Raw genomic sequence first — 282,366 nt, 5'->3', positions numbered from 1 at the left:
CCCTCCTTAAAGACGTCATCTTGATCTTAAATTTGATGGCCTGAGTGCCTGAGTATAAGAAGTTAAAAGCAAAGGTTGGTACATGACTTGATGATCTAAACTTGTTTGTAATACTGGATCTGCTAGAAAGTGAACTGTTTTCTCTAAGGCTTTGATATTCTTTTACAGATATTAAACTTTATTTCAAGCATTTTTCAAGAAACTTTGATGTTTCAACCTTCCAGACCTTGATGCGTATTGAATAGTTATCTCATTTGATATTGACGTTATAGGGAAGGTTTCTTCTGGATTTATAATGGCTAAATGTGTCAATTCCAATGATTTCATGGAGGTGCATGGTGGAAGTGAAGGCAAGCAGAGTGATTTCAAGGATTTCCAAGATGCTCAAGATATGGATGATGCCTCTGATGATGACAATCTGGATGGAATCCATGATGACGATTTTGAGCCAGAGGCTCTTCCTCCGGATGAAATTGACTGTGAATTTTACGACAAATATTTGGATACTGGTTTAAATGATGATGACGATGATAATGATGCAAGTGGTCAAAAGAACTCCATAGTTACAAGCCCAGAGCTTTTGTAGGTCCTCAACCTGGACCAATGAAACCCCTGGAGGCTGTAGCCAATGAGCTGGATTTCTTCTATTTGATGTTTCCTCCTTCATTGATTGAACTTCTTGCCCAGGAAACGAATCGGTTTGCTGAACAGAAGCGGGTTGACAACCCAAATGTTGCAAGATGGAAGCCAGTGTCAGTAGAGGAAATGAAGGTCTTTCTAGGAATACGGGTGTACATGAGCTTGATTGTCCTCCTTGAAGCACAACTGTACTGGTCAAAGAACAGAATCATGGGCACGTTTTATGTCACAAAAGTTATGAGAGTGAAGCGCTTCAGAGGAATCAGTGTGCATTTTAGTGCCAATGTCAAGATATACAAAATAGCCAGACACTCTCATAAATGAGTTCTACAGACTGTTTATTGACAACTACATCAACATCTAAATTCATAGAAATCTGCTGTTACGCAAATATTACATATACGTACGGTCATTTAATTACTCCAATACCCACGAGTGTAGTCCCGTACAAGTTAATTTCCCAATTCATATAAATCTGCTGTTACACAAATATTACAAATACGTACAGTCATTCAGGCGCGGATCCAGGATTTCTTAGGGGGGGGGGGGGCCCAAATTTGAAATTATGCGAGCCAAATATTGGTACGTAATGGTGACCAACAGTGACGTAATGCGGGGGGGGGGGTCGGTGCAGGGAGGGGCGATTTCCCCCTCCCTCCTCCGCGAAACGCGGAAGCTTTGACGTTTCATTAAATTAGAGAAAGAAGACGATTCGTTGTACCATTCTCGAAAATAATTATCGTCTGAAATTAATTTTTCCAATCCCGAAAATTTTTACGATTTATAAAACTATTAGAGAAACAAAACGATTCATTGTCGAGTTCTCGACTCTTAATCCTCGTCTGAATTTAGGTTCCCCCCCCCCCCTCCCGCGCGAAGCGCGGAAGCTTTTAAATTTCCTTAAATCATTAGAGAAAGAAGACGATTCGTTGTACCGTTTTCGAAAATAATCCTCGTCTGAATTTCGATTCTCCCCCCCCCCTCCTCCCGCGCGAAGCGCGGAAGCTTTTACGTTTCATTAAATCATTAGAGAAAGAAGATGATTCGTTGTACAGTTCTCGACTTTTAATCCTCGTCTGGATTCAGTTTTCCCCCTTCCGCTCGAAGCGTGGAAGTTTTTACGAATCATTAAATCATTAGAGAAAGAAGACGATTCGTTGTTCCGTTCTCGACTCTTAATCCTTGTCTAAATTCAGTCTCCCCTCCCTACCCCTCCTGCGCGAAGCGCGGAAGCTTTGACGTTTCATTAAACTATTAGAGAAAGAAGACGATTCGTTGTTCCGTTCTCGACTCTTAACCCTTGTCTAAATTTAGTCTTCCCCCTTCCCCTCCTGCGCGAAGCGCGGAAGCTTTGACGTTTCATTAAACTATTAAAGAAAGAAGACGATTCGTTGTACCGTTCTCGAAAATAATCCTCATCGGAATTTAGTTCCCCCTCCATCGATCCCGCGCGAAGCGCGGAACCTTTTACGTTTCATTAAGCCATTAAAGATTCGTATTACCGTTCTCGCCTCTGAATCCTCGTCTGAATTCAGGTTCCCCCCTCCCGCGCGAAGCGCGGAAGCTTTGGCGTTTCATAAGATTATGAGAGAAAGAAGACGATTCGTTGTACCGTTCTCGATTCTTAATCCTTGTCTGAATTCATTCCCCCCCCCCCTCCGCTCCTGCGCGACGCTTTGACGTTTCATTAAATTATTAGAGAAAGAAGCCGATGCGTTGTACCGTTCTCTATACTCTTAATCCTTGTCTGAATTTCAAAGATGTTCTCTTCCGATTTGGGGGGACCGCCCCCCCCCCCCCCCTGGCTACGCGCCTGCGGTCAGATAAACACATTTTGATACCTTGTCTAACCCCGCAAGCGCAGGGGTTTAAGGCAATAAATTACGGTCAGATAAGCATTCAGGGGCCCGTCTTAGGGCCCCTGGTGGGGTCGAGGCGGCGGAGCCGGCACCGGAAGTTCAGGGGTTTTAGGCGTTTAATTAAGGTCAGATGAGCATTTTTTTGTATACCTTATTATTTTGTGACACTGGCATGTCACTATTTGGCGTGGGGTCCAGGGAGCGAAGCCGCCAAAAATCAGGGGTTTGAGGCATTAAATTACCGTCAGATGAGCATCTAAGGGCCCGCCGTTGGCCCCTAGGTGGAATCCAGGGGGCAAAGCCCCCGGAAGCTTAGGGGTTTTAGGCATTAATCACGGTCAGATGAGCATATTTTGATGCTTCATTATTTTTTAACACTGGCAGTTAACTATTCTTTCTTTCTTGCTCTCATTCTATATTATTTCTCTTTAATATACTTTTTCAGAAAAGTGAGGGGGGAGGGGGAGCTCGGGGCTCCTGATCCCCGCCGTACCTCGGGCCCTGACATGTAGGAATCTCAAGAATCATATTTCTTGCATTACAAACACATACATAATTTACTAAAAAGTGAGGAAAAATCTCGGAAATTATGTCATTTCAGCATTATTTGTAATCCACCGTTGTGGAATTAGATATAAACCATGTTTGAATTTGATTTCCCCCAAGCCCCCCCCCCCCCCCATCAGTACGCCAGTATCTCTTCTTTTCCTTTTTTCTTTCCTTTTCCTTCCTTTTCTCTTATTTTTTTTTTTTTTTTTTTTTTTGGGGGGGGGGGGGGGTTGGGGTCAACAGCCTGGGAGGCAAGGCCTTTCGCCCCCCCCCCCGATCTCCTTCTTCCCCCTTTTCTTTTCTTCTTCTCCTCTTCTTTCTTTCCCTTTCTCTCCTCTTTCCCTTTCCCTTCTTTTCCTTTCTTTTTTTTTTTTTTTTTTTTTTTGCGGGGGGGGGGGGGCCAAGGCCCGCTCGGCCCCCCCCCCTGGATCCGCGCCAGCAGTCATTTAATTATTCCAATGGCCACGAGTGTAATTCGTACAAGTTAACTTCCCAGTTTTTAAAGTGTCCGAAATGAAGACAATTGTCCGAAATAAGGCGAAAGCCTTTTGCTTAGTATTTGCTATATCAGAAGATCAAATACCGACATAGTTCCTACGACGATTCGATGCTTGGAGACTTGTGAAGGTTGATGTCCCGTAATCGCTCGTTACGGCAATCGGTCACGTGCTTCAAGATCCCGGATATAATGTCTCGGCGATTCTTGGATGCTAATTCGACGATTCGATGCTTGGATGCTAATTCGACGACGCTCAGCGTGCTACACGTTAGTAGTGAAGAACGTTCTTGTCCGCTCTTACGGCTATAAATGAAATTATCAATATATCCTTCAAAATACATGATATTTAATTTCTACGGTTTCAACACTTATTTCTAATACTCATTTTCGAATAAAGCAAACGATGAAATAATAAAGGTTACTTCACCAGACTTTCTTTATCCGGTTATAACAAAACCAACATGGTTTCCTTCCACTACACTTTCTTTTCATTATTAACTAGGGTCACCATCTAACTGACCCGGGCAAACATTAAGATTTAATTGCTATATCAGAAGACCCAAAACCGACATGGTTTCTACGAGGAATAGATCCCTGGAGACTTGTGTCGATCGGAAGGATGATGACACACAAACTTAATCAATCATTATAAGAATTTCGTTATGTCAATAAGTCATTTCTAGCACGACAATTTCAATAATAACTTGTTTCTCATCTTTACTACTAGGTTGTACTGCGTTAATTCATCAACACAAAATAAAATGTTCTTTTACATATAATTTCAAAATGTATGCATGAAGCGTTAAAGCATTTATATCAATAAACGTATATAATTATCCCTATCGAACGACGCTCAGGAGAACGATAGTTCATGAACGGCTCTTTCGTCACGTGTTCGTGAATAATTTCTTTTGATACACATACAGCTAATTGATACAGCTAATATGCTCTAACGTGGTGCGCTTCTTGCACACTGTAAATATGTAAATTATCTGAATCCATTATCACACGTAGGTTATGTATAGAAAACTACTTACAGTTATGTTGACAAAGTTTTGCCAATGGCAGGAAAATCGAGGTTCTGGGCTACATGGAGGATACCTCTCGTACCGGTGTCGCCTGAGGAAAAGGACTGCTTGCGCCGAATACAAAATCAAGGCTCTGGTAGCAACTTCCACAACACACATAAGGGTACATGTTCAAGACCTCTCACACGTCCAGCTACAACCTGCGTCTTCTAGTCAACTGCACTGATTTAAGTCCACACGTACACACCTTTAAGCATTCTCGGCACCACACCCTAATTTGCATATATTCAGACAAGCGAAATATTTTCTATCACTAACGCCCTCTAATGTCTAGATGACCTTGAAAATAGGAAAACAAATAAAATAAGAACAACCCAGCTAACACATAACGTTATCATAACATTTTCAAAAGGTCTTGAGAATGTCTTAAAGAGAACATTTCTTTAAAATGTTATTATAACATTTAAAAAACATTATTGCTATTATGTTAAACATTTTAAAAACATTTTTTTAATGTACCAATTCCGATAATTTTCGAGACATGTTTTTAAAACATCTTTTGAACATTATTGTAGAACGTTTAAAAAAGATCTTACAAAGAGTCCACATGAAATGTTTTTATAATATCATAACAATGTTTTGAAGGAAGCAAAGAAACGTTTTCACAACATCTTTTAAATGTTATAAATATAATATAACAAAAACATTTTAAAAATGTTGTAAAAATATTGTAATCCTTACATTTAGACGTTGTACAAATGTCACAAAAAACATTTCAAAAATGTTTTTAACAAAACATTTAAAATAACATTTTTTGAATGTTTTTTTAAAATGTTTAAAAAACATCTTACAAACAGTCCACATAAAATGTTTTTATAATATCATAACAATGTTTTGAAGGAAGCGAAGAAACGTTTTCACAACATCTTTTAAATGTTATAGATATGATATAACAAAAACATTTTTAAAATGTTGTAAAAATATTGTAATCCTTACATTAAGACGTTGTACAAATGTCACAAAAAACATTTCAAAAATGTTTTTAACAAAACAATTAAAATAACATTTTTTGAATGTTTTTCAAAATGTTTAAAAAACATCTTACAAACAGTCCACATGTAATGTTTTCGTGATATCATAATAATGTTTTCAAAAAAGAAGAGAAACATTTTTACAACATCTTTTAAATGTTATAGATATGATATAACAAAACATTTAAAAAATGTTTTAAAAATATTCTAATCCTTACATTAAGACGTTGTACAAATGTCACAAAAAACATTTCAAAAATGTTTTTAACAACAAATTTAAAATAATATTTTTTGAATGTTTTTACAAAATGTTTAAAAAACATCTTACAAACAGTCCACATGTAATGTTTTCGTGATATCATAATAATGTTTTCAAAAAAGAAGAGAAACGTTTTCACAACATCTTTTAAATGTTATAAATATGATATAACAAAAACATTTTAAAAATGTTGTACAAATATTGTAATCATTACATGAAGACGTTGTAAAAATGTCACAAAAAACATTTCAAAAATGTTTTTAACAAAACAATTAAAATAACATTTTTTGAATGTTTTTCAAAATGTTTAAAAAACATCTTACAAACAGTCCACATGTAATATTTTCGTGATATCATAATAATGTTTTCAAAAAAGAAGAGAAACATTTTTACAACATCTTTTAAATGTTATAGATATGATATAACAAAAACATTTAAAAATGTTTTAAAAATATTGTAATCCTTACATTTAGACGTTGTACAAATGTCATAAAAAACATTTCAAAAATGTTTTTAACAAAACAATTAAAATAACATTTTCTAAATGTTTTTCAAAATGTTTAAAAAACATCTTACAAACAGTCCACATGTAATGTTTTCGTGATATCATAATAATGTTTTCCAAAAAGAAGAGAAACGTTTTTACAACATCTTTTAAATGTAATTGATATGATATAACAAAAACATTTTTAAAATGTTGTAAAGATATTGTAATCCTTACATTAAGACGTCTTACAAATGTCACAAAAAACATTTCAAAAATGTTTTTAACAAAACAATTAAAATAACATTTTTTGAATGTTTTGCAAAATGTTTAAAAAAAACATCTTACAAACAGTCCACATGTTATGTTTTCGTGATATCAAAATAATGTTTTCAAAAAAAAAGAGAAACGTTTCTACAACATCTTTTAAATGTTATTGATACGATATAACAAAAACATTTTTAAAATGTTGTAAAGATATTGTAATCCTTACATTAAGACGTCTTACAAATGTCACAAAAAACATTTTTTTTAAATGTTTTTAACAAAACAATTAAAATAACATTTTTTGAATGTTTTTCAAAATGTTTAAAAAACATCTTACAAACAGTCCACATGTAATGTTTTCGTGATATCATAAGAATGTTTTCAAAAAAGAAGAGAAACGTTTTTACAACATCTTTTAAATGTAATTGATATGATATAAAAAGAACATTTTAAGAATGTTGTTAAAATATTGTAATTCTTACATTTAGACGTCTTACAAATGTCACAAAAAACATTTCAAAAATGTTTTTTATAAAACAATTAAAATAACATTTTTTGGAATGTTTTTCAAATGTTTAAAAAACATCTTACATACAGTCCACATGTAATGTTTTCGTGATATCATAATAATGTTTTCAAAAAAGAAGAGAAACGTTTTTCTAACATCTTTAAAATGTCATTGATATGACATAAGCAGAACATTTTAAGAATGTTGTTAAAATATTGTAATCCTTACATTAAGACATTGTACAAATGTCACAAAAAACATTTCAAAAATGTTTTTAACAAAACTATTAAAATAACATTTTTTGAATGTTTTTCAAAATGTTTAAAAAACATCTTACAAACAGTCCACATGTAATGTTTTCCTGATATCATAAGAATGTTTTCAAAAAAGAAGAGAAACGTTTTTACAACATCTTTTAAATGTAATTGATATGATATAAAAAGAACATTTTAAGAATGTTGTTAAAATATTGTAATCCTTACATAAAGACGTCTTACAAATGTCACAAAAAACATTTCAAAAACGTTATAAACAAAACAATTAAAATAACATTTTTGAACGTTTTTCAAAATGTTTAAAAAAGATCTTACAAACGGTCCAAATGAAATGTTTTCTTTATATCATACAAATGTTTTCAAAGAAGAAAAGAAACGTTTTTCTAACATCATTAGAATGTCATTGATATGATATAAGCAGAACATTTTAAGAATGTTAAAATTTTGTAATCCTCACATTAAGACTTTGTACAAATGTCACAAAAAAACATTTCAAGAACGTTATAAACAAAACAATTCAAATAACATTTTTGAATGTTTTTCAAAATGTTTAAAAAACATCTTACAAACAGTCCAAATGTAATGTTTTCGTGATATCATACAAATGTTTTCAAAGAAGAAAAAAAACGTTTTTCTAACATCCTTAGAATGTCATTGATATGATATAAGCAGAACATTTTAAGAATGTTGTTAAAATTTTGTAATCCTCACATTAAGACGTTTTACAAATGTCACAAAAAACATTTAAAAAACGTTATAAACAAAACAATTAAAATAACATTTTTGAATGTTTTCAAAATGTTTAAAAAACATCTTACAAACGATCCACATGAAATGTTTTCTTTATATCATAGAAATGTTTTCAAAGAAGAAAAGAAACGTTTTTCTAACATCTTTAAAATGTCATTGATAAGATATAAGCAGAACATTTTAAGAATGTTGTTAAAATGTTGTTATCCTTAGATTAAGACGTTGTACAAATGTCACAAAAAACAATTCAAAAACGTTTTTAACAAAACAAGTAAAATAACATTTTTTGAATGTTTTTCAAAAGGTTTAAAAAATATCTTACAAACAGTCCACATGTAATGTTTTCGTGATATCATAATAATGTTTTCAAAAAAGAAAAGAAACGTTTTTACAACATCTTTTAAATGTTATAAATATGATATAACAAAAACATTTTAAAAATGTTGTAAAAATATTGTAATCCTTACATTTAGACGTTGTACAAATATTTAAAAAAAACATTTCAAAAACGTTATAAACAAAACAATTAAAATAAGATTTTTTAACGTTTTTCAAAATGTTTAAAAAAGATCTTACAAACGGTCCAAATGAAATGTTTTCTTTATATCATACAAATGTTTTCAAAGAAGAAAAGAAACGTTTTTCTAACATCCTTAGAATGTCATTGATATGATATAAAAAGAACATTTTAAGAATGTTGTTAACATTTTGTAATCCTCACATTAAGACGTTTTACAAATGTCACAAAAAACATTTAAAAAACGTTATAAACAAAACAATTAAAATAACATTTTTGAATGTTTTCAAAATGTTTAAAAAACATCTTACAAACAGTCCACATGTAATGTTTTCCTGATATCAAAAGAATGTTTTCAAAAAAGAAGAGAAACGTTTTTAGAACATCTTTTAAATGTAATTGATATGATATAAAAAGAACATTTTAAGAATGTTGTTAAAATATTGTAATCCTTACATTAAGACGTTGTACAAATGTCAAAAAAAAAACATTTCAAAAACGTTATAAACAAAACAATTAAAATAACATTTTTGAATGTTTTTCAAAATGTTTAAAAAACATCTTACAAACAGTCCACATGTAATGTTTTCGTGATATCATAATAATGTTTTCAAAGAAGAAAAGAAACGTTTTTCTATCATCATTAAAATGTCATTGATATGATATAAGCAGAACATTTTAAGAATGTTGTTAAAATATTGTAATCCTTACATTAAGACGTTGTACAAATGTCACAAAAAACATTTCAAAAATGTTTTTAACAAAACTATTAAAATAACATGTTTTGAATGTTTTTCAAAATGTTTAAAAAACATCTTACAAACAGTCCACATGTAATGTTTTTCTGATATCATAATAATGTTTTCAAAAAAGAAGAGAAACGTTTTTACAACATCTTTTAAATGTAATTGATATGATATAAAAAGAACATTTTAAGAATGTTGTTAAAATATTGTAATCCTTACATTAAGACGTTATACAAATGTCAAAAAAAAACATTTCAAAAACGTTATAAACAAAACAATTAAAATAACATTTTGTAACGTTTTTCAAAATGTTTAAAAAAGATCTTACAAACGGTCCAAATGAAATGTTTTCTTTATATCATACAAATGTTTTCAAAGAAGAAAAGAAGCGTTTTTCTAACATCCTTAGAATGTCATTGATATGATATAAGCAGAACATTTTAAGAATGTTGTTAAAATTTTGTAATCCTCACATTAAGACGTTTTACAAATGTCACAAAAAACATTTAAAAAACGTTATAAACAAAACAATTAAAATAACATTTTTGAATGTTTTCAAAATGTTTAAAAAACATCTTACAAACGGTCCACATGAAATGTTTTCTTTATATCATAGAAATGTTTTCAAAGAAGAAAAGAAACGTTTTTCTAACATCTTTAAAATGTCATTGATAAGATATAAGCAGAACATTTTAAGAATGTTGTTAAAATGTTGTTATCCTTAGATTAAGACGTTGTACAAATGTCACAAAAAACAATTCAAAAACGTTTTTAACAAAACAAGTAAAATAACATTTTTTGAATGTTTTTCAAAAGGTTTAAAAAATATCTTACAAACAGTCCACATGTAATGTTTTCGTGATATCATAATAATGTTTTCAAAAAAGAAGAGAAACGTTTTTACAACATCTTTTAAATGTTATAAATATGATATAACAAAAACATTTTAAAAATGTTGTAAAAATATTGTAATCCTTACATTTAGACGTTGTACAAATATATAAAAAAAACATTTCAAAAACGTTATAAACAAAACAATTAAAATAACATTTTTTGAATGTTTTTCAAAATGTTTAAAAAAGATCTTACAAACGGTCCAAATGAAATGTTTTCTTTATATCATACAAATGTTTTCAAAGAAGAAAAGAAACGTTTTTCTAACATCCTTAGAATGTCATTGATATGATATAAGCAGAACATTTTAAGAACGTTGTTAAAATTTCGTAATCCTCACATTAAGACGTTGTACAAATGTCACAAAAAACATTTTAAAAGTGTTATAAACAAAACAATTAAAATAACATTTTTTGAATGTTTTTCAAAATGTTTAAAAAACATCTTACAAACGGTCCACATGAAATGTTTTCTTTATATCATAGAAATGTTTTCAAAGAAGAAAAGAAACGTTTTTACAACATCTTTTAAATGTTATAAATATGATATAACAAAAACATTTTAAAAATGTTGTAAAAATATTGTAATCCTTACATTAAGACGTTGTACAAATATCACAAAAAACATTTAAAAAACGTTTTTATCAAAACAATTTAAAATCATTTTGTTAACGTTTTTCACAATGTTTAAAAAATATCTTACAAACAGTCCACATGTAATGTTTTCGTGATATCATAATAACGTTTTCAAAGAAGAAGAGAAACGTTTTTACAACATCTTTTAAATGCAATTAATATGATATAAGCAGAACATTTTAAGAATGTTGTTAAAATGTTGTTATCCTTAGATTAAGACGTTGTACAAATGTCACAAAAAACAATTCAAAAACGTTTTTAACAAAACAAATAAAATGACATTTTTTTAATGTTTTTATTTTTTTTTTTTAAATTCATACAGTCTACATGTAATGTTTTCGTGATATCACAAGAATGTTTCAAGGAAGAAAAGAAACATTTTCGCCACATCTTTTTAATGTTATATACATACAATATAATAAATAATACAATATTTTTAAAACATCGTAATACTTAAACTTAAACAATGTACAGAAGCTATGAAATTTAGTTTCAAAGTTGTTCTAAACATAGGCCTACTATTTTTGAACCAATGTAACAATGATAATTAAAGTAAAACAATCAATAATAAAAACATCATGGGCGTTCGAGAATCAAAACGTTCACACCAAACATAACGAAAGTGAAAACAAATAAACATTTTGTTTGTTGTTGACTGTTGACATAGTGTCCGTATTGACATTTTTCGTTCCCTAGCTCCCCCCCCCCCCCCGAATCCGCAGTATTTTTCCCAGCCGCCCCTCCCCCACCCCCAGCCTTGTTTTATTGACTTTTACGTGTAAATCAACTAAAACACACACATTTCTCAGTGAAATGAACAATTTTTCGTAACCTGGATATATAGCCTCCTACAGGGGCGGATACAGCCCTCATCCCCCCCCCCCGCCCTAAGCCAAAAAAAAAAAGTGCTCCCCCCCCCCCACCCCCCCCCCCCCCCCCCCCACCCCCACTTATTCGCTGGCTGGCTAATTCGCCGCTAAATATTTTCTCAAGATTTGCCCCACCCTTTTTCCGCCGGCTAGATCCGCCCCTAGTAGGAGGATATATATCCAGGTTTTTACGAAAAATTGTTTATTTCACTGTGAAATGTTGCGCGTTTTAATTGTTTCATGTGTTAAAGTAAATAAAGAATGTCAGAAGAATGCCTGGAGGGGACCCCATTTTCATTTTTTGTTTAAAACCATTTTTTTAAACCGGGCCTGTTAACCCCCCCCCCCCCCTCCCCCGTGGATCCGCGCCTGGTCTCCAATGCAACCTCTGTTCCGCAAAACAATTGTGGTTTTTGAGATATTCTTTTCATGGCTATATTTCTGGCATCTTTAATATTCCTATCTTTGTTCTTTCTTTAACCATTTTCATATTGTGTAATTTATTTCAGTTTCTTTAATACTTCTTCATAATATTGATGGGTTTTTGCGGGGGAGGGGATGGTCAGTCACTTACTGCATGTTTTTTTTTATATGAGAAGGCATAAATAGGCACGATATTAAAAAAACGATCGTGTGCATTGCCACGTCTTTGACTTCTTGACAACATTAAATAAAGGGCTGAGTTCTTGCATGGAGGGGTCAGAAAGTTTGCAAAATGTGACGATAAAGAAACGTAATAAGTTACACTCTTTTAGGGACCCCTTCAAAACAATTCGACCTTAAACTGTTCAAAACCCCATTTTTTAGCCAGGAAATAATGTTGGCGATGGTTGCTCAATCATCCGACGTAACATGTTGTTTGTTTTGGGAACATTGAGTATAGTAATTAAAAGAATTTCCAAAGATTAATATAGATTAATGTTTTTGTGTAAATACAAATAGGTTCAAAAATCGGATTCGGACAATTTACTGGCGCTCCAAACTCAACTTTCCCTATAAGTATACTTATGTTGTAGAATTAAGATGTTTATAAAATCTGTCTGTCTTAATTTGAATTATCAGAAGAATTAGCTAAATCCTCTATTGTTTTAATAACCTTGAACTGATCCAATAAGATGGAATTGTAACAATTTGTTTCTCTAATTCTCCAAGAGTTTTAAATCATAATTGAATGACATCTAATTAATCTAAAGAAACGAAGCTGTATACTGAAATACAAAAGTCTATACCACCCTTCAAGACCATGACAACAAAGCAATATACCAGGCAAGTTAGTATACTTTCTTACAAAACTGACAAATTCGATTACAAAATTTATAATTTTTAAAAGGATTTTGATCGTTTAGTAGTATTATATTGAATTTCCCACATTATTTTCAGTCATGATGTTGCAGTGTTTAAAAAAAAATCTATTTCTTGCATGAATATAAATTATACAGATTATTATCAATATGCTATGGTTTCAGTATTCGCTTTTTATGGTTGATATTAATTGTCTTTATGTTATTCTGAACTATTATATGTTATTCATTTGTGTATTCATGTATTCGAATATGTTACTCAGAGATTGATTTTCAATAAAATGGCCTGTCGGAGGGTCACAAACTGAAGAAAAGAAGACTAGAACTCAAGTTAGGTTTGCTGCCATCTGGTGGTGGTAGAGAACGAAATGTTTGATTTCAATTTCAAATATCCCTGCCATTGATGTCAACTGTCAACTCTGCCATTTCGCCAGATATCATATATCTTCCTTTAAAACCCACAGTATGGGGAAAGGTTAGATTAACACCAGGAAAGAAGAATTGTAAGGGTATTTGAGGGCAATAATTTAACAAAGCGAGAAAGGATCGATGCAGTATTTACCAACCAAGCATAGCTCAGACTAGTAGTACAAGTATGAGTACGAGTCCCACACATTAACTTATGTGTGGGAAAAATAGTCGGTCTGAAGACAATGCTGCACTGGATCTGGATCGCTAGCTGCATGCTGGAGGCTGCCGGCTGGAACTACTTTAAAGATCATCATTTTGTCAAGGAAGTGAGTAATAAATTTCTATACTAAATTTTTATAGATCTAGGGCCTAGTAAATCTTACAGATAAATGGGCGCTAGCGCGCTACTCTAGACTAGAGTTAGACCGAATTTTCCGTCTCTTTCGTTCGTTAGCCTCTTATTGGATAATTGGGGTAGGGTCGGCTCTAGACCGAATTTTCCGTCTCTTTCGTTCGTTAGCCTCTTATTGGGGTAGGGTCGGCCGGCTCTCTCTTTAGAGACGGAAACCGTCTATACACATTCCCTTGATAACGCCACGGCCATTTCAGGTCGTAGCGTTTTGCCCCCAAAATCCCCCAAAATGTCATTTTACCTCGTGCATATCCAAATTTAAATTAGGCCTAGGCTATAATACATCGGTTCCACTTACTAACTTGATTGAAATAATCCGTTTAATGGTCCCTTTTTAGGAATTTATGGGTCAAAATCAAAATCCGTTTTGAAAATCTTTTTCAACAAGGATTTTGATTTTGACCCATAAATTCCTAAAAAGGGACTATTAAACTGATTATTTCAATCAAGTTAGTAAGTGGAACCGATGTATTATAGCCTAGATCTAGGCCTAATTTAAATTTGGATATGCACGAGGTAAAATGACATTTTGGGGGATTTTGGGGGCAAAACGCTACGACCTGAAATGGCCGTGGCGTTATCAAGGGAATGTGTATAGACGGTTGCCGTCTCTAAAGAGAGAGCCGGCCGACCCTACCCCAATAAGAGGCTAACGAACGAAAGAGACGGAAAATTCGGTCTAGGTCGGCTCTCTCTTTAGAGACGGAAACCGTCTAGAGTAAAGTACCCGGTTTTCGGCCACTTAAGACAATATCCTATTTATTGGACTCTTTACTTCCTATTTATTAGGGTGTCTGATCGCGCACCCGATGTTGTGTGCTAAAATTCTTCCCATAGAGATTACACGCATCCCTATGCAGCCTACGTGCATTGCGCGACCATGCAAAAAAAGTCAATTTTTTTTTTCAAATCGAGATTCAAACCTTTATCAGTTGTGATCCTGAAGGTGATAATCAATGAATGAGGTGTCATATGAAAGAGCAGGTGAATTCCAATATTTCCAAAGGGGCGTAGCCCCCGAAATTCTAAAAATATCTTGGTCAAAACAGCAATTTAAACATTGTGTCCTGGCTAACTCTGAGGTTTGTCACTTTTGAGATATGACGCCCCGATCGATAAGTAGTCCCAGTCCTAAGGAACAATTCTATGTGATTATATTTTCGCTAGCCCCCAGGGATCACAACTGATAACAGTTTAAAAATACCCTTCTCGCTATTTGGTGGATCAGCTAATTAGGGGGCGTGCGCTCCGCTCAGTCCAAACCATGGTTACATCGCGTAACATCTCCGCGCACGAACGAAACCCCAAATTCAAGTGACTGAAATTATGGTTGGAAATTCCCTCGATAAACCCGGAAGTGAATACACGTTATAGTCAATGGCAATATCGCGGAGACAACGTGCGTTGTCTCCGCGATATTGCCATTGACTATAACGTGCATTCACTTCCGGGTTTATTGTGCGACGAACGCCAACCATACTAGTCAATCGCACATGTCGCGGAGACAGCGTAGCTCAAGCTGCAAGTCGCGGATTGGCTTAGCAGCATGCGTACGATATGCATACGCTTGCATATCGCGCGATACAGCTGTTTGGCTAAATTTAGCAAAACAACATCACTCTGCGTGGACGTCTTTTTCGACGATTTTGACCAAAATGATATGAATATACCAGCGTGTTGGAGGGGCTGTAACTTTTGATAGAAACATCGGTGAGACTTGAAATTTGAAATGTATTATTCTGATAACATTTTTTATTCAAATATCAAACAAAAATGGTGAAAAACGATCCCAAATTGAAAATTGAAAAATCGTTCAGACACCCTATATTTATTATCATTTCTTGTTCAAATCATGAAGCAAATATTATTATTATTTAAACAAAAAAAGAATCCCAAAAAAAAATCACGAATTGCCATGACAATATTCATTTCAATTTTCACTGTTTTGGAGCCGGTTATCGGCCGAGCGTTTCAGTTTACGGCCGCATGTACAAAGTCAATAGGAAGTGCTCGCGCGCGCCGTGCGTTTCTGCGCTGATGTATAGCACAAGCGGGCCGAGCAGGTATCCCACGCCGGAGCTCCCGGGTGCTCGCCTGGCCGAATACAGGCACAGCGGTGATCGGAAGTTGGAATCTGAATTAGACAGACATATCGTGTGTGCGTCGCGGTGTGCGGCTGCATTGATTTAATACATGTACATGCGATGAGATACTTTTGAGCTTGCGACCAGCACAAAATCGGGCTCTATATCTGAAAAATACTTGAAATAAAGCTCATTTTATGGTACCCATATTTCTTACATACACGCGTAAGAAACTCGATTTTTCAGATTTGGGTAGCGGGACCGCCGATTACATCGCTAAAATGTGATATTTTAGGATATATTTTTCATTGCAAATGTGGTTCTTCAGTGACACTGGCATGGTATGGTATGTGTGGGATATGTGTTATGCTATTATGCGATGTATTTTAAAGTGATTTTACCATGTATCCAACCAATTGGCCGAAAACCGGAGCTGACCGATTACCGGGTACTTTACTCTATACACATTCCCTTGATAACGCCACGGCCATTTCAGGTCGTAGCGTTTTGCCCCCAAAATCCCCCAAAATGTCATTTTACCTCGTGCATGTTATATTGTAAATTAGGCCTAGGGCCTAGGCTATAATAAATCAGTTCCACTTACCAACTTGACTGAAATAATCAGTTTAATAGTCCCTTTTAAGGAATTTATGGGTCAAAATCGAAATCCATGTTGAAAAAGATTTTCAAAATGGATTTCGATTTTGACCCATAAATTCCTAAAAAGGGACTATTAAACTGATTATTTCAGTCAAGTTGGTAAGTGGAACTGATTTATTATAGCCTAGACCCTAGGCCTAATTTACAATATAACATGCACGAGGTAAAATGACATTTTGGGGGATTTTGGGGGCAAAACGCTACGACCTGAAATGGCCGTGGCGTTATCAAGGGAATGTGTATAGACGGTTTCCGTCTCTATAGAGAGAGCCGGCCGACCCTACCCCAATAAGAGGCTAACGAACGAAAGAGACGGAAAATTTGGTCTACTCTAGAGTAGACCACACATTTCTACTTCTAGATTCTAGGTTAGGCCTAGGCCCTATAATACAGGCCTAGAGTCTAGAGTAAAGGAGCCCGTAATCGGCCAGCTCCAGTTTTCGGCCGATTGGTTGGATGCAAGGTAAAATCACTCTAAAATACATCGCATAATAGCATAACACATATCCCACACATACCATACCATGCCAGTGTCACTGAAGAACCACATTTGCAATGGAAAATATATCCTAAAATATCACATTTTAGCGATGTAATCGCCGGTCCCGCTACCCAAATCTGAAAAATCGAGTATCTTACGCGTGTCTGTAAGAAATATGGGTACTATAAAATGAGCTTTATTTCAAGTATTTTTCAGATTTAAAGCCCGATTTTGTGCTAGTCGCAAGCTCAAAAGTATGTCATCGCATGTATTAAATCAATGCAGCCGCACACCGCGACGCACACACGATATCTCAGTCTAATTCAGATTCCAACTTCCGATCACCGCTGTGCCTGTCTTCGGCCAGGCGAGCACCAGGGAGCTCCGGTGTGGGATACCTGCTCCGCCCGCTTGTGCTGTACATCAGCGCGGAAACGCACGGCGCGCGCGAGCGCTTCCTATTGACTTTGTACATGCGGCCGTAAACTGAAACGCTCGGCCGATAACGGGCTCCAAAACAGTGAAAATTGAAATGAATATTGTCATGGCAATTCGTGATTTTTTTCTGGGATTCTTTTTTTGTTTAAATAATAATAATATTTGCTTCATGATTTGAACAAGAAATGATAATAAATAGGAAGTAAAGAGTCCTAAAAATAGGATTTTGTCTTAAGTGGCCGAAAACGGGCTCCTTTACTCTACTTTAACTCCGGGAAGCTCCAACACCGGCGCCGCAGGCGTCGGAGCTTCGGTTGGTTTTGTTGGTTTCTCGTGTGGGCTAGTTAGTAAAACAGCCGATTGGGTGAAATTATCATTAAATCTGCAAAGGGAGTATGGTAGCGCGCCCAGTATTCGGTCTATTCCCAGTATTCGGTCAGACAGCCGTTTCAACAGCTGTAACAATTTAAAAAATAATTTATGAGCCACGAAACTTGCACAAATCAGGCAGTTAAACAACTTTTCTTAACTCTCAAAATTAAATCAGATTTAGGGCCTCGGAAAGATCTCCAACTTAGCTCGAAATTGGTCAGTGTCGCACAACTTTCCGCACTTTCACGTTCTCTTAGCACATGTGCGCTAACATGCATAGCCATATGTAGAAGTCTATTGCGAAACAACTACGTGTGCTGTCCAACCAAAAATTACTCTTGTTTTTACGAGGGCTCTTTTCAGATTTTCCCTTAAAAAAATAGCCCCCCTTAATTATTTTGCTGTGGCTATTTTGGAGCTCAGGGGGGCTTTTTTTTTTTAAAGGTATTTTTTTTAAACGCGGTTTTACCTAATTAAATTCCAAGCAAAGGCAAATATAGATACAATTGTAGCGTACATATGTCATGTAGAGTATTGCAGACATTCAGATACCCATGATTTATTCACTTTGTGTTAAACGTGTGGCTTTATGATTTACACATGTAACTAAAACTTGTCAAAAGGAGTGTTTTGTTTAACTGTTCGTTTTTCATATCCTAAGAAAATATTATCACTGACACGCGGGCTAGGAATTAATTTTTTATGGGGGCTACTTTTCCCCATTGCCTAAAAAAAAACCAAGGGGCTACTTCCTTAAAGGGATCCGGTAACTTTGTCTCAGATTCTGAAACAAAATTCTGGATTTAGCTCATGATGCAATGATATTTATAAACCTGTAGGTCAGTCAGGAACCCCATGACTTTTACCAGCCGATCGCCTGTCTAATTATCAAGATATTTATGATTGGAATTACAAATTTTGAAAACCGTTCGCCTGACGGTTTTCATAACACTACAGTCTATTGGGGAAAACGAGTATGGTAAAACCGGTCACTCAAGGATTTTTACTTTTTGGAGGCACTTCTTGATCATTTTGAAGCGCGATTTTTGTAGGGCTTCAATATTACACCATATCACAGACACTAATAACATGTAGGGCCGTGTATCTCAGATTTAACAATGTTAAACGATCCCTTTAAAGCCGTATTGTAAGCTGTAACAATAAGTTGTGTTTTTCCTTAGCCATCATACTACTAGCAACCAAATTGGTAGGTAATATGTTATTTAGTCTTTTTTTCTGTCCCAAATTTAATTGTTATCATGGACAATGCAATCCCATTAAAAAAAAATGTAGACCAACTCCCTTTAAAATTGTGTTATTTAGACCATTTATTCAGTCTACTTCTTCCCTAACTCCAGGGAGCACCAGAGCCTGCATCGGAAATTGATTCAAACAGTGGGGAGGGGCACATTTTTTTCGAAATGTAAAGAAGTAGTAATTACATTTTGACTTACAACGTTTTTCGACTCCTCTGGGCATCAGGACAACCACTTATACACTGTAATTATAATTTGAAGACGTCTTTGAAAGGAAAAAAGACGATTCCTCGTCCTTACCCAATTTATCCCACGTTGTGTATAGTTGATTAAAGGGATCGTTTAACAATGTTAAATCTGAGATGCATGGCCCTACGTGTTATCAGTGTCTGTGACATGGTGTTATATTCAGGGGCGTCTCTAGACCTTTTTCAGTGTCGGGGTGTAGAGGCCAACGATTACCGACAAAACTAGCTCCCAATTACCGACAAAATTAAATGTCCCAATATTTACAAATTTAAACCTATATACCCGGGGCCGAAGGCTAAATTGTATTTCCTAAGGACTATCTATAGTACTTGCGTACAGTATGCGCAAATGGTCATTTTCCTCTACGACATAAATATACAAATTATTTCGTCAACTTAGTCAGCATTATAGCTATATATTTTAATGCAGGCGCGTAGCTAGGATCTTATTTTAGGGAGGGGCGGTAGTGAGCAAGCGATTCACTCAAAGCGCGCTCATTAGAGGGTGTGGGTGATAGGCCTCCCGCGCGAAGGGCAGAAGCTTAGACGTTTCCTTAAATTATTAGGAAAAGGAGACGATTTATTGTACCGTTCTCGACTGTTAATCCTTGTCTGAATGAACTTCCCCCCTCTCGCGCGAAGCACGAAAGCTTTGGCGTTTCATTAAATTATTATAAAAAGAAGACGATTCGCTGTACTGTTCTCGACTGTTAATCCTTATCTGAATTCATTTTCTCCCCCTCCCGCGCAAAGCGCGGTAAAGCTTTAACATTTCATTAAATTATGAGAAAAAGCAGACGATTGGGTGTACTGTTCTCGACTCTTAATCCTTATCTGAATTCAGTTCCCCCCTCCCGCGAAGTTTTGGCATGTCATTAAATTATTAGAGAAAGTAGACGATTTGCTGTACCGTTCTCGACTGTTAATCCTTATCTGAATTCATTTTCTCCCCCTCCCGCGCAAAGCGAGGAAGCTTTGACGTTTCATTAAATTATGAGAAAAAGCAGACGATTGGGTAGTCTAGTTCTGGACCCTATATTGATTTTTGTTATTCGCTGACTATAAGCGTTAAGCCGAGTGATGCGATCCTTAGTGATCGCGAGTCCCCAACTAACTGCGCTAGACCAATTGCTTAATGTGACGTCAAGGGTCAAAAGTTCACAAACAAGTGATTCATAAATATTCATGAAGTTACTGTCAATCAAACTTCGCTCGCGATGTTTTACGTTTTACACGTGGGATTCTAGTCCAGAAAGGGTCAAAAGATCAAGCCTTATTACGTAATTTTGATAGCGCCCAATTATGCATAAACATACACGTACTGCTGTGTGCTACAGGTGTATGTGACATTTCGAACTCCCCTTGCCTCATGCACAGATGCCTAGCTAACTATACTTCGCTGCGCGAAACGCTTTCATTTAGCGTTCGGCAGGATTCAACGTTGTCTATTTGCAACTTGCAAGACCCTATTACAAAGCTATAAGGGTCATTTTTAAAGACGTGAACTGCATACTCGAGGTGAAGGGGAATTGGGAGAAAGAGGAAGAAAAGGGGAAGGAGACAAGAATAGAAGGGGGAAGACAGAGAGGCGGAACTGATAAGAAACACTATATACATGTAGGGAGAAGACAAGAAGAAGGGAAAAAAGGTAAATTAAAAAGGGAGAAGTGCTGATTAAAAGTCAAGGTATTAACCTTACATGAGTGTTGCACATCATTAACCTACATTTATGTTTCCCTTCATATAGTACTTATATAATACTGGTTTGTGCAACTTTATGATTTCCTTAAAAATAACTTGCAAAGCAAGTCATAATCATCCATTTTATGGCATTTTAATACTTGTCATCATAGGAAGCCATGCAGTGGCATGTTATTATTGTGTTTATTCCTCTATGAATTAATAACCCTAAAAGTCTTCCAGTTACGGTGGCAAGTATGTAATGTTCTTGTACAGAGGAGTACCCCCCTCCCCTCTGCATGAGCAATTTCATTGCAATTTGCATTGAACCAAACTTCTATTTTTGTTTAATACAGATTTTTTTGTTTCCCTTTTTTTTTAAATTCCATATTAAAACAAAAAAATCATGAAAGTTGCGTAGAAATGGCTTGCATTTCACACATCTGATAATGTGTTTGAATTCAACCTGAAATTGGCATTTTCCAATAAGAAAGTACATCTCCAAAGTACAAGTCTGAATAATACAATTATAAACTGAACTAGAATGTATGATGACATAAAATGTGTTACGAAGTCATCCATTACTGGTAAAATAAATCATCATTCACAATAGAGCAGTTAAATGATAATCTCAGATTAACAAAAAAGACAAATCCACGAGAGTATTGGAAATTTTGGAAAACCAAAAAAAGTAATAAGGCCTCACGAATGATTTTGTACATCTTTTGTAATTTGAATGTTGCTCAAGTTAAAACAGGTGCACTAAGTTCACCAACCCGAAATAGTGTAAACATTGGACATGAATTATGAATTTGCTGTTTGAAATATATGTACAATACAGTTGTCAATGCAATCGTAATCACCAAGCGAGATGCATGTAATTTTGAGACAACATGGCACTTTTTAAGGAATTATATACAATCATTGTATCACCAGATCATACCAGATTTCCCCATTACTACTTCAAAATGCTGTCAAGCAAAGACTAGTACTTTGGCTTGGAGGCACGGCCAATTTCATGGATCTCCCTGAAAAATCTCAGGGAAAGTCGTTAACTTGGAGGAATTGGACTGAACCCTATTCTAGCGCAGTTAGTGGGGGAATCGCGATCACTAAGGATCGTATCACTCGGCTTAACGCTTATAGTTGGCGAATAACAAAAATCAATATAGGGTCCAGAAATAGACTAACGATTGGGTGTACTGTTCTCGACTTTTAATCTTGATCTGAATTCAGTTTTAATTCTTGTCTGAACTCGGTTTACCCCTCCTGCAAGTTTTGAAGTTTCATTAAATTATTATAGAGAGAAGACGCTTCGTTGCACCGTTTGATCGACTCTTAATAAGCCCTATTTATATGAATTCAGTTTCCCCCTCTCGCGCGAAGCGTGGAAGTTTTGACGTTTCATTAAATTATTAGTGAAAGAAGACTATTTGTTCAACCGTGCTCGAATCTTAATCCTTGTCTGAATTCAGTTTCCCCCTTCCCGCGTGAAGCGCGAAAAAGCTTAGACGTTTCCTTAAATTATTAGAGAAAGCAGACGATTCGTTGTACCGTTTTTGACTCTTAATCCTTGTCTGAATTCAGTTCCCCCCTTCCCGCTTGAAGCGCAAAAAAGCTTAGACGTTTTCTTAAATCATTAGAGAAAGCAGACGATTCGTTATACTGTTTTCGACTCTTCTAAATGAAGTTTTCCCCTCCCGCGCAAAGCGCTTTTTTTTTTTGTGTTTCATCAAAATATAGAGAAAGGAAGACGATTCGAGAAAATACAAGTATTGTAGTTGTAGTTACTCTCGAAGCCATCACAGCTGATAAAAAGTCACAGTTCGTAGGTAAAAAAACTTTGGTCGATTGACAATATACATCTCACCGACTTCATACTTCTGCAAGAATACTGACACAGCTGACCCGACACAGCAATTTATTTACCTGTGTCTTTCTTGCTTCCTCGACGACGAGACGACTCCACCCAACAAGTTCCCTCTCTCACCTCTCTTTCATTCCCCGTTTATTTTGTTTCTCTTTTCTCTTTTTTCTTTCTTCTTTTCCTTTTCTTTCTTTCTTTCTTTTCCTTTTCTTTCTTTTCCTTTCTTTCCTCTCCCTCTTTTTCTTTTTTCTCTTTCTTTATTCTTTTTTCTTTCCTTTCTTTTTCTTTCTTTCTTTCTTTCCTTTCTTTTTCTTTCTTTCTTTTCTTTCCTTTTCTTTTTTTCTTTTCTTTATCTTTTCTTTTTTTCTTTATCTTTTCTTTTTTTCTTTTCTTTCCCTTTCCCTCTCTTTTTTCCCTCCGCCTTTTCTCTTTTTTTCCCCGACGGCAGCGCAACTTTACTGACAATATCCTGGAGATGCCCCTGGTTATATTGAAGCCCTAAAAAAATTGCGCTTCAAAATGATCAAGAAGTGCCTCAAAAAAGTTTTAAAAAAACTTTGAATGACCGGTTTGACCATACTCGTTTTCCTCAATAGACTGTAGTGTTAATAAAACCTTTTGACAAACGCAAAATTCGACTTCGATTTTCAATCATAAACATCTTGATAATCAGACAGGCGATCAGCTTTCAATTTCAACGGTCCTCTATAGCATGAATATTTATATTTGCTGCACCGCTACCGTGCATGAGAACTTTTTCTACGCCATGTTGAATCGACGATATACACTGTACATAATACATACATGTACGTGTTCATGTACATTTACAACATGGATGAATTGGTTTATGACAAGGAATCACCTATTTTTGCCTCTCATTTTTTCAATATTTAACTTTAGGAGGAAAATTATTCACAGTATCATGGTTTTGGTTTTTGTCATGCTACATGTACTGACCTGCTGAAAACAAGAAACTGTAACAAAACCCGTTTTAAAACTCGTTTTGGGGGGCTCACCATAACTGGATTAGGGCTTTAAGAATTCTAATACCATCAAGAAATGGGATCGAATATTTAAGATTATACAACACCTACATGGATCCTTGTCATTGGATTGGAGGATTGTTGGTCACATGATATTCAATAGATCTTCTATTGCACAGGCGTACATTTTTGGTTATATATGACTGCGTAGTGCGTACCTCTCTGCCGTGCGCGTATCCCTGCGTGTATCTGACGCGAAGGCAATCTGAATGTACATGTAATCTAGAAGACTTGAATCCAACTTTAAGTTATCTTTAATATAAGGAGTAAAGCATAATTTGTTGATTAAAGTATTAATTAGATCTTCTTCGATGTTGTATAAAACAAATAATGAATGTTTTTCATTCATTCAATAGTGCAAATATTTTCATTCCTTCAAAGATTAGCATTATTTCTTTTAACTCATGAAAATATTTGCACTATTGAACTCATAACCATTCATTATTTGTATATTACACACCAAGGGGTACAATCATCACAGCATCTATTGCATTGCTAATCAAATAGTGTGTAGTGAAGAATTCATGTGCATGTAGATGTACACTGTAGACTGTACAGGTACATATAATCATGAATAAGAAAAACAATTGAAGCTGGAATGGAAAATGAGCTCAGAACTTTACTTTAAGTATGGCTCTTTTTTTATAGACCTATCTAGAAGGCCAAGTGCACCATAACATCAACCCTAACATGATTTGAATAGATAGAGAAAAATCAAACAAGCATACAGTAACACTGAAAATTACATCAAAATAAGTTTTTAAATAAGAAAGTTACAGCATTTCTAAGGTTACATTTTGGTATGCAATTGAGGAGCCAATGATGTCACACACCCACTATTCCATATGTATTTTATTATATATGAAATTTCAAATATCTCAATTTTGTATAGATTTGATAATAAAGAAGTCAAATTCTGAATTGAATCACAATAAGTTACCACATGATTTGTTCCATGATACTATGATAGTTTTACATTTTTGGAGCAGAAAATTTGAAATGTTGTACAATAAAATACAATATTAGATAGTGGGTGTGTGACATCATAGGCTCACACATGACAAAATGTGTATACTGACCATGTTATGCATTAGTATTTTGTGAAACTACATGTTTTACATGTAAAACTTTAAAATGCCATAACTTTCTTATTTTACATCATATTTTGATGAAATTGTTAGTGTTGTGCTTGATTGATTTTTCTTATTCAAATCAACTTGATGTCTAGTTGGACTTCCTCAGATCATTCATGACAAACTCTCTTTCCCCTTCCATACATTAGTGGAGTTAGTTTAGGCTGCATTGTGTACTGTACATGTAGTGCAAGCATGTAGTATTTTCAGTGATACATGTACATGTAGGTCCATAAAGTGGCTGGGGAGTGGCCTTGTGGTATTTGGCCAGAGGCTTAACCTCATGACCCAATGTGCAAGCATGGACCTACTATGTCCAGTCCATGCTAAACTCTCTATCAAGTCCCTGCATGTACACTGTACAATGTACATGTACATACAATCAGGAAGAAGAACAAAAATTGAAGCTGGAATGGAAAATGAGCTCAGAACTTTACTTTAAGTATGGCTCTTTTTTATAGACCTATCTAGAAGGCCAAGTGCACCATAACATCAAGCTGATTTGAATAAGTAGAGAATAATTAAACAAGCATAACACTGAAAATGTCATCAAAATAAGATTTGAAGAAAGAAAGTTACAGCATTTTTAAGTTTTACATTTTTTTCATGAAACAGTGTTACAAATAACGTGGTTGGTATGCAAATGAGGGAGCCGATAATGTCACACTATCACTGTTCTTTATGTACATGTATTTTATTATATGAAATTTCAGGTATATCAATTTTTTCATCAATTTAATATTAGAGAAGTTCTCAATTGAATCACAGTATACAATAATGTTGATTTTTCATTACATGAGAAGAAAAACTACTGGTATGTTTTACATTATTGGAGCAAAAAGATGAAATACCGGTATTTTAAGTTTATAAAACAAATTTCATAAAAGATAGTGTGTGACATCATAGGCTTACTCATTTGCATACAGACCACGTTATGCATTTACTGGTAAATTATAATCACTGTTTTGTGAAACTACAGTATATACTACAGTACATACTACAGTACATACTACAGTACATATGTAAAACTTTAAAATGCCTCATAACTTTCTTATTTTACATCATACTTTGATGAAATTGTTAGTGTTGTGCTTGATTGATTTTTCTTATTCAAATCAACTTGATGTCTAGTTGGACTTCCTCAGATCATTCATGACAAACTCTCTTTCCCCTTCCATACATTAGTGGAGTTAGTTTAGGCTGCATTGTGTACTGTACATGTAGTGCAAGCATGTAGTATTTTCAGTGATACGTACACATATGGCTTTCATCGAAAGGGTGCGGTGCGGTGCGGCGCGGTGTGGTGTGCTCAACGCACCCATTCGATAAAAGAGGGGGGCCTTTTCTCGAAAGGGTGCGTTGAGAGCGGAGTTCCGTTTTAACACACCCTTTCGATGAAAGCGGGGGGGCTTTTCTCGAAAGGGTGCGTCGACTAGTCTTTCGCATCAGTCGTTTAAAATGAGGATCTCGGACAGAAGGTATAGTTGCCAATTGAAGTATATCGAAAATGTATTAAATAAAATGGAATGGTCTTGATTACAGAGTGGTCTCTTTCGTTATTACTATGTTGATGGGGGAGACAGAGAGAAGGAGGGAAAGGGAAGATAAAAAGAAAGAAAGAAGAATAAGAAGAGAAGAGGGAAACGGGGGGGGGGGGCGAAGGACTCTTGCCAAAAAATAAATCAGAGAGAGAGAGAAGGGAAAGGGAAAGGGAAAGAGAAGATAAAAGGAAAGAAAGAAGAGGAAGAAGAAGAAAAGAGGGAAACGTGGGCAAAGGGCTTTTGCCTCCTCCCCCCCCCCGCCAACAAATAAATAGGAGAGAGAGAGAAGGGAAAGGGAAAGGGAAAGAGAAGATAAAAGGAAAGAAAGAAGAAGAAGAAGGAAAGAGGGAAACGGGGGAAGGGCGAAAGGGAGAGAGAGAGAGAGAGAGAGAGAGAAGGGAAAGGGAAATGGAAAGAGAATATAAAAGGAAAGAAAGAAGAGGAAGAAGAATAAAAAGAAAAGAGGGAAACGGGGGGGGGGGGCGAAGGACTCTTGCCAAAAAATAAATCAGAGAGAGAGAGAAGGGAAAGGGAAAGGGAAAGAGAAGATAAAAGGAAAGAAAGAAGAGGAAGAAGAAGAAAAGAGGGAAACGTGGGCAAAGGGCTTTTGCCTCCCCCCCCCCCCCCCCCCCCGCCAACAAATAAATAGGAGAGAGAGAGAAGGGAAAGGGAAAGGGAAAGAGAAGATAAAAGGAAAGAAAGAAGAAGAAGAAGGAAAGAGGGAAACGGGGGAAGGGCGAAAGGGAGAGAGAGAGAGAGAGAGAGAGAGAAGGGAAAGGGAAATGGAAAGAGAATATAAAAGGAAAGAAAGAAGAGGAAGAAGAATAAAAAGAAAAGAGGGAAACGGGGGCGAAGGGCTCTTGCATCAGTCGTTTAAAATGAGGATCTCGGACAGAAGGTAATAGTTGCCAATTTAAGTATATCGAAAATGGATTAAATAAAATGGAATGGTCTTGATTACAGAGTGGTCTTTTTCGTTATTACTATGTTGATGGGGGAGACATGCAGAGAGAAGGAAAAAAGGGAAAGGGAAGATAAAAGGAAAGAAAGAAGAATAAGAAGAGAAGAGGGAAACGGGGGGGGGGGGAGGAAGGATTCTTGCCCCCCCCCCCCGCCAAAAAATAAATCAGAGAGAGAGAGAAGGGAAAGGGAAAGAGAAGATAAAAGGAAAGAAAGAAGAGGAAGAAGAAGAAAAGAGGGAAACGGGGGCAAAGGGCTTTTGCCTCCTCCCCCCCCCCCCCCGCCAACAAATAGTAGAGAGAGAGAGAGAGAGAGAGAAGGGAAAGGGAAAGGGAAAGAAAATATAAAAGGAAAGAAAGAAGAAGAAGAAGGAAAGAGGGAAACGGGGGAAGGGCGAAAGGGAGAGAGAGAGAGAGAGAGAGAAGGGAAAGGGAGATGGAAAGAGAATATAAAAGGAAAGAAAGAAGAGGAAGAAGAATAAAAAGAAAAGAGGGAAACGGGGGCGAAGGGCTCTTGCCTCCTCCCCCCCCCCCCGCCAACAAATAGGAGAGAGAGAGAGAGAGAGAGAGAGAAGGGAAAGGGAAAGAAAATATAAAAGGAAAGAAAGAAGAAGAAGAAGGAAAGATGGATACGGAGGAAGGGCGAAAGTTTCTTACCTCCCCCCACCCCCTCCCGCCAAAAAAATAAATAACAGAGAGAGAGAGAGAGAGAGAGAGAAGGGAGAGGGAAAGAAAATCTAAAAGGAAAGAAAGAAGAGGAAAAAGAATAAGAAAAGAGGGAAAGGGGGCTAAGGGCTCTTGCCTCCCCCTGCCAACAAATAAATAAGAGAGAGAGAGAGAGAGAGAGAAGGGAAAGAGAAAGAAAATATAAAAGGAAAGAAAGAAGAAGAAGAAGGAAAGATGGATAGGGGGAAGGGCGAAAGGTTCTTACCTCCCCACCCCCCCCCCCCCCTCCCGCCAAAAAAATAAATAAGAGAGAGAGAGAGAGAGAGAGAAGGGAGAGGGAAAGAAAATCTAAAAGGAAAGAAAGAAGAGGAAAAAGAATAAGAAAAGAGGGAAAGGGGGCGAAGGGCTCTTGCCAACAAAATAAATAAGAGAGAGAGAGAGAGAGAGAAGGGAAAGGGAAAGAGAAGATAAAAGGAAAGAAAGAAGAGGAAGAAGAAGAAGAAAAGAGGAAAACGGGGGCGAAGGGCTATTGCCTCCCCCCGCCAAAAGTAAATAAGAGAGAGGGAGAGAAGGGAAAGAGAAAGAAAATATAAAAGGAAAGAAAGAAGAGGAATAAGAAGGAAAGAGGGAAACGGGGGAAGGGCGAAGGGCTTTTGCCTCCTCCCTCCCAACCCCCGCCAAAAAATAAATAAGAGATAGAGAGAGAAGGGAAAGGGAAAGGGAAAGAGAAGATAAAAGGAAAGAAAGAAGAGGAAGAAGAAGAAGAAAAGAGGGAAACGGGGGCGAAGGGCTCTTGCCTCCCCCCCCCCCCCCCCCCCGCGCCAAAAAATAAATAAGAGAGAAAGAGAGAAGGGAAAGGGAAATGGAAAGAGAATAAAAAAGGAAAGGAAGAAGAATAAGAAGAAAAGAGGGGCTCTTGCCTCCTCCTCCCCCCCCCCCCCCCCCCGCCAAAAGATAAGTAAGAGAGAGAAGGGAAAGGGAAAGGGAAAGAGAAGAGAAGATAAAAGGAAAGAAAGAAGAGGAAGAAGAAGGAAACGGGGGCGAAGGGCTCTTGCCTCCTATAACCCTCCTTCCCCTCCCCCGCCAAAAAAAATAAATAAGAGAGAGAGAAAGAAGGGAAAGGGAAAGAGAAGATAAAAGAAAAGAAAGAAGAGGAAGGAGAATAAGAAGAAAAGAGGGTAACGGGGGCGAAGGGCTCTTGCCTCCTGTCTTTCCTATTCTCCCTCTTTTTCGTTTTTCTGTTTCTTTCTTTTCTTTCTTCTCTTTTCTTTCCTTTTTTTTCTTTTTTTTTTTTTTTCTTTTCTTTTTCTTTTGTTCTTTTCTTTCCCTTTTACTCTCTTTTTTCCCCTCCCCCTTCTCTTTTTTTCCGACGGCAGCGCAATTTTACCGACCATATCCTGACAGGTGGGGGGGGGGGGTGTCGCACCCCCACACCATCCTTTGGAGACGCCCCTGCCTACGCCACTGTTGGCGACCACAAGGCTATCAATACAAATTAAGACATATTAATGAAGATTCTTTTTTAATGTTGCAGAGAGATATGTATTTTCTCTATGAACTTGTTTAATAGACAATAAATAATATTAAAAACATGAATACTATATAATGATGAGAGAGATGATTTAAGTCATACTTTTTTCAATGTGATTGGAGTGGACTTGAGGGTGGGGGGGGGGGGTCCCCCTTCTGAGATCTCGGCCGTTTCACAGCCGATCGCCGCGAAAATGCATATTTATGGTAATTTATGCAAGCAAGGTCAGAGAATTCACATTTTTACCCATAAATCATATATAATTCATATTCGAGCGTTCTTTTTCACTTCATATATTCGTTAGAATAATGATACGACAACAAAGTTGGAAGAGCCAGTTTATCCCTATGTTATCTCTTGTTTTGATAATTTGTGTTTATGTATTATATTATTTTGTTATTTCATTTCATTTCTAACCACAATTCAACTATTTTTACCCAAAATCAAACACATTAACTTGAAACAAGACCAAATAACCAATGTTTTCTCTTTTTTTAAAAGAATAAATGGTATTTCCATATGTACATAAATCACACAAATGAGCCATTTTAGGGCTGACATGCAAAAACAAAAGGTCACGTGACTCCGCAATTATACGTCCGATTTTCAACAAAAAAATGTTTCAAAAGATGCGTAAGATTCGAAAGAAAAAAGTCATGAAAGAAAAACTTTATATCTGCCGCGGTTCCGGAGTAGTCGCGAAATTACTAGAGAGCACTAATCTTTTTTGGGGCTCTCAAAAATTTGAAAAATCGTACCCCCCCCCCCCCTTGAACGCCAGGGGGGGGGGTATCTCCCCAAAACGGTAAAAATTAACGTGTTTTTTTTTTACACGTTTTTTTCACAGGGCGGAGCCCTCAGAAGCTCAGGGATATTAATCATCAAAATTAACGTCGGATGAGCATAATTTTATACCTTATTTGTGACAGTGGCAGGACACAATTTGGTGTTGGGTCCAGGGGGCGGAGCCCCCAGAAGCTCAGGAGTTTTGTCCATTAAATTATTATTATTTTATACCTTATTTGTGACACAGGGGTTACGAATTGGCGTGGGGTCCAGGGGGTGGAGCACCCGGAAGCTCAGTGGTTTTGGGCAATAAATAACGGTCAGATCAGCATATTTTTATATCTATTTGTGACACTGGCAGGACACAAATTGGTGTTGGATCCAAGGGGCGGAGCCCCAAGAAGGTGAGAGGTTTTATACATCAAATTATCGTCAGATGAGCATATTTATATATCTATTTGTGACACTGGCAGAACACAAATTCTTCTTCCTCTTCCTCTTCTTTCTTTCCTTTTATCTTCTCTTTCCCTCTCCTTCTCCAACATAAGATGCAAGACGGATATATATCGACTCACCTTCTTTCCAAGAACCGTACGGGCCTGGAATTTACTTTCCCCCCCCCCCCCAGCATCTTTGCCTGCAACGCAGTCGAAACCTTCAAAGCCAGACTCTGGGAAGCCATCCAAGGGGGTAATAATCATAGTCCCTCCCCACAACTGCAATGTGATGGGACTTAATTCTAAAATGTTCTAGAAGCAACAAACACTCTCTCTCGAACGATAACGTTCTTATTGGTCTTCTTTATATCCCTCTTGAGGATCAGGACCAGGATCAGAACAGATTCTCTCTCTCTCTCTTATTTATTTTTTGGCGGGGGGGGGGGGGGGGAGGGAGGAGGCAAGAGCCCTTCGCCCCTGTTTCCCTCTTTTCTTATTCTTTTTCCTCTTCTTTCTTTTCTTTTATATTTTCTTTCCTTTTCCCTTCACTCTCTCTCTCTCTTATTTATTTTGTTGGCGGGGGGGGGGGGGGAAGGGGGGCAAGAGCCCTTCGCCCTTCCCCCGTTTCCCTCTTTCCTTCTTATTCCTCTTCTTTCTTTCCTTTTATATTTTTTTCCCTCTCCCTTCTCTCTCTCTTATTTACTTTTGGCGGGGGGAGGCAATAGCCCTTCGCCCCCGTTTTCCTCTTTTCTTCTTATTCTTCTTCCTCTTCTTTCTTTCCCTTCTCTCTCTCTCTCTCTCTCTTATTTACTTTTGGCGGGGAGGCAAGAGCCCTTCGCCCCCGTTTAACTCTTTTCTTCTTCTTCTTCCTCTTCTTTCTTTCCTTTTATCTTCTCTTTCCCTTTCCCTTCTCTCTCTCTCTTATTTATTTTGTTGGCAAGAGCCCTTCGCCCCCTTTCCCTCTTTTCTTATTCTTTTTCCTCTTCTTTCTTTCCTTTTAGATTTTCTTTCCCTCTCCCTTCTCTCTCTCTCTCTCTTATTAATTTTTTTGGCGGGAAGAGGGGGGGGGGAGGTAAGAACCTTTCGCCCTTCCCCCGTATCCATCTTTCCTTCTTCTTCTTCTTTCTTTCCTTTTATATTTTCTTTTCCTTTCCCTTCTCTCTCTCTCTCTCTCTCTCTCTCTCTCTCTCTCTCCTATTTATTTGTTGGCGGGGGGGGGGGGGAGGAGGCAAGAGCCCTTCGCCCCCGTTTCCCTCTTTTCTTCTTATTCTTCTTTCTTTCCTTTTATATTCTCTTTCCCTTTCCCTTTTCCTTTTCTCTCTCTCTCTCTCTCTCTCATTTATTTTTTTTTGGGGGGGGGGGGGGGGGGGAGGGCAAGAGCCCTTCGCCCCCGTGTCCCTCTTTTGTACTTTTCCTCTTCTTTCTTTCCTTTTATCTTCATTTTCCCTTTCCCTTCTCTCTCTCTCTCTTATTTATTTTTTTGGCGGGGGGGGGGGGAGGGAGGAGGCAAGAGCCTTTTGCCCTTCCCCCATTTCCCTCTTCCTTCTTCTTCTTCTTTCTTTCCTTTTATATTTTCTTTCCCTTTCCCTTTCCCTTCTCTCTATCTCTATCTCTCTCTCCTATTTATTTGTTGGCGGGGGGGGGGGGGGAGGAAAGCCCTTTGCCCACGTTTCCCTCTTTTCTTCTTCTTCCTCTTCTTTCTTTCCTTTTATCTTCTCTTTCCCTTTCCCTTTCCCTTCTCTCTCTCTCCTATTTATTTGTTGGCGGGGGGGGGGGAGGAGGCAAAAGCCCTTTGCCCACGTTTCCCTCTTTTCTTCTTCTTCCTCTTCTTTCTTTCCTTTTATCTTCTCTTTCCCTTTCCCTTTCCCTTCTCTCTCTCTCTGATTTATTTTTTGGCAAGAGTCCTTCGCCCCCCCCCCCGTTTCCCTCTTCTCTTCTTATTCTTCTTTCTTTCCTTTTATCTTCCCTTTCCCTCCTTCTCTCTGTCTCCCCCATCAACATAGTAATAACGAAAGAGACCACTCTGTATTCAAGACCATTCCATTTTATTTAATACATTTTCGATATACTTAAGTTGGCAACTATTACCTTCTGTCCGAGATCCTCATTTTAAACGACTGATGCGAAAGACTAGTCGACGCACCCTTTCGAGAAAAGCCCCCCCGCTTTCATCGAAAGGGTGTGTTAAAACGGAACTCCGCTCTCAACGCACCCTTTCGAGAAAAGGCCCCCCTCTTTTATCGAATGGGTGCGTTGAGCACACCACACCGCGCCGCGCCGCACCGCACCCTTTCGATGAAAGCCGACACATATAGGCCCATAAAGTGGCTGGGGAGTGGCCTTGTGGTATTTGGCCAGAGGCTTAACCTCATGACCCCATGTACAAGCATGGACCTACTATGTCCAGTCCATGCTAAACTCTCTATCAAGTCCCTGCATGTACACTGTACAATGTACATGTACATACCAAGAACAAAAATTGAAGCTGGAATGGAAAATGAGCTCAGAACTTTACTTTAAGTATGGCTCTTTTTTATAGACCTATCTAGAAGGCCAAGTGCACCATAACATCAAGCTGATTTGAATAAGTAGAGAATAATCAAACAAGCATAACACTGAAAATGTCATCAAAATAAGATTTGAAGAAAGAAAGTTACAGCATTTTTAAGTTTTACATTTTTTTCATAAAACAGTGTTACAAATAACGTGGTTGGTATGCAAATGAGGGAGCTGATAATGTCACACTATCACTGTTCTTTATGTACATGTATTTTATATATGAAATTTCAGGTATTTCAATTTTTTCATCAATTTAATAATAGAGAAGTTCTCAATTGAATCACAGTATACAATAATGTTGATTTTTCATTACATGAGAAGAAAAACTACTGGTATGTTTTACATTATTGGAGCAAAAAGATGAAATACCGGTATTTTAAGTTTATAAAACAAATTTCATAAAAGATAGTGTGTGACATCATAGGCTTACTCATTTGCATACAGACCACGTTATGCATTTACTGGTAAATTATAATCACTGTTTTGTGAAACTACAATACATATTTTAAAATTTTAAAATGCCTCATAACTTTCTTATTTTACATTATATTGTGATGAAATTGTTAGTGTTATGCTTGTTTGATTTTACTTCAAATCAACTTGATGTCACTTCAAATCAACTTATGTCCAGTTGGACTTGGTCTTTAAGCTCCTTACATACTGTATGTGTAGGTCATTTATATCATTTGTATGACAACCACTCTTTCCCCTTTCGTACATTAGTGTATAGTTACATTTAGTTACATGTAAGCCTGCACTGTATCTCTTTGGTAGTGCAAGCAATGATGTTCATCTAAACATTGGCTGGGGAGTGGCCTTGTGAAAGGCACTGGTATTTGGCCAGAGGCTTAACCTCATGACCCCATGTACAAGCTACTTGGTGCTCCATACTCCTTTCACATTTGTTTTGCTTAAAGGTAAAGACCAGTATTGGAAACGCCCCAATTTCAATAAATGAAATGGTAGCTCTTATTACCAATCATGTGAAAGAATATGTTTTGACTAATACATGTACATGATGATAAAATTTATGCCGGGAAACCGCTTATTAATTGATATATTTGGTAAATTAGTTTATCTATTGGGATGTGAGAGATAAACGCACATGTCCCGCATGTGTGCCTAGTCCCATATACATCTTTCTGTGTACAGTGCTTGTAACTTTACCAAAACTGGACCAAATATAAAAAAGTTATGAATTGTTGAAAGTTGTAATCACTATACGTATGGGAACTTCAAATTGGCTGAAGAGGTAATGTCAATGTGATGTAGTGCGGGACTAATTTCCCATCTGTTCCAACATATGAAATAAACTACATGTACAGGTCTACATGTATAATGAATGTTTAATGTTTAAAAGGTGTTCAATTGGACAAAAAAAAAATTGTGATTACTCTTTTTTTTTCCATCTTTTTTCCATCTTTGTTTTCATTTTTCAGAGACATGGGCAGAAGTCTACAAATAAGCACTTCCAGACTTGGACTTGGACTTGGAGTGAATCAGTACTTTGGATATATGCTACCTCTGTGTTTTTTTTTTATCCCACAGAAAGTTTGACATGGAATTGAGGGGGGGGGGGGGTGCAATATAGTTTTAATCCACACTTTTGTGAAAAATGAGTTACATCCATTTCCATCAGCTTTCTAGATTGTTCTTCATCTTCTGACAATTAAAAAAAAAGGAAATCAACTGATTAATAGGGAAATGAATAAATATTCTTCTCCTGAAAACAAGCAATTATCTGAACACAAAAAAAAAAGTAACTCCCCCTTAATCAAAATGGCGTAGCTTTTAAAGAAAAGGTTTTGAGCAAAATAAATTGGCAGGACTGTTCCTATATTTATTGACTAACTTTTCTCCCGAAATAAAATTGCTCCATTGAGTAATGCATGAGTGGACAAACAGGCAAAATTTTCACTTTTCAAAAGTCACAGTGGTTATGTTTTATGCTGTTTTGACAGTACATTTTAGCTTTTCTTACACTATTTTTAAAGTTTGCTCACCCAAGCATGACACGATTACAACCTCTTGAGTTCACACAACTTGTGATGAAACATTTTAGTTAAAAAAATTATTAATTTTGCTCACCCAACAATAATATTGAAAAAAGTGTTGGGATAGGTGTAAGGTGGTCAAGCAATGTATGATAAACAACAACAACACAAAAACATGCACCAGAAACTAAATTCGCTAAAATCTTGTTTCACAGAATCCCCTAAATGACCCTTACAAGTATGACTTTAGAAAAGTGAGAGTGACAATTTTCCCTTTAATGTTTGCTCACTCATGCATGACTTGGTAAATCAATCATATCTTCACAGAAAAGTTAGTCAATAAATATAGGAACACTCCTGCCAAGATTATTTTATTAAATACCTTGTCGTTAAAAAGTTACGCAATTTGGATTGAGGGGGAGTTACTTTTTGTGTTGTGTTCAGCATGAAAAATGTGCTAACCCATGCATTCCATTCTGGAGGCGCCCATGACAGATATTGTTTGGTAAAGAAAAGTGCATAATTTGTCAACAAAATGAATTTTATTCTGCAAAGAACACAAGGGATCTGACTTTCAAGATACATGTATGTAAATTTATTATTTTTGTCTAAAAGGGAGTAGATGCACAAATATGAATTTAAATTATAATTTTTGGTCATTGGAGGATAGCACTGTATTCATTTAAATTTTTTGGAGGTGTTTATTTTTTCAAATGATTTCCAGTTTAAATTAAACATAAAGGTATTTAGTGGTAGACAGAGATTAATCAGGTTTCCATGTATAATATGCTACATTTACCCTCCATAAGTCAGATCTGATTTCACCCAAGTTTTATTTATTATTACACTTATGGCAATGCAATGATTAAGTACCGGTACCAAAGTGAAGAGTAAACATCAGCCTTGGAGTTGGCACTAGTAGGCGCATTTATACTGTCAAATACCTCATTTTGAAAAGTCGCGATGTTTCGCGCACCCTTTTACACTTGTGCAGAAACATCACCTACTGAAAAGCTCAGTGATGTCTTGGCGTGTTTCAGTTGGTAATGCGCATGCGCAGCACTCCGATGCAAACACTTTCCTCTTTCTATCTTCCCTTGTTATTCTTTGTTTTTCCTTCTATCGCCTTCTCTTATGTTATTCTTTATCACTTCCTTCTATCACTTTCTCTTTCTGTGTTTCCTTATGTTATTCTTTATGTATTCCTTTTATTACCTTCTCTTATGTTATTCTTTGTTTTTTTGATCATTCTATCACTTTCTCTTTCTGTCTTTCCTTATGTTATTCTTTGTTTCTTCCTTCTATCACTTTCTCTTTCTGTCTTTCCTTATGTTATTCTTTGTTTCTTCATTTTTGTATCACCTTCTCTTATGTTATTCTTTGTTTCTTCCTTCTATCACCTTCTTTTATGTTATTCTTTGTTTTTTATCATTCTACCACTCCCTCTCTCTGTGTTTCCTTATGTTATTCTTAATTTATTCCTTTTATCACCTTCTCTCATGTTATTCTTTGTTTTTAATCATTCTATCACTTTCTCCTTCTGTCTTTCCTCATGTTATTCTTTGTTTCTTCCTTCTATCACTTTCTCTTTCTGTCTTTCCTTATGTTATTCTTTGTTTCTTCCTTTGGTATCACCTTGTCTTATGTTATTCTTTGTTTTTTATCATTCTGTCACTCCCTCTTTCTGTGTTTCCTTATGTTATTCTTTGTTTCTTCCTTCTATCACCTTCTCTTATGTTATTCTTTGTTTTTTATCATTCTATCACTCCCTCTTTCTGTGTTTCCTTATGTTATTCTTTGTTTCTTCCTTCTATCACCTTCTCTTATTTTATTTTTTGTTTTTTATCATTCTATCACTTCCTCTTTCTGTGTTTCCTTACGTTATTCTTTGTTTCTTCCTTCTATCGCCTTCTCTTATGTTATTCTTTGTTTTTTATCATTCTGTCACTCCCTCTTTCTGTGTTTCCTTATGTTATTCTTTGTTTTTATCATTCTATCACTTTCTCTTTCTGTCTTTTCTTATGTTATTCCTTATGTTATTATTTGTTTCTTCCTTCTATCACCTTCTCTTATGTTATTCTTTGTATATATCATTCTATCATTTTCTTTAAGGACGACATCTAGCTCCGCTCCTAAAGTTATGTCACCTAACATCGAGATGTTACAACTGCGAGCGTTTATACTTGCCAAACACGCCAAAACACGCCAAAAGATCACACTTCGATTTGGAATGTTTTGGAATTGGCATTTCTGCCGGTAATGCGTAGTTGCCCTTAGTAACATCACGGTCAGGCTCCGGTTTGGCATTTTTTGGCGTGTTTGGATGACAGTGTAAATGCCCCTAGTGTAACCATTATAAACTGTTTCAGGAAGCACTCGTGCATTAACAAAGGCAATCGCATATTTTTTATGGAGAGGGGGGGGGGGGGGGGGGGGGATTGACCACCCCCCCCCCCCCCCCCCCCCCCCCCCCCCACAGTAAGGATAGGGTTTAAGTTGGTCTTGCATGCAGCTTCCTGAAACGGTTACACTGGTGCTAACTTCAAGGCTGATGTTTACTCTTCACTTTGGTACTTAATTAGTGCAGTACCACAAGTGCGATGATAAATAAAATGTTGGTGAGTGTGAAAAACCAGTTCTTATTACTTTTAGAGGGCAGTGTATTTCACTCAGAGTAAATTTTAATTTTTAGTTACTACTTTACATTGCAGAACACTTTTTACACTGTTTCTTATTGGTTAGCACTATATTGCTCTGAAAAAAGCATTGATTTTTTGTTTTGTTTTGTTTTGTTTGGGGGGGGGGGGGGTTATTGTTTAAAACTTGATGTCATTTTCCAAAACTTCCAAAAAATATTATCAAAAGACACACTTGGGGGTTAACACTTTATTGCACCTACGCCCTTGGCTAGAATAGTATTTTTAATTAGCTCAACTTGAACCATTCTTAGTAAGATTAGAAATGTACTTATTAATTACTGTTTTGTAGTTATTAACCACTTGACTGCTACCCATATGTGTTCTCGCTCTTGTATGCCTGTGCTTACCACGTACATGTACGTGCTTAGGGCAGTGCACTTTCAAGACCATAGCACTGCATAATGCCAAGCCCTGCTGTGTAATTAACACTGCTATGATGTTATACAGGTCTTGAACAGTAGATGGCGCTCTTCCAAAAAAATATGGTTTTGATGTGTACAGTGTACAGTTTTTGTCAGGTTTTGTACAGTACAAAAATGCTGTAGCACAGGGGGTATGAACGCGTTTTAAGCCAATAGCAGTCAAGTGGATAAGCTGTGGAAAAAATAGACAAAACATTTGATACTTTCATAATTTGCAATATGTTCATTAAATGCAACATATTATTTTTATTATTATTGTTATTATTATTAGCCATCAAGTGTTATGATAATAATAATAATAACACATGTAATAGTAAAAATTATATTGCAGAATGCATTGTGATAATTTGTCATTTATTTTTAAAGTTATAATCCATTATATGCCATTGTAACATCTACTATTATCAAAGCCATAGTTACAAGAATTAGTTGTTGGTATTCAACTAACAACCCTAAAAAAGCTGAGTCTTACACTGTTGCTCATAACGGTGGAATATTTTTTTTTATCCCAATTTATGGAATTATTTTAAAAATAATTTAAAAATACTAGATCTAGATAATAGTATACAGTCTCAGATTTTATTGAATAATAATTTGCCAATATGTGTTTGCGTGACTGCTAAAGCATGTATATTATGCTACTATGTTTATTAACTAGGGGACCTATGCCCTTAAGTCATAAATGACAGTAATGAGAATTAATGCCTCACAAAAGGGCACTAATATAGCACATCGACACGGTGTTGATCCTGGGGCCTCACAGTTACGAGGCCATTGCTTTGTCACCGAACCATGACTGTACGCAGCGGGGGCTATGGTAGGGGGCAGTTTCCATAAATTTAAAAAAAAACAGAAAATGCAATAAATTTATTAATAATTTACTGCATTCTACCCCGGTCCCCAACATAAAAAAATCTTTTGTGTGCCCATGCCTTGAGCCATAATGCATGGCCGTCCAGAGGATTTTTTTATGTTGGGGACCGGGGTAGAATGCAATAAATTATTGAAAATTTATTGCATTTTCTGTTTTTTTTTAAATTTATGGGAACTGCCCCCTACCATAGCCCCCGCTGCGTACAGTCATGGTTCAGTGACAAAGCAATGGCCTCGTAACTGTGAGGCCCCAGGATCAACACTGTGTCGATGTGCTATATCAGAGCCCTTTTGTGAGGCATTAATCCTCATTACTGTCCTTTATGACTTAAGGGCATAGGTCCCCTAGTTGATAAACATAGTAGCATAATATACATGCTTTAGCAGTCACGCAAAACACATATTGGCAAATTATTATTCAATAAAATCTGAGACTGTATACTATTATCTAGATCTAGTATTTTTAAATTATTTTTAAAATAATTCCATAAATTGGGATAAAAAAAAATATTCCGCCATTATGAGCAACAGTGTATGAATCCATCTCACAGCTAAGGGGGGGGGGTGGATCTCCACCATAAGACCTCGATGGTTAACCACGCGTTCGCCACAAAAGTCTGCATGCACGTCACCCACAAATTAATGTTCAAAACTGTTTACCGGTGGTCAATTTCATTAATTCAATAATCAATTGATTATGCTGATTTATGCGAGTTCTGAACTTTGCTCTAATCAAACTAAGCTTCAAAACTGCCAATTTTGTGTATAGACACTCTCTGTAAGACTCTGATCAAATGCTCTTTAAAAATTTGGTATCAAAAGTTTTTCTTATGTGTTTTATTATTATTTTTTTTTATTTCTTACTATTTGCTTTGTTTTACAATTTTTTTTTAAAATTTTTTTTTAGATGGAATTTGTCGATGACACATTTACGATCATAAACAGCATGGAATCGATTGGTTTTAATCAGTAAAGGCAAGAATAATATACATTTATGAATTTTGGCTGAAAAAAATTTTGTATTGGAATTGTACATGAAGCCATGTTTTTGAGCAATGTTTGGTCTGAGGTGCGCAACTTCAAAACCACATGTGTGGACGTCGCGAATTTGGACAAAAAAATTGTGCAAGACTCAAAAGAAAAAGTCAATACACACTGTGTCTACTGCGTTGCAGGCATGTTGCGTGAAACGATGGGCCTTTTACTGTTAAGATGGTATGTACATGTAGATGAAAAATGTAATGCTGATGCTAGAGGTGCAGCTGTAGTACTTTGGCTCTTTATATGCAATCATTTTTGATATATTATCTTTGTAATCATATACATGTACATAAATTATGTATGCTTGTTATATATTTTATAGGGCCTACAGGGTAACCTTATTACAAGATCTTCACCTTGTTATCAGGCTTTCAGTGGTACCTCATTAAGAGCGGTTCCTCATGTTACCTTGCTGTAAATTGAAAACCCATGATAATAATAATATAACATGTGTAGGGGAGACTGGAAGTTCAGTGGGACACTCCATTATCTTAATAAATATGAAGACAATGTTAAATTCATTTACATCAGTCAAAAGGCTTCACTCAATGCCATTTAAAAATATGCCAAAAACCACTGTTAACTTTTTCACACAAGTACAGGATAAGCGCCTTATTTTCACTACTTTTATTACTGATTTTAAACATTTATTCAGATTTGTTTTTGCGGTTCTGAACAGGTGATCTGACATTTGCTCCTGCGACAATTGCTCGCCTTATTTTCTTCAAAGGTATAGGGTTATGGTTCTGGTTGTGATAGGTTTCTTGGTTCAGAATAATAGGAGGGTAAGGATTAAGGTCAGTGTTAGGTTTGGGTTTAGGGTCCATGATTGGCTTAATATGCAGACTTTCCATTGGAGCAAGTGTAGCCAGAACAAATGGCATGGAATCTCCCAACCAAGTGGATACCCCTTGTGATAGTGATTGTGATTATCCTCTGAGGTGATTAAATGATTTAATACAAGATTTTTTGATGGCCATCAATTTCAGTTGTTTTTAATATCTGGGGTAAACTGAGACATTAGTAATGCAATGAGCAATATCGGTATCCTTTTTTTGTGTCTGAGTGTACGCCTATATGGGTCTCCCAGTTTACCCCGAGGTGGCTCAATTAACCCCCAAACTAAGGGTTTGCAAAATTTATGATTACATGAAAAGTCAAGCTGTGAGAATTCAATCTATAATTGCCATATTTACCTATGTAACTATTATGCATCCTAGAAAAAAGGAAACCATATTTCAGGGCAGAAATTTTCTGTCATAATAATAATTCCATCGATGAGATATATATTTATGAAAAGCTCTACTTTTATTTGATTGCATAACATATTATTCATATTTCACGCACGATTGCATTAAACCAATAAAAAGTGGGGGTTCCAAAATTTAATTTGCACAAAGCAATTGCAACTTCGAGTTAGTAGGATAATAAATATAATTTTTTTTTTTTTAAAGAGACATTACATTGAAAAAAAATCATTATTTTCTCTCGTACATGACACCTTTTGCATTAAAAATCAATTAAGTACACTTGAGAAGAAGTAAAATGAAAATATGCTAGATTTCTTACAATTGGGTAAGAAGCCATTTTAGCTTTCTTGATTTAGCAGCTGACATTGGATCTACATGTAATGCTTAAGTGAATTCACACAAACCTTCTGTTCACATCCTTCCCAAGACAGCATTAAAAGAGCCCCTGAACATGGCTACTTAAACGCTGTATTGTGATGGGTAAATTCACTCAAGCATTTGGTTCATTGTCAGCTGCTAGATTAAGAAAGCTGAATGGCTTCTTAATCAAAATCTACTAATTTGGGAGAAATCAAGATCTTTTCATTTTATATGCATGAAGTGTCATATAAAAAAGAAAAATATTAATTTGTGTGTGATCTTTTTCTTTTTCCAAAATAAGTATCTTTACTACCCTATAAACTAACTCAAAATTGCAATTTGTTTGTGCAAATGAAATTTTAGTACCACTACTTTCAATTTGTTAAATTCAATCATGCATGAAATATGAATAATAGATTATGCATCAAATAAGAAACCGAGCTTTCCACACATGTACATCTCATTACAAAAATTATTATCATGACAAAAACAAAATTGCCATGAAATCCAGTTTTTTTCTTGGGATACACTGTATAGTCTTTTAATATACAAACATACATGTACTTGGTTTCGTCCAAATATTTGCTTAGTTACAGTTGGTAATATTTTTAAAGTGAAGAAAAATGTTCCATTTCTCCCCGGTTTTCCCTAATACATGGGACTATAAATGATTGGCATTACCTTGGTGCATGCTGAACACAAGTGCTTTCACTTTGATTTCATTACTTGTTCTGTGACAACAAATCAACCAACAATGTGGGATCTACATGTACTTATTTCTACTAATTACAGAGATAATTGTTAACGGTAAATCTTCCCTTGTATGTGTATCTTAGAATATAAGGTTACCTACTTCCGTCATTTAAGGGATTTCATTACGTTTGAATGATTCTTGTTCATTACTCAAATTGTTTTCAACATTTTGTCATGATTAAAATATTTTGATGATGTTATTTTAACTAAAGCATTTAAATACTCCTTTTTTCACTTTTGTTTTATGTAATATTAGAAACACAATTGTATGCATTTGGAAGATGTATGAATGCAGAAATGTTATAAAAATGTAATTGTTCAATGTCATTGCAACATTTGATGAACATTTCTAAAATAACATTTAAAGAACGTTACACAAAACAACATTGCAATGTTTCTATTAAATGTTTGAATTATATCAAAATATGGTCTTAAAAATAGATGGGTTACATTTTTATAACATTTCATTCAAACATCTGTAAGATATCATTACAACATCTTATCAACATTTCTAAGATAATATTTTAAGTCATTTGGGGATATCATCATTCAAATGTTTCTATTAAATGTTTAAATGATATCAAAATGTATGGTCTTAGAAATGATGGCTCACATTTTAAAAACATTTCCTCCAAACATTTATAAGATATCATTACAACATTTAATTAACATTTCTAAGTTAATATTTTAAAAACATTTTGGGATTTTATCATTCAAATGTTTCTATTAAATGTTTAAATGATATCAAAATGTATGGTCTTAAAAATAGATGGCTCACATTTTAAAAACATTTCCTCCAAACATTAATAAGATATCATTACAACATTTAATTAACATTTCTAAGTTAATATTTTTAAAACATTTTGGGATTTTATCATTCAAATGTTTCTATTAAATGTTTAAATGATATCAAAATGTATGGTCTTAGAAATAGATGGCTCACATTTTAAAAACATTTCCTTCAAACATTAATAAGATATCATTACAACATTTAATTAACATTTCTAAAATAACATATTAAAAACATTTAAGAATAACAATATTGTAATGTTTCTTTGAAATGTTATAATGATATCAAAATGTATGGTCTTAGAAAAAGATGGCTCACATTTTAAAAACATTTCCTTCAAACATTAATAAGATATCATTACAACATTTAATTAACATTTCTAAAATAACATATTAAAAACATTTAAGAATAACAATATTGTAATGTTTCTTTGAAATGTTATAATGATATCAAAATGTATGGTCTTAGAAATGATGGCTCACATTTTAAAAACATTTCCTTCAAACATTTATAAGATATCATTACAACATTTAATTAACATTTCTAAGTTAATATTTTAAAAACATTTTGAGATTTTATTATTCAAATGTTTCTATTAAATGTTTAAATGATATCAAAATGTATGGTCTTAAAAATAGATGGCTCACATTTTAAAAACATTTCCTCCAAACATTAATAAGATATCATTACAACATTTAATTAACATTTCTAAAATAACATATTAAAAACATTTAAGAATAACAATATTGTAATGTTTCTTTGAAATGTTATAATGATATCAAAATGTATGGTCTTAGAAATGATGGCTCACATTTTAAAAACATTTCCTTCAAACATTTATAAGATATCATTACAACATTTAATTAACATTTCTAAGTTAATATTTTAAAAACATTTTGAGATATCATCATTCAAATGTTTCTATTAAATATTTAAATGATATCAAAATGTATGGTCTTAGAAATAGATGGCTCACATTTTAAAAATATTTCCTTCAAACATTAATAAGATATCATTACAACATTTAATTAACATTTCTAAGTTAATATTTTAAAAACATTTTGGGATTTTATCATTCAAATGTTTCTATTAAATGTTTAAATGATATCAAAATGTATGGTCTTAGAAATAGATGGCTCACATTTTAAAAACATTTCCTTTAAACATTAATAAGATATCACTACAACATTTAATTAACATTTCTAAAATAACATATTTAAAACATTTAAGAATAACAATGTTGTAATGTTTCTATGAAATGTTAAAATGATATCAAAATGTATGGTCTTAGAAATAGATGGCTCACATTTTTATAACATTTTCTTCAAATGTTTGAAAAATATCATTAATATGTTATATCAACATTTTTGATAATATCAAATTGATATTGTTATAATGTTTAAGCTTAATGTTAAACAAACATTTTTAAAATGTTTTTTTGATGTTGGTGTTTAATGTTATCAATATGTTTTCTTGATAATCACAAGACCATACATTTTCATATGATTTTAACATTTGAACAAAACATTTCCCAAACGTTTAGCCAAACATTATCATGATGTTCTTATAATGTTTTTGTGTTAGCTGGGAAATTTCCCATTTTACTCTGACAGCCAACGATCGACCAGAAGAAGCAACATCCTGAAGGTGACCACAACTACGTCCTAAGTACGGTAGTGCGTAGTTTCTCTTCGCCGGTTGAATCGACGAAACAACATGGAAGAATTGTCGGGATAGCGCGAAGAATCACCCCCTTTTCCCATCGAAGACTTCTCCAAATTATAATTTCAAGTTGCCGGCTAGATCGATGCCCAGAGGAGTCGAGCAACCTAGTAAGTCAAAATTGTAATTACTCCCTTTGCATATTTTGAGATAATATCAGGCTAATAACCGCTGTCAGAATGTTTTTTGATGCACGAACCCGAAGCTCCGACGATTAGTGGGCCAGGGAGGAACCAAAGTGCGCCAAAACTAAATTTGGGTGATTTATTATTTTCAATTTTTTTTCTTGCCCAATTGAAAGGTAATACATAGAGGTATACCTCAGTGAAATATTTAATTCCGATATGCACAATAAGGGTATAAATTTACTACTTCAAACAGCAAAAAACCTACATATTCACAGTTTTAGTGCAAAAGTGACTAATTTCATAAATCTTTCAATTCAACATGAAGTTTTTAAGTTATTGATATGAAATTGCTCTCACATATTCCTGATAGTTCATTTCGTTGAATGAATGGGTTAAAAAAATAATAGAAACACAATCTTTATGATATATTATAGGGTAATTCACTGAAAAATGGACTAATTATCCATATTTTTTATAAATCCAGAAGAAATGTTTAGATTTCCGCGGTGTACCGCTTAAATTTTAATACCACAATTTTTTCTGATGTCTAAGCTTTAAGTTGATACCAAATTTGGCTGCCCAATCTGGCCCGCTGTTATGTTAGAGCCGATTTCCCTTGCCACATTGCCCCGAAAAATGTGGGTTTTTTTTGGTCCGCGGCTGAATCATGAAGGATTTGTGGTCATAAATCACGGCGCGAAGGGGCGCGTGACACTTGTTCTGACACCGCGGACCAAAATAAACACATTTTCGGGGCAATATGTTGCACGGAAAGCAGCTCTAACATAATAACGGGCAGAATCGGGCAGCCAAATCTGGTATCAACTTAAAGCTTAGACAGAGACAATTTTGGTAATAAAATTTAAGCGAAAATCCCAGGAAATCCGAACATTTCCTCTGGACTTATACAAAATAAATCCCCAAACATGAGTTTTGGCGCACCTTGGTTCCTCCCTGGCCCACTGTGCGACGCCTGCGGCGCCGGTGTTGGAGCTTCCCGGAGTTACAAAAAAGGTAGACCTACCCTTTTAGTTTTTTTCAATGTGCAATCAGTGCTTGAAAAACACCCCCCTTTTAAGAAAAAACGTAGACGCCGCCGGAGCTGTGAATCTGAAAAGGTAGGCCTACCCATTTATAGTTTTTAATTGTGCGATCAGTGCTTGAAAAAACCACCTCTTTTAAGGAAAACGTTGAAACCGCTGTAGAGTCTATAGCTGAAAAAGACACCCTTTCACCGCTTTTTCTGGACGCCGGTGCGTAGCCAGTCATGTTGGGGTTGACCCCTTTGGCAGTGAGGTACCGTACGCATTTTTGGATTATTATATAGCATTGGTTGATTTGTTGTTGTTCTTGGGTTTTAAGACTGACCAATCAAAAAAGATTATTTCTGCCTGGCTGAATGTACTGTCTTTTGAACTGTGCATCATTGGTGATTGGATGGCGCTGTTCTTTTCCTTTTCAGTGAATTGGTTCATTAAAAAATCAACATGACAAGCAGCTCGAGGTTTGCCGATACATCTTTTACAAAGCAATCAAATACTCACCATTTAAAAAAAAACTGTCAAAATACGAAAGTAATACAACAAAAAACAATGGCAACATCGCACAGTTCAGCAATATCATTATTGAGGATTTAATCCAGTGTATCGAAGGTCTATGTATAAGTATAGCTACTATCAGGCGCGTACGCAGGATTTTTTCAAGGGGGGGGGGGGTAAGAGGTCACTTTTTTTTTTTTTTTTTGGTCCCAAAAAAATCGCAACGACTCAGGCGACCGCTGAATGAGCGGGGGGGGGGGGGGGGGGTAAGGTCAGCTTTTTTAGGTCAACCATGGGAATTTTTTTTTTTTTTTTTTTTTTTTTAATTAAAGAGGTCACTTTTTTTTTTTTTTTTTTGGTCCCAAAAAATCGCAACGACTCAGGCGACCGCTGAATAAGCGGGGGGGGGGGGGGGGGGGGGGGGGGGGGGGGGTAAGGTCAGCTTTTTTAGGTCAACCATGGGAATTTTTTTTTTTTTTTTTTTTTTTAATTAAAGAGGTCACTTTTTTTTTTTTTTTTTGGTCCCAAAAAAATCGCAACGACTCAGGCGACCGCTGAATAAGCGGGGGGGGGGGGGGGGGGTAAGGTCAGCTTTTTTAGGTCAACCATGGGAATTTTTTTTTTTTTTTTTTTTTTAATTAAAGAGGTCACACTTTTTTTTTTTTTTTTTGGTCCCAAAAAATCGCAACGACTCAGGCGACCGCTGAATAAGCGGGGGGGGGGGGGGGGGGGGGGGGGGGTAAGGTCAGCTTTTTTAGGTCAACCATGGGAATTTTTTTTTTTTTTTTTTTTTTTAATTAAAGAGGTCACTTTTTTTTTTTTTTTTTTGGTCCCAAAAAAATCGCAACGACTCAGGCGACCGCTGAATAAGCGGGGGGGGGGGGGGGGGGGGGGGGGGTAAGGTCAGCTTTTTTAGGTCAACCATGGGAATTTTTTTTTTTTTTTTTTTTTTTAATTAAAAAAAAAACAAAAAACAAAACAATCAAAAAGGGGGGGGGGGGTTTTAGAGAAATTTAGGGGGGTTTACACACACAAAATTACCAAAGGGGGGGGGTTTAACCCCCCAAACACCCCCCCCTGTGTACGCGCCAGGCTACTATTATGTTTGAGTCCGAAATAATGCAAACTAAGACAGAAGTTTGAGTTTCAGTTGAATGTTTAATATGGCGGCTCCAATGTACAATCAGGGGATTACGCCCTCAGTCGGCATGAGATATATAGTTTGGATTGCATACACAACACATTTCCCCCTTTTAAGATAACTGGCTTATGACAGTTTCAATATAAACGTCCAGAAATATTTCCAATTTTAACTTGAGTTCACTCTCTTGATATAGACAAGATATCCAAAATATATATATTCAGTTAAAGTTTCATTTTCCTTTTTGTATTTAGTTTACTGCATGGTTTAAACAAAATCCTTCAGGTACCCAGGTTGTTGTCGCATTCTTTGCGAGCGACGAAGAAGTGACTGTGGCTGGTCATTTTCTTCCTGACGGTGGTCGATCTTGTGGTCGTCAAAGACGAACTGGTCATCGCTCTGACCACCTAAACTTCCAGGACGGCTTGCGATCAGTCGTCGTGCGTTCCACCGCGTTTTGTCGTGTAAGAGGAACGAGCTTGGGCCTAACCTACGGATGATCTGCTTTCCCAGAAGGAAAAACCAGTTGCAACTGGTCCAGTTAAACCAGTTAAAGCCAACTGGTAACCCTGGATATTGAAATGGGCCAGTTGATGAGTTGAACCAGACCAGTTGAAATCCAACTGGACCGGTTAGAATTCAACTGGTCAGATTCTAACTGGTCCAGTTGGAATTCAACTGGTCAGATTCTAACTGGTCCAGTTAGAATTCAACTGGCCCATTCAATTTCCAGGGTTACCAGTTGGATTTAACTGGTCTAACTAGACCATTCAGACCAGTTAGAATTCAACTGGCCCATTTCAATTTCCAGGGTTACCCAACTGGTAACCCTGGATTTAACTGGTCTAACTGGACCAATCAACTACCAATTGAAAACTTAATTAGTAATTAAAGGCATAAGTATAGAACTTGTACTACTTAATTTTGCCAATTGGCAACAACCCAGTATATCTAGATCGTCTGCAATTTCCAATGTAAGGGCATTGGTAATAGGTAAACTTGTTAACTAAATATTTTTAATATACTTGTATTTTATTGAATCTATTTTAGTTCATAGTTAGTGTTTTCCCTTATTCATGTTTAATTAAATGTTATTTACACGAAGTAATGAAATGTCCTAATAATTGGCAATTTGTATTTGTAGTATTTTCGAAATGAATTGCACATAACTAAATCAGCAGTAATTAAGGAATATGCTGTAAATTCAGATAAATTGTATTGAAACATAGATATGCACGCACCCCATATCCATTATGCAAATTAGCTGGTGTCAACTGGAAATATGCACACGGACCAGTTAGAATTTGACCAGTTGAATTCTAACTGGTCCAGTTGGAATTCAACTGGTCAAATTCTAACTGGTCCAGTTGGAATTCAACTGGTCAAATTCTAACTGGTCCAGTTGGAATTCAACTGGTCAAATTCTAAATGGTCCAGTTGGAATTCAACTGGTCAAATTCTAAATGGTCCAGTTGGAATTCAACTGGTCAAATTCTAACTGGTCCAGTTGGAATTAACAGACCAGTTATCGACTGGAAATGTGCCCACAGACCAGTTATCAACTGGTGCAACTGGAAATATGCCCACAGACCAGTTATCAACTGGTGCAACTGGAAGTATGCAAACAGGCCAGTTATCAACTGGTGTAACTGGTCATTATAAGGACTGGTTCCAGTTAAATGAAATGCAGTCGCACCAAATATCCTCTTGATGTGCATCATGGACCAGTTAGAATCAACTGGAACCAGATGAATCTAACTGGTTCCAGTTGAAGTTAACTGGAACCAGTTGGAAATTTCAACTGGTGGTAACTGGTTTTTCCTTCTGGGTTGGTGGTGAGAACGCAGAGGCTAGTTTGTGCGAGCGATTTGGGCGCTTGATTCGAACCCAGTCTCCGACCTTGAATGTTGCTGGTCTCGCGTTTCGACGTTTGTCAATGTACTCTTTCGATTCTGTTTCTCTGCGATTTCTTTCGCTTTCTCTTTGACCTCCGCAGATGGTGGAGTAGGTGGTTTGAGGATGTTGAGGGGCATTCGCAGATTCCTCCCAATCATGAGCTTTGCTGACGTTTCACCGGTCAACGAATGAGATGTGGATCGATATGTACACATGCATATCTGGATCGCTTGAGCAAAGCTTTTCCCTTCTGTCATGCTAGCTTTCACGCTTTATTTGATAACGCGATTGAATCGCTCAACGCCTCCGTTCGACTGTGGATTAAAGCGAGATGTGCGATGGTGGCATATGTTGTAGTGGGCCAAGAACTCTGTGAACTCTGCTGATACGAACTGAGCTAGGTCCGTTGTCTGTTGTCACATGTCGAGGCAGACCCCACTTTGTGAAAAGCATCTCGAGAATAGCTATGACCGATTTTGTAGTAACCGAACTTGTAGCAGCTATTTCTGGCCTTTTGCTATGTAGGTCGTGTATGACTAGAAGGAAACGCTGACTACTCAGTGCTGGGACAACTTCTCCGAAGATGTCTACTTGAATGGATTGCCATGGTTCTGTAGGCCATGGCGTTGGCTGTAACAGTGCTGGGCGAGGAATCGCTGACTTTTCGCTCAGTGCACCACTCACACAACTCTTCACCATTTCCTCAATTCGCATGTCGATACCAGGCCACCAGACTGTTTCGCGACACCGCTGCTTCGATCATCTTGACAATGCCTGGATGACCATCATGTGCGACCTGGATGACGCGATGTTGCAGAGATTCTGGAATGACCGCTCGAGTACCGCGTGCGATGCAAATGTCATCAAATACTGCGAGCTCATGTCTGACGGGTAGTACGGTTTCAGAATATCACCTATGTCTTTAGGTCATTGTGTCTGCATATATTGACAGACCAGTTTCAGCGTAACATCTGTAGCTGATTCTGTGATGAGTTCTTCTCGCGAGACCAAGTGTGCTATTGCGTGCGACATGACTGTGAGAATGTAATCTTCGGTGTCGTTCGTAGCGTCATTGGGGCGATCGCTAGTGGGCGTGATCCGACTTAACATGTCTGCGACTCTGTTGCGTTTACCCGAGATGTACTCCACATCAAAATTATACTGGTGTAGACGATCAGACCAGCGGTAGATGCGTAGTGGGCGATGTCCCGACCCGGTTGTGCTCAACAAGGTCGTCAGGGCCTGATGGTCCGTACGTAGAGTGAATCTGCGACCATACAAGTACATATGCCAGTGTTCACAGGCATACACACAAGCGAGAGCTTCCCGCTCCCATGTTGAGTACTTGCGTTCGGTGCTACTCAATGCGTGTGACGCAAACGCGACTGGACGCTCTTCATCAATCAATTGCCACAGCACAGCTCCCACCGCGATACCAGATGCATCTGTAGTGACGAATTAGGTCTCCACATTAGGATCAAAATGTGCTAGTACCGGTGGCGAAATTATCATTGAATTTGAGCGTGTCGAATACATGTTGCTGCCTGCCGGACCATTCCCATGGTGTGTCCTTACGCAACAATTTCTGCAAAGGTTCAGAGATGACTGCGTTGTCTCGCTTTGGCTCCACTCCAGCTGCTGCAACTTTGTTGCATAGGAAATCCACTGCAGATGCTGCGAATGTACACTTCTCCCTGTTGAGCGTCAGGTTGTGCTTCCCGAACCGAGCGAGAACGTCGTTCAAACGCTGATCATGCTCTTCCATGTCGCGACCATGGATGACGATGTCATCTAGGAGGTTGACAGTTCCCACACACTCTGCGAGAATCGAAGACACTATCTTCTGAAATGCGCTGGGCGCCGAACTAAGACCATATGGCATGCGCTTGTACTGAAACATGCCATCATGTGTGATAAATGCAGTAAGGTACCGGCTGCGTTCTGCGAGTGGAATCTGTAGGTAGCTACGACGCATGTCTAGCTTCTTGAAGACTGTCGAGCCATGAAATGACTCTGACAGCTCTTGGATGGTTGGTAGCGGATACTTATCCGGTATGATGCTTTATTGACCGCTTTGAGATCAATACAGAGGCGCAGTTCTCCATTCTTCCGGCGTGCTAGCACCAGATTAGAAACCCACTGTGAGGAGTCTATGCGTTCGATGATGTCATCCTTTTCCAGACGACGTAGTTCTGCCGACACTTCCTCACGAACTGCGAATGGTAGACGGCGTAAGCCCTGTGACACTGGACACACTGATTGGTCTACTTGTGGTGCATGGCAGTATCCTGTAACAACTCCGAAGTCTGTGAACAGGGATGGATACTGTGCCATATGAGAGTGGTTGATGATGTTGACTTGCTCACCTGAGGGGTCACAAACGCGAAAACCCAGCAGGTCAAATAGGTCAACCCTAGGAGGCTCTTACCCTTCGCGACGTAGATCTGACAACTGTCCACAGTCTTGTCCTTGAAGCGAATGGGCAACTTGATGCAACCTAGCACTGGAAATGATTATCGGGGTAAGAAGTCAAAGTGACAGGTGCTGGCGTTAGCGGAAATGTAGAGAAATATCGCTTGTAGATCAAATTGTTGATGATCGTGACACTTGACCCTACGTTGATCAAGAGATTGAGTGATACGCCATTCACTTCAAGTTCACAATATTTGAAGTCACCTCTACTCCCAACGCTGTATACGAAAGCTGAGTGTTCCTCCTCACAAGAACTAGTGTCCTCTTCAACATATTTAACGCTTTGACCCTTTGAGCGACACATCTTAGCGAAATGATTCATTCTCGAACATGCTCTGCACTTTTTGCCATTTGCAGGGCAAGCACTTCTCTCAAATGCGTGTGTCCCTCCGCAGTACGTTTCTGCATTCCGAGCGATGCTGCGTGGCTTGAGGCTTTGGACGGTAACCTCTCTTGGACACACCTTGTACTCGAGCTTCTGAGGAACTGGTTGTTGCAGTACATGTAGAACCACTATAACCAGGGAGGTAAGACTCCTTGCTATAACTCAGTGTTTTGGAATCGAGAAGAGCAGCTTCAACATTCTGTGCAACAGTTACTGCTTTCTCCAATGTCAAATCATCATTCTCCATCAACAATCGTTCTCTAATACGGGGTGTACTAGTTTTCTCGATGAGTTGGTCCCTAATAAGTTCATCTTTTAGGCCCCAAATTTACATGTAGATGCCAAATGCTGCAGTGCAGCCACATATTGTTTGACTGGCTCCAAATTACCTTGAGCTCATTTCCTGAAATTATACCGTTCGATCATAACACTTGTCTTGGGCCCAAAATACTTCTCAAGCACTTCGACAGCTTCACTGTATTTGCTTACCCAAGACGAAAATCCAATTGAAACCAATTGAACACCAATTGAAATTTCAATTGGTTTCAATTGGTTTCAATAGGTTCCAATTGGTCTCAATAGGTTTTAACAGGTTTCAATGGGACTTTAATAGGACTTCAGATGGTTTCAATTGGTCCAGATTGGCCCCATTGGCCTAGGCCCGATTAGACTTTAATGGGTCCCCAATTGGTCCAGATTGGCCCCATTGGACAAATTGGACCCATTGGCCCCATTGGCCTAGGCCCCATTAGACTTTAATGGGTCCCCAATTGGTTTCAATTGGACCAATTGGCCTTAATTTGGACTTCAATTGGCCCAATTGAAACCAATTGAAATTCCATTAAAGTCTAATAGGGCCAATTGAAATCAATAGAAACCAATAGGACCAATGCTACATAGAAACCAATTGGACCAATAGAAACCATTAGGACCAATAATACCAATAAAAAACAATAGGACCAATATGACCAATAGAAACCAACAGAAACAAATATAAACCAACAAATCTAGGCATCTCATGAATATTCATTATCACTTTACACGTGTCACAGAAAAATAAATTTATCATGATTTGTTAAGCAAATTATGACAATGCACATCAATTTTGTGATTTCTTTTTTCCTTCGGCAATTATTAACCAATAGATTATTTTGTCTGATCATGTTACAATTACATTCACGTTTTAGCAATAGATATATTGATTATATGATTACTAACCAAGAAACAATATACATATTTAGTATATATATGTGTACGAGCCAATGCTATTCTAAATGCACTTCAAATGATCTTTGTGATGAAGTTAAAGCAAATGAGATTGGAATATACCTAATTGGTGGACAGTTGCCAATATCGATTATGAAGTATCAGTAATTATCACTGGTTCTTCTAACTGGATCGATTTATACCAATTGAATCCCCATTGAATGCCCCCATTGAATCCCTATTCAATACCAATTGGCAATTTGGAGTATATGGAAAGTGAAACAATGGGTACCCATTGAAACCAATTGGCATTGTTTCACTTTCCATTTACTCCAAATTGCCAATTGGGATTCAATGGGGACATTCAATGGGGATTCAATTGGATTTTCGTCTTTATGGGTAGTGACTTAAATGTTACCGCTATCCTTTGCTAGCTGATCGAGAATCCTCTGACCCTCTACGCCCAAGCAGTGGGCTAGAATGGCTCGCTTACGCTCCGGTGTAGCAGAGTCCAAACCAGTCGCTAACAAATATGTATCAAACGTTGAAATCCATCTTTCCCCAAGGCATAATAGCTCCTGGGCTGGCCAAAAAAGGCGCCGGGGCCGGTAGATTCAAAGCTGTAGCCGTCCTCGTCGCCACGTATTATGTTTGAGTCCGAAATAATGCAAACTAGACAGAAGTTTGAGTTTCAGTTGTATGTTTAATATGGCAGCTCCAATCTACGGAGGACATACGTGCATGATCGAATCTCTTTGCTACAATCAGGGGACTACGCCCTCAGTCGGCATGAGATATATAGTTTGGATTGCATACACAACAGCCACCAAAACAATCGAGGCAATATGTATTCCAGGATGAATTCAATCGAGCATATTTTCAAGAATATTAGGCTTAATACATGAAAATATCACCTAAAAAAACGATTTTTGTTGAGAAAGAGGGGAATAATTACACAATATGTGTTGGTCTAAATGTGGAGAACCATCGACAATGGGTGATCAATCATCAATGGGTAATTTAACAGCCCTATACACTATATCCTGGCTGTGTAGTAAAAGCTGTGCTTTTGATTCTCAACATTTCAAACCCCACTGTACAAAACTCAACTGCATGATTTCACTCAAAATCGGTACTTTATTGACAATTGATGACACCTAAATAGCAGTAAAATACATTTTTTCGACTTACTGATGTTAAAAAGAATAATTTAAAAAAATCAAATTGTAAGTCTAGTGTCTAACTTTGCTTACAGCTGCATCGACATATGCGATATTGTGTGGTGTGTATATTTGTGTATAGACTTCTAGGTCCCTGCCTCACAGCATGCAGTGCTGAGGTCAATACGCATTAGCATTGACTCTCTATGCTTTGCTGGAGTGCTATATATAGAGGTTTATTTTAGAGAAGGAAATCATTCATAAGTAAGGATATTAAAGATGAAGTAGAGTTCTGGTCATGCGATTGCATTGTGAAAGAAACGGTGTGGAATCGACCAGAAAAGGTTGCATGATCATCTAGCATAAGAATTTGTGTGTATTGCAAGGTTCTGGAATCATCAAAATTATAAGAAATTTGGCCAAGTCTTGGTAAAGTTACAAACACTGTACACAGAAAGATATGGGACTACACGAACACGTATAGCGTAAAAATCCGGAGTTTTACGATGTTACATGACATATTTAGAATATGAAGGCATTTGAAGACTTTCCAGCTAGGGAACATAATGTTCTTCCACACTTGCATAATAAGAATGATAACGCTCACAAATTATTTTTCACCTCTTCCCAGAACTCAACCTTCTCTTAAGTGACATGTCTTGCACAAGATAAAAAACGGAAGGAACAATTTTAGCTCAACTAAAATTCTTTACTTGATTTTTAAACTTTCAAAGTTGTTTCTTTCAATAAACTGGTGACATTGCATTGAATAATGTACTTAGTTGTTAAAAAGCATGTTACAACTATGGCCATAAAAAATATATACATGTTTAGCGTCCCCGCCCGCTTCCTTTTTGGGGGGCCGCCTCCTATTTAATTTTTTAAATTTTTTTTTTGTTGAAGAAAAACAAACACGAAAAACTCTGCTAAAATGGATCTATGTCTGAATTATTTTTAAAAAATTTAAAAATAATGTCGGCGGCCATTAGAAAAAATAGCCTGACTGTCAGGGAAAATGTACCGAGCGGCCATTTCGAAGAAGAAAAAAAAGGGGGGGCTCCTCCTTCCTATTTTTCAAAAGAGCAGGACGCTACACATGTTTTTTTGTGTATTTGGCGGCCTTTTGGCCTATTCTTCCACATCGATTTACACGATTCCTCACTAAAGTGTATGAGATGAGAGTATGAAGCAAGATATTTTTTGCATAATCTACAGTTTCTCAACACAACATGGGCATTAACATTTTCTTGATAACGTGACGTACTATGCAAAGTTGTTTATCAAGTTAAAAAAAATATTCAAATTTATGGATGCTTCCTTTGCAGGTGTGTGATGTGATGAAGTATTTTATGGACTTACTATTATCCTTTGTACTGAAATTTTCAGAATTTCAAATGCATAAATAAGTTGGTGCTCTTCTGGGATGAACATTCACATAAATGAAAAAGATATTTTGTTCGACTGCTATATATCCACGTACATGTATATTATGTTAATTTTTTATATAAACAAGTTACAATTGTTCCCTGTTATATATTTTTCACCCAAAATTATTTGTACTTCTCAGCTACGATTTTCTCTCATCGAAAAGTAAAATTGTTGTTATTGGTTTAAAAAGTATTTCAAACTAAAACTTTGTGCATACTTGCCTGGTTCATATGATCGCATTCTCAAGAAAATGATTCGCCCACGTCATGCCAAGAATACCTTCATATATACCTTCATTTATATCTCTTATGAACTTTCCTAAGTAATATGTACATTGTAAGGCAGGAATACATCTCATCTTTCAGCATATACACCTACATTTATTCTTTAAGGTGAGTTTCGTTTAAAGGAATGATAAACAAATTCCTTCCTTGATATATGATGTAAACAAGAAGTACAAAATAAGATTTTACCCCCAAAATGATAGAAAGTGTTTGAAGTTCTTGACATCATTTAGTGGCAGATCCAAGTGGGGGGGGGGGGGGGGAGAAAAAGAAGAAAAAGAATTATACTTCCTCATTGTTTTACTTGTCAGGGGATTTTCAGATGTGAACCCCCCCACCCCCCCCCCCACCCCCCCCCCCCCCCCCCCCCCCCCCCCCCCCCCCCCACCAGAGAACCTTGGGTCCGCCACTTCACCACTGTCTTTTACCCGCAGACTAGATTTAGAGGCTGGAAGCCTCTGTATAATAATCAGAGTGGATAACATTTCTCCCCGTCATAGAAAGATGAACGATCCTGTGGATGACTCGGGACTCCTCTTCTGTGAAAGGCCACACGTGCCATTCCTAAGTCCTCCTGTTTCAGTAGCAAACGGTATCAATTAGATAGGGACTGTAGCTTTTATAATATTACTTATGAACAACATTATTTAGGCCAGCATTTATAGTTTAAACTTTTCAAGTTATTATAATAATATTAGACATAAAGTGAAAATCTAATATGTATCGAAATTTATGTCAACAATAATTGGATTTCTAAATTGCTATGGCAATCATGACATTTGTTGTTGTTAAACGGTTCATCTGATTTTGACTTTTACCAATCATCTCCATATCCGAAGCAATGCTAATGGACATTGACTCGATCATAGACACCTTTGACATGATGATACTAAACAGGTTCCTAAAACTTGAGCAATATCCTCTTTGAGATATAATCACAAGTGAATCTATTTTGTGCATGAATATGTACTCACATAATTTCAGTTAGGGTCAACTATCCACTGCGTCCCTTTTTAGCTCGAACGAGGACCAATTCCCCTGTTGTCGCTTTTCTCACAATGAAATTGCGATCTTCGTAATCGCTCACCTCCGCGTCGTAGGTGGTTTTCTCCGGCTTTCTCACTTTGATAGATATGGGTGCGTCATCTGACACCGTGAATTTCACAAACTCCCCTGCTTCTATTATCGATTGATTTTTACAGCTGGAGTTCTCAACAACAACAACAATGGGTTGAAGGGTGGAATTTGCCACAGAGATAAGATGCACCTTTGACTTTGAGTTTCGCATGAGTATTGCCGTTACAGCACTTCCAGCTCCAATCATAGCTACTCTTGCAGCCCAGATAAATGCCATTTGTAACAAGAAGAACCCTTGGAAAGTTGGAAGTGTTGACAAACACTCAGTGTGTCTGTTATCGATCAGAAGTTGATATGCTTCTTTGTTTTGGTGGCAATTCCCTGTAGCATTGCATGAACTAAAGCGAAGAGAAGTGCTCACTGGTTGTGCACTGTTTGCAGTCTACCCAATCTGTAAAGGATAGTGTGCTTTTTCTCTCCTTCAAATGACGACTTCCTTTAATGTCGAAGACTATTACTGCGCTTCCTATTTCGCAATTTCCATCACATTTATTTTCAGCCACACTGATATTGCGCAATGTAGTCGAACCTTTGGAAACTAATTAGTACAATTTTAAAAACAACTTTTTTGATTTAGACTTTGAATAAAAATTCTCTGTTTGTATTATGGGGACCCCATAAAATTACCAACATAATCCCTTTCCTGCTTTCGAATCTACTACAAATTATGTAGATTTATTGCTGAACAAACCCTCTTAAAGTGAGATGGTAGTCACTGCTCAGTTTCAAATGTGCAAAAGGCCATACATCGCTGACACCAGACTTGGTAAAAATACCATTAATGGGTGTACAAGTCTGCACACAGCAAACCGATAGGCCTATCAAGAAAAACCTCCTAGACTATATGGCCCGAATTCACAAAGGAGGTTTGTCGACAAACCTAGGTTTATGTGCGTCATATGACGCGTTTCGACGCGTTTTTACAAACCTTGGTCTGTAAAAATGCGTCATAATGACGCACATAAACCTAGGTTTGTCGACAAACCTCCTTTGTGAATTCAGGCCTCCGGAGTCTTTGCTGATGGAAAAGTGAGACAAAGAATTTACCATATGGCAAATCAGGGAATGCAAAGCATTACATTAACCATGTTAATCATAAAACTGAAGGCTTTTCCTGGTGATTGACAATACACCTGTTATTAGAGCCCTCTCCAATGCATATTTAATGTAGGATTTTTAGATCTAATGTATGCTTGAACAGTAATTTGGACCAATGACAGCAGATATTCTTAACAGCTAGTGCACTTTATATAGATTTTAACTGATAAACATTGTGCATGCATGTATTATTGGAGCAAATACCAGGAGAAGATATTGTTTGTACAGTATTACTATATTCTTCTCTTTTATATCTTTATTCTCAAACAGAACCAGATGCCATTCTGGACTTGATCTACAGTGTGGAGGGCTGATAGTTCAGTCTGTCTAGCTGGAGGTTGTGTGATCAGGGTTGAGGAAAGTCACCGACCAAAATTAACAAACATTGGGCTGTTCTACAGAAAGTAGGCCAGTAATTCATCTTGGACAGAGTCACCTTGATCTTAGATTTGATGGGCTGAGTGCCTGGGTATAAGAAGTTAAAAAGAAAGGGTGTATGACTTGATGATCTAAACTTGTTTGTAATACTGGATCTGCAAGAAAAACAGAACAGAAAAAACAGGAAAACAGAGCCATAATCTTTTACATTCTTTTACAAATACTCAACTGTATCTCAAGCATTTTTCAAGAAAATTTGATGTGTCAACCTTCCAGACCTTGCTACGTATTGGATAGGTTCCCATTTGATATTTACGTAATAGGGAAGGTTTCTTCCGGACAGTGGCGTACGCAGGATTTTTTCAAAAGCGGGGGGGGGGGGGGGGGGGGGGGGTTAACATTTTGAAATCGGGCCGAAAATTTCGCAACGACTCAGCCAGCCGCTGAATAAGCGGGGGGGGGGGGGGGGGGGGGGAGGGGGGGGGGGGGGGGTAAGAGGACACTTTTTTTTGTGTGTGTGTGTAGAAATTTGAAAATTTGACATTTTGCTCCGTAGGGGGGAGGGGTAAGGTAATTTTTGTTTAGGTCAGTCATCAGCATAATTTTTTTTTTTTTTTTTTAAATAAATAAATAAAAAAAAAAACGCAAAAGGGGTGGGGGGGGGCGGGGGTTTGCTCAAAAATACACACATAAAAAACTAAAGGGAGGGGGGGTTCCTGGTGTACGTCGGAGAGGTGAGCCATGAAGACGAGGAAAAGGAACCGGAAAAGAGGTTTCCATCACGTATGGTCTCTGAGCTGTGTCAGAGGCTCAGAGGACACTTTTTTTTTTTCTTGGTGTAGAAATTTGAAAATTTGACATTTTGCTCCGTAGGGGGAAGGGGTAAGGTAATTTTTGTTTAGGTCAGTCATCAGCATAATTTTTTTTTTTTTTTTTTAAATAAATAAAAAAAAAAAAAAAAAAAAACGCAAAAGGGGGGGGGGGGTGCTCAAAAATATACATAAAAAACTAAGGGGGGGGGGAGTTGACCCCCTTCCCCTCCCCGGAAAAGAGGTTTCCATCACGTATGGTCTTTCAGCTGTGTCAGAGGCTCAGAGGATTCAACCATGTGATCACCATGGATGGTTACTTCACCTCACCCTCGCTCATCAAGAACCTACACAGCCTGGACATCCTGGCCCGTGGTACAGTCTGCAGGGAGCTCCAGGGGTTTCCTCACACTCTCCTCTCTCAGACTCGTGTAACAAGGCAAGGGGCCGGACTGCGCTGTTGTGCAGCCTGAAGGCAGCATGTCCACCTATGCTTATGCATGGCAAAACCGTGATGTGGTTCGTCTTGTATCTACTGCTGATGATCCGACAGTCATATCAACACTTGAGTGGGAGCATCGTGGTAAGAAGGTGGAGGTTCTGCATGTATCCAGCTGCTGTCAAAGAGTACAACGAATGCATGGGTAGAATGGAAAGACTGGACCAATCAAGGACAGCGCATCCAACAGCGAGAGCGAGCACACGATGGTGGGTATACCTCTTCTGGTGTCTGTTCGATGTTGCAGTTTCGAACGCTTTCATTTTGATGAGAGACTCGAATTCCCAGGCCCATCAGAGGTTCACTCGCTCAGGAAAACCCAAGATGTTGAAAATAACGAAGTTTCATGAGAATCTCAGCAAGCAATTATTCATGGGTCATAGATGATGTGAGTAGAAGGGAAGCTTGATCATCAAACCTGAAGCCAAAATGCCAGGATTTTTAAACGAGATTCCTTTCAATCGGAATGGATGTCACCCTGTGTTTCTGAAGTTTTCTATTGTTTATGTGATAAGTTCATGTGTAAGAACTCGTGCCGTCTCTTCCATGTTTGCCTGGGGTGAAGAGGGCCCATTACCCTTTTCTTCTCCAAAGTTCCTCTGTGTGATCTGATGCTCACATGGCTTCCATTTCCAAAGTGTAGTCAGTCCTGCCCAGTGCTTTGATTACTGAAGATCCTTTTTGTCAGGGGTGTCGATTTGTATCCATGGTTGGGGGGGATGATAGGTGCCAAAATATTTTCGGCAATGGATCAAAGCAACCAAAGTGGTAGAAGCGTGTGGCAAGTTGCACCCCTCCCAAGCGCGTAGCCAGGATTTAATTTTAGGGGGGCGGTAGTGAGCACGCGAAGCGCGGTTTCTAGGGGGTTAGGTGCAGGGAGGGGGAATCCCCCCCCCCCGCACAAAGCGCGGAAGCTTTGACGTTTCACTAAATTATTAGAGAAAGAAGACGATTCGTTGGACCGTTCTTGACTCTTAATCCTTGTTTGAATCAAATTCCCCTTCCCCCGCGCGCAGCGCGGAAGCTCTTATGTTTCATTAGATTATTAAAGAAAGAAAACGATTCTATGTACCATTCTCGACTCTTAATCATTAATGTTTGAATCAAGTTCCCCTTCCCCCGCGCGTAGCGCGGAAGCTCTTACGTTTCATTAGAATATTAAAGAAAGAAAACGATTCTATGTACCATTCTCGACTCTTAATCCTTGTCTGAAATCATTTTTGCCCATTCCTGCGCGAAGCGCGGAAGCTTTCACATTTTATTACATTATTAGAGAAAGAAGACGATTCGTTGTACTGTTCTCTATATTAATCCTTGTCTGAATTCAGTTTCCCCACTGAAAATAAGTTGTGTCATAAATAAGTTGTGACATAATAATCTTTCTCCAAAAATGAAAAATGTTTTAGGAAATATCAGGAAATAAAATGAGTGAAAAAAATAAATATAAAGATACAATGACGTGAATTTTAAAAAGGGTGAACGGAAACAACATAACAACTAGTGAACTATTTTATAAGTCATACTAATGTCCGAAAATTTTTCTCCTTGTCTCCGATCTCATCACGAAATCGTCACAGAGTTAATTTATGTTTACACTGTCCAGGATTGTCTGATGTGCATTGCAGATTGCTACTTTTGTGCTTCGCGCTTAACATTTTAGCTCGTTGCTTTTGATGCTGCGTCTTTGCATTTGGCGCACTGCATTTCTATGATGCTGTTGATTGAACAAATTGAATAACTATCATCAATTCCTGATGAAGCCGTATGAGCGAGAATTCAATTTATTCTTGTCTCATATACGGTTGTCTTATTTACTTCGTATATATGTATGTACACTGTTGGTCATAATGGTGGAATATTTATTTTTACCCCAGTTTAGGGAAGGATTTACAAAAAATATTTATTTCTAATATATCTAGATAATGGCATACATTCTCAGATTTTATTGAATATTAATTTGCGAGTGTTTGTTTTGCGTGACTGCTTAATCATATGTGTGCTACTATGCTAATCAGCTAAGGGACCTACGTCCTTAAGTCATAATTGACAGTAATGAGGATTAATGCCTCACAAAAGGGCACTAATATATAGCTGATCGACACGATTTGTATCCTGGGGCCTCACAGTAACGAGGCCATTGCTTAGCCCCTGAATCATGATTGTACGCAGTGTTTGCTAGGGTACGCGGCCCCTTCCACAAATCCCTCAAAACGAAGAAAATGCAATAAATTGTCAAAAATTCATTGCATTTCCCCCGGCCCCCAACATGAAAAATTTTCTCTGTAGGGCCATGCATTATGGTTCAAGGCATGGCCACACAGAGGAATTTTTTTCTGTTGGGGGCCGGGGGAAAATGCAATAATTGTTTGACAATTTATTGCATTTTCTTCGTTTTGGGGGATTTGTGGAAGGGGCCGCGTACCCTAGCAAACACTGCGTACAGTCATGATTCAGGGGCTTAGCAATGGCCTCGTTACTGTGAGGCCCCAGGATAAAAATCGTGTCGATCAACTATATTAGTTCCCTTTTGTGAGGCATTAATCCTCATTACTGTCATGTTTTAAGGACGTAGGTTCCCTAGCTGATTAGCATAGTAGCACACATATGATTAAGCAGTCACGTAAAACAAACACTCGCAAATTAATATTCAATAAAATCTGAGAATGTATGCCATTATCTAGATTTATTAGAAATAAATAATTTTTTAAAATCCTTCCCTAAACTGGGGTAAAAATAATTATTCCACCATTATGACCAACAGTGTATTATGAAAATGAGATAGCAAAATGTGTATATTGATGGTCATCTTGCGAGTACTCTCATCGGACTCTCATTAATTTTTCTCTTCATTTTTTTATTTTTTGTTATGGTGAATTATTGGGGGGATGATTGTACAGGCCATCCCCCCCCACCTGAAATATTGGGGGGGGGGGATATATCCCCCCATCCCCCCCCCCCCCCGGGATCGACACCCATGCTTTTTGTATTTGGTGATATGCATATTCCATGTTTGATGATTGTGTCTTTATCGTGTTCCCTTAAATTCGCCAAATACATTTCAAGTTTGAATTTCTTGCCAGCATTTTTATCTAGAGAATTGTAGAGATATTGTTTCTTGTTGAAAGTTCAGTTATTTTTGTATTCAAAGTTTTAAAGTGTATGATAATGTTTGTATGTCATGATATACAAGTGCCTCACTGTGCAGCACATCGGTCTTAAGCAATTATCTTCAAAACTAAATTGATATAGAGGTGTTGAAACAAATAAAGTTGACTGAAATCAAATACGCTCTCAATTGTTTTTATTTTTGTAATCCGTTGAGAGTAGCGCGGGTTCGTTCACTTCAGTTCAAAGTTGGTGAAAGGGATTTAGAGGAAAAACGGGAGGAACAAGGAAGTGAAAAAGGAGGAGAGGGAGAAAGAGAGAGAGAAAAAAAAGAGGGAATAATGGAGGGAGAAAATGATCAATACACGTGGAGGGGGGGGGGCGTGAGAGAAAGAGAGAAGAGCAAAATAAAAAGAGGGAGTGAGATAGGAATAAAGGATCTACATGTAAACAGGGGTGGGTGTCTGGGTGGGAAAGAGCAAGAGGAGAAGCCCCGGCCGCCCCCCTCATTCGTCATCAAGCCACTAATGTACTCCCCCCCCCCCCCTTCGATCCTTACTGAGCGAAAAATCGGTCGGCGCGATTTTCAAATTTGCGGGGGCAAAAAAAAAAAGTTCTCTCACTATGTATTATTGGGTTGAAGTTTAGAAAGTAGTCTACAAACTGTTCTGAGTAGAAATGCCTTGCTTTTGGGATTAAAAATCTCACTTCTTTATCTATTTAATTAGTCTAGGAGAAAACCAATTATTTACCAATATCATTTTTTAATGCGTTTTCAATTAGTTTTCTTTTAAAACTATTAAGAGCACTAGTATTTAGTAAATTTCCAATCTATTTCTTTAATCACGCACACACCCCCACCCGGAATATAAGCCCCCGGTATACCAACTTTCTTTCTTATAGCATATACCATCGACTAGTGCCCAAGGATAGCTAATGGACGACCTAAAAAAAATGACCTTAACCCCCCCCCCCCCCCCCCCAACGAAACGGAATGTCGATCGATCAAATTTTCAAATTTTAGGACCCCCCCCCCCCCCCAAAAAAAAAAAATAAAAAATAAAAAAAATAAAATATATATATATATATATATATATATATATCCTCTTAGAATTATCTACCGATTTACATAACAATAACATTAAGAAAAGAATTATTAAGTTGCTTCTTTAAAAATGTTTATCTATCTTAATTTTTGTTTATCTTTGATAGATCGACTCTCTATTAATTATTAGGCTAAATAACGAAAATAACGTGTTGCTCATCCGGAAGTTTTCAACAATAGAGAAGGCATGCAGGGCATTATAATTTTTAATTAAAAAAAACAAACTATTTACTATTAATCAATTTCTTTCCAAGCCGATTGTCGTCAATTAAAATATATCTATTCACAAATATTGTGCTATTTGAGTTGAGTATATGATGCAAATACAAATTTATGACAAAAACAAGTTTTAGTATCATTTTTAGACGATGTTTTATACAAATGGTATATCACGTACTAACCCTTTCTTTTTTTCTTCTTTTTTTCTTTATCTTTTTTCTTTTCTTTTCTTTTCTTTTTTTTTTTTTGGGGGGGGGGGGGGGCTTTTTAGGACTTTGTGTGTTCCTTGTTTGGGCTTTTGGGGGCTTTTTCTTAATAGTTAATAGTGAAAAAAAGGAGGCAGCGGCCAAAAAGGATGCGCCGCGCGGGGACGAAAAACACGTTATTTTTATATGGGTCGCCTTGGAAATCTTTTACCCGTAGCTGTAATCTGCAACCTGTAAAGTTCGACTCATGTACATGTACATGCTGTTGATTTTTAATAAGTAAGGGATATTCGTCACAAATTATGCCCATTCCCCCGCCCCTCCCCGCCAACAAAAATAAATAAAATAAAAATAAAATAAATGGAGACTATCAGTGGTTTTATATTACACCGTGTAGAAAGTGTCTTGTTCAAAGCCTACGTTATGCAGTTTTATAACTGCCAATTTGAAAAATTCAAAAAATGGTTTATATTTTATGTAAATACTATATATCAAAATATAAATTAATCTTTAAATAACTTGTATAACTTTATTTATATATTTTTCTGGCATTTAAAAGGATTTTAAGATAGTTACTAATTATTTAGTAAATAAAAAGCGAACAAGAAATGAAATCACTATTGGCTTACAAGCCAACGACCGAGCCGAGCAGTGCAATGTGCAAAGGGCATCTTGGGTAAATAATCCCAATACCAAATTCGTGCAGAACAAGCTGAGCAAAATGGCGACGATTACCCTCAGGAAATGTGCCCTTACCGCCGCTCGCAGATGCTTATACAGTCAAAGTTCAAGAGCAATGGCAGCTGGAGGAGGTGATTTCTTGAATTTTACTATTAGCAGTGAAATGTGTACTTCTAGTCTTGTATTATATTGTAGTTTGTGAGGTTTGGAAACTGCCGGTACGGTGCACAGGCCCCATTGCTATTGCCATTGCATTGGCCAGTCAATTCAAAACTATTCTGAATTTCTGTTTTATCAGTGCATGAATGCAGTGTGTTACTGATTCCGTTCAGTGCAGTGCAGTGTCGCTGGCGACTTAACAGAATTTTTCCTTTAAACTTAAGTTTTACTGACTTTGTCAGAGTCGTGACTTGAGCGTGTGCTGGGTGCCTGTGATAGATCTAGGCACATTCATGGGGCACTAGAGGGCGCTTCGGTCGCGTACGAAAATCTGAATGGCCTTGCTGCGGTGGGTCGGCAATAATCAGCCCAAAACTTGGATATGGGAGGTTGGAAGGCCATATATCTTTTTTATAATGTTATCCGGTCTTACCCTTAACCATCCTAGACCTAGAGTAAAGGAGCCCGTAATCGGCCAGCTCCCGTTTTCGGCCGATTGGTTGGATACAAGGTAAAATCACTCTAAAATACATCGCATAATAGCATAACACATATCCCACACATACCATACCATGCCAGTGTCACTGAAGAACCACATTTGCAATGGAAAATATATCCTAAAATATCACATTTTAGCGATGTAATCGCCGGTCCCGCTACCCAAATCTGAAAAATCGAGTATCTTACGCGTGTCTGTAAGAAATATGGGTACCATAAAATGAGCTTTATTTCAAGTATTTTTCAGATTTAAAGCCCGATTTTGTGCTAGTCGCAAGCTCAAAAGTATGTCATCGCATGTATTAAATCAATGCAGCCGCACACCGCGACGCACACACGATATCTCTATCTAATTCAGATTCCAACTTCCGATCACCGCTGTGCCCGTCTTCGGCCAGGCGAGCACCAGGGAGCTCCGGCGTGGGATACCTGCTCCGCCCGCTTGTGCTGTACATCAGCGCGGAAACGCACGGCGCGCGCGAGCGCTTCCTATTGACTTTGTACATGCGGCCGTAAACTGAAACGCTCGGCCGATAACGGGCTCCAAAACAGTGAAAATTGAAATGGATATTGTCATGGCAATTCGTGATTTTTTTCTGGGATTCTTTTTTTGTGTAAATAATAATAATATTTGCTTCATGATTTGAACAAGAAATGATAATAAATAGGAAGTAAAGAGTCCTAAAAATAGGATTTTGTCTTAAGTGGCCGAAAACGGGCTACTTTACTCTATGTTTAATCTATGTAGGAATAACATGCGAGTATGATAAGAGAAACATCGGGACCATTACTGAAGTAACTTTTAAAATATTAGCCTAGAAATGACCACCAAACGGAAAAAAATTGACATTTTTTCCGGACAAATCTTCATAAAATCTGAGTTATAAACAATTCACATCTAGGTACACTAATACAAATACGATTTTCTGAAAATTCAGGTATGATTTTTTAAGTTTCTTTCAAGTATATTTCTGCGCATTGCAGCGCCAATATTCTTCACTGCTTCAAAATCACCCTTGATTTTTTTTTTTTGCAACGAATTTGATACGAGGTCCGCGAGTGTTCCCCGTTCCTTGCGTGTTGAAAGTTTGGTAATACATAGTTTGCATTGACTCGCGCACGAAAAAATGGTCAAAAACAAAATGTCAAATGAAGAAATAAACAAGCTTTTGTATAGTTATAAAAGTTCTACCGAGGTTTCTTTGTCGATTTAATTTATTATATAGTCTCAATTAGAATTCAGAATTATCTCACTGAAAAGTTAAGAAACCGACGATGTTCTCGATCATAGTTATTTTCATTTTGCCAGCAGCCGATCTAGCGTTGTTTGGGCAAAAGCTAGGCCGCTGCCTTCCCACCGCGAACCTTTCCGAGTCCCGCTAAAATGGCGCGCTGCGGAGCTCCGAAGCTGCGTTGGTATCGCTGCAAACTCTCAGCCGCCTAGCTCCCCACGACGGACCATTCGCGGTATGGTGAGAGTGTGTGTGTGAGGTATGATTTTGGATTCGAGAACGCACGTAACGCAACCGTGCGCGTCATTTAGAGCTGTCGAATGTGTACGACCAATTTTACATGTACGATTTTTAGTACAGATACTTGGTCAGTTTTCTTCTTATATCTTTGGTTTTACAACATTTAAAAATATAATTTCTTCAAATTTGCTCCTGACTCGGTTCAGACTAATTGTCTGATGTGTTTTCAAGTCAATTTCTTGAATATATTTTTTTGCATGAATTTGCCTACCTGTGAATAGTTCTGGGACCGTCCTAAGAACTGAAAATAGGGTGTCTGATCGCGCACCAGATGTTGTGTGCTAAAATACTTCCCATAGAGCTTGCACACATCCCTATGCAGTCTACGTGCATTGCGCGACCATGAAAATTGGTCAATGATTTTATGAAAAAAATTGAAATTCAAACCTTTGGGGCTTGTGATCCTGAAGGTGAAACTCAATAAATGAGGTGTCATATGAAAGAGCAGGTTTTTCTCCATATTCCCCAAAGGGGCGCACCCCCGAAATTCTAAAAATATCTTGGTCAAAACAGCGATTTAAATGTTGTTTGCATCCTAGCTCCAAAATTTGCCACTTTCCTGAGCTGTGCCCCCCGGGCTTATGTCCGGCTAGACGTAAGGAAAATATGTATGCACTTATTTTTTCGCTAGCCCCAAGAGATCACTCGCCCCAACAGTTTAAAAATACCCTTCCCACATTTTTGGAATCAGCTAATTAGGGAGGCGTGAGCTCCGCTCAGTCCAAACCATGGTTACATCGCGTAACATCTGCGCGAATAGTGAATGAAAGTATGGATAGCTGTTCGCGCCATAGAACCCGGAAGTGAATACACGTTATAGTCAATGGCAATATCGCGATTGACTACAACGTGTATTCACTTCCGGGTTCTATGGCGTGAACGTACTAGTCAATGGCACATATCGCGGAGACAACGTGGCTCAAGCTGCAAGTCTCGCACTGGCTTAGCAACATGCGTACGCTATGCATACGCTTGCATATCGCGCGATACAGCTGTTTGTCTGAATTTAGCAAAACAACAACACTCTGCGTGGACGTCTTTTTCGTCGATTTTGACCAAAATGATATGAATATAATAGCGTTTTGGAGGGGCTGTATCTTTTGATAGAAACATCGGTGAGACTTGAAATTTGAAATGTATTATTCTGATTACATTTTTTATTCAAATAACAAACAAAAATGGTGAAAAACGATCCCAAATTGAAAATTGAAAAATCGTTCAGACACCCTACTGAAAATGAAATGAGTGCGAGTGAGACCAATGGAGACATGACTTTAAATTTATCTGAAAAGTGATAAATGATATTGATAACGATGACTCAATGAGCATTGCCATTTGTTGTGCCTTGTGAATTGTATTAAAATTTTAAATAAAGTGTCTGAACGATTTTTTCTTTTTTTTTGGTTCGTTTTCACCATTATCAGTAGGTGCACTGGTCCGAGAATAAGAATCGTCGTAATCATGGTTATCAATATCCTTGTAGTTGTAAACACATACAAATCGCGTCCTAAAAAATAAGGATCCTCTGCGCTTTCGCGAACGATCTGTGCGAAAAACAGATTCTTGGTCGTGGTCAACTTGTGGTACTGTACCTTAGACCCCAAATTCTGTCTCCTTCATTCATTACCCTCTTATTTGGGTAGGGTCAGCTACTCTCTTCAGAGACAGAAGCTGACTATAGGCATAGGGTCTGCTGTGCTGGGCACAATCATGCCAGTAAAATTTGCACTAAAATTTCACTTTAGAAGATGCATATCGGATGCATTTATACTCGAGTATTAGGCTAGGCTAAATTACATCTGTTCCACTAATACCACCTCGACCGTATAATGCGTTTTAGCGTCTTTTTTCACAATTTTCTTGGTCAACATACAATTTCGTGTTGAAAATCTTGCAGCCGTATTCTAAATCTCACTGCTCACGAATGACGTCGAAAGATGGAGGATTTATATACAAGAAATGTAGACCTCTTACAAGAGTTCGCGTTGTTAGTTCTGCCTGTAATGCAAATAGATGAAGTTTACACAAAATTAAACCCTTTTTTTGCGTTGCCAATGTGATACTTAACAATATTGCAACTACCGGTAGTACATGTATTTTTTTAAAATTCAGCGAACTCTGTGTGCAACTGTGCATGTTCCTTTAGTATACTAATGTGGAAGAGTATTTTATATCAACAAAAGCATAAGTTGCTACTTATTCAGTAACTATGGCAGATAAACAGCTACTAATTCAAAAATGATATTCATGTTAATAGTTCTTCATTTTCCAATGCTTTTTTCTCTCTCTGTTACAGGTATCCCTGACAACTTTGAACATGCCACAGGTCTAGAAAAGAAAGAACTTGACAGGATAAAGGCAGGAGACTCGGTAAGTACTATTTTTGTTTGTTTAATGCTGTGATATCCTTAAATAGATCATTCTAAAATACCATGCCATTATGGTCACAGTGTCTTCATACTCACTTGGCCATTGATGAAGGACTGTGCATTTTTGCATGATTTAAAAGGCAGGTTGTGACTAAATCCCGTTGGAAAGGCCATCAAATTTGAATTGCAATGGTCAGTTTTCAGTCAAACTTTTAATTGTTAATTGTTAAATTGTTTAATTCTTGTCACAGTGGCTCTCTTTTCATTAATGGTACATTTACCTCATTTTTAATGTTTCTTGGACCAGCTGCGGTTCAGGTTTGAAGGTACAAGTGTTTGTATCTTGTCATCTGTCTCGCTGTCATTGACATTACATAGTACTTTCAGCCGTCTTATAGGCAGCTGAAGATATATTCTGGGCAAATTATCCCTTTATACACAAAATGATGAAATTTGATTTGTTTTGTTTGTTGTTGTTGATTAGGATCCGTTCCAGCTGAATGTGAGGAGAGTAGCTGCTGGCACAAAAACTAAACCAGTTGAAGTAACATCAGCGTTCCAGAAGAGAATAGTAGGCTGTATCTGTAAGTATTCGACACCAGCCTTTCTCGTAAAGAGAATGTTGAGTGCTGGGAAAGGTGAAAAATAATTTGTGAGCATTTTCATTCATTTTATGTTAGTGTGGAAGAGTATCATAGAAAACATACCCCTGAATAAGATGGCTCTTCCAATGTGCTCATATATTTGAATTATGACAAATGATAGCTAACAGTTGTGGACCATGCTTACATGCCACATGTTTGTGTAGTTCCGTGTAACATCGCATTTGACTTTTAGCAAGACTGGGCCAATTTGTATCACTTTGTTGATTCCAAAAGCTCACAGTATACACCAATATCTTTCTGGTACATGAGCAACCTTTTGTAATTGCTTCCACACAGTTTCTTTCACATTGCAAACTCAGGACCAGGGGGGTGTTTTACAAAGATCCTAAGTAGAACTTAACTCTAAGTTGGACTTAAAAATTATGGACAGCCATTGGAGTCTTAAAATGAAATATATTCAAAAGCAGAAATTCAAGTATTTTATACTTTTTATAAATTCCACATCCAGAACATGAAATCTCCTTGAGAATAGAAAATATGAATGATTTGAATAAACAATTAATGCCTTTCACAATAACTTTTACAAAATATTTTCAAAGATGCTAATGGCTTTCCATAGTTTTTAAATCCAACTTAGAGATAAGTTCAACTTAGGATCTTTGTGAAACACCCCCCAGAACTCAACATTATTTGAAAGATATGGTTTGTCCCATTTGCAGACCTAAAAACCTGAAGCTCCATGCAATCCAGTGGTATTTTTGAAGAGGTCTATTAGGAACCTCTCACCAAACGAGAACAAAAAAAACGGAAACAGGCTTTCAACAAATAATGTTGAATGCCAGATATTTATTTGTACGTAATTCAAAATAAATATCTGTTGATATTAGAATAGCTCCCTCTGCGGCAGTATGAAAACATTGCTAGAAGTTTCAGCATCTATGACTACAAAATTTCACACACAAAATTTGAAGGATATATTTTAAATACTTGCCCTAGAAACTTTTTAGTAGGGCTTACTAATTTATTCAATCATCAGAGACCTGTTTCATAAGACGTATGATCAATAACAAATGTTCAAATGTTATAACAATCAAATAAAAGGATTTTCAGTAGCTTATAACAGTTATTGTAACTTGTCATTGATTAAGTTGTATGAAACAGGACCCTAATAACTGCAATAATGTGGGTAAAGTGTAGGATCAAAGACTTGCCCACCTCCATCTGTATAGTGATATAGAGAATCAAATTGCATGCAAATGCTCCCAAACTAACACTGAATATTCATGACTACTAGATCAGATATGTGAAATATCTATAAGTGATATCTGGTTGACAGATTTGGTAGATAATGGGTACTAATAACTGAGAAATGAGGAAAGGAATACATGGAAACCAAGACGGTCATTGCGACCACAAATCGAGCACTACAGCCTGTTGTAACCCACGTGGTTTGCTTTTCAGTGAGTGTGATTTTCACATTATCTTTGTTAGTATGTGAACCAATGTGATAATTTCTAATTCATATCTCTCTCTCTCTCTCTCCACCTCTCATTTTCAATCTCTATCTCACACTTATTTCTATGTATGTCTCCCTCTTTTCCTCCCCCTCACACTTCTTTCTCTCCGACATGTCCTGTACTCCCCCCTCTCTCTCCCTCTCTCTTTCTTCCCCTCTCCCTTCTCCCTCTCTCCCTTCTCCCTCTCTCTTTCTTCCCCTCTTCCTTCTCCCTCTCTCTCTTTCTCTCTCCCTCCCTTTTTCTCTCTCCTCCCTCTTTCTCTCTCCCTTTCTCTTTCCTCCTCTCTTCTCCCCTCCAACCCTTTTCCCCTCCAACCCTTTTCCCTCCCTCCCTCCCTCTTTCTCTCTCCCTCCCTCCCTCTTTCTCCCTCCCTCTCCCTCCCTCTTTCTTTTTCCTCTCTTCTCCCTCTATTTTCCTTTCCCTCCTTCTCTCTCTATCTCTTCCCCTCTAACTCTTTTCCCTTTCCTCTCCCTCTCTCTCTCTCATTGTTTCTCATATAGGTGAAGAGGAGCAGACGCACATCAACTGGATGTGGCTGTACACTGGTGAACCTCAGAGGTGTGAGTGTGGACACTGGTTCAAGCTCCAAGAGGTGGAAGGTATAGCCGCTGCCGCCCACTAACCCATGAAACCAATGACAACAATAACGACAACAACAACCATCCAGTACCCCTCACCGTTCCTAAAACATCCTCATTGTCTTCAAAAATTGATGTATCTTCTGAAAACCAGATTACATGCATTATGATAATTGAGCATGTTTGATGTGAATTTTAACGGTTGCGGGTATGCGTGATTGTAATAATTATATATAGCAAACAAGATTTTATTGAGGAAGATAAAGAGTTTGTGGATGTTTGTGTTCCTTTTTGTGCGATTCTACAAATGAAGGCCTATTATAATTTATAGTGATTAAATTGCCGTTACCAAGTTAATGAACGATTTCCATTGTACCATATTCACACAGCAACGATGAAATAAGAAAAGAGAAAAACATAATTAATACAGTATGTATCATACGTTTTGTTGTTTAAAGTCTCGGTTGGTTGATGAATGAGATGAATAGTTTTAAAGGAGTTTATAGCAAAATATTTGTGCTATTATCTATTTTCCCACCAAAACCGATGAGTGACTTTTCAAATTGAGTTGTTGCATTTTAATCTACGTTTTGAAGAGTAATAATCAAATTATATTATTCAAATCCTATCTAGTTTGTTCATCAGCAATTTTACCCTGTTGTAAAATATTTCGGATCACTTTCTTTCTATGGGGAAAAAATTACAAAAATGCGGTAAAGTGATAATCTGCAAAGCATTTTGTCCTCAGGAGGAGTCGAAACAAAATTCAAGCAATGCAATCAAAAGTTAACCCTTGTCATTACTGTTGAAAGCAGTCCTATGTATTGTATATGCCCAGTGTCTTACCTCAGAAATGGTACAGATTAGATTTGTTTTGTTATTTTGTGAGAAAGTAATGGATTCTATGTGTGAATGGGAAGATGACTCTGAAAAGGGGGACTGCACATGTAGCAGACACTGGTTTGTTAAGCCTTGTAATATATGTGGTTTAATTAAACCTTGTTGAAACGATTAATATCTTGATTTGTCTAGTCTTTCAGAAGTGGTGCGTCTATGATTATGTTAGTTCATCATTTTAAAGGTACTATGTCCCATTTGCAGCCAACATCAAATTCTGTAGAACTTTGCAGGAATTATATATGTCCTATCTGTGAAATTTAAACATTGGCAGTGTCCCAGTATTCAAATTACGCAGGGAAACCTGTTTACTTTCTAGACTTCACTGTCAGACACTATTGAGTGACTGACTGACTTCATCTTTTCTTTGGTAATAACATACATAAGATACATGAGCATTTGTCGGCGCTAGTGTAGTTCCGTATCAATTTTTTTAGCAGTTTAATATCCATTCTTAGCAAATGAATTTTAGCCCAATTTTTGACTAATTTTAATCATAATCATATATTGCATTTTCCACCTTAATTTGGATCACATCCTTTGACTAATTTTAATCATAATCATATATTGCATTTTCCACCTTAATTTGGATCACATCCGACATCGGGAAACCTTCGTTTAGGGCTTCGATGTCGACGTCGTCGCTCAGTACCGTCTCTACGCTGCAGTCCTGCACCTCAAACTGAAGCTATCAGTACAAAATTATGCAGACTTCTCGTATGGTTTATGGTATCGCGCATACGAGAAGTCTGCATAATTTTAGACTGATAGCTTCAGTTTGAGGTGCAGGACTACAGCGTAGTCGTAGACAGTACTTAGCGAGGACGTTGACATCAAAGTCTTAAACGAAGGTTTCCTGATGTCGAATGTGATCCAAATTCAGGTGGAAAATGCAATTGCAAAAATTGGGCTAAAATTCCTTTGCTAAGAATGGATTTTTAAACTGCTAAAAAAATGGATACGGAACTACACTAGCGCCCATTTGTCTACATCAATAACTCACTACTTGGAATGGCCAAAATTAAGCTGATTGACTCTTTGTCCAGCACAAAACGTACGACAATGTTGAATGGGTCTGAAAATCAGACTATTTACTAAAAGGATTGCAATCCCTAAAGTCGATTTGACAACTTACGGTCCTTATTTTCTCACAAAAAGACATTTTCAAGCCCTTTCATTTTGAGGGAAGTTCTAAATAAGTATTATCATTAATTGTCATTGGAATGTAACCTTTTCATTTTGGGGGCCTGCAAATGGGACATAGTACCTTTAAGACAGAGATAGTTTGAGAAAGGGACAGGGGAGAGAAAGAAACTTAATAAATGATGACAAGGGAGGTCGTAAGCAAGAAAGGATAGAAAATAGAGAGCAGGGTGTGAGCAAGGAGTGTGAGCAAGGAGAGTGGGCAAAATAAGAAAATGAAACCGAGAGTTCGAGAGGTGAAAAACACATTCATACCATGAGAAGTGGTGATTACAGAAGAAAAGACAATTAAGAGGCATTAAATCGAAATGACAGATAAGATACTTCATAATCTTATTCAGGATAAATGCACAAAGAAAGAATGAAAGCATATCCAATTCTTTAGATGAAAGCATGCAAACAAGATTCAATCTAGTATCGCAAGATCATGAAGAGGTGTTGTTGAGTTGAGTGGTTTGGAGATGGTGCACACTGTGCGTGAATCAATCTAATAACCAGGGTAATAATATTTGTAAAGCGATTTGAGGCGGTATTTTGTATCAAATGCTATAGCTCCTCTATAAATCCATGTGTTGTAATAAGAGTTAGCTCAATAATTTTTGGGATGAAGTCATTGTAATTGTACTGAATAAACATGTACCTTAATCGTTTTATTGTTTTGCCACTTCACAACGTCATTCATTTTATGAGATGATATTACCTGGACTTTATATTTCTTTAATGAGAGCAAACATCAATGTTTCAGTACTTTATGTGGAGAAAGCAAACATAAGAAAACATGTCCCATTAAACACTATGTTACATATGAACAAAGTTTTTTGCTACATGGAAAACATGGTACATGTGTGCACAGTTGTGATAACAAATGTAACTCTCTAAATATCTGCAGTCACTAGGTTCAATAATTTGAGCAAATGTCTCTAGGAATTATTATATATTAAGCCATAAACATTTTTTTCTTGTATATGTAAGTAAATATCACTTGTGACCATTTCCATGTGAAAACATAACTGTCCATCATTACTCCATAGGTTCAAAGTATAAGCTTTCTCCTGCATGTTCAAATTCTCCAAAAGGGTTCTTATGACCTTCTGATTCTGGGTGGGTCATATTCTTCTCCATGCAACTCTTCTGAGGAAGTTGAATTGCAATCGGCTCGTGGAACACTTCTTTTCTGTTTGTCAAGGTTTCCTTGGGTCTGGGAAGGGGTGCTGGGGGCCTGGGCGTATGTCTACTGGTTTGATCTTTCAAGTAGCTCTGGGTGTTGTCGCAACTGACGCGCCGTTGTAGGACCAATGACCTGTTGCCATGCCAACTCCTCTGTCGATGAGGCATTGCGTCTGATGATCTGTGCTGCCTATGAAGTCTCGTAGGTTCCCGTGCACTCCTACTGCGACGATGAGTACCGGTTGTTGCCAATGATGTATGAAACTTCCTTGTCGCCTTTGGAGAGTCCTGAAGGTAACCAAGTGATGTCCTCTCAGCCACTGGATAGGACAGTCTGGAAGACTTCCCATTGCTGCATGTATCTTCCTGGTGGGCAACTGATGAAGCTGTGGTGGTACTGACAAAAGCCTTGGGTAAGACACTGGATGGAAGTCTCTGTGTAGTTGTACTGACTTTTAGTCCTGGGAACTCGATCAATGAAGAATCATGTGCATGAAAGTCATGTTCCTCGGGAGACTTCACCCGGTCTTCCGTACTTGAGCAATGTACTTGTAATGGATGCTTGTGAAGTGACCGTCCATCAGACTGGGTTTGTTCCATTCCAGAAACCTCCTTTCTTATACTGGGAATAGTGTCACACAGAGGGACTGAGTTGTGGAAAGAGCAGCACTGGCGGATGTGCTCCATAATGACCCCTCCTGCCAAGCTTGCGGATGCTTCAGTTCTCAAGGTTTGGTGATATCTCTCCAACTCTGTAGACTGCCCACAGTTCCCAAAATGACTATGAAGATTACACGATGACTGCAGCGCATCATGGCATGGACAACGGACAAGTTCTTGAGGAGGAGAGTGCACAATGACACTCCAGTGTCTCCCCCCAGTGCTGCTGATGGTGCTTTTACCATTACATAATTTACAGTCTGGTTCTGCTTGATTTCCTGATATTCTAGATAGTTCTGATTTTCCATACAGTTCTTGAGGATTGCTGTTACTAACCTGACCTAAATCAGTCTTGACTTGGTTGTCTTGACTGTCCAGCTTTATATCAAGAAGCATAACCGAGGTCGAGTCATCCATTTCTGACGATACAGAAGATCTTGACGGCGCTACTCCTTTGTGACTAACATTTTGATAACGAGCAGGCAAGGGAGGGTCACTGATGTTGAAATAGATCTGTTCTCTCCATCTGCATGCTCGCCTAGGAAAGACTACCCAGCCCAAAACGATCAATAAAGTCAAAGAAAGCACTGCAAGAAACACTATGATGCCCATCTTCAGGTCAAACTTGCTTGACATAACAGGAAGTGATTCAGGGACCATGGCGGATGTTTTCATTGTCCTTAAAATCTGGTACTGTCCATTAGTTTGAAGGTCAGGTACTACTGATGGAAGGTTTATTGTTGGAGGAGTAGATGGTGAGCAGGTAAAATTGTCTCTGGGAACATTTTGGATAAACTTGCCAGACAGACTATCTGGTTTGTTGCACTCTGCGTCAAGTAAACTTGATACTCTGTTGAGCTCTGCATAGCGGCCTTTCAGGAAGAGTTCATCTGGACTCAACATTATTCTTGATATTCTGCCAGAGTCCATCCAGACCTTAAGCCAGTAGATATGGCAATCACACAGTAGTGGGTTTCCTTCCAATCTGATATCTGTCACCGTACTGTCATTTAACATGTCCAGTTGTGACAAGGTTGTGAGAATGTTAGCTCGCAGATCAACAGCATGGTGATTTTGCAGAGGCTTGAAGACACTTGCTGGAACATCCTGGAGATGGTTATTACTGAAATCAAGAATGACAATGTTTGGACAGGAAACGAATATGTCTTCTGACAGATGTTCTACTTTGTTGTGAGAGATGTTGATGTATTGAAGAATTCCAAGACCGTTACACCAATCATTCTGCAGCGTGGTGATGTTATTCAAGGCCACTGTTAACTCTATCAACGCTGTCAGGTTGGTGAAGGCATTTCTTGGCAAAGTTGTAATGTCATTACTGTCCATCCTGATATGTTGCAAGCCAACAAGAGAAGCAAGTCCCAATGCTGGGACCTCTGAAAAGACATTTCCACTCAGAATCAATTCGTTCAAAACTTCCAGTCCCGCAAACGAGTCTGATGACAATGCTCTCAGAAGATTATAACCAAGATTCAACTTCCTTAACTGTTCCAAACCGAGGAAAGCACCACCTTCTAATACTTCTAGAAGATTGTTCTGCAAGTGCACTACTTGCAATTGTGGTAAGCAACCAAAGGCATGGCTGGGCAACAGTGTAATCAAATTACCATCAAGATGCAAGTACTGCAATCGGTCGAGACCAATGAAAGTTGCATTTCTAATACTCCTTAGTTTATTGTTGCTGAGGTAGAGGTATTGCAACTTTGACAGATTCTGCGCCCAGCCGTCATGTAAGGTGGTGATGTCGTTGACTGACAGATCGAGATAGCACAGCCTGGAGAGGTTTGCAAAGTCAGAGGTATGTATCGCAGTCAGGTTATTCTCTCGCAGCTCTGCGGCACTGGCATTTCCATGAGGATCTAGACCTTTGGGGAAGGTGGTTAGCTGCCGTCCAGAACAGACGGTACACTCCTGGTAGTTGTGGTAGAGGATGGGATTGAACGGACACTTCCTCCGTAACTCACATGGGTTGTCTTGGAGTGCTGGGAGAGCATTTGTACAAGTTGTTTGAAGTGGACTCAGGATCACAGAGACAACTGCAATCATCAAAATAGACTGCAGTTTTCTGGAAGACATGGTGGATGGTGGCAGCACTCCTGGGAGAATGGCTCTACGAATTGAAAAAGGACAAATAAACATAATCATGATGATTAGAGTTATCCAGCCATACAAAGTTCAGAACTTTCCCACTCTCTTACAATATGTAGGCTACCCTTTTTCAGAGACATCACTGACTTATGATATATATATATATATATATAAGGGTTTATCAATACAAGAAATTCAATAGAGGCATTTAAGACAGAATATTAGACTAAGCTGATTCTTTTATTTGTTAAAGTTTGCCATCAAGTTTTCATTACTTGGATAGTATTAACAAACATTAACCATTCCCAAAAAGGTATTTGATATAGCGCATTTTCATTACCCATACAGTTTCAAAGATCTTCAATAAATTCCAACGTACAAATACTCACTGTTGAACGCACATTTACATTTAATACAAAGCTGCCAGTTTAGAAGTTGAAGTTCCATTATGGCTAATTTCAAATGATATAATCAGTTGATTTTAACAACTAGATGATAACTCAAATGTTACCAAGGAGTAACTATGCTGAATGCAATGAAGCAAAAAAAGAAAGAAAGAGAGAATACACCAAAATATCACTCACCCGTTAGAATTGCAATCAACAGCTAAATAGGAAGGAAAAAAGGAACTTTAAACTGTAATAAAGTTGAAACGATCAAGCTTAGCATCACATATCTTCATCTAAAGATCAGAGCCTTCTAGTGTGATTATAAAGGATATGGATTAAGCCTTATATACTGATTAGCGGTAAAAAAAACCTCAAAGGTCATTGAGCATAGAACGTGGGAGTCGAAGAAACAAGGACCTTATCTCCTTAACAATAATACATCATAATAAAACAGTGCTTATAAAGCGCTTACCACTGAAGTCTCTAAGCGCTAAGAAAGTGAAACAGAAAGTCATGGATGAGTAAGGGAGAAAGATAAAACAAAATAGAGAGGGAGAGAGAGAGAGGTGAAAGTAATTTGAGGGAGGGGAGAATATATTCTAGACTAATAAAATAATAACATATTAGGATGTAGGCATGTGAGAATTTTGTAATTTTGATTAATGAAATAATAGAGAGGAGGCCAGTATGAGATTCGGAGAGTGGGGTAGAGAAAGAGAGATAACGAGAGAGGTAACGAGATAAAGAGAAAATGAGATGGATAGAAAGGGCGAGAGGGAAAAAAGATGTAAAGAGAGATTAGAGAGAGGGAGAGGGAGAGGGGGTCCGGGTGGGGTGAGAGAGAGGGGAGCGATGCGGAAAGAGAAGAAAGAGGGGCAGAGAGAAATCGAATGACATATAGGGAGAGGGGTGATGTAGCAGAGTATATCCATGCTCTGAAGAAGTAAAAGGGGGACAAGAGTTCATTGTTATATATCCCTGTCATGTTTATGTTATGGTTTTCCCCATCTAGTGTCTTTTGATGTGATTCACTCATGAAACTAACCACTATGAAGAATAAATTACTCTCCATTGAGTTTCAGTCCGTCATTGCCAATCATTTATCACTCATTCCCACGAAAGCTGAAGAGATATGCACTTTCTAACTCTTAGATCATTGGCAAGGTAACAAAATAACTTCCTTCTTTGCGTCAAACATTCAACAACAAACAAGAAAATTGCAACGGCACTAATTTGTGAAGGCATCACATAACTTGATCAGAGCTAAAGGGGGAAAAAAAAAAATTGGCATGAACGTCTTCCAACATTTAGGAATATACCCAGAGTCAATTCTCTCTCTCTTCTATAGAAAGTCAATTATGGAATAGAATACCAATTGATATCAACTTAAAAAGGTTCAGTAGAAGTTTCATAGGAATTCACTTAAATATCATTCATCATGTTGGTGACTAAATGGTATATAATATTACCCCTGGTTATACCATATAACCCTGTGTGTTTTGTTTATCAAAATTTAAAATCTACATGTATTTTGTAAATTTTGTGGAGGGTTAGGCTCAACTAGTACATTTACTGTTTTCTGGTCTCATTTACTAGCCTTTATCATGCGTTTTGATTCTGTAGCATGTCTTTACAATTTGATTTTAAGGACAGAAGGAAGAAGGAGAAGGAAGATAACAGGATAGAGAGAGAGAGAGAGAGAGAGAGAAGAAATATCACTATCCCTCCATCCGTCCCATACCAAAAAACAAAAGTGGAATAAAGGTGGGAGAGCAGGTGAAAGAAGACAAAGGAAAGAGAAAGAGAAAGAGGTTATAGAAATAAGGAGATGGAAAGAGAGAATGGGGAAAAAGAGAAAGAAAGAATGGGGAAAAGAGGGAGAGGGAGAGAGAGAGAGAAAGGGGGGGGGGAAGAGACAGGGAAAGAGAGAAAGAGAAGGAGATTGTGTGAATGAAGAGGAGAAGACAGCTGAATAATGAGGAATAAAGGAAAACTTAACAGGAGAAATATATCACTGGTCACTGCCATATATAAATAACAAGTTAAAATATATGCTTACAAAATCAATGCAATAAAGACATATTGGAACACTTGTTAACTGCTCTGTACACAAAGTAATATTTTATTCATTTTTGGAAAATGATCATTTCCATTTGTACATAAACAGGTGAAGAGTACTCCACTTTATACCTTAAGGTCAGTTACGACCTTCTTACAGGCATGATCTTCAGTATTATACACAGTACTTTCTTAAAAATCACAATATATATATATATTCACTATCAGGGGAGATAGCATTAGTTTCAAAACCTTACATCAATGTTGGGAGGAAATTAATATGCTCTATCCAAGAGGAAAAGGTTAAAAGAGGATTGATATCAAGTTAGAAAATAGTAGGGAAAGAATACGCATTTTTATACATTGTATACTTTTGGTGGATTTCTGGTACAAAAGCTTCTTTTTTTATTCAATATGACAAGTGTATGCAGTTTGTTACTATTCGCCTCCATCTTGCACAAGTCATGCTTTACCCTGTTTGCATGTTACATAGCTTTACTACATAACGGTTGATCTTCAGAGAGTGTCTTCATTTATTAGGCATCCAATTTTTGAATTTCCTAAGAATAAAAATCTAAAATCAACCAATTTGACACGTTCTCTTTAAATTTGTGTTAAACAGGAGTTAACCGTTTGGAAATACTTGAATAAATCACCTTCAAGTACCCAAATTAACCCATTTCCAACTGGAACCCTGTGTTAAGCCTATGTGAATTAGATAATTCAGTGGTCTACGGGGTAAGAATTCATTCAATGTACTGTGCTGTGATAGATGTCAAGTTATAGAGGTAAAATGCTTTTGTTGAATTTTCAAACATAATCAGATAAGGACAAAAGTAATATGAGTAGGCATTTAAGTTTCACACATGTATGTATCACAAAAATAACACATCTGCTAAAATATGTATCAAAACAAACCATGTAAAACTCAGCAATTCACCTTGTGCTCAATGAGAAAATAAATATTGCTGACAAAGTAAAAAGACCTTGTTTAAATAAACACTAAAGTAATGAGGATAATACAAAAAAAAAACATAACTACAGCCTCACATTGCACTATGGGTATATCTAAAGCTAGCCAAATAATGCTCAACTCAAAAACAAAAATTGTGCTTATTTTTATCCTGGGGGGCATTTCACAAAACTTGTCATCAGTGACAAATGACAGTCTTTGTTATCAGCTAGTGAAATCCTTGCTTCTGATTGGTTATCAGCAGATTTGTCACTGATTTTTGTCATTTGTCATTGAAAAAAGGCTTTGAGAAACGGGTCCCTGGTGTACAGTCGACAAAAAACCATGACAGTGTAATAGATAAATAAGTTTGAAATATATATATATTTATATATTTATATATCTTTTGATGAAAAAATGCATAATCATAATACTGTACATGAGGAAAATCTGAGTTTTCACGCAAAATAATCACATATACAGCTACATGTATTGCAGGCACCTTATGATAAGAAACAAAGGACAAAATGATTGTAATTGATTCATTGTGCAAAAGACCATTGAAATATCTTGACTGAAATCATGAATTAATTTAAATGATTGTCTTAAAACACGAACTATCGTGGAGCAGTCTAATGGGCCAAATGTCTACATGATTTAACTGTAATACCATCTATGTTACAGAGCAAGAAGGACATTAACTGTGTTATTGATCAAGAGTTAACAGCCTTCTGGCTTCAAAAAACATATTTTAATGTTTGCAAAATGCAGAATGCCCTGATTGAAGAAGGTCTGTTGACTTAGAACTAACACAGAGAGAAAAGGGTCATACTTTTCTGAACAGTGAAAGCAAATAGTACATTAGAATCAACCTTCGGACAAACAAATAGAAGATTCCAAAATCAATTCTTGATAATATTCTTATGAACATGAGCACAGTCCATAAACCTGTACTTGTGATGTCTCTGGGCATAGTCAGTTAGTCTGCAGGCGCAGACTCTAATTGGACACTTCAACACAATTTCATTAAGTCTTGAGCAGAGCCTAACTCTGTCAATCCCTGGCTTTGTCAATGGTACCAAGATAGTAGAGGGTCTATGAGCAAGCTACATGTCTATGGAGTGCAGTGTTCTGTGAAGTCTTCATAGTCTTGCAGCTCTGACACTGCATTAGGCCCTTTGAGTGACAAGGGTCTGTGGTCTGCAGACTAACCTCCAGGCATATACATGTACACGTTTGCAAACAATATGATATCTTTCCAAAAGATTTACTCCACAATCAATGTGAAATCTTTCAACGTGGACAACATCCTGTAGTCCCTTCAGGAAGGAAATTGGGCATTATGTAGGCACATGAAACGAGAAAAAGATAGATGCCGAGTAAATCTTTTAAAAGTACCGGTAGACAAAAAAAAGGGAAGTCGAGATACACAAGATCTTTGGAAAATGGTAGTGGTATCGAAAGAACCAATAGTACATGGTCATATCATGAGATGTTTCATTTTCGTGTGAAACGAATGGCTATTAAAGTTATATGATGAATCGGCCACACTGCACAGAATTATCAGATTAACCCTCTGCTTTAGGAACCTGGTTGTCTCTGTATTATGTCTATGGGAATTAGAGACCTTAGTAGTCTATTGGTTATTCATTAACCCATTCAGTACGTGTATTTTTTTCTTCAAATACACAAACAGGTATCACAATGACCTGTATGTCATATAAAATTACCTAACGTTGACATTGTATTAAAGCCCATCTGTACTAGTTTACAGGAGGAATTAGACCACCCTGAAAGGTCACTGACAGGTGGTTATCTCATCAAATCAGCTCTCACTTAACATAGGAAAAAGAGGATCTTGGGGGACCAATGGTCACCGATTAGGTATGGTTTACTACATGTATATAGAGGGCGCAAGTAGCTATAAGTAGTGCAGTGGGGCTTTAAAGAGAAAGTTTGATGATAACAGCAACAATTCAATTCCATGGTCTTTTGCACAAATTGATACGTTTTCATATTTTTGCAATTGATAATTCATGTAGTAGAGGCACGTTTATTGAATCTACAATTATTTACAATTCTGAAAACCAAAAAAAAAAAAGTACAATCAAGCAAATAGCAAATTTCTGCTGTCTGAACCAACACATACATTGCTTTTCTTGAACAACTAGGATGAAAAAGATACTATGAATTCTATTCAGCTATCTATAAAATAATGCCTTGAACCATTCAGAAACTGATTAAACATCATTTTCTTCTTGTAGTCATTTCATGTAATTTTAAGCAATTTCTTTTCAACTCATGAACCAATTCAAAACATAAAACATGTCTTTCCTTAGTCTGTAGCTATGCACAAGTGCTGTGCTATTCAAACAAAAGAAAACTTGTGCAGTCTATCTTTTCAATATGACAATTTTAATAAATATCATAAGTTAAATCTTTCTTTGATATTTTTTCAATGAATGGAAGAAAACGAGCAATGAAAATAAAAGACAAAAAGAATACATTTCGTTTGTTGCCTTTCATTTTAATGATTCTCGTAATGCTTTGTTTTGGCAGAAAATTTTCAAAAATTGATACATTTCATCTAAATCTACCAAGTACTGATGAATTCTTAGTTGATACTGGACTCGATGCTAAAAATGTATCTTATCATGATGGTAATGACGGCTAGATGTAGGACCAACGTTTATCTTATAAGTGTTATGGATACAATATCAGGTCAATCTCTAACAAGGAGTATATTAAAGAGGAATCTTCCCCACATCTTGAGCAGAAACTGGACAGGGTAAGTAAGGTTACTCCAATTTTGGAGTTAATAGAATTTTAGTCTTTTTTGTTCAATGTTCAAATTGTGCCTTCTAAGGAGAATATCTGAATATCAAGCAGATTAAACATCGCAAGTAATATCGCCTGTTGAGAGCCAGAAGGGCAATAAATCCTTTACTTGAACAGACTTAACGTCTTTCTAACTTTTAACAGACCATAAGTGGATAATAATTCTACTTTGTGCAGCAAAAGGAAATATTCTACAAAAGAATGCATTGTGCAGCATATCACCTGAGCATCATGGCCCTGTTTCATAAAACTTGATATCAATAACAAGTTACAAGCTACTGTTATAAGCTACTGAAATCATGGCACGTGATTGGCTGAGAGCAAATTTATCATGGAAATTTAGCACTTGTTATAGATAAAAAGTTTTATGAAACGGGCCCCAGAAGCTACAGTTATCATTTTAATTGGACTATAGGGGGCGGGTAAGGCTTAGGAAGATTCTAGAACTACGATCTGTGAGGTCTAAACTCACCATCAGTCGCTACACTCCTTAATAGGGACAACGAAAAGAATAAATAAATTAAGTTTCTCAAACGGTCATCTAGTAATCTGTTTACCCAACGAAGCCTCATTAGCATCAATGCTGTTCTCCCTGAGGGCTCTGCAATTATCAATAGCCTAGCAATCGCTAGGTACCTATTTACACCTGGGTAAATTCATGGTAGACAAAGAGTCAGCCTTTTTTTTATAAGAGCCGTAGATATGAATGAAAACTAAAGCAAGCCAACCATGTTATACCGCCATAAGGACATGATTGTCTGCAGGAACAAGTTGGAGAAGCAGTCAGTACACAGTCATGGAGCCTCCAATGTTCTCCTGCACCTCAATAGGAAATAAATACATGTACATCACGCTACATCGTTTGTCTTGATAAACACCCTTGTGGTGTATCATGAAAATAAATAAGTCTCAGTCAATGCTGAAGGATAGGACATCTGGGGGGCGTTTCACAAAAATTGTCATCAGTGACAAATAACAGTTTGTGTTATAAGCTACTGAAATCCTTGCTTCTGATTGGTCATCAACAGATCGGTGACTGATTTTTGTCATTTGTCATTTGTCATTGAAAGAAGGCTTTGTGAAACAGGTCCCAGTTCTTGATGGGTGATGAGCAATGGACACCGTCCCCTCGGTGCATCACAGAAATAAATAACAGTTCAATGCAATTGTTCTTGACTGGAGAAACTCTAATGATGCATCACAGGGGTTGGGATATCTATAGCAGGGTCGAACAGCGCCCTCTAGCTCAGCTCCTCCTGTTGCCTGGTCCCACCCATAAAGATATCCTGGGCCTGTAGCCGCGCTGTATCGACCGCATCCAGGAGGTTCTTGGCGTCCACCGCCAGCACGTGACCGGCCTGGATCATGCCTCGTTTGTAGTCCTGGTCTAGCGTGGTGGTGGCGTATTTCTGGGCTAGCTTCATGGCGTTGATGAGTTCACCCATGTCTGAGCTGAGGACCTTGTGGGCCATCTGGATTCCTCGGTGGGTTTCTCCTGGGAGATCACTGTACAGGGTGTCAACACTGCCCAGTAAGCTCTTCAACGCCAGGCCTATGTCCTGTTAATGGAAAACAGATGAAAAGTACATTCATTAACATTTGTAAAAAGACATCAACAATATCAAGTCCCACTGCACTACTTGTAGCTACTTGCTCCGTCTATATAGAAAACAATGCCTAAGCAATGCACGCTGGTCCCCCATGATCCTCTTTTTCTTATGTTAAATGAGAGCTGATTTGATGAGATAACCACCTGTCAGTGACCATGCAGGGAGGTCTAATCCCTCCCGGCCAAACTAGTACAGACGGGCTTTAATATACGGTATCATTTATAATAATAATAATAATAGTTCGTTCTTTTATAGCGCATTTCAGGACCCTATCTCTCCTTAGCATTCTGAAGCATAAGGGGTGTCACACTATATTAACATACATGATTGTAAAACATTAGGTACTCTAAGAGTATAAACATATATGTACATATGTACATTTATATAATGTTAGTAATGTGTTCAATGCCATATCTATAAAAACGGCTCCCTTTGGGGCACAAATTCCTTTAATAATCTGTCCTTAGACCGATACTCATACCCATTCGTAATCCAATCTAAACGCTGATGACTTCATTGTTCTCACTGACCGAGTTTCTCTGGCCAATACCCTTTCAAAGGGATACTGACCAAGACAACATAATCGGCTAAACTTGCTTACCCTGACTAGGTTGACGTACTGGTCAGACTTGACCGCATGTACGAGGTTGACCATCTCCATCACTGCCCTCACAACCTGCGTTGTATTCTCAAACACGTAGTCGTCTGTACGATCCATGTCTAACGTTGGAGCAATCTGAAACGAGAGCAAATAAGGAAAATAGATTTCATCATTCTGAAAAATATTTAAATACTCTATAATATTTTGAAAATTAAATTTTAAAGGTGTACAACAATTCATTTACAACCCAATATTCTTTTCAATCCACTCAGGGTCTCTACTATTTTCCTTTTCACTTTAAGAATGGACCGGGCATTTGCTTTTTTTTAAACCCATGGTTTAAAATTAGCACAAATTAAGCGTACCTTGCCTTGCGTGTGTTTAACATTGGACCTCTGACTGTGTCACGCTTATTTTAAGAATAAATTACAAACATTTTTACATACATGTACATTACAACATAAATTGCATGAGGATCTTTACAAGTATTCTATTCAATATAAAGTCAAGGGTTAAAAACAGACGAAAACAGAGCAAAGGGAACATAGCAGTTCATAAAAGTTAGTTTTATATGACGTTGGTGAGTAGATTGAATAATCATCATTATTATCGTCGTCGTTGTCGTCGTCATCATCATCATCATCATCATCATCATCACCACCATCACCATCACCACCACCACCACCACCTCCAGTCAAAACTCTTCTATTTTAGGAGTATTTAGGGGGAAATGAATCCAAGCTGATCCAAGAGTTGTTGCTAACCTGTTCACCAATTGGCTGTGGCTGTGGTTGTTGTGGTTGTTGTTGACTGGCCGTTGTCTCTTGTTCTGAAGGCTCCGCTGGAAGCTCTCTTCTAACCTCGTCAGTGGTCTGGTAGTATTGGTCGGCAGCGGAGGTCGTCAGCGTGGACGGAGCGCTGGAGGGTTTCTGGTCGAAGGCTTCGTACAGGGGCTGGCCTCCATATGGCTGTAAGAAAACCAACAACAAAACGAGGTTAGAGATCAACTCTTCAGTGTAAGAAGTATAGTTAAAGCATATCTGCACTAGTTTGGCCAGGAGGGATTAGACCTTCCTGCATGGTTACTGGCAGTTAGTTATCTCATCAAATCAGCTCTCAATGAACATAAGAAAAAGGGGATCATGGAGGAACAACCGGTACCACTTAGGCATTGTTGGCTGTATAGAGGCGCAAGTAGCTATAAGTAGTGCAGTGGGGCTTTAACAAGAACACTTTTTAGATATTTGATCTCTAAGGTGGAGGTACATTTAGATGTATGAAATATTGTAAAAGATGCAGGTGTTGAATTCAGGTTGAGAGCTTCATACAGTGCTGGCTCGCTTGTACGCCATGCAGCTAAGAGGAAAACATATATTTAGGAATCGTATCTCAGTATGATTACATCTATACTGAGCATCATGCCTATAATTTCACATCCTAATCTCTAATAAATTTGATTGGGACCTGCAATACATGTATTTATGCACTTTAATTTTGTTGAAGAAATAGGAACTCTTAATATTTACCTCTCTGTTGCCATTCTGTCCTTCTTGCACTAACATGCGTCCTCCGGCTCTACGGACATCAGGTCTCTATAAACATGAAGAATTAAAGTCTTTAATATCCATATCAGAGGAAAAGTATGATTTCGGGTTCACATGTTCATGTAATTTAATGCTTATACATGATGATTACTACAATGTATCAGAGTCATTTTATGCATCATTATACTCTTTAGAATTACAAGCACCACTACCAGAACCATTATTGTCATCATCATCATCATTTTCATCACCATCAACATCATCATCATCATCGTCATCACCACCACCACCATCATCATCATCATCATCACCACCAGCATCATCATCATCATCACCACCACCATCACCATCATCATCATCATCATCACCATCACCATCATCATCATCACCACCACCACCACCACCATCACCATCATCACCATCACCATCATCATCATCATCATCATCATCATCATCATCATCATCACCATCATCACAATAACCACCACCATCATTATCATAAATCATCATCATCATCATCACCACCACCACCACCACCATCATCACTACCACCACCACCATCATCATCAGTGGTATCTGAACTTACCAGTGTTTGTGCACTTGTTGCTAGCCACTCTGAGTCAGCCTCTGATTCCAATCTCTGTCTCCGGAGTGCATCCCCTATCCTCTCAAGCTCATTCTGTTTCTCGGCTTCCGTTCTCTCCTAACAGAAGAAAGAAAAAAATGTAAACATGACTAATTGATTCATGTTCAAGTAAATGTACCAATCAATGTATTTAACTTCATTTCTGATTAGTATTCTGTAGATGTGCACAAAGTTCTGAGTATCATTTCTTACCTTAGTCTGTAAGACAACACATGCCCAATTATCTAAAAATGTGAAATTTGTATGCTGTAAAGCCCCCTTTGGACTTGATGTGGTAACCTAAATTACACAAAAACTGTCATTGGACCTTTTTTTTTTGTTTTTACTGTTGTGTTGAATGACAAGAGACAATGTGTGAATATGAAGTTCACCTGAGAATGCTACATTGTACATGAATACATACTACACATCAAGTCAATTTTGTTATTGTTTCTACAGTTTCTAATTTTGAATACACGATTATTGTCAGATAAATAGATTTTGGCAGGGTACAGCGCTCCAGCAAATGTAAATACCTGCTGTTTTCTTCAACTTCTAGTATACAATATATATATTTTATTTTAAAAAAACAATAAAAAATAAAATAAAATAAGGAAGGGGGACCTCTTACATGACAATAACAACAGATCAATATTCTTCACGCAAAAAGATCACTAGGTTCATGCATGCAAATTTACAGTTGTAAATGTAAATACAATCACAATAGCTAAGGTACTAAACATGAAAAAGACACAATGCTGGAAACTTCAAATCAGACACAAAGCACTCTTCAACAAGACTTTGAAATCAATCGGTCATTAGTACAAGAGAGAGAGAGAGAGAGAGAGAGAGATGCAAAATAGGTAGAGTTGACAACTAAATTATTCATACCCTTGTATTTGATGTGTTTCTTTTAGGTAACTCAAGAATAAAAGGTGGACAGGTTGAATTAGGGCCTTTGTTGATACTTTTAGATATAAGCTTTGATATGCCAGATTATCAAGGAACATAAATAGAAGCAAATCAATTTGTTTGCTTACTTTAAATAATTACAAAACTAGGTAAGGGTATGAATAATTTAGTTGTTAACATGTAAGAGTAGGTAGTAACGTTTTATATCATCTTTTGGAATAGAGAAAATGGGAGTGTAAAACAATGCAGTTACTCACCATGCTATTACATGAGAATGCTATATCAGTGTGGAACATAATATGTAATGCTCTCTCTCTCTCATACTTTCCTACTGCTTACCGTACATGTATATATCCAAATTAAATGAAATACACCGTTACGGTAGTAACAAGCTCACTTCACATTGAAGGTAATAAAGGTGTGCTATGGTCCAAATGTAAGACATTCTGTCCTAAGAAAGTGACCTTCGATATGACGCGTAAGTAATGAGGTACAATTGTTGGACTCTTGTGTCTGCCACAGCATACTGAGAGAGATAGTTGTGACATTACACACTCAAGGTTCAACTCAAGGAGCGCTGAAAGAGTTCTCTTCCAATAGAGATTGTATATGTGGGGGTGGGAGGGGGGAGGGGCTATTTGAAGCTTCATGCATTGAACCTTGAGTACATATATGTAAGTGTGGATGTGTCACAACTATCTCTATATGTACGCTATGGTTTCTGCCCCTACACCTAAAACATACAGGTATGTACATGTAAATAAAGTTCAAGATTGAAGTGGATGTGAGACATGTACTGTGCAAATTCTCTTGACCCTTCTCCCTGAATGCCGAAGGGTGGGTTTAATAAATTTAACACTAATTGATGTTAACAACTGATATTGTCTTGTCACGATTTCTAATACTTACCTTCCCTCTTTTTTTCATGATTAATCTTGTAAAAAATATCTTCTGGGATATATTAAACCACCTTTCGCAAGTATATTTGAATTGGTCTTTAATGAAGACTGAGCTGTTTTGAATCAGTTGCATACTGCATGGATTAACATTTTTATCAATGATTTGATATGATACTGGTCATCTATCAGAAAATAAGGGTAAAATAAGGGTAAAATAAGGATAAAAGAAGTAAATGCACCACATTAACAAGAACAAACAATACTTTTCACACCATTAGTTAACAAGACAGAGTTAGAGAGAGAAAAAAGGGGCGCAGACAAGACTGATACACAGAAAGGGTTTACGGGAAGCGAGTGCTTATTATTTAAAAGTCAACAGGAATCAGATCATCCAGTAGTCACAGGGTTAAGATAAAGAAAAAGAAGAGAGAGAGAGAGAGAGAAGAATAAAATGAAAGAAGAACAAACAAACAAACAAACAAGAACATCAAGAACATCAAAACATGCAACAAGAAAGATAGACAATAAGAGAGAAAAAAGGAAAAAACAAACAAACACAAGCACATGTCGAGAGCAGATAGAGGGTAGATACAAAGATCTGTGATGTTCATGTTCAAGGAACATGACTGTATGCACTTAAGAATAACCCAGGAAAAATGTGTGTTTAGTGTTTCAAGAAATAGCATACTGATTTTCTTTGTTTTTCGTAAACGAACCGTATCTTATAAGGAGTTTTTTAAACAAGTGAAATGCCTTTGAGGCAATACTGTGTAAGGAATTATCAAATGTTATTACCGTTAACATTAATGTACATTGGCATCAATAAACTTTCTCAACTTCCTCATGTGAAAGTATAGAAGAATGGGGAAATACAGAACTTAAAAAAACAGAGCAAATTCTTCATTTGTTATGGAACTGGGTATGTTATTCCTACGTTCATCTTTCTCTAATGTCATTGTCTATTTTAGGCCTTTGCTAGCTTGCCTGGCATGCTAAATGACGAACAAGGGACAATTTTGTCGAACCTACAGGCCTTTATACATTTGAGCGATGCCTTGATTTTTAATCCTACATCTTTCAGTCCAGTAACCCTGTTCCTACATTGCTAGGCTACTGCCACTTCCCATTTTTTCTCTATAATTATACAGCAAAATATTGTATTTTACAAAGGTATTTATCCTCTACTTGGAACCATAAAGTTATTCTATTTTTTGTTGCTGTTAAAGCATACACGTTTTTCCCTTGTGGCTCAAAGCATAAGTATTAAAGTAGCCTAAAGTGGGTGGATCTCTTCTTTTTATTGCATCTCCTTTTTCAATGAATATTGAAAGGGGAAGGGGGAGGGGCAAAATCTACAAGAGCATGCAACTAGCAAATGGCATAAACATCTCCACGAAATCCACAAGCAAAAACGCAACAAACATCTAAAATATATTGTACCACTCTGAGGGAAACAAACTATTCTAAATATCAAGCTGGTCTACTCAAGCATATGCACAAAATGGGGATCTGCAAACAATTTTTGTAAAGAGCAGGATTCTCAATAACAAAGGGATATGATAATCAGACAAAAGATTATGAAATAACTATTACAATGAATCACTCAGGGCTTGAAACTGACAAAGGTATGGCTTTCCATAGCTCCACAAATCTCAACTCATGACCCGAAGTTTGAAATTTAAACACGGGCCCAATCCAGGGCACACAGACCCTAAAATTGCGATCTGGATCCATGTGAAAAAAGATTCATTTTGGAGCCCTGTAATAGTAGAATTAAGATTTTACATATAAGGGGAAGCCTATCCATTCAAGCCATGCCTGTGCTACAAACATATATAGAGGGAGACAGAGGGGTTTTGAAGCCAGAGCCATAGATTGGGAGAGTTTGGCAAACCTGTTTCGAGTTGGGCACAATATGGCATATACTGCTTTGCTGCGCAAGGATGCATGCCACGTTGTGACCCAGCGAAACTAACTTGGCCAAACTCTCTGTATCTATAGACGGCTCTGGTAGAAGCAAGCAGACTATAACTTTGCTACCAAGGCCAATGTTGCATGCAACATTTCCTTACCTCGCTGCTCATAGGCCTGAGAAGGTCTGGCATGACGTTGGAGGACAGTGGGGTGGGGCTGTAATAGGGCCCCTTGAGGGTATTGGTGTTGGGCGTGGTCGTGGAGGGGGGCACCTTGGCCTGGGTACTCTGGTAATGGTTGGAGGGGAGGTGTCGGTCCCCAAGGATGTTGCTAGGGGTGGCGTAGGTGGGGAACCCTGGTCTTGAGGGCTGTTTGTATTTATTTATTTATATTAATTTAGAATGTTATATTTGTTTATTTCAATGTTGTTTATTTAGAGGATAAAATTCACAATGGTGGTGGTGGTAAATGAAGTATTGTTGATTGCAGTTGTACCAGTAATTTTGAGAAGTAGTGCAGTAGTTATCAATTTAAAGTGTTATAGAATATGGGATTATGGGAATATTGATGGACCCCCATACGAGATGGAGAAAGAGAGGAAGGGAGTGGGGGTGGGGAGGAGGGAATTTAACAAGGAAGAAACAAGTACAATACAAACTTGGTTAATTACCACATAAATTAACAAGAATTAAACAAGCCCGTGTTGAATAAGCTTACATTGTATATCAACTTGTGTCAAAGTAAAACTCACAACCCATGAAATTGATAACTCATCATCCATGAAATTGATAAATCATTTGATTAAAGTTCATGTCCATGATCTGAAAGATATACATGTACGTACAGAACAAGAATATCTACAAGATAAAAGTAGACCAGAGGTTACAGGAAGAGCATCCTAGCTGGGTTCCACAAAGCTCTATGATAACACATTTTGCAACAAATTTTCATTTCCCAAACTATTTTTAATCTTCATGCTAAACTTGCATTTATAAATATTATAACTGACTTCATTGTAGTTAACTTGCAATTTTAGTGAAAACAGCAATTACTGAGAATTAAGTATCACACTCTTCAGATATCAAATATGTGTTATACGTAAACCATTCCAATAGCAAAATTAGGAAAACTTCAAACCATCTTCCTTAAAGTTCAGTTCATTCACAATCACATTTGCATAAGAGTTTAAATCAAAATGAAGAAAAACTGCAGAAAAGCCACCTCAACATAAACACACAGTAAATAAAATCCTGTTTATATAAAAAATAAATACTTTCCAGTTTTTATCAAATTAATATCAACAGGTTTTTGTGATCTTGAGATGGTGGTATAACCAGCCATTGTTTTAATAGCAATTAATATTCATGACTTAACACACACAGCATGATAGTTCTTCCTCAAGATACAAAGTTTCCTTAAAATTGCAAGTTATTTTCACCAAATGACATTCTTCAATAGTTTGATATTTTCCTTATTTTATCAGTTTAAAGATGGCTGCAACCTATCAGTTGTTGCTTAGCATTCATAATGAATGAAAATAAACATGACATGATGTTTCTTCCTAAAGATATGTGATATCACGTTTCCTTACTATCATACATCATTATTTTCACCAAAATACAATCTTTTACAATACTTTCAGGATCTTGTTAGTTTCAAGTTTTTTAATGTAGGTCATTGTTTATAGTTTAGGATGACCTAATGGACATACGCTGCATGATATTTCCTCCTAAAGATACGTGACATCAAGTTTCCTAAACCACAAAGGTGAGATCATACCTGATTAATCACGGTTATTCTTCAGGTTAAGGCTAATTGTACTGACTGATTCAACATATCACGTCTTCCACTGACCATTCATGACCGTTGTGTTTCACACGAGGGCGAAGTTTAATATTTCAGTTTAATTTGATGTGATTTCGAAGTGGACTTTTGGGGTTAAACAGAGCATTCTTCAATCTTCAGGTTAAGGCTTGTACTGATTAAACAAAGCACGTCTTTAACTGACCGTTCATGACCGTTCTGTTTCACACAAGGCCAGAGTGTATATTTCAGTTAAAATTGAAGAGATTTACAAGTTTAAATTGGGATTTAACAGAGCAATATCAGATTTATGCTCTAAAATCCAAATGCATCATCTCAACAATTAAGTCTATTGCCAAATAAAATAATCAAGTTGCAGTTTTAGAAGACATCATTCACGAATACCTACAGAGCCACTGACTGTATAATATTGTATAAAATATATGTCATGCCTTTCTTTCCCCCAATTTTTCTTATGCTTGAATTCCACTCTCTCTCTCTCTCTCTCCCTCTGTTTTTCTTTGCCTCTCTCTCTATATTTCTCTGTCTCTGTCTCATTCTCTCTCTCTTCACTTTATCTCTTCACATTTTTTTCTTCTATCCTCTAGTCTAGTCTATTCTCTCCTCCTTCCTATTGTTTCTCTTAACCCATTGAAAACTGGAACTGGATGACTGTCGTATTTATAACGCCTATGGTAATTAAAGAATTAAGTATTCAGTCGATTAACTTGTTTCCATTACCCCATTCACAAGTAACGGTATATATTCTTGATACTGAATCCAAAAAATAAAATAAAATAATTATCCTTCTTCAAATGAACAAAATAACTATTTTCATTAAAGTGTTTCTAAAGTTCTCCTACAACAATTTGCATATATTATATACAAAGAAATACCATCATCAGCTCAGAGCAAGAAGGGCATTATCTCTGTATTAATACATACACCTGTATGAGTTTATCCTCTTTTGGCTCTAAGCCTCCAGGAAATGTCAAAGACCACACAACAAGTCCAAATACCGCCATTACAAATCATATTTGTACTCTTGGCTTGGGTCAGGAATCATGGATTATTCCCTCCCCATTGATTAAGCCAGAAACAAAACAACAATTCAAATCAAACCACAGGAAATGCAGCTCGTAATTCCACAAATACGATGTTAATGACCTGAAAGACAACTGGTGTCTGGTAATCAGGTGACTACTCAACAGGGTTGGAAACAAACAACCCCAGTTTGTAATGGTTATGATTTAAAACAATTACCGTAAGGGCTACGTTTCTTGGAAAATGTTGGATTGCAATTTCCTGCTTCTGAAAGTCAATGAATCCACTTTAATTTTGACATTTCAAGCAATTTATATGTGTGATACCTCTCCATAATATCAATACAATGTTTTTTGTGCGTACATTTAGGGGGTGGGCATAACATACTGACTGTGCGTGAGCTACATCTATATTCATATACTGGTAGTCCAATATAGAAATATACTGAATATACATGTGCTACGATGTGACAGTGATATTTAATACTCAGGCAATCACAATCTGTATGTTCATTCAAAAAGGGACTTAAAACATTTCTTTTTGTAATTCTCTAAGTTTTTATTTTCATTTTTTGTAGGATTCTTCTTGTTGTAAGCACTTTGGGCTGTTCTGGAAAAAGCGTAGTACCGGTACCGGTATATAAATAATAATAATAATATTTCTCACCTTGGGTGGAGGTTCTTCGGGGAATCCCCAAGTGGATAGTATCCTTCTCTTCTCTTGCTTCAAGACCGCATCCTCTTGCTCTTTCTCCTCTTCTAAGATCTCACTGGAAAGATACAAACATACAAAAGTGTTAAATACAGTCAAACCTGCTTAAGTGACCACCTGTCTACAAAGACCACATTTTTAATTTCCCTTCAAAATGGTTTCTCGTTGAAACAGGTACTAAAGGAAATTGTCTACATAGACCACCAAGCTGTCAAAGCAGAAATTAGGGATCCATTATGGCAATAATAAAGAATATAGTCCCTTTTTGTAAACTTTTTGCACCAAACTGACCAAAGTTTTGAGGAAAAGAGAGGAATTTATACCGGTAATTGAATCATTCCTCCAAAATAGGAATGTTTGGCAGCTACATGTGTGTTGTGAAGTGTCAAAGCATAAATTTACAAACAGAACAAACCATCAGCTTCAGCTCCATACTTTAAAGGCAGTAACACTACATGGATGATGTTACACATGAAGAGTCAGACTGGATCCTCTTTAGGTTCACAGTAAAAAGAAACAAGAATTAATTAAAATTATACATTGAAGAAAAAAATCATGCCTCGAACTGTAAGGTAAGGAGATGGAATGTGACAATTTTCAGGGGTGATAGTGAGCACTAAAAAATAATTTTAAAAAAATGTTTTTTTTTTTTTTTTTTTTTTTTTTTGGGGGGGGGGGGGGGGGAATGGCATCTAACTACATTCCCCCCCCCCTTTTGAGTTAGAAAATTGGGAAATAAAAGGAGAAAATCAGGAAAATAGGCGTAAAATCAAAATTATTTTTTTATTTTTTTTTAATCAGGAAGAAAAAAAGAAAAAATCAGGGGAACAAAATTAAAAATCAGGAAATCAATTTCAATCAGGTAATTATCAGGCCTGAATTTTACCAAAGAACATACCAGCTATCACATAGGCAAGGCAAAGATTGCCATCTATACCATTCCTCAAAGGGCAAGAAACTATCATCATCATCCTCCGTCTGCATCGATATGCAGTCAGGTAACCACCTCATCTTGGCCGAGAGGAACTCCTGGGTCTTTGACGTCGCTCTCAGTCCCAAATCAGATAGGAGGCTACGATTGAACAGGGTCATATTAAACCTGGTCTAAGTATGGCACAGGGTCCTTGAATACAGTATGACAGAGTGTATCGAGGATGTGTCCGTCTTTCAAGAAAGTTCTAGGTGTCCAAGACAGTCAGGAGTCTGCGGTTGAACAGGGTCATAACCCAGTCTAAGTATGGCACAGGGTCCTTGAATACAGTACAGTACAACAAAGTGTATCAAGGATGAGTCCTTCTGTCAACAAAGTTCTAGGTGTCCAAAATAGTCAAGGAGGCGTCCTAAGGAATCCTATGTGTATTAAAACAGAGTTGTGGTCCCTCAAAAGTCAGTGCTGCTACCTCTTTGTCCAGTCAACTGAGGATGTCTCTTGAAATAACCACAGGTAGATCTCCAAAATGTTCTATTCCAACCAAGAAAATCAAGTGGACACCAAATGGACAAATCCCTATAAAAACAACTTCAACAGAAGCTTTGCATTTGTTTGATGAATTACAGCCACTTTGTCCAGTAATGTAAAGTTTCCCAGTATAAAAAAAATCTTTTCAAGCCAAGAAAATCGAGTGGACACCAAATGGACAAATTCAACAGAAGCTTGGCATTTGTTTGATTAAAAGCCACTTTGTCCAGAATTAAATATAAAGTTTCCAAGTACATGCACAGCTTCTTCTACTTCTACTTCTATGCTAGTACTCGTCGGAAGCATGTAAGAGCTCCTGAACATCACCTCCTCCCAATCAGAAATGGCCAGCTCATAAAAGAGCTCCAGCGTCCAGCCAAGAGCACTTCAGCAATGAGTTCACAGTAGTGTCGTCATGCCTTTAAATAACTTCTACTCAAAGTCTGGCACACGTGTAGAGCAAGTAGTTGTAGTTGCTATGGGCTCTGTCATCACCTCGTGACTGTGCTGAGACAAACAACAACCGTGGGAAGAAGGGAAAGTCTTTCCTCCCCAAGAAATGCCCACGTTCACTTGTAAGCAACAAAGAAATCTTCCACTTGACAGGAAAAAAACATCCCGCAGGCATTCAAATATCAAATTATGGAGTTCCAGGAAAAGTTGTCCACTGACATTTTCAATTCAAAATCAGGAAATTCCCTCCTGTTTCAACAAGGAATACAGGTATGAAAGTCTATGCCGGTGCAAAAGGATTATCCTCTCTTCCACAGACGAGAGTCAAATAGGAACTGACGGAGTAATCGATATCTCCAGGCATTTTATATCCTTCCCAAACCTTTCACGTTGCGAAGGAAATTGCGAGTGTCAGTCCCGTAATCAGGGGAGGAAGTGTTGCGTAAAGTTTCTGCGTAACAGACTAGTAGCAGCTAGGGGTAGGGCACAACACCATTGCAAGCGATTTGATGAATGAATAAATGAATGAATGAGTCAGATTAAGGGAAGACCTACTGTACATGGCCCATTGTATAGGGTGTCAAAAAAAAAATAAATATTAGTTTAGTGAGTGAATGCAATGCCTTGATAGGAATGACCAAATGTACAGAGTGTCAGTGTCTAAATGAAGGGAGTTCAGTGAATGGATGTAGAAATCTGAGGGGAAAGACCTGCATGGAGTGCATGGCCGGTGGTATAGGGTGCCTCAGTAAAAATGCAGAACCGAGAATGAATGAAATAGTTTGAAGGGAATGATTTATGATCAATAGTACAGTTCGATGAATGAATTAACTTTTCTTTTTCCTCTTATTCATTTTCTAAAACATGTTATTTAAAGAAAAAAAGACCTATGATAAATGGTTCAGGGTATTATCGATAAACAGCAGTCAAACTAAGTGCAAAATAATCACAATTCCTTGAAAGAATGTAGAGCTATGCAATTCTTAATGTATTTTTTTTTAATCTGCAATTATTCATCATCATTAAAACAGCTGTCGAACATATAATGTCTGTCTGATATAAAAGGAGCCATGTTTACAACAGCTGGCAAAGTACTGACTTAAGACGCCACGCGGTGAGATTCTGACCCCCAAAATAACATGTCACATTGTGAGCATGAATGTGACTAAAGACATCACATGAGTGAAATGATCCTGGAAGTGGATGGTCGAAAATAGAAATGGTCCATCTATCCTCAATACTGGTACACATGCTTTAAAAAAAAGGTTTCCCAAGAATATGGGCGGGGGTGGAAGTATGATAAATTAGTATTAACAAAGACCCCCTGCCTTAGAAATACATAAGATGCAGAGCTGCCAACCTTGAGCGACCAAAAAAAGGAATCATGATGGCAAAAAAAAAGGAATTTCGAGCCAAAAAAAGGAATTCATGAAAACGAAACTTACAACCACGCGCGACACACTTCCAATGCAGAAATGTTCATTCATCATGCTGTTTTTTTCATACAAGCAGGTAATTTTTTTGGTGGTTATTTTTGGTATTATCGGCATTTCATTTTTTTTTAGAATACTTTTCTCTTCAAGTATGTTTTAAAATTAGTTTTCTATTGAATTTGTGATCAAATCACCATTTGAGGGCAGTTGTTTGACGTGCGGTATGTAAAAAAAAAAAAAAAAAAAAATTATCAAAAAACATATTTTATGAGGAAAAAACGTAATACCGTAATTTGGAGGGAAAAAGGGAGTAATTCCGGCAAAAACGGAATGGTTGGCAGCTCTGAAGATGGTTATGTGAAATACATGGATGTAAATAAATACAAAAGAAAGATGAAATTGAAAAAACAAAAGTTCCTCTACAATATAAAAAAATATGATAAGTTAATAATTACAAGGCCTCCCTCCCTTAGAAATAGAAAAGATGGTTTACAGATAATAGGTAAAGGAAAGGCACAATAGAAAGGCATTGAACACAAGTGGAAAATGACATTTTTTACCAACAGAGATTTCCAGTAAATTTATCATATCTTTCTATCGACATTCTGTGCATGTAACTGTAAGTCAATTTCATGGAGCATTTGAACTTTGTGAAGAACCATTCGAAAGAAAAGAAAAGGTGAAGTGAAACTTATGTGACAATCGGAACAATTCATGTTCCAATTTCTAGACGCTTCCCTCATGCAAATGTGAACTTAAGATTTATCATGACCTGGTCCCCGTTTCACAAAACTTGTCATCAGTGACAAATGACAGTTAGCTACTAAAATCCTTGCTTCTGATTGGTTATCAGCAGATTTGTCACCGATTTTTGTCATTTGTCATTGAAAAAAAGGCTTTGTGAAACGGGCCCCTGAACATATCTTGATGGAGTTGTCTGTGCATCAATATGTGGAAACATGAGCATGCATTAATACCGAATTCCCTTTTTGTATCACACTTACCAAAAAAGCCATCTGAATAACATAATCAAAGGAACAAGTTGCAAAAGGAAAGAAAAATAAGCGATACATTGAGAAAAGGAAAATCTACAGTACAGTCAACAGCAGCAGATTAACATCAACATATAATATTCTTGATTATTTTGTATTAAAATCATGGCATGACAAACTTTCATCCTTCATTACAACATGCACATAATCAAAATATGATAAAGAGCAGCTGAAATGAATGAAATGTTTGCTTTTATGTCTTTACAACTGCATTACATTTTCATGAGACACTGTGTAGCTGTATACATTTACACATACATTGCCTTCAAGTAATGGCACAATGCAAATCCATGTATCCTTTACAATGTTCTTTTAGAGAATTTCCTAGTATACTTCCTAGAGAAAGATAGTATTTTGATAATTGTTTAACAGAGTGCAAACAAACAGAAGCACTGTTGAAAGAGTACTGTAAATTAATTCATTAAAAACTTGGCACATTGTTTTACTAGTTTTCCTATAGGATTCTGTATCTTAGGCACACTTGCCAAAATCTTATCCGAATTCATTAATGCCAACTCTGCACCAAATTACCAAAAACAATTTAAAAAACAAAGATTTCAGCTTAAGAACTAGGCAAGGAAATTTGATGTACTTTAGAAGGTCATTACGAGTATGAGAAAGAGAAACATCAAATCTAGTAAAACACTAACAAAGAAAATAAAGTCTAGGAGTATAAGAATAAGGAAGATAGAGAAAAAGAAACCAAAATCACGGGAGGAGTAATGGAAGGAACATACAAGGTATGTGCAAATTTCATATTTCTGATTCATTCAACAACAGAGGGAAGACCTCGTTTTGGTTCTAGCTGCTCTGATTTTTAGTCATGATCTAATAAAAAGTTTGTGCTCATCCAGGCTCATCAGTTCATAACATAGGCATTGAGGTGAAACGGAGGACAAGTAGGTGAGAGAACGGGCATTTTATACAAAATAGTACGACAGTCAGAGAGATGCCTGCAGCAAAGAGTAGGCGAAAGTCTCGCAGGTAAAACAACCTTTTTGATTGTGATACAATGAAATTCAATTTATACCCTCAAAGTGATTTATCATAATTGTTGCATACTTTCTGTTGAAAGCCAAAAGGGCAATAACCCATGGACTACTTCCTCTAAAAAAAGATGATATTGAGGGTTCAGTGACACAAAGACGTAACTCCACATTTTGCCAAAATGAGTATTTGATATCAAAATGTTCAGAAAAATGTTGGCTTTCGAGGAAACACAAAGACTTAACTCCACCCAACACCCCATTGAAGTCAATGGCTAGTGAAACATAGACTTAACTCCTAAAGACTCAAGTGCTCAGTGACACATAAACCACTTTTTCTCAAAATGGCCAAAATGGAGTTACGTCTTTATGTCACTGACCCCTCTATATATCCTGGTTACGCTCTTAGTAATTAACCACGAAATATAAAATCATATATGTACATCTGAAAAACTAATGATGACATTTATAACCCAATGTGCAGGTGAGATAATGATGATGAAAAATCCTATATTTAGCAAAGAATCCCATTCTCACATAAACATATATATCCTGGTTATGATTTCAGTAATTTCCAAAGAAATATGTAACCATATTTCTGAGTCAGACGTATGGTTATAATATCAGAAGTTCTGAGATATTAATCATATTGTTGCTATGATTTATGTTTTAATGATGAAATCTCCTGAAATACTCTAAAAGCAAAAACTCCCTTTCTCATAAAAACACATTATCCTAGTTATGTTTTCAGTAACACCAAAACGAAAACAAACATAACTATTTATTACAAAAGCACTCTTTTGAGAATATTTCCCTCAGTTATGCGAACTCATGAATTACATGTATGCATCATCAGCTCACGTGATATACCCTTTTATCCAAATCAAGGCCATTCAACATTAAATAACGAAATGGACACCTGCTCAACAAAGGACTGAACAAACATTCAAACTATCCTAAATGGCAAAGAATTGGTTGGTTTGGCAATGTCACTGAGGTATAATGTCTTTCTATTGATACATCTGTTGCAAATAGAACAGATTCTCTCCTTTCTTTGTATTATACAATTTTATTTCATGACAAACTATCTTCTCCATCAACAATATTTCTACACATCAGGGGAAAAAAAATTTGGTTCTACTTTTAAGCTTGCTTGCTTGCATGTAAATAACACTTTAATTTGTTTTGCATTGAACTCTATGCAAATATAAGGGGCTCTTATATGACTTTCGGGGGCTCTTTTGGGCATGTCGGGGGCTAATTCGCCCCGAGCCCCTGGGTATTTTTTTCACTGCTACACATACACATACCACCTCTTTTCACATCTTGGTCAACAGTGACCTACCACAAAATGAGTTCTGATCCCCTAATACCTTGTTTGCTGTATCAGGATTAAAAAGTTCTCTGAAACAGGCCGCCCTTTTTTCTCAATAAACCACAAAAACTCCACCCTCTTTAAGCCCAGAGAATAATGAATTTGACCTTCAGAGAAACTGGAGCAGAGAAGAGTTCATCTAAAAGTTACCTGGCTGTCTTCAGAGTGATTTGACATATGCTCCAGGACCCTGTTTCATGAAACTTGTTATCAATAACAACTGCCACAGATCTATGACATATCTTCTCACAGCCAATCAAATGCCAGGGTTTCAGTAGCTTTTAACAATTATCGTAACTTGTTGTTATGACATGTTTTATGAAACAGGGCCCTAAAGCATGCTCAAGGATTTGATCTGTCACAGGTAGGGTTGCAATTAGGTTTTAGGTTGGGTTTGGGGTTAGGCTTAGGTAAATAGTGTAGTTTTTAGTACAGGGTTGACGTTAGGAATGTATTAATTGCGCCCATGTCTGTTGTGCAATGACGCTCCTGGCGCTCCCACAATATTAACCTGGTATGAGTCGCTTGGCAAAATCTGTAGCGCTCTTGCATCTTGGGTAGCCATTTAACACCTGGGTGGAGAGTGGCAAATGTGGATCAATGTCTTGCCACAGGATGACAGTGCTGGGTTGGGAGTTGAACCCTCAATCCTTGGATGGAGTGTCAAGTGAATAATAATAATACTAATAGCCAAATAGTCCACTCCAAATTTTTATTAAACCGAAACAGAAATTCTTTTTGCCCAATTGATCGTGAGCCCGGCAGCCACTGAGCAGCGCCAGATAGACGTTGCTCTATCCCCTATTGAACCACTATACATGTACATGTACCACAATACTCCAACTAAAGTAATCTGAAACTGAAATTGCCAATGGAGCCAATGTCGCCAGGGCACGTGCCAAAGAATCGTCTTCAGTTAACAAGGTGGGAAGTATCACAAACACACAGGAGCCATGTATCAGTTCACAGGAACAGACATGTAGACCGCATTGAATCTATTCATTATCATGCACTATGTGATGAGTCACATACTGTTATCCCCTAAGTATGTGTTTGATTGATTACAGGTCTTGCCCTTATCCACTCTCCCTTCCCCTGACTGAATATAATGAGATAACACAAATGTATGGTTGTCTGGACAAACTCTTATCAATGAATAATGAGTCACACCAAGCTATCTTCTTGTTAATAATAATAATAATGATTGAAATAATAATAATAATAATAATAATAATAATAATGGTGGAGTCTTGTATAGCGCAGATGTATGGCACATTACCACTCCTGGCGCTCCATTATTATTACCCTGGCTTTAGCACGGCTGCCATTACAGCGCTCAAGCATTTCAAGGAATTTATTCCTGCCAGTTAATACCCATTTACCTCACCTGGGTGGAGTGTGGCAAATGTAGATTAATGTTTTGCCAAAGGACATGAGTGTTGTGACAGGAATTGGAACACCATACCTTAAGGTTCGCAGTACGGTGACTTATCCACTGAACCACAATACCACTGCAGTTGTACGAAGGCAGGTATTGCCTACGCCATTCTCCCCTTCCCTCTTCCTTTCCCTTCTCTCCCCCTTCCCCAACCACTGTCCCCTCTTCCTTCCATCCTAAATATCATGATGTATTGCAGCCGGTTATGGTTGTCTGTAACGCCGGATAATTCTTTGTATGAGATGAGTCACACCCTTCTCTCTCTCTCTCTGTGACTGTCTCTCTCTCTCTCTCTCTCTCTCTCTGTCTCTCTCTCTCTCTCTCTGTCTGTGTCTCTCTTTAACTCTCTCTGTCTCTCTCTCTCTCTCTGTCTTTCTCTCTGTCTCTCTCTCTCTCTCTGTCTCTCTCTGTCTCTGTCCCTCTCTGTCTCTCTCTCTCTCTCGCTCTTGTTCTCTGTTTGTTTCAAGGCCAGCATTGCCTCCCCTGACCGCCACTAACCAATCCGTCTGCTTGGAGCCAGAAGGGTATTGACTCACATTTTAACACAGAGTTAATGTCTATCTAGCGCTCTGAACAGAAGATCTCCTTCCCTTCACTCTCCCTGAATCACATGAGGAATATATGCAGATACTTCAGTGATAATTTCTTATTTTCTTACATTATTCAAATTCCTTTCTTTAACTACAGACCTAACCCTGTACCTAATTCCTTAATCCAGAACCTAACACCAAATTACAACCCTTACCCTAACCCTAAAATTTATCTTATGAAAATGAAGACTGAAGCAAATGTGTCCCGGACCCTGTTGCACAAAACTTACCATTGATGGTAACTTTGCCATCAATGGCAACTACCATGGTAACAGGGCTCGACAGCCAATTAAAATCAATGTTTCCATGGTAGTTACATCAAAGTTACCATCAATTGTAAGTTTTGTGCAACGGGGTCCTGAGCAGATATCTGTGACATTGAGGATACTTCCTATAATTGCACAACAAATTAAATCCCTCTGTGATTTCTCATTATCACATGTATATGCCTGTTGAATGCAAGTATTGCCCTCTTAATTCCCCTCCTGTTTCCCATTTCTGTCCCACATCCACACAAACACCCCACACACACACACTCACACAAACACAGACAAGCGCACAGCCACAAACACCTGTTGTTAGCCTGAACCAAACAAATGACCTTAGGAACGGCAAGGTGACAACACTCAATTAGTAGGGTTACGATTTCCGGAGTTCCGCTTCCCCCAACAGCTCGGGGAGATCCTACGTCAGACGCGTCACAAGAAACGGGAAAAACAATGAATATCCTTAATAAGGGTGGCAAGGCCCAGGCATTCCTTCTATGCTTTGCCTGCTGATTGCCGTCGCCCCTTTCAAAATGACGTCTGTGAGATAATTAACTTCTTACGTCATCAACAGCAACTGGCTACTATGATTAAACAAGGGAAACGCTCTCGGCGGTCTCGCCTGCATAACGCAATTCAATATGATAAACCAGAATGTCAATGTGGAAGGGACATAATTTCATTTCATTTGCATAAAGTACCATAAATAATCAATGGAGCAAAATCTCACAATTCTGTGTAGAAGTTTATTGTTCCAAATTTAGCTCTACCAGATAAGGCAAAATCAGTCAAGAAATGAGGGAAAAGAAGCAATTTTTGTTATTTTTGGAATAAATTTGCATAAATTACCATAATTAATTAATGGAGAACAATTTCAAAATTCTGTGTAGAAGTTTAGTGTACCAAAGTTAGCTCTACGATATAAAGCAAACCAAATCAAAATCGGTCGAGAAATGAAGGAGAAGAAGCCTTTTTTGTGATTTCGAATAAATTTGCATAAATTAGCATAGATAATGAATTTCACGATTCTGTGTAGAAATTTTAAATCCCCTCCTAGCCCTATCATATGAAACAATCAGAATCAAAATCGGTTGAAAAATAACGAAGAAGAAGCATTTTGAAAATCTTAATGTTGATGCCACAACAAAGTCTAAATTTGTTGACCTTAAATGGCCTTTGACCTTAACTTAGTGACCTGAAATTCTACTCACATGATTGGGGAGACTTGATAACCCTATAGTCCAAATTTCATTGACTAAGAACATATACTTTCAAAATTATATCAAAAATTCAAAAACTTAACCTTAGGTTAAGTTTTCGATGATGATGCTACAACATAGTCCAAGTCTGCTGACCTGAAATGACCTTTGACCTTGACTTTGTGATCTGAAATTCTACTCACATGATTGGGGATACTTGATTACCCTATAGTCAAAGTTTCATTGACTAAGAAATTATACTTTAAAAATTATACCAAAAATTCAAAAACTTAACCTTAGGTTAAGTTTTTGATGTTGACGCCGTCGCCGTCGCCGTCGCCGCCGCCGTCACCGGAAAAGCGGCGCCTATGTCTCGCTTTTTGCTACGCAGGCGAGACAAAAACTATCCACTCTCCTGTTACTGTGTATTGTTGATATGTTAACAACCCTTATGACTCATAAATGAATAGGTGTGTAAAATGCCAAATGATGCATACGTGGAATCCATTTGGTCTATATCTTACATAGCGAAGAGGGTGATATCATCAACCTGTATTCCATCAACAATGAAACTAAATTCATTAGCTCTTCTAATAGAAGGTACAAAAAAAAAAGCAAAAGGATTGCATGTAGTTGAAGAAACATGCAAGAAACAATGATAGCAAACAAACGAGAAAGATATCTGACATATATCATGAAGGCAATCAACCACACTAACGTCATTATCTCCAAAAATTTAAACCCGACGCTAGGCTTAAGATTTTTTTCAATTCGGAAAGGAAGTCTAAATTTTCTTTTGTTAAACCTGATTCTAGACCCCGGGTCGAGTTTAATTGAATTAGTGAATATGGATCCAAAAGTTGCAGCAAATTCTTTCTTAGATAATCTCTCCCATGAAACTCCAAATTATTTACAACATACAAATGACTTATACACACAAACACAAAACAGTACAGTTGTTGTCTAACACATAAACAATTTTACTTACATGGTAACATAAATGGGCGCCAACTGGACAATATAAATGGAAACTTACATGGAAATAAAGCATGAAATATATTTAGTTAATATGTGACTTACTTTAATCTTGTCTTGAGGTCTTTGAAGTTAGGCCTCTTGGAAGGTTCGTACGACCAGCACAGTGTCATCACGCTGTACAACGTCGGAGGGCAGGCAGCCGGCATGGGTAACCTCTCGCCGTTCTCAATACGACCTATGACCTCGTTGTTCTTGACCCCCTGGAAGGGCTTGACCCCGTACATGAGGATCTCCCACATACAAACACCTGTGAATCAAACATGAATTGAATTGAAATTGAAATTGAATTAAAAAATAATTTGAATTAAATTTGAATTTGAATTAAAATTGTTATTGAAATTGAACTTGAAGAGCATGTCAAACAATGGAGATAGAATTTACATACAGGTCAAAATCGAAAATTTGTGTTTCCAAATTTGAAATTGAATATTTGAATCCACTGTACATTGCAATTCTAAAGTATTTTCAAATCAGAAGCACTGTTTTACATGCACATTGTAACTTCCTGTTACATGTACCTATATGTATATCAACACTTTATATAAAATTGTTCTGATGTCATCAGTATTAAATTAACATCATTTTATCCCACTCTACATTATGCTACTGGCATACATGAACAGCTCCCTCTCTTAATGAAAAGCAGGACAGCTTTCCTGGTTACACTGTATCATTTGATCCCTGAGTTTTCTATCACAAGTTGACATTAAAGTTTCCCCTTATCATTACCTCAATAGCGCCATCTATGGCAAAATGCAGGACAATGTACCTGGAGAGAGTGTCATAACTGATGGCACGAAAGTAAGTAACTCCTCATAAAAGGAAAATGCTGACTTCAATAAACGATGATGATGATGAAGGGTACAGGAGAACTCAATTCTAAAACATGTCGGCATGCCGGTGCCCTTGGCTTAAACATTGATGCATCTTCTGTTAAGTAATCTAACATTTCATCTATTGAGAGCCAGAAGGGTATTATGTAATTAATAATAACAATAATAATAATTAGATCAATTTATATAGCACAGCTACTGTATAAATATACTCTACTGTGCTGTGATGAAGAAGGAAAAAACTTGTAACAGTGCTACACTGTACTTTACAGACAAAAAATAAAAACTTTTCAAAAGCTTCTGAAAACAAGTGCATCTTCATCAAAACTTTGAAGAAAGCAACGGATGAGGTTAGTGGTAGGTTATTCCAAAGCTTTGGAGCGGCTCTACTGAAAGCACAATCTCCAAGAGTTACTTTTGTTTTTGTGAGAGGTAGCTTTATACAGGTTCATCTATATGTCTCGAGTTAAAGGCCCTCTTAGATCTCAGCACATGATTTCTACAAGAATCTAAAAGCTTCTCTTTCAACCAAGATCTCTTTTCATGACCTTGACAGGGTTAACTCACCAAACATCCAGACGTCACTGGCAGATGTGAATCGTCTGAAGTTGATAGATTCCGGGGCCATCCACTTGATGGGTAGCTTGCCTTTGGAAGCTAAAGGACAAAATAAAAAAAGGTCATGAATCTTGTGTCAACAATAGGAATCTAAAGAGAGATACAAGGCAATGTATGAAATCAGTTATTCCATGAAGTAATATAAAATAATAATACTACTACTACTAATAATACTCAATTTTATATAGCACTTATTACAATCACTAAGCGCTTCCAAACTTGGAAATTATTACCCTGGCTTTAGCTGTGCTGCCATTGCGACGCTCTAGCATTTCAAAGAATTAATTCCTGCCAGGTACCCCTTTACATCACCTGGGTCGAGTGTGGCAAATTTACATCAATGTCTTGCCAATCAAGTCTCATTCCTGAGATCACCCCCCCCCCCCCCTCCCCCCCTTCTTGTTTCTCATTCTGATATAGTGCATTCAGAACGATGTACATTTGTGGTGGAACTTACTGCTTTTTCAAAAAAAAATTGCATATCAATAATAACAATCTCAAAAGATCTTGACATACATGTACATTATTGCCCATGTATCAGTTTCAAACCAGCACACAATTTGTCATTATTTGTAAATTGTATGATATGCCTATAGATATATTTTTACTCTACAAATATGCCCATGTAAATGACAATATATGCTTGTGCAGAACTTTATATGAATAGCTAAATTTATGAATTATAATTAATTGTAACATGTAATATCATTATTCTTGTTCTATGAAACAGTGAAGGACCAGGGGGTTGTTTCACAAAGACTAAGATCGACTTTAAGTTGGACTTAACTACATGGCAGGCTGTTCATGCCACTGATTTCTCTCACCATTGGTCTCTCAATTATGATCTTTAGATGATATTTTTTCCTGCAATAATGAACTATCCACATACACGGTAGGTAAATTCTGTAGATTTGTGAACATGATTTGTACGTCCCTTGAGAGACAAATGCCAGTAAATGGTGAGAGCAAACAGTGACATGAACAGCCTGCCATAGTTAAGTCCAACTTAAAGTTGATCTTAGTCTTTGTGAAACACCCCCCTGTAATAGTAATCACCTTTGTAGTATGAGTGATCATGGAGTAATCTTGAGAGACCAAAATCACCCAGTTTGACATTGTCCTTAGCCACTACCAAGAGATTCCTTGCTGCGATATCTCTGAAAAAGCGAAGAAATCAGACAAATAAGGTCAGAATAATTATTATTAAAATCTGATTCCTGTGCTGGTTTATATCACATTCAGAGTTAAACTTCAAAGAGGCAATCTTGAATTCAAACATGGTATTGAATTGAAACGGTATTTTTTTTAAAAAAACCATATCGCAGCTCAAGAGCTGAATATCATGGAAATACAAGTACATGTACATACATAGATATAAAGAGTAAAATATAAATGTGATATACTATTCTTAAAGACCGTCAATACTACTGGGCCAGAAGGGATTAGATCACACAGCGAGGTCACTGAAGGTGGCTATCTCATTAACTCAGCTCTCAACTAACGTAAGAAAAAGAGGATCATGGGGGACCAACAGGCACCGATTGGGGAAGTTTTCTGTATAGAGGGAGCAAGTAGCTACAAGTAGGACAGTGGGGCTTTAAGACGTTCTTGTAAAACAAATGGAATAGTACATGTTTTGTGAAGATTGCAAATATCAAACATGGCTTTTTAAAATCAAATCACAAAACATTTATGATTGAATTAAATTGTTAATTACTATTTTAAACTCCTGTGCAAATTTCTTGATTTCTAAATATGACAGAGGCATACTAATCATATATGATCAGTGAGGCTAATTTAGCTAATATGTCCTCAGTAACTCAAAGGGGAAGACCACCCTGATTTTAAGTTGGATTTAATCGAGGCAGAAAATTGAGGGAAAGAAATTAGTGAAAGTTTGACCAATATCCGATTAAAAGTAAGAAAGTTATGAGTTTTTGAAGTTGCGATCAATCAAACACAAATTGGCAACTCTGTGACGTATATTACAAGTTCCCCTCCCACTTGCTCTGAACATAAAATGTCATTAACTGCCATTTTCTTAGATATTGATGACAGAATAGATTTGCTTCATACAGGGGTTGTATAAAAACATATTGCAACAATTATACTTAGGGCGCATGTACATGTATGAATAGAAATTTTCTTTAGGGCAAATTAATACCAGTGTGGACCTCCCTCTAAGGCCTTTAAAAAAAGATGTTGTATTGCCCTTTAGGTGCCAAAACATGGGTCGGTCAGTCAGAAAAGATTTTTTTTAAACTTTATTTCACTCCCTCTTAGGCTGATATTTCTCATTTCTAAATGCTTTGAATACATTTTTTTTCTAAAAAAAACTTTGTTTTAAAGCCGACTGTAGAGTTCAAGATTTTTGGGTTCGTCGCAAAGGGCAATACAACATCTTCTTTTTTTTAGGCCTAATGTTCCATTTGGTGAAATTCTGTTCTAACGGCTTACCTGTGGACAAACTTCTTGCTCTCTAGATAAGAGAGAGCCATGCTGAGCTGGTAAGCATACAAGATCAGTGAAGCTAACGTCAACTCATCTTTGTGCGCCTGTAAAAACATCCTCATCTGCAAGAGAGGGATGAATACATTTTAAAGGAGAATTATTTATTTATTTATTATCTATTTGGCACTTTCAAGAAATATAACATTAAACCACTACAATCATGGTGAAGACAAAACTAGAAAGACAAAACTTATACAAATACACATTTTTGTAGCAATATTCTGAGTGCAAAAGATGGCGGCCAGGGAAGAAGAGAGCAAACTTAATCACTGTAACCGTATAGGTTCCTCCACCCAACCAACTGATGCACTCAGAAGGCTGGTAAAAATATAGCATAAGGACAAATAAGAGAGTAACAAATCCAAGGATAAACAATATGTATGTATGAAAAACATACTCATCTGGAAATGGATAAGAAAAAGATTTCTGATTGTGTGAGAAATTACAGGTGATGATCCACAGCGCTTGTATGGCGCCATTTATCTGTTTTAAACATAAAGGCCCCCGCTCCTTCAATAAGTGAGTTCGTAATTAGGATTTGCGCATGTGCAGATAAAGGTCATTCGGACCCAAATTGTAAAACCATTGAGACAAATACTTGTATCGTGCTCATGAAAGTTATGTAACTAGTATTCATTTATGTACTGACAGTACATTTATCTGATACACAGGTGGAAGTACCGGTATTCTTCTCAAGAGGGCAAACAAACGGTATTCATAAAGCACCTCCATCACTTTACAGTGATTATTCTATAAAATGCACAAGTGGGACGTATCCATAGTGTAAAAGATCTTTGGATATTTGGGGGTCATGCGTTCCAAAGCTATTTACGAACCGGCTTATAGTCATGGACCCATAAAAAGATTGGTTTAGAGGCCTGACTTGAAAAGATGTACCTTGAAATGATCAACCATGGATACTAGACGAGATTTTTCCCGCCCAGGTTATGCAACTGGGCACCGTTTACCGATACCGTGACAACCCGATGAAACGTGTATATTAAATTGATCGCATGGTTCAATGGGATGTCGGTGAACTTGTACTTAGGACGGTCTTGTGAAAGGATACCCTGGTTACCTCTCCTAATGGATCAGTGCATGCATGTGCATGACTGTACGTGCACTCCTATAAACCTATTGGATACAACTTGATTTGGTTTAACACACAGTGTCTAGCCCAAGTTATCTCAAGTTTTGTTAAAGCCCCTTTTAAGTGTTGGGAGCCCCAAATTTGCCAAAAATTTGATGGCAAAATTTCCCTGAAATTATATCATAATGTGAAAGAGGATGTCATTTAAGACACATTTCTGCAAAGATTCCCCCCCCCCCACCAAATGTGTTTGAAGACAAATATTGATAAAAGAATACATACATGTAATATGGGTTTTCTGTTGTAATGTACGCAGAAAACCTGAATTTTTATATTCTTTCATCAATATTCGACCACGATGACATCCTCTTTCATATTATGATTTAAGTGAAATTTTGTCGTCAAATTTGTGGGCTCCCAACACTTCAGAGGGGCTTTAACTCGACATTTCTCGACAATTCTTGACAATTCTTACCTCTCCAAATGGGGCTAGCTCCATGACAATCCATATAGGTGGATCAGTGCATACTCCTATTAACTTGATGATGTGAGGATGGTCAAATTGCTTCATTATATCTGGAAATAATTTTTAAAAGACACAAGATAAAAGATGGTATTAAAAAGGAATTGCTTCTTAGACAAGCACAGTGGAAAATGTAATATAACATTCATTCATTCATTTCGGTTTATTGTGCCAAAATTCCATGTTAAAACAGTCGGGAGACTGATGCAGTCTCCCGACCATCTGGGTTGGTATACAATAACATACTTTGCCATCTTCATTTTTTTGCATACTTTAATAATCATTACAAAACTTAAAGGGTATGAATAATTTAGTTGTTTAACTGTATATACTTTTATATCCTTTTAGCCGAGTAGACAGGTGTCTGTTAGGAATTTCAAGGTGCATGCTGGTCTAGATACCCTTTTTTAAACCCCAACATAACCTTTGGCTATGTATGGCTGTCCAAAGATGCTCACCAACTGGTCCAACACCTGTGATTTATAGTGGGAGTGACTCAACATCGCAAGTCTTTAAAATATGTTTGTTGGAAAGAGGGTGAAAAAGTAAAAAGTATTTTAAAAAGACAGAATTGGAACATGAATTGCAGGAAGCGGTTAGAGCAGAAAATTCCAGGAATACAATGCGTACTAGACCAAAAATTGAGATCTTTGGAACAAATGGGAACATTGTCCACCATTGCATCACAGAGACTGTGAGAGACATGACAGATTCAGCCAATTTGAAGAGTCTATACCTAAAATAGTGATTACAACTTTCAAAATTCATACCTTTCACATTTTGGGGGTCTGATTTCCTTCAAACTTTCACCTGTCTACTTCCCTGATTTTTCAGCTTTCCTCTAAAGTAATTTGCCATCAAGGTAGGATTTCCCTTTAAGCTGCCCCATTCTCCCCATTTGGCCAGGTTGACCATGGCCATGTCCTGCCATCTACTGAAAAAGGATACCCCTCTCTCAGCTCTACTGACCATCCCTTGATCTATATCACCGTTCCTCCCTTTAAAGCCCCACTATACTACTTGTAGCTACTTGCTCCCTCTATATAGAAGACGATGCCTAATCGGTGACCATTGGTCCCCCATGATCATCTTTTTCTTATGTTAATTGAGAGCTGAGTTAATGAGATAGCCTCCTGTCAGTGACCTTGCTGGGTGATCTAATCCCTCCTAGCCAAACTAGTACTTTTTTAAAGGTTGCATCATTGATTTGCACATAAAATCTCTCAATCTTCTCTCAACGTTGATAGTAGGATGTTTAGAGGAGGCACGATGGCTCAATGGTAGAGCAGTGGTCTCGTAACCGGAGGTCCCGGGTTCAAAACCCAGTCAATGTGTTTTTGCTCTAATAAGGATTTAACCATCATAACCAAGTCCCTCGGAGAGGACTTGAAGCCATACTTCCTTGGTTGCTTACTTACAAGCATGAACAAAGTAAAACAAAGAAAATAAACTTACATGCTTCTTCTAGGAATCTCTCTCCAAGTGCTTGAGTGCTCTCGACTTTACACGTCTTAACAGCAACCTCGACCTTCTCATCCTGAGAGTTACGAATCAAGAAGGAAACAAAAAGAGTGGTAAAAATAGTGATGAATAAAAGTTGTATAATTAACATATAGAATGAAAAGCAATGTCTATTTTCTTGATTTTCTAATCCTACAGGTAAATAATAGGAATTCAAAATTAAAAAACAGATACATACATGTAGATACATTGGTAAACATCACTGGTAATCTTTTGTAGAGTAAAAGTTACATGATAGAATGTGGAGAATTAAAAGCAACCGCCGCTTTCTCATCCTGCAAGTGAATAATCAAAATAGGAATGAATGAGGAACATAAGCTCATAAATCTATTCCATCATTTGGATACACTGACATTTTCTAAATTTGAATTCTAATAATGGAGTGTTAACTGCACAAGACACTGCTCTTATTTATAAGGGAATCTACAATTTACAAGCCTAGCTTTTTACTATATTAACTCATATTTCACTGCCAATATATTTGTCTAATTTGAGTTTAAATACCATGCAATTGTACATTTGTATTTCTATCTCCGTATTTTATTTCAACTCTATTATTACTTTGATGGCTTGATATCATTACCGTAAATGTATCCTTGTTCATTCTCATTGTTTATTGCTCACGATTTCTATCAGGAATGTAAATGTGATCGATAAAATAAAGTAAAGCTGAAAACCGAAACTGTAAATGTCTAAGTATTTTATTGGTGCTTGTGATTGTTTATATCATCTATCAGTTACAAGCAAATGAACAATCAAAAGTCATATTTGTCTCATTAATCAAGTATCCCATTACAATCACTCACATAGCATCAATACCTTTGTGCTATAAACTTCTTTCTAATTAACATTCACTCTGGGGGTTAATTTGACTAATTAGTCAAGCAAGTACAGACACCTTTTTTTACCTTTTCATTATTTGCGTGTTTGACACAAGGAGGGTGATGTGGTATATATAATTCACTCATTTCCTCTCATCATACTGACGAACACTGACAGGTTTATATTTAGTTCAAGTACGCAATACAAGCATATGCTCATGTGAGGAATTGAGAGACAGAGAGAGAGGTAGAGAGAGAGAGACAGAGAGACAGAGAGAAAGAGGGGGAGAGGGGAAAGAGAGAATGATGGTTGGGCATAAGGATAGATAGAGAAAGGGAGACAAGAAAGAGACTGATATATTCATATATAAAGAGGGATAGATACACAGAACGACCGACATACGATACAGAGACAGGCAAAGAGAGGGAGAGAGAGAGGGAGAGTGTGTACATGCCGGGGGGGGGGGGGGGGGGGTGTGCGTGTGTGTTTATGATTGTGTGTAGGGGGGGGGGAATACCTGTACATTTAAAAAAAGGAAAATCTAGGAAATTACGCAAAGAATTCTATCCATAATGAATATTAAGTTGGACAGAAAATTATTCTTTAACAAATTCATAAATAAATGAACAGTCAAAATAATGTGTGAATATCAAAAAATTACAAAAAATTAGAACATTTTCTAAAACAAAGTTGACAACAGATTCTGGCAGAGTAAGAGGACAAAGGAGAGAGGCTTTATGTTGGTGGAATCTTTTGTCATTTTGCAAAAGTAATTGCTTCCTGTCACGGGGGAAAAACAGAAACGATGAAAAATAAATGGATGACATGTTTGGAAGCTGACAAGTAGCAGGGGCGATCAACGTCAGATTTCTAAATAATGAACTACCGTTTATAATTGAGGAAACCTGACACTTTAATCAAGATAAGAATTATATTTGGGGAAAATGTTGAGATAATGACAAGAATTTGTTTTTTATTTTCATTTTTTATTTGACAGGGTAGTCCTTTCAGTCAACAACAAAAATAAAAATAAAGGATATTCTTGACATTTTGACAAGAAGACTTTGTATCAAATTTGTGTTTGTCCTAAGTTTGTTGTTTTCAGTGGATTTATCCTTTACAGTGGCACCAAGTTACACTGTGCAAAGAAAATCACAAATTTGATTGTATGGGGAAAATATCCTATCCTAGTATATTCGAACAAACACTTTTACATGCCATAATTCATGGATTCATTTTCAATTTCAAGAATACAAGCTTCTCATTATATATGTATTCTTTTTCGAAAATCATCATCATTTGACCATTAACCTCTCACTGAATTAAATTTAATACACCAGTTTACAGTTGTGTGCGCCATTTTAATTGGCGAGTAAACAAAGCCAATGATGTATTTATGCGTAAATTAAGATTGCGCCCATGCAAATTATGATGATATCACTGCCTGCGCGCTGCGTTGTGCGCGCATATCATCATTTGCATGGGCGCAATCTTAATTTACGCATAAATACCACTGACCTTGGGTTATTGGCTTTGTTTACTCGCCATTTAAAATGGCGCCCATGTCTGCGCATGCGCACTGATACAACTGTAAACTGGTGTAGTGAATAGCAATGAAAAGGGCTTGAGGGCTTTTAAAGGAGTGTTACAAAGTATGCTAAAATGATGTCTTTCACATAATTTCCAAAGCGCTTAGTGTAAACTAGGTATCAAAGATAGAGTAAATACAAGGATGTTTCTCTCTATCAAAATGGCCTGTCTTTAGGAATAATAACAATTGACATACAAGCAACAACCTCCTACCCAGGGAGATGCGTAACATCATCCAAAAGTTCTTTTCTAAGATAACACACCCCAGTTCCTGTTTGTCTTATTTGACAAATTGCAACAGGAGTCCAAAACTTGGCAAGAACTATCTGTCTGAATCTATAGGTGAGTTTTCGCTTAGTGACAAAACAGCGACTGATTATTATTTCACTGGATGCAGAAAATGAGGCCAAAAGAATTGGGCAATACCCAAAAGTGCTGTAACTTCTTAATCGTATTAACCCACTAAAAAAAGTTTGCCAGTTGTTTTGCAACTAACATTGCATTTCCAACAACAAAAATAGCATGGGGAATTTTGGATTTAAAATATGAATTAATTCTCCCCTATTTCTTAAAGCATGGCTTCTTCTTTTTTAGATAAAGTTAGTGAATTTTTAAGAAAATCATAATATACAGGTATTTAATATGTACCTATTCAAAATTTGTTGTTAACACAAAGGTTTTATGACCACAAAGAAACAAACTAGTTGCAAAATTTTACAATTGATTATCAAGCAGAAAAGAGAAGAAAAATTGAACAAGCTTGTAACACAAATATCAGCTACATGAACCTCCTATAAAAGTAGTTATTTGTTAACTTTACTCCTCATTACATCCATCTCTTGGTTGCATAAGTGTTTTTTTACTTTTGCTGATATTATGCTGAGTGAAATGAATTTGAAGAGAATCGTATCCAACTTCTTGGCCAAGTGAGAGTAAAATAGAATTATCAATAGACCTACATTTCTGTAGAGACATGTACATATTAAAGATAAAGTTGAGTTCTGGTCATGCGATTGCATTGTGAAAGAAAAGGTGTGGAATGGATCAGAAAAAGTTGATCATGTAGCATGTAAGTATTGGTGTGTACTGCAAAGTTCTGGAGTCATCAAAATCACAATAAATTTAGCCCAGTCTTTATAAAGTAAAAAGAACTGTACATAGAAAGATGTATATGGGACTACACAAATGGTGTCGGGGTTACTTACCTTGATTTCCTAATCTTTCTATGCTCATTCTATGCAAAATTGTTTGGCAAATGACATTTACTTGTACTCTTGAACATTCAGTGTAAGTTTTGTTTGATTCTGTGAGAATTCATTTTCTTTTTTTTACCAGAACTCACCTTTATCTTTAATATTTTTCTTTTTGCATCACATGCTTCTGAAACAGTGAGCAATTTGGAATAATGAATGATCAGCACATAAATGGGCTGTAGGCTAATCCAACTCAATTCATTAGCAGTCTTGGCTTCGGATAATCTCCTGTATCTACTGTTTCCTATTTGGATTAATTACAGTAATCCCTTGAGAATCCGATACCTCACTTCCATGGAACCCTATACTGCAATATTGGAACACGTCACCCTGTATATGTATTATGTGCATGAGTATCGTTTGCAGTGGTAGGGAAGAGATAGCATCTGCTGTATACTGAAACCATGCATTTGTCATCAAATTTTGATGTTAAATTTGTATTCAAATGACAAATGAGCCAACACGGATAAAAGATACATGTAGATGTTATGTACAGAAATGTGATATGTAGAGAGGTAAATTATCTTCTGCACTGAGCCAGAAAGTCATTATGAAACAACATGAGCTTATTCCCTTCCATCACTCAGAAGCAAATAAACATACAAATTTCATCCACTTCTTTACGCTCCCAAAACTCTGGATTTCTTGTTCTTCGAAAGCTCAGGCTTACCCTGGTTCGAAACTAAGTCACATCTTTTTGTATGGTGACGTTAGAGGTCGGTCCCAAGACGGAAATAATCATATCTGATTGATATGTAAAAACCCAATTACACACACACATGCAAACACAAAACTCTTAGAACTACCCTCCTACCTGGTCTATATAAATGCCCTTGTGGACATCTCCAAACTGGCCCTGACCAATGGTCTCAACGAGAGTGACCAGCTCTCTTGATATCTCGTAGTCCTTAGCCGCCGGCATGGCATAGTCGTCATCGTCGACGATCTCGGCATAGTCATCAGACAGACCACCTGATGATGATGGGAGAAGAGAAAGGGGGTTAAAAAAATTGGTTAAATAATGATCATTACAGAGTGAATGATTTCTCAGCACAATGTATACATGTGTATCAAATGTTTGTAAGCACTTCAGGGCCTTGTTTCATAAAACTTGATATCAATAGCAAATTACGATAACAGTAAGTGTTATAAGCTACTGAAATCATTGCCTTTGATTGGCTGAGAGCAAATTTGTTATAGAATTTCAATTCCATCATTTTTTATTGATAACAATTTTTATGAAGCAGGGCCCCTATCACTTACCTGGGAATACAAAGGTTGATTCAAGAAAAAGCCGGGAAAAGGGAAAGTGGCAGGAAGCTGGATCTTTCAGTGACTGAATACGGTATCTACATTTCTGTGTCAGTTTGAAGCTTCATGTATGTCTGTTTGTAATTTTTCCACACCAATCAATTCACAGCATAGCCAATAGAGTAATGTAAAAATAAGGGGGACGGGTCAGAAGGGGGACGGGTCAGAAGGTGGTGAAGGGTTGAATGAATGACCATGTGACTGATATATTGTTCTTAAGATGGACCTGAGCCCCGTCTTATAAGCTCGCAGCTAAATACATAAGCAATAGGGGACCGCAAACTTGCGATTAATTGCAGGACTTGTGATTGTCTTGGATCCATCGCAACTCTTTACAAGACGTGAGGGTAAGGGATGGGATGGGGCGGGGGGCGGCCTTATTTTGTTTTACTCGCATGGATGTGAATCATGGTCACTGAAGGAAGAGAGCAACATAAATCTCTCTACATGGCTCTCGTATCTCTATCCTACCATCTCTCTAGGCCTGTCTTCATCAGCTAGAGATTGCCAAACAGCCCGCTATTTCTAATTGGGAAATAATCCGGAAGTTGCAAATCGCGTTTTCATCAGCTCGAGATTTGACCTTGGTCCTTGAAACTTGGCCTCGAAAAAATTAGCCCGAGATATTTTGCTCAGCAATTCGCGCAAAGTGCGAGTCTTTGGACTGGTGAAGACGCACTGGACAACTAGTGGGATATTTTGCAAACTAGCCCAAGATATCTTGGGATGATTATTTCAACCAAATATCCCGCTAATTGCAACTCCGGGCTGATGAAGCCGCATATTAACTGGATAATTTGCGATCAGGATAGTTCAAATAGTGGGATATTTTTGCAATCTCGAGCTGACGAGGACAGGCCTTATCCTACCATCTCTGTGCCCCCCTAAGGAACCCTGGAAAGCTACCCTTTATCCTTTGTCGTATCAAGGACAACGCTCACCTCCTAGATACAAAGGGGCTTCAAGTGAAATAACCACCCCCCCCCCCCCTGCAGATATTACAGGGTCTCAGATTGGCCTTTCAGCCTCCTCCAAACCCTTGGACCATATCCTGCTGATATTCTGGAGCTTAGATTGGCCTTTCAGTCCACTCTAAAAAAACCTCAACAACTCCAAGAAGATGATACAGGAACAGTGATTAAGATTGAGATCTTCTTCAAACATAAGAACAGACATGACCAGCATCCTACCCTTGAATGTGATAACACTGATGGTGTTACCAATGGAAAGTATCGTAACACTATCATCATCCTACATTTCCACTTCTTTTTCTCTCCCCTTCCTAGTCTAAATCAGATTATAACCCACTGGATCAGTATTCAACAGCTTAATCTCATCAAAAGTCTAAGACATCACCCATTCTTACTTTACAACGCTTCTCTACAGATGGCTCTTTTTCATGAGGGCTCCTTTTCTAATTTCTGTGGAATGAAAATTTGAGTTTGGATTTCCCTTTAAGCTGCCCCATTCTCCCCACTTGGCTAGGTTGACCATGACCATGTCCTGTCATCTGATGGTTGATACTGGAAAGGATACTCTTCACTCATCTCTACTGACCATCCCTGGATCTATATCATTCTTCCTCTCTTTAAAAGGTTGCATCGTTGATTTGCCTCCTACATTTTCTCTCAATCTTCTCTTAACTTTGGTAGTTGTACATGTTTAGAGGAGGCGCCAAGGCTCAGTGGTAGAGCAGTGGTCTTGTGTCCTTTGGTAAGGCTTTAATCCTCATTACCAAGTACCTCAGAGAGGACTTAAAGCCGTCGGTCCCCATGGTTGCTTACTTACAAGAATAAACATGCTTTTTTGGCAGTCGGGTTAAACAATCCTCCAACACTGTCACATAAAGATAATTGAACTTCTACTTTCAGGATGGGACTGAGTAGGATCCAAATGTGGATCTAATGCATAATGCAACGTTTAACATACATGTATAAAAGCTGAAGTTTCAGACTGGTTTAGAATATTGTTCATACAGGTAGAATAATGAAATTCCAATTGACTTACAACTGTGACTTTAATAGACAGCATAATAGCTAAAGATTGTTTTTACAGTTTGAGACATCCAGTTAAAAACAATTGCTTGTGGTTCAGCTAGGGTGATAATTGCAAACCATCCTTCCTACAAATGTCTTTACTTTTTAGATTTCTTGCAATGAACGAGTTCCTGACTCAACCCATTGCATTATGGGAACCCGAGGGTTCCTGTACTCGACCTATGGGAATGACAGAATTAAGTACTAGGTTTAATAAGGAAAAGGAAATCATGAACAAAAGAAGACATTTTGTGATTAAAATCTTAAACCTTAAAGTTGGATGTAAAATTGACTGGACATACCTGATTTGATGGTGGGCAGTTTCTTGCGTCCACTGACGGTGACTTCATTGCTGCCCTCTGTTGACGGGAGCCGGCTGTAGGTGAGACAATGTAAGAAGCAATTGATAAAGTAATGCCACTTTTTGTGCAAGCGTTCCTTCTTCATACCGATTCTGTCGACACGTGTTAAAGTTACGTAATCATAAACGTGTCTTTCCGGCATGGTCCTTGATGAGTTTCGATGGCTTTATTATTCACATACAGGGAATTGATCAAAAGAGAATATCTGGTTCCATCCATTATCAAGAAATCAAATCAAATCATCTTGATGACACCATGCCCAGGGCAATTACATAGTAGCACAGCGATCACTATATGTACATTAGTTCCCCCACAATCTTATAGGGCTGAAGTCCTCTCATTCAAAATGAGAAATTGTAACGGATGCATGTTTTTGGCTCTTGCAGAGGAGTTTAATCAGTATCAGAATGTTTATCATGTCCATGTGTATGAATCATATAACTAGGTAGGAAGCATTTGCCGCACATGTTTGGATACTGTACATGAACATGCATTGCAACGCAGGCATTGATCCAAGTGCAATGTCAACAAGGATTCAAAGGCATCATACTTTCTTCATTATTAAAACTAGTGTAAATCCATAAATTCTCATCAGACTTCCAGTACATGTGCATGTGTACACTGTATACATGTAGGTACACTGGAATTGTTGACTCAAGTTTAATATAATAATTAATATAATCAGTTGCTTTCTCTTCACAAATTCTTGTACAGATCTTCGAAGCTTAGGGAAAGTATCAACAAAAGTCCCAGTCCGAAGGAAGCTCTTCAAAGGATTCTAAAAAAAACTATAAAAACAGGCAATCCAGATCAATTTAGGCATTTGTTCTAGTTAGTCCACACTAAATATGCAGGACACTGATGAGGACATTATCAAAATTTCAAAAAAGCGTTGTAGATTTTTCCAGAGTATCAACAAAGTGAAATAAACATGAGTTGAATAGAGTGAAGAGGGCAAGAGCCGATCACCCCCTGAGCTGCCCTTGTCTTGAATATATCTATGTAACAACTGATGAGATAAGAGGTACAGAAGTAGGCTACTAAAAATTGTTTTAGTCAACAATTAATCATGTAGCATTCTCATCTACATTTCCATGTCCTCCTTTCAATAAGTGCCGATGTTCTGCCAAACATACAGACAGGAACCTCAAAGATTGCTTTCACAGAAGAAGAAATTAATCAACAAAGCAGCACAGGTACATTATACAGGAAATCAATGTCACATCCTGATGTTTAATACTCAGCCCATGTATTTGTTTAATCCAGGTGAACACAGGCGGTTAAAAACCAGAGGGTGGCTTTTCCGATTTACTGCGATATCGATTGTTCACAGACACAGACAGTACTTTGCATTGCTCCTATCTGTCCAGTATTAAAGGTACAACGAAACAAAGCTGACGGAGAGAAGCATTGTACGTAACGCCTCTGATAGGGGATCACCGGCAGGCTGTACGAGGCATGACTGACTCAGACAAGAGCGTGCTGGCTGGAGGTGAAATGGAGAGCGATGGACCGGTAGCATGAACCCTGATCATGACGTGACTGAATCCTGGTCTGGCCTTCAGTACACACTATCTGCCTGCCCCTTAAACTCTGTCAATGTTGGGTTTGAATGATGGGGAGAGAAGGTGGATGGGAAAAAACCAAAAGAGGCCTGTTTTCATCAGCTTGAGATTCCCAAAAATAGCCCGTTATTTCTGATTTGGAAAATAATCCAGAAGTTACAAATCGCGACTTCATCAGCTCGAGACTTGACCTCGAAACTTGAAACTCAAACTCGAGAAATTAGCTTGAGATATTTTGTTCAGCGTTCGCGCATAGTGCAAGTCTTCGGAGGGATATTTTATCAAAAAGCAGGATGTTCTGCAAACTAGCCCAAGATATCTTAGGATGATTATCTCAACCAAATATCCCGCTAAATATAACTTAGGGCTGATGAAGACGCAAATTAACTGGATAATTTGCGATCGTGATAGTTCAAATAGCGGGATATTTGGCAATCTCGAGCTGATGATGACAGGCCTAAGGTAGGGGAACCAGGAAGTTGCAGGTGGAGAGAAGGGGCACCCAAGAGTGATTATACCGGTATGCAATTATACTCGAGGAAGACGGATATAAAGGGAGGGTAACATGGACAAAAATGATAAAAAATTAAGTCAAAGAGAGTACAACAACAGAGAACGGAGAAGGAGCTGTTATATTACAAGAAAAATGTACTAAATATAGTAAAAAATGTTTCAAGTTGACAGCTTTGACAAGGGTATAAATAGAAAGATTTTTGGAAGACCTTCAAGAAGACAAAGAGCACATAGGATAAGAACATTATGGAAATGTGGCTTAATGAGGATCATATTAAAGGTACTATGTCCCATTTGCAGGCCAAAAAATGAAAAAGTTAAATTCCAACTGCATTTGAAAGATAATACTAATTTAGAACTTCCCTAAAAAAGGTGGGGTTTGAAAATGTCTTCAAGTGGGAAAATAAAGACTATTAGTTGTCAAATCGACTTTAGGGCTATAGAGCCCCAAAGTAATAGTCTTGATTTTCAGACAATTGTACCGAATGGTCATTTATGCTGCGCAAAGATTCAATCAGTTTAATCTTGGCCATCACAAGAGGTGGGTTATTGATGTAGACAAATGCTCATGTACCCTTTACAACTCTTTTCATGTATGTTATTACCAAAGAAGAAAAAGAGCCAGTCAGTCACTCAATAGTGTCTGACAGTGAAGTCTAGCAAGTAAACGGGTTTCCTTGCATAATTTGAATATGAGGACACTGCTAACGTTTAAATTTAACAGATAGGACATACATGACATATTCACAATTCCTGCAAAGTTCTACATAATTTGAGGTTGGCTGCAAAAGGGACATACAGGTGTAGTACCTTTAAGTAAAAAAAAAAAGACATCACTTCCAGTTATATCAAAATGACATAAATTTTACAACAATTAAAGAAATGAAAGGAAGGTAAAGATGGGAGACTTTCAGAGATGATATTGACAGGGTAGCGCTTTCATATATTTTGTTTTGCAGGCACAGGAGTTGTGAACAAAGATATCACAAATACAACAAAATGGTGAAAACTGTGAAAAACTTGAATAAGTGGAATACAGACATTGAGTGCTGTCAGCTTTAAAGGGATCGTTTAACAATGTTAAATCTGAGATACAGGGTCCTACATGTTACCAGTGTCTGTGATATGGTGTAATATTGAAGCCCTAAAAAAAATTGCGCTTCAAAATGATCAAGAAGTGCCTCAAAAAAGTAAAAAATCTTTAAGTGACCGGTTTTATCATACTCGTTTTCCCCAATAGACTGTAGTGTTATGAAAACCGTTCAGCGAACGGTTTTCAAAATTTGTAATTCCAATCATTAATATCTTGATAATCAGACAGGCGATCGGCCTGTAAAAGTCATGGAGTTCCTGACTGACCTAAAGGTTTATAATTATCATTGCAGCATGAGCTAAATCAAGGATTATTTCTAAAGGATCTAAGACAAAGAGACCGGATCCCTTTAATAAAGGTAAGGATACTGCATGAAAATGACATCAAACCACAGTTAAGGAGAGACAAACTGACATGAAGACAAACAGACAGACAGAGACAGACACAAGGGTTTGGGATTTTCAAAGAGTATGTCATGAATTGATAGCCAAATCTTTGTGTCTTTAAAGGTATTACAAAGTTTTGGTATGGGGTCATGAATTTGGTTCAAATTAACATATTGGAAGCATATGCGTTCCTACAATATTAATTGATCATTGTCGCGGTTGAAATCGAGTCTAAAGTTATAAAATTTATAAATAATAAACTCTTTATGTTGTATAGCGCCCTCTCAAGATCAAGATATTAATTTAGATATGAAACAATGGTTCTTGACTAAAATCGACTGATTAGCTATTCCCGTTTGGAAATTATATATCACAACTACGTAGTCCGAGATTTTCATGGTCGCAGCTACCATTGTACGGCCATAGGCGCTATTTGAAATTTATCAAAATTTACCGGGAGCACCGGTAAAATTTTATATTAACTTTTTCTCGAAAACAGAAGTGTTTTAGGGGCTAATTTTTTAAATGCTTATAATACATCCACAGGGGCATCCAAATATTTCAAAATTGTAAAGATTCACTATCCACCCAATTTTCAAAATTTACCAAAACTTTGTATTACCTTTAATATCTTGCTGCATTTGCTAAACACAATACCTATTTTGTGTACAGATGACAGATCGTACTTTGATTCCCTCCTCAATCTGAACTGGGGTAAGACAGCTTCAAGATTAGTCATCAGCATGTGATGTCATTTCACCAGGGTGCACGGGTTCCTCTGAGCTAAACAGCTAAACAGAGGATGCCATCCACGTGCCTCTCTTAGAGGGCAAACTATTACTAACAGTAGTAAAGACAAATACTAACATTTAACTAATTGGGGGTCCATTCAACATCAGAACAACTTCTGAAGAGCCCCTTCGTACAAATTGCACATTGCAATTCTTTAAAATAAAATAAAAATGAAAAAAAGGTAGCCTACATGTATAGTTCTTGGGTTAGGATGTGTGTTTTAACATGTACATGTACTAGGCAAAGTTTCTAGCCATGCAAAATAATTGAAGATGAAATAAGGGGAGGGGGTGGGTGAGGTTTTGAAACTATCAAATGTAGGTTTTTAAAAAAATGGAGAAATGTCAGGACGGTAAAATTGTGCAAACTCATTATAATAAGCCTTTCCCTGGCTATTCACAGATCATTTTCCAAGGGTCATTTAGTTGGACCTCAGTTCAGACACCACTAAGTCAAGAACTCTGAACTGTGTGTGATCCTGGATCAAATTTTGAATAATTTAAACCGCTGAATATTAGACAGTTGGCACTACTTTACAGGAAGAGAGAGGCTTGATGATAGAATCCTGAGTCTCATTCCCCTTCAATCTGTATCCCTATGATCCCACCACAATGACGTCAATCCTACTAGTCTTGAATTTACTATTACAATCTTCAACAGGAGTGATTTCATACCTAAATTGTTAAAGCGGTGATGAACAGGGGGTCTTTCACAAAGACTAAGATCGACTTAAGTTGGACTTGTACTAAGGTAGGCAGTTTATGCCACTAGTTCCTCTAACCATTCCCGGCTTTGGTTTAATCTCGAGGGACGTACAAATCTTTGTCACAAATCTACAGAATTAACCTTTTTTGATAGCTCATTATTGAAGGAAAAAATATTATCTAAAGATCGTAATTGAGAGACCAAAGGTGAAAGCAACCAGTGGCTTGAATGGCCTGCCATAGTTTAAGTCCAACTTAAGTCGATCTTAGGGTGCGTTTATCGTGTCTTGCCACTAGATATGTACATATCGAACCCCACTATACGAATGTGATTTTTGGGATGTCGCGTTTATCGTCTCTTCAAGATTCAAAATAAAGGCCTTGTCTCTGCGCAGCTAGTGCTTTGCGCCGTTTGACCCGGGAAGCAGAGAGTTGCTCGGAGGTCAACTAGGGCATAGCACATGGTGGGCACTATTTCGCTGAACCGGAAATTAGCCGGGGAAGGTCCGATTTGTATGTGGAGTTCAAAACAGTTTTGCATTTATCATGTCTCAGAATCGTGATTCTGGCTGTATGTCACATTCAAAACACACCTTTTTGCGTCTTTAGATATGCCCATATCTAAAGACGTTTAAAAAGACGTTTAAAAAAGGCTTTGCGTTTATCACCTTCAAAATTAGCCTGAAGGACGTTTGAGAAACCTGATTCTAGGCAAAAATTTGGTCAATAAACGCACCCCTAGTCTTTGTGAAACACTCCCCAGATCTTAGGCAGAGCCCTTTTCAAACAAGAGGTCAAAACGGTTTAAAGAAAAATTATTGAAAAATTCCTTGGGGAGAGAAGTGCATGATCGTTTACAATGGCTGAACAATGTAAGATTTGCTAACTCCTCGGTAAGGATGGCATCTTAAAAAACGACACGCCTACGATGTGTCATTTCGCTAGAGGCATTCTATGATAGATGGATGGTTAAAAGTTACAACTTCCATCTTACGAAACAATAGAATTGCCTTTGAAACCTTTTCAGTTTCAACTATGTTTTGGCTAAAGCTATTAGACGATTTAAATACTTGCCAGTGTCCTTCACATTTAACAATGGACAATGCAGTACTAATGAAACATTAAATTGTTCTAAAGCCATACATGGACTAGTAGTCTATAGTACTAATATGAACGGTAAACAAAAATGACATGAAGAATTTAAAAAACAGTTTGCAGGAAAAAATAAGTTTTCTCAGTTGCGATCAAGGAACAATATCATAAAGCTAAAACAGTGAAACCTGTATATAAAGACCACTCAAGGGAGACAAGAAACATACATGTAGTCTTTATAGGCAGATGGTCTTTATGTACAGGTTCCTTTAAAGATGAAGTTGAGTTCTGGTCATGCGATTGCATTGTGAAAGAAACGGTGTGGAACCGACCAGAAAAGGTTGATCATCTAGCATATAAGAATTTGTGTGTATTGCAAAGTTCTGGAATCATCAAAATGATAAGAAATTTGGCCAAGTCTTGGTAAAGTTACAAACACTTGCACAGAAAGATGTATATGGGACTACACGAACACGTGGCGTAAAAAGCCGGCCCCCCGATTTTTACGATGTTACATGCATATTTAGAATATGAAGGGATTTGAAGAGCCATGCTTTTTCAGGGAACATGTCTTAACTGATGTTCTTCCACACTTGCATAATAGGAATGAGTAATGCTCACAAATTATTTTTCACCTCTTCCCAGTTCTGGGAAGAGGTGAAAAATAGTTTGTGAGCGTAATAATTCTTATTATGCAAGTGTGGAAGATCATCAGATAATGTTCCCTGAAAAACATGGCTCTTCAAATGCCTTTATATTCGAAATATTTCAGTAACATCGTAAAACTCGGGGGGGGGGGGGGTAGGATTTTTACGTCACGTGTTCGTGTAGTCTTATACACATCTTTCTGTGTACAGTGTTTGTAACTTTACCAAGACTTGGCCAAATTTCTTATCATTTTGATGATTCTAGAACCTTGCAATACACACAAATTCTTATATGCTAGATGATCAACCTTTTTAGTCAATTCCACACCGTTTCTTTCACAATGTAATCGCATGACCAGAACTCAACTTCATCTTTAATACAGGTTTCAGTGAGAAACTATTTTCCAGGAAAATGAAAAATGTGGTCTTTACAGACACATGGTATTTCGATACATGTGGTCACTAAATCGGGTTTGACTTTATAACCATATCATTTTGGATTCTCCGGGAATTATTCAATGTAAAAGGTGATTACTGTAGCAAGTGAAAAGCAACATGTAACATTGAGGGGAGTACATGTATATCTTATACAATATTTCAGCAATTGTACAAAAAAAGAGCTAATGTACAGCCCATGTAGTTTCCATCATAGAATCAGAACGGACATGATTGCTACTTACAAGCTGTAATAGTCGAGGTTGGAGTCAATGAAGGTATAGAGTCGGTCAAACATATTGACCAGGTCTTGTCACTGGTGATTCCCTTGGTGAAAAAACTCTCAAAACAATAAAAAGGGTCTCTGATCTTTCAAAATGATTCAGGAAACGTATGAGCAAGCTGCGGAATACATAAGTTGCAATACGGAATAATCAGGTGACACAATGATTTCTGAAGGCACATGTAACAATGAATCTGCAAGGTCTATTGAGGTCATACGTCAATTGATGCTATGTCTAAAGAAGGCATCCAAAGGCATCCTTGACTTCCTTGGTCATGACATTGAACAGGATGAACTTTAGGTCAAAGGTCACAAACACTGTACTCCAAGTAGTTCAGCTTGTGACTCTCACGTGAGTAAAGCCTTCCACTTCACGATTCTTCGCCGCCTTGATCTCACGAACGATAAAAAACAGAACATATCCGAAGGCGGTTCTGACGACAAAACAATATGTCCGACCCAATGATCGATGCAGGGGCGGCACACGGTGACAAAATATCTCATCTAAAACCTGGCAAGGTATACCGAAGCAGGCCTGAAAAACAACAACATCATCCTCTGAAACATCACAAAACAGGGCCAATAAAAGTCAATGTTAATCCTTGGCTTGGAGTCAATAGTTAGGTTCACACGGCAGTCCGTAAACTTGAGATTAGGTAGAGGTTCTAAACTTTGAGATTATCTTGTAGTTATCGGGACCACGCAGAGATGCTGATCATTAGGAAACTGTTTAGTTTACTCAAAGTTTTAAAAAGAGCGATCTTAAAGTTAGCAATAGCACAATAACTACCGTCCATGGGGAGTCTCCTTCACTCAAAGTTGTGCCCCGTGTGGATGCGATAAACTTCTAGGTTACGCGAGCTTGTAGTTACAACGACTACCTGCCCAGTTGTAGTTTGAAACGCTGAATACTCATTGTTTCAGTCCTGTGCGAATCTTTATCATCAGTGGATTGTTGTTTTAAACATTGAGGTATTACAAGATTAAAGTCTAAAGCTGTGACGTTTCCGTGTGAACACAGCCGATAATACACTGTTCAACCCATCCATAAAGAGGAAGTGGGATCTTAGGAGCGATTAGAAGTCTCCCGATCAAAACAATTACCTTGATGACTGAACACCAGGGGGTCCCATCAATACACCCCAAGACCGGTTAGCCCAGAGAATCGCTTAACAAACGATCCCTAAATTACCGAGAGTGCATCCCTTTTAATGTCTCATAAAGGTTCATGAAATATGATGATTGATTTGTCCAATGACGAATAATCTATTATTCATCATGCTGTAACACATTTGTTTTTTTTTAATACAACCTACAGTAGTCCTACCATCAAAATAACAGAGGTGTGTTGTAGAATTGCTACACGCATACATGATCTTTATCCATCCCCAATGACGTTGAATAAAACATATACCGGTGTACTTTTTGCTAAAATTAATCTTCCAGTTAAACTCTGGATGAACACCCCAGAAACTTGTAAACATCCCAAAAGTTATGTTAATTTGTTTTCTTCTGTGATAGCTGCTAACCTTTAAACCCATTGGATGACTTGAAGACAGTCACTCTTTTATGTATTGTAACCCTGTCACTCGTCAGAACAAAAGGGGGGAAAACATAATCTTAAAGATATGAGTCATGAATTCTGATTCAACCCATTCTTACTTTACCCTGGGTACTCCTAGAACAACTAGCTCCTTTGGGGTAGGGGTATTTCCCTCAAATTAAATACTGTCAGGTACAAGGACTTGGCCCCATTTCAGGCTCCTGGGAACTACTGTCTTTATCTGTTCCCCTGTTTTACCCCCTTCCCCCTACCAAAGACCTGCCCCTCCAGACTTGCCCAACAGGTACAGACCCTTTTCAATGATATGTATGAAGTCTAACAGTGTCTGAACTTTAAGACTAAAAAGACTTCACAGTCTACTGCACTCAATAAGTTCTGTACTATAAATACTCCTGAAATAGAGACTAACAAACTAGGGTAGGTGCATGGAATTATGGCATTGCATTTAGTGTTGAAATAGAGCCTGTACATGCAGACTACTCGAGCCCTGTTCACATCACACATCCTGTGTCTTCTTGAAATGTTATAGAGGGAGACTGAAGAAGATAATTCTGCAAAATCTGCACTTTGAAATCTGGTATGTTTTTTTTTTATGTTCATTTATCTGACTGCTAAGAAAGCATGTGTGTATGCTTTTAGGTATTAAAGCAACCGGGGGACCAACGGCTTTAAGTCCTCTCCGAGGGACTTGGTAATGAGGATTACTGCCTTACCGAAGGGCACTAGTGTATCGACTTGGTTGGACGTCCCAGTTAAAAGACCACTACTCTATCACCGAGCCATCGTGTCTCCTTAGCGATAGAATCTAATAACCGCAACAAAACGAAAATACTGTGGTATCCAATTTTGGCCAGGAGGGATTAGACCTCCCTGCATGGTCGCTGACAGGTGGTTATCTTATCAAATAAGCTCTCAATGAACATACGATAAAGTGGATCATGGGGAACCAATCGTCATTGATTAGGCATCGTTTGCTATATAGAGGGCGCAAGTAGCTATAAGTAGTGCAGTGGGGCTTTAAAAACGTCTTTAATGTACATGTGAAGAAAAACAAAAGGGAAGAATGAATTACCCACATAATGACGCCTACAATCTCTACAACAATTAAACATATCACAAGAAAGGGAACGAAAGGAGCGAGTCATTGATCTTTCGGTAGAAAAACATTTTCGACAATGGATTACCGTGAGTGGCAATGCTATTAACGTGCTCTTAATTGACTGACGTGTTTTGTGCATTTCATAATTAATAAATACAACCCACAGTCCCACACCTACACACTAGTTAATGGGGTCATGTGAGAGAGAGCTTAATATAGCTTGTATCCATAGCATCACCTTATTAAGCGATGTAACAATGACGATGAGTCTTTGTGGTTACTTTTCATATGGCTAAGTTTAAGGGGCAGTGAGCTACTTTTGGAACTTTTCTGAACATTAAACAAATGACTAATTAGCATTATTATGGGGAAATCAGTGTTTACTGGGAGATGAGATGAGAGCAAGATTTGCATCAACTTATTATATCTAAACTTAAAGATAAACTTCAGTTCTGGTTAAAAAAAAAAAAGATAATAAATTCTCACAGAATCAAACAAAACTTACACTGAATGTTTAAGATTACAAATCAATGTCATTTGCCAAACAATTTTGGTAGAAAATGTATGACTGAGTAATGAGCATAGAAAGATAAGGAAATCAAAATGTCGGGCCCCGAAACCATTTGTGTACAGTGCTTGTTACTTTACCAAGACTGGGCCCAATTTATTATGATTTTGATGACTCCAGAACCTTGCAGTACACACCGATACTTTATTGCTACATGATCAACTGTTTCTGATCCATTGCACATCTTTTCGTTCACAATGCAATCACATGACCAGAACTCAACTTTATCTTTAAGTTCTAAAAATTATTTAGCTCTTCTAAATTGAGATAACATCAGAAGCTGCAACATAATAACAGAAGGAGAACAGGATGAAATCTACAAAACTTTCTTCAAATTTGTTTTCCTATACAATAAAAAAAAATATATTAACCTTGTTGAGCTGTCAGCATTTGAGGTCCATTAAATCAATGAAATTCAGATGAAATATGGATAGGAAGTAATAGCTTCAACCACAGGTCACGAATGTCACTCTCGGTTTCTAAATCTGGTATTTCAACAGGATGACAATACACCATCGAGACTATTAGCAAGGCTTTAATAGGTTTCCCCCCAAAAAAAGTTTTCATCAGAATAGTTTGCTGGTGACTCATGGCCTGATGGGGGTGGGAGAGAGAGAGAGAGAGAGAGAGGGGGAGGAGGGAGGGAGGGAGAGAGAGAGGGAGAGAGAGAGAGAGAGAGAGAGAGGGAGAGAGAGAGAGGGGGAGAGAGAAAAAGAGAGGGGAGGAGTAAGGGGAAGAGGGGAAGAGGGAGGGAGAGAAGAGAGGGAATAAGAAAGAAAGCTAGAGAGAGACAGAGAGGGAGGAAGAAAGAAAGATAGGGAGGAAGAAAGAAATAGAGAGAGAGAGAGAGAGAGAGAAAGAGAGGGAGAGAGAGAGGGGAGAGAGAAAAAGAGAGGGGAGTAAGGGAAAGAGGGGAAGAGGGAGGGAGAGAAGAGAGGGAATAAGAAAGAAAGCTAGAGAGAGACAGAGAGACAGAGAGGGAGGAAGAAAGAAAAAGAGAGAGGGAGGAAGAAAGAAATAAAAGAGAGAGAGAGAGAGAGAATAGAGGCAGTCCAAGTTGATGCCAAAATACTGTCAGTTACCAACCACTGGTCCTATAAACCAAGTTCAAACCAATCTGTCTGCACTGCGGATGTACGTTTTAGAAAGCCAAAGTTCCAGAACCTTTGCTGTAGTGTAGATGATGCTCCAGTATAAAAGCAGCCTGAGAAATCATGACATCATTTTCAGGGTTGTTGTTTTGAATTGTGTGAATGCGATGAGAGATTAAGAGCATGAGGAGGCAGCATTTTATGTAAAAGATGGAGAGGCCTAGACTGTACAACATGAAAGATAACTTGCAGGAAACATGTTCTCCCTGCCAGGACTACGTCCTAAATGAAACTCACTTATTGAAAGAGAGAGTCTCAATTCAATGGGCATGTTTTTCAGTCAGGGGACTGAAAGCAGGGCTCCAAACTAACTTTTCCCGAAGGGGTCAGGAATTTAAATTTTAGAGTCTGTTTGCACAGGCCATATGTCAAATTGTAGAAATTCTGGGGATCAAGACTGAGATTGTGGGTGCCCATGTGTCCTGGGCCCCTGTTGGAGTCGAGCCCTGATTAAAGATAGCAATTTTTATGGCAGAGAGTGGATGTTTCAGCATGTGTAGTGCTTATATAGCCTGGTTCTACTGCAGTTAGAAAGATAGTTGTAGAGCCCCAGACTGCACAAGATGAAATATAACTCGCCGGAAACATGTTCCACTACCCTCAATAATGCATCCTATATTTTGTTTTCATCTCTGATTGAGGCAGAGTCTGGATGTGTGCTGCTCATGACCTAGTACTGCATTTAAGGTAACTAAGATAGTGACACTCGAAGGGGCCAAACATATGCTGTACAAGATGACGGGTATTTTGGGGGGAACTTGTTCCAGCATCCTCAAGACTGCATCCCAACTTCCTGATTACTATAGTCTGGATGTTAGGGCACATGTATAACTACTGAACAGTTCTATTGCAGTTTTGCAAGACTTGAAAGACAGCAAAAGTTGGAGAGGCCAAGGGATACTCTACAAGATGGAAGCTAACTTGCAGGAAACATTTTCTACTAATCATTGTGTTTAATAATGTGGTGGTGGTGGTTATTTTACCTGACTGCTAAGAAAGCATAAATGCTTGTTAGTAAGCAACCAGACGGCCGACGGCTTAAGGTCCTCTCCGAGGGACCTGGTAATGAGGATTAATGCCTTACCATAGGGCACTAGCGCATCGCCTAGGTTTCGAACCCGGGTCACCGGATTACGAGACCACTGCTCTACCGACTGAGCTATCGCGCCTCCTATTAAGACAGCATCCTAATTTCTTGATAAACAAGAGAGAAAGTGGATTTTTTAACATGTGCACTGTTAAAGACTGGGTATGCTGTGAACTGAGAAAGCAATACTAAGGGAAGCCAATACACGTGCCATGTACGATGATAGATGGCCAACAGAAAACATGTAGCACGGTTTAAAACATGGCATCCTACTTCCTTGCACTTCAGAGAGGCTGTCTTTCATCAGCTGTCTTTCATTTCAACGGTCTATGCCTCTTCAAGGTAGAGATGGAAAAGAAAGACAAGCTCGCCTAAAAGTTGGCAGTAAGTTGAAAAAAATATATGAAAGTTTACTTACCTGTCTCCAGGTAATGAAGGAAGCGCTCTGTCTCCCTCTATAGATCAAAAAGAGAAAGAGGAAAGAAACACTGAGGTTAGCTAGAGTTACTTTGCTTTATTACTTTTTTTATTTAATTTCATTGAACAACATATCCCCCTCCTCTCTTTTCTTCTTTGATGTATTTTCTTGGCATCATTTAATTCTTTATTGTTCTTTCTTTTGATCTTTTCTTATTACCTAACTCTGTGCCCTGAACATTTTTAATATGACAACTTGCATTCCCTATAATCTTAATCTAAAGTTATTTCGCATTCTGTGTTTTCAAGAATGTGTTGCCCAATTTCATATTTCATCTACTTCAATCCTGTCATCAACAAATATAAATGATAATGAAATACATATGTGTTTATCATAGTTTAAAGAGTATAAATAAATGTTGCATGGGAAAGATATATATGGACTACATGCAACCGGTGTGTTGGCTCAGTCAATAGAGCGTCCGCCTCACAACCGGGAGGTCGTGGGTTCGAACCCCAGCTGCGTCATACCAAAAGACGTTAAAAGGCGGGAGTTGCTGCTACCTTGTTTGGCGCTCCACAATAAGGGATATAGCAACGTCGGTCTGGCGCTGCTCAGTGGCTGCCGGGCTCACGATCAATTGGGCAAAAAGAATTTCCATTTTTGGTTTAACTTTATAAAATTTGGAGTGGACTTTAAAAGATTATTATCATTATTATTATTATATGCATGTCTATACCTGTATGGGGATCCTAAAGAAAATTGAAACAATCTACATAAAGCAAATTTAGATAACAAAACAAGCTTCCATTATAAATGAGAAAATACATGCATACAGATAATACAAACAAAACGGGAAAATACATTTAAAATATATACCGGTATATCGAGACTATCTTCACAAAGTACAACAATTGATAAACGAACAAAAGTATAATTGGGAGTGAAAGTGTTTTATAACAAAAACAATTGTGTAACATGGAATAAAAATTCCTAATAAGAATTTTCAAACAACACTCAACATACTGGTAGCGTACATAATATTTAGAAGCATATAGAATAGATTAAGAATCAAAGAGTAAATATCAGGCTGTGAATTGTTCTCACATACATGTCGAGATGAAACAAAACCATGTAACATTAATCAAAGTAGACTTGCAGTGATTCATACATAAATTAATATATGCCGGGTGCGACCTGACATTGAAGATAAACTTGAGTTCTGGTAAAAAAAGAAAATGAATTCTCACAGAATCTAACGAAAATTACACTGAATGTTCAAGATTACAAATAAATGTCATGTGTCAAACAATTTTGGAAGAAAATGTATACTGGCTGAGTAATGAGCATAGAAAGATAAGGAAATCGGGGTAGTACTAGCCCCGACACCATTTGTGTTGTCCCATATACATCTTTCTGTGTAAGTGATTGTTACTTTACCAAGACTCTGCCAAATTTATGATGATTTTGATGACTCCAGAACCTCGCATTACACACCATTACTTACATGCTATATGATCAACTTTTCTGATCCATTCCACACCTTTTCTTTCACAATGCAATCGCATTACCAGAACTCAAGTTTATCTTTAAGATGCAAAGTGTGGAAATTCAGCCCCGGAAATACACAAAAATTAGGGCAAGCTATTTTTACAGGAGTATTATATTACGCAGGTAACCGACAAGAAATTATTTTCTCTCTACTTCCTTAAATGAATAACACATTTAAGCAATCACACATTAAGCAAATATTGAGAGTTTAATTGTTTCCTTCTGACAATAAAAATGACATTACCGGTATCCCTAATTACATCTTTCCATGGTGTTATATGTACAAGTAGCTAAAAATCAAATAAATGTGATTTAATCAATCAGTCATTAAATTATTTACACAGAACACATTTCCTTTTCTAAAAGAATTAAAGAACTAGATATTCAGACACAAACACATGGAAATTGGAGACGGCAGTATGGTATATTAAGATATTGACTGGTAGGATGTGTAACATTCTTTGGACCACTGTAGGGAGTTATATATTGCCAAAGCATACAGTGCTGATGGAGAAAAAAATACCCCCCCCCCCCCCCTGCAGTCCAAATTTGTATAATACACCCCCATCCAGTTAATATCTGCTATATTATATAACCTTGATTACATTTTGTTATACAAATTCGAGGGGAATTACAATCTCATGTCTTTTTTTCAATTTCAGTACGCTTACACGCGAGCTCGTCAGCGTGCTCGCCACCGAGTTCGTTGACGAGCAAGCAGACGAACTCGCCAGCGAGCTCGTTTCGTTCCAAATATGCAAATAAGCTACGAACTCGTTGGCGTGCTCGTTGGCGAGCTCGTTGGCGTGCTCGAAATATACACGCTCGTCACTGGCCAATAAGCTGGTTGGCGAGCTCGTCGGCGAGTTCGTCAACGAGTTCGTCGGCGAGTTCGTCAACGAGTTCGTCGGCGAGTTTGTCAACAAGTTCGTCGACGAGCTCGTCGGCGAGTTCGTCGACAATCTCGTGGAAAAAATGGCTGCACGCTTTATAATGGCGTGCTTAACAGCAGGTTGGCATTGACAACAAATTTGTGTCTACATAATAGAGGTGAATTTGATGATCCTGTTGAGCTATTGGCAAGCATATATATATATTTATCTAACTTATCAGCCTTTCAATATCCTGGTAACATCTGCAGGCTGGCCATGCAAGGGCAATTCAGTTGGCTAGCTGGTGAAGAATACAGTGATACTCTTAGGGCAATTTAAAAGCTCATTACTTCTGGGATATCAATCAATTAAATCACTAATATATCAAAGAACAGAAAGAAAAGATTTAACATAAAATGTAACTTAAAACAAGTAGCTCTTTATTAGAGTCAATACAAACCCTGTATAATGCATGTTACCTGTATGCAGGGTTCACAACTTCACACAACAATATGAATGAATAAATGATTTCCAAATTATATAATTACACTGTATAATGAAATTAAATATGTGAGTAATTACACTGTATAATACTCTGCCTTTGAAGAAATATTATTATCCATTTTGGTAATTATTTATCCATCATTCTAATCACTCATAATATTACAAAGATCCAAACTAATAAAGCGGTATTCATACAATAACTATGTAGCATCCCCCCTTTTTGTCAGTGTATTCACCAACCCAGGGTACCAAGTAATGATGCATGTACACTATAGGATCTCTAGAACAATCCCTTCTTTATTATCTGCTAGCAAACTAGTTTTCAGTATTCAGACCAAATGCATTCTTGTGCTCTCATGTTGCCTAAAAGGTAGGGTTTGTCATTCAAGATACAGAAATGTTTACATGAATATAACTTTATCACATAGATATCTAATGTTACTTTATTGAAGTGAATATACTATGTGCTAGATAGATAAACAAAATTCCCAATATATGAAAAGATATCTCACTAGAAAGAGAATGAATACATTATCTCATTAATCATTACTCTACACTTCTCTTTCATAAATGTATAAGAGAGGTAGGCCTAACTGTTGGCCTAGTCTTATTATAAATACACAATAGAACATTTAGTTAAAAGGTGTGAGAAATTAGTTTTTCTCTTACCTAAAACAAAGGAGCTGCAATACCATTCAAAACCCATGTCTGCTCTCCACAACAGCAAGATAGAAAAAGACTTGACCAAATGGGCCTAAATCAATTCATTCTTATCAGGAATGCTACCAGTGGTAATTCCACAAGAGAGAGTACACAAGAAAGTGAGAGAGGGGAGAAGAGAGGAATAGGGATTTGTGTCTAAGCAGGGGGGATCCTATGTACATAAGGAGAGAGCAAGATAGAAACAGGGAGTTGACCTCGAATCAAGCACTGGGTGTGTGGTCTTATGTAATACCTGATAGTGACATTTCAGGGTGTTAAATATATGATACAGTCAGAATAAATGGCACCCCCCCCCCTTCCCAATCTGGTATGCTGCAAATAAATGTTTCAAAGTTTCAAAAGAATTTAATTAAATTTACAAGAAATTTGACAGGTTACTTCAGCATGAAAAAGCTATTGTTTCAATTTCAACATAAATTTTCTGAACTTTCAATGTAATTGCATATGTGTATTTTTATGATACTGGAGAGATTTCACCATGGATATTTCAGATCCAAGTATAAAAATAAAAGAGTATATTCTATGGTGATAATTTTGTCCATGTCTTAATGCAGATATGTAGTGGAGATAACTTAAATAACATTGTGTTTCAAAACCCTGGGTTTAAATTTTTATGTAAGGTGAAACCCATTTTTTGCCCTTTTTAGGACGTAAACCAAAACGTGACATGAAAAAACCTAGTTCCTGGTAATGAGTATTCTCTAAATTTGTATGACTATCTGATGTTCAATTATTGTCTGGTAGTAAGCGCTGAATCTATTTATGCTCATGTCATTAATAACCTTAGGTTGCGTGGCAAAGTTTTTTCATAATCACCATATTTCACATCTTGTACAGTTGTTATGCATGGTGTCCACCATGCAACACGCGTTCCATTTGGTGCTTCTGCATGATGAATGCACATTATATGAACAACTTTGACAATTCCCAGTTTATTTCTTGGAAGAACTCAATGGATCAAATCAATTAAAAAAAGATGAAGCTTAAAATGTTATAGTTAAAAAAACAGCACATGTTTGAAATTCTAAAAATTCTTTGGTGTCCACCCATAACATGCGTTACCGTATATGAAAAATACAAAATACAATTTTGTTAAGAAAACTTCATTTATAATCGTTCTAATCTTTCACAAGAAAGGCTTTCTACATTGTATATATAAAATTCATTGAATTGTTCAATTTTGAATCAAATAGATATTTTTAAAAAAATTATGAAACTTTGGTGTCCACCCTATAGAGGGCTGGGTTTACCAGTTTAACCCTGAGTTCGCCACGAGCTCCCGAGTTTACCCCCCCAGTTCGCCACGAGCTCCCCAGTTTAACCCGAGCTCGCCACGAACTCCCCCTTTTACCCACGAGCTCGCCACAAGCTCCCCCTTTTACCCACGAGCTCGCCACGAGCTCCCCAGTTTACCCCCGAGCTCCCCAGTTTACGCCCGAGCTCGCCATGAGCTCCCCATTTTACCAACGAGCTCGTCACGAACTCCCCCTTTTACCCACGAGCTCGCCACGAGCTCCCCCTTTTACCCACAAACTCGCCACGAGCTCCCCCTTTTACCAACGAGCTCGTCACGAGCTCCCCCTTTTACCCACGAGCTCGCCACGAGCTGCCCAGTTTACCCGCGAGTTCGCCACGAGCTCGTGACGAACTCGTTCACGAGCTCGTGAAGATTTTGTAAGATCGTTACTAGCGTCCTGGAAGCGTGTTACGAGCTAAAAGCCTAAAAAACGATCTTATTAAGCTTACCACGAGCATAATACGAGTTCGCGACGAACTTAAATTTGTATAGGGGATAGGCTTGTAAGTCCTATGCACGCGGCTATGAGGATGCAAAGAATGGGTACGCGATAGTGCGTGCAAGGTTGCTTGGATATGGTATGATGGCAAAATATACTCATCTGACCAGCTGGTTATTAAATAAAACATTGGAAAATGACCAGGAGTGGAATATGCTAATTATGAATCCTTGCAATCGATATCAGATAAGCTGTAGACAAATCACAACATTTTATCTGTAAGAGCTATCTAATATAGGCAGGTACATGTATTGATTGTTGAAGAGAAAGAAAGAGAAAATGAATTAAGGGAAGAATACATGTATATTCAATGGTTTTCTCCCCTATAACTTTGCCTCATAAACATACATTTGTTCAGCATAACACAGGCAGGCACTGGCAGTTTTTTTTTAAATAGATAGAAAAATAAAGACAACAATAAAATTAATTTCTTTAGCGTCTCAACTTCCAATCTCTCAAACTGGTTGGGCATGCACCGATACCTCTTTCAGGCTTTCATTATACAAAATGACTTAAAAAAAACAATTTACTGAACCATAAGAAAAAGGCAATTGGATGAAGAATGGATCAATCAAATTAAAAGAGATTTCAAGTCAATTTAGTTCAAAATAATTTAAAGAAATCAACATTCACTTCTTTCTATTGAAAGGGGACCTCGAATGGATCGCACAAAGAAGAAAACTTATAACCACGCAATTACAATCAATTAATTACAAAATAATCAAATACAGTTAATTCACAATGTGAATTGAGTTCAGAAATCAAACAGAACAACACGGCATATCTTGATTTTCTTGAAAGAATATTTCAGAGTGGACAAGTCTTGAAGATTAAACAAGTCTGTGGGCTACAACAATGTACACAGCAATGTATAATGTTACTGGACTCTTTGCAAAATGATGAAGAAACATGATGCATCTCCTTTGCCTCCATCTGAATTACCCAAATTGTCACAATATTTCTACTTACTCTTTGTCTTGCGTACCACCGCATAGTCAGGAAAAGATGATTTTTGAACTACAGCATACATGGAATGTACAGGTCGAGTATAACTGATTCACAGTCGGTTTATGTCAAAATATTCCTCGTCAAAAAGCAAAATAGATCCAAGCTACCAAGTCTACCACATTGGACAAAAACAACAAGAGTCAAAGACATACATGAACGTGTGAACTCTGCTCAGTTATGTCCACAAGTCAACACCATCAAGTTTGCTCCCAAAACCAAACAGATTTCAAAACTTCAGCATGTACCCACTTCAAGGTTAGCTCCGCTCGGATCAAACAATAACAAATAAGATGATCATCTTTGCGAACAGTAACAAATTTTTCATGTTCCCTTTTGATTTTACTTTCAGAAGTGCATGGCAACCAGTTTTTGATGTTCCCTTTCTATTTTACTTCCAGAAGTGGCAACCAGTTTCTGATGTTCCCTTTCGATTTTACTTCCAGAACTGGAAATCAGGGTTTTATGATCCCTCTCAACAAGTATGCTTTCAGAAACCAGCAGAGTTTGCCATGATACATCTGTCAGAAGAAACTGCATTCCTCACACTCAGACACCAAGCAAATATGATCGCTTCGTCGAGAGTTGTGAATGACAGTGGTGGACAAAAAGCATATACAGAGAGCATAGCATATTATTAGACGGAAACAAAAATATTGTCATGAAATCCCCCACATACCTACATGTTCAAGTACTTCCTCAATATCAAAAGACAGTGCTCAATAATAATGGACTCATTAATGGAAATAAATCTGTTTGCAGTTCCTTGCATGATCTGTCTTGTTTCCCAGAAAGGGGGATCACCTTTACATTTACCATTTACCTGATGAAACAGTAGGCAGATCGGAAGGGCTATTAAACTGTCCTTGAGATTTTGGTAAATTGAGCACTTGTTGATGATTTGTCATGATCCATTGGATTAATCTATAATCAATTTTTTTCTTGAATTCCACATATCAAAAACAGAAACAGATTAATAATAGATTACAGCATTCTTGGAATACGACCAATAGGCAGAGCTTTAGAAACTGCATTTGTTAAAATTCTTGTCATTGTTGATGAGGATCATGACTAGATATATTTTTACCAACGCATTGATTTACAATCATGTATTTATGATGTTTGTACTTTTTATTATGGTTACTTGCTGCTCCTGAATTTATTTCTCTATCTTTATTTCATTAGTATTGGAATTAGTATAAATTAAATTATATTTAGTTTTCTTGCCTTTAATATAGAAGTAATTTGTACATGTAACTAGATGGAGTAACATGAATGGAAATTTCTTTTGACTCTGCTATGCTGTGCTTAGTAGATATCTTGAGCTGGTAATATTCTTGCAAAATTTGATAGGTACAAGTATTCCCTGACCAACAAAAAAATATATTAAACACTTTGGAAAATATTATAGAATGTAATAAAGGGCATTTCTATAAATAGCCTTTGAAGTGTAAACAATGAAAGTAAAAATTTGATAGGTAAATTGTACATGTATTCACTGACAACAAAAAAATGTATTAAACACTTTGGAAAATATTCGAAAATGTACACAATGAAGTATTTCTATAAATAACCTTTGAATTGTACCTATACCATTGTGCAGGCCAATAAATTAACATACAACCTCTCTCCTGTATAGCTTTTGTAGAAACGGTTCAGTTTCATTTTCTGAGAAGAAAACATTCACAAAGTGAAATTTGCCATATTTTTATATTTCTGGATGAGAATACAAAGACTGAAAGATCAATATTTTCGGAATGATCTGTCTAACTCCAAAAGTATCAAAGTACAATTTACTTTCTGACTCACTGTCAAAGCAAATGTCACAGAATGTGTTTTCTTTTCTTCAGAAAGGAAAGAAAACTATTGACTGTATGGCAGACATGAAGAAAACAAAAGAGACCACCTTTGAAAGTTCACACAGAATGCTACTGCACATCAGTCAAATCAATGAGACCAACACTAGACCAACCAGAGAGAAAAAAATTTAAAGGCAAAAATCAGTCAGTTTGGAGTCAGATTGGCAGTGTGACTTCAGTACAAAAAGGAGAAACATGTGCACACATCAGAGAAAATGTGAAAATGAACAAGTAACTTTTGAATTTAAAACAATAGAATAATTAGAATTAATATAAAATCAGCAATTCTAAAATTTCCTTTGTGACTCCTCTCCAATTTTTGTTTATGTTTTTATTTCTCTCTCTTTAGACTTAAAAAAAAAAACAGTTTGCAGTAAAAACGTGATATGAAACAATTTTCCTCATACGTGTAGGCCCATGTGTACCTCTTCACCAATAGACAAGACAGGAGATTTTAATCACACTTTTCTACCCTAAAGTTGATTTCTCGAAAGTCTCTATGACCATACTTTCAGTTCATTCACCAAAATGATGATTTTAGCTCCACACTGCTTTTCCGCGGCCATTGAACTTACGGCCAAGAGTTGCCAATTTGAGAAGGAAGTCTTCGGGCCGAAATCAAGACTCACTGACCAAGGCCTTCTTAGGGCTAGGCAAAGTTTATGGTGACTGAACCTAAACATTTTGGTTTTCTCCGAGGGTGTGTTTGTAGGGCACGCAAACACAGTGGCCAACAAACATCCTGGCCTTTCAACATGTGGGACTGTTCGAACTCGTGAAATCAAAGGTACACACACATGGAGTAAACAACATTATTTGTTTTCTATTAATAGTTTAACTCAACAATAATGACGTCAACGACATCAAATTATTTGTATTTATTTGGTTACCACAATACCCACAACATGTGTGTCTTTTTTCCTTTTTTTCTTCCCACAGCTTAGAAACAATGATAATTAGCAAACAATATTCCATCTGCAAATATTAATACTTCATATATCTATTTTCTTCTTCCTTTTTTGTTGTTGGGGGGGGGGGGGCTATTTTAGAAAATAGATACTTGCTCACTTCAGAAGCTTCACCTTTCCCAAGGAAGCTACAATATATGTTTTTGAGACTAATGTGAAAGCTTGTTATCATATACAGTTGTGTTACTATTAAAATTGACTCCAAAATTACAATTACTGAAATGACAATTATCATGAAAGCCATTTATTTCAAATGGCAGAATGCTTATCTGATACCCATCTTATTTACAACATACAGTTAACATCTAAATTCATACAGTACCAAGCTTTAATTTTTAAGTATGTGAAAAATTGGTTTGACCCAATTACGTTTCTTGGGAATGAGACATCTAAAGGTATTCAACCAAGGCCCTAGCGCTATTCAACTGGTCCACCGTTTATTCTTGCATTACGAAAAGCGCAAAAAAGACATCAAAAGATTTAGCTGCTAAAGATAAACTTTAGTACTGGTAATGCGATTGCATTGTGAAAGAAAAGGTGTGGAAAGGATCAGAAACAGTTGATCATGTAGCATGTAAAAATTGGTGTGCACTGCAAGGTTCTAGAGTCATCAAAATCATAATAAATTTGACCGAGTCTTGGTAAAGTAACAAGCACTGTACACAGAAAGCTATATATGGGACAACACACATGGTGTCGGGGCTAGTACTACCTTGATTTCCTTGTCTTTCTATGCTCATTACTCAGCCAGTATACAATTTCTTCCAAAATTGTTTGGCACATGTCATTTATTTGTAATCTTGAACATTCAGTGTAAGTTTCTTTTGATTCTGTGAGAATTAATTTTCTTTTTTTTTACCAGAACTCAAGTTTATCTTTAACTGTGGCTCACTAGCAGACAGTTGATCTACATGAGCAGGAAACATTGAGCACGCTCAGACAATTGTTAATAGGATATCCTCTGATAGGGTTGTTAAGTACCCTTCTGTTGATTGATCAGAGTTTTAGTACATTTCATGATGTCCTATCTTTGAAACGTTCTATTAATTCCATTACCCATTTGGATACTTACGTGAAATTTGTCACATCATGATAGAAATCTATATGACTATATCAAGACTTTTTTACATTTTTTGATACATGTAAATGGTTAGAATTTTTTTACAGAATTGACTACATTATGTTTCTACATGAGAATAAAATGATGTGAAGAAAAAGCATTTTCAATGACGAACAACTAGCTAGAATCCTTCAGTATGACAATCAATTCATCTGGAAGCAAAGTAAAGATATATTTCTCTACATTCCACAGATTGAACAAATCAATAAACTTCCAAATCAGACCAAGTTCTTTATACCAGAAGGAGTACCCAGAGCAATGAATATATCAAAGACCAATCTGGTGAATTACCTTTTTTCAAGAACTTCCTCATCATTTATCTGCCAGAGACATCATCAATCCTGTTTCAAATGATCTTTATCATGATCCATAGTACTGAAGTCCATGAATGACAGAAAAGTTTCCTTGGAACGTATTTCAACGACAACAAATCACTGGTGTTAGAGATCGGCGGTTAATCTGCAAATGATCCAATGACAGGGTCAAATGTCCCTCTGGTTTAACTTTAATACTCTAACTTATTATATTTGCAAGTCAAGTTTGCTATCCATAGAGTACTCAGTAACCTAAATAAAATCTTTGGTAATCAAGTGATAAAAATAACGATGTCTTCAGTAGGTGCAAGTGTCCGCCAGCTCAGGTGCTAAAATGCATGTTCTGCATAAAACAATCCTCTATATAAAGATATTGTCCTGGTAAGCAAAGGGGCCTTCCATACAAAATCAGCACATCTTCAAGATGATCAGGGCTCCGTCTTACAAAGAGTTACGATTGGTCCAAATCAATCGTACCGTAAGTCCCCAAATCAATCACAACTTTAAAATTGACCTCCATGTTCCATGAAAAAACGCCTCTCTGAAATCTGCTCTATACAAGCATTTAAACAGGCATCACTCTGAATATTAAACAAGATAATAATACCACCATGTACCTCTCTATAAAACAGACGTCCCTGATCATGATATACCAGCAACTTCCACCCACAACAATCCAAATTTCTGCGTTGATTGCGAACCTTAGGCCTGTCCTCATCAGCTCGAGATTGCCAAACAGCCCGCTATTTCTGATTTGGGAAATAATCCAGAAGTTACAAATCGCGTCTTCATCAGCTCGAGACTTAATCTCAAAACTTGAAACTTGAGCTCGAGATGTTTGGCTCAGTGTTCGCGCATAGTGCGAGTCTTCGGGCTGGTGAAGACGCACCGGATAAATAGCAGGATATTTTACCAAATAGCGGGATATTTTGCAAACTAGCCCAAGATATCTTGGGATGATTATCTCGACCAAATATCCCGATAATTGCAACCTCGGGCTGATGAAGACGCGAATTAACTGGATACCGGTAGTTTGTGATAGGGATAGTTAAAATAGCGGGATATTTGGTAATCTCGAACTGATGAAAACAGGCCTCTCGTGACTTCCACTCATTTGATACATACCGTGTCCGGCTGGAATACATGGATTTCCGGGTGAATTCATCAAAGAAAACAGGGTGACAGTTATCACGAGAGAATAAGAAGGTGTTACCTTATCCTCTTCTGTAAATAAAGCTACCAGTAAATGTAGGTACCAGTATTAAAGGTATAGACCAGTTTTGGAAACACCCCCTCTCAAAAAAATGAAATGGAAGCTCTTATTACCAATCATGTGAAAGAATATGTTTTGACTAATACACGATGATACAAATTATGCCGGGAAACCGCCTACTAATTGATATATTTGTTAAATTATCATATCTATCCGGCCTGGATAGATTTTGCGTAGTCCCATATAAATCTTTCTGTGTAAAGTGCTTGTAACTTTACCAAGATTGGGCCAAATTTCTTATCATTTTTTGATGATTCCAGAACCTTGCAGTACACACCAATACTTATATGCTAGATGATCAACCTATATCCTCACCTACCACACATAAAACAAATTTTGTTATGATTTTAAAAACTTTGTTTGGAACCAAGTGACATTAGAGAATTGTATATTAAATGTCTGAATATTTCAGATTAGTTCATCATGTATGAGGTTATTATACCTGATAAGTGATAATTTTCAAGAAATGTTTGAAACCAAAGTAAAGTGACGCTGCAATAATTGAGGATACTCATATATGATTTCTAGGTGTTCCATCAACAAAAGAATAAACTGGGAAATACGCAAATTGATTGGCATTATTGTGTTTAATATCTTCATTTCGTTTTTTCCCCCGTACTAAATTTTACAATTGTTTCATTTGTGACGTCTTCAGCGAATCAAATTTCAGCAGCTACAGATGAAAACAAAAATTAACCAGAAAATGAAGGATATTTTGAGGGCTGTATTTGAGGAGGTATTTGATAACATATCTGTTAGAACTAAACAGACTAGAGGCAGACCTCTTCGCATTCGAGTCTGAATGAACCAGACAAACCAATCGTCTACAAGTTGTGGGACGCCCCCTCCCCAATCCCTCATTGCCTCAAACTGTTCCTTCTGGACACATTTCTAGTTGAAAAATTAATTAGCACTCACAAGAAAAAAAATATTTTGAGGGCTGCAGTATCAAAGAAAGTGGTATATATGCTGACATCTGTTGGATGTAGGTGAAACACTTGTTAGGTTGAAAGACATCTGAATGGCATGATACAGACCTTTTAGCCTTTGGATGAACTACGCGAACCAGTTGGTTTCAAGGTGCTGAAACCACTGGCATGCTGGCCATTTTACATCTGTTAAATAGCAGGAAATGAACTAACCAATTAACTAGGCATACTGATTGAGCTCTATATGGCCAGGTTCAACATTTAATAGCTGCATCACACTGCAAGCAGAAATCTTCAATTTTCTCACGTTCAGGGGCCCGTTTCACAAAGCATTTTTTCAATGACAAGTGACAAAAATCAGTGACAAATCTGCTGATAACCAATCAGAAGCAAGGATTTCAGTAGCTTATAACACCAATTGTCATTTGTCACTGATGACAAGTTTTGTGAAAAAACCCCAGGTTCAACATTAGCTGCATTTACACTGCAATCAAAAGTCATCAATTTTCTCACGTTCTGGGGTGTGTTTCACAGAACTTGTCATCAGTGACAAATGACAGTATTTGTTATTAGCTACTGAAATCCTTGCTTCTGATTGGTTATCAACCGGTTTTGTCACTGGTTTTTCTCATTTGTCATTGAAAACAGGCTTTGTGAAACGGGTCCCTGATGTTTGCCGGTAGTTGCTTAGCGACTTCTAATGAAACACCTGACTGTGAGAAAAATCAATGATTTTTGCTTACAGTGTTAATGTAGCTATTCTCGTGGTTTCCGTCTTTTAATACATTATAAACATGAAGCTTCCTAGAAAATACATCATAGTCCACTTTAATACAATGCAAGTCAAGTTCCTACTAATGCAAGACAAGCACAGAACTAGGTTACGGGAACATAACTCAACTCAGTGGAAATGATGAAGAGAGAACTTGTGTGAATCATAAGACATAGAAATCCATTTTATGATTCACACAGACAATTACTGGGTGCATGAGCAGACACACTAACACCCATTTGAGTGAGTGGGATTAAGGATAGATCCCAGGATGATCTGTCTGTATTATCAACTGTAAATCACACTTCTGTCTATGAGTGATTTTTATACAATTTTGAAGTACATGTCATTAAACATCTTAAGCTTGTAATTTAATAATAATAATAATAAAAATAATAATTATTGTTTTTTTAATATCGCTCCCGTCTGTCAGTTTTGGCACTCCCGGTGCTCCACAATTATTACCCAGGCTTTAGCATGGCTGCCATTATGGAGCTCTAGCATTTCAAGGAATTAATTCCTGCCAGGTATCCGTTTGACCTCACCTGGGTGGAGTGAGGCAAATACAGATTAATGTCCTGCCAGAGGACATAAGTGCGTGGCGGGACTCAAACCGCCAACCATGTGATCTGCAGTCACGTGACGTATCTACTAGACCGTGACATATCCACTACATCATAACACCTCCATGCACTATGTGTGTAAGGTATTACATTTAATGATAATTGTGCCGTTGAATTTTGAAGCCTCTCTATTACAAACTTCAGCTCTTTCTCGTACACCTGGTTACACAGCTGGACTATAGTATTGGAAGTAGGAACACATTTTGGGGACATACATATACATGTACAGTATATAAGCTTCTGTGATATATGCTGTACAGTACATACCATTATATTATGGGTTAAAACCAACAGGGAATTGTGCCAGCAAAAAGTAGGTAGGGGTAGATGAGGGGAAGTAAGAGAGGGAACGGCAAAAGATACACATTTCTTTCTGACGTCTTGTCAGAAGTTTTATCACAGCAATAATAAGTGATCAAAGTATGAACAACTTTGAAGGGGCCTACGCGTATATAATTCACTCGGAATGAAAGCACTGAATGTGTCCCTATGGTCTTGTTGCGGTAACTTATCATTGAAGCCCCTGTGGATCTTACAGGTAATATCGACTGAAATTAAGTGATTTCCTCTATCAATTTATACTTGATAACTTTCCAGGTGTTAATCCCCTTGCTCAACTACAGTGTACGTAATACACCTCCTATAAGCGGAAGTGTATAGACTCATCAACCAGTCTCCAAGTGGTCCACAATCTTCAAGCAACTTTATTAGTAATTACGTCTTCCAAAGAATTTATGCTATGTCAGGTTGAGGTATACATAATATCATCAGAATGGTTTTTACTCCCTTCTACATCTCAACAGACAATATGTAGTATTTCAGAAAAGTTGATATTTTCTTCATTTTTCAAACTTGTCTAAACCCATGTAGAAAGTAGAGCACAACCTTATTCAAAGAAATGACCCATCATTCACCCCTAAATTGAACTAATTTAATTTGTAATACCAATTTTCATTTTTATTCTATTCGCCTACATCTTCCACCCACCACAATATCTTTTACTTGAAGCCCGCATCCTCCCGCCCCTCCCCTCCTCTCCCCCTTTATTCAATGTACCAACAAGCTGTTGACAACAAAACATCAAGTTCATGATTTGAGGGAAGGTCTAGTTTTATCATGTCTCGGCATCAAAAGACAAGTTAAGTTTATTTCCGAGGGAGGTACCTGCAGATAGGGGAAAGAGGGTACACTTCCTGCTATAGCAACGCTGCTAGAAACGCTGCTAGAAAGTAGAAACGTTAATATGAACGTCTCCCAAGGGGCACGTCCGTTTAAAATCTGGTTGCTATCACGATTTCATGTAAACAAACACATACATGTATAAACAACATGTGAGCTATGGATACAAATGAAATAATAATTGAATCTGGGGGTTCATTCATGGTTCACATTCAGGTATGGTACTCGAAAAAAAAATCACTTTCCAAAAAATCTTCTATGAATTGTTATAAAAAATATTTGTGGCAGAGAGTTTCAAGCAAAATATCGCAATCTTTTCACATGCAAGAAAATGAACTATGCCAGAAATCAGCTCTTTACCTGAAGGCGGTTGGGGGGGGGGGGGGATTTATACCTCTAGGGGAAAACAAAGATACCCCTTTATTATTACCTTACATTGTGTTTCGGAACATTGGATGCCAAAAACCTAGACAATACCATAGCAATCTGGTTTTATTTAGGACAGCAGGAAGTCAAAAAGACAATAGGTCAGAGCATTGTTGAATATTTAGATTATGAGGAACTTTGTTGCGATCGTTTGTTGACAGACTTGCCCTAGATCCATGATTGTTTTCTGAAAAACTGTCCTGTTTTTATCAGTTCAATACCAAATCCCCCACCCCCCCCCCCCCCTCCCCCAAACAAAAAAGAAAAACTACATCTGAAACTTCATGTGAAATAAGTGGGGAGATACACAAAATAAAGATTAAAGAGATACGGTACATATTAACAAAAACAACCAGAGATAAACATGCATGTGTACATCGTTCACATAAAAATATTTGTATAAAGTTAAAGATAAACTTGAGTTCGGGTAAAAAAAGAAAATAAATTCTCACAGAATCTAACGAAACTTACACTGAATGTTCAAGCTTACAAATAAATGTCATGTGCCAAACAATTTTGGAAGAAAATGTATACTGGCTGAGTAATGAGCATAGAAAGATGAGGAAATCAGGGTAGTACTAGCCCCGACACCATGTGTGTTGTCCCATATACATCTTTCTGTGTAAGTGATTGTTACTTTACCAAGACTCGGCCAAATTTATGATGATGTTGATGACTCCAGAACCTTGCATTACACACCATCACTTACATGCTATATGATCAACTTTTCTGATCCATTTCACACCTTTTCTTTCACAATGCAATCGCATTACCACAACTCAAGTTTAATGGTAATGAAATAGAATACAACAATGAGAGCAAGTAATGGAGGGGGTGAGAAAATTAGGGTAACGCAGAGATTTAGCTCGCCTAACTATTAATTAATATTTCAATAAGAAATTAAATCAAACAACTCAGTGGGACAATACATTTTATTTTTACCAAATAGCTTCAAATATTTGTAATCAATTGGGTTCATTTAGGGCATTATTATTAACCTATTTTGGCAATAATTTAATAGAACAGGCAGCTGAATTCTCGGTACACTATTAACGAGGCCATAGTTGATACCAAAAAGTTCAGCAATTTTCAATCTAAAATTCAAGGCCTACATGTACATATCAATGATACAATTATATTAGTACAGACATTTTATAGAATGACCTCCCACTATTTGCAAAAGAAAGCTTTCAACAGTTGTAGTAAAATTTAAATGCACTTGTAATAATGCAAACATTTCTAAAGAATCCAAGTGGTGGAAAGTGTTGAGAAAAAAATCAAAGCTAAATTTCCAACAGAGCTAACACTTGTTCATCCATATTTTGCACACATTTTTGTTTCATGACTATGTTTGGTTTGATGCTAGGAATATAAAGAGTAAAACAATCTTTGAATTGGCAGCACAATGATCAAAACTGGACATATTTCCAACTTTTCGGCTAAATTGTCGCCATTTAAATTGTTATCAGATACATAATATTTTATTTTAAAAATGTAGGAATCAAAGAAATATTATTGTTGCCAATTCGAGGAACAATATGTGATCAATCTAGCCCTAAAAATAAATCCTTACATAAAAAGGTAAAAACAATGTGAAGTTATTGCCCTTCTGACTCTCAAAATTAAATACACACAAATAAAATCAATTGTTTTTCAGAATAATCTGATAACAAACTGAAATGGAAATATCAAAGTGTGTTTAATCTATGTTTGTTTCCTTGAACAGGATATTCCACTTGGTGTATAGATAATTTTGGGAATCTATATCAACAATAAGGTTAAACTTGAGTTCTGATAAAAAAAAAGGAAAATGAATTCTCACAGAATCAAAAGAAACTTACACTGAATGTTCAAGATTACAAATAAATGTCATTTGCCAAACAATTTTGGTAGAAAATGTATACTGGCTGAGAAATGAGCATAGAAAGATAAGGAAATCAAGGCAAGCAGGCCTGACACAATTTGTGTATAGTCCCATATACATCTTTCTGTGTACAGTGCTTGTTACTTTACCAAGACTGGGCCAATTCGTCCTTGTTTTCACGAAGTGACGGTAGTGAGGAAAATCGTAACGCAAAGTGAATGCAATTTTTTTTCACTACCGTCACTTCGTGAAAACAGCGACATGATTTTGATGACTCCAGAACCTTGCAGTACACACCAATACGTACATGCTACATGATCAACTTTTTCTGATCCATTCCACACCTTTTCTTTCACAATGCAATCGCATGACCAGAACTCAACTTTATCTTTAATTATTTTATTCTAAAAAAGAGGAAATGATATGACAATACATGACGGTCATGACGTTGAGTAGTATTGGATTATCAAACTCCATTGTAGTCCCATACTATTGTTTTCTGGTGTGTTCAAGCTTTATTCTGCCAACTCACTTCCCTTTTATGATCAATTACATGATTTTAGAATAACAAGTTTCTGTGAATTTAAATGAGTATGCAAAGTTCAAAGCTCTCTGCATGATATTTGAAATAGAACATACAGCATCTTCTAAAAATTAAAAAAAATAATGATTTAAAAAAACCCAGAAAATTTGCTTGTAGGAAACTGTCAACATGATTGCAAATGATCCAAACTCACAAAAGTTCCATGCCACAAAATTATGTGTTTTATAATGTGCAAAAGGTTCATGCAGAGGAAATGCCCATCGTTTATAACTATGGTGATGGTGGTTATTTTACCTGACTACTTAGAAAGCATAAGTGCTTGTAAGTAAGCAACCAGACGGCTTTAGGTTCTCTCCGAGGGAACTGGTAATGAGGATTAATGCCTTACCAAAGGGCACTAGCGCATCGCCTTGGTTTCGAACCAGGATCACCGAACTACAAGACCTTTGCTCTACAGACAATTTTCAAAAGTTTCACATTGTGACATTTCCTTAATCTATAGTATCTATATCATCAGATATGAAACCTGACATCAACTGAATTCAATACGATTTATAAAAGGAATGATTTATAAAAGGAATAATTTATATTTTCAAAACTAAACAGAAATTCTAGTTTTTATTAATCATTACATTCACAGAAATTCGAACAAATGATATGGTGAAACATCAAGCATGTATGAGCAAATGGCAATGTATTGTTATTACTCATTACACACTGCATTTGAAAGTACTTTTGTTTTAAAAGTATTTATGTTTCAAAAGTACTTTTGTTTCAAGAGGGTGTTCATTACTATGGTAAAACAAATTGTACAATTAAAAAAAAGAGAAGAGTGTACAGCTTAACCCAATGCCTGCTGGAACAGGGTGGCTTCTGTATTAAGCCTATGGGACTGAGAGAATTCAGGAGTCAACAGGTTAACCTACATGTCACATGATGATTTCTTTATTTTCATTTGAATTATGAATTACTTTCAGAAACTTGTGTAACCGACATATACTTGATACTGGGGAAGTAGTTGAATCTCATATGACACACTTGCCTAGAAAAAAAATGCAATGCATTTTGAATGCGTTCTGGTCATCCGATTGCATTGTGAAAAAAAAGGTGTGGAATGGATCAGAAAAAGTTGATCATGTAGCATGTACAGTACTGCAAAGTTCTGGAGTCATCAAAATCATAATAAATTTGGCCCAGTCTTGGTAAAGTAACAAGCACTGTACACAGAAAGATGTATATGGGACTACACAAATGGTGTCAGGGCTACTAACCTTGATTTCCTAATCTTACTCAGCCAGTATACATTTTCTACCAAAATTGTTTGACAAATGACATTTATTTGCAATCTTGAACATTCAGTGTAAGTTTCGTTTGATTCTGTGAGAATTCAATTTCTTTTTTTTTGCCAGAACTCACCTTTGTCTTTAAGGAGAGAGTTGAGACAATGAACATTATAACAAATGAATACTCTGACTCTAATCATGAATGGCATGTTTACCAGGAAAGCATTCTGACTGTCTGCTTCCTGTTCCAAGAGCATTATGGGAAGGCTAATGACAGCTCTACAACTAACGACTCGACGAGACTGGGCGAGACCTTGGCATAATTAGCCCATTATCACTCCAATAGTACGCATGACATTGGGACTAATGTTAATTGGGTATGGGATCAATGCAAAAAGGAAGGGTAATAGACACTGCGATTGACATCATTAGATAATAACTAGTAAGACAATAACTTTGTTCCTACTCTTCATGAAAATAAGATTCAATATATTGAGAGCTAGAGGACCATATTAAATCAAACTACAGTCAAACTGTTGACAGGTTCCTTCAGGAAATGTTTCAATGAGAAACCAGTTTTCAAGGGTAACAACAAATGTGGTCTTTGTAGACAGGTGGTCACTAAAGCAGGTTTGACTGAAGATTTAATGCCGATAGGGTTTTCAGCAGATGATCTTTGTACAGTGTATACCAAGAAGCTTCAAAGCTCCTTGAATAACTATGTTTTGTATTTTCTCTATTTCAATTGATCACTAGAGACCCATATTCAGTATAATAATAATAATAATAATAGGCATTTATACACCAAATGTATAAGGCAAGGTAGTTGTTACACAGTCTGGTATCGATTCAAAATTTGACTTCTGTCCCACATCTTCAAGCGGTAAACACAACTATATTCCAATTTTATCTCAAATTATTTGCAAAACAACAACAAAAATAAACAGAAGGTGAGCCACCACCTAATATTTCCTGCACTTTGCTTTTTCTTTTCTTGTTGAAAGGTCACCATTACTTTTTTTTTATCCCACTTTCAATTGTCCTGTTCCAATGGGTCATTAAAATATGCTACCAATGTCTTTACTTTAAAGGTAATACAAAGTTTTGGGAAATTTTGAAAATTTGGTGGATAGTGATTCTTTACAATTTTTTAAATATTTGGATGCCACTGTGGATGTATTATAAGCACTAGACAATTGAGCCCCTAAAACACTTCTGCTTTAGAGAAAAATTGAATATAAAAATTTACTGGTGCTCCCGGTAAATTTTGATAAATTTCAAATAGCGCCTACGGCCGTACACTGGTAGCTGCGACCATGAAAATATCAGAATATATTCCATACGGGAATAGCTAATTGGTAGATTTTAGTCAAGTAACATTGTTTCATAGCTTAATTAATATCTTGACCTTGAGAGGGAGCTATACAACATGAAGAGTTTATTATTTACAATTTCATAAGACTCGATTTCAACCGCGACAACGATCACTGAATATTGAGGATCGCAAATACTTCCAATATGTTCATTTGAACCAAATTCATGACCCTATACCAAAACTTTGTATTACCTTTAACAAACTTAGACAAATGAAGGGTAATACACACCACTGAAAAAGTTAATTAAAAAAAAACATTATTTAAAGAAAAGATAACTTCAAAGCAAGACAAGACAAATCTTATCATGCTCATCCGCATTCTCTAAACTCCGGATTTACAACCAATGACCAGCTTCTCTTTCAGCAAGTCATGTTTACTCTTAAATAGGGGAAATAAATCATCCACGATTTAGTATCACAAGTTCCCCTCCAAACTGTTTTTTGAGGATACCATAGATGAGTCATCTTAGCCCACCCTGGATCCAATACCTACCGGCTATAAATCACCCTTCCTAGGAATACCTTACTTTTTTTTCATGTCAGAAAGATTTTATGACCCCTATATCTATCAATGGTATGGTCCGCTGGTACTTTGTCTAAACACAACTCAGTAGTGTACAAGATTATGATGGAATGTGCCATGATGATTTATGGGGTTACAACTAGAAATTAAACTTGAGAAGATAATGCTTTGAGATATATGACATGAATGGAGTGTCTGGAATTGTTAGAATAAAAATAACATCTGATGAAAATGATGTACATGATGTATTTCTAAATAAGGAGTGCTCTCTCTCTCTCTCTCTCTCTCTCCCCCCCCCCCCCCCTCTCTCTCTCATCTTTCAAACATTGTGTAAATGTTGCTCACAAAAAATTGCTCTTCAAATCTTTTCTTTACAATCAAAGTAACTGGAAAAAATAACAAGCTAACAATTCATAACGACAAAACACAAGACCCCTCAATTTAACACAGAAATAGAAGACAAATAAAATGATTGTGCTGAAGTTAGATTATACCAACAGTGCAAATACAGAGTGTTACTGATTATAAAATATTGATAATGGAATAAAACTGAAATCATTCAAATATCACAAACATCATTATAAGTTATAACTGATGCAAGTCAAGAATAATGACTGTAAAAATAATTTGAAATAATATCTATAAGTAGAAACGAATCATTCATTAGTTATAAAACATTTTTTAGTATTTAACAAGTATGACAGAAACATGGAATAAACAACAAAAAGAGTGTATCAAAACTACATCTACACCTGTTCATAAAAGTGAAAATGCAATTTTGATACAAATAAGTAAATATCTTTCCACGCTACATGTAAAAAGAATGCGTTTTTAGCATGTCAAAGAAAGAAAAATGCAGAAATCATGTCTACTTTAAACAAAACCAACCAAATAAAATAAATGTATTGTAAATGGTTGAATGGAACAAAGTGCAAATGTTCTCTTGGATAAAAATCTACTTACGAATGACGTCTTGCACGGCATTCTTCGCCTTTTTCGCGGAACGCCGTGTGACTGCGTTGAAAGCTAGCAGGAGAGTGTGAATTAACATTGTGGACAAGTGTTTATCAAGGTCAAAGTTCAAAGGTCACACATAGAAAATGGGTGAGTTATTTGTTACAAGTAGAAGAACATCAAACTTTGAAGAATTTTAGATCTCTCCAAGTGAGCTGTTTTATTCGAAAACAAACATCCCAAATCGATGGAGTCAGGGTACCAACTTGGAAGAAAGTGTTGATGCACCATGCACATGTAAATGAAGTTCCAAAATAAATCTATCCAGTTTAGCCACGTTGGTGAGTTGAGGTAACCAGTTTTTAACTGCATGTAACGATAAAATAGTTCACCTCAAGCAGAAAAGTTCCTGGAAGTGAAACAGTTCTTAAAGGGTTTTCCAATCAGATCCTGTCCTCTTATTTTATAATGTTGAAGTGAGCGCTGTCATTGAAGTTGTTGCAGAATATTTCTGTATGAACAGTCTGTGTAACTGAAAGGTCTGAGTTCACAGAGACCTTTTCCTCAAAACAACAACTTTCAAAAGTACATGCAGACTTAGATTTAGCTGTTATTGTGCACTCAAAAACAGGTAACATATGAATGCGTCACTAAAAGAAAGCACACATGTAGACAAAACCAGATGATAGAAGATTTAACAGGGCGAATCACAGATGAAATAACAATTGATCAGTCTTCTATTCCTGGCACAGGAAAGGTTCCTATTTATTCTCCCTCTAATGATGTTGTTAATGAGTCGGCAGGTCCTAATTTGGATCGAAACGAAATGGGAGGTCACCAGAACTTTCAGCCAGTCATGGACACCCTAAGCTGGCAAATAAAACAAATAAATCCATGTAGAGTGAATAATCAATGATTGGTCCATCGCGAGACAATCTCCAAGAGCATCATCGGTGTCGGTACCCGTCGCAGGTGACAACGTCTCAAGAATCCATTTCAAAGTTGCAAATTTGACTCGAGGAAATTAAGTAGACATGTGAGTGAGGTCTCCAGACCTGTCCTTTGCTTAATAATGGTCACTGTTCATCAATATTCCTGAGAGGTTTAAAAGAAAGTTTCAAGAATCCGTTCTAGAGTTTCAAACTTACTGGAGGAAACCAGGTAGACAATCGAAAGAGGGTTTGCAGATTTCCGGACCTGTACCTTGCCTCGATCGATCGTCACGACACACGGTGCAAGGACAGGAAATACAACTTTCAAAAGTAGCGGGGGTGAAGTTTCAGCGGCCTTACGCAAGGTTATGCCTTGTGGTGGATTAGCTGTAAGGCTTGGGTGCAGTATAGGGCTCTGCACTGTGGGGGTTGGATTTGGGGTGCATGTATACAGTAGCGAGGTGCATGTTGTTGATGACGAATGTGGGAGGGGCTTGGAGTAAGGTGATTGACAGAGTAGATCTCCTGGCACATGGTCCAGGGAGAAGACTGATTGGCTGAGACAAGGAGCTGGCAAAAGTTAGTCTGTATCACAGTCACAGACTTTATTATATCAACTAAACAACAACTACATATAACACCAAGAGTTTTAGTACTTGTTGCAACACTCTAAAATCGTAAGTGTCAAATAAACATCTAAAAAGGGCCGAAGGGAAATGCATTTTCAAAGCATATAATATAGATTCAACACCTTTTTTAATATTCAGTGCTAAATTCAACCTGTATAGAGTAAAATCCAACCACATGAATACAGAGAGAGAGAGAGACCACGTTTGGAGACAGTTTCACTCCATGGCCAAATTTTAAAATGTTGTCATAACACTAAGTTTCATACATCCAAGCTCAATGTACAGTTAGCAACTGAATTTTTCAAACAAGTTGTACATTTCACGTTTTTCGTTATTCGAGAATGAAAAGTGGACCGTTTGAATTAAGGCCTTTGTTGAATACTTTTAGATTCAAAATTTAATATGTCACATTCTTAGAGAACATAAATTGGGAAAAGTCAATATGTCACTGTATACTTAAAAGAATTACAAAACTTGGTAAGGGTATATTGGGTAAGTTGTCAACTGTACATGTGTTGTTATCCAGTTTAACATGAGTCATCATCGGAAAGCAAGGAAGGTACATTGTATTACATACAGGTAAGTTAATACCCTACATCTCTGCTCTCAATAGACAACACAGCGAATGTGGGTTAACACATTCAACAATCTCAATCAACAAGTACATCGTATTTGAAACACCCAAAGACAAAACATGTTGGGTCTGAAGACGAGTTTGGCTGAGACTAAGATCAGGTGAAGACAGGGAAAGCCCCTAGACAGGAAGCCTCTGATTGGTTTAACAAGGAGTGTTCATGATGTAAGGAACAATGGGATTGGATAATTTGATTGTATCATCATTCATTATTGCCCCCTTGGGGCAAGGTGTTACTCTTGTGTTCAATGAGTAGATATACAGGTGGAAAAGATAATACCCCCTTTCACACTTTTAAATAATAATATCAATAATTAAACGTTTTTCGTAAAGCATAACGCATAGCCATAATTGCATATCTCTATGTGCTTTACAGACCAGAATACAGAAGAATTGGAAATGGTACACTTGGTCCATAATTGTGAGATCTTACAAAGTGCTATTATTAGATACATGTATGTTTTCAAATTACTTCTAAACTTTTGTTTATGTTTCTATATTTCTAAGGTATTCTGGCAAGTTATTCTACAAATCAGTGGCTGCATATGAAAATTATGAAAGTACATTATTTCTTGGAACAACATTGAATGAAACTCTTGATTTTTCTGTATGCAAAACAATTATGGTACATCAACTCAACTAAAAAATGATTTTATAATCACTCTGCTTTAAATGCTAATTATGTCATAAATGCACTATAATCAACTTAAAGAAATTTAAGCAATTCCAATACCCCATTGCAATGCCTACTATAGAAATCATGCTCAGGTAATTGGATTATAAAAGTGAAAAACACCTGCCCAGCTAACAGCTTTCAACAACTCACATTAAAGCATTCCTTGCGATCCTTGGTTTAATGTGAAAGGGGCACTCTGGCCTTTATTAAAAGGAATTTGTTTTAGCTGGTTCCAGGCAGAGATAAATAGATGGGAAGTGTGACACTATAATTTCTTAATTTCTTAGGACTAGAAGAATTAGTACTAGCTTGAGACAATGAGACACTGGTGTGTAATTGGGAGACAATTTAGATTGTTTTTCCTGGCCGATGGTGATGTGGGGCAGACTTCCATTGTTAAAAAGCAGAATCCAAAACAAATAGTTGTTTAAAAATAGCCGCTGCTAAATTTAGTTCTGTGTTGAGTCTGGAAATGTATCGATTCTAAACTGTTTGGATGAGCCTGTAATGCATATTGCATTGGTTACAAGAGTATGTTTGATGGTTTATTCTACCTGACTGCTAAGAGAGCAGGCATGTGCTTGTAGGTAAGCAACCAGCGAACCGACGGCTTATTAAAGTCCTCTCTGAGGGACTTGGTAATGAAGATTTAAGCCTAAATAAACCAAAGGACCCTTGCTTGGTTTCAAACTCGGGACCTATTGGTTATTAGACCACTGCTCTACGACTGAGCCATCCCTTTTTTTGGTTATGTTTAATACATGTATCTCCATTGAATTGCTAACCCAACTCCACATCGATTTCACACCGACCAATTCCTGGCCATTCGATGTGTAATGTAATTGTTTTTCTGGTCTGTCGTCCGTCTTGTTTATTTATCTGGGTACTATCGCTTTTTAAAGTTTAAAAACAAATTACAAGAGGCATGAAATTACAAGCGATACATATGTACACCATCATACTGCAAATATTGAGGGCTGAGGCAGATGTGATTCAATTATTTTGTAGCATTAACTTCTGGAGCCTGAACCACTCCTCAAAATCACAAAAGTAATTCCAAGCAAGTTTCTTGTTTAATTTAGTTAAAGGACTTTAAAATACTTTAGTTTAAAGACTTTAATTTAGCCCTCACAAATGAAATTCTGATTTTTTTTTTTTTGCCTGGACCATATCCTTGAGCAATTAGTCATATCACACTCTTCTGCTGGTGAAAGACAAAAGCATGACACGATTAAGGGGCTGGCTAGCGCTGGACTCTCTGAACGTCTCCTCATTTCATGTGAATCATCTTGAATATACCCTCAAGAAACAAGATAGGGAGTGGGTTCTGTATTCTCTCTACTTTGAGCATGGGCATTCATGCAAGAGACTAGACTTGATATAGATTTACAAGAGAATGGGGAACACATGCATGCAATACTGAATCTGGCCTCAATGAATACCATTCAGTCTAAACTCCATGATTTTGATTTCATTTCATTCAATAAATATCATTTTCAATTTAATCTTCCAGTTAACATTACATCAAAATATCTTTTAAACTATTTATTCTAAAGGCTGGTTAGAATAGTTACTGCTCTGACTGAAAATACTATTAAAATTAGGTAAATGACATTCTCCAATTTTTGTGAAGCATAAATAACTTATTTAGGTACAATGCTTCATAATGAAATGAAAACTGTAAATAATTCTGGAATGTGAAATTTTTATTTCATCCTTTGATATGAAGAATAGAACCCTTTTCTATTCTTAAACTTTTACAACTTACCGTATTTCCCTTTTAATGTTTGTGCTTAATGTACAATGTACAGTACATGAATTACAGGAACATTATAAAATGTATTCAAGCTTCATGATCCATCTTGAATAACAGATTTCATTTAAGAGTAAATTTGGTGTTCATTGTTTGAATTATTTAGTTATCAAAACATTTAATCATTTCTAGGAAACCCCCATGCGAGGGAGAAGTCCCAACCATTGACTTCTAAGTTTGTTGTGTTCTTCGTCCCAGTGCAAGTGAATAAGAGTTGACATATCATAGACGTTCCCCAGACACCACCTAATTATCACTTCAACACCAATCTAAATCACTTACTAAATTTAGAGCAAGATTCAACAATAACTGTGTTATGACCACCCAATGTTTTCTAGAATACCTTCAAAAAGAGAAAACTACATGTACACGGAAAGCTCGCGCCAAAAAAGATGTTTTTGATTTCAGCAAAGGAAGATGCTCATCCTACGTGAATCTCCTGGGCCCTGTCTTACAGAGTTGCGATTAATCACAACTTATTTGTGATTGAAATCAATCACAACTTTAAGAGAGATAAGAGACCGACAACTTACGATTGATTGGAGGACTTGGGATAGATTGATTTGAATCAATCACAACTCTTTAAGATGGGACTCTGTTGCTCTACGTGGTCTTTAATACAGACAGGTTGACATATTTCCCTAGATATTTTACAAGAGAATCCAAACATTTTTGAGAGAAAATAATGTGAATGAGTACATAAATTGTTTGTATTTCTTACACAATATCTTTCCACCCCTAGAATCTTAAAATCAGATTACTAAATTGTGATGAAAATAATTTACTGAGAGCCAGGATTGCATTAACTATGTAAAGGTATACAAGATACACTAACATCTTATCGCTCTCAGCAAACGTGTGTTTCAAATGAACATGTAGCAATCATTTTGATTGTAATACCTTACAGTCATTTCAAAAATCAAATTAAAACACTGGTCTAGATATGTTGCTTTGAAAGGTCATATAAATTCATGACTAAACAGCATTCAAACAGATGATATACAGTAGAAGTAGGAATGAAGATTGAGATATCGCTATGACGATGTAGGTGACTCATTTTGTCCAATCTATCACAGAATCATTCAAATAATCTAGATGACAGAAAAATGTCAAATCATGATTATGGAGCAAATCAAATCTCTCACTCAGGGTCAGATAGGACTAAATTGACCCTATCCAATTCCTAGTCTCCTTCTCCAGACTCTACAGTATATTGCTTATAATTAATACTTTGAAGACTTGATTGTATTGCCAATAAAGTTAGAATTTTAGAAAGAAACTTTACGACTTCTGCAGAATTCCTCAGCTCTCCATAAAATAGCAACGCATCATATGTTACATTGTAATATTTCACAGAACAGAAAATTAGTACTATGGTTGTATGTGCAAATATTATTCCAAAAATAAACAAACAGACAGAAAGAGAGAGAGAGAGACAGAGAGAGAGAGAGAAAGAGAGAGAAAGAGAGAAAGAGAAAGAAAGAGAAAGAGAAAGAGAAAACATCAAAACTATCTTACATGTATTTCGCTATTTGCACAAATTTTCAAAACATAATTACTTTTACAAGTGAACTGTATAACAATTATAATGAAAAGCAGAATTGTCCATTCAACAGAAAACAATGTCATCAATATTACAAATAGAGTCATATACAGCAATCAAAAGAGCATCGAAACATACAGTACTATAAATAATATATTATTTATGATCTAGAATAAGACGATGACCTGAAATGAAAGTGACATCACAGAAACCAAGGACAGAGGCTAATTGTACGGCAATGTATTCAACAAAGATAAAAGAATAAACAAAATCATAGCTACTATGATAAAGCTCTAATTATATCAATCTACTGGTCATGTGACAACAAAAGTGTACTTTAACATCATAAGAACAATACATCAAGTAATATAGTTGTTACAGCACTGCCATATGTAAACCGGGAGGTTCATACAGTGTATGGTAAAGGAGGAAGACAAAAGATTACAGCGGCATTGAAGAAACAAAAATTGCAGTAAGAAACATACATGCCAACATTTGAAAATCAGAAATCTGTACAAATTATGCTATTTTCAAAAAAAAAGAGGAACAATCCTAACTCTCCTATTCAATACTACAGACAAATTTGTACAGGAAGAGGAACACCTGCATTAAAATGATAATTATCTTCTCCCAAAAAGAGGAATGTATGAAGAAAGAGAGAAACTGTTGAGTGATATATGGGCATGAATCAAATTAAACAAAAGTTGAACAATGCAGGAGATAATGAAGGTGCTACACCTGTACTGGGGTTAAGCCCTGTAACTCCTAATCAACACAGAAAAGCCAGTTTTAGTTATTTAAAAGAAAAAATGAATGTTAAATTGATAAATTAAAGAGAATTAGAAAGAACAAGTACATGGAACTGTGCAACACTTGTACGCATACATGTGCAGTATACAATCTAGCAAAAAATAATATAACATTACAAATCATGTGTTCCCTAAGGAAAAATAAAGAAATATAGCATTTTACATTAAACAGCTGTTTGCGACACAAGTATACAAAATATGATGGACACCAAAATAAGATATAATTTCTCATAGAGACATTCCACAAGCTTTTCAGGTTTGATGATATACTAGCAGTACATGGAAAACTAAAAGGAGAAGAAACCAAGGCAATATAAATACGGAGGACAATAAAGAAATACAACAAAGCTCAAGTTGCTGAACAAAATAGTGGATGGGTTGGAAGGCCATCAAAATATGCATCTTGTACAACATGAAGATTGTACATGCAGTTGGCGGGGGAATACTTACTGGAAGCGTAAGTTATGACAGCGGATTTATCTCTAGGGATATGGACCTCTGAATAGCCTTCTCATTTGAATGATTGCATGGATAGACAGATAGATGGATAGATGGATGAATAATAAAGAGAGGGATAGACTGAAGAAGGAATATCACCCATTACAGACCGTTAGTAAAGCTTCAAATATGAGCGTCTAGAAGGGATTCAGTCTGTGAGGCACCAATACATGTACAGCACTTGTCACTGTACTTAAATTAATGGTTGGTTAGTAACATGCATTCTGATCAGCACATTCACAAATGGAAACCAGGAGAGAAAAAAAGTCTTCCTGTGTAGCTCATAGATGGATGCACTTTTAAGAGATGGGCACTTGCTCCAAACATTTATCTACAGGTAACAGTATAAAAACACTGTTTTCTGAGAATGGGATGCCTTTATGCATGTGGTTCTCAGATCCATAACTCAGTACACAAAAGAGGAGAGTTTTGTCCTCGTGGCTTTCTACAGAGGGTATTACTCTATAAATGAAACCTTATTTTACATCGGAGTGTTACACAAAGACTAAGATTGACTTACTGTAGGTTGGACTAGCACTATGGCAGACCGTTCATGCCATTGGTTGCCTTCACCTTTCCTGGCATTGGTCTCTCAAAGGCATGGAAATCGTGGTCATGAAGGCTACAGAATTTACATTTTTGGGGATACATGTAGTTCATTGTTGCAGGAAAAGAAATTATCCAAAGATTGACATTTCTTTGGGGTAATTTCCGTCTAATTCCACACGTGGATCAAGACTTTTTAAGGGGCAGAAATTGATTACAATAGTAAACTCCACATCTTAAGCAGGAACTACTGGCATGAAACGCCTGCCATACATGTAGTGAAGTCCAACTTTAAGCCGATCTTAGCCTTTGTGAAACACCCCCCGGATCTCATATCTAGGGGTATTTACATGTACATGTACCATGGTGTGCTCCAATGATGTGCTGAGTGCAAGTCAGCAATAGCTACTCATTAGTCAGATCATGAGCATGGGCATTAAAAGAACTGACACATTCATGTACACTGCAGGCCTGCTTTCATTCTAAAAGGAATCTTTTTCATTCATAATTACCTTGTTGTGCTCGGATGATTAGTGACTGTTCTGTATTGAGTACGAGTCGGCAGTAGCCGTCTATCAGGTCCGCCATGTCCTCTGCTATGGTGGGCGAGGGTGTGGTGATGTATACAGACTGAAAAAACAAAACAAAGCAAGAAATGTAAGTGAGATATCAATTGTTCCTTCCATTCTAAAACTCCACTTCTGAAAAAAGGCCAAAAGGAGAGAATTCAGGAATTAGATATCGATATACAGTGAAACCTGTCTATAAAGACCACCTACAGGAGACAAGAAAAGTAGTCTTTAAAGGCAGGTGGTCTTTATGTACAGGTTCCTTTAGTACATGTTTCAATGAGAAATCATTTTCAAGGGAAACGGAAAGTGTGGTCTCTGTAGACCGTTGGTCTTTCTATACAGGTGGTCGCTAAAGCAGGTTTGACAAGTACCGGTAGTTCCTGAGAGGGTAAAGTTCCCCTCCTTTCAAGACGAACATGTATTTGTGGATTTAATCTTACAGCGAGTTACAACTGACCTGAATCAATCGTAGATTGATGTTTACAGGGGCCTGGTACACATGGGACCCACCCCATCCAAATAAATAAATATATAAATATATGTAACTTTTAAAAAAAATGAAACAAAACTAATAATATTACTGATAATAAAAACATACTTTTTTTAAAGAAGAAAAAAAATCAATGAAATAAAAAAAATTAAAAATAAATAAAACAAAACAAAAAATAAGAATAAAATAAAAATAAAATGAATGAATAAATAAATGAATGATTAATTAAATAAATAAATATATAAATGAATAAATAAACAATAAACATGGGTCATGTTTTGATCCCCTGTACAACAAGTTAGTGTAGTACAGTACCTTCATTCAACAAGGCTATGAAATTGTATACGACGATAAATAATAATTGATCTTAATATCCTGTTCTCTATATTGAGTGGCATGCTTATGACCACAACCCCAGTGATTGACATTCAGTGGATATTTTGGGTAGCATGGTCTAAATTTTAATCTCTCACTTCATCGCACTGCTGAAATTACGTATACTTGAATATTTCATCCACGTCTAATATTTGAAATATTGGACAAGGGGGGAGATCTGCTTTGATGATGTAATCTAGGGGAGATTAACAGAATTCACTTTATGGGTGCGGTACCGTGTTTGGGTTTGCTAACATTGGTCTTGATGACATCATAGAGTGGTGACGTGTGACGTCATCAAAAAAATCTATTTTCAGAATTTCTCAATTTTTCTTCATTTTCCGAAAGAGCATCAAAAATAATGTCCAAATGTCAAAAACAAATTGCATATGTTAAGTATTGCTCTTTCGGAAAATGAAGACAAATTTGAGAAATTCTAAAAATAGATTTTTATGACGTCACAGCTTCGGTACTCTATATCCAAGAATAAGCAATACAATTTCCCATAATGCATTGCGCCTCAAATACCGCGGCGACTTTCTAGACACACTAACTTCTGGTGATTCTAAAACAGGTACTCTGCTATACTACTCTGCTAATTATTCATCATCTGCAATTCTTCATCTTGCAGGGTCATATAACAAAGGGTCTGAACTATCAAGACTATAGACTACAACATATAAACCCTGTACTCCGGCTAGCTGCTCATTTTTTAAAGTTCTAAGCTAGGTTGGGCTGCATTCAAGACTAAATGTATTTGTTGAAATGTGCATCTAGAATCTGTGTTTGAATATCAAAAAGATCACATATATTTACAAGTACTTACAGATATACATCTAAACAGGGGACGATTGATAAAAGTGATGCGTCAAACCAAAATCGTCAAGAATGATTAAGTTGTTGACTGTATGACGTATGTACTTATTTTGTTAAACTATATTAATACTTAATATAAACAAAAGATTCCATAATTAGATATTGTATGATTTCTCATGTTACAGGTACTTGAGCAGTGACTTTCACTGTCAATGTCAACATTCTGAACACTTAAACAAAAATAGAAGATTACTAACATGTACATGGACATTCTGCTCAGATTTCGCTCAGATTTCATTGTCAACTCTCCATGAAATGGTGCAATGTTACAAATTACCATAATTAAAAAAGGAAGAAATTGGCAAGGAGAATCGACATCAGTATTAAAGGTTATTAAGCTGACCTAAACGTGTTTCAGTTTTCTGTTCCAGATATCTATTACAAAATAATGATGATGCATCTTCTACGATAACCAGGGTAAAGTTTCTCTATCGCTGTATCTATCTACATGTATATAACACATGAGCCTGGAATATTTATGACAAGTGATTGGCACATGTGTCATCTGATACATCATGATATTGCTGCCACTGTTGTTTGTTGCTCTTATTCATGAGCTTTAGAATACTGTCATGATGATAATAATGATAAAAATACATGATGTTACATCCACAACTTAATTGCCGTTGATACTGACCACTACCAAAACAGGTCATCTGGAGTAGGGATATCTACAAGAACAAGGTCTTCAGTATCGTTCAAGAAGTTATCCGCTGTAAAGGACTGTTATAAACACTTTCTATATCCCAGGACATTCCCCAAATGGAACTTTCTCCCGACCCATGCTAGAAATACCCCCACTCTTGGAGCCTTTAAAGATACCTTACAAAAGCTCAACATGGGCGAAATAATTGCTAGAGCCCACTTCAGAAATTAAGTATAGGATACTATGCTCAGTCGACTGCGCCTGCATATGTTACATCCCAGCTGAGGAGTTTATGCAGTAGCCCACCAGAACCAGAACCAGAACCCATAAGACATGCACTTGTGTAACTCAAATTCTAATTAAAATCCTCTTTTCCTGTGTGTCTCTCTCTCTCTTTCTCTCTCTCTCTCACACTCTGTTTAGCAGATTCTTACAAAGAACTTTTTTGAATACTTGAGAATGGCTTTAAAGCATCGGTTTGTAATATCAATCTCTGCTGACATCTAATCCATTACTTTTTGAAAAGGCATTTTGATTCCTTTTTTATAATCGAAAGTAACTGAACACTGCTATCCTCAAATTAATGTTCCCCACTTGAACATAATAATTGACATCATGTCATTAAACGTCAGTGAAGTACAATTAGTGAATCGGCACTGTTAACTTCCTGAGCAAAAGTCAAATTTCAAAGTGTACAGTCGGCCTTAATCATTTCACATAGAACAGCTTAATGACTGACTCACAAACTCAGATATGTACTTTGCATAAAAGCATCACAAAATGAACTATTCATAATTTACCCTAGATTCAAATCCGTTTCAAATGCAATCTCAGAAATGTACATTATAGGTAATACAAAGTTTTGGTATGGAGTCATGAATTTGGTTCAAATAAACATATTGGAAGCATATGCGATCCTACAATATTCAGTGATCGTTATCGCGGTTAAAATCGAGCCTAAAGTTATGAAATTATAAATAATAAACTCTTTATGTTGTATAGCTCCCTCTCAAGGTCAAGATATTAATTAAGCTATAAATCAATATTTCTTGACTAAAATTGACCGATCAGTTATTCCCATTTGGAAATTATATATCACAATTACATATTCTGAGATTTTCATGGTCGCAGGTACCATTGTACGGCCGTAGGCGCTATTTGAAATCCATCAAAATTTACCGGGAGCACCGGTAAATTTGTATACCGGTATTCAATTTTTCTCAAAAGCAGAAGTATTTTAGAGGCTAAATTTTCTAGTGCTTATAATACATCCATAGGGGCATCCAAATATATCAAAATTGTAAAGAATCCCTTTCCACCCAATTTTCAAAAGTTTACCAAAACTTTGTACATGTATTACCTTTAAGCTTTAATGACCTACAATGTAGCAAGAGCAGCCCCTAAGTCCTACAATACCAACAAAACGCTATCCTTGAAATGAACTCTGAAAATACGTCAGAGTGACTTCAGAGGAAATTGTAGGTGACACTGATGTTAAGTCCCAAGCTCTCTTGTGGTTTTCCTCTCTCTTTATATCTGACCTTCTTCCTTTGTTGTGGATGATAGCTTGGGCTAATAAATAGCTTGAGAGATTTCTCACTTGGGGTATCCATATCATGACAAGTACTAGAGATATATATCATTTGACACTCTCTCTCATCTGGGTTCTAGGTGTGAAATTGTACACCTGTGGGAATTGTGTGCACACAAATTGTAAACAAACTAAAAATAGCAAAAATATTTATGTCAATAACAACTAAAAGTCTACATCTAAGAATATAATGAATTTGAAAATACAGTACCCTAAAATAGATTCACATAAATACAATACTCCTAAAAACTTGATGAAAAGGAAAATCAGACTTTCCCTATCATAGTGTCCTAATGTTTAATGATTGCATATTGCAAGACTAATAACCTAAAAGACATATTAATATAGTTTGTAGGATCTTAAGTGCATTACATCACACTGCTTAACAAAACACTTGAATGCCTGTCACAAAAAATTAAAGTGGTGTTCTAGTGTTTGTTTTGTTTTGTTATTTAAAATTCTACCAGCTGAAAAATTCAGAGAAGTTTACATTAGATGTTCGAAGAATTCCTGCCAGTCTTACAGCAACTTCACTGTAGTACAATGCTATTCAATGATGTCTACAGGGAGACGTGTGTTTATATTATTTTAGTAAAACTAGAAATAGAAGGAAGTATTTTAAAATGCAAATTCATTTCAAGCTTTTAGAATGAGAAAGAAAAATATATAAAGTACCTTCACCTTTGCTGAATATATTTTCCTTTAAACTAGCAGCATTATAGTTTAATTTGAGCCTTTATTTTACAACATCTCTAATAGTAAGATGTCACTTCAAGTTTACCATCACCAAAGCAAAGCAGATCAGAGTATACATGTATATAGCACCCTCTTGTGACCAAAGGCAGCACAGGCTACTAGAACAAAACCTTAACCCAAGCAACATTTGGTAAAGTGAATAATTTGAGAATACAACAGACTGCTTCAATCCCCAAGATTGCGATCTGACCAGTAGTTTCTCAGATTATATTCATTACATCATTTTTCCACATCGAAGAAAATGAATATAAATAAACAGTTCATAAAGTGAATCATCCAAGTAAAACAAAAATACAGTAACCTGTAGAATGTAATTTGAATGAAACAAGATTATGGACAAAATTATGATAGTTCTAACACATCAAGCAATTAGTTAAAGGTACAACATCAGCAAGAGAGCACTTTCCCATCGATATCCCAAGCAAATGCGGTCAGGCGCAGAGGCACTTATGAAAATATATGTTTTTTAAAACAAAATTTAAAAAAAATTACACAGAGACATAGCCCATCACAAGAGTTCTCCCAAAAACATTTGAAGCGGTTGTTCAACATATGCACTATTCAAATAAGGACTGCATTTATCATGATTGCTTCTGAATTTATTTAAGGATTACATTCTATTTTAATTCTATTGTAATTGTTAAAACCTGCTTTGTCATATCCGACCGGCAAAGGAATATCTGTTGAACCATGTTGAACCATGGACCTCGGGACGTTAGGACAAGCCCCTCAAGAGATCGACCAGTGACTTGGTTTCGATCTCGGGACCTCCCGATCATGAGACCACTGCTCTACCACCGAGCCATCGCGCCTCCTCAATATGAAGACCATTTTGCACTCTATTATTAATCAAATATCTGCGCAACACACCAACTATTAACTACTCAAATGCATTGGCTACTCAAACAAATATACACATAAAATATTAGCAAAATCGTGAGTGGAAAAAAAAACACACAGAAAACACCAAACTCGTGAATGGAGGAGCTGAAGATACAAAATGGCAAGCAGTTAATAAAAGCTAATAGAAAAATAAAACAAAATAAAACAGAAGATGCTGTTACTTACATCCATATCAACAGCAGCATGGCCATACACATGAAAGTTATGATCACACTGAACAAGGGGGGATATAGGGGTTGTTTAGAAAAATAAAGAATTATTTTTCCTATCATATATTAAAGTTATCATTATAATAATAATATAATAAAAATAATGTTTTATTTACCCAGGGTAGCCACTTCAGTTATGAAACTGCTCTTCCAGCGGGCCCTGTATTAATATGTTATTACTACCCTTCTCCAATCTAATATGCTGAGCGCCTAGCTAGAAGGCAGAAGGTCCCATTGTTATAAGTCTTTGGTATGACTCAGCCGGGGTTCGAACCTACGACCTCCCGTTCATGAGGCGGGCGCTCTAACCACTGAGCCACCATGCCCGGTATAAATTGATGGTAATGGAAATTTTGCATCTTAGTTGTTATATTAAATGATTTTTGTATTCTATGATCCATTTCACAAACCTCCCTTGAACTAAATAGGTTCATGGACCTGGGGGTGTTTCATAAAGCTGGTTATGATTATTTTCATTAGCAATACAATAACTCAAAATGTAACTTTTGGTATGAAAATTTCATAATTAGGAGGGATAAAAAAACACACTGAAATAGAAAATAGAAAATACATACACTGTATAATATAGTTTGCAAAGCATTAATAAACTTTTTTTTGTGGAGCAAACAGATACAGATTTTCCATTTTTTTACAATGCATTCACAGTTCACATTAATATACAGTGAAGCAACAAAAATCATATTTAAAAGAGTACTAATACTAGCCAACTAAATCTATGCTATTTGGGTAAAGGGTATGGTATAAATAAGTACAGGGGGAAAACTTCTCTAGTTTGGAATAGTTTACCACTGATAGGAACAGATGATTCCATACAGTACACGTCAGTAACAAAACAGGCCCGTAATTTTTTTTTTCTTTAATCACACTAAGGCCATTTAAAAAAGTACACATGCTTAGCGTCCCCGCCCGCTTCCATTTTGGGGGCCGCCTCCTAATTTTTTTTTTAAAAGAAAAAAAAACATCTTTAAAAAAAAAAACGGAATGTTAGGAATAATGTACCAAGCAGCCATTTTGAGCAGCCATTTTGAAAGAAAAAAAAAAAAAAAAGGGCCTCCTCCTTCCTATTTTTCGAAAAAACAGGACGCTAAACATTTTTTTTTTTATTTGGCCTAAAATAGCATTCACATACTGTCCCACTTGAAAATGCATTCAATACTGAGAGGATTACTCAAAACGTACAGGGGGAAAACTTCTCTAGTTTGGAATAATTGACAACTGATAGGAGTTATTGATTCCATACAATATGCACCGGTAACAAAACAGGCCAGTAAATGTTAATGCTAACTCCTTTTTTTCTTCTTTTTTAAATATGTTTTTAATCATACAGAAATAACATTCACATACTGTCCCACTTAGAAATGCGTTCAATAATGAGAGGATTATTCAAAACGTTAAACAAATGGCCATGCATTGTTCTTTGATCTTACAATAAAATGAATTATGGATGAACAAAACAAAAAAAATCACTAGTTTTCTTAGTCTGACTTTTTAACTTATCACGTTGGAAGCAAAGCATTAAACATGCTGCATTGCGAAAATGCCTCACATGCATCTTGTTTGATATATTTTTCAAGAGAGTGATATTTTGTTGAAAGAACGATTGGCAGTTACCCCAAAAAAGGACTAGATAACAATTGCATTATTCCCCACATTTGGATTTTTGTTTTAATTGTCATCTTTATATCACTAAATGTGCTTTAATGATCTATGATCATCGACAGGACACTTTTGCTACCCATCCAACCATTGTATTTTTATGACAAACATCCTTCAGACCTTCTTGTACTTTCAACAAAGATGTCACTCAGCATCAATTGAAATATTTAAGAAGAAACTTAAGCACCATTTGTTTATGTCGTAATTTTAATATTGTATAATTTTTTTGTAGTTTTAATATAAATTGTATAATTATGTGGCAGTTTTAATATTGTATAAATATTTTGATACTGTACAGAGCGCCTAGAGCAGTCTTTTAGAATGGATATGTGCGCTTTTTAAGTAGACAATATTATTATTATTATTATTACTTTGAAAATATTTCAAGTAAGACTTCTCACCTCGTTAGCTCCAGCTATCTTGAGTTGTAATAGACCCTTCTTATCATTATCTGTACTGAGAGATTGGACGGACTGGACTTGATCAAAGTCGGCCATCTTGGTAGGCTACAAAAATGAAAGAAAGAAAGAAAGAAATACAAATATCAAAGGTAGTGTCAGCTATATGTATACATTCATATATCTACAGTGCGTCCCAGAAAAAATGAAACCGAGAATTATCAATGTTTTATCATAACTTAATCACAACTATAATTAATGAATGACACATATTTGTAAAGCTTAGATCCTCCTCTTGCATTTGATGCTACTCATATGATGCACATTCCATGCATGAGTAGCATCAAATGAAAGAGGAGGATCTAAGCTTTACAAATATGTGTCATTTATTAATTATAATAATTATGATAATTCTCGGTTTCATTTTTTCTGGGACGCACTGTATAGTGAGTGAGTCATGGATTAGCATGTAAATTCACAAACTATAATGTGTATGAAATTTTAGTACATTGTTCCAGTCTGTACTAAATGTAGGTGAAAGTGTTAGCAACAAAGATTTGAAATATTGCTGAGACACTTTAAAGAAAGAAAGAAATGAGAGGAAAGCAATGATGAATATAAAGTGTAATATTTGAGTAAATGATACACCATTCAACAAAGCAATCATTTGGGGAAGGGAGAAGGGGGGGGGGGGGTTGAAGAAAGTATTTTTAATTTCAAGTGGAGGTTACTGTCACATCTTCAATGGCATAAGTCCATATTTCTAAATGTGTTCATGTTTGAGCATTGAGACACTTTGTTGATATCACAAAAAGCAATGGCCATGGCATGAAGCATTTCTAATTGGCAGTTTGAATCTAGATTCATTTTCAAGTCTGATATTTTGAGATCTGAATGTAAACGTTTAAAGTACATGTGCCACTCATGTGACCTACTTAGTTTTCAAAGCATACATGAACTACACTGTAAGCTACACTTGGGGAACTAGAAATAAGAGCAATATTTTGAGCCTAGTCAAATTAAAGGGTGGGGGAGGGAGGGGGAGGGAGGAGGTAAAGGAACTTGAAATCACCTACAGATAATCTCAAGCACAAAACAAACCACAAAGACAAAAAGACATATTTAGCATCAATTATCGTTTGGATTATTTTTCTTTCTTTCAGACTCTTTAACTAAGGACCATTTTCAGCAAGCCTGTAAATGAAGTTTGTTCTTACTGTGGCAGCCTTATCGGTGAGACATGATATCCCATCATCGGGACCGATGACCAGCTCCACTGAGATACTCCAGCCAGTCTGTAGGACAGAGAAAGGAACATGCACCAGTCAAACAAAAGAGGAAGAAATCACTTGAATATAAGTCTTCTACAAGTCAGAGACCAATGCAAATGGTGAGAGCAAACAGTGGCATGAATGGCCTGCCATAGTCAAGTCCAACTTAAAGTCGATCTTAGTTTTTGTGAAACACTCCCCTGTATGAAATGTTATGATAAAGTCATTTTTTTCTTGTTGTGTAATCACTAAAACATACTTTGATACAAGCGGTCAGGATGGAGTAATACACGACTGTGTAGTTGACATCTTTCATCAACTAATGTTTAGAGTACTATTTTGTAGTTAAATATCATTGTAACAAAATGGATTGTACTTCTGGGGGGTGTTTCACGAAGATTCTAAGTTTAACTTATCTTTACATTGGACTTAACCATTATGGAAAGCCGCTAGCATCTTTGAAATATTTTTTAAAAGATATTTCAAAAGGCATAAAATGTTGTTTTAAATCATTCATATTTTCTATTAACAAGGAGAATTCATTTGCTTAGTGTGGAATTTATGAAAAGTCTAAAATGCTTGAATTTTTGCTTTTTAATATATTTCATTTCAAGGATACAAATGGCTCTCCATGATGTTTAAGTCTAACTTAGAGTTGAGTTCAACTTACGCTCTTTGTGAAACACTCCCAGGACCTTTGTTTATAATACAGATGCTTTTATGTGATTTCTTTCTTTTTTTATTTCCTTCTGAAGTGCATCCTGAGCATCTGATTTCAAGTGGATTCGGCACCTTACAAAATCTCATATATTCTTATTCTTATTAAAGGCATCGTTTAGCAATGTTAAATCTGAAATGCATGGCCCTTCGTGTTATCAGTGTCTGTGATGTGGTGTAATATTGAAGCCCTGAAAAAAAATCGCACTTCAAAATGATCAAGAAGTGCCTCAAAAAGTAAACATCTTTGAGTGACCGGTTTTACCATACTCATTTTCCCTAATACACTGTAGTGTTATAAAAACCATTAGGAAAACAAATTCTGAAATTTCTAATTCCAATCATAGATATCTTGATAATTAGACAGGCAATTGGCTTGTAAAAGTCATGGGAATCATGCATGACCTAAAGGTTTATAATTATGATTGCAGCATGAGCCAAATCAATGATATTTTTTAAGAATCTGACATAAAGTTACCAGAACCCTTTAAGTGTTGATACATATATCAAATCAAAACATATCTATGCATGAATTTGTTTCTGTTCTACACTTACACCAAGGGCACACTTGAACTTCTCATGATCGAATCGATGTATCGTGGTTAGTACTTCAAAGAACTTGAACACACACTGCTCTTCGTTCAGGTTAGCAAACTGCTTGAAGTACTGTAGGATAAGCTTGCGTAGATTCTTGGGCTATAGAGGGAGACAGACAAGGAATTGTTAGCAAACTGCTTGAAGTAGTGTAGGATAAGCTTGCGTAGATTCTTGGGCTATAGAGGGAGACACACATGTAATTGTTTGACAAACTGATAGGAATAGCTTATGTTGATTCCTTAGGCTATAGAGGGAGACGAACATGGAAATGCTAGCAAACTGAGTGAAGTACTGCAGGCTAATAAGTGAGTTCGTAATTAGGATTTGTGCATGGGCAGATAAAGGTCATTCGTACCCAAATTGTAAAACCATTGAGACGAATACTCAGATCATGCTCATGCAAGATATGTAATCAGTATTCATTTATGCACCAACAGTACATTTATCTGATATACAGGTGGAAGTATTCTTCTCAAGAGGCAAACAAAAGGTATTCATGAAGCACCTCCATCACTTTGGCAGTGATTATTCTAAAATGCACAGGTGGGAAGTATCCATCGTGTCTAAGATCTGTGGATATTTTGGGGTCATGCGGTCCAGAGCTATTTACGAACTCGCTTATTATGCATAGATCTTGGGCTACAGAGGAATGACAAACATATTAAAAGTTTGAGCCTTCATAGTTTTTATTTCAACAAGTCATTGCCAAGGCAGAGAGCTCATTCAAGCATCCTTAAAATGTTGTTTCTGCTACAGGTGTATGAATTAGAACAATTGTAATATGTTCTTAACATATGAGGGAATGCTTGCTGGATTTACTCATATGAGTCCTGTAGGATACACCCAAGTAGATTCATAGGCAATAGAAGGAGACAAACAAACAATTACTAGCACAATGGTTGAAGTACGAGAGCATAACACAACCAAGGATGTGGAGGTCAAGCTTTGAAAGTTGTCAACTTCCTGAGATATCTATGAAAGTAGACACACGCTCTTCCTATCGCAAGAAAGATTCAGTTAATATATTATTCATATCCCTAGTAGATTTTCCTATGTTTTGTGTGTTTATGTAACTCAAGAATGAAAGGTGGACTGGTTGATTTAGGGCCTTTGTTGATTACTTTTAGATATAAGCTTTAATATGTCACATGCTCAAGAAACATAAATTGAGACAAATCTTATGTGAAAAATTATAATACTTGGTAAGGGCATGAATAATTCATTTGTTAACTGTGCATGTATCTAAAGATTAATATGACTTGAATACCCCATAAACATATTCCCTTTCATTTTCATTGAATACGAAACTGTAATCAAATTCAAATTCAAAATGACCATCTTAGCATCTATAAAGAGACATGTTGATTTTTTTGGTGACATACAAAAATGTTTCATTACAGACAGAGGTGATTCATCAGGTGAGCTTTCAAACCAAGTGAAGGATTGATCAAAATCTGCAAGTTTTTTTTTTAAAGTTTCTTTTTATGCCCCTCCACCTGGCGCTATGTCTGGCAATGTCTCCCAGCTCAGTAATCGGTGTGTTGACTCACCACTTGGAAACTAGAACAACACTCAAATTTGTCTGTCATCTTGGTTTGAAAGTGATCTTTCTGATAGATCTCAATATGTAGTTTGTAATAATAATTCCTCCAATTTTTCTTCTATTACACGGCGTACCACAAGGTTCTATCCTAGGTCCTCTACTGTTTTTTTAATTTACATTAATGATCTTACACATTCAGCTGCACCTCGATTCTTGGCCAAAAAATAGGGGTGCGGTTAATACACGAGGGTGGTTTATACACCATTAATTACGGTATTCAGTTTTTTTTTGCTGTCTGCTGCCTCAAGATCGAGGAGCGAAGATAGGTGACAACGAATAGCTAGAGTTCCTATTCAGTGAAGGATTAATTCTTTTTTGTCCAGATGGATTGTTTCACCTTCCTTCACCTGAAGAGTGTTTCAAAGTCAATAATATGGGCATCATCCCATCTAATGTTGTTTCCTGTCTCATCTGGCCTTTCCCTATATCCATATAAAAAATCTCTCAATCTCTGAATTTCTCTTAAAGTGTAAATGTTTTTTTCTCATCAAACTAATCTTTTCTAAAGATCAACAAATAGCTGATGAAATTATACTTTTTAAATGGCTACTGATTTCAGCTAAAATGGAAGTACTGACTCTGGAAATGTTATCTCTCTGATATTCAAGTAAATCTGAGCTCTTTCTTGGATACCCTGTACTTACCTTAGTATTATCAATGACATTCTTGGGTATAAATCTCTTCAGACCAATTTCTTTCCTGGGGAAAAATAGAAATTATGGAAAGAAAAAACATTATTTCGTGATTCACATATGTTGGTAGGGTTTGCATAATAATTAATTTCAGAAGAGAAATAGAAAGAGAAAAGAGATTCTCAGATTTGGGTATAAATTCTAGAGGATTAGAGAGAGAGGGAAGATACATACACAAACATAACTAGATCAAGTTCTACGTCAGTGAGGAATGAAAGAGAAAGAGAAAACAAAGAGATGAAAATAAAGGATGGAGAAGGAGATAGACAGAGCAAAGTAGTGAGAGATGGAGAACAATGAGAGAGAGAGAGAGAGAGAGAGAGAGAGAGAGAGAGAGAGAAAGAGAGAGAGAGAGAGAGAGAAACAAAGAGATGAAAAATAAAGGATGGAGAAGGAGATAGACAGAGCAAAGTAGTGAGAGATGGAGAACAATGGAGAGAGAGAGAGAGAGAGAGAGAGAGAAAGAGAGAGAGAAAGAGAGAGAGAGAGAGAGAAACAAAGAGATGGAAAATGAAGGACAGAGACGGAGATAGACAGAGCAAATAGTGAGAGATGGAGTACAAGAGAGAGACAGAGAGAGAGAACATGTGGTAAATGCAGAACCAGTCACGATGTTCTCATCATTTCACTTGGCTGCCGATGACAAATACAACCAGCCAAATCTCTGCGCTCCAGAAGCAGCAGAGGCTTAATGCCAGACAGTTAAATCCAAGCACAAATCATAACCCTCTTAATCCCTTCCCTAAGGCTGGAAGGGATTAAGTGAGGGTAGACTGTAATTAATGATGCAAACATTTCTTGCCTACAGTTGCCGTTCTCCTCACATCACGGTCCATGTATACACATGAATCATATTTTAGTAACTCTGATATTTTTTTTCCTTTCTCTGTTATCATTATCATTATTTTTCTTCTCAAGTTCTATATTCCTTCCATTCCCTCTTTGATTTATCCATCCCCTCTTGAAGCCCTCATTTTACGACAGAAATAACACCACTTTCATTTAAAATAAAACAGATCCTACATAATCTAGCTCATTTTCCTGTCCTACCATCTCCTCCTCCCCCCCCCCCCCCCCCCCCCCGCCAAAAAAGAAACGAAAAAAAAGACAATTGAGCTGAGAAAAATTTCATGAATTAACATTTATATTTGGATTAGCATCCCCTTGGTTAGATTTGCGCACCTATAAATGCAGCCCTTATCATGTTATTCTGTGCCATACTTACTCTAAGTAGTCAAAGTTGGCTTTTTTGTCCAGGGCAATCTGTGGCATATCTTTGAAGAACCTTCTCATCTCCAGGCAGCCCAGCTGTAGGGACATGTCCTGTTCTACCAGCTCAGCAACCTCATTCATGTAATCACACCGTACCTACACAAACGGATGACAAAACAACATTACTCAAGGGGGTGTTTCACAAGGATCCTAAGTTGAACTTAACTCTAAGTTGACTTGACAGTTATGGAAAGCCATTAGCATCTATGAAAATATTTTGTAAAAGTTATTTTAAAAGGCATAAAATGTTGATTCAAATCATTCATATTTTCTATTATCATGGGAGATTTGATGTTCTTGATGTGGAATTTATGAAACATCAAAAATACTTGAATTTTTGATTTTGAATATATTTCATTATAACACTACAAATGGCTCTCCATAATATTTGAGTCAAACTTAGAGTTAAGTTCGACTTACGATCTTTGTGACACACCCCCCTGAGCAGGTATGAACACTGCAAGATGAGTGCTCATTGGTCACAGGCCCAAGGTGTCCTGTGTCTCAAACCAATGCAATGGGGGTGTGATGTACATGTAGAGGGCATCTCATCTTGCTAAAGATTCACAAGACTAGAGGCTCATAAGTACACACATGTATGCCCACAAATCTTAAATTATCAGGGTTGTAGGTCTTCGGACCACTAGTCTAAGTGGAGATTCACAAATGTCGACAAGACTGAATCTTCTAATTCTATACAGGTTACACACAAATTGTAAATTATCAGGGTCATCGGTCTTATGACCAACATACCAGTACTTGGTTGATTCACAAAGGTCAAATGGACCAACAATTCTATACAGATTACATTCTCACCTGATCATAGAAGTAGAAGAAAGAGACCTTGTCTTTCTCCAGCAGCACATGGAAGTTTTTAGGCAAGTATCGCACACGCAGCTCATATCTACAGGGAGAGAACGTAAAACAAATCATGAAAAAGCAATGGGCAATTTGATAAATATCCTAGTTACACACACTTTATGTACAGGTACATGTACATAGTGGCGTGCATACTACATGTAGGTTTTGACACTAACAGAGACCAAAGTTTAAATGATAGCTAATAAATCTCTTCCTACAAACATAGCATTTCCCCTGTCTTGTTATTTTTTAGATAATTACCTATACAATATTATTATATCCAAAATGCAATTCATGATCAACATCTATTTTATTCCATTTTGCTTTATCACAAGCAAGGGGATCAGATTACAGCATTGAATTTCTGCAGTAAGCAAAAGATTCTTAGATGGAAAATGTATATCATTCAGATTTTACAAATGTTTCATGTCACCAAAGTTTCTGGTGCTTGAGCCATAATTTTTGCCAAAGGTTTTGAATGTACAAAATCACTGAACATGAAAAAGCTGAGTGTTGCTCGAAGTAGCCCTCGGTATGTATTAATATTTCTGGGGGGTATTTCACAAAGATCCTAAGTTGAACTTATCTCTAAGTTGGACTTAACAATTTTGGAAAGCTGTTAGCATCATTGAAAATATTTTGTAAAAGTTATTTCAAAAGGCATAAAATGTTGATTCAAATCATTCATATTTTCTATTATCAAGATTTCATGTTCTTGATGTGGAATTTATGAAAAGTCAAAAATACTTCATTTTTGATTTCAGAATATTTAATTTTAAGGCTACAAATGGCTCTCCATAATTTTGAAGTCCAACTTAGAGTTAAGTTCGACTTAGGATCTTTGTGAGACACCCCCCAGTTGTGAAGATAGAGATAATACTCACTTCCATTCAATGGCAGGGTGATACGCTTCATATTTTTTCTTGACCTGACCTACGGTGAGGTCGCGATGTAACCAATGGCAATCCTCTGATAGGGTATGCTGAAGCCGTACAGCGAAAGAACTCTCAAAGGCACGCTCTCCTCTTGCTAACTTGCTCACAACAGCATGGATAACACTCTATGGGAGATAGAAAGTGGAGAAAAGGTCATTAATGTTTTATATTTCTGTGTTCTTACCCATAAGTATTTCTGCAAATTCAGTTTTGTTCTTATTCATCACTGTCCAAATACATTTTATTTTTGCAACACTTAAGAAATTTAACATCCTTTAAAAATATATTTTCATAGCTAGTTGACTGAAGATGATGGCAACAGGAATTTCCACTTTCACAAGAAAAATTATGAATCTCTAACTACAATGGTAATTTAGAATGACAGATTTGTTTATTGTAGATAAGTGTAGATTCTATTATAATAATGCAATATCTTTAAAACTTAGAAGGAATTTTAGACTATCGGAAAGAGATTTTTTTTCTCAAAAGACTAGATTCTCAAAAGTACTTGTACACTATACAGTGTAGTTCATTGTTATCAATCTGCGTGTATAAATATAGTTCTTTTCTTAACTTACATGTAAAACTTGTCTTTTTTTTTTTTAAAGAGGAAGAAAAGAGATCTATTACGAGTTGTAAAACGAACACTATTCTTCAAACTTCAAACATAAAAATAGTTTTTTATTTTCAGAAATACTCTGAACACTAGTAGGAATACTTCTACTTCTTCAAAGTTATGTTTCGCTATCATCTCTTTTCTATTCTCTTATCACTGAAAGAAGAAAGGGATGACATTGAGAGATAACGCTGCATCCTTTGAAAGGAAAATGCAAACACGAATGGTTCTGATTCTTTTTTGGGATATATACCAAGTGACAGATTTCTTGGCAACACAGCATGTGGCCATAAAACGAGAGTCAGAAATAAATATTTAAAAGTGAAACATGTTCATGAATTCTCTATGAGTCACCAGTAATCATCATGACTCTTATTTCACACACTTTCAATTCCCATTGGTATCAGTGATTGAGTGTCATTCAAGTGAAATCAGAGGGGAATCACCAATTAAAGGCACGATGCAACATCCCAAGCAAAAACTAAAAAAGATGGTTTTATTTGAGCCTTACATGTAAATTCTCAAATGCTTAATAAGAAAAGATACAGAAATTATTCAGGCAACATTATTTTCATTAAGCATGCATGATGGAAACTTGCCTGGATTATAGTTTCTCACATCCATTTGCTCGGACATCTTCATCCTTAAATAACGAAACTTCAAAAATTATCTACAATATAAACTAATTATTCCCAAATCCAGACTCTCATCTGACAAAACTTGTTTTACAGTGGCTGCTTCAAAAACATGGAACAATATTCAACTTTCCATCAGGGAATTATGTCTTACCTCTTTTAAAGATCCCTAAAAACACCCTTCTTTAACTTAATGATTTAACTATTTTTATGAGTCTTTGTAATTTGTATACGGTATGTTTTTCATGCTTCTCTTCACATTCTGTAATTTGTTTGTAAGTGTTACGGTACTTTTTGTCTTTAGCATTCATAAATGATCAATATACCATCATTATTACTACAAGCTTCTCACTTCCCTCATCTCCCAACTTCATCCCTTATCTAACTTTATGTAACTTTCCCAAAATTAAATCTACTCAACCTCAAAACGTACAATTTTTCTATTGATAATCATTGTACTTTAAGAGTTTAGACTGTATTGCAACGAAAGGTGGACCAATGGAAAAACATCTTCGTCATATTCAGTGGATTTCTTGGCTCACTTGTGTGCATTCATGCAAACAGAGCGCATGTCAAGCGAGAACTCTTTCCATGAATCTTCTTCACCGGGAGACTCCCTTGTAAACACAGACATCAATTCATCAAGAAGCCATGATTCATGTTAGCGTTCCGTCTGGGAAGCCGCTAAGCATGCCCGGTAGCGATCAATCATTCATTATTTACACCCTTTTAATCCAACCATTCCTCTTGTTTTCACCTTCTCTCTCAATCTCCTTTGTCTCACATTTAATGCGTACCGGCATTCATTACGGGGATGGTGATAGACTTGCACGACTTTTAATCAAGTTAGGATTTATCGCTATTTTCACTTAAAAAGAGCTTATGGTTACTTCTTCTTCATCTTCCTGTCTCTCTAACTCTCTTTGCCCCCCTCCCCTGTCCTGCCCCCTCTCTATACGTTCCTCTTCCTCTTCCTCTTCCTCTTCCTCTTCCTCTTCCTCATCCACATCCTTCTCTTCCTCTATCTTCTAACGCCTCCACTCCCCTTTTTTAAATCGTTCCTTGAAGACTCTCTCTCTCTCTCTCTCCCAATCTGTATCCTCAATCTTCTCTCTTTTTCTCTGTCTTATACTCTCACCCTCTTTAACCCTCTCTGTTATTGATCTTCTTTAATATATGTAGGCCTAAACAAGAATATTGAAGACATGTTTCACATACAAAATTTTAATTCACTCTTTTTTTGGAGGAGGAGCGAGGGGGAGGGGGAGGGGGAGGGGGAGGGGGAGGGGGAGGGGGAGGGGGAAGGGGGAGGGGGGGGGGGGAGGGGGAGGGGGGAGGTCCAACCAATATCAATGTTTTTTTCAAGCTGTCTCCTGCATCCCTTTCTCAACTCCATCTTGCCCTTTCGCTTCGATCCTCTCATTTCCATCTCTCTTCCTTTTTCCTTCTCTTTTGTTTCTCTTCATTGCCTTCCATTACACCATCACGCATTGAAGTGAAACATCCCCATTGACTGAGTCAGTCAGTCTGGGATGAGAGGCAGGCAGGCAGCTCGTCATAGCAAGGGAATGATTCATGTATCTAGCATTTCATTTCAGTGCTTCTTGCATGCACTGTGAGAATCAATTACCCTTCACTTACCGCCCCCATAAACAAAGCACTGCAGAGAGCCAGAAGGGCATTAGATCAGGGGTGAGTCCCCTCAACCACGCCCCCCTGAAGTAAAAAAAAGAAAGAAGAGGATTCGGGGGGGGGGGAATGGCATCTAACAACAATACTCCCCCTTTTGAGTAAGAAAATTGGGGGGAAATAGGGAAGAATAGAGAAAATAAGGGAAAAATCGAGAGAAACAAAAATCGGAAACAAATTTAAAAATCAGGAAACCGATTTAAATCAGGTATTATCGGGACTGATTAGATGATCACTTTCAACCAAATGATACATGTACATCATGACTTTGGATACAATTCTGTATGATGAGAGCCATTAAGACAGTATCCATCACTTGATACGTGCCACTTCTGTTGAGAGACAGAAGGGTATATTACTCATCATCCCCCCTCCCCCCCCCCCCCCCCCCCCGTCCCCCCCTCCGTTACAAACACAACTCCACTTTAAAGTCAGAAAGGCATTAACTAACCATCACTCATCACCCTGTGTCACCAAAGTTTTCAATCAATAGCCCTTTCTTGGTTTTCTTTTGATCCCCCATTTCCCTCCTGCCATATCTCATTATTCCACTTAAATACTTCATCTTCACCTCCGCGCTTCTCCGTCAGAGCCATACCAGCCACGATCTTGGCTGGATTTGTTTCGAACCTGGTAGAAATTGAGTTCTTAACGCACCAAGCTATCCATCCATCTTAGCCTATGAATCACTACATTAGCGCTCCGTTTGAAGTCAGAGGAACGTGCGACCGTGTGAGTCAATTATACGTGTTCAGCGGCTCCATGCCATAACTCTTTCGTTTTTTCTACCTTCATGGCTTTTCCCTCAAAATCATTGCCTGATTGAATGCTATTCATCATCCCCATCCCTTCAAATGGTAATCTTACTTTTTATTGCAAAAAGAAAGATAAGGTGAAGAAAAAAATAATAATTGGCAATGTAAAATGTACACCAAATACATTTTTCAATTTTCATAAATGCGGTAGATTGAAAGTAACATCAAATTATTTCGCTAGGAATTCAAGAAGCTCATTGTAATTCATGAACAGGTTAAACATAGACATGAAATCATGTCACCTCAGTTTTGCCAATAGTTTCATTTCTTACATCGGTTGAAAATGGCTAAAATCCAGGCAATAAATCTCTACATCAACCTACAGTACAACAACATTTTCTTCCTCGAGGGAGACCAAATACATGGCCACTATACACAGGGGGCCTGTCTAGAGAGGTGGCCACTATTCAAGACAGGTTTGACTGTACAAATTTTTTTCATTGATATTTGCATACCAAGATTCTTTTAATAGTTGGTTCCAATCTGTCGAACCTCAAACAAACACAGCCATAAATACCTCACTTCCATGATTCAGTTTCAATAGACGAGGATGTTTTCAATTTCAAAACGGTCTCAATGACCTGTGATGACCCAATTCTCATTTCCCCCGTTCATAACACAGGGCTTCTCTATTGACTTTTCTCTATTTAATACAAATTAGCAATCTATGGCATCAACATGTTTACAAGAGGCCGGTTGTGGCGTGGGCCTTTATGACCGGTTCTCAGTCAATAAGTAAATAAATAAATAAATAAATAAATATTTTTATATAATACATAAGTACATGTATGTCAAATATTTCTCCTCCATTTCTTGATATCCTCTTGCTTTCTTGATCAATTTTTACAGCTGAGAATTCATCACCAATTCCTATCCCTGGGCCTTTGACTTTCTGCTGCAAATTTACCATATTTTTAATCTGTACGGTTTTTTGTACCTATGATAATTTTGCACTTCCAAACTGTATAATATGAAGTGAAAATCATCACTTTCATGGCGTATGTATCATTTCAGATAACAATATTTGTTATCTAAATGTGTGATATCGTAAACCAGAGTACTTTATTTACCTAAAAACTTCATATTCTATTTACATAAAAATAGCAAACACTATTTACCTATTGATAGTGTACAGTATTTACCTTTACATGTAGGTGTTGTATTTACAGTGGTATATTGAAGTATACACTACCCTATATTAAAGATCACACACTATATATTCATGTATATATTTATACCTTTATATCTGTTTCCATGCAATTTGACCAAGTTAAAGCTACCATTGGGCTGGTAGACCTTCCGTCATCATCTTCTATCTACCCATAGATTGCATTAATCCTCATTACCAGGTCCCTCGGAGAGAACCTAAAGCCTTTGGTCCTCTGGTGCTTACTAAGAAGCATTTCTGCTTTCTTAGCAGTCAGGTACATGTACCAGATAGCACATTTACCTACAAGATACATGTATGGTAGACAAACACTATTTACCTTTATATCTGTAGTTTCCATGCATTTGACAGAGTTGAAGCTACCATTGGGCTGGTAGACCTTCAGCATCATCTTCTCCCCAGCCTTAGACGCCATCTTGATCCGTTCACGTCGTCTCTTTGTTTCCTGTTCTGTTTATCTGAATATTCCAGCCTAATGTGGATGTTCCCTCTGTATGGATTGGTGGGCCATTAGTACTGATTGAGTTTAAATCATCTGAAAAATATAAAGTAATTGGATTGGTTAAGTGACTTGCGTTAAAGTTTGAAGAGAGTAAAGTGATATTAATACGTTCACATAAAGATAGGATAATAGGGACAAAAACAAAGCTGCTTGGGGGAAGAAAAAAAAACAGAGATTATATCCTAATAAATACCACCACCAATCTCAGAAACCCATTAAACTTGTCGCTCCTTCCTTGATAATGAAATATTTCAACATGCAAGGTCTCTTTCCAGTATTTATTTTGTATAAAATATGTTCCGTGACATGAAAGCTCATACATGTATTTCACAACCCTCAATGAAGCTTTACTTTTAAAAAATTCAAGCTTTTCTTTAATAATTGAAACAAATAATAATATCATTATTGGTAGGGTTATTTACTGTATAATTGAATATAGCCCTGAAAGAATTCAGAATTACTGGTAGAATCCTGACTTTGTTACAAACCCAGGATGTCTTGGCTACATCGCCTCTCTTCAATCTCCTTCCATTTATTATTTACGAATACCAAGTCTTATCATATCTACATTTACTAAAGATAAGCCATTTTTTCAATTAAAACTTTGCTATGACAAGTTATATCAGTGACAGATAAATCTCTGTATATACCAAGTCAAGATGCTCTCGTTATAAATAACTCATAAGATAAACAAACTATCTCTTTCCCCTGATGAGGCTGGCATCGTAAAATATTTGATATTGTTAGGGTAGACATTTATGGCTTCAATTAAAATTTCACTGATAGAGGCTCACAGACTGATCCCATGGGGCACTTTTCCATTATCCCAAACTACTTCCAGCTAGACTGATCAGAATATCTCAGAGAAGGTGAAGATCCTTGTTTCCACAAGCCCTAAATGTATATTTGAACATGACCATCAGACTTATACTTAAAGTGTGTTTCCACTGGCAAAAGACTAGTATCATACAAATACCTACACAAGCTACATGTACATGCATAGCTTTTTATGAGAATAAAGAGAAAAATCAAATTTCTTAGAAACATTTAATATTTTCAGGTTTAATTCTTGAATGTTGAAGGTTACTCCTACTGTATTGCCGGTACTAGTTTGTTTGTTTGTTTTACTTGACTGCTAAAAGAGCATGCAGGTGCTTGTAGTAAGCAACTAGGGGACTGCTGGCTTTAAGTCCTCACCGAGGGACTTACATGTACTAATGAGGATTAATACCTTTATACCAAAAGGGCACTTGCCCATCGACTTGGTTTCGAACCCGGAACCTCCCAGTTATGAGACGCCTGCTCTACCACTGAGCCATCACGCCTCTGTGTTGTAATCCAAACACTCTAAGACTTTCAGTTTGCTTTGGTATGGTAATTTCACTGATAGAGGCTTACAAACTGATCTCAAAGGATACCTGATATTTGGCCAAAGAGCGTATTTTTTCATCAACTAGCCCTAAGTTTGCTTGGGATAAAATATGTAACTCTTTTTAATATCGCAGCTACAATTTGAGTCTGCACACTTACAGTACCATGAATTAGCTTGGGTTAATTGCAATGGGGCTTGATACCCTTGATCAGAGTACATGTAAATGGCTACTTTGAAGAAAAGTTGGGCTAATGATGACAAGCCTACATTCCCTTATGATTACAACGGCCCCAGGCATTAACACAATGACTGATACATGTGCCCAGAGTCTAGCATTGATTATTCGCATTATGGTTATCACATATGGGGGGGGGGGGTGTTTCACAAAAATCCCAAGTCAAACTCAACTGTAAGTTGGACTTAAACATTATGGAGAGCCATTTGTAGCCATAAAAAAAGGTATGTTCAAAAGCGAAAAATCAAGTATTTTAGACTATTTATAAATTCCACATCAACAAAATGAAATCTCCTTGATAATAGAAAATATGAATGATTTTAATCAACATGTTATGCCTTTTAAAATAACTTTTGCAAAATATTTGTATAGATGCTAACAGCTTTCCATAACTGTCAAGTCCAACTTAGAGATAAGTTCAACTTGGGATCTTTGTGAAACAGCCCCCATGGTGCATGACACTGCATGTGTACTTTATTTGTATTCTATGAGATTGTAAGAAGACCAATCATCAAAATCAATCATGCAGATATCCAAAACTTGACAAATTGCACATTTGTTAATGTTTTCATCAAATGCCAAATCCCAAATTCTTCCAAAATTGGATCATAGTCAAATCTTGTATTGTGTGCTGGGCTTTACAAAGAAAAACTGTCAACACACTTTTACGATGAGCTTTTCTAAAAGTTAACAATTTTTTGCCGTAGAATTTGTTACCAAAATTTATGTTTCTGTGGATAGGTCTCAACCAATCACAAAACCAATCACATTCTGATCACCAGCATAAGAAAAAAGGATATGGTTAGAAATGTTGAGACTTTCCACATCACTTTGGTTAGATTATATTAAATGAGACATGACAGCGATTAATACACTCCTTGGAATTTCTATCCACATTGCAATACTGCACACAATTACGCTCCTTTCGATGAGGAACATTCTGGAGTGTTGACTGAAATTACACTACCTCTGCTGGGGGTGTTTCACAAAGATCTTAGGTTGAACTTAAGTTGGACTTACCAATTATGGAAAGCCGTTGGCATCCTTGAAAATATTTTTTTTAAAGTTATTTTTAAAGGCATAAAATGTTGATTCATATCATTCATATTTTCTGTTATCAAGGAGATTGTATGTTCTTGATATGGGATATATAAAAAGTCAAAAAAATTTGCTTCTGGATATGTTATTTTATGTCTACAAATGGCTCTCCATAATGTGTACCGGTAAGTGCAACTTAAGTTCGACTTAGGATCTTTGAGAAACACCCCCCTGCTCACGAGAAACACCCCCCTGCTCACAAGAAAGCCGTCTGTGGCAGTTACATCCTTCTTGCAGGCAGCTGATGACTAGCATAACCATGGCAAGCTTGTAAAGCAGGGAATAATTTTCCTCAAATTTTTTGATTAGCAATTTCAGCCGATGGATAAATATTTCAAATTAAATTCTGTACATTTCTATGGAAGAAAACTGCTACACAAAAGATATTTTGTATAGCAGTCATGCAAAAATGCATAGCAAATTGCGATGCGATACCAGGAAAATTATTCCCTGTAAAGTCCCATCTCTCTCTCTCTCTCTCTCTCCCTCTTCTCCTACTCCTTTTTCTTCTTTTCTTCTCCTTTTCCTCCTCCTCCTCCTCCTCCTCATCCTTCTCCTCCTCCCCTCATTTTTATTCTCCTTCTCCTTCTCCTTCTCCTTCTTCTCCTCCTCTTATACTACCTCTGCTGGTCACAACAAAGCCGTCAGTGGCAGTTGCATCCTTCTTGCAGGCAGCCGATGACTAGCTATCCATGGCAAGCTTGTAAAGCCCCATCTTTCTTTATATATCTCTCTCTCTCTCTCTCTCTTCTTCTTCTTCTTCTTCTTCTTCTTCTTCTTCTTCCTCTTCCTCTTCCTCTTCCTCTTCCTCTTCCTCTTCCTCTTCCTCTTCCTCTTCCTCTTCCTCTTCCTCTTCCTCTTCCTCTTCCTCTTCCTCTTCCTCTTCCTCTTCCTCTTCCTCTTCCTCCTCCTCCTCCTCCTCCTCCTCCTCCTCCTCCTCCTCCTCCTCCTCCTCCTCCTCCTCCTCCTCCTCCTCCTCCTTTTCCTTTTCTTTTTTCTTCTCCTTCTCTTTTTCCTCTTCCTCCTCCTCTAACAATTAATACCTCTATACTGCTCACAAGAAAGCCGTCAGTAGCTTTTGCATCCTCCCTGCGGGCAGCCGATGACTAGCATAACCATGGCAAGCTTGTTAAGTACCATGAGCGACTAAAATGCCCTACATGCCATCTTGTTTAGTGTTGCTTTCATAAGTCACCCTTGACCTCTCGCTGATTGGATTGCCCTCTAGTCTTAATGGCATGAGAGATGTGTACATACACCAGTCTTATCAGCACAAGATATGAACACATTCTCTGCATCAATAAAGAAAGGTAAAGGGACCTCTTTGACTTCTACAAACACATAAAGAATTCAGGAGTTTTTTTCTTGATTAACATAACATTCAACCATTTCCCCTCTCTCTCTTTATCTCTCTCTCTCTCTCTCTCTCTTCTCCTCTTCTTCTTCTCCTCCTTCTCCTCCTCCTTTTTCTTCCTCCTCCTCTCCTCCTTCTCCTACTTTTTCTCCTGCTCCTGCTCCTCCTCCAACTTTCTTAAATTTTTCTCTTTCTTGCTTTGTTCTTCTTCTTCTACTTCTACATCTTTTTCTGTTTTTCTTCTCCTTCTCTCTCTCTCCCTCTCTCATTATTATCTCATAGCTGCCATATACACTTCACATGATAAAAGCTATACCATCATCTTCATACCTGATTCCATTTATTTCCTCCTAAAGCTACCACAACTATAAACCTTTCTGACTCATATTCTATTTATAAATCTTTATCAAACCCATTGAACTCACATATTTCAAGATGGGCTTCCTCTAAAAAGATTTATTGTTTACGTTTGGTCGGTCCCATTCCCCATCAGTGTAAGATATGAAATCAGTACTTCAAGAGGGAAGGCTATTCAGGATACAACTGTTCCTAGACAAATGGGGTTCTAACAGATTTAATGCCATGGAGGAAGAACCGAACTGTCATCTGGGTGTACTTGCCAACTAATTGCAAATTAAAAGTAGATCATTTCAAACGTGATATTAAAAACAAATATGTATCAGCGCATACAGCTCTGATGTACATGTAATGTACAGTTATGGATGTACTTGATTGTTCATCACAGCTATTTCATTCCATTTCATTACTGTCAATATCAAATTGAAGATCATAAACAAACTTCTTTTTCTCTGTTCTAAGATACATGTTTGTCCTGTGCATGTTTAAGAATAATGCCTTTTTAAACAAGGGATCTTTAAAGATGGCTGCTTCCATATTTTTTCCATATGTTAATAAGTATCCGGTTATTAGTCACATGTACAGTTAGCAACTCAATTTACAAGGTTCTGAAATCATCAAAATGATAAGAAATTTGGCCCAGTCTTGGGTAAAGTTACAAGCACTGTACACAGAAAGATGTACATATATACATGTATGGGACTACATGAACATGTGGCAAGTCCCGATTTTTATGCTGTTACGTGCCATATTTAGAACATTAAGGCATTTGAAGGGAACATTCTTTTATCTGATGTTCTTCCACACTTGCATAATAACAATGACAACACTCTCAAATTATTTTTCACCTCTTCCCAGAACTCAACCTTCTCTTTAAACTTGCAATCACTGTCCCTCTCTCAGTACTGAATGACTGTGGTGTAGAGTAGCTTATTAGACTCGTTCTTAATTTCCAGGGACTTAGCCAATCTTCCTGCGGTCGATGATTGATGGTGACGGCTATCGCGTTTAAGGCCGACAAATTTACGAGCAAGAAGGAATCTTCCAAAGAAAATCATCCTCGAGCCATGGGGACTGCAAGAATGGTTTCATTCCCAGTCCTACTTCAAGACTTTTTTTTGTATAATCAGAATATTATTCAGAATCCCAATACACTTTTCTTCGCTATTTAGAGAAGGCAAAGGAAGGTGATTTTTACAAGTTTGTTTGCTAACAAGTCTGAAGTGTACATGCACATCTGGGGGGTGTTTCACAAAGATTCTAAGTCAAACTGAACTCTAAGTTGAACTTAAAAGTTATGGAGAGCCATTTGTAGCCTTAAAATAAAATATATTTAAAAGCGAAAAATCAAGTATTTTAGACTTTCCAAAAATTCCACATCAAAAACATGAAATCTCCCATGACGATAGAAAATACGAATGATTTGAATCAACATTTTACGCCTTTTAAAATAACTTTTACAAAATATTTTCAAGGATGCTGATGGCTTTCCATAACTTTTAAGTCCAACTTAGAGATACAGTAAGTTCGACTTAGGATCTCTGTGAAACACCTCCCTGGTCTATTCATGAACAACAATATAATATAGAACACTAAAATGATGAAATATTGAGATAAAAGTCTCCTTTGTTTATATGCACAATGGTTTATCCTCATTTCATTCAGTTGAGGACTTAAAGCCGTAAGTCCCCTGGCTGCTACATGTATGTACTTACAAGCACATACATGCTTTCTTAGCAACGTTTCATTTACCACCTTTAAAAAACGAAAATAACAATAATGTACAGGAGAAACAAATTAGCCTTAAAATAAGGCCAGTTTTAACTGTTAAGAGTTGCAGTTTCCAGAAAGAGAAAGCATAAGAAAGACTGGAGAGGGGGGAGGGGGGGGGGGAGAAGGAAAGAGAGAGAGAGATGCAAGAGAAAGAGAGAGACACACAGAGAGAGAGGGGGAGTGAGAAGGGAGACAAAGATGGTGGGATAAAGTTTGTTGATGAGAGATTTGTGCCCCAGACATTGATCATAGACGGCTGTCTGCTCCTCGTGGAGATTGAAAAACTTTTCTCTACCAAATAAGTCCATGGAATCCATTCCTGAAATGTTATTCACATCGATATTGTTTGTTTAAATGGCTAGGTGGGCAGGTATTTTGTTGATAGCTTGAGTCACTCTCAACTAGTATTGTTTAAAGGGATCAGGTAACTTTGTCTCAGATTCTGAAACAAATTCTGGATTTAGCTCATGATGCAATGATAATTATAAACCTTTAGGTCAGTCAGGAGCCCCATGACTTTTACAAGCTGATCGCCTGTCTGATTATCAAGATATTTATGATTGGAATTACAAATTTTGAAAACCGTTCGCCTGACGGTTTTCATAACACTACAGTCTATTGGGGAAAACGAGTATGGTAAAACCGGTCACTCAAAGATTTTTACTTTTTTGAGGCACTTCTTGATCATTTTGAAGCGCAATTTTTTTAGGGCTTCAATATTACACCATATCACAGACACTGATAACACTTAGGGCCGTGTATCTCAGATTTAACATTGTTAAACGATCCCTTTAATAATTCATGGGTTGAAGAGTTTTACAGTATTGCAGTACCTTTACTAATCGTGATTTCCTTTTTGCCATACATTAATATCTATACCATTACTATCTATCTTTTCAAATAAGATTCCTATTTTTCCATCAACAGGCTATTAGTCTTTATCTAGAGCCTCATTAAAAGAGGGATGAAAGATGCTTTGTATCAGCAACTCAGCATATCGTCGCTGTTTTCACGAAGTGACGGTAGTGAAAAAAAATTGCATTCACTTTGCGTTACGATTTTCCTCACTACCGTCACTTCGTGAAAACAAGGACGATATCTCTCCTACTTCAATAGTATCTATCATATTATGTCAAAATAAGTTCATTAAAGTTAAGTCTATACAAGCTTGTTCAAATGATAAAGACCGTATTGGTTTATAATTGTCGATACACTTCAGGGAAAATGATATCAGTTTCATTTCATACCAATGAAGAAATCAATTGTGAAATAGGAAGTATAAGAACCTACCTCATAATGTCTTTTTAATAACTGCTTCCAATGTCTACCTAAATGTACATGTATGTACTGTATTGTACTCACACAATGTACAGTGCACTATAAAGCTATCATGACATGCAACTTTCACAAATTATAAATGACAGTGATTTTGCAGTGGGGCGGGGGGGGGGGGCAAACAATTTTGTAACTCATACAAATTCAGAGTTGTGTCAGTTGCTATATTGGTTTCATCCCTCATAAAAATAAGTTTATTTGATCTGCGCATAAATGTACATGACTTATTTGTATGTGATTTTTTTTCTTCTCAAGTATAAGGGTATGTTACATGTAGCCATCACGAGACCCCTTGCCTGCGTGGACGGCATAAGTCAAGTCAAGACATGTATGGGCATTATTATACACCAAAATGGTAAAGGAACAAAATATCAACATTAAATTTTTTAATTTTTTTTTAAAAAGAAATGTAGTAAAAAGGAAAGCTCATACTGCGCCTAGAATTCAGTTGACGAAAAATGGAAAAGGTTACAAATATTCATTACAGAATAAGAGAAGGAAGCAATGACATTTAATATTGTTTCCACTAGTTTTTGCTCTAAAGTTTCATTGCATTGAAAATCTCATGCAGTGGAGTAAGGTATTGACTATTGTTATGGAGGCAAACTGTGCTCCAATTCTTTATTAGGGCTTCCACTTCCAAGCATTTCAGGAGAATAATTTGTTTCTCCCTCTCTCCCTTTCTCCATGCATCTAAAGGTTCTCACCCCCCCCCCCTTTTTTTTTTTCTTCCTCTCTCTCTCTCTCTATCTCTCTATCTCCCTCCCTCTCTCTCTCCCTCTCTTTCTCTCTTTGTCTCTGTCTCTCCCCCTCATCCTCCCTCTTCTCTTCTCCCTCTCAACTCCTCTGACTCTCTCTTGGGCAGAAACAAACATGAAATGTACATGTACAGTACATACCTACAATGTATTACTTCTCACCTGATCTCTCTCTCTCTCTCTCTCTCTCTCTCTCTCTCTCTCTCTCCCTCCCTCCCTCTCTTTCTCCCTCTCTTTCTCTCTTTGTCTCTGCCTCTCCCCCTCATCCTCCCTCATCTCTTCTCCCTCTCAACTCTTCTGACTCTCTCTTGGGCAGAAACAAACATGAAATGTACATGTACATACCTACAATGTATTACTTCTCACCTGATCTCTCTCTCTCTCTCTCTCTCTCTCTCTCTCTCTCTCTCTAGAATCTCCCTCCGTCCCAAATCCTCGGCTTTCCCTCACACTCTAGCCAATGTGGGAAAGTGTAACCTAATATGGTCGCAGTAAATCTTTTTCACTTTACACCTCACGTGGTGGGCACAATGTGAGTGACACGATATATTCTTCTGCTCAAGCAGAAGAAAAAAGTTCATACAACTTGAACCCTAGCCCCCATTGTCACTCAGGCAATGATAAACATCAAATTTCCATTGACTTCTGGTTTTCACTAACCTCAGCACTTTCTGAGTACCAGTAACCCTCTTTCTTTTCTCTATTCGCTATGCATGCTTGTGAGGCGGTACATGTACTGTACATGAAGGAACTTCTGTACTTTGTATAGTGCAGCTACTATATAAATACATACTCTACTGCCCTTAATAATAAGTTAATACACATTATTACCCCGGCTGTAGCTTAACCACCATGATAAGGCGCTATTAAAATCATTCAAGGGATTTCAATTGGTTGTCGTCAAACTTGTAGTTATGAAGGTTTCTTGAAAGTACTACTTGAAACCCTGCCTCGATCGGTTTCCATCACTTTATTTCTTTCATACCATAGTCACACTACATGTACAGTAGTGTATGGGTTTGGAATAAATCTTTCGCTATCGACCACCGCGTGTGCAGTCGGGCAAAAAAGAAAAATGGAAATCGATTCCCATCCAACCACTATATAGTCTAGCCTCAAACTCTCTACTTGAAAAGCCTCTTGATGCTCATAGTAACCATAGCAACTTCTTTCAAGCGTACTCCAAAATGGAAATTCACACTGAGATAGGCAGCTATGGGGCCACAAGAAGGCCTGATGGCATACTAATTTATTCAGCACAATGATTCTTTATTGCATGAAATCTACAGCTGCATTTACACTGCAGTCCATATACGTGTACATTACCAACCAACACATGTACATTACCAACCAAAACATGTACATTACCAACCAAAACATGTATATTACCAACCAAAACATGTATATTACCAACCAAAACATGTACATTACAAAACAAAACATATACATGTAGCAACATATGAATGTAGATTGCATACAGATACATCCACTGATCTTTTCCGTTCTCTCTCCATCATCCAGCATCTCAATCCATTGCCCGCTCCAATGACAACCAACTAAGCATCATTATCCAACTCACATACGTTTTCCTATTTACATGACGTTTCTAATGCGAAGAACATGCAGGCATGCGTTCCATCTTAGAATGACATCCCAGCATGGCCGCACAGTAAGCCGACATCGGCAACGACGAGACAAGGTGCAGGAATAAAATTAAAGGAACTAAAACTTTTAGTGATCACTAAATTTTCTTTTCTTTTTTTGCCCCCTGAAATTTTAAAATTGCGCCGACCAATATTAAGCTCAGTGGGGGGGGGGGGGGGGGGGGGGGGGGCTGAACTTTTAGCCCCCCTTTTAACCCCCCTCCCCCCTCCCCCTCCCCCCCCCCCCCCCCCCTCCCCCCTCTGAGCATTTTTTTTTTTTTAAATCACATTTTTGCGGGAGGGGCATTTTCATTTGTTTAAAAAGGTGAAATTAACATTATCATCTTTTTTAAAATCTGTTTTTTTTTTGGCGAAGGGGGAGGGGGCTGGGCCCGTCGAATTGAAGCAGAGGGAGCAGGCGCATCAAATACATGGATAAGTTCAATGGGCTGACTGGTAATGGAAGTAACGTCACATTACAAGGAAACAGAGATAGAAGCAGATGGAAAGCCTTGGAGCTGGAACAGACAAGGCACCTCAGGGAAATAAATACTTAACAAATTTCAGGGGCTACTTTTCAAGCTTGCTTGCATGAAAATAACACTCTTTAAAGTTGTTTTGCATTGTACTCTATGCAGATTTTGGGGGCTCTTTTGGGCATTTTGGGGGCTAATTTGCAGAGCCCCCGTGTATTTTTTTCACTGAGGCGCCTGGCAAGCAAGTAGTCTTTAATGTTGTCTGGCGATGCCATCATACATGCATAATGTATCAAAGGGTTCGTAAATTGAAGGAATGTGGTGTCGTGATGACTTCTGATGGTAATGAATGGCAGATCAGAAACATTAACTGCAGAATCACAGCAGCTCAAGATTTATTAAGGTACCCTTATAATGCAATGTTCCATGCCCCCCCCCCTTTGATAATTAAAAATACATTTATGCATATGGGTGGAGTAGCCTTTCTATGAAACCCTTTTGGTACCCCCCCCCCCTTCTCCCTCCATTTTAACTTTAAAACTGTATTGTACAGGTGTATGGTCCATGCTTTAATTTTTTTTTTTATTCACTTTTCCCTCAGATATTTAAAGAATCAATGATATCGCTTTGGGCATTCTTGCTAGCCTTCCAAAGTAGTCTTCATCTCCATCATCATGGGATGAAGGAAAGTACATCTCGCTGTGAAAGTGAGTGAAGACTACTCGACATGTCTGATCCCTCCTGTGGTCTGCTTATGTTGGTTACCAAGGCAATGACAAACCATCCCAATGAACCAGTCTAAAAAGAGAGAACCCGATTTCAGTTATTTCTATAAAGTTGAATGAAACATTGTAGTACTACATGTACAATTGTAAAATGCAGCTTGAAATCATGTGTGGCCTGCAAAATTTCATTAAGTATTTTGACTTGAAGTAACTGCTTTAGTTCCACTTTGTTCGAATGTGTGACCCTCAATATCCAGGATGTATAAAAGCATATCTCAATAAACCCGGAAGCCACAAAGAAGAAGTTAAAGAGAATCTGATTATCTCCCTCCCCTTCATCCATTTCTCTATCCTCCCCTCTTTCCCTCTTTCCCTTCCTCCCTCCTTCCCCATCCCTACTCTCTGCCCCATCCTTCCTTCCCTCCTTCTCCTCATCTTTGTTGCATCCCTCTTTCCTTCCCTCTTATTTCTATCCCTGCATATAACACTATACTGCTTCCTAGTTGTACAGTGTTTCTCTTGCCAGTAGCATTAATGCATTGCTCCTATAATGTAGTTTCTCTACAAGCCCATGCAGAAGCCAGAAGCTGCATAGTACTTCAGACAGAATTCTGTTTAGAAATCTCCATCCTTCCCTTCTGACTGGCCTCTCTCCTCCACTCCTTCCCTCTTTCCCTTAATCATCCCCCCCCCCTCTCTCTCTCTCCCTCTCTCTCTCTCTTTCTCTCTCTCTCTCTCACGTTGCTCCTATGTATTTTGCTTCCTATATTTTGCCCTCAGCATCCAGGGTACATAATAGTTTCTCTACCCTGCCCAGAAGCCACAGAGGAGTACTTTAGACTGTATACAGAATCTAATTATCTCTCTCCATCCCCCTCCCTCCCTGCCTCACTTCCCCATTCCCTCCATCTTCTCCTTCCTCCTGTCCTCCCTCCTTCTCTCACTTGCTCCTCCTTCCCTCCTCCCTCCCTTCCTCCCTCCCCCTCCCTCCCTCCCTCCCTCCCTCCCTCCCTCCCTCCTTCCCTCCATCCTGCTTCTCTCCCTCCTCCTTCCCCTCCTGCCCCTCTCCCCTTCTTCATTCCTTTTTTTCACCCTCTATCTATAATTTGCCTATCCAGTGTAATCTTTGCATTGATTTACACTAGATAGTAGATACATTTGTAAAGCTTAAGTTCTACTTTGTTTCAATATCTTCCCTTACTTAGCGTCCATGATATATAATAGTTTCTCAGACAAGCCCAGAAGCCACAGAGTGGTACTCAAGACAGAATCTGATTACCACCCGATCAATCACCCAAAGATGGTCTGTATTGTCTGTCATAACAAACTCTGTTTCTCTTTCCAAAACGTGAGAAGATCTGCAATGATTTATCTCAACTTTAAGAAAGTGTTCTTCTCAATATTTCTCTCTGCTATGTGCTAGGCACATATAGAGATGGACACAATATCAAATTTGGTTGCATAATTTAATAAGAAAAATTGGCAATTGCTATTACATGTAAAATTACTACCATACACAGGAAATATTTTCACGAGATACATGTACAGGGGGCTTACATGTAACTTCTGGAAAATCAGAATTTTTTGCAACATGAAGTTTGTGTGAACTGCAAAGATTCAGTGATGCGATTAAATTATTTCAGTGCATGAAACTTCCCAGAATGTGGATGATTAACACAAAGTTGAATAAAAGCTTCCTGCAAGGAAAGTTACATGATTAGTAACTTTTCATGACCTTAGGGCACAAACAAAAGAATAATTTTTAAAAAAAATTGCTAACAGAGTGATGAAGCTCTCCAACAGAATTATTATGAATATGTAATGAATATGTAATCAAAAAGTATACACACAATAGTAATAATAACAGTGAAGCTTCATTATTACTATTATTATTATTAAAGATAAACTTGAGTTCTGGTAAAAAAAGAAAATGAATTCTCACAGAATCTAATGAAACTTACACTGAATGTTCAAGATTACAAATAAATGTCATGTGCCAAACAATTTTGGAAGAAAATGTATACTGGATGAGTAATGAGCATAGAAAGATAAGGAAATCAGGGTAGTACTAGCCCCGACACCATGTGTGCTGTCCCATATACATCTTTCTGTGTAAGTAATTGTTACTTTACCAAGACTGGGCCAAATTTATGATGATTTTGATGACTCCAGAACCTTGCATTACACACCATTACTTGCATGCAGTTATGATCAACTTTTCTGATCCATTCCACACCTTTTCTTTCACAATGTAATCACATTACCAGAACTCAAGTTTATCTTTAACTACTACAGCTCAAGCATGGCCAGCATTGCAGTGCTGTAGCATTTTAAGGAATTCATTCCTGCCAAGTACCCATTTACCTCACCTGGGTGGAGTGTGGCAATTGTCAAATAACGTCTTTCAAAAGGACATTAGCGCTGCAACAGGGATTCGAACCCCATACCTTGTGGTTCAGAGTCCGGACACTTATCCACTGGACCACAACACCTCCACTGTGTTATTTGTTCTTCTAAATACTCCATGAACAAGTAAGAATTGTGGAAACAGTTATTTCAATCACACATGTATGGGCACTGAGAGGTCAAAAGTCTGAGTTTCGTCTGAGGCATAATGTAATTTACACCATTCAGCTATTCTGGGAATGCTGACAAATTTCAATGCTACTTCAATTTGTCTCACAGAGCAATATCTTTACTACTGTGTCAAGTGATGTGAGCAAAACTATTCTACATACACCCTGTACATGTACATTTACATGTACATGGCAACTCAACTCCTTTTAGCCTTTAGGAGATAGAACTACCAACCTTTTACAGGAGGCTACCTCTTTTTGGCTATCATGCTTTGAATAATAGATTATTTATAAACAAATAATTGATCGAGGATTAATGAATCGAAGAAAAAAAAATTATGTTCCGCTATCCCATGCTGGATACAATTCAGGCAGCATCGCTGAGCCACACCTACATGTATTGTATATGATGTTGGAATGTACACTTTCTGGCTTGATCAGTCAGTAAACATTATTGTGATTGTGTGTTTCATTTGAGGTGTTCACACTTGTACAAGCATTGCTTTTTAGTGGACCCCTCTGTTTCCAATATGTATTTCTGCATTTGTTGTAAATGTTTATAATTGATTTGTAATGTTTTGTTGGAAACATAAATAATTGAACTGAAATTGAAATCCTAACAGGAAACTTGGGATCAGCAACAATACATTATCGAGAAAAAAAGGGAAAAAAGAGTATCCACTATTGTAAATTGATTTACATGTACATGTATATGATATGTTTCCAAACAGAATGATTTGTTAGATTGCATTGTAAATTGATTTACATGTATATGTTTATAAACAGAATATTGATGTACATCAATGAAGTTTAATAAATACAATACAATACACTATTAGTAGCAGCAGGTACATTAACATCTGTATGCACTGCACATGTACTGTACATGATGTACATGTCGTGTAAGGTAAAAAAAACTACAAATCAATTATCTCATTTGCAACCGCCCTCTCTCTGTTCTTCTTACATTTAATTATTTCCGGCTATCGTTTCAATTTGCCGATGAGCTCTACCGCAGAAATGCACAGAAGCTGTACGTGCATTGAGTTACGCTTCAACACCAATTAGGCATGTGAGGAATTAACTGCTCAATGTTGCTAGTCTGCTTGGTTCAAGACCCGATTGTTTCCAACTGAAACTTTGACACAAACTTCCTACAGTTAGTACAGCACATGTACATGTAAATTGTAGCAGAAAAGGGTCTGATATTAAAGACTACATGTAGGTTTACATGTTTCATTGACAAATTATTTTTCCCATCAATAAAAAAGACTTTTTCTTACACTTTTGAAGAAAAAATGGCTTTATCACATACAATTTGGGAGTTTTTTTTCCTTCCATAACTCAAATATGTTGACTGATTTGAGGATATATTGTTTAATTTGTACAAAAGGTGAGGTCATGAGAAAAACATAATTACAAAATTTTGGAAATGAAGGCCTATACATATATGTACATTCATTATGTAGAGGATAGACACGATTACCAATGAATTATCTCCAGATTTTTGACAATTTCATGAATGTCACAACTTTAAAAGTACTATGTCCCTTTTGCAGCCAACCTCAAATGCTGTAGAACTTTGCAGGAATTATGAATATGTTATGTATGTCCTATCTGTGAAATTTAAACGCTAGCAGTGTCCTCATAATTAAATTATGCAAGGAAACCCGTTTATTTGCTAGACTTCACTGTCAGACACTATTGAGTGACTGACTGGCTTTTTTCTTCTTAGTTGTAAAGGGTACATAAGCATTTGTCTACATCAATAACCCACTTCTTGTGATGGCCAAGATTAAACTGATTGAATCTTTGCGCAGCATAAAACGTATTACCATTCGGTACAATTGTCTGAAAATCAAGACTATTACTTTTGGGCTCTATAGCCCTAAAGTCGATTTGACAACTAATAGTCGTTATTTTCCCACTTAAAGACATTTTCAAGCCCCACCTTTTTTATGGAAGTTCTAAATTAGTATTATCTTTCAAATGCAGTTGGAATTTAACTTTTTTAATTTTTTGGCCTGCAAATGGGACATAGTACCTTTAAACTGTGTATTTAACTTTTTTTTTTTCTGTCAAAAATTTACAGGGATGAGAATACAGACTACAGGTGTACATGTCAATCTAAATTAATTCATACAGTACGTCAAACATTTATGACTGACAGAGATCACCATGTTAGGCTTTTCGGTTCTATGCTTGTAGTAATTGGATTAATTCATCCATGATCACTACAAATATGCCATATTTACAGTCCTGACACCATTTGAAGTACCGGTATCATCACTTTTTTTTGGACTACACCCTGTACTTCATACTACTAGAACAGCCCATTAAAAAATAGTTCTGATTTTTGGGGTGCTCTGCATACGATCGCACATTAAGCTTGGAGAGTCACGTGACCAAAATCCGGAATAATTTCCTAATTTTTCAAGGGCAGGCATTTACACCTCAAAAATTGGTCAAATTTCTGCCGGTTTAAAAAAGAAGAAAAAGAAATACATTCCAGTGGTGGATTTTTTAATTTTCGTTTTTGTTGTTGTTGTGTTTGCTATAGCAAGTACATGTATCAAAGAAACACCGATATGTGAGAAAAATTGATGATTTTTGCATACAGTGTAAATGAAGCTATTTGTGTCAGGCTTTTCAGCTTTATGCTTGTAGTAATTACCTTAATTCATCCATGATCACTACACATATCGTGTTTTTAAAAAAATACAATAATTGTTACTTTTAAGATCCTGCTTGCACACAAATTGGACAAATGTTAGATTGCCCTGTAAGTATTTAAGCAGATTTTTATATCTTTTTAATCTACCAAATAAATGCAAAGGGATGAGACTTCAGACTACTTGCATTACAGTAATTCATATTCATACAAGTACATTGTACTTCGTAGTTATGTATGACCGAGACGGAGAGCTTCGTGATGAGTTTGTCGGTTTTACGCTTCTGGGTTGGTAATTGGATTTATTCATCCATGATTACAGACAAATGACAGAGTACAATAGATAGCTCAAGAGGGTCTTCTGTACTGTTCATTCAGAGATGTGCGATGTGATTTACATTAGTCAAGGTTGATTTTACACATACAAGTACAATGTGTACATGCACATTCTTAGGATTTGAGGAGAGAGAGAGGTGAGAGAGAGAGTGAGAGAGAGAGAGTGAGAGAGAGACAAAGGACAAGCATGTTTGTTGTATGTTCAGTTCCGCATTCTCATCAACAACACTCAGGAGCTACAGTAGCTGGAATGAAATCATGCTTGTTTCATAGCAAATCCCTAAAATTTCTCAAAGACAACAAAGTCATTTTCTTTTAATAGACTATATAATTTCTTATCAAAGCAGGTTCATATTAAGTATAGTGTACATCACTTCATCGTGTGCAGGGAGTTTTTTGTAATATAGATAATCATGATAATTTATGATTATGTTTTTGTTGTATTTACCTATTTGAGTTCATAGAGAGACATTAGTTTATTATTTGTGCATTTATAAATAACAACATTTCAGAAGCCTCAAGGAAATTGCATGCTTAACCTCTGGCTGTAAAAGTTATATCATTTATTTATTAAATTAATAACAAAAATGTGTATCAAAGTGCATTTTGATTACTTGCATGAACTGCAGATTCACCAAGTTTGTGACCTAAGGCCTGTTGGAAGTACAGAAACAACATAAACAGGTATGTATGATGTACATGTACATTGTACACACAAAATCAAATACAATGTCTGCATAGTATATACCGGTCAAATCAAACCATTTAGGAAAGGTGACCTCTTGTTTACAATTTATTGCTGAGTGATAAGGAAAGGAAAGAATTTGAATGATAGCAAACTTTAGAAGTTGACAATCTGGTCAAGTTCATCCTAATACTATTCAACACTGTGAATACACCTGTACATGACTGCTTTAAGACATCAGCATATTTATTTATGCATAGAACCTGTCCCAAAAAAGGCTGCTGACCATTCCTATTTTTTGATAAATAAATACATACATGTAGTTCCTACTTTGTAGGAAATAGATCCTACTTTTTTATTTCCAAAAGTTCAAACTAATGTTACATGAATGTATGAAGTTGAACCCTCAATTCCTCTCTTTTTTTTTCTCTTGAAAATGTCTCTGAATAAGGTTAGACTTAAAAAATCACTCTGTATTCCTAATTAGATCCCTAATGTTTGCAATTAAAGATAAACTTGAGTACTGGAATGGTAATGCGATTGCATTGTGAAAGAAAAGGTGTGAATTGGATCAGAAAAGTTGATCATATAGCATGTAAGTAATGGTGTGTAATGCAAGGTTCTAGAGTCATCAAAATCATCATAAATTTGGCAGAGTCTTGGTAAAGTAACAATCACTTACACAGATAGATGTATATGGGACAACACACATGGTGTCGGGGCTAGTACTACCCTGATTTCCTTATCTTTCTATGCTCATTACTCAGCCAGTATACATTTTCTTCCAAAATTGTTTGGCACATGACATTTATTTGTAATCTTGAACATTCAGTGTATTTTTCGTTAGATTCTGTGAGAATTCATTTTCTTTTTTTACCAGAACTCAAGTTTATCTCTAAGGTTGATAAATCCAGCTATGGTATTGCCGCACATGTGCAATACTGTACCCTCGTGTAAACTTTCTCATACTGACAATACATGCTCTTTAAAACAGCTTTAATAATTGAACTACTATGCCTGTACATGTACATACTTTGATTAAAATTAATCTTTGATGCTGCAGTTGCAGATAGCTTTGATCTTTAATAGACCTACATGTACATTATAATCATGGATGAGCTAGATGTACTGTAGATGTTTATTACAGGATGGCAAGAAATAAAGAAAATGATGGGAATATCTGAGCATGCAAAATTGAAACATCCATTGTCGAGCCTGCATCTTTTTTTTTTATATCAGAATCAATATTCTAGAATAGATCATTATCATTATTCATTACTGAATTAGAACGCACATGTACTGAACATGTAGTTGTAATGTACGTTGCCTTAGGCATCGGTTTTCGGAAGTGGATGCATAACAAATCTGCATTCTATCATTTGTTCGCAAGTGCAGCAAAGTGTGACAGTACAATGAATAGTTGGTTCGCTCGGGCCAGTTTCACAAAACTGTCATAAATCTAAGTTTGTGGACATCCCATAGAAACGTGTGTTAATTCTATAAAACATGTTTCAATGGGATGTTCGAGATGTTAGACTTGTGACGGTTTCAAGAAACTGCACCCTGAGTGCCAGAAAGGGGGCGTTTATTTGATGGCACTAGAGCCAATGAGTATGTCCTCATCGGCTCGAGATTGCCAAATGCAGAGGCGCCAAGGTAAAAGATCGGCAATGCGTGACATTTTCATTTTTCAGCGCGCAAGCGCGCGTGCGAGGGTATAACACACGTATGGGTATGGCGTTTTTTTTTTTTAATCTAGCGCACGCGCCGTGCGTGAGAGCCGTTTTCAGACCCTCCAAATGCGTGACGTCACGCCTAATGCGTGACACTTGGTAGCTCTGCAAATAGCCCGCTATATTTCTGATTTGGGAAATAAGCCTGAAGTTACAAATCACGTTCTCATTAGCTCAAGACTCGAGCTTGAGAAATTAGCTCGAGATATTTTGCCCAGCGTTCGCGCATAGTACAAGTCTTCGGGCTGGTAAAGACGCACCGCACAAATAGCGGGATATTTTGGAAACTAGCCAAAGATATCTTGGGATGATTATCTCGACCAAATATGCCGCTCAATGCAACTGCGAGCTGATGAAGACGCAAATTATCCAGCTAATTCAGCTAGATCGGGATAGTTAAAATAGTGGGTTATTTGGCAATCGCCAGCTGATGAAGACAGGCCTAATAATGCCCTTCTGGCTCTCAGCAGACGATTTATCTATACGTGTATCCTTCATGTACATGTACATGTACAACATCAACAGAACATAAAGTTATTACGCTTGTTTACAACAGAGACGAAGAAAGAATTATATGTTGTGGCCTACATGTAGTGGATAAGACTCTGGACTTTGAAACACAAGGTACAGGATTCGAATACTGCCACAGCACAAATCTCCTTTGGCAAGACATTAATCTACATTTGCTGTACTCGACCCAGGGGCTGTAAGCTGGTACCTGGTAGGATTCAGTCCTTGAATCTTGCTTGAATGCACTGAGCACTGCAGTTGCTGAAGCTAGAGCAAGGTGAATAATATCCAGTCCTTTGGAAGTGCATAGAGATGAATATCTACATGTAGTACATTACCAGTATGTACATGTAATGTACATGATCATAGTGTGAATTGCGCTATAGAGAATGGTTATAATAATAAAGCTGCTTACCAGGGAAAACAAGCAATACATGAACCGGATTGCACCCGAAACTGCCTCACCTCTCTGTCTAGCTAAAGTAACTTGTTGTTGGGGTGTGATTTGGGATGCAGTGCAATACAGTGTATTCACCCATCCCTGCTACTACTCCGTTAATAGTCTTCAGGAACAGACTCTAATTTGACGCTTTTGAGCCTACATGTAGCTCAGTCAGTCTTTAGCTGTGTCCAGAGGAGCTAAATTAGTACAGAGCCTATGCAGTATGCTTTCAGCTTAGTCTCGCAGTGCAGACACTGTTATGCAGAATGACAGACAAGGGTGTATGCCTGCAAACTATACCACAGCACTCTACAACTAGCAGCCGAGTGAGGTCAATTCCAGGGCAGTAGCTACACCTTTATTGCCTAGCTACTAGTTCTCCTATTTTGGATGCAAATCCTCTCTTTCTATCATGAATACAGTAATGCCTTGTCTCACGCCTTAGCGTGAATGGGGAGGGAGAGCAAGGGCGTGATGCAAAGGTTTCCAGGTAGAGTATTAGATGGGCTGATGGTGGCTTAGCGACATCTTTTATCATCCTAATACTATGCTGGCGTACAGTACATGTAAATGTACTGTAAAAGAGGTGTTAGATGCTGCTTGAGGAGTTGTCATTGTTGTTTCTATTCCAATATTCATTCAAATACAGAATATATAGTACTGAAAATGTTACAGAGAGTGGTTCTTTGCAAATGACAAGACTAACAATAATAATAACAATAATAACAATAAGAATAATAATAACAATAACACAAACAATAACAATAATAATAACAATAATAGCAATAACAATTAAATTAAAAATAAAAATAAAAATAAAAATGATGATGATAATAATAAAAAACAAAAGTAATAATACTAATAAAAATGATAATAATGATGATAATAAAACCATTAGGCATCACGATCATTGATTAAACACCTACACTGTACTACACATACATGTATGTAGCACGCCATCCAACCTCCTCCAGACGTTTTCTCATTTGCACAAAAATTCTCCGGGGGGCCCCTTTCTCGGAATATCTTGAGTAGATTCACCAGAACGTGCCCTAGCTGGCATGCTAAATGGAAGCGCTCAGCATGCATTACAAAATATAATTGCTCATCAGTGCTTGCGCTCACATTGCATCGATTATTTTGCTTAGATTTCAGGGAACACTTCATTGGCTCATCGATTGATATCGGTTCATACAGCAAGCTGATATTTGCTGATTTTGTTTTCATGAAATGAGATTTACGATTACCAAGCTTCATGTAAATATTGTAGATCTAATTGGATGATTACTCCCAACAAATAGATTTAATATTTTATGCAAACTTTGGTTATTCAGTCCATTTCATGGCACAATTGAAAAATAAATTGGATAATTGAATGAACTCTATACACTATTATTCTCACCATTAATCAACATATATACTTGAGCATTAGTTTAAACAGATTTCATGTGAAAATGTTAACGTAGACCTGTGTGTATAAAGTTTTTACTGTACATGTGTAATGAAATGTACATGTACATGTACATGTATGTGTAAAGTCATGCACATGTAAATTGTAATGTACCTATACTGTACATGAACAGGTAACAGATTTTTTTTTTTTTTTTAATTTATTTATTCTCCACTCATGGGATGGATTGCCCTTGTCAGCTATAAGCTGTTTTTCAAAGGGGTCCAGGCCAAGATAAACACATACAATCAGAATAATCAATACATGTATATAGGCTACTCATAAGAATAGACAAATGAATGAATACACACAAAATATAATCTACATAATATAAAAAGTAAATCTACAACAACAAAAATAACATCACTATGGGGGAAAGCAACTACAAAAGGGGGAACGTGTCCTTACATGGTAAAAACGGATAAGGGAGTAACAAAACAAAAAAATTACGAATAAGAAGAAAAGAAAGAAAACCGGGGTTCTTGTATTTTTAGCTTAATTTGTTAAATATAGGAGTTAAGAGCAATTATTCATACTCATACCAAGTTTTGTAATCTTTAATATATATTCAAGTTACTACAGGGGTGTATGTGAAAAATTGATTTATCCTTACATGTATTTATGTTATTTGAGAATGTAAAATATCAAAGCTTACATGTACGTCTAAAAGTATTCAACAAAGGCCCTTGAGTTATGAAAAAACTGACAAAAAATATCAAATTTACAAGGGGTATGAATAATTTAGTTGTTAACCTTAAAGGTCGGTTATTTACTGAAATACCATCTACATGTACATGTATGTAGATTTAAGAAAAATATACTATCTGTAGGCCTTCCCATGTATGAAAAAGGGATTATTAACTATTAAGTTTGGGGGCCTTGAGGCTAGTCTTGTGCATACTGTATATATAGTATCATTTTATCAAATACGGTATGTAGGCCATGGTCGCGGAAGGCTAAGATAGGTCGTAAATGAGCCATGACAGATTGCCTTGGACATGTAAACATTTAACCTGGCATATGGATGCTAATTTAATGCATTTAATAAACCAATTCCAACTGAAGTATAAAGTACCATAGACACGTACAGTGTACACACACATGCATGTATTTACAGCATTGGACTCTATCATTAATACATTCTCTTTTTTCTTTTTCTAAAAGTGCATCTCTGGAGACTGCATCTGTAATGATATTAGCGTCAGAAATCTATAGGCCTTCAATTTCATCATTATTATTTGCAATCATAGGCCAATAGTTAACATTATTCACACATACATGTACCCCTTGTAAATTTGATGTTTTTGATGAAAGGTGGACTGGTTGAATTTGGGTTTTTGTTGAATACTTTTAGATGTAACCTTATATACATTGTATATCACGTTTTCAAGAAACATCAATCGGGAGAAATCAAATTTTCACATACTGATACTATACTCCGAAAATGAAAAAAAAACTGGTGAGGGTATGAAGAAATAAGTTATTAACTTTACGTGGAGCAAGCAAATTGTGATGATAAACTAGTATTTTTATCATGTTTGTGGAATTATTATTATACAAAAAATAGTACATCATTCTAGACTTACTATTCAAGTGCCCCAGTCCAGCATGGAGTATCAGACTACCAGAAGGAGATTACAGCTAAAAAGTGAGATAGAAAAATATAAGAAAAATGAACATAAATAACAATACACTTTTGCGAGAGAGGAAGTTACAGTATACACTGTCCATGTACATGTATCTAACAGCATAAATTGGAGATGACCTCACAAGATACATGAACATGTAGTGTACATGTCACAGTGTTGCCAATTTTTGTTTCACTGATGACAACTTCAGTCAATTCATAACTTTCTTATTTTAATCAGATATTGCTCAATCTTTCAATAATTTGTTCCTCTTATTTTTCTGTTTTTATCAAAATTCAACACCATTTTAATCACTGTTAGAGCATGTTGCACAGAGATGCCTAGCCTTCAAAGAAAACCATAAATATCTTTGAGGTTTGAGAATTTTCTCAGGAATTTTTGCCTATTAGAGAGTACATGTATAAAGTACAGTAGTAATAAGTTACATTTGATACAAAAATTACATTTTTTTTCATCAACTCTCAAAGATGTTACCGAGTCACTTTAATACTAGGTTGGACTTCCCCTTTAATAAAATGTGCATGGCCTTCGGGTATCTCCTGTGGCCCTCAGAGTTGAAATTGAAGCATCATGGTTGATTGGTCGGTGAGCCTAATGTAAGAAACAGACACTAGAGATTGTCTCCACCAGGCAGAATTGATCTCATAGAAGGCCTGTCCTCATCAGCTCGAGATAGCCAAATATCCCGCTATTTGAACTATCCCTATCACAAATTATCCAGCTAATTTGCGTCTTCATCAGCCCAAAGTAGCAATTAGCGGGATATTTGGTCAAGAAAATCATCCCAAGATATCTTGGGCTGGATTGCAAAATATCCCGCTATTTGTCTTGTGCGTCTTTACCAGCCCGAAGACTCACATTATGCGCGAACACTGAGCAAAATATCTTGAGCTAATTTCTTGAGCTTCAGTTTCAAGTTTCGAGGTCGAGTCTCGAGCTGATGAAGACGATTTGTAACTTCTGGATTATTTCCCATATCAAAAATAGCAGGCTATTTGGGCTTTTGGCAATCTTGAGCTGATGAAGACAGCTGATGGAAACAGGCCTATTGTCTCCTCCATGCAGTATTGATATCACAGGCCTCGAATTACATCAAATTTGGGTCAAGGCCACTTTTTTGAGAGGGCACAAATCCACTGAAAGGGGCACAAATCTATCCTAAGGGGCACTAAGGCCAACGTGAAAAGTGCGCGTAAAATTACCTCACGCCGTTGTTTTCAAGGTGGGGGGGGGGGGGGATATGTGCACCCCGGGGCGGATCCAGGATTTCTTCCTTAGGGGGGGGGGGGGCCCACTTTTTTTTTTTGTCCCCCAAAAAAATCGCAACGACTCAGCCAGCCGTTAAAAAAGGGGGGGGGGGGGGGGTAAGAGGACACTTTTTTTTGTTTTTTGGTCTCGAAATTTGAAAATTTGACATTTTGTTCCCTTTGGGGTGGGGGGGGGGGGGGGGGAGGGGTGGGAGGTGAGGTAACTTTTCTTATATCAGCCATTGGCATAATTTTTTTTTGTGTGTGTGTTTCATTTTTTAAAAAAAAGGGGGGGTTTGCTCCAAAATACAGACATAAAAAAAACCGAAGGGGGGGATTTAACGCCCCAAACCCCCCCCCCCCCCCCCTGCGTACGTGCCTGCTCGTCTGAATACAGTTCCCCTCTCTCCGCGCAAAGCGCGGAAGCTTTTACGTTTCATTAAATCATTAGAGAAAGAAGAGGATTCGTTGTACCGTTTTTTACTCTTAATCCTCGTCTAAATTCATCCCCCCCCCCTCCCCCGCAAAGCTCGGAAGCTTTTACGTATCATTAAATCATTAGAGAAAAAAGACGATTCGTTGTCCCGTTTTTTACTCTTAATCCTCGTCTAAATTCATCCCCCCCCCCTCCCCCGTAAAGCTCGGAAGCTTTTACGTTTCATTAAATCATTAGAGAAAGAAGACGATTCGTTGTCCCGTTCTCGACTCTTAATCCTCGTCTGAATTCAGTTCCCCCCCCCCATCCGCGCGCGCAAAGCGCGAAAGCTTTTACGTTTTATTAAATCATTAGAAATAGAAGACAATTTGTTGTATCGTTCTCGACTCTTAATCCTTGTCTAAATTCAGTTACCCCACCTCCTGCGCGATCGAAGCGCGGAAACTTTGACATTTAATTTAATTATTAGAGAAACAAGACGATTCGTTGTACCGTTCCCGAAAATAATCCTCGCCTGCATGAATACAGTTTTCCCCTTCCCGCGCAAAGCGCGGAAGCTTTTATGTTTCATTAAATCATTAGAGAAAGAAGACGATTCGTGTGTGTGTGTGTGTGTATTTGGTTTTTTACAGACGTGTATCAATCAGATATGATTATTTACGTCTGGGGACCGACTTTTAACGTCACCATCCGAAAGACGTGACTCAGTTTCGAACCTGCGTTCTCGGCTGAATCAGTTTGTAACTTCCACTGTTAGCTGGATTACAGGCGCACGCCACAATGCCTAGTTTGTGACGATTCGTTGTACCGTTCTCGACTCTTAATCCTTGTCTGAATTTCAAAAATGTTTTTTGTCTGCTCCTTTTTCTTCATACGTCCTCTTCCTTTTCTCTCCTCTCTTTTTTTGGCTTTTTTTTGGGGGGCGCCCCCACTGCCCCCCCCCCCGGCTACGTGCCTGCGGTCAGATGAACATCTTTTGATACCTTGTTCGCCCCCGGAACTCATGGGTTGAAGGCAAATTACGGTCAGATAAGCATTCAGGGGCCCGCCTCAGGGCCCCTGGTGGAGTCTAGGGTGCGGAAACCCCTGAATTTCAGGGGTTTCAGGTATTTGATTACGGTCAGATGAACATATTTTTATACCTTATTTGTGACACTGGCAGGATACTGATTGGCGTGAGGTCCCGCGGGCGAGCCCCCAAAAGCCCATGGGTTTAAAGCATTACATTACCGTCAGATGAGTATCAAGAGGCCTGCCAAAGGGCCCTTGGTTGGGTCCCGGGGTTTTAGGCGTTTAATTACGATCAGATGAGCAATTTTTGATACCTTATTTTGTTGAGAAACTGGTAGTTAACTATTTTTTCTTTCTTGCTCTCTTTCTTTCTATTTCTCTTTAAAATGCTTTTCAAAAAAAAATTGGGGGGGGGGGGGAGCTGGAGGGGGGGGGGGGGGAGTTTCCCCCTTTGACGTTTCATTGAATTATTAGAGAAAGAAGATGATTCGTTGTACCGTTCTTGACTCTTTATCCTTTTCTGAATTCCAAGGGAAGCGCAGAAGCTTAGACGTTTTTAATAAATTATTAGGGAAAGAAGACGATTCGTCTCGATCTCGACTACCGGTATTATCCTTTTCTGAACTCAATTCACACCCCTCCCGCGCGATGGGCGGAAGCTATGACGTTTTAATTAAAACGTATGGTAAAGAAGACGATTCTTTGTACCATTATCTCGACTCTTAATCCTTTTCTGATTTAATTCCAGACCCTCCTCCCGAGAAAAATCCAAGTTTTTCACTGATTAAAACTGTGAACACGCACCAAAAAAGGTCACAACGCGAAGTTAAGATGTTGAACCAACGATGGGTAAACAAAACTTCCTGATATTGATTGGTTCAAATAAAAAGGATGGATTGAAAAACTAAGCCTGAGTCATTACGGTTTTTGTGCCAAACGTTTCAGTCATTTGGATGAAGACATTCTTTCATATCTCCGTAAGCAATTAAGTCCCGCCAATTAATTTAGGAGTTCCATAGTGGAAATTAAGTCTCGCCAATAATTATTGTTTTAGATCTCCGTAGGGGCAACAAAGTCTTGCCGATTATCATTGTTTTAGATCTCCGTAGGGGCAACAAAGCCTTGCTGATAATTATTGTTTTTAGAGCTCCGGAGGGGCAACAAAACCTTGCCGACTATTATTGTTTTCAGAGCTCCGGAGGGGCAACAAAACTTTCCGGTAATTTTTGTTTTTAGAGCTCCGGAGGGGCAACAAAACCTTGCCGACTATCATTGTTTTTAGAGCTCCGTAGGGGCAACAAAACCTTCCGGTAATTGTTGTTTTTAGAGCTCCGGAGGGGCAACAAAACCTTGCCGACTATCATTGTTTTTAGAGCTCCGTAGGGGCAACAAAACCTTCCGGTAATTATTGTTTTTAAAGCTCCGGAGGGGCAACAAAACCTTGCCGATAAATATTGTTTTTAGAGCTCCGGAGGGGCAACAAAACCTTGCCGACTATTATTGTTTTTAGAGCATCGGAGGGGCAACAAAACCTTGCCGACTATCATTGTTTTTAGAGCTCCGGAGGGGCTACAAAACCTTCCGGTAATTATTGTTTTTAGAGCTCCGGAGGGGTAACAAAATCTTCCGATAATTATTGTTTTTAGAGCCTCGGAGGGGCAACAAAATTTTGCCGACTTATCATTGTTTTTAGAGCTCCGGAGGGGCAACAAAACCTTCCGGTAATTATTGTTTTTAGAGCTCCGGAGGGGCAACAAAACCTTCCGATAATTATTGTTTTTAGAGCCTCGGAGGGGCAACAAAACCTTGCCGACTATCATTGTTTTTAGAGCTCCGGAGGGGCAACAAAACCTTCCGGTAATTATTGTTTTTAGAGCTCCGGAGGGGCAACAAAACCTTCCGGTAATTATTGTTTTTAGAGCTCCGGAGGGGCAACAAAACCTTCCGATAATTATTGTTTTTAGAGCCTCGGAGGGGCAACAAAACCTTGCCGACTATCATTGTTTTTAGAGCTCCGGAGGGGCAACAACACCTTCCGGTAATTATTGTTTTTAGAGCTCCGGAGGGGCGACAAAACCTTCCGATAATTATTGTTTTTAGAGCCTCGGAGGGGCAACAAAACCTTGCCGACTATCATTGTTTTTTAGAGCTCCGGAGGGGCAACAAAACCTTCCGGTAATTATTGTTTTTAGAGCTCCGGAGGGGCAACAAAACCTTCCGATACATATTGTTTTTAGAGCTCCGGAGGGGCAACAAAACCTTGCCGACTATTATTGTTTTTAGAGCTCCGGAGGGGCAACAAAACCTTGCGATTATTATTGTTTTTAGAACTCCGTAGGGGCAACAAAACCTTCCGATAAATATTGTTTTTAGAGCTCCGGAGGGGCAACAAAACCTTGCCGACTATTATTGTTTTTAGAGCTCCGGAGGGGCAACAAAACCTTGCCGATTATTATTGTTTTTAGAACTCCGTAGGGGCAACAAAACCTTCCGGTAATTATTGTTTTTAGAGCTCCAGAGGGGCAACAAAACCTTGCCGATTATTATTGTTTTTAGAGCTCCGGAGGGGCAACAAAACCTTCCGATAATCATTGTTTTTAGAGCCTCGGAGGGGCAACAAAACCTTGTCGACTCTCATTGTTTTTAGAGATCCGGAGGGGCGCAACAAAACCTTGCCGACTATCATTGTTTTTAAAGCTCCGTATGGGCAACAAAACCTTTTTGAACATTACAAGTCGGGTTGGCTTACGATGACTATAATGTCGGCAAAACTTTTGTGGATTAAAATATTGTGGCCGTAAACGGTTTGATTTTGAAAAGGGCATTCCGGCCAGTGAGAGGGGCATGGCGGCAAATTGCCGATTGCCGGTGGGTAATTCGAGCCCTGATATCATACTGTGTAATGGTTGTGTCTGGAGCCATGAGGGTCATTGCAATCCAAGGGTGCGTTTCCATTTTTTTGCCTAGAATCAGCGTTTACAAACGTCTTTTAGGCAAATTTTTAAGGTGATAAACGCAAGGCCTTCTCCAAACGTCTTTAGATATATGGGTATATTGAAATGCCGAATAAAAAGTGCGTTTTGAATGTGACACAGAGCTAGAATCACGTTTCTGAGTGATGATAAATGCAAAGCTGTTTTGAACCTCACATAAAAATCGGACGTTCCCAGGCTAATTTCCGGTTTGGAGAAATAGCGCACGCCATGTTGCTGTACAAGCATGTGTGTGAACTCATTCATCTGGTTAACCTCCAAGAAACTGTCTGCTTCCCGGGTCAAACGGGGCAAACGGCGCAAAGCAGCTGCGCAGAGATAAGGCCTCTATTTTTAATCGTGAAGAGACGTTAAACGCAACATCCCGCAAATCACGTTCGTATAGTGGGGTTTGATACATATACATGTAGAAACGCTGGTTCTGAGTGGCGAGTCATGATAAACGCACCCGTAGTATTCTGTACCCGATGTCAAATCATATTACCGGTATTTGTTTCTCCTGAGATTTTGGAAAGGAAATGGAGCCTGAAGCCCACTGCAGTACAGATTACTGTACTTCAAATTAACCAGACCTCAACAAAAAATGTACAAATCTGATCAGTACTGATTCAAACAAAAACAAAAGAAAATAAAAGAAAATAAAATGAAACAATGCCAACTAGATGGAATTTTGACTGCGCGCAGTCGAAAATGATGCCTCCGCCATAGAGCAATTTAAACAAGTTTGGAGTTTAAATCTCCAGTGGTTCTTGAGATATCATGATAACAATCTCAATGTATGGAATTTCATAAGTTGACCTCTGTGACCCTTGACCTTTGACCTACGTGCTCCAAAATCTAATCAGATTGTCTTCCTATGGTGATACACACTATCATTAAGTTTGAAGTTTAAATCTCCAGTGGTTCTTGAGATATTATGATATGGTGATACATACTATCATTAAGTTTGAAGTGAAAATTCTCCAGTGGTTCTTGATATATCGCGATAACGATCTCAATGTATGGAATTTCATAAGTTGACCTCTGCGACCCTTGACCTTTGACCTACGTGCTCCAAAATCTAATCAGATTGTCTTCCTATGGTGATACACACTATCATTAAGTTTGAAGTTTAAATCTCCAGTGGTTCTTGAGATATTATGATAACAATCTCAATGTATGGAATTTCATAAGTTGACCTCTGTGACCCTTGACCTTTGACCTACGTGCTCCAAAATTTAATCAGATCGTCTTCCTATGGTGATACATACTATCCTTAAGTTTGAAGTTTTTACATCTCCAGTGGTTCTTGAGATATCATGATAACAATCTCAATGTATGGAATTTCATAAGTTGACCTCTATGACCCTTGACCTTTGACCTACGTGCTCCAAAATGTAATCAGATTGTTTTCCTATAGTGATACACACTATCACTAAGTTTGAAGTTTAAATCTCCAGTGGTTCTTGAGATATCATGATAACAATCTCAATGTATGGAATTTCATAAGTTGACCTCTGTGACCCTTGACCTTTGACATACGTGCTCCAAAATCCAATCAGATCGTCTTCCTATGGTGATACATACTATCCTTAAGTTTGAAGTTTAAATCTCAAATGGTTCTTGAGATATCGCGCTAACAAACTCAATACAAGGAATTTCATAAGTTGACTTCTGTGACCTGTGACCTTTGACCTACGTACTCCAAAATCTAATCAGATCGTCTTCCTATGGTGATAAATACTATTCCCGAGTCTTAAGTTTAAATCTTAAATGGTTCTTGAGATATTGTGATAACGGTCAAACGGGACGGACGTACATGTACGGACGGACAACCCGAAAACATGATGCCTCCGGCACCACCTTCGGTGGCGGAGGCATAAAAATTATAAGAAAATGAAAACAAATAAAACAAATACAAAAAAATTAAATCTAACAAACAAACCCCTTACTTTGAATAAATCAAGATGAAAAGTTGATGGAATCTACTTTCCAGGGGTGATAGTGAGCACTAAAACAAAAATAGGTTTCTTGTTTTCCCCTCAACCACGCCCCCCTTAAGTAAAAAAAAAAGAAGAGGATTCGCAGGGGAAAAAATGGCATCTAACAACATTCCCCTCTTTCGAGTAAGGAAATTGGGGAAAAAATAGGGCAAAATAGGGAAGAACAGAGAAAATAAGGGGAGAATCAGGAAATCAGGATAAAATAGGGAAGAAGAAAAAAAATATTGTAAAAAAAAAATTTAAACAAGGGAAACGCTCTCGGCGGTCTCGCCTGCATAACGCAATTTGATAAAATGAAAAATTGAGGTTGGAACTTTGAACATTATTTATAGGCAGGGTGGCCCATTAGCAGGCCCCCCAAAATGAAATCCTTTGAATATAATCAGCATTTTAAAGTGAACATTGATTAAGAATCATGAACAAATAAGAAAAATTGATTAATTTATTCTCATATTAAGTTGTGAAAACATAATCCAATTCTACTGACCTAAAATGACCTTAACTTAGTGACCTGAATTCTACTCACATGATTGGGGATACTTGATTACCCTATTGTCCAAGTTTCATTGACTAAGAACTTATAAGTTTCAAAATTATATCAAAAATTCTAAAACTTAAACTTAGGTTAAGTTTTCGATAATGATGCCACAACATAGTCTAAGTCTATTGACCTGAAATGACTTTTGACCTTGACTTTGGGACCTGAAATTCAACTCACATGATTGGGGATACTTAATAACCCTATAGTCTAAGTTTCATTGACTAAGGACTTATACTTTCAGAATTATATCAAAAATTCAAAAACTTAACCTTAGGTTAAGTTTTTGATGTTGACGCCGTCGCCGCCGCCGCCGTCACCGGAAAAGCGGCGCCTATGTCTCGCTTTTTTGCTACGCAGGCGAGACAAAAAAAATCAGGATTTTTTTTTTTTTTTTTTTAAATCAGGAAGAAAAAAAAAAATCGGGAAAAAATAAATAAATCAGGAAACCGATTTAAATTGGGTTTTTGTCAGGCCTGACTTTCATGGATGCATGCAATATTTCATGACTTATCAAAAATGTGCAGATATGTTTATAGTAGGTAGGCGTACATACAATGTACATGTACATGCACAATACTTTGACATGTTTACAAGCAAGGGAGTTGAAGTGACTCATTGAAATATGGAGGGGGCGTTTGACTCCAAGCTGTGATGCAACCATGTGTGCACTGTACATGTACATTATATCAAGAAGTTACTAGGTCAAATTGTTTTGTACTGTACATGTATGTGGTCAAAATGAGCAGATGACAACAAGGACTACTGTACATATTGACGCTACAAAGATGTAACTTCATATTTTGCCAAAATGAGTATTTGATATCAAAATGTTCAGAAGAATTTGGGCTTTCCAGGAAACACAAAGATTCAACTCCACCCAACACCCCATTGAAGTCAATGCCTAGTGAAACATAGACTTAACTCCTTAAAGGCCCAAGTGCTCAGTAACACATTCATGTAAGAATTTACACGTTTGAGAATCATCAAAATCATGTTAGAAAACATCATTTTATAAAACAAATAAAACATAATCTTATAAAACAAATAACACACATCAGTGAGGGCATTAGTAAGAATGACCCACACAAGATACCTTTGGAACAGTCTAACACGCCCAAGGCGATAGCCGAGGGCGTTTGGACTGTTTTTAAGGTACCAAGTGTGGGTAATTTTACTAATGCCTGAACAAAATGATGTGTATTATTTGTTTTATAAGATTTTGTTTTATTTATTTTATAAAATGATGTTTTCTAACATGATTTTGATAATTACCGGTCATTACATTGGATAATGACCGTCATTACCCAAAATTACGCGTTAGGCAAAATAAATGCCTGGTCACGTGTACGCTTTCAACCAATCATTTGATTAGGATCCACGTCATCATCTTATAATAGCCAATCAGCCTTTTCACACACAGCTAAAATTCATTGTATCTCGAGATGATTAGATCTAGTAATAAGTACTAGATCTAGTATAAACGTGTTTAACTCAACAGTTTTAAACATGTCCTATAGAAAAAATTTCCCTGTGTGAACATCATTTATACGATGTTGGGATAGATACAAAGTCGCGATTCATACGCCCCTAAAAGCAGGCTGCAGATACGAAGTTCGTATCTAGAGAGCTGGACATTTTGTGTGTGAAAGGTTTTTTGTGTTTAAACGTGGATGGAGCGACCGCTCTGTTTGATATGACCCGACCTTCAACGAGCCCAGAGGAGTAAAAAAAAAAACATTGTAGAATGTAGATTCTAAGTCAAAATTGTAATTAGGCCTAGGCCTACCTACCGTTTCACATTTCGAAAAAAGCCAAACCCGCTGTTTGGTTCATGTTTCAGGATTACCGTATCTACCATCACACGTAGAGAGTCTACACCCACTGTGCCCACGGCCCACTCAATGCGCTTGGTCTTCGCACCGGCACTGATGCCGATTCCGACTCGACTCCATCCATAATTTCGTTCTTTCACAAACAAAAATTTCTCAAAATTTCCACTTACCAAGATTAATCTGAACTTCTAAAGACCGAAGTTCTGTCGAAAAATCTCTTGAGAATCCTGGCGATGGCTTGCTTCAAGAAAGTGTCAAAAATATTATCCCAGGTTACAAACTCATAGCTCTCTGTCATGTCACCAACAGTATACACATCTCAAATTGTTGTCATTCTTTCGCACTGACAAATCCTCAACCCAATTTTCTGTAGTCCCATTTCATACAAATTGCTGTTATCATCTCAGGCCAGCTAGCCAGCTGTGACGATCCACTTCAATATTGAAGTATGATGGCGCTCTTCAATTCAATTCATTTATTTTTCCTCTTTTTCAAAAACATTAAAAACATTATTTTGACCGCACAGGCCTCAGAATAATTTCACCGATCATATCGAATCGATTGTGTTTCTTGATGATTTAAGTCTGAGTAAGAATTCATGCAATACTCGTTTAATTTCTACCTAAACGGGGAAATATAGCTTTACAAACTCTGCTTTTATAGTTTTCTCCACTTTTTCTCAAATTATGATGCAATTAGAAGAATGATTATTTTTCTACATACATGCATCATTATTATCGATTTTTGGTAATTTTATTATCCAAAAAGAAGAAAGTGGAAATAAATTTGAACCATTGAAACGAAATGTAAAATGAATTTTCAATAAATGTTCACTTGTACAGGCGCGACGGAAGCGGTTTGGGATGGGGGAGGGGCAAGCATTCCAGGGGGCTCATCTTTTCAGGGGCAGTGGCGTAATTAATGAGCAAAAGAAAAATCTGCATCACCACCAATCTTACATGTTACAGAATACCCCCACAGAAACGACTTTTCAAAGTGGAGTGGGTAAAGCGAAGCGAGTGGAGCTAATTGGCGTGGGTCCAGGGGCTTAATTTACCGTCCGCCCCATATGCAGGAATTAAGCTCAGGGGTTTTAGATAAGCATATTTAGATACCTTATTTGTCATACTGGCAGGTCACTAATTGGTATGGGGTTCAGCATATATGAAGTTCAGGGGTTTTAGGCATTTAATTTTGGTCAGAAGCATCCAGAGGCCCTCGTTAGCTATAGGCCCTTGGTGGGGTCCAGGGGGTGGAACTCCCGTAAGCTCATAGGGTCTAGGCATTTAATTACGGTCAGAAATGATGAGCATATTTTTATACCTCATTCGTGACACTGGCAGGTCACTCCTTTTTTCTTTCTCTCTTTTTCGAACCCAGATGCTACATGGTTATAAGGCCAAAGGAATAGAGAGAAAAAAGTGCTAAAATCAAGATCTCTTTAACATGCTTTGTCAAAAAGGGAAGTGGGTCCGAGCCCCGCCGTTCTGCAGGCGCTGACATGAAGGCTTCTAAATATTAAGCATATTTTTTGCCTGATTATAATTTTGGGAATCATAATGTTCTAACAAACGCATAAAAAGTATAATTTACCCCCCAAAATGAGACAAAATCCCGGAAAATTATGTAATTTCAGCAACATTTATAAATCACTGGTATCGACCACGCTTTAATTTTATTTGGGGGGCAACCGACCCCCCCCCCCCCCCCCCATCAGTACGCCAGAGTTTAAAGGCCAATGTCTTCTAACCTTCTAACCCCTATAATAAAAATAAAACACGTTTTCCTATCCTCTCACAATATTTCCACTATATGCGCGTACCGGTATTACCTTCATTAATAAAATATGGGGGCATGCAGAATTTTTAGGAAATGTAATTCCTGTTTACTCTTCTTCTTTTGAACGGAATTTAATTTTCAGGTTTTATTATTATCATTATTATTTTGGTTTAATAATACAAATAATTTTTACTTCTAAACTGCTTATTTTGTCAAGGGGCGGGGCTTTTTTTTTTGGGGGGGGGGGGGGTCGGGGGCGAAATTGCGTGTGCCCCCCCCCCCCAAAAAAAAAAAAAATGTATAGTATATAATTTATATGCTATCATGCTTTTTTTTTTCATTTTAGAAACTTATCTGGCACAACGACACGTTAAAATAAGCCTTCACACATTACACAGGTGAGTAAAATCATCAATCTTGTTATGGTTATTTTCTTTAGATAATAATTCTTTTTTAAATGTCATGAAAAGTAGGGTCAACCTGACATAATTATGAGGCCCATTTATAGTTTTACACATCAAAAACACAGTTTTGAAAAAATCAAATCAATTTTCTGGAGTACCATTTACACAACCGGGGTAATAAAAAAAAAATAAAAAAAATTGAACTCCATTTTTTGGGTCGTCTTTGCTGGTAGTTGCTATACTACGGAACGTGAGAAGAAGAAAAAAACTGAGGTAAAAAAAAAGGGGGGAAAAAAGAAGAAAGTTTTAAAGTTGCAGTGTTAATGCAGCTTTTGTAAATTTCCATTGACGTGAGTTACTGAGCAGCAGGAATACACTGCTCTAAAGAGTTTTTCTTTATTTTCTTCACAGGGTAAACAAATTAGTTTCTCCTAAGTTTTTCAAGATTGAAAATCTATCACGTAAATAGAATAGAAGTTTAGATCTTGTATATCAACGGATCGACATTCAGGGGCGGATCTAGCTTTTTGCTGAGGGGGGGGGGGTGACCAAAATAATGACGATGCGGAGCATCGTCCACGAGCCGCGAAGCGGCGAGCCGATTTTTTGGGGGGTGTTTATTTGAACCCCGTAAGTGATGTTTTCCTGGCATCTATTAACACAATGGAGACCATAAAAAGCAGTGCATGATAACGTCTTTTTAAATCAAGTAACAGTTAAATACACAGTTATATCCAGAGTTATCATGTGTTTGGTTAAGTTACCAGATGAGTTGAAAATCTTCTCACAATATTTGCACTTGAAAGGGTTTCTCTCCAGCGTGCGTTCTTTTTTTCTTTCTTTTTTTTTTTCACTTCGGCGGTGGCCCGTGTCCTCAAAAAAGCTGATGGGGGGGGGGGGGGGGGGGCAAGGGACTCTGTGACATTTGTTCGCCCAACCCCCCCCCCCCCCCTCCCCCAAAAAGAAATAATAATAATAATAATAATAATAATAATAATAATAATAATAATAATAATAATAATAATAATAATAATAATAATAAATGAAATAAATACATAGAAATAGAATAAAATAAAATTACAAGTTTTAAAAAAAAGATAAGATTTAAAAAAATGGTCCCCGGATTTTTTTTTTTTTGGGGGGGGGGGGTTGCAACCCCCCCCCCCCCCCCCCCCCCCCCCCCCCTCTAGATCCGCTTCTGGACATTGCTGACTTGTCCCAATATTTGCAGGAACTTTGGAGAATGGAAAGAAGTTTGACTCCTCCAGGGATCGTGGCAAGCCTTTTGAGTTCTTGATTGGAGCAGGACAGGTCATCAAAGGCTGGGATGAAGGTATTCCCCTTACACCCCCCCCCTCCTGCGCGAAGCGCGGAAGCTTTGACCTTTTATTAAATATTAGATAAAGAAGACCATTGTTGTATCATTCTCGACTCGTATTCCTTGTCTTAATTCAGTTTTTCCCCTCCCGCACGAAGCGCGGAAGCTTTGACCTTTCATAGTTTGATGAAATTATTAGAGTAAGAAGATGATTCGTTGTTCCATTCTCGACTCTTCATCCTTGTCTGAATTCTGCTTCTCACCCTCCCGCGCAAAGCGCGAAAGCTTAACGTTTCATTAAATTATTAGAGAAAGAAGACGATTTGTTGTACCATTCTCGATTTTTATTCCTTGTCTGAATTCAGTTTTTCCCCGCCCGCGCGAAGCGCGGAAGCAATGACCTTTCATTAATTATTAGAGAAAGAAGACGATTTGTTGTACCATTCTCGACTCTTATTCCTTGTCTGAATTCAGTCCCCCCCCCCCCTCCGCGCAAAGCGCGGAAGCTTTGACGTTTCATTAATAGAGAAAGAAGACGATACGTTGTACCATTCTCGACTCTTAATCCTTGTCTGAATTCAGTTTTTCCCCGCCCGCGCAAAGCGCGGAAGCAATGACCTTTCATTAATTATTAGAGAAAGAAGACGATTTGTTGTACCATTCTCGACTCTTATTCCTTGTCTGAATTCAGTTCCCCCCTCCCCCTACCCGCGAAGCGCGGAAGCTTTGACCTTTCATAGTTGAATAAAGTTATTAGAGAAAGAAGATGATTCGTTGTTCCATTCTCGACTCTTGATCCTTGTCTGAATTCGGTTCCCCCCTCCCGTTTCATTAAATTATTAGAGAAAGTAGACAATTTGTTGTACCATTCTCGATTTAGTTTAATAAAATTATTAGAGAAAGAAGATGATTCGTTGTTCCATTCTCGACTCTTAATCCTTGTTGAATTCAGTTTTTCCCCTCCCGCGCAAAGCGCGGAATCTTAACGTTTCATTAAATAGAAAGAAAACGATTCGTTGTACCGTTCTCGACTTTTATTCCTTGTCTGAATTCAGTTTCCTCCCTCCGCGCAAAAGCGCGGAAGCTTTGACGTTTCATTAAGAGAAAAAAGACGATTCGTTGTACCATTCTCGACTCTTAATCCTTGTCTGAATTCAGTTTTCCCCCGGAAGCAATGACCTTTCATTAATTATTAGAGAACGAAGACGATTTGTTGTACCGTTCTCGACTCTTATTCCTTGTCTAAATTCAGTAAGTGTTCCCCCCCCCCCCCTCCCGCGCGAAGCGCGGAAGCTCTGACCTTTCATAGTTTAATAAAGTTATTAGAGAAAGAAGATGATTCATTGTTCCATTCTCGACTCTTAATCCTTGTCTAAATTTATTTTTCCCCCTCCACGCGAAGCGCGCAAGCGTTGACGTTTCATTAAGAGAAAGAAGACGATTCGTTGTACCATTCTCGACTCTGAATCCTTGTCCGAATTCAGTTTCCCCCGTCCGCGCGAAGCGCGGAAGCCTTGACCTTTCATTAATTATTAGAGAAAGAAGAGAAGCGCGGACGCTTTACCTTACATAGCTGAATAAAATTATTTCAGTAAGAAGATGATTCGTTGTGATCCATTCTCGACTTTTGATCCTAGTTCAGTTGTCTGAATTCGGCCCTCCCCCCTTATTAAATTATTAGAGAAAGAAGACGATTTTTTGTACCGTTCTCGACTCCTAATCCTCGTCTGAAGTCATCTGAAGTCGTCTGAAGTCAGCTTCGCGCGGAAGCTTAACGTTTCATTAAATTATTATCGAAGGAAGACGATTCGTTGTACCGTTCTCGACTCTTAATCTTTGTATGAAATCAGTTCCTCCCCCCACCTCCCGCGCAAGTGAGCACTATTTTTTTTGTTTGGTCCGGCGAAAATTTGAAAAATTGCACCCCCCCCCCCCCTCCTGGATCCGCCATTGTTGATATGTCATGTTCACAGTAAACATTATTCCAGTCATAAATGAACAATCTAACTGCCGACATTTCGCATCCCACTACTTTTAAGTGGGTGGATGACCTTCAATTTTAACCTTTTCTGTTTGAAATACATTTAGATGTTTGAATGACAAAATATGAGTTGTATGCAGCCCTGCACATCAACATGAATCAACTTAAAATTAGGATGTCACCGACCTGTCAACGATTTAAATTGAAGCGGCCTTTGGGCTTTTATTGAGACGAGACTCACGAGCGGGCTTAAATGCACTAAAATTCCGGTTATTAGTATTTATTTATTTATAAATGTTTAGAAACTAAATATGAAAAAAATATTTTTGTTTAAATTTCCATATCTTATGTGGATCTAGATTACCCATAGCGATTAAGAATATATCTCTATAAGATTACCAAATCTTCAAAATCGGATAGCAGGAGAATCGTCAACGAAATGTGTACCGAGTTGGTAAAGATCCTGTGCCGAATATTACTTGTGCGAGCTGCGCTGTAGAAAAACACGTCTCAGATCTATCTTTTAGCTACCTATTTTTTTGGAGCCAGCGCCGCGCCTCTGATCTTCTCTTTAATAGTAATACGTCTGCGATTTTCGGAATCATGGGTGTAGACGTTAACACATATCAAGATGGTGACTGTAAGTTGAATCGTTTATGATTTTACTATGAACAAATGGTGGCGGTGCTAATTTATCATTATGATGTGTGAAACAAGTCTGAATTGAGCGTGAGTTGCGGTGTGTATTGCTGGCACGTGTGACGTGTGACGTGCTGAGCTGTATAACTCTTAAGTTAGGAAGCTCCTGCTCGCCGACGCCGAAGGCGCGGCGTTGGGGCGTCGGGGCGTCGCGTCGGAGCTTAAGAGCAGACCTTCATTTCTAGAATTTGGTGGAGCTCTATTAATCCCACTCCTTGTTTTGCCAAGCCCAAGGAGCTCAAATTGAGCTCCTCAAATAACTCTCCTGGAAAGAGTGAGGAGCTCAATTTGAAAATTGATGTTTTTACCTTGTATTATTGTGTGTGGGTTCAAAATGCTGTAATAGGGTGTCTGATCGCGCACCCGATGTTGTGTGCTAAAATCTTTCCCATAGAGATTGCACACGTCCCTATGTGGTCTACATGCATTGCGCGACCAAGCAAAATTGGTCAATGATTTTATGAAAAGTTTGAAATTCAAACCTTTATAACAAATGATCCTGAAGGTGGAACTCAATAAATGTGGTGTCATATGAAAGAGCAGGTTTTTCTCCATATTCCCCATAGGGGGCCACCCCCGGAATTCTAAAAATATCTTGCTCAAAACAGCAATTTAAACATCGTTTCCATGGTAACTCGGAGATTTACCAATTTCACGAACTGCTCCCCCGAGGGATAAGTTGGGCCAGCTGTAAAGATAATATTCATGCACTTATTTTTTCTCTAGTCCCAAGGGATCATTTGTTACAACAGTTTGAAAATACCCTTGCTCCACGCTTTGCATATCGTGCTGTGCATTAGCTGTGCAGCTTTTGAGCAGAAATTATAACTCTGCATGAACCACTTTTCTGTCCATTCTGACCAAAATGCTATGAATATTGCACAGTTTTTGAGGGGCTGTATCTTTTGATAGAAACATCGGTGAGTCTTGAAATTTGAAAGGTATTATTCTGATTACATTTTTTATTCCAATATCCAACAAAAATGGTGAAAAACGATCCCAAATTGAAAATTGAAAAATCGTTCAGACACCCTAGCTGTAATAAAATACATTGGCCCGAATTCACAAAGGAGGTTTAGATTTAACCCAGGCTAAATCTAACCCTGGGTTATTTAGCCCAGGCTAAATCTAACCCACGGTTTAAACCTCGCTCGGTATTCACAAAGCGTGGGTTAGATAACCCATGGTCTAAATCTAACCCACGGTTTAACCTAGCCTTAAGGGCTCTCTCGAAATGTTTTTTTAATGATATTATTCGAGAGAGCCTTAAACGGCTCCCATACCCCTGCACGGAGAGGCATGTAAACAAAACTCAAAAGTGGTCCAAAATCACACTTTCGCGCACCCGACCAATATTGGACAGTGGCTTTGATAAATTTTGTCCGAGTTTTGGTCTTAATTAGCGCTTTAATTTCAAAATCGGATCTAAAAATAACAAAATAAGAGCAATTTTCTTACCAGACCGATACAGCTCAGCTCCCTTTTCACGTGTACCGTGTGAATTCACGATGTCTACACAATGGTGATGACCTCTGACTGGCACTTCCGTAATTGTGGGTAAATTGTGCTGCTTCCGTATAATGCGCTGTATGAGTGTTATTCAGCGCATTATACGGAAGCAGCACATTTACGAAGTGCTAGTCAGAGGTCATCACCATTGTGTAGACATCGTGAATTCACACGGTACACGTGAAAAGGGAGCTGAGCTGTATCGGTCTGGTAAGAAAATTGCTCTTATTTTGTTATTTTTAGATCCGATTTTGAAATTAAAGCGCTAATTAAGACCAAAACTCGGACAAAATTTATCAAAGCCACTGTCCAATATTGGTCGGGTGCGCGAAAGTGTGATTTTGGACCACTTTTGAGTTTTGTTTACATGCCTCTCCGTGCAGGGGTATGGGAGCCGTTTAAGGCTCTCTCGAATAATATCATTAAAAAAACATTTCGAGAGAGCCCTTAAGGCTAGGTTTAACCCACGGTTTAAGCATGCCTAAGAATAAGAGACAAAAAAATAAACTGAGCATGCGCAGAATTGAAGCATTGAACTGAGCATGCGCGCTCAGTACACTTTTGGTTACTCCACCTAGTTCACCGTCGTCTGCTAAGTCCAGATTCAGTTGTTCAGTCTCGTACCTGTATTTGTGTTATTTCTCTTCGCCTACAAGTAGAGACTGAAAACCAACCGATTCCAAGTTGAGATAAGACTTTACACCACTATTCACATACTAAAACGTGTTCTCTAACAGATGTCCTCAAAATATTTCCGCATTTCGCTTAAATTACCTCATTAATTCCTCACTATCGTTGTTAATTTATGGCCTATCAATCGTCCGACAAAATTATGATCAGCTGGGCAGCCGCACCAGAGCGCATTGTTGCTCACAACACTAAACATTGACAGGAGACTTTTCGTGGAAGAGTCCACAAAAACATTCTGTAAACGAATACCACTTTAAAAAACAAGGAGTGAACATTTTCTATGATGTAGTGTTAATTTTAGAGCTATATGATCACATTTTCGTTGATTGTTATGATGATTTTAGAGCGTACTAAGGTCACACTTTAGTTTATCAATCCAAAGTAAGACTTGGTTATCTATAGCGTAGAGGCAGAGAAAGCGATCGATGACGTTTTAACGGTTTTATTCCAGAATGTGTTGATGATGTAGAAAGAAAGATAAATACTATCTGATGGAAAATACTGGCATTAATGCATAAACTGCATAGATGTCTTGAAAAAAAAACTGTGCTTACTCAGGGACGGATCCAGGGGGGGGGGCACAGGGGGCACGGCCCCCCCCCCAAAAAAAAATTAGTGCGTACTACCCCCCCCCCCCCCCCCACATTTTTTTGGAACTCCGCCCCTGTTACTGGTCATATAAAGTAAAGAGGACAGCAAAAACAAGGCAGTCTTAACATGTGATAAAGAATTATAGCCCCAATTCAGGGGGAGGGGGGGGGGGGGCATTAATTTTTTTCTTAATTTGTTTATTTGCTGTATTAATTTTTTTGTCAGGGGTCATTCATTTTTTCTTAATTTTTTTGCTGTAGATCTATTGAACAATCTCAAGGGAATAGTGATTTAAACAAAAAGGAAAGTCAAACTTTTTAAAAAATTTTGTCTCTATTTCTCACTTTCACCTTCTCTGTTTTTGTTTGTTGTCTCTCTTTTGTTCACCAGCTCTCTACCCCACCTTCTCTCTCAAATTATCTTTTTATTTCGTTAGAACTCCCTCTAATACCCCTTTTCTTTGTTTTCCTCCACCTCTCTCTTTCTCACACATACCCTTTCTCCTTCTTTCTTCATCTCTCTCTTTGTCTTTTGCTCTCTCTCTCTCTCTCTCTCTCTCTCTCTCTCTCTCTCTCTTTTAATGTTGTACTGCACAGGTGTTTGGATTTAGCGAAAAATACTGAATCCATTTTAATTTATGGTGGGTACTGGGTACAAAGTAATTATAAGTAATAGATAACAGCAAATGGTATATTAATAATTAAACAAGATAAACAATGTAGGTCATTCACTTGTAGAACTCCCCAAGGAGGTTTACCTCCTAACTTAATGATCTCCCGAGAAAAACCACACCATCAAACAAGAGAAATGTATATTTAAATATTGATGATTTAATATGGATAATCATAACAAGTAATTTAAGGTTATTGACGAAGATAATGTAGAAGTCGATGATGATGTCAGTGATGTTGTCGGCGGCGATGGTGATGGCAGCGATGTTGTCAGTGGCGATGGTGATGAAGCAGTCAATGAACGATTTCAGTGATGATGTCGATGATGATGAAGATGACAATGACGATTAACAAAAAGTCAGGACAACACAACAAATGATGGCAATTGAAACGACAGATTTGAGAATACTGCAAGATGCTGTTCTTCCTATTAATAAAATACAGGGCTTGATTTCTACCAGGACTCCTGATGTAGAAATGAGTCATTGAGTACCATCAATTGCACCGAGAACACCTGGCAACCTGCAGTACTGGTAGAACTGCTGCTGTGTTGCTTCTACTTCTTCTCTTGATGTTGGGAACTTCATGAATTGTTCCCTTCTTCTTGCAAAAGCTTCTGACACGTCTTTGATGACTCTGCATACAGAAGACTGTGAAAGCTGTGCCTCATCACCATGCATCATTTGGAATGACCCTGTAAAAAAAAAAATTATTTTAGTGAAAAATCAACAAATTACAAGGCCACATAAAATTCTCAAACTGAGAAATGTTTAATGTCCTTAAAATTGTAGAATAGATTTTTTATTAAATCAGGGCTGTCAACCCTCCCGCATTTGGAGGGAGACTCCTGCCACCACGCCCTTCCTCCCGCTTTGATGTAGAATCTCCCGGTTTATGAAAAAACCTCCCGCCAAACATGGTAACCACAATTTTACCATTTTACTTTTTCACTCAGCCAAGATTAAATAGAATTTTAACATAACATTCCCATACTTAATAAGGTAAATTACTCACCAACAGCATAGAATCAAAGTGCTGTCACAGTGTCACTACCTATATCAAAGCAGGTATTGGGATGCTCAGCTGTCTGTTGTCCTCCTCAGCTCTTCATCCACCAAGTTGATGAGGTAGAGCGCTGTCTCTCGTAGGCCTACACTTCAAAAGGGTTCTTGCTGTCACAAAGGCCTCTCTGAGGTCTGCCTAGCAACTCTGTTCCGGTCAAGCCGGCGGATATAGTGCATATTCAGCCATGCTCTGTCTCTGTCACAACAAAATAGAGAAAAGTGATTTAAATTAGAACATGAAATGAAAAAATATCATTCATTGTTTATCAAATAAAGCCTATGGTATTGCATGTTTTGCATTCTTTTTATTGTAGACAATCTGATTTTGAATAGCTTTTGCAAACTCTTAAAAAATAGTAACGATACTTTGACTGCATTAAAGAAAGGAGTGCTATTTTTACTAGTTGATTACTTCATACTATTGGGGAATTAGGAAAGATGATGTCACTGATCCTCCATAAGAACGTACATGTAGGGGCCAATTCCTGTCATGTTTTGTTATAAATCTACTCATGCTTGGTATTTATAAAATGTGAAATTAGCTAGGCCTACATGTACATGTAAATTAGCATTGGATGTCCAATGTGAAAGGTTGTATTTGACTAAGATTAGATTAGGAAGAACACACATTGATTTATTGGCTATTTGCTTGTGCAGATTTTAAACTTGCTTCAAAATTCAAGTAGACTACAACAATGTATTGATGTAGTCTAGGCCTAGATCTAGACATGACGTACTATTATAGGAGTTGACTGTAGAGGGTACGTGTTTGTGTGTCTCACCGCCACCGACTTTGAGCTCAAGCTCAAGAGAGTCAGTAGGCCCTAGATCTAGACCTAGATCTACTGACACGGTACTGAGTGTCAGTAGACCTAGTCTAGTCTAGATCTAGGTCTAGAATCTGGTACCGAGTAGTAGTACTAGTGGACTAGTAAAATCCATCAGCGTGGAAGAATTTTCATTTTCTTTTCGGCATTTTTCGTTCTCCTTCGTTAGATGAGAAGCATCATCAGCAGAGCTAATGGCAATGCTCGAACAAATGACAAGCTTTTTAATTATGCATTGCGCCAGCCGAGGCCAGGTAGCAGCAATGCCAATGGAACTGTCACCACCCCCCCCCCCCTCCCCCGAGGCCAGGAATGTCTCAAATGTCACAATCAACATATTTTTCTTCCCGATTCACACAATTGTGTGATGTTATAACTTATTTCGTATTGTTAGCTGGCACACATTCGCAATTATTGCGAAATTGCCTCGCCTCGCAGGATTACATAAACAACACAACACAAATACACACGCATGGGTCCGAACTGCGTTAGGTTCTGCGACAATGTTCGCAAAGGCTGTGCAACTTACGAATAAGATTATTATTTGTGCACTTTTTACGCACATAAAACATGTTCAATTGGGCTTCCATTGTAGCAGAACTGAGAATATGGTACAAATATGTTGTGAAAAACTAAAAATACTTACGATGTAGGCTATCAAAGTTGAAAAAACAGCAACTTTGTGAAGGTCTCTTCACTTTGTTTCACCACATATTTGTCAACAAATTTTGTACGATCTTCTGCGCTAAAAAGCCAAAGCTCGCTGGTATGACGTCATATGACGCGTTAAACCGTGAGTTAAACCTTGGGTTAGATTTAGCCCGCTGTTTAAACCACCCTTCTGAGCAGGCTAAAATTATGACGTAATATGACGCGATTTAGCCTGGGTTAAATCTAAACTTCCTTTGTGAATACCAAAATAATGACCCATGGTCTAAAGCTCGGGGTTATGACATATTATGACGCGATTTAGCCTGGGTTAAATCTAAACCTCCTTTGTGAATTCGGGCCATAGGGTCTATCCCCTGATATCAAACAAGTGTTAAATGACTGACAACCGTGTTGTTTCATTTATTGAAGTTTCAAGTTTCTGCAGTACACTCAATTATCATCATCATAATCAACTGAATTTGCAACTCAGTTTGCTTGGTCCACTCTACTTTAGCTTAGACTTAGAGGTCAATTATTTCATCTTAATTTTGAGGAGGTGATTATAGAGTAAAGGAGCCCGTTTTCGGCCACTTAAGACAAAATCCTATTTTTAGGACTCTTTACTTCCTATTTATTATCATTTCTTGGTCAAATCATGAAGCAAATATTATTATTATTTAAACAAAAAAAGAATCCCAGAAAAAAATCACGAATTGCCATGACAATATTCATTTCAATTTTCACTGTTTTGGAGCCAGTTATCGGCCGAGCGTTTCAGTTTACGGCCGCATGTACAAAGTCAATAGGAAGCGCTCGCCCGCCGTGCGTTTCCGCGCTGATGTACAGCACAAGCGGGCGGAGCAGGTATCCCACGCCGGAGCTCCCTGGTGCTCGCCTGGCCGAAGACAGGCACAGCGGTGATCCGAAGTTGGAATCTGAATTAGACAGAGATATCGTGTGTGCGTCGCGGTGTGCGGCTGCATTGATTTAATACATACGATGAGATACTTTTGAGCTTGCGACTAGCACAAAATCGGGCTCTAAATCTGAAAAATACTTGAAATAAAGCTCATTTTATGGTACCCATATTTCTTACAGACACGCGTAAGATAATCAATTTTTCAGATTTGGGTAGCGGAACCGGCGATTACATCGCTAAAATGTGATATTTTAGGATATATTTTCCATTGCAAATGTGGTTCTTCAGTGACACTGGCATGGTATGGTATGTGTGGGATATGTGTTATGCTATTATGCGATGTATTTTAGAGTGATTTTACCTTGCATCCAACCAATCGGCCGAAAACTGGAGCTGGCCGATTACCGGCTCCTTTACTCTACTGCTGGTTATTACCATTCATGTTCAACTTAAGTAACTTCAGTCTGCCTCACAGTCACCCTGTAAATTAACAGTTCAGTTTTTGGAACAACGTTAAACAATGTCAAACAATTTAAATGACGAACGAAATGTTTAACTCTTCAATTTATTTAATTATTTTGCGGTGGCTATTTTGGAGCTCAGGGGGGCTTTTTTTTTTTTAAGGTTGTATTTTTTAAAAACATGGTTTTACCTACTTAAATTCCAAGCAAAGGCAAATATACATACAGTTGTAACGTACATACATGTACATGTATGTCATGTAGAGTATTGCAGACATATTCAGATACCCATGATTTATTCACTTTGTGCTAAACGTGTGGCTTAGATCTATACGTACATGTAACTAAAACTTGTCGAAAGGAGAGTTTTGTATAACTGTTTGTTTTTCATATTGTAAGAAAATATTATCACTGACATGCAGGCCAAGATTTAATTTTTTTATGGGGGCTACTTTACCCCATTGCATAAAAAAAACCAAGGGGCTACTTAAAGAAAAGTGGGGGCTACTATTGAAAAAGGGGGCTACTTTCTTAAAGCCAAATTGTAAGCTGTAACGATAAGTTGTGTTTTTCCTTAGCCATCATACTTCTAGCAACCAAATTGGTAGGTAATGTTATTTAGTTTTTTTTTCTGTCCCTAATTGTTAGCATGGACAATGCGATCCCATTTAAAAAAAAAAGTAACTCCGTTTAAAATTGTGTTATTTAAAACTTAAAACCATTAAATGTGAATGAATATTTTTACTGTTGTCCCACATACCGATGTATTTGTTATAACGAAACATGCAAAATCATGGCCATATTTTTTTTTCACGTACATGTATAGACTCTATTTCTAAAGGCCAAGCCAAAGCTAGTTTAATTTTGTAGACTGAAATTGATACCATCACTCAGGCATCAATGACAATGTGCCTGGCATAGTAAATAAATAATATAATTTAATTTAACAGTTGTAAGAAAAATTCAGAGGTATACGAACATCTATTATATATTTATTTACGGTTTTTTTATAACAAAATTCAATTTCTGTCTACGAAACTAGCTTTATACCGATTTTATAGGGAAAAAATCCGCCATTGATTTTGCACGTTTCGTTATAACAAATATATCGGTATGTGGGACAACAGTAAAAATATACTCGCATTTAATGGTTTTAAGTTATAAATAACACAATTTTAGACGGAGTAACATTTTTTTTAATGGGATTACATTGTCCATGATAAAAATTTGGGTCAGAAAAAAAACAAAATAAACATATTACATACCAATTTGGTCGCTAGAAGTATGATGGCTAAGGAAAAACACAACTTATCGTTACAGCTTACTTCATAGCAAAGTGGCAACTCCAGTTTAATGCAAGAAAATGCTGTGTTTTACATCTTGGATCTGGAGACTGTCAGGAGCGCTACACAATCGGGAGTTCAGCCCTGAGTACAGTTGGAGAGACAAAGGATCTGGGGGTACTTGTTGATGACAAACTGAAGTTCCACAGCAATGTGTCGTATGCCATCAACAAGGCCAACAGGGTCCTGATCAGCATCAGACGTGCCTTTCAGTGTCATGACACATCCACCATTCCCAAGCTGTTTAAGGGACTAGTGCGCCCCCTCCTTGAGTATGGAAATGTTATCTGGTCGCCAAGGTACATTTCAGATGCAAAAGCTGTGGAGAGAGTACAGAAGAGAGCAACAAAGACGATCTCCACAATGAAACACCTACCTTACATAGAGAGACTTAAATGCCTAAACTTGCCATCCCTTGAGTACAGGAGAAGGAGAGGAGACATGATTCAGGTGTACAAGATCATTTATGAGCATGACAGACTCAACCCTGACCACTTCTTCCAACTAGCAGACACACCAACAAGAGGGCATAGTCTCAAGCTTGCAAAGCCGAGGTGTAGGACAAATGTAAGGAAAAATACATTTAGTCACAGAGTGATTGACGACTGGAACTCTCTGCCTGAAGTAGTAGTTCAGGCTCCCATCATAGACGCCTTCAAAACCAGGCTTGATCGTTGCTGGAAGGAACAGTGGCATATCTCTCAATACTCGAACTGATTTCTTCAATTTCTTTGCTCCTGGGACATTTTACATGGTACATTGCGAGTGCCGCAGCGCCCGAGCCTAACGGACTCGGGCTCAGGCTGAATCACTTTTTTTAAATTGGCTTAGTACATGTAGGGAGGCGTGACTCAGCTCTGCTCAGCCAAAATCCATGGAGACAGCGCATAAAATCTGCAAATGCGTATTCACGGTCTTTATATAGTTTTTATATCAAATGAAACATTGTTTTACTCTAGAGCTACAATGTACATGTATGTCATGATAATGCTTCATATTTGAGAGGTTAATTCCCCCTTAAATTAATTTTGGGGATTTGCCCTCTCTCGTATACCGGTAATACCATGAATTTTAAAGATCCATGAATTTTAAAGATCCAGGATGATGCAAAATGTTGTCAAAAAAAAATCATTGTAACCCTTTGATTTCCCTTTCATAATAGTTTTTCATTTTATTCCCTTTAATTTCAGCATCAACCTATCCCAAGAAAGGTCAGACAGTTTCAGTTCATTACACAGGTGAGTAAAATCATTTATCTGTTCTTTGTTATTGTCTTAAATTAATTTATTTTAAAAAATGTCATGAAAAGTTGGTCAACCTGACATACATGTATATAATTAAGCCCATTTAAACATCGAGCATTTTCTCATCTGATCCGTCCCTTTGGAATAAGCTGCCACTAAGTATTCGTAATTTCACTGCCCTTCATGACTTCAAAGTTGCTTTTAAAACCCATCTCTTTCTAAACAGTGCTATTTAATCATGTCAATGTAGCGTAATAATTTGTGTTGTTTTAGTTGATTTTATTTTAGTTAAGAAAGTTCTATTTTTGTGATTGTAATATGTACAGCGCCATGAGCATCAGAGCCTGGCGGATACCGGCCCTATATAAATATAAAAAATAAATATTAAAAAACCATTAAAAAATGTTGAACTTTGCTCATACCAGTTTCTTTGGTGAGGAGTGCGCAGGGGCGATTGGTCAGTGCCCTGCATGCGTTAGCATGGAAGCGAGGAGCCACATGAGCAGAAATCGCATTCTTACCAAAGTTTGCGTTTACACTGCAAATTTTGATCTTGATTTTTCATCGTGTTTGCTGGTACTTGCTAAACTTGCAATGCTAAATCTGTACATGTATGTGACTACCGAATAAACACCGGAATGTGGGAAAAATCTTTGATATTTTGATGGCAGTGTAAATGCAGCTATTGTAAACTTTCATTGATGTTGTCTAATGAGCAGCGAGATACACTGAGCTCGAAACAGTTTTTCTTTATTTCCTTCATGGGGTAAAAAAATTGTTTCTCTTTAAGTTTTCAAGATTAAAAATCTATCGCATAAATAGAAGTATAGATCTTGTATATCAAATAGATTAACATTACTGACTTGTCCCAATATTTGCAGGAACTTTGACGAATGGAAAGAAGTTCGACTCGTCGAAGGATCGTGGCAAGCCTTTTCAGTTCAAGATTGGAACAGGACAGGTCATCAAAGCATGGGATGAAGGTGTTATGAAGGTAATTGACATCATCCAGGGTAGTGACTACCTGTCATCTAGTGTAGTGTCATCCAGGGTAGTGTCATCCAGGGTAGTGTCATACAGGGTAGTGTCATCCAGGGTAGTGTCATCCAGAGTAGTGTCATCCAGGGTAGTGTCATCTAGGGTGGGTCATCCAGGGAAGTGTCATCCAGGGTGGGTCATCCAGGGTAGTGTCATCCAGGGTAGTGTCATCCAGGGTAGTGCCATACAGGGTAGTGTCATCCAGAGTAGTGTCATCCAGGGTAGTGTCATCCAGGGTAGTGTCATACAGGGTAGTGTCATTCAGAGTAGTGTCATCCAGGGTAGTGTCATCCAGGGTAATGTCATACAGGGTAGTGTCATCCAGGGTAGTGTCATCCAGGGTAGTGTCATCCAGGGTAGTGTCATCCAGGGTAGTGCCATACAGGGTAGTGTCATCCAGAGTAGTGTCATCCAGGGTAGTGTCATCCAGGGTAGTGTCATACAGGGTAGTGTCATCCAGAGTAGTGTCATCCAGGGTAGTGTCATCCAGGGTAATGTCATACAGGGTAGTGTCATCCAGGGTAGTGTCATCCAGGGTAGTGTCATACATGGTAGTGTCATCCAGAGTAGTGTCATCCAGAGTAGTGTCATCAAGGGTAGTGTCATCTAGGGTGGGTCATCCAGGGAAGTGTCATCCAGGGTAGTGTCATCCAGGGTAGTGTCATACAGGGTAGTGTCATCCAGAGTAGTGTCATCCAGAGTAGTGTCATCCAGGGTAGTGTCATCTAGGGTGGGTCATCCAGGGAAGTGTCATCCAGGGTAGTGTCATCCAGGGTAGTGTCATCCAGGGTAGTGTCATACAGGGTAGTTTCATCCAGAGTAGTGTCATCCAGGGTAGTGTCATCTAGGGTGGGTCATCAAAGGTAGTGTCATCCAGAGTAGTGTCATCCAGGGTAGTGTCATCCAGGGTAGTGTCATCCAGGGTAGTGTCATCCAGGGTAGTGTCATCCAGGGTGGGTCATCCAGAGTAGTGTCATCCAGGGTAGTGTCATCCAAGGTAGTGTCATCCAGGGTAGTGTCATCCAGCGCAGTAATAATCAGGGTAGTAATATCCATGGTTCAATTTCAAGCAAGTATATTGGTACGAGGCATTAGAGTATCTAAAAGATGGTTTGAAACTCACTAAGCACTACTGCCATTGTCCTAGACTAGAAAGATTTAATCATAATATGATGAGCCTCATTGGCTTGTTTACGACTGTTACTTTCTGACCTTTGATGTAGTTTTCTGCCGTAAGTCAGGCGCCATGTTCGGGTTTGGTTCAGCAGAGTTTGGCAATTTTTTACCCGAACTTTTTCCGTTTTGGGGTTCGGTAATATAACAGCAAGCAGCGTTATAGCTACGGTGGGCGGGCTGGGCGGGCCCAACCAGCACGGAGGATTTCTGCCCACGGCTCCTGATAAAAAACACTGCTACCGACCGGCTTCAATTTCAAATTAAATGCTTTAAACGTACCTACATGTATACAGTATGTGAAGAAAAGTAGTACTTGCATTCATATTTCCGTCTTTAATCGTGTTTTATTTGCAATTTTACAAGAATCATGGGAAAAAAGTAAATATAGAATGAGCAATCATGACATGAAAATTAGGTACAATTACAAAATGACAAGTTAATTAGCTTGAAGCGTTAACATTTTTCTGCCCAACATCCGAACCAGGCCTTTCCGTTCGGTTCGGTATTCGGTTACAGCACTACTTTGATGTAATTAATTGGGATTTGGATGATGGAACTTTCATGTTTCTCTGTTTTATTCTCTGTTTTGTTTTCCAGCTCTGTTTTTAGAAATCCTAAGAATATTGTAAGAATATCGGCGCTAGTGTAGTGCTGTATCCTTTTTTTTAGCAGTTTAATATCCATTCTAAATAAGGGAATTTTAGCCCAATTGTTTACTAACTTTAATCATAATCATATATTGCATTTCCCATCTGAATTTGAATCACATCCGACATCGGGAAGCCTCCGTTTAGGGCTTCGATGTCGACGTCGTCGCTCGGTACCGTCTCTGCGCGCTATAGCTCTGCACCTCAAACTGAAGCTATCAGTCCAAAATTATGCAAACTTTGTGTATGCTTTATGGTATTACGCACATGCAAGATACCATAAACTATACGAGAAGTTTGCATAAAAAATGGATACGGAACTACACTAGCACCAGAATATCGACATGTATTTATCTGAATCAGGATACCAAAGAATGTTTTGTTAACCTTTACAGATGTCTGTTGGAGAGAAGGCTAAACTGACTTGCTCACCCGACTATGCATATGGTGCTGCCGGGGTCAAGGGAACATATCCTTTTCAACAAAATTTCAGTAAACTACTGGTTTGAAAGAGAGGGTTGGGTTCTTGTTAAGGTGAACTATAACTTTTGTAAGGCGTTTCTTTTTATATTATTATTGAATGTCAGAGAGCAAATGTTCCCTGAAAAGGGTTGCCTTTCAGATGTCTTCAAATTCAGAAAGTGACAAAAGTTAGCTGCAATATTTGGACCAAACTTTCCTGGCACATGTTAGTGTAGTCCCACGTACGCATTTCTGTGTGTAATACTTGTCACTTCCAGCTAGACTGAGTCAATGTCTTATTATTTTGATGGCTCCAGTACCTGACAGTATACACTAATTCTTTCACATACTACATAATCACCCTTTTCAAATTCCTTCCAGATAGTTTCTTTTACGTCATTGCATGAATGGAATGCAACTTTAGTTCTAAAATCTGGGGCATTGTCCTGTGACATAGATCTCTTTGTTTCCAATAGCATGCACAAATCTGCCCAGCATGAAATAACTCCTATTTAAAAATAAACTTGTCTATATTTTTGGTAATACGGCAAAGAACATCCAGGCGCGGACCTAGCTTTTTGCCAGGGGGGTTGACCAATTTTTTTCCCCAAAAATCGTGCCGTTTTACTGTTTTACTTTTGTTTTCTTTTTCGCTTGGCCGCCCAAGAGGAGGGGGGGGGGGGGTTTAAACTGCCGAAACACCCCCTCGATCCGCCCCTGGCATCTGTATGTATCGTTGAATTTGTTTGCAAAATTTGATTTACTTTCTCTTCTGTCAAATGTAATTATATCTTAGGGTTTGCCTGCATTCACCAATGACAGTTGATACTCATATAATATAACAGCTTCCTCTTTGAGAATTTCTGAGTTGAGAAAGGTACGGGCTTTTCTTCTTCTTATGTTTTGGCATTGGCGATTAGTCAGCTGTGACTATTGTCGCCAGCTGACAGTCATTGTTAAATGACTGTGGAGATGAAGAGCAAATAGAAATTAGAAAAATATATGTGGTAAGAGGTGTTTTCCTTGACAGATATTTCTACTATTCCACCCAATGCAACTCTGATCTTTGATGTGGAGCTACTTGGCATTAAATAGATCTGACAGACGTCATCGCTGCAATTATCTTTTATTTTACATGTAGGTTATAATATTTTCAATAGGCAACATCAATAAAATCACTTTCTATGACTAATCAAAGCTGAATTCTTTGAAAGTATCTTTTATGGTCATCTACATCAAAGTAAGAAATTTGAATAGCAAACTCACTGGTTTGCGAGTTTTAGATACCGGAATAAAGGTGCATATTTCAGGTATTTTTTCTTCTTCAGTTCGTTCAAATCAGTCTGTATTTTCCAGATCGAGCGACTGTGATGCAAGTAACATCTTTTTAGTGTTAAAAATATGTACAGTAGTTAAAACATGCAAGATAATCAAGTCAGAGGCATTAATCATTCCACAATATTAGGCTCTGTTCACAGTACATCTATATCTCTTTGGTACTTGCGCTGTGTTCAGATCAGTGAGTGGAAACACAGCCCATCCAAAAAATGAGAAGTGTTTATCAAACTGTAGACATTGTATGCAAGTGCTCTTGTGAAATGGGCCATTCTGTGCCATGTGTCCCATATGACTTGTCCTTTTCCACAAGCCTTACATTGTAAAATGAAAGAATCACTTGATAAGTTTATATGACCATTGATCAATAGCGGTGCCTTCTGGGGGGTGTTTCACAAAACTTGTCATCAGTGACAACTGTCAGTTTTTGTTACAAGCTACTGAAATCCTTGCTTCTAATTGCTTGATCAGCAGATTTGTCACTGATTTTGGTCATTTGTCATTGAAAAAAGGCTTTGTGAAACACCCCCCTGGTATCAAGACATTTTTTCATTCATGGGTGAAATATATGGATAGATGTCATGTTGTATGGAATACATTGCACAGAATAGCCCAAATGTGTCTGTGTGAACAGTGCCGAATGTGTGTGATCAGCATTCCACGATGCTTGGCGTCGTCAGCTTAGGGCCTAGACGGAGATAACCGCCTTGAATGGGGAATATATAATGAAATTGACATTTGTCGTCCTTCCTTGTATCGAGTTGGTCAGTGGAGCAAGACCTAGTCTCAGCAGAACAACCATCGATATCAGAGATTGGAGCTTTTGGTCCACCTAGTGCCAAGACTATTACCCTCAGCACTTCGTATTTCTTACACAATGTACCGGTAGCTGTAATTGGTCTGTGTTTCAGCCCATAAATGTTTGTGTTAACAGCTAAAAGGACATTAACTTTGTGTAAAAGGATATGAATCCATATTCTTTATGTGGGTGCATTCTTCTTTTTAATTTTTTTTTTATCCCTAATGATCATGAAAATATACATGTAGATGGAGCCATACTTTTGGGTATAGTGTAGTCGTCCAGAATATTACCTCATTTGATACATTTAATCTATGGATGTGCCTGTATACAGATGCTATCTTTATTAAATCTGGCTGATGTAAAACAAATGAGAGAAACTTTCCATATTGTCAATCTCTATAGGTTATTTTTCATAAGCTTATCTACAAAACTATCAAGGAAATAATTCACCTAATATTTCTATTCAAAGATAAACATACGAGGTGGAAGGTGGCATTCAAATTTGACATTGATGTATGTGCGAATAGATTGTGTTGATTCAATGATTTCTAATTTTGCACTAACGGTATTCAAAACTGCTGTTGGGAATCTCCAGACAATTATTATGACAGAAAATACAGAATATTTTTCATCCAATGCAGCATTATTCACATGCAGATACCTGGTACAGACAGTTTTTAATGAGGCAGGGTTAAAAAGAAGAACAAACGAGAATTTCGAATTATTAATTCATAGGCACATGTACTTTTAAGGCTGCTTCACGTATGCCGTCGTAAACCGGACCAATTCTTAAGCATACAGGGTACCCCATTTGACAGTTTGTATCTTTTAACACACAGACATTAGGTATGCGTCGGACCTCTGTGGGGTACGGCTACCTATGCCATCACCACGTGCCATTTATTGAGTCCACACATAAAATTAAACAAACACTGGTGTATCCCGTTGCAGTTTACCTTGGCATATGTGAACGAATCTTCATTCCTCATCATTGTCAAGAGAATTGAGCAGATAAAGTTTTCATATGTGAACAGGATTATTATTAGATTTGTACTTTCACTTCTCATAAACAGTTGCAATGTATAATGAAAAAAATAATTGAAATAAACCACTTATTTGGATCAGATATTTAACTTGTGCTTGGTATTTTGTGTGACAGAGAGCGAGAGAAGTTGTTGTTGTTTTTATTTCCGTATAATAAAAAAATCAGATACAAATATAAATATACGGCTGGTTGCCCATATTTAGCTGCAACTATAATTGTTGCTGCTGGTCTTCCATGGGGCCTGTTTACAATATACAAAATATACATAATATCACAAATTACAAAATAAATAATTACAAAGTATCAGTCGAAAACTTAATACAAATACTTAAAGGGAAAAAAAAAAAAAGTGTGTGAAATAAGACAGAATGGGCTTGTGATATAAGCGACTGTAAAGCTAGTGTTATTTTGAAATGATCTACTTCTGTTTCACGTGCGAGCACTAGATCTGGGCCCCTTTTCACAAAACTTGTCATCAGTGACAAATGATAGTTTTTGTTATAAGCTACTGAAACCCTTGCTTCTGATAGGTTATCAGCAGATTTGTCACTGAGTTTTGTCATTGAGAAAAGGCCTTGTGAAACGGGTTCCCGGTCAATACTGTAACACCAGATGCACACAAATTCAAGGGTAGCTTAACGAAATATCATCGCACAGTAAGACGTGTCTGGAATGCAAAATTCATTAGTTGGATGTCTGTTAAATAAAAAAAATTGTGACATCTAAATGAAAGTAAGCCCCTTCAGAATGGTATTATGCATTTACCAGCTGTATATCCCAACGATAAGGTTCTACCTCTGTGGCAAAATTATGATCGTTGGCAATTGTATATTTTACATTCCACTACATTTTACTAAGGAACCTTAAATGACGGCTATTTTTTCAGCAAGTCGGTCTTTGTTGTGGCATGAAACTTTGTGATGAATCTGAACTAAATGGTAAATTGATGAATACGATTGAGAAAGTTGATTGGGATCTGAAGTGGAAGGAAAATGATAGAATTTATTGATTGACAGAGAACAAACGATGAAAGGGAGAATGGTAGAGATTAAATTATCAAAAGTAAGGATACAAATGATTAAAAGAAACAAAATGGGAGAAAAAGCGATGACGTGAGAAAAGATGGAGAAGGTGGTTTTATGGTTGCCAAATAACAACCTCTTTAAAATCTATTCAGCTTACTCGGACTCCTGCATCTCGATGGGACTCTCTAGATCGGCTTTTTACAACCAGTGTGCCGCTGGCGCTGCAGCGATAGAAATTATATCAATACATGTATCTATTTTTGGATCTATTATGAAAACGAAATATCACGAGCCGCTTTGTTTTTTTATGAAGAAATAACATTTTAAAGACATTTGAGGGTCTTTTTTTAATCCTCCCTCACTCGTAACATTAATATTCTGTAGTGAATCAGTAATTTGGGAGACACAAAATTAGTTTATTTCTCAAAAGGGTGCCGTGACTATAAAAAGGTTGAAAAAAAAAGATGACTCTACTCTGGTTTAGACTGTTTTTTAAAATTTAAGTTCTTTGTTTTTCACTCCCTCTCTATCTCTCTTTCTCGCTCTCTAACCAATATTTACATATTTTATATATATTTTGTATATATTTTTGTATTCATCTATATCTTTCTGCTACATGTACTCTTCTTTGTCATTCTGTTAATCCAAACATCTCTTTCCCTAGCCCCAAGTTTATTCCTTTACTTGCTCTATATTTCTCTGATGATTCTCTTCGATTTTACCAGGGGCAGGGAATTTTCTTTTCTGATTCTAAGATATAACATTTATAAATTGAGCTTCAAACACCTCATTTCTGCAAGAGTGATTGTTTATGGAGACCATGCCATTCAAAAGTCTTTTCTAACTGTCGCAAATACATTTACGGATTCTCATGGCTGAAAAGAAGCTCTTTGAGCATCACTATTTTGTATGTACCGTCAGTATTCATGTTTGAGCTTTATTTGCATATACAGTGTGTCCCGAAAAAAACTATACACTTTTGAAATGGCTGCCGAATAACAAATATATGATTCTAGGGGGAAAATTTGTATATATATGGAAAGCTCATAAACTCAACTTTCATATGACACCAAAAAGTTTGAAAATAATTCATGCTTGGGTGAGTACTGGTCACTTTTGTAAAGGGTATGGAAATTAGGTTGCGCAGGAATTAGCCTTCCAATTTGTGAGAGGTAAATCCTTTGGAGCTTAACGAATTGAGGGTGATATGATACATTCATGATTTGCTGAGTGAATTTCATGGTTTATTAAACCAAACTTTTATGCACGGAACAGGAATTTATTTGTCTATTGTAGCATTGTAACTTTCCCTGGTAGACTCAGTGGTGTGTTCATGAGAGTCCGGATGGGGTGATGGTACATGTTGTAATTTCCATGTTACAAACTGTTATTTTTTACATTTGTGACTTTAAATAAAAACCTTCACCCCACATTTCAGTTACCATTTACCTGAAGAATAAGTAGCCGACATCTTGGACGTTCCTTTTGTCAACAAACCGTATTTGAATATTCAATTTACATTATCCCTACCTGGGTATTGAGTAAATCAATGAGATGTTCAACTAATCTTACAATAATTGAAATGTGGGGTGAAGGTTTTTATTCAAAGTCACAGATGTAAGAGAATAACAGTTTGTAACATGGAAATTACAACATGTACCATCACCCCATCCTGACTCCCATGAACACACCACTGAGTCTACCAGGGAAGTTACAGTGCCACAATAAAAAATGCAATTCCTGTTAACTCATGCATAAAATGTTAATCCCATAAACCAAACATTTCACTCAGCAAACCCAAACTTATCACAATTGATCATAAATTGGTCATATCATCCTCAATTCGGTAAGCTCCAAAGGATTTACCTCTCACAAATTGGAAGGCTAATTCCTGCGCAACCAAATTTTCATACCCTTTACAAAAGTGACCAGTGCTCACCCGAGCATGAATTATTTTCGCAACTTTTGATGTCATATGAAAGTTGAGTATATGAGCTTTCCATATATATATAACTTTTCCCCCTAGAATCATATATTTGTTATTCGGCAGCCATTTCAAAAGTGTATAGTTTTTTTCGGGACACACTGTATAGACAACAGTGGAGCGTGAACAGTGGCACAATCGTACATAAACAACATTGCAACGCAGCCTATTGAAGACAAACAAGATGAAATTAATAATATTTTGAAATATATTTTCTCTGGGGAGGGGAAAAATCATGACATTTTCTTCATCCTTTATTTGGATACACTACAGATTCAAGGAAAAAAAATATCACAGATTCAATATTAAGTTACATTTTAATGCCATTTATTGTATACAGATATGCCAAGTTTTAAAATTTAAGTGAATCTTTCTCATTATTAATACATTGTATTTTAGTTGGGATCAATATCAACCTTCTGCTATCATCAAAACAGCAGGTCATTGCAACTGGCCAAGCCTTACCAATAGGGGGCGCAAACACAGTATGCGTTGAGGCCTTGGGAAAATTACATTCACTGGTAATAAAACAAAATGCTTGTTTTCTCGCTAGGTCATTCCAATAATTCTGATTTATTTATTCATCCTCCGATCTGCAAAACGATACATTTCATTTTATAAAATAATAAATAAATATTGATTTTCTTTACCGGTACCCAGGAATGCCTCGTCAGCTTCAATGCTGTTCTTCCTTAGGGCCCTGTAATTATTATTATCCCAGCGATTGCCAGGTACCCATTTACACCTGGTCGGAGAGTGCTAAACATGGATTAATGTTCTTGCCAAAGGACATTAGTGCCGGGCTGAGATTTGAACCAGCAACCCTTGGATTGAGAGTCAAGTGAATAAACCACTAGACCATATATTCCAAAAAAGCAGGTGGCCCAGAGAGGGTTACAGTACATGTACCGGTATATAGAATTAATTTTCTAGATCTAGAAACAAATATGCTTGCATCTAGAAGAGAGCTATAAATGAAAATAAAAGTTTTCATGCAAGTTATATATCTCTGTATAATCATGATGACTTTCTGCACTCGGGTCCTCCAAGTAAATCCTGGATCCTTCCTCTTAATTATCGTTTTGACAACGCCGTTGAATCACATGCAGATAGCCTTGAAGAGACATACAGCCGTTCTAATATGACTGGAATAATAATGCTGCAGTTCCAGGAGTGACGGCGTGATGGGCATGAGCGCTGTATAAGAAGCCGCCATCATCATTCTTATCGTTATATAGGAAGTTGGAATCAAATTTACCAAAGCCTCTAAAGGAATTCTCTTGATTTCACACAACCAGTGCATCAGTTCACGTACGTCCCATAGAGCGTAATGTCAGTTCTTGGAGAAGAAAAGATATCCATTTTCATTAAAAAAGGTTCTCTAATCTTCCAAATGGTGCTGAATATCACATGAAGTCATCCTCCAAGTCTTCTACAGTGTTTTCAGCGTTGGATGTCATATTCTCCTCCTTCATGAGTGAGGTGTAGTTCCTATCAGGAAAGACAATCAGAACGATACAATGAAATTGAGTTGACTTAAAAAATAAACCACTTTAAAAAAAAATGCAATTCAAGCATTAGTGTTTATATATCTCTCATGTAAGAATATTATCATGATTGACATTGGTATCATTGAAAAGCCTGTTTATTCCCCTTTACAACGATGCCCCATTTGTAAAGATTATGTAATCATGGAATGTGCAGTACACCTGAATATGGAGTCAAGTTTCGACGCGTTTCAAACCAAGGTTTTACGTAGGTTTGTACAAACCTTGGTTTGAAACGCGTCATTTGACGCACATTAACCTAGGTTTGTCGACAAACCTCCTTTATGAATTCGGGTCATTTAGACTCATCATTAGTGACAACATCTGTAAAGCAAGCTCCACACTATTAACTAAGATATATGTAATATCATAAGGCATCCATGCATTATACTGGTTTACTAACATATTCAAATTTCATGCATAATTTTTATACAAATATTGTTCTTGACAACCTGGTAGCTTGCCCGGTGTAGCAAAAGTAACATGCAAACTGTATTCAGAGCATTGTAATAAATGAATGAATAACAGGTTAAAGGTACTATGTCCCATTTGCAGGCCAAAAAAATGAAAAAGTTAAATTCCAACTGCATTTGAAAGATAATACTAATTTAGAACTTCCCTAAAAAAGGTGGGACTTAAAAATGTCTTCAAGTGGAAAAATAACGACTATTAGATGTCAAATCGACTTTAGGGCTATAGAGCCCAAAAGTAATAATCTTGATTTTCTGCAATTGTACCGAATGGTCATACGTTTTATGCTGCGCAAAGATTCAATCAGTTTAATCTTGGCCATCACAAGAAGTGGGTTATTGATGAAGACAAATGCTCATGTACCCTTTACAACTCTTTTCATGTATGTTATTACCAAAGAAGAAAAACAAGCCAGTCAGTCACTCAATAGTGTCTGACAGTGAAGTCTAGCAAGTAAACGGGTTTCCTTACATAATTTGAATATGAGGACACTGCTAACGTTTAAATTTCACAGATAGGACATACATGACAAATTCATAATTCCTGCAAAGTTCTACAGAATTTCAGGTTGGCTGCAAAAGGGACATAGTTCCTTTAATGGAATAACTTGTCGCTACGTCGCCAGGAAAAAACCATCCATAAATTTGAATATGTTAGTAAACCGTTTTATTCTTGTAATTTTAAATGTTGGAAGTGTTTCTGAATATTATATAGTAAATTGAGCCTGTAATGAATTCACACAAAACAAACTCTCAACAATCAATTTACAAACCTTAATTCCTTATCTGCCTTTTGCCTCTGTATTTCTTCGTCTTCTTGTTTTCTCCTCTCCGCCATTTTCTTTTTGTTTTCGTTTCGCTCCTCTCTATCCCTAGATTCCCTCTCAAGCCTCAGATCCGGCTTTCTCTCCTCCTTTGTCTTGTTGAGTCTGTTCACGATCTCGTTGGCTTTCTTCTCTACTGTTACTGTGTGCACCTAGAGGAATATCAAAGAAAATTTGAGTAATGCTCAAGGTTACAATTCATTCATGAACTTATTTATTATTTCCCAAAACTTCCAATTCAGAAGTTGTGATTATACATACATGTATAGTAGCAGTGTGACATAAAGAGATTTGCTCTTGTTATTCTCACAATTTAAATATGATTTAATAATTTACCCAGTAAAGATTTCTGGCCAAATTTAGATGCCACATATATTTGTAGCAACATGTAGTCTAATATGTGACCAGTGCTTTGAACTGTGATTTTCAGCAGTGTATAACAGAATGTCAGTTTAATACTTCCAATTCCAATTTTCATTTCTAAACCTTACCATTATCAACAATTTATAATAAAAAATGGGGGAAAACAAATGCTGGCTACCCCTTACTACACCTGGATTATGAGAGGCAGAGGTAAATTAAAGCCTTGCCAATTCAGCATTTAAAGGCCCACTGTCCTACTTGTAGCTACTTGATCCCTCTATATAGAAAACAATGCGTAATCGGTGACCATTGGTCCCCCATGATCCTCTTTTTTTTATGTTAATTGAGAGCTGAGTTGATGAGATATCCAACTGTCAGTGACCTTCCTGGGTGGTCTAATCCCTCCTAGCCAAACAAGTTCAGACGGCCTTTAAAGGAACATGTTATAAAGAATGAAATTCACCTCTTTGTGTTTCCAGAAGCCGATCTGACCGACATCCATATCTCCAGTTTTCTTTAGATTGGCCCATGGTGTGTATACTACAGCAATGTTGTTCATTTTGCACCCTGTTAGAAATAAAAGTAAAATGAATGTGAAATTGATGGTATGGGACTATAGTGAAGTAGCAACACTGCAACAGTACATATTCTTCTTACTATAAAGGTACTATGTCCCATTTGCAGGTCAAAAAATTAAAAGTTTAAATTCCAACTGCATTTGAAAGACAATACTTATTTAGAACTTCCCTCAAAAGGAAAGGGTTTGAAAATGTGGGAAAAGAACGACTGTTAGTTGTCGAATCGACATAAGTGATTGCAATCACCTAAGTAATAGTCTGATTTTCAGACCCTTGTACCGAATGGTTGTACGTTTAGTGCTGCACAAAGATTCAAGCAGTTTGATTTTGGCCATTACAAGTAGTGGGTTATTGATGTAGACAAATTATGCTCTGTTACAGCTCTGTTTATGTATGTTATTACTAATGAAAAAAGGATGTTAGTCAGTCACTCAATAGTGTCTGACAGGGAAGTCTCGAAAGTAAACAGATTTCCTTGCATAATTTGAAAATTAGGACACTGCTAACGTTTAAATTTCACAGATAAGACGTACATGACATATTCATAATTCCTGCAAAGTTCTACAGAATTTGATGTTGGCTGCAAAAGGGACATTGTACTACCGTTATAGAACTTTTATTTAATACTGTAATATGCTTTGTATTGTATTATTCTATTATTGCAAATTATGTCCTGAAGTATGTTAAACTTTAAATTATGTGTATTTTACTTTTTTTCTTGAATTACTTGATGGTCGTATGCCCACAATTATACAATTTCCACACAACTGCACTAGGAGTGTCATTTTTGACAGACATGGCGCATTATAAAAGTCCACTATTATTATTATTAGTATTATAGTATCTTTAATGGTGAACATAGATGACCCCTGCTACACCAAGAATATGCTGGCGGCGGGACTCGGACCTCATCCTGCTGGGGTCTGAGGCCCGCTTTAAGCCTGATCGAAACACTACTTTGGGCATAACACTAACAGGGGTCTAGAGACTCTAGAGCAGTTTGTCTGTTGAGAGCCAGAAGGGTGTTAACTAACCCTGTAAATGATCATCGGATCGGACGCCGATACCGATCCGATCAGGGGTGATCGGATAATAATTTCCGATCGCCGATCAATAAAAATGATCGGAAAAAAATCGGCAAAATAAACCCAGCGACAGGGAATAATTTTCCTCAAATTTTTTGATTAGCAATTTCAGCCGATGGATAAATATTTCAAATGAAATTCTGTACATTTCTATGGAAGAAAACTGCTACACAAAAGATATTTTGTATAGCAGTCATGCAAAAATGCATAGCAAATTGCGATGCGATACCAGGAAAATTATTCCCTGCAGCGATGAATTTTTTTTGAGCATTTGATAGCCAAAAACTTGAAGAAAAAAAAAAAAAAATCAGCCAATTTTTTGTTGTCGATCTTCCGATCCGATACCGATCATAGGTGCGAGGGTGTCGCTCCGATCTTCCGATCCGATCAGAGCCCCAACTTACAGGGTTAGTGTTAACTCTGTAAAACAGTATACAAATTAACACCCTTCTAGCCCAAACAGACGATTTGTTACTTACTTTGACTTACTACTGCCCTTGACAAGGACTAGGAATATCATAATTTTCACTGAAAAAAGATTTGAATTGAAACTGGAGCCTTGTCTTATAAAGAGTTGCGATTGAATTGAATCAATCGCAATGTTTTATAATAAAGTTCCGAGCTCTTTCAAGTCAGGCGCATGGTAATAGAAGATATTGGGGAGGGGAAGGCTAATTGATAAAAGACATTGGTTAATGAAGGTGCAGAACATTGATGTCCTTTAGCATTGTATACTAACTACTATTGGCCTTGGCCAGCTGCGCACAGTCTTGGAAGACAGAAGTAAGGATGTCATTATATTCGTTGAACATGGCATTTGGATTGGTACCAGCTCTTTCAAATCAGGTGCTTGGCAAAAGGAAATTCTCACCCCTTTTGTTTGGGGGGGGGGGGGGGGGGGGTAGGTGGGGTTGAAGGGGTGTGGGTCGAAGACACCGGTGAATTAGGGTGTAGAACATTGAAGTCCTTACCTTGTATACTATTGGCCTTAACTAGCTGCGCACAGTCTTGTATGACAGGACCAGGGATGTCATGGATCGTCTCTCCCTTCTTTAGCCTCAGATACACGTGAGCTGATGATAACTTGTCGACGTGAAACCTACATTAGAATGGGAGATACCAGATAGTTTAAGAAAACAATAATATTATATGATTTGATTGATTTATATCTCTTCATGGTCTTTTCCAAAGTTACAAGCTAATTACAAAAAAAAATAATGATCATAAACAAATCATATGATTAATACATCATCAACGTAAATACTTGCGTTTTAATACTAACATTAAATAATCATGAAGAAGGGTTGCCACATAAGGTAAGCCTGAAGGCATGGCAACTTCTTAGGAATCACAAAACTATAACACACAAAGACGATTTCGATTTCTGGTGTCATTGGAAACCTGGTGAGATACATGTATGCCTAAATAATAATAATTACAAAAATGACCAAAGTACAGTCAAACCTGTATTAGCGACCCCCTCTCTATAAAGACCACCTGTCTATGGAGGCCATGCATTTTGTCTCCCATGAGAGAGAAATGTTTATTGTAGAATCTGTCCACAGTGGCCACTTTTTTCTGATTCCCTTGGGTGGTCTTTATAGACAGGTTTGAATGTATTACAATAAAGTAATTACCCTGCATTATATGGGTCATTGGGTATGGTAAATGGTTACAGGGTATGAAAATGTCAAAGATAACATAAAAATACTGCACACAGTCACAAAGAACACAAGTCGAATTTGGGTTCTGTAAGTTTAAGTCACTTTTAACATCATTTACAAACTTGTAAATCTTGATACTGGTATGAGCCCTAAATGGTGAATGGTGCTGTTTATAATGAAATGCATGCATTTCTGGTATTATTACTGTTTGTATTTATTAACAGGAACTTACCAGATATCTTCTGGAAAACCATATTTAATAAGATCCTCGTCTAAAAAGAAAACATGACAGTGAATGCATCAAGTTAGAATTTATTTGATGTTATTCATGGTAGGCCCTTGTTTGATTAATCTGAAAATTTACATCGTAAGCAAAGAAAAACTAATAACTTAATGCAATATATACATACATGTATTTCAAAATTTCATACTTATTTTCCGTACATTATATTTGATTTGAAATCTTCAATTTTTTTCTTCTTTTTTTTTCTTGTGTGAAATCTATTCTTATCATAATATACGCCTGTATAAAACAGAAAAGAATATAAACTGTTTTTTTATGTAAAATGTGGAATAAATAAAACTTCAAACTTCAATATCACAAATTTACCAGAACATTTACATGTATCTCACAAGATGTTGTCTAAACAAACAGGAAGGGTTTATCACCATTTGGTCTACAACTAGTTCGTCTACTACCAATTGGTCTATTCCCATATTCCCATATTAGAAATAGAGTTTCTTTATAGAAACTAAATCTACTTACTCTCATACTTATCTAATCCCATGTAGATAGTGTATGTTGGTGGTGACACCACTGTAAAGAGAACAAGAAATATGCAGAATAATAAATATCATCAAGTTTACAGGGGGGGGGGGGGTGGGGGTTGGGCTCCATGATTTTGTGAAAGGGCAAGAGAAGGGGGGGGGGGGGAGTGGGATCTGGCGTGATTGTACTTTCTAACCTGGCGTGCCTCGTTCTATCACATGCAAGGTATGCGTATATAGAGTCTATAGAGAGGGGGTGAGGAAACAAAGTGCATGTGATTGAATGAAGTGTACTTCCTTGAAAGTACACTAGCGCCAGGGGTCCAATCAAGCACAATGCCACAAAGGATAACAAAATTATTGAACATGAAATAAAATAATAGAATAGAAATTACCTCCCAGTAACATTCTGAAAAAAAAAAAAATTCAAACTGAAAACAAGAGAAAAAAAAAGGTCAAGTTTGGGGGATGATGGAGCCTGGGATCCGGATGAATTTAAAAGGTGGTGGAGATGTTTGTACCCTTGTTATAACCCCCACTCTTTATTGTTTTGTGTTGAGTAAACAAATTTCATGTTATGAGTGATAGATCCTCGGGAAGACGGACAACTCGTAATAAAAGTAGAATAGACTGTGAATTGGGGATATTTTATTTCGCAGAATACGTTTTTCACATTGCTAGCGCGCCGATCGCTCAACACCCGCATAGCGGCGAAGAAAAAAGATGTCTGCGAAAAAAATGCGGACGATCCTTATTCTTAAGCCAGGACGCGATTTGTCTGCATTACATCAAATATATTCTTGTTTATGCGGATGGTCTTTATTCTTGGACCAGCGCGGCAGGGCCCCACTCCACTGCCCTCCTTGTTTTCATCGATTCAGGATCTTTTTCTACTTTGGGCAGAATCCAGAGAATTAGTCTACCAAAATGTCATTCATAATCATTCTAGACTCTAGATCTGATTTAAGTTACACACATCACATATCTCATCATGTTTATCACCACAAAAGACGCCAGACTCAGAGCCTCAGCCAGGTCATAACATGAGAATAATGAGTGATGAATCAGTCAGACTCTCAGTCAGTGCAGAGTCAGACTGTAACAAGTGTCTGTGACCGAGCTGTGTCATGCAATTTACAACATGATCATGGTAGGCAGGTAGGCATTGATTCGATTCGAGTTGAAGGCTTGAAGCATGGCTAGAATATAAAATTAAGCATTCAAAATTCATTATGAATTATAAAACAATAGTATCTACTACATGTGAATTACCATTGCTGGTGAAGTAGAAAACCATGCTCCTTTTTTCTGACGAATGTTGATAGAAGCTTTACTGTCAAGGCATACGGAGCTGAGATGGGATACTTAGTAACTTAGTCTAGTCTTCGATGTAAGGGTGCGGCTCAGGCTATTTTCGACATAAAAAAAAGAAAATTCAGAAATTTGAAAATCATTCTTATTCATGAAGTTTTCTGAAGCCTAGTTTATTATAAACAACAATAAAATGATATAATTTGTTATTTTAGAAAGATAAAGTGGCTACAAAATTCGATTATGAATTATCAAAACAACATATTTTCCTCGACTTAAGCCTAGATTTATGAGCTTTGCACAGGATTACCACAAATCCTAGCTGAATATAAATATTAGCCAATTTGATAATCTGCTACAAAACAATGATTAGGATGTTTACGATGAAACCATAGAGCTATATATTTCTATGGATAAAACATATCTGTCCATAAAAAATGAGTATCTTTGAATTTTGAGGGCTTTAGAAAAATGTAAGAATTAGAAAATGTAAAATAGATACAAATGCAAAGTAGCATCTCTAAAGACATGTTCAGTGCATTGGTATTAAATACACACTGCCACTGCACTGCACATTATTTGTGTTGATCGAAGTTAGCAGTATTGAAAGTATCAAACCACTGATCAGTGATCCATACCCTCCAACTAAGGATTTTATAACATATTTACAGCAGCCTACTACTTCGAATGCGATATACTCGCTGATCTCCGAAAAGCGGAGGGACAACAACAGAGAGAGAGAGATCAAATTAAGATCGTTAGATTGACGGTCGCGTGTTCGTATTTTATTTTCTACCAACTTCAGCACAGATTGCATGCTCTTCCGGTTTCAAGCGCGCGCTGGTTTGTTTTCAATTTCAATACACTGCCACTGTGACAGGGATTGAGAGCCAACTTTTATGTTTCATCTTTATTTATTAGACTAGGGGTTTATTTGATGCTGATATCATCATGGATATTGATGATGAAAGGTGAGGAAAAAAGAAATCTGAACTTGCTGATTTGTCTTTCATGTTCACACCTTTAAAACGTTTGTCTTATAGACCCTAGGTCTATGTTTTTGTTTCTTAATTCTAAAACAAAAATGTGACTTGTGTGAGTTGTGTCTGTGTCTGTGATTTGTGTGAGTTAATTGTGTCTTGTCTGAATCTGATCTCAACTCTTGAGAATGAGAAGTTGAGTCTCATAAGGTATAGGCTATACTGCACTGCACAGCTGCATAATTGAGGAAGAAGGGGAAGAAAAAGGAGAAAAAGAGGACAGATAATTGAAAAGAAGGAGGAGGAGGAAGAGAGGGGAAACGACATCAAAAAAGACAATGAAAAAGCAGAAGAGGAAGGAAGAAGAAGGAGGAGGAAGAGGAGGCCTACAGCTAGTGGAAGGGGAGTAGATGTATGTGGGTGGGGGGGGGGGGGGGGGGCAAAGCAGAACTAGATTGTAGAAGAAGAAGACTAAAAAGGCGCCAAACAATGAGAATTATATAATATACTTCTATGACATCATTTTCAATTCGTAAATGGTAAAATGGGATTAAAAAGGGATAGAAACAGGGTCCCCAAAATACCTAGATCTAGATCTAGGTCTAGACCTATACCATAAATCATCTAGGCCTATAGATAGACTATCTAGTGCTTGATACAATCTTTCTAAATGCTTTACATCAATTTGTCAAATCAATCAAAAGAGTAGTCTATCTTACATGATTAAAGAAATAAATGAAGAATTGAAGAATGACAAAAATTCAACAAAATAATAGAATTCTTTAAATTGTTGTATAAATTAGAGTCTAGACCTCTAGACAAAATATAACGAAAGAACAATAGCGGGGCATAGAGAAGTAAACAATACATGTACTACTATGATGGATCACATAAGTTAACAGATGTCTACAACTTAAGGTAATTGCATGGTTTAGAGTCTAGTTGTCGTCTTCACTCAGTGTAGAATTGAAGATATCCAGAGAATTAGGGGTATCCCACACCTCAATCTCTAACCTGTTCCACAGTTTAGGGGCTGCTCTGCGAAAAACACTCTCACCCTTCCTTTTGATTTTATCTTTAAAAAATTCCAGGATGCTAGATGAAGTACACTCCATAGCTAGCCACGCCAAGCTAGAACTGAGCGACCTGGCGGGGCATCCGCAGTGTATCTACTTTGGTGAGGAGTTGAACCCAGCGTCTATGAGGTTACTTGAGGTCGACAGTACCATTCTGAAGTGCGTTGTTGAAGGTCAAAGGTCAGTTATTAAGTACCAGTCCCTCACCCTCAGAGAAGTTATTGAGTGTTGCTTTTATTTGGAATCAATTTATCTTTTGGTTTATGGGTCTATAGTAGACCGAAAGCTTCAGTCTCTATAATCGTCGGTTGTTCCACTGAGACTACGTCTGGCTCCACTAGACCTCCGGTTATAGAGACTGAACGACTGCCTATGCCAGCCTGTGTTGAACTTATTCCGCTAGATTTTAGCCGCTAGGCCCCTCCCACAAACTTGCCACGGCCGTATTGTTATGCCCCCAAAATCCCCCAAAATGTCATTTTACCTCGTTCATTTCCAATTTTAAATTAGGCCTAGGCTATAATACATCGGTTCCACTTACTAACTTGATTGATATAATCCGTTTAATGGTCCCTTTTAAGGAAATTATCGGTCAAAATCGACATCCATGTTGAAAATCTTGCAAGCCGTGTTAAACTCTCACTGCCGTCAATCTCATCCCTTCTAGTCTACGCCGAAGGCAAAATGATTATGAAGGAAAAACTGTGCGCCATCTACACGTTCGTAATGGCGTTATCACAGTTTTTCCTTCATAATCATTTTGCCTTCGGCGTAGACTAGAAGGGATGAGATTGACGGCAGTGAGAGTTTAACACGGCTTGCAAGATTTTCAACATGGATGTCGATTTTGACCGATAATTTCCTTAAAAGGGACCATTAAACGGATTATATCAATCAAGTTAGTAAGTGGAACCGATGTATTATAGCCTAGGCCTAATTTAAAATTGGAAATGAACGAGGTAAAATGACATTTTGGGGGATTTTGGGGGCATAACAATACGGCCGTGGCAAGTTTGTGGGAGGGGCCTAGCGGCTAAAATCTAGCGGAATAAGTTCAACACAGGCTGGCATAGGCAGTCGTTCAGTCTCTATAACCGGAGGTCTAGTGGAGCCAGACCTAGTCTCAGTGGAACAACCGACGATTATAGAGACTGAAGCTTTCGGTCTAGGTCTATAGCAGCCCTGGTCTATATGTTTATTACTAGAATTGTGTTAAGGGTTAAACTTACATATTCCTAATAAGAAACAGATGAAGAAGAAGGATGAGGAGGAGGAGGAGGAGGAGGAGGAGGAGGAGGAGGAGGAGGAGGAGGAGGATGAGGATGAGGAGGGAGGGGAGGGGGAGGGGAGGAGGGGAGGGGGAGGAGGGGGAGGGGGAGAGGGGGAGGGGGAGAATGAGGAGGAGACATGAAAGAAGACTAACGAAGAGAAGACTACAGATGTTAGAGATACACTGTCATATTCGTAAGAAAAAGAAGAACAAGAAATAGAAGTTAAAGGAAGAGGAGGAGAGGGGGCTAGACTATGAAAATAAATAAAAAAGAAAAAGATGTTAGGGTCATGCTTACATATTCGTATTTATCAGAAATTGACAAGACAAGATCGATTATTGTCTTACATCTTTTTTCACAGACTTATCATTCGAGGGGACAAGACAGATCATGCTGTTCTGTGCACAGGCAGTAAGACGTACGATCTCAAAACTAGAAGATTAATAGTAATAGTAATCTGAGTGCCTCTCTTCGTTAAAATTATTGTCCTTCATCTTTTTTGACAGACTCATCATTCGAGGGGACAAGACGGATCATGCTGTTCTGTGCACAGACAGTAAGACGTACGATCTCAAAGTAGCAGAAACATCCAATACACTCCTGGTACTCAAAGACTGTTTCACAAAAGACAACTTGCCAAGCGGTGAAAACAGATTGCATCAAAAAAGAGTGAGTATAGACAATATTTGAGACATATAAATTGTGCATCACAAGTAATAATTTGTGTGTGCTTGCATAATAGGCTATTTTTGTAATTTAACCAAATTGAATGCACACGTCTTTCTGAAGTGCCTTGATTCATATTATTTCATTCTCCTGTTGTATTTCAGTACTCAGAATGCAAACTGCATATATTATGTGTTGTAAGGTATTAGGCAAGCCATAATGTTTGTCTGATAGAGCAACATATATTCTATGCAATTTGCATTTTTACTATCATGTTTACAATTTTTTGTAACGGGTGAATAAAATAATTTGTATTGAGGCACTTTACAAAGACGTACATGAATTACAAATTTGGTTACGTTCCGATAATAGCCTATTAATTCTTCACTGTTTCTTTGTAAAGTTAAAATATTAATTTGCATTAAACTAGCTAATTAGGCATGATTTACTTTAATATCGCGAACCTAATTGTATGTATGAAGTGTTCAATACATTCATATCACTCTCCAGACATTTGTTTGAAGAAAGTTAACAGAGAATGAAACACTTTTTTTGTATGAGTAATACCATGTATAATTTGATTCACAGTTCACTTACTGATCCTGCAATATACCAAGACACATCTTCCATTGAAACATGTTAGACTAGATAGATTTACACATAGTTCAGTCAAACTTTCTATTAAGGTCACCCAAAGGAACACAAAAAGTGACCACTGTAGACAGGTGGTCTTTATAGACAGGTTCTTCAACACTTGTTTTTTCCTCAAGGGAGGCAATACATGTGACCACTATAAACAGGTAGCCTTTATAGAGAGGTGGCCGCTAAAACAGGTTCGACTGTATATTCAACTCAATTCAATTCAATTTTGGTCTATTAATATCAACATATACAATGTACAATGCAGTAGTCCAAGGACCAATAATGCAATGTTTACTTAAAATGTGTATAAAAACAGGAATGATCATATACATGTACAATTAAAATGATAACAAATAAAGTTTTCATAATTGTTCATACCTCAAGCTATATACATAATTTGCTTTCCAGTTTGGAAAATGACTTCCAGTTTGGATATCCGGATATCCGGCCGTGAGAAAAACCTGGAGATCTGGCTATTCAAACTTTTAACCAAACCTGACATCCGACTATCGAAGCTCTTTGCTAAACCGGTTATTCGGTTATCCGACTGTTTCTCCAACTCAGACATCCGGTTCTCGAGTCGTAAAGGGGAATGGGTATCTGGAATGATCTGTGCTGGTCTAAAACAATAAAGAGAGGAAATTATTATATAACAATTGTAAAAATAACATCCTCTTCTTACCTAGGTTACAGGTGTCTCGCATTCGTACCTTGAACTACGCCCTCTCAGGCCACGACTGAAGAAGCTCCAGATGCTCTTGAAGGAGAACCCCTTTGCTGGATCCATTTACGAGGATACTCCTGAGCACTCAGGCAAGAGATACACCATGGACATGCTCTTAGATATTGTACAGGCCAGTGAAGGGGAGATACGCGATGAGCTCATATCGATAAAAGCTTGTCTTATTGATGGTGAGAGGTTAAAATCCTATTACTAGTAGTGTAGTAGCTCAAATGTATAATTTTGGAAAGAGATTCATGATGAATATGCTGTTAGATATTGTACAGGCCCGTGAAGGGTACATACATGTACGAGATAGGCTCATATCGATGAAAGCTTGTCTTATTGATGGTGAGGGATAGCATTCTTAGCGAGTAGTGTAGTGATCGCAAAATGTATAATTTGGGAAGAGATACACGATGAACATGCTGTTAGATATTGTACAACCCAGTGAGGGGGAGATGCGAGATGAGATCACATCGATGAAAGCTTGTCTTATCGATGGTGAGATGATAGCATTCTTAGCTAGTAGTGTAGTGAAATGTAGTAGCTCAAAAGGACTCGTCACGATCGCAAAATGTATAATTTTGGGAAGAGATACACGATGAACATGCTCTTAGATATTGTACAACCCAGTGAGGGGGAGATGCGAGATGAGCTCACATCAATGAAAGCTTGTCTTATCGATGGTGAGGGATAGCATTCTTAGCGAGTAGTGTAGCGAAATGTAGTAGCTCAAAAGGACTCGTCACGATCGCAAAATGTATAATTTTGGGAAGAGATAAACGACGAACATGCTCTTAGATATTGTAGAGGCCAGTGAAGGGGAGATACGGGATGAGATCACATCGATGAAAGCTTGTCTTATTGATGGTGAGATGATAGCATTCTTAGCTAGTAGTGTAGTGAAATGTAGTAGCTCAAAAGGACTCGTCACGATCGCAAAATGTATAATTTGGGAAGAGATACACAATGAACATGCTGTTAGATATTGTACAACCCAGTGAGGGGGAGATGCGAGATGAGCTCACATCGATGAAAGCTTGTCTTATCGATGGTGAGATGATAGCATTCTTAGCTAGTAGTGTAGTGAAATGTAGTAGCTCAAAAGGACTCGTCACGATCGCAAAATGTATAATTTTGGGAAGAGATAAACGATGAACATGCTCTTAGATATTGTAGAGGCCAGTGAAGGGGAGATACGGGATGAGCTCACATCGATGAAAGCTTGTTTTATTGATGGTGAGAGGATAAGATCCTTAGCTAGTAGTTTAGTAGCTTAAAAACCTTGCACGATCACAAAATGTATAATTTTGGGAAGAGATACCCCATGAACATGCTCTTAGATATTGTACAGGCCCGTGAGGGGGAGTTACGAGATGAGCTCATATCAATGAAAGCTTGTCTTATTGATGGTGAAATGGTGAGCTAGTAGTCTAGTTCGTTCGTTCATGCCTCCTTAGATCAAGATTAATGTATCTTGATCTTCGGAGTAGTTGATACAACCAGCCGTGTCAGACACGTTGCCCCGGGGTGTGAGATAGGACTCTTGTAGTGTGCCCCCATTTAACACAATTATACAATAACAATTAACAATACATTTAATTAAAAGAATTAAACAATTAAAATTACTCTCATGTTACAGGAAAAAATATTTTATATATATATTATGGTTCAATTGATATGACCTAGTGATTTATATAAGTTCTATTCAAGTACATTCTGAAAAATAGTTTTGAACTTGCGCATACACATAGATAAATTTGTTATATCTTGTATTGTTCCAACCTGTAATCATGTGCTGCCTGTTTTTTTCTTCATCACACCCATACCCTGTAACTACGTTATTATTAATTCGTTTTAATGGTGTAGGTCATTGGCGGGTCCTAGACTTTGACTACGAGTCCCAGGTCCTTACTCACATCCTATCCCTGGTCCAAGAGAATTCCTGGTCCTACGATGAAGTTCCGTTGGAAGAAACACTCTCGACCCTGGAAAATCTTGAACCAAGGTAAGAAATAAAAAATACTTGTCCGGCAGGGTAGAAAGAATTTTCTTCGCCAAAGAAGCTACTTTTAATTGACCATATGTATCTTGCGGCAGATTAGCCTTGTGATAAACAAAATACCCAACAAAGTCTTCTGATACCACCCCTTCTATGACAATTCATACTGTTGTGTTTGAACAGAGATTCAGTGCCTCAAAACCTATCATTAGTATTATCATTATATTTTGATAATTATTTTAAAGGTGATAATAATCTAAAGTCGTGATGGCAATTTTTTTTTTCAAGAGTTTATAGGGCCAATCAAGCCCCCTATTTTATCCGTTGTTGTTGTTGTTGTTGTTTTAGTTTTAAGGGCGTGTGTCATTCAATTGTGAATATTTACGCCGTTTCCCTGATATCTGAAGCCTTGTTTCAAGAGATTCATGATTTATTTCTTTCTTTCCACTGACATGAAAACAATACATTCATGAACAGTAACAACAAGTTCATCGTCAACAAGAATAAATAAAGAATAAATTCATGAACAATAACAAGAAAGTTATTTAACACATTCAAAATGTGGAAAAGACGTGGTCCGTAAAAAAACACAGCTTGTTAAATACAGATCACCCAAGAACAGAAACGAAAAAGATTTAAAAAGAATTAGATTAATATATACAATAGAATAGAAGTAGAAATAAAAATGGGGAAGGTGGCAAAATCATTGGCGTCTTTTCTTTTCACGTAAAGTACGCTTCTCATTTCTGGATCTGATAACAGAGAGCTAATAAGTGGATACACGTAAGGCCTTTGTTATGCCCAGTTGCCATTCATTTACACATTTAAAAGAAAAATACATAAAGTGGAGTTCTGGTCATGCGATTGCATTGTGAAAGAAACTGTGGAATTGATCAGAAAAGGTTGCTCATCTAGCATATAAGTATTGGTGTGTACTGCAAGGTTCTGGAATCATCAAAATGATAAGAAATTTGTCCCAGTCTTGTTAAAGTGACAAGCACTGTACACAGAAATATGTATATGGGACTACACGAACATGTGGCATAAAACTCTGTCTCAATTTGTATGCTGTTACGTGCCATATTTAGAATATTAAGGCATTTGAAGAGCCATGCTTTTCAGGGATCATTTTGTTATCTGATGTTCTTCCACACTTGCATAATAACAATGATAACGCTCACAAATTATTGTTCACCTCTTTCCAGAACTCAACCTTCTCTTTAAGTCTTTGATTGAAGACCACTTTCAAAGAAATGACGTGCTTCTCTTGATTTCTCTGGAGTGGAATATAAATCAATTAATTGTCTGATTTTTCTTTCTGCAGGCCTATATTAGAACATTGTTTGAAATGTTGTGGAGACTTTACCAGAGGGAAAAACGATGATGGTAGGTTCAAACCCTTGTAGATATGGGGAGTGTTTTGGGCAATTCCACGGTAACGGAAGGACACTCAGACAAGATTTTTGAACTTCAGGTTCATACTAAAAGAAATGTTTTATTAGTATGTATTAAACTATGGGGAACAAAATGTGTTTCAGTCAAGTGGAAAGCTTCATCAACTTCACAAAGTTTGGATAAACACTAATTAACTGGAAAAACCATGTCCATTTTTATGTCCTTCCGTTACCGAGATAATTAATATGCACATTCTTAAACTACTTAACTATAATGACAATTTTTTGGGGGAGAATTAAAGGCACTTATATAGGTATTATATCTGTACTGTTTCACATCTTATACTAATAAAACAGTTCTTTTAGTATGAACCTGAAGTTCAAAAATCTTGTCTGAGTGTCCTTCCGTTACCGTGGAATTGCCCTTTTACAAAGATTAAGATCGACTTTAAGTTTGACTTAACTATGGAAGGCCATTCATGCCACTGGTTGCTCTCACCATTGGTCTCTTAATTATGATCTTTAGATAATATTTTTTCCTTCAATAATGAACTATCAACAATTGTAAATTCTGTAGATATGTGACCACGATTTATACGTCCCTTGAGAAACCAATGCCAGGAGGGGTTAGACGAACTGGTGGCATGAACGGCCTGCCATAATTAAGTCCAACTTCAAGTCGATCTTAGTCTTTGTTAAACACTCCCCTGATGTGATGGGGATCTGTAGGTCAGAGTTTCCCTTTGCCAAGACATTAATTCACGTTCGCCACTCTCCACCCGGGTGTTAAATGGGTACCTGATAGGATGCGAGATCGAGTCATTGCAGTCTGCTCAGCATTGTGAACATCTATAGAATAGCGCCTGGGTGAAACGCTACCCAGGGAGTGGAGAATGAGCATATATTCTGTGTTTGGGCAAGCCTGAATCTGATGACTGGGGTAACAATATATCTTTTAAAAGCATAGAGTCTTTGTCAATGTATTCAGTGTTGAATATAACCAAGATTATTCTTATTATTGTAATCATGTGTAGAGTTGACTGAGTGTACTCGTTGACAAAAATAATCCATTGTTTATCCCCTCATCCTACCATGCTCACACACAGTATATAATAATAATAATAATATTGGATTCTTATTTAGCTCACGTATCGACCTTGCAAGGTCCTCAAGGCGCTCCAACATTACCTGGCTATGCTAAATGTAGGCTGCCGATTTCAACGCTCACAGCATTTCAAGGAATTCTCCCTGTGGAGCATTTCAACCAGGCACCATTTTATAGATATTCAAATATCTGGGATAATTCCATCATCAACTCTTATCGATAATTCTTCTTCGGTATAGAGTACATACAGTTTCGTAGAGAGAGCATATTTTATTTGGATGAGTTGTCACTTGGGAGGGGGGAGGATCTCTTTATGTGTAAACATTTATTTTTCCCATGTGTTATAATGATACTGACGATGAACTGTACTGTAGGTGACGGGAAACACATCTAAATTGATTACAATAACATTGATAAAAAAACTAATCAACTCAAATCAATTTGAAAACCCTTGAAAGTGGGTTGCGGAGAAGTCGAGTTTCTGGCTTAAAGGGATCCAGTAACTTTGTCTCAGATCCTTTAAAAAAATCCTTGAGTTAGCTCATGCTGCAATCATACTAATAAACCTTTGGGTCATACATGAATCCCATGACTTTCACAAGCCAATCGCATATCTGATTATCAAGATATTTGTGATTGAAAATCGAAATCAAATTTTGCGTTTTCCTAACAGTTTTCTTAACACTACTGTCTATTCGGTAAAATGAGTATAGTAAAACCAGTCACTCAAATATTTTTACTTTATTGAGGCACTTCATAATCATTTGAAGCACAATTTTGTTAGGGCTTCAATATTACACCATGTCACAGACACTGATAAAACATAGGGCCATGCATCTCAGATTGAACATTGTTAAATGATGCCTTTAAAGGATTACCATAAAAACTGTCGAGAATTGTAATAGCCAAATTTTTAAAATTTACTTTTGACAGGTTCTGAAGAAGCCATGTACAGTTTAGACCCAGACAAGGTCTGCAGATTGTTTGCAGAAATGTTGTTAAGACCAGCCGATAAGGTAAATTCTCCTCTCTTTATCTGGTGTATAGAGTCGATATCTGTCCATAAGATGACAGAAATGAATGAAATCAGTATGTGTTGGTTGATGGTGAAAAGTGATACCAGAAAGTTACTGGAGCATAGTGAACAGTTTAATCCAACCCTTGTAATAACTTCATTTGTATGGAGGCAGAAAAATCAAAAAATAAAAATAGAAAAACTTCTATTTCCTTCATGTAGGGGTATCATGGTGTAATGGAACATCACTGAATTGTAGATTTTTTTTCCCTCTTATCCTCAAGCGAGGTTTTTATTTCCATAATTTCAATACATGTTTACATTAATAACTCAATGATTGAGTGAAATATAACATAGGCTGGATTGTGGATGACATATGTTTGCAGTTCGAGTCCCAGCACAGCACTTATGTCCTTAGGCAAGATATTAATCTATATTTGCCACTCTTCACCAAGGTTTCGTAAATGGATATCCAATATAAAGTTATTCCTTGAATTCTTGAAGTGCTTTAGGAAATCGGGGCTAAAGCTAGGGTAATGCTAAGACTATGTACATGTAGGTGCCTTGATCATCCTCTGGGATGGATGTGTGGACAAAATTAGTTCCTCTTTTTATTTATTATTATTCACATTTTTCCTTTCAGTTCAATCTGACTGAATTTCTAGAAGTCTGGCAGCAGAGTGTACCAGAGGGTATGGTTACTACTGAACAACAACTGAAGGTATTTTATTATCATTTCTAATGTTATAATTATCAACATTTGGTCTTATTCACCCAGGGACCCAATCACCAAACAATATTTTGCTATATATTCAAAAGGTTCCATGTTGGTATACTGTCTAGTCAAAATATGGATTCATAATACTGAATTAATGACTTAATTTTGAATAGCACAAGTACTTTCTTATGAATTAATCACGCCAGATAAAAACCGGATTTAAATCGGTTTCCTGATTTTTAAAAAATTTTAACCGTTTTTTTTTCTTCCCGATTTTCTTTGATTTTTTTACAATTTTTTTTTTCCTTCTGTTTATTCCCGATTTTATCTATTCTTCCCTATTTTCCCCTATTATTTCCCAATTTTTCTTACTCAAAAGGGGGGGGGGGGAAATGTTGTTAGATGCCATTTTCCCCCTGAATCCTCTTCTTTTTTTTTTTTTACTCAGGGGGGTGTGGTTGCTCACTATCACCCCTGCTTAATCTTGCCATCATTTCTGTCCTTTTGACTATTCCCTTTAAATGCCCTATACGCGATTCCTTTTTTTGTAAATGAATGCTTCAATTTTTATAACCATTGTCACTTTTTTTTCCCGGTCAGGGCCTGGCTCTCATAGATAGGTCATGCTCTCCACCCGTCACGTGGCACTTCCCGCTCTCAGATCTCCCAGAGAATGAACGAGAAAGGTATGTGGAGAATATTTCGTTTTCAGTATCGCATTTTTTTTTTTATTTGTTTATATATATATTTTAAAATATATTTTTATTTTTATTATTATTATTTTTTAATTTTGGTGCTAACGCCAAATTAAGCTTGTTTTATCATGTTCCGCGATTTGAGAGTTCATGTATTGTGTGCGTTGAATGGCTGCATGCTCCAGCAGCGAATTTGTATTCGCTTTTTGGTCCAGATTTACCATGTAGTGCCAGTTACACTGCCGCTGCATGTGTGATTTCTAATTTTCGAAGGCATACCGTGCTAAAAATTCCTAATTCTTATTTTTAAATGTTGGCAGGTATGGTATGATGATGCAGAAGGTCTTTTGGAAAATACAAATGTGTAACCCATAGCAGTTCAGTGTCACCTGAGGGCGCGTTTCACAAAACTTGTCATCACAGTTTTTGTTATAGGCTACTAAAATCCTTGCTTCTGATTGGTTATCAGCAGATTTGTCACTGATTTTTGTCATTTGTCATTGAAAAAAAGGCTTTGTGAAACAGGTCCCTGGTAGTGACGTTTTATTAATATCTTTTGATTGAGAATAGTCTGAATTAGAAATTTTACATAAGCAGAAAGTGCGGAATCACTGGAAAACTCAAGTCCATTCCTCGAGCAGTACATCGTGGTGTTCACAAATAAAAATTATTTGATGCAGAATGATGATTGAAGTTTTTAAATTGACAATGCAGAGTGATATCTAAAATCACTATTTTGGTGTGCTAAATGACACTTCTTGGTTGAATTTATGTATGTCCCACAGAAATCATGTTTGGATTAATTAATACCTCATTGTTACGTTCGCACATTTTAAAGCCCCACTGCACTACTTATAGCTACTTGCGCCCTCTATACAGCAAACCATGCCTAATCGGTGCCTGTTGGTCCCCCATGATCTGATCCTCTTTTTCTTATGTTAATTGAGAGCTGATTTGATGAGATAACCTCCTGTCGGTGACCTAGCAGGGAGGTCTAATCCCCCCTGGCCAAACTAGTGCAGACAGGCTTTAATAGATGAAACATTTATTTGTATTGCCTTAGATTGATTTTACAAAAGTAGTTGCTTCTGTGTTCAATATGAATGTGAATTTGTTCATTCCTTATTGGAAAATTCAGACTAGTGCAAAACAAAGTTATTGTTCTCTTTTATTTATCTTTCAGGTTTGATGTCTTGTTTAAAACGAAGGAGAGATGGACGCTAGATGAGATTACCTCTTACATAGAGTAAGGCACACTTCGTCTTGAATTATCACCTCTCTTTTTTTTTTAGAGAATGTTCTCTTGAAAACAAATTCATGCTCTTGTACATGGAGTTTGTAGTTTTTCATTGGAAGACATGCCAGTATAGAATCAGCTGTAAATTAGTTAGAATATCCTTTGTAGGCTTTTTGGGGGTCAAAATTAACCAGCTTTGGGGGCATTTAGAGTTATGTAGGAAAGCTAATAGCTAAGGAAAGAAAAGAAAAGATAAGATTATGGAAATAATGCCTTATTTGTTTTAAACAAAATTATTTATACATCAATAATGACATGGAAAGGAAAGATGTAGAGGAAATAATGTAATGGAGAAATAGAATTTGGTGAACAAATGACAGTTTATTCAGCGAATATGTAATTTCTAAAAAGATCTGGGCTCTGTTGCACAAAACTTGCCATTGATGGTAAATTTGCCATTAATGGTAACAACCATGGAAACCTTGATTTTGATTGGCTGTCGAGCCCTGTTACATGTACTTTGGTAGTTGCCATTGATGGCACAGTTACCATCAATTGTAAGTTTTATGTAACAGGCCCCTGATGGTTTACTTTAGTGGGGTACCTAATTTGATTTGTTTATGGTACTGTTAAGCCAAAGACACTACAAGAGTTCCCTTTTGACTGTTGTCTTTGACAGAGATCTATCAACAGAGAAGTTATCGGTGGGTGCGCTACTCCAGAGGAACTGCCGGACATCACTCAATGCTGCAGGGATCAGAGTTTATAACACAAAGAGGCCCATCAAGTGACACAATAGACCAGTTCACGGATAACACAGTTCACAGATAGCACATGTCCCAAATGACCCAGAGTGTCCACAGATCTACAAAACATGAAGAGGTCCCACGTTGTACATTTTGAAATAATCACTCCTACAGCGATGGAGGTGCTACATAGATAGCCTTTGTTTCCCCTTTTGAAATAATACTTCCACCCGTGTATTATGGAGTGCACTGCTTGTGCATGAATGAATAATGATTAAATAACTTTCATGAGCACGTATCCAGTATTTTGTCTCAGTGTATTTCACAATTTGGTCTGCAATGACCTTTATCTGCTCATGATCAGACTGCAGCTATGAACTGGCTTATTGGATGCAACCTGAATGTGTATGATATTAATAATGATATTAATTATGATAAATATTTGTGTATGGAGCACATCGCACTGATGTAACGTCCATGCGCGCTTCTGAAAGGTTTTGATATTATTACTTAGGCTCTAACTCTGGCAAACATTGTTGCAAGCACAGAGTTCATTTCAAGGGATATATCCTACCAGGTACCCATTTAACATGTGGATAGACACAGACGAGTGCTGATAAATAATAATAATAATAGTCAGTTCTTGTATAGCACTCATGCCTGTCAGATTTGACATTCCTGGTGCTTGACTTGTAGATGCAAAGGTCGAGGGTTCGAGTCCCGACACGGCACTAATATCCTTTGGCTGGATATGAACCTGCAATTGCTACTCTCCACCCAGGTGTTAAATGGGTACCCGGTAGGATGCGACCGTCATTGTTGGTCAAACAGTTTTTAAACCTCATATAACGCCTGGCTGGAATGCTCCCCAGGGAGTGGAGATTGTGCACACGTTGTGTGCGGGCCAGCACTGAATCCAATGGCCGGGTAATAGTATATTTGTGTAGCGCTTAGAGACGATTGTATTAAGCGCTATATAAAAATAAAATATTATTAATATTATTATTCTCAATTATTTCATGGAATGAATTCCTACCAGGTACCCATTTACATCACCTGGGTGGAGTGTGGCAAATGTAGATTAATGTCTTGCTAAAAGACATTACCGTAAATCTCTGAGTATAAGACGCACTTTTTTCCAGCGATTAATTTTTTTATAATTTTTTGTTTTTAAAGTGTCGATTTATGCCCCTGCACTGTGCCTGGCAATGTTTCGTAGCTCAGTCATATAAGGCGTGTTGACTCATTACTCCAAAACTAGAACACTACCACCTGTATGGCTGGATTTCTGTTTGAACTTGGAGGAAAATTTGTCTGTCATCTTTAGTTTTAAAAATGACATTGTTACTATTATTTGTGACAAGTTCACAAGCACAAATCGACGCCTTCAACCGCACCTCGCAGTAAAATTAGGTCCTTCCCCGCGTACGGACCTGGCAAATAGGGGTGCATCTTATACACAGAGATTTACGGTAGTCAGACTCTAAGAGCGAACCATTTGATCTACTAGGCCAAGGCATCTCCACAAGTGCCTTGTGTATAAAAGTGCCTTGTGTTATAGGTACCGATAGAGATTCAAACCCTCAACCCTATGGATAACCATCTGTTTTTTTCTTCCATACTGTTGATTTGGAAGTTTCATAACCTGGATGGCCCTTCTCCAACAAGCCTTTTGCAATCTTTGGGGCCAAATGCCCTCATATCTTCCTCTTATGTTTCTTTCCTGTTGCATGAATACACAATTACATTGTACCAGAGCCTAAAAAATGAACCATTTTTCTTTTGATGATAAGAATAACAATATGTACATGGTCATGGGGTATTATTGAAAGTGGAAGAGTGTTGGTAATTGAGAGAGAGAGAGAGAGAGAGAGAGAGATAGAGAGAGAGAGAAATAGAGAGAGAAATAGAGCGAGAAATAGAGCGAGTAACAGAGAGCGAGAGAGGAGAGAGAGAGGGGGGGGGGGGGGGGTGAAGAGATTAAGAAAGATGTTGTGTCAAGTGGATGAACCACTCACGAGTAACAGAGAGCGAGAGAGGAGAGAGGGGGGGGGGGGGGGTGAAGAGATTAAGAAAGATGTTGTGTCAAGTGGATGAACCACTCACGAGTAACAGAGAGCGAGAGAGGAGAGAGGGGGGGGGGGGGGGGTGAAGAGATTAAGAAAGATGTTGTGTCAAGTGGATGAACCACTCACGAGTAACAGAGAGCGAGAGAGGAGAGAGGGGGGGGGGGTGAAGAGATTAAGAAAGATGTTGTGTCAAGTGGATGAACCACTCACGAGTAACAGAGAGCGAGAGAGGAGAGAGGGGGGGGGGGGGGGGTGAAGAGATTAAGAAAGATGTTGTGTCAAGTGGATGAACCACTCACGAGTAACAGAGAGCGAGAGAGGAGAGAGGGGGGGGGGGGTGAAGAGATTAAGAAAGATGTTGTGTCAAGTGGATGAACCACTCACGAGTAACAGAGAGCGAGAGAGGAGAGAGGGGGGGGGGGGGGTGAAGAGATTAAGAAAGATGTTGTGTCAAGTGGATGAACCACTCACGAGTAACAGAGAGCGAGAGAGGAGAGGGGGGGGGGGGGGGTGAAGAGATTAAGAAAGATGTTGTGTCAAGTAGATGAACCACTCACTCCACTGCAATGCTTTGAACCTTTTGGAAGGAGAGATACCGTTACAAGGGATCGGGGAAAAAATTCCTTAAACAATTTTGGGGGCTACTTTTCAAGCTTGTTTGCATGGAAATAACACTCTTTAATTTGTTTTGCATTGAACTCTATGCAAAATTTGGGGGCTCTTTTAAGACTTTTGGGGCATTTTTTTTTTTTTTTGGGGGGGGGGGGGGGGGGGGTAATTCGCTCGAGCCCCCGTATATTTTTCCCCTGCAAGGGATGCAAGTTATATGAGTGAATTTCAGCAGAGTACATGTCGAGGAGACTTGATCAAGTACTTTGTACCTTGTAGAAACAGTCTACAGCTCACTGAGGAAGCTATGTGCTGATATATATGTGCTGTTGGTCACCCTTTAGAAGAGAGAGAGTTTGGTAAAGACAGCCATTTTCATCCTAGGCTTCTAATCAACATGAATTGTTGTTCTGGTGATTTTTTGTAAAGTGAAATTAAATACGGAGGGGATTTAATTCTACAAATACATATGTTTATGAAATTTTGAAAAGGCACTTATTTGAAATCTATCTTGGATTTTAAGTGAAGTTTTCTTTTAATTTGTATAAAAAAAGTGACAACACATCGGTATAATAGTGTACATGTAAACTCTTATACTACTTGAATTGAATTACATTTGACATGACTTATATGAATTAGGTTTGAACGCCTCATTGTTAGTTGAAATCTATTAACTCTTATCCCGCCATAATGATAATGGCCCAGAGCCACAGGGCTAGTCCCCATTGTGCCAAGCCACAAATCCCCCATGTGCCAAGTTTATTTTGAGATAATCTGATGCAGGCGATGGTACGATTGATGGCGCGTGCGAAGCACTCAGCACAGTACAATGGGCATGAACAATAACTGCTCTAACGAATGCAAGCATGCATGCAACAAGCAGCAAAGCAGTGGCTCGCTCGCGTGCATTAAGCAGCCAATCGATAGCGCTCATTTCCAGGAAAATAATGGAGTATAAAAAGAAAACAATAACAAAGGATATACAAAAAAAAAGGAAGTAAAAAATCAACTAATGCCTGGGGATTACCAAAATAAATCAAGTTTCTGTACAAGGCTTTCCTTATTCGCTGATGGTATAATACAGTCAAAGCTGTTTTTGTGGAAACCTTTTTATAAAGGCCACCTTTCTATAGTGGCCGTGCATTTTGTCTCCCTCAAAAGAGAATTTTGTGTTGTAGAACCTGTCGAGAAAAACCACCCTTTACAAGGCCGCTTGATTGTTTCCCTTGGGTGACCTTAAAAAAAGCTTTGACTGTACACAAATATATATAATTACATAAGATAATTATACATAATTCGATTCGATATCAAAAAGGCACAACAGGTAGATCTTAGATCATAAATATAAAACAAGTATCTGTTGGACAAGTCTTCAAAGTGCACCGTTTTAAAAGATAATATTTTTTGTTGTTGACACACAGTCATTCAAATATATGTATAATTCGAACCATTACATCATAAGTAATATTAAAGATAAAGGCGGTTAAGTTGGGCTAGGTTACATGACCAAGGTTTTTTTTTGAAACCGAACAATATTCAGCTTTTTTTTTAATTTTTTTTTTATACTTATCAATTATTTTCCATCAAATGACACCACTCAATTCTTATAACCAGCATACAAATAGGATTATGTGCAAAGCTCCAGTGGCTTTATAGATGACTTTTTTTTGCGACGCATGTTTCAGAAACAATCACTCCTCAGTCAATCACCTGAAAAAAATATGTGTGTATAGCCAGATATCATATAATATTTGAAGCTCATATTTTGAATACAGTATAGATCTAGCCACATGGAACCCCTAACATCCAGTGTAAAAGATGTTTTGGGTGATTGGTACACTTTAACCGGATACTAACTTTCAACCCTGGACCCATACCTGTGAGCAAGTTTCTAGAGAAAGCTGTGCATTTTCAACTGTGGTTTTCTAGACAAAAATGAAATACTGTATCCTAACCAGTCAGGTTTTCGTCCTCTTCACTCTACTGAAAATTTTAAACCAGTGGGCTATGCGTGCTTGAGTACGCCTTCCAAAACGGAATCCCCCATTCGATACTGTATTTCGATTATCTTTTTTTTTTGTGAGTAACATGCATTGCATAACATAACATTTTTTTTGGTTGAATTTCATTTGCGACCGTTGTTCCCAAGCAACCAGGCGATTAATGTCTCTCTGTAGATCCAGACTATCTTGGTTGCTCTTTATCTGCCTGTACATGATGATTTGTTCTAAAAGGGCTACTTAAAGTTCTTCAAAAGTTATGATGGGAGTCCCACAAGGTTCGATTCTAGGGCAACTGCTTTTTTCTATCTACATAAATAGTTTACCCAAAATGTATTCATGATGGCATTGTCAAGTATGCTGATGACACGACACGACTCTAACAGTCAGCGGGAGTTATGTTACAGAAGTAGAACAAAAGCTAACCAAAAGCTAACCAAAAGTACTTTATGGAAAATATATTTTCCTGGGTAACAACAAACTAGTTCTAGATCTTAAAGCGGATAAGACAAATGTGATGCTCATTGGACCACGATCAGTGATCACGGGAGTGATTGATTTTTCTGTCACACTAAACGGCAGCTGTTTGAAAAGAGTAAAAGTGTCAAAATGCGTTGGTGTCATGATTGACGAGGATTTCGATGGACGGAACATGTGGAAAAGTTATTAAAACTGCCCTCCCCCCCCCCCAAAAAAAAAAAAAAAAAAAAAAAAATTAAGTGTAATTCAGCGAGCCAAAAGTTATGTTTTTGAACAAGAGCTCTGAAACTTCTATATAATGCCATCGTACTTCCTCATTTTGATTATAGTTTCTCGGTTTGGTCTGAGTGATTTCAAAGACAAACGATTAAATTACAAAAGGTTAACAAAACGAACTCCACGTGTAGTGCTGGGAGAAGGATTTGAAGTATATTCAAATGATATGTTTAGTCGCTTAGGATGGATGCCTATTCAGACACGTTTCCAGTTTGGACGTGCAGTGATGATGTAAAAAACAATGCATGACATGGCACCAACATACTTGAAAAAAAGATTTACGTCATGTCAGTTCACTACATGATCACAACACAAGAAATGCTGTAAGGGATGCATTGCGTGTACCCAAATTTAGGACGGACACATAAACAAATAGTCCTCTAACTTCTAGGGTTAGTGTATGGAACCAACTTCAAAGTTCTTTCAAGACGTCACCTACTTTGGACAGTTTCAAACGCACTTTAAAAGCCGTGTTATATGCAGATGACGTGTAAGTAAACTTTTTTGTTGTACGTTTTCAATAATTTTTTTCTTTCTGTTAAATACGTGGTTATCATCAATTCTTTATTTCATTTTCATTTTTTTAAATGTTTTGTATTCAAATTGAAAATTCCATTCACATATTTTTTTTTTATATGATCAAGGATGATTCTTTAACGATCAGTTGTTTCATGAGGATACCAATTAATTGTTATTTTACCTGTTTATTTATTTTGTTTTTGCTACTGTTATTTTTTTTTTATTCTTACCAAACAGGGCCTCATGGAAGATCACCAAATTGGTGATATGTGCCACCCTGTATAAACATCATATATAAATAAAATAAATACATCATTCAGAAATTAAATGAGGTAAAAGCAAAACTTAATTCGTATATTTTCTTTTTCATCCAAAACAGTATACAGAAGAACAATATTCAATATGTACATACTGAGTATTTATGTTAACAGTTTGTTTACATCACACAATACAATGTTTTGTACATAAAATAATAACACTATTTAAAGGCCGGGCTATTTGAGGTCTTAATACGGCCGGGGGGGGGGGCATTATGGCCCCCTAAGATCTCGGCCTAGGAAGGTCCAATTAATGTGAAAATTAGCATGGTGATAGATTGAAGTATTTTGAACAAGATGGTAATGTTTATTTTCTTTTATGTTAATTTGTTTATTTTTTATAAATATTTTTATGACAATATGTAATTTTGTTTGGGAAATATACTTTCACACGCACATTAGTAAGAATTACATATTTTGATAGACATGTGATGATATTTTGTCACCTAACACCCGAACCATATAGGTCCCCTCATAACAAATTTGATATCAAAATGTGCGGGAGACATGAGGAAAAAAATTCATGAAATTTCAGCGCCAAAGGTTCAGGCATTTTGATGCAGCGGCAAACATTCGAAGGGGGGGGGGGGCATTATGGCCCCCGGTTTTATTAGGGTTAAGATGGAGAATTATCATGAAAAGCGGTTTGAAATCGGTCATCATTAAGAATCTAAGCAAAGTGTTTATGTCGAAGCTATAGTAAAGGATTAACTCTGGTGAATCTATTTTGCTTCCTCTGATAGATTTGATTTTTTTTTTCAAACTCAAGATTAAAAGGTGTTGAAAACTTAAAGATGTAAGCTTTAATATGTCACATTCTCAAGAATTCGATAAATCAATAGGGACAAATCAACTTTTCACATAATTGAAAAGTTACAAAATCTGGTAAGGGTTTATATATATATATATATATATATATATACATGTACATTCCTTTAGAAGCACCCCTAGTTCTAGGCATACTTCAGCCCACCCACCCGCCTCCAGAAATCTATCATAATAGAATCCACAATATAGTATTATATTTAAATATACAGATGTTCGTACAAAAAAAATGTACATCTATCGAAATAGATTACAAAGTAATCATTGGAAAACATGAATTACATAATTATACTCAAAAATTCCATTTCAAAATGAAAAGCAAAGAGGAATGAATTATAGCAAATTTCTAATATAAACAAATAATCCACACACAATTACAAAAGGAGAAGTATCACCACATTTTGACATTATCTACAATTTACCCATTAATTACAAAAGAATAATCGAAATATGTTAGAGTGAATAGTCATTGAAAAACAAAAATGTCATCATTATGGCATCCAAAATACCATTTCAAAATTAAAAGCAAAGACGAATGAATTATAGCAAAGTCCTCAAATATACAAATTATCCATAAACAATTACGGATGGTCGTATCGTCTGTGCAGCCGGGGTATACAGAAGTATCATGCTATGTTTTTGATGTTACAGTGAAATGTGAAACCATAAGATTGTAAGTGTAAAACAATATGTTTATTCATTATTTTTCTGCAAAACAATGTAACGCATATTTTGTAAGTCATTGTGTTTTCTGACCAATAAAACTTATCAAGATTTTAAAAAAAAATACGAAAGGAGACTGAAGTAAATTACACAGTTTGACATAATCTACAACTCACTCATTAATTATCAAAGAATAATCAAAACAAAAAGTGAACATACATGTTCCAATCATCGTTGAATCTAACAAATAAAGAAACAGACAAAAAAGTCTGAAAGTACACATGTTTCATCGATGAAAACAAAAATAATGTTGACATCGTGCCAAACTCTTTTTTACTTTTACTTTTTCAAATTTTGAACCTAAGAATTTGCTGATAGAGGTGACACAAATCTTAATTATGTCTAATGTCTGCCGTTTACAATGAACGATGGAAGACCGTGTTTCGAAATGGCATGACCATTTTTTTAAATGACCGATATAGATATAATGCATGCATATCGTCATATCCAGTAGTATCAATCATTGGCCTATAGTGATTTCATAATCCAAACTACACATAATTATTATATCCTTACAAGAAATTAACAGGTTGATTACAATGAGTTATGACAAGTGTTAATCCCTCTCTCCACGGCCGGACTCACACTACGCAACACTGATACACGTGTTAGATAAGATGTGATCCTACTCCTAACGGCAAGATTTTCTCAGGTGATCAACAAGGTCCATGGGAAGGAGGACTAGTGCGAGCTCGATCCCAGCATCACAAAGAAGCTTTTCTACCTGCAAATAGAATTAAACAAATGAGATGCCAACCATGAAAATTGACACATTATACCGATGCAATACAATGATAATACTAACATTTATATAGTGCTTAGTACCAAATTTTCTTTGCGCTGTAATATTTTACCTCGGCATTACCCGAGGTAATTTACATCACGGCGGTGGTATTTTTGCCAAAGGACATTTAATGCCACGGCCGGACTCCACAATATACACGAAATAATCTGTTTTCAATGTCATCGTAGCTGGAGTGATCTTTCTCAAGATATTAAATAACTTAGATTCAAGATTTCGAAAGAAATCACATGAGTCATAAGTATACGTAAAAGGTTACCGTCGAAAGGTAAATTCAAATGCGGAATTCAAATGACCTCGACTCTTCTAACTCTAATGCTATATGTTATGAATAATTAATCAATTGGTGACCAACGGTTGAATGAAACCAAATGTGGAGGTCCCATTTGTGATTACAACTGGAAATGGAAACCTTGAAAATCGACACTTTATACTGTTGGATAACCAGATCGAATGAACAGACCTAACATGATCAAAAACGAATTAGGAAGCAATGGTCTTTATGATTTTCCCATTTAGGTTTGTCGGTTGTGATCTTATTCCAGTTTGGTTAGTTGTAGTTTGGTCAGTTGTAGGGGTATACTCGTTTCCCATCGTCATCGATTTGACGACGACGACAGCCATTCTACAGCTTCAGCAATGGATCAACCACTTATACCTGACCCCAACCCTAACTCTAAACCTAAATTTAAACCAAACTGTTACTCTGACTCTGTATCTTTTTACCCTAGCAAATGTCTGAGTACCATAATAATCTCCCTCTTCCTATTTCATCGTAACTGGAGTGATTATGGATCAAGACATTAAATAAATTAGATAATACAATATTTTAAGAGATATCACAATCGCCAATAAGCATAAGTAAGAGGGGGTACCGCTGAAAGGTAAATTCAAACATGATATTTGAATGATGAATATTAACTTGTGAACAATCGACAAAGTACATTTCTATTTGAATAAACGAAAGTAAGAATTATTCATTTCATGTTACAAAGCTTTGTGGAATAAGAACCAGTCTGTATTCTGAAACGTTAGAGATGGGTCCTCCTAAACAGGTGTTTACTATTGCGCTGGATGTTAAGGCCTACCTGCGTCCTGGAACTAGTCAGTGATACTGGTTGTTGGTTGATTTCCACCAGACCCCAGTTGACCCTCTTGGTCGGGTTTGTTAACCCTTCAGGGCGGGAATTCTGAAGTTGGTTGCTTTTGAAAACCAAACCATCTTCATCAATCGCAGTAACCTATAGTTGCCATTATATTTATGAAATGAAACAAATCATCTTAGATCAGTGCATTATTCTTCAAGCGGTTAAAAGGATAGTTGAGTTCTGTTTTCAGACCGCAAATGCCTTCAAAGTGCATGGTTATTGCTCTTATTCTTATCTATGACATTTATAGTGCCCTTAGTTATAGAACCTAAGATTGCTATGAAGTTAATTTTAGACCCCAAAATGTGTGAAATTTAGCCAATACGATCATACCAATTCAGCTCTAACACGGTGACCGTTAATTAATTATTAATTAAAAATAACAATACATGAGCCGGCTGATTGTGGGTAACATAAGCAACACGAAAATGCCAACAAAAAGCCAACATCAGCATTGGCTGAAATGCGACATAAAAGGCGTTATTTCGTTTTTTTCAACGGTTTTCAACGGTTTTTTCAAATTTTTCAAAATATGTAATATTTGTGGTGGTACACAAGTATTAGAAATCGTTATATTTCAGCCGTCTTTGAACCGATTTTGATCAAACAAAGATGATTTTGTCATTTAAATATTATGTTCTTTCAAATTTGACACTCAGTTTTTCATTATCTCTCAAAAAAATTATTTTGTGTAGCGCCCTCTGCAACAGAACTCAACTATCCCTTTAATTCTATTGGACCTCCTTACAAGATTAAATAGGTATTAATTTACAAAATGAGATCTGTGACAGGCTAAAGATAAAGTTGTAATTTTTCAGATTTTCTGTTCCCCTCGGGTCGAAATTTTAAATATGATAAAGGGGGCATTTTATTTGTTTACTGGATATTTACTTCATTGGTTTCAAAGCGTCGCACAACCCTATATCCGCCACTGGCTGAAGTTATGAATATTGTGATAGTCCTGGCTAAATAATTGGTCTGAACAATTATGAATGTTGATTTGGAATCGTGTAAAGAATTTGGATGAGCCCATATGAGGAAACGGCAAAACCCGACAATGAATTGTGTCCTCTACCATATGATGCTAGTATCCTACCATCATATTGACATGATATAGTAGTAAGGTGGAATACTCCCCCCAAAATAGAAAATAGATAACGTGCAGATTGAGGCAACCTGACGTTGTCCTGACGATGCTTTTTTTTCTAATTTAAATATAAACTTGAGTTCTGGTAAAAAAAGAAAATTAATTCTCACAGAATCTAACAAAACTTACACTGAATGTTCAAGATTACAAATAAATGTCATGTGCCAGACAATTTTGGAAGAAAATGTATACTGGCTGAGTAATGGGCATAGAAAGATAAGGAAATCAGGGTAGTACTAGCCCCGACACCATGTGTGTTGTCCCATATACATCTTTCTGTGTAAGTGATTGTTACTTTACCAAAACTCTGCCAAATTTATGATGATTTTGATGACTCCAGAACCTTGCATTACACACCATTACTTACATGCTATATGATCAATTTTTCTGATCCATTCCACACCTTTTCTTTCACAATGCAATCGCATTGCCAGAACTCAAGTTTATCTTTAAAGATTAAGTTGAGTTTGTGGTCATGCGAT

At 37.3% G+C, this 282,366-nt stretch overlaps 5 protein-coding genes and 2 long non-coding RNA genes across 9 annotated transcripts; 5 read left to right on the top strand and 2 right to left on the bottom strand.

Moving 5' to 3' along the window:
- Positions 1–13,474: 13,474 nt before the first annotated feature.
- On the top strand, positions 13,475–35,733 carry LOC115923018. The gene is made up of 2 exons (XR_004063725.1): positions 13,475–13,847; positions 35,114–35,733. It is a non-coding gene; the product is annotated as an uncharacterized LOC115923018 (long non-coding RNA).
- A 30,710-nt stretch (positions 35,734–66,443) lies between these two features.
- Positions 66,444–74,726, top strand: LOC581274 (cytochrome c oxidase subunit 5B, mitochondrial). The gene is made up of 4 exons (XM_030983014.1): positions 66,444–66,584; positions 70,939–71,012; positions 71,496–71,595; positions 73,634–74,726. Exons 1-4 carry the CDS (start codon positions 66,494–66,496, stop codon positions 73,753–73,755), a joined length of 387 nt encoding a protein of 128 aa, XP_030838874.1. The 5' UTR covers positions 66,444–66,493; the 3' UTR covers positions 73,756–74,726.
- An 11,179-nt stretch (positions 74,727–85,905) lies between these two features.
- On the bottom strand, positions 85,906–222,789 carry LOC105436929 (focal adhesion kinase 1). Of its 3 annotated transcripts, XM_030983011.1 has the most exons (30): positions 222,594–222,789; positions 212,319–212,373; positions 189,021–189,236; positions 183,728–183,903; positions 182,799–182,886; positions 181,936–182,078; positions 180,663–180,717; positions 178,374–178,514; positions 177,048–177,125; positions 175,834–175,938; positions 173,712–173,759; positions 167,850–167,967; positions 159,267–159,329; positions 136,801–136,837; positions 123,344–123,417; positions 120,509–120,666; positions 115,964–116,045; positions 114,461–114,561; positions 112,842–112,957; positions 111,441–111,541; positions 110,334–110,423; positions 108,976–109,180; positions 101,994–102,005; positions 97,600–97,702; positions 94,245–94,454; positions 90,323–90,439; positions 89,719–89,784; positions 88,957–89,160; positions 88,193–88,327; positions 85,906–87,540 (listed from the first exon to the last, which is right to left on the bottom strand). In XM_030983011.1, exons 3-30 carry the CDS (start codon positions 189,114–189,116, stop codon positions 87,223–87,225), a joined length of 3,240 nt encoding a protein of 1,079 aa, XP_030838871.1. In that variant the 5' UTR covers positions 189,117–189,236; positions 212,319–212,373; positions 222,594–222,789; the 3' UTR covers positions 85,906–87,222. The 3 variants fall into 3 exon arrangements, with proteins under 3 accessions (XP_030838871.1, XP_030838872.1, XP_030838873.1); XM_030983012.1 differs by lacking the exon at positions 173,712–173,759 and having other exon boundaries at positions 222,594–222,788; XM_030983013.1 differs by lacking the exon at positions 94,245–94,454 and having other exon boundaries at positions 222,594–222,787.
- Positions 222,790–228,424: 5,635 nt separating this feature from the next.
- On the top strand, positions 228,425–245,162 carry LOC100891038 (peptidyl-prolyl cis-trans isomerase FKBP1A). The gene is made up of 5 exons (XM_030983009.1): positions 228,425–228,545; positions 238,521–238,568; positions 239,456–239,568; positions 241,831–241,904; positions 242,938–245,162. The coding sequence occupies exons 1-5, from the start codon at positions 228,509–228,511 to the stop codon at positions 242,990–242,992; spliced, it is 327 nt and encodes a 108-aa protein (XP_030838869.1). The 5' UTR covers positions 228,425–228,508; the 3' UTR covers positions 242,993–245,162.
- Positions 229,707–231,347, top strand: LOC115923017. The gene is made up of 2 exons (XR_004063724.1): positions 229,707–229,808; positions 230,571–231,347. It is a non-coding gene; the product is annotated as an uncharacterized LOC115923017 (long non-coding RNA).
- A 3,744-nt stretch (positions 245,163–248,906) lies between the features above and the next one.
- On the bottom strand, positions 248,907–256,757 carry LOC587772 (coiled-coil domain-containing protein 25). Its single transcript, XM_030983008.1, has 7 exons — positions 256,660–256,757; positions 255,386–255,436; positions 254,852–254,891; positions 253,927–254,054; positions 251,756–251,859; positions 250,879–251,081; positions 248,907–249,579 (listed from the first exon to the last, which is right to left on the bottom strand). Exons 1-7 carry the CDS (start codon positions 256,682–256,684, stop codon positions 249,495–249,497), a joined length of 636 nt encoding a protein of 211 aa, XP_030838868.1. The 5' UTR covers positions 256,685–256,757; the 3' UTR covers positions 248,907–249,494.
- A 716-nt stretch (positions 256,758–257,473) lies between these two features.
- On the top strand, positions 257,474–271,267 carry LOC756334 (sister chromatid cohesion protein DCC1). Its single transcript, XM_030983007.1, has 11 exons — positions 257,474–257,669; positions 258,770–258,934; positions 260,532–260,694; positions 262,020–262,245; positions 263,927–264,065; positions 265,384–265,445; positions 267,492–267,574; positions 268,217–268,294; positions 268,892–268,977; positions 270,170–270,232; positions 270,903–271,267. The coding sequence occupies exons 1-11, from the start codon at positions 257,650–257,652 to the stop codon at positions 271,012–271,014; spliced, it is 1,197 nt and encodes a 398-aa protein (XP_030838867.1). The 5' UTR covers positions 257,474–257,649; the 3' UTR covers positions 271,015–271,267.
- The last annotated feature ends 11,099 nt before the right edge of the window (positions 271,268–282,366 follow it).

Source organism: Strongylocentrotus purpuratus, unplaced genomic scaffold (genome assembly GCF_000002235.5).
Source record: "Strongylocentrotus purpuratus isolate Spur 01 unplaced genomic scaffold, Spur_5.0 spur5_scaffold_13, whole genome shotgun sequence".
NCBI classification, from domain to species: Eukaryota; Metazoa; Echinodermata; class Echinoidea; order Camarodonta; family Strongylocentrotidae; genus Strongylocentrotus; species Strongylocentrotus purpuratus.
This window is presented reverse-complemented; position numbering and strand designations above follow the sequence as displayed.

What these genes read in the sequence shown, in the direction of transcription:
- LOC587772 (XM_030983008.1), bottom strand. Translation starts at nt 256,684, where the DNA reads ATGGTTTTCTACTTCACCAGCAATG. An exon ending in GGGATTAGATAAGTATGAGA is followed by an intron (nt 254,892 to 255,385) that starts GTAAGTAGATTT and finishes TTTTCTTTTTAG; the next exon opens with ACGAGGATCTTATTAAATAT. An exon ending in AAGGCAGATAAGGAATTAAG is followed by an intron (nt 249,580 to 250,878) that starts GTTTGTAAATTG and finishes CTTTCCTGATAG; the next exon opens with GAACTACACCTCACTCATGA.
- LOC756334 (XM_030983007.1), top strand. Translation starts at nt 257,650, where the DNA reads ATGGATATTGATGATGAAAG. An exon ending in ATGGATATTGATGATGAAAG is followed by an intron (nt 257,670 to 258,769) that starts GTGAGGAAAAAA and finishes AAAAAATTCCAG; the next exon opens with GATGCTAGATGAAGTACACT. An exon ending in CTGGAAAATCTTGAACCAAG is followed by an intron (nt 264,066 to 265,383) that starts GTAAGAAATAAA and finishes TTCTTTCTGCAG; the next exon opens with GCCTATATTAGAACATTGTT.
- LOC100891038 (XM_030983009.1), top strand. Translation starts at nt 228,509, where the DNA reads ATGGGTGTAGACGTTAACACATATCAAGATGGTGACT. An exon ending in AGTTTCAGTTCATTACACAG is followed by an intron (nt 238,569 to 239,455) that starts GTGAGTAAAATC and finishes CAATATTTGCAG; the next exon opens with GAACTTTGACGAATGGAAAG. An exon ending in GGGATGAAGGTGTTATGAAG is followed by an intron (nt 239,569 to 241,830) that starts GTAATTGACATC and finishes TAACCTTTACAG; the next exon opens with ATGTCTGTTGGAGAGAAGGC.
- LOC105436929 (XM_030983011.1), bottom strand. Translation starts at nt 189,116, where the DNA reads ATGGCGTCTAAGGCTGGGGAGAAGATGATGCTGAAGGTCTACCAGCCC. An exon ending in TGCCGTGCAAGACGTCATTC is followed by an intron (nt 136,838 to 159,266) that starts GTAAGTAGATTT and finishes TTTGATCTATAG; the next exon opens with AGGGAGACAGAGCGCTTCCT. An exon ending in CCGAAGAACCTCCACCCAAG is followed by an intron (nt 94,455 to 97,599) that starts GTGAGAAATATT and finishes AAATACAAACAG; the next exon opens with CCCTCAAGACCAGGGTTCCC.
- LOC581274 (XM_030983014.1), top strand. Translation starts at nt 66,494, where the DNA reads ATGGCGACGATTACCCTCAGGAAATGTGCCCTTACCGCCGCTCGCAGA. An exon ending in GGATAAAGGCAGGAGACTCG is followed by an intron (nt 71,013 to 71,495) that starts GTAAGTACTATT and finishes GTTGTTGATTAG; the next exon opens with GATCCGTTCCAGCTGAATGT. An exon ending in GAGAATAGTAGGCTGTATCT is followed by an intron (nt 71,596 to 73,633) that starts GTAAGTATTCGA and finishes TTTCTCATATAG; the next exon opens with GTGAAGAGGAGCAGACGCAC.